Source organism: Plectropomus leopardus, chromosome 6, assembly GCF_026936395.1.
Source record: "Plectropomus leopardus strain MGB_pleo_1.0 chromosome 6, ASM2693639v1, whole genome shotgun sequence".
NCBI lineage: Eukaryota > Metazoa > Chordata > Actinopteri > Perciformes > Serranidae > Plectropomus > Plectropomus leopardus.
Window position 1 is genome coordinate 10,463,237 of NC_142181.1, and position 249,993 is coordinate 10,713,229.

General features: G+C 40.0%; 1 protein-coding gene across 13 annotated transcripts; it reads left to right on the forward strand.

Annotated features, from left to right (window-relative positions):
- Window positions 1–33,327: 33,327 nt before the first annotated feature.
- Window positions 33,328–243,572, forward strand: kirrel3b (kirre like nephrin family adhesion molecule 3b). Of its 13 annotated transcripts, none has more exons than XM_088078676.1 (19): window positions 33,328–33,464; window positions 36,657–36,745; window positions 50,236–50,728; window positions 50,869–50,936; window positions 160,074–160,220; window positions 167,873–168,022; window positions 181,790–181,959; window positions 190,118–190,268; window positions 201,662–201,767; window positions 210,804–210,952; window positions 211,132–211,259; window positions 211,755–211,881; window positions 221,861–221,961; window positions 226,817–227,027; window positions 229,345–229,452; window positions 229,974–230,057; window positions 230,368–230,483; window positions 231,170–231,256; window positions 238,160–243,572. In XM_088078676.1, exons 3-19 carry the CDS (start codon window positions 50,535–50,537, stop codon window positions 238,619–238,621), a joined length of 2,559 nt encoding a protein of 852 aa, XP_087934802.1. In that variant the 5' UTR covers window positions 33,328–33,464; window positions 36,657–36,745; window positions 50,236–50,534; the 3' UTR covers window positions 238,622–243,572. The 13 variants fall into 13 exon arrangements, with proteins under 13 accessions (XP_087934802.1, XP_087934804.1, XP_087934806.1 ...); XM_088078678.1 differs by having other exon boundaries at window positions 230,368–230,477; XM_088078680.1 differs by having other exon boundaries at window positions 226,817–227,015.
- The last annotated feature ends 6,421 nt before the right edge of the window (window positions 243,573–249,993 follow it).

The window sequence follows — 249,993 nt, forward strand, 5'->3', positions numbered from 1 at the left end:
GTATTAAAAGTAAGGCTATGACCTCAATTTACTGTGTTCGAATCGCTGACAGAATACTAAATACTAACACCGGATTGCACAAACAAGGATAACATTTTAAATCTAATTAAACCATGGTTTAAGTTTAAATTATTTGGGCCCCTAACTTTAAAACAAACGTAAAATGAAGAAAGATTAAATTTAAACTTATCTTTAAGTCTCTGTTTAGTTTTTAATCTCAGCCTAGATTAAATTTAGTTCTGTTGCAACCCCACCACACACACACACACAGACACACACATCTCCTTTATTCCTACAAGGTGTAGACAGCATGCCTATCATGTATGTTTTTTTTTAAGTATTTGTTTATCATTTTCATTTTGATACAATGCTTGCTCTATTCTATTCTGTCTCTTTTCTGCTTAAATAAATAAACTTGGCTTTTCTAAACCAAGATACATTTTAGAGCTCTCCTTAATTTCATATCTAGATTTATTCATTTGGAACCTAGTTTGTACAAAACTCTGATTAGAGCTTATCTAAGATTACATCAATCCTTGTTGGTGCAATTCACCCTTAGTAGAACTATTCAGAGGCAGTGCAAACAAACAATTAAAAAACCCTGAGGATGTGGTAAAAACTTGTCTTTATCACCAAAAAAAAAAAAAACATTTGGACCCGATATATCTGTTATACCTGTTAAGCAAATTACCAATCAGAGGAACTTTTAGATCAAAAGACATTGACAATAAAATCTTAGACAAAGCATGTTTTCCCTGTCATATATAATATGATATACTTTTATTGCCTTAACATCAGGTTCTTTTTTTCTCATTCTCATAATTACAGGTATGTTTTAACCCAGGAGATTCATGGGATCACAGCACTTAGCTCATCGGGGAGGTAGCTCACCTCTCCCCTCCAACCCACTCTAAAATGGCCCTTAGGCCTTTACTGTGGCATAGTTAATGGAGTGCGCCTACATGAATTATTAACAGTGCTTACTTTCCCTTTATGCTTGCCATCCTATCGATATTCAACCCTCAGCATACCCATGGGTATGTGGGCGAATTTTACACATCAGGATGAATCGCCCTTTTCACATACATGCTGGTCCCTCTCAGATAGTATGAGATAAGCAGACTATGTTGAATAAAACATCTGACTTACAGAAAATAAAATAAAATTGAAAATATATATATATATATATATATATATATATATATATATATATATATATATATATATATATATCTTCCTTACCAAAAAAGTCAACAGATCTGAATTTGAGTGCTGGTGACAACAATGAATTGTGACAACGTACTGCTCTCAGTCCTGCAGTTCTTTGGGTTTACACTGCAGGGACACCTTGAGGTGTACATTATTAAAGCATACTTGGATTTATAACATCATCTTCCATGGGGAGTAATCCGAGAGGTAAAATCAATGGCCGAAAAAACAGCATCCACAAACTATAAAACAGCTCCTCTCTTGCAAAGTGCTTGTAAACCTTTTTTGGGTTATCATTGCAGGTCTTGGCAGGATAGCTCTGGGGAGATTCACATTAAGCAAAGAAAAAGGGGGGAAAGCAACCTCCTTGAATTCTTATAAGGGACGTAAGGGAGCTATTACATTGACCTTCTCTCCTGGCATGGAGGGGACTATGACTAGATTGTTCACAGTGCATTATATTGCACTGGGATCTGGAACCAAATTCTCAGAGTGTCTTCCCAAGGGTTAATCATCCTGGTAGCTCAACTATTGATTGCATGAGTATCTGTGTGGAGGGGGTTGTTTGTTCATTTGAAAGATATAGAGACTCCAAGACAGAATCTCACTCATTTACAATGGGCAAATGAGAGGGAAAGCCTTTAAGCCATCCCAAACAGTCAGCCTAAAAAGAGTCATGCATTGCACTCCAATACCAGGATGTTCTGCTGCATCCACATTTTGCAGTATGCAAGCCATCATGCTTTTCTGGCTATTCTGACCTACAATCTCTGCGCACCATAAGATTTGTCACATCGACTTAACAACAAACACAAAACATCTCACTGACAGCACAGTGACAGCTGACAGAGGCCACAATGACAGCACATTCAAGTGACTGGTGATCAGTTGGATAATAGGAATAGCAACTGTTTGAACAAAACAATGATAAGGATAATCCATAGCATCAAAAGGATACAATTGTGAAAATAATAAAGACAGAAAAATGCATATGTGATTTTACTGCTATAAATATAAAACTACATGTTATAAAATACAGTGTATGCACTTATAACTTAAAAATTACAACAACATGAATTGCCAAGAAACAACAGCAAAGTTGTCCCGATTCACCTCCATCTCAGGTGAGCTCAGTGAATGGCGTTTTGTTGTATCTTCAAGGTAACATCGCGTTATCAAATACTTATTACTTTTTACTTCAAATTTTGCACTACAGACAGCAAAGTATGAGAGGGTCAAAGTTGAAGGCGCAATGTTCTAACAAAGTTGTATGTTCCACTTGTATGCATAGTCTATACAATTGTATATATTTTGCAATGAGAGCTGCAGTGCGTACTGAAAGTAAAAAGAAAAACTATGTGTTTTGGAACACAGCCATGAATTTAGGCATTTCTGGAGGTGCCAAAGACACCAAAGCATTGATTGTGTAATTAATGAAGGAGCATTTCAGGGGTTCTCAATCATTTATATAAGGTCTTGTGCCCAGTCTGCATTTAGATTTCAACAGTTCAACACTACTTTGACAAAAACATGATGCAGGTAAAATTAAAATGAGTGAAACTCTACAAAGCTAAGAAAATGTATTCACTGCACACTTCAAGGAACAAAGACAATAATGAGCAGAAATGTATTCCCATATGTAATAATGAAAATCTGGTGATAATTGCAAAGGATTTTTTTTCCCCTCATGTAACATTGTGATTGTGTTTGTTTGTGTGCAGGGGTAGATAGCATGGTGATAAAGTATTCTAACTATCTTGGCTTTAATAGCAGTTCTGAAATGAAGCATGTTTGAAAATGTATGATATTAAAATTAGTTAAGGTATTTTTTTCTTCTCCCATAGCGCTCTTGTTCTCTGCTCTACCTTTTTTCTCTTTTTCTCTCTTTGTTTTATTTATCTCTTTATATCTTCCTCCTCTCCGCCCGACTCTTGCTCTTTCCTCCTGCCTTTCCAAACAGTCTTCTCTTTGTGCTGCCAGCCAATGTTTTCTCTCTTTCAGACTCAGTCGGCTCATCACCCCCTGAGGGCTCTGGGCATGCAGGTCCTTGGTCTCCTTAGCCTCTGTGGTTCCCTGTCTGTGTGTATGATAATGAATTTCTATTGGTTGTTAATAGACTGCCCACTCCTATACATCTCATCACTCTCTGCCCTTGTGAGGTTGATTGCCTATGGTGGAAGCACTGGTCTTTGTGGTAACCCCTTCAGCAAGAGATCCCCTTCTCTACCTCATCAATTCTAACACACCCTGACTCAAGGCACACAGGTTATTGGGGAGCTTATTGTTTCTCCAGGAACCTCTATACACATCAATCAGTGGTTCTCTCTACAAGCTTAAAGATAAAATCATCAGCACTGTCAGCCAATATCATTTTTTACTGTACAATATTAATCATACTGTAAACACAATGATTGCTGTTACTCACTCCCTCAATGTAAAGTCAAAAGTCAAATACAGTACTCACAAGAAAAGAAAAGTTGTTTTTTTTTTCTTTGTTTGTTTTTCTGTTCCGTCAATAGCATTAGAGTTATATCCTTGTAAAGCCTGAACCACAAAATAATAGCAAGAAAATTCTATTTTTGCTTATTATTAATTGTTGTATTTATGGACATTTTTTTCCATTGAAACTGGAACATTTAAACATTTTTTGTTATTTCTTTCCCAAACAGCAGTCACTGGGCAACTTGCTGTGAGTTTGACCTCCACTGCAGTTAGAGGACAGTGTTAATAAAGTGATGACAGGTCAGGAGGTTCTGGACATATGGCACTCAGTGCTTAATCACAGTGATCTAACATTACATCCTCAGGGGTTTTTATTTTGCACTACACACTTTATGCACCCATTTTTAATTACAGTCTTATACACAAGAGTTGTGTATGTAGCCCTTTACTGTTCAAATAACTGTACCATATAAACAGTAATGAGATGCATAGTAAAGGAAATGTGGTAATATGCACCGCTATTAGCATACTTCTTTTTGATGAGCCATTATAATATAAAAATCTATTTTGGTAACTGGGAAGCGGAGGAGGGGCTAGCTTTGCTCTGTAAAATTCATTGTAGCAGTGCAATGATTTTCTTCATTAGAAGTTAATGCATGGCTTCCCCTTTCTCAAGAGTATAAACTGAGTTTGTGGGCCCAAACTATTCTTAACTCTGCACCCAGCAGGGCACATTTGAGCTATTTCTGTTCTTATGCTAATTTGCCAGTAATTGTTGAAGCCACACACCGACATAGTAATTCAAGTGTCCATATTAATGTGCCCTTACAGTAACAGTTTCTATTTCCAGCATGTCAGCACCTCCTGGCAGAGATGCTATCTTAAAAAACACCCTCTAACACTCATTACAGCACATACAGACACAAGCAGAACAACACCCTTTTGTACAGCCAAAAGCAATGGGCATACTGAAAATGTATTTCACTATGATGAAATATTGACACTTTAGGAAGAAATCTGTACTCTGATATAAGTTCTTTTGTCCAATATACACTGAGTGGATCCTGACATTCAGCATATTTAATTGTACAGCAGAGATTACATTGACTAACTCTTACAAAAGACCTCAATGAAAACTTTTAGCATCTTGAGATGTAAGTCCAAGGTCGAACAAAACTTACTTAAGTACAATTAGAAACATGATGAGATTATAAACCTTTTAAGTCCCAAAGTGGTAATACCAGCTGTAACAAAACAAGCTCTCCCAGAACCTTGAAGGGGTGCAAACTTATATATATATATATATAATTAGAAAAAAATATAGGATTTGGATCAATATTCTTGTTTCCTATCTTTTTTAAAATCCACATTAAACTTCAGCAAGGTGACTTATATGTGCAGCTATCATTGTCCTGAGGCAAGGTAGTCAGTCAGCTGCTGGTGCCTTAGAAAGGCTCTCCCCAGCCATGTCCATGTGGTCAATTTCAAAGTGATATCATACACTCAGAATGATGTATGACTCATTACTTGGGTGAATGATGGGGGGCAAGTTGTGGGTCCATAGAGGAATCATACTACACTGAGATATTGTATATCAAGTCTTAGAGTGGTTCAAGAGCCTCTCAACACCCAACTGCACCGGCACAGCCTTTTTAAAGTCTTATATGGAGTAACTTAGGTCCCCTCTGGGAACAAGCAAAGTCTGCAAGATTGTTAATATATTATACTGCTGACAAGTTTATATGAAAAAAACAAAAAACAAATATGCAGTAAGGATTCCAGTTTTTGTAGCATCAAAGAGCTGACTGAGAATTAATGTCAGGGATCGTGCACATTTTCAAAATCCTGAAATGACTTTGAAATAACTGACTTCTTTATAATCTATTAAAGTGAAAACTGACAATTTTTCAACTCATCCCTTGCCTTGCATTTCTAAGTGGTATTATTTTTGCTGCCATGTCACAAAACATCCAGATAACTTTCTGTTTTCTTCAGAGCACTTGCTAGTTTTTTTTTGTTTGTTTGTTTGTTTGGGGGGGTGTGGGTTGGCAGGTTTAATTTCCAAATCCACACATTCTCATCCCAAGTTGTGCCATATCCTTGACTTCCATGACTACATATTACACTCAAGGAATTCACCTAAGTCTCCTGGTGATGTTCAAGGGTGCTGCAACCAATGCCAGGATATCAACAAAAGCCCATGGTTGGAATTTGTTTACAAATTCACAATAGGTTAGGTTTAGCCAACAGAAACACTTGGTTAGATTCAGGAAAAAACATCATGGTTTGGCTCTACATTCATGCAGATAGCAAACACCTGGCTGCTAGCTGAAAGCCCAACATTTGCTAGACCCATCCATCTTCACTCCTGCCTGCCCTCACGCTCTTTATATTGCGTCATTACTGGCAGCGTTTGCACCTGACACAGTCCAGCGGCATATCATACAACTGCGACACGTTCCATCCGTGTATAATCAGCTGTGCCAGGCGACATCCACCCAACCTGCAGCATATCATTACAGCGCAAAAGGTTTAATCTAGCTGCGTTAAAAACTAATTTTGCTCACCTGCATATCATACCGCTGCAAATTGTGGTGTCTGTATCTAACAGCAAAATCATGGACAAAGTGGTGGTTTATAACGACTTCAGAATGACAGCAGGCTGGGATAGTAACTGCACAGAACATACATTGACAGTCTTTGGGAACTGGGAATAACTACCAATAGCCATCGAGGAAAACAAAAGTGGTATAAATTGGTATAAATTAATAATTGTGGTATAAGTTCATTTTCATTTAATTTCTTTCATTTCTTCATTTTCCTGGCAGATGGTACCTGGTGTCAGACAGAATTGCTTAATGAAACCAAGGCTTATAGGGAACCAGTTTAAAGGCCAATGGTGTATATTCTATAGCCATTACATTATGCAATCAAAATTTACTTCATAATGAGTTAAAGCAGGAAAAAAAACTTTCTTTATCATTCTAAAGTGCCTGCAGTGTTACTTTTTGGTTTTGTTCATTATCTTTTAAAAAGTTAGAAACAAGTTTTCAAATTCCCTAACTCTTTTAAATACAATATTTATATCCACTAAAGGCATCACAGGAGGCTTCAAACTACATACCCTGACAGGTGTGCTTCAAAATTTGTTTGATTGTAGAGTTTCACTTGAGAATCACCAAAGCACAGGTGTTCTATGTTTTCCATTGTTAATTTTCAGTCATCTGTCCGCATTCTTCTCATAAAGTACTTTCTTTGAGGTCAGGTCACCATTTACATGCTGAAGTGCTAATAAAAAAAATTAAGCAGCAGCCTGCTGTGGAAGGTACATTCAGTGATTTTTTTTTTTTTTTGTCCTTCTTGTTACAGATTTACAACAGCAGTCACAAGCAACAATTTGCTAAGGCACAGTGGGATCATCATCTCTACCATTTGTATGTGATTTGTGCTGATTGAGGATGCTGTCCTTGAAGGTGTCCCTCTATGCCCTCTGTTTCAAATTCAAATATGCTAAGTCAGGCAGTTTGCACTTTACAGTAGTGTTGGTGATGCCAAGAAAGAGACTATGTTTTCATATTTTTTTTCAGTTTAATTTCCTGATCAAAGATCACAAAGTCTTTTTTGGAGTGTAAGAGGTTAGCGATGTATGTAGCATGTTTATGTGTGTCTAAAGATTTCATTGCTGCATGTAAATTTTTTTGTTGCTAATTACATGGAATGTTCTGTTTGTGCTGGCAGAGTCAACGGAGGAATGATTGCCAAGAGTTTTGTTTAATAGCTAGAAAAATGTTCAGGGCTTTTTTAGCAAGGCACCTTCACACACAGTATACCAAAGGTCTCCCACATCCCACTTTTATTTTCTTTTGTGAAAAGAAAAATAATTGGGTTGCAGGCTCGTTCTTCATAGCTTCCAGTTACTTGTCCAAGGCAGCAAATAACAAGATGTAGACACATGTAAAGCCTAATGAAGCAGGTACATTAGGAGGAGCTGCTCACCACAGAACCCCACAACAAGGCAAAAATCATGCTGTCACCAAAACCCTCATGGTAGAGAGAGATGACTGCTGAGTACGTCGATAGTTTCACGTGAAGGCCTTCTAGCAATAAGTCACTTTGACGTAGGGACCAGAATACTGCAAGCTAGTATTTATTTTATGGCTTGGTTATACTTGGTTTAACTGCTTAAAACTGGGTAATTTTAGACGGGTGTGTTATGGTTTTTACTGTTTCCCTGTGGTACAGTAAAGTATACCTTATCTTACCTATCAGTCAGACACTGCAACAAAGGAAAGAATAGAACATACTGCACACACAGCACATTCTCATCTTAACTCTTCACTTATTGACACTGTAGCTCTTTTAAAAAAGTACCAAATACCTTTTTAGTTTTTCACTCACTCTAAAAAATAAAGGAAGGCCAGTGTCTCCTGCTTGCCGCTGAACATTGTAAGCCCTTGAAAACTAATAAGACATTGGCTCCATGACTGAAAGACCTACACAGTGGAGATATTACCCTTCAGACTCTTTAAGGCCTCTTTTAGCGGATAGCTCCAGAGGTGAGCAGTGTCCGTAATGCCCCTTCAGAAAGTATCTCAATCTGAAAAGGGTACCCTAAAAAGGGCAGATCTCTGTCCCAAACCACCAAATTACAATAATAACTCATAAAGAAAACACTCATAAAAAGAATGAGTTATTCATCAGTATCACCCCACTGGAATAGTACCTGCAGAATTTTATTGAATTTATTTTGAGCACATTATTCTTATATCACCTCTTTGGAATACACCATTTTCAGAGGTGAAACTTAATTGACTCCATATTTTTACTTTGCCATTTAAAGACATTGATGAGGAAGGAGTTTAGTGGGTCTCTTATGAGAACTTATCTCTATGCAGTGTCATTTCTTGAGATTAACAGGTGTGTTTGATACATTTATAACCTTTCTGGCTCAGGGAAACAGCAAACCTGGTAGTGTTTTGCATGACAACCACACCAGACAAGTCCTCGGATACCACTGAAAACATTTAACCGTGAAGAAATTGATGCTGTAAGCAGAGCCACTGCTGCCAGATGGCAATAGGGGAATGAAAAGCAGGTAGTAAAAGCCTCAGGTCGTGATTAAGCGAACTGCTGGATAGAGCGCACTGCTGCAAATGCATGTTGCATCGTGATCAACAAATTCCAGGCAGCTCAGGAAGCATCCGTTCCTTCCCAACAGGTTTCAGGTTAGTGTGGATAAATACTGAGGATTTGTAAGACTTAGTACATGTGTATTTGATGACTGCTGTAACCTGACAGAAACAGACTTTAAAGACATCCTAGTAAATTATGTAAGTACACATGCCAGTAATCTTTACCTTTGACCATTGTGTTGGTAGCTGGTGGATGCACTGTAGCTTTATCTCGCTCGGTAAAACAACACAAACAGAGCTTGGCCTAGAGCAAACTGGAGCCATCCGCTGCAAAGATACATTTCTATCATCTTCTGAGATGGAGAGCCTATTTCAGGCCGATGAATGACTGAGCACGAATGAAAGGAGACAGATTTTGAAAGAAATACATGTGCAAATATATCATACAGGTCAGCGCTGCTTCGGCTCATATTTCAATGTTTGCCAAGAAGGAAGAGAATGCTTAGAAAGAAAAAGGAGACATGTATTCTAATACTGCTAGCAACACTACCCTTAGGGATATGGCGAGTTATGTTAATTGATACATAAATCATAAATTATCACCATCCCTTAGACTGGGGGACAACAGCTTCAAAATGAGTATGTGTATCAATATGTGTTCATGTGTGCATATGTGCACAGATTTTTTTGGATGACTCTGACTTTGGAATAGAAGGAGGAGGAAAAAAAAACCTGCTGGTCTCCTCCCATTCCTCGCCCTCCCTGCCCGCACCAGCCCCCTGGAGGAGGTGATCGGACGCGTCTGTTTCCCGGAGATAAAGGGCTGCTCACCACATCCCCAGAGCTGGGAGAAGTTGGCACCGAGCACGCTGGCAGTCTGCTCATGTAACAGGCCCTGTCACTGACACTGAGAGAGAGACAGAGAAAGAGAGCGTTGGGTGAAAGGGGGCTGAGTTAGAGTAGAAAGGGTAGGTGAGATGTTAAAAGGGTCAGCACCAAAGAAATGAAGAATCATTCAAGTATTAAACAAAAGACTGAATATTTGCACTGAAATTCCATTTGAAAAAAAAAATTACTTGCATCAGATATGATATTATTATATATACTCTGTCATGCATACATACAGCCTGTTTATGTGGACAACTGCCATCTGGTACAAATCAATGTGCCTTCAAGGCTAAAGTGTTTCCACTAGAGAAGGTTGAAGTTCTCCTCCTAAATCGATTGCAACTTTACACTGTCCATTGACTGTCATTTTAGATAATTCACCAAATTTGACAACACAGGGGGAGCTCAATAGCTTAACAAGTCCTCTTATCTTAACAACAAAATAGCTGTTTGTAGGTGCCTCCAAAAACAATCTATAGGACCATTCTAAGAATGAATCATAGGAGCATTTTTTGACCTACCAAATAAAGTTTCACTTTTTGAGACATCCTTCTTTTTGCCTTCCTGCTCAAGATTATTTGAGGACACCAGAATCACTCTGTAAGGTCTTTGTTGGCTGGATTGGTTAGGTTTGGTTAAGAGGAGTGGGACTGGTTAGAGTTAGTCAAAGAATGTCAGGATAAGCCAATCAGAGGCAGATGAGGGCAAATGAAGATTAAGGCAGGTCATGCCTTTGCTATTCCAGGGAATGCATATTTATGTACAGTAAATGTAAAGCTGTGTGCTATGCTATGTATTGTTTCCTCTTTGAATTTTTCTGTCAAATAACAGTTTTACATAACTGCATTAATCTACTTAACCTAATTAATATCATAAGGTGAGTGCAAAAAAAATAACAAGTCTTGAAGCAAAATATAACCAAGATCCAGCCAGAAGTCACATGCAGCAGTTCTGTTTTGGGAGCAAGTTGTACAAAAAAATGAAACAAGTGAAGTGGCAGATACTAAATTTTCTCCCAGGTGAGGCTAAACTGTAAATATATACATCAGCTGGAAAAAAACAAACAGGACTGCAAAAGGTCAGGCGGCCACAGGAGGCTCTGTACACACAACAAAGAGCTCTGTCCATGGTTCTGAAATTTAGCAGTCATATAATAAAACAGTTCTCCTGGCCCAACACAAACAAAATATTTATCAATCAATTTATCACTAATGATACACAACATGAGATGCACTGAAGGTAATAATAAATGCTACGGAAATTATTTAGTAAATCATAGGCCAAGAGCATAAATCTACACAGACACCCCCATGGCTGTGAGACACTGGTGCTATAATACACTCATAAAGAATGCAAGATAACAGTGTAGACTACAAGAGGCCTGACTGTTAATTGTTAAGTCAGACAAGTTATTAAATGCTACCTAAAGCCATTGCACACTTGTAGCAACCATATATGCACACAAAGTAAAATACAATCAATTAACCATCAACACAAATAACCAACAAAGAATAAAGCGGATATTTTTCTCGCTTACCATAGCTGAGGGGGTACTGCTGGAGGCACTGAGGGAAATGCAAGTCACACTGATACCGTAACATTACTCACTGTTTTGGTGTTTTTAATCACAAATGTGTCAAGTCACACTAGCGAGTTGTCACACATTTTTTTATGTCCCAAAGGTGCTTTGGATCCGTGCTGTGAATGAGTATTCAGTAGGGCAAGAAAAAGAAGAGAAAAGCCTACACATTGGCAGTTAATCTGACATTGCTTTCATTGGTCCTGAGTGTACGCTGGTTCACGTTGATGCTTGATGATTCTCCATGGGCGCTTAAGCCCAGGTGCGCCCACAGAATTGGCATCTATGGCTTGGTTCAATAATAACAGTCACATATCATTTAATCAGATCAAAGATTGAAATGTTAAAACAAGTTGTGATGTTACAGGTGAAGTGTCGGACTATTTTTTGATTCCAGCTTTTGTGCAAAATTCAGCAAACAGCCGGGCTCTAGCTTTATGTTTATCTCATAGACATGAAAGTGGTAAAAATTTTATCTTGGCTATCACACGGCTAGAGAGTGAATAGGCGTATTTCACAACTATTCCTTTCGGCAACTCAACTAAATCTATGAGGTTGAGGTCAAGGAAAGGCCTCCCTCGTGGCTGTTAAAATCAACATTAACTGTTCATAGAAAAAAAAAAGCTTACTAACTTCAGTCTCAGGTCTCAGTCACATAATTTAAAATGGAAAAAAAGGAAAACTGTTGTTTTTTTCTGATGAGAGAATTCTCAAATAGCTATAGGCAATGCAAGAAAGAAAGAAAAATCAATATTAATTATGAAAATAAAGTGTAAATGGCACACAATGCAGTCTCTTAGCTTGATTTTGAAACATTAAAGCATAATGGCATTAATCTTTTACTATGCTTCTCTTTTAAAGGCTTCTGAAAACCTTGCATATTTTCTCATTGCATCCATCCTTAATATCTGCTTTCTAATTATTTTTCTTGGGTGAGCAGTCTTTCCCATCTCAACACACGAGTGCATGCTGGAGGCACATGAATCAAAATACAGATGTACACAGATATGCCCTTGTGGCTCCTCACACACATACACACACGCACACGCACACGCACACACACAAACCCACAGAGACCAAGCTCAATATCAGTCTGTGTACAAGCTTTCCACTACAGCCTCTCTGCTTTCATTTTCCCAAACATAGGCTGTCCTATATGCTGCACCACAGGGAATATCAATAGACCAGCTATAGTATTCAAAGAGATCAATACAGTAGAATATTGTTTCTCTCTTTCTTCCTCTCTTTCTCTTTCTCTCTTTCTCCTCAGATCATGAAGCCGTTTTATATAGAGTGACTGTGACACAAATCCTGCATGCTGCTATTCCCCAAAACACTAAATTATAAGTTTGGTGAGCAATGGTCTGTGTGACCCAAATAAGAAAGATGCCCTTGTATTTGGGTTGAGGCAGTTTAAGTTTTTAGATGTATCAAAAATGAATCCTCAGTCATAGTCAGTGGTCATGACAAACCATATTAAAGTAAACAGTTTGATTGCAATTTTATTGAACTTTCTGAATCTGCATGATTGGGTCCCTAAATCAGGTATTTGGTGTAAGACAAAGGGCCACTTCCTGGATCTGTTAATCAAAGACGATGCATGTTTACAATTGTACCGAGGCACTGTGTCAATAGGGTTGTAAATCACAAGTCTAACCTTGTTATTTTTAATGAACTTTGAGAAGATTAGAATAGAATAGAAGATTAATACTGATATTGCTTCTTAGATCTTTTTTTATAAAACTGAGAGGAAAGTGTTTTACTTGCCTGCATTTGCCCATCACCTAACCTTCTTACATGTGTCCACTTTGTTTTGTAATCACATAATCTCATCTGTAGCGTCACATAATCCAGTTTGTGTTCCAATCCATATGTTCACATAATCCCTGTGCACCATATGGAATTTGTGTTTCAAATCTGGTTTATTAGATTACGAATCATCGCAGGAGAATACACTTTAAAAAAAAGAGAGAAAAAAAACAATGACTAAATGATAAATAAAACAATCAAACCGACAAATTAAATATCAAACAAATAAAACTGTTAATGAAACAAAAATGAAACCACTATTCATGTAAATGTGTTGTCTCTGGTGTTCTGTATTCATTCGACTCCATGTCTGTAATCTATGTACAATTAATTTTGAGCGTAATCATTCGATACACAGCAGATCAAAGGATCTCTGTGGGGCCTCTGATACAAGGGATACACATCTCCCAGCTAATTATTGATTGGCTACAACACTCTGTGTTGTTTGTGCTGAACAGTGATGATAGGCAAAGCATTGTTAACAGTATGTATTTGTGCCTGGTGAGTATTTAATGACTTTGTTATGGTGTTTTATGTGTTTGTTTGCTTCTTTTTTGTTTCCCTTGTTAAAGTGTTCTTTCTAATGATAGAGATAGTGTGTCAGTTGGCATTTAATCTTTCATGTCACAACTTCTAATTTAACTTGCTGCTCTGGTTTGAATCAATACCCCATTATTTGAAGTTCATTAGGAACCTATTATTATTTGACAGTATATTCATTTAATCTGTGACCTGGGTTGATAATTGAATCCCATGCCTTTTACAGGAGATGCGTGGAATATTACTTATTTATTTATCTATTTATTCATGTTCTGTAGCTGTGTCTGATAAAACCTTTTAGAACATTTGTGTGCACTTTCTGCTATATTTTAAAAGTATTTCTTTTATTTTGCAAAAGAGTTATCTAAGAGGCACATTCCTGGTTTCTTTCTTACAGTATAATGTGAAAAAGACAACATTTGCAAGGCCATTATTGTCTCTTATTTTTGGTTTAGTTTTTCGTCGTATAATTGTTCCACTACCTTGTCTCACATGTTTGTCTTTAGTTTGAAACACGTTTTTAAATATTTGTTTCAGAAAAGTTCTAATATTAGTTATTGGTTCCATGACACTATATGTAAATTGCAATACATTAATAAAGGCATTCAGTGTATGTGTGTATGTTCGGTATATGTGTAAATACGTTGCAGATCACATGGATTGTGAAAATCAGCAACAGCTTTCTTTAAGATGAGGACTGGCACAATTTAAATTAGATTAACTATTCATCCATCAATTTTCCAGCTTGCTATGCAGCACAGACAAGCTGATCAGTCATTCCTTACCCCAGCAGCTTTCTCCAGCTCTTCTTGATCTGCTGTTCTCCAGGGCATTTGGGAAAGTGTTGTCCCTTCAGTATGTCTTGGGTCTATCCCGAAGTCTCTTCACAGTCAGACATGTCTGGAACACCTTCAAGCGAAAGTGCCCAGGGGTGCATCCTTCTCTGTCAATATGAAGAAGTAACAGTTCCTTACTCTTGAATCTGTGCCAGTTGATTTTTTTTTTTCAGACAGACAGTATCCAAACCTCAGATTAGGGTCACAATGAAGATACACTCTGCTATGAGTCAGCTATTAACAATTGACCTAGGGTGATAATGCAGTTGTCTAATTATGTGCAATGTCATAATTCATCTGAGTTATTTATCTGTGTTTTTCTCTCAGTAACCTGCACCCTGATGGAAGCAAATGAAATGTATTTCTCTATAGAAATCAGAAAATTAACAACTGGGGTAGATTCTTCCAAGCTGTCCACCAATGTCTTTCAATCTTGATATTTGGTTAAATTTAGTTTGTGACATTGGTTAACCAAAATTCTATGTCAGAACAACATCTAATGCCAAAGTCAAGTAATATGGAAATATGCCGAAAGATGTTGTTGATATTTTATTATGAGTTGTAATGAGTGGTAATTAAAATATAGTGTCTTCCAAATGTCTCATTAGTGTCTCATTGTGTCTAATCTTGACAAAGATTAATTTGCATCAGAGTCTTGTGTGCTTATGGCTTCCAACAAGGTCCGCCCATCCAGTGCAACAGCTTGATCAGTCTCTGCAGTCTCTGATTACCTATTGCTGAATGAGCCTCAATTGTATCTCATCCACTTTATTCTCCTGTGACCAGACATTAGCCAGAAGAAGGCTTGGTCCAGGTCGGGTCAGCCTCACCCTAATGCCGGCTGTCCTCCCTCTCTTCGTGTGGCGCTTTTGGTTTCGTTTCTACCCTCTGGAGACAGTCTGACTGGCCGCTTGACAATGCCATCAACCAATGTTGGTGGGGATCCTCTTGTGATCTGCTGCATTTAGTCCAAACTCCACATAACTTTTCCCGATGTCGATAAGTGCTTTTCTATCATTGAAAAGTCGTGCTTCAGCAGAAGGTTAAATGGTGTAAAAAAAACTGCAAAATACAGAAAAAAGTAGCACAGATTTGAGGATAACACAGGTAAAAAAAAAAAAAAATGTTAATGATGGCTCACTTCCATTTCTGTAAGCGTCCCAGTAAGCCACACTGACACTGAGCCAGCATGCACAGTGCCATGACCTTGATGCTTGTTCACCTAAATATGATGCAGTAGTTTTAAATGTAGTCATTTATACCTGTGCTTTTCCTGCTACAACATGTCAAATGTCTGCTGGCTTTGCTTACTTTGCATGACAATCTCATCACTCTTAAGTAATAATTTAGTAAAAAAGATTATTATATTTTAGGTGGCATTGATTGTATTATCAATACAACTTATGATCATTTATTCAGAACCGTAATTAATTTTTTGACTATAATTGTTTTTTGATGTTCCAATCTGTCCAACTTGGACAGCATTTAGTAAAGTAAAAATAACATACAGTAAGTCCTACCCACATAGGCTCTGTCTGGCTGTGTTTCTGACAAGAGCACATCCATTCGCAAGAGAAAAAACAAAACTATTTTAATCAGTCTACAAAATATAAGATGTAGGGCTGATTCTGAGAAACACTGGCTGGTTTTACATAGGAAAATCTGGAAACATGTCAGATGCCAAACATGAAAAAAACATCTGTTTGATTTGGCTGGATAAATGTGTGTGCTGCCCATCTTATTGTACACACAAAGTACTTTTGAAGCCAACTGATGCTTTGTCAGAAATCTTCCTCGAACTAATCAGTTCAAATCACACTGATTGCTCTCAACAGAAAATGAATTTAATTTTCTGTCAAAGCGGCTGCCAGTTACTTAAGATCTGATCTCTTTCATTCTTTCACTCTCATTTCTCCCCTCCCTCACTTTCCCACTCTCTTTAAGCCTTGGTTAATTAAAATGGAAAGGAAAGGATTTGCAGTCAGTAATTCAACTTATAGTAGAAGTTAATTATAGAGCCCGATGAATCATATGAAGAACATTTTCAACTAACGGTGAAAAAAAAATCAAACCTGTTAAAATGAGCTAAAACAGCTAGACGTTTTCAAACAAGACTCAAAGCAGATTTTGAAAGTGTATAATATGTACATACATTGCTACTTGCCTGACCCATTTCTGTTACAGACCTAGTGTCATGAAATCAGCAGATTACTTTACATTTAATCATATGAAACTATTTTCAATCATAAAAATTATAATTAAAATATGATAGGCTGTTTCACTGATATGAACACAGATATAAGCCTTGAGGTTGATACTCCTTTGTCACCCCTCTTTTACACACACTTGTAAGAAGACACACACCATGACCTTACTTCTGTTGGGGACAAATATTTCATTATTTCAATCAATGGAAAATGTGACCATTAACAATTGATGTAAATCCCAGTTCAATGGTGTCGGAATAGTTTATGATGGATTTAAAGCCATTGTCATTAGAAATGTCACATTATTAACAAGAACTGATCTATATGATCAAGCGGGGATTTTACCTCTGTAGCCAGCTTGACTATACTGCGGAGCTGCTTTCATCGATGACTTTCCTGTCCTGTCCTTACTGTTCTGTTATGTCATCTTTGAAAATGTGTCTTTGTATATTTATTTTTAACTTACCTGTAAAATGCAGGATTATTTTTTTTATGCCAAAGATAGAGATAAAATATGTTTAAAAATGTTTTGCAGCCAGGTATGGGTTGGTATTTTCAACACTAATGTCCATGGGACCATCAAAGTGTTTTACATTTAAAAGGAAAAAGCCAGGAAATGCAGATAAAACACAAATTTCCATTTTTCAAGGGAATATTAGTAGATTCCAATTACATCAACACTTTAGACTATTTGGAAGCATTCAAGAGTTTAGAAACCATTTGTTGTTTTAATGATGCACGAGATAAAAGCGCAAACAGCAGTGAGAAAACACTAATGGTAGAGTAATAAAGTAGCCTTCTTTTGTCTGTGGTGTAATTTTCAATCTTTCTGGAGATAATGCATGCACTCAAAAAGTTTTATTTACACGAACTTTCCTATTATAATGCAGTTCTAACTGAAACTGTTCACATTTAATTTTCTTTGAATGCAGCTGAGATATTCTCATACAGTACCTTGGATGTAAATAACCCAATTTAGTTTCCTGGATGAGAACATTTTAGAAAGAGACTCCAACATTTGGGATGCAGTTTGTAAAATGCAAACCTGACAACATAAACTGACAACATTTTTGCTTTGGGGAAAGCCATCAAACATTTACTGAACTGTTATGGGATCACACAAACGCAGAAGGATCTGTCACTTGGAAGTGGTCAGAATCATGGAGCCATCGAGATTTCTTGCAAAGCTCTACATCTGACCAAACCAAGCTCTGCAACATGGATTTTGGTCAGCAACCAAGATCAAGTCAGACACAAAAGAGTTTTTTAAATGAATTGCAAAGTAAGCCAGTATTCTGAGTAAAGTGGTAAATATTGACTTTTGCAAACTAAAAACTCGCAAGTTATAATTCAGAAGTGCTGTGCGTCTGGAACCGCTCACCTGAAGTGGTGTCTGCCTCCAAGGGTCAGAGGCAGAGAATAATAATAGTGGCTGTATGAAAAGAGTCAAATACAGGTGAAATCATGAGAGGAGAACTTGCATTAGAGTGCCAAGGACATTTGTGGCTCCTTCATGTTTAGTCAAAAGCTCAGACTGGAGTCCTATTGAAATTCTGTAGAATGATTTTACAGACTCACAAGGCAACGTGGCCAAGCTTAAGGATGGAAAAATGTCAGGAAATCCCAAGCTTATATAGACAGCTACATAGAAGAGGATTTTACCTTGTGTAAAATTGCAGTTCGTCAATGTTTTATGGTACTATAGCACAAAATAATTGGTATGACATTATCAGTTCACATAAAATATTCTTTATTGCAGAGAAATGAGAAATGATGTTTTTCTGAAGTAGTTTTGGTCTAAAACCTAACTGCAACCATTTGATAACTTAAGCCACATATTTCAATGAGTGTCACCAGGGACATCTGTGTGATCCATCGTTGCATGTGATAATGACGTCAAAGCATTGTTGCCTTTCTGTATATCTTCATCATACAGACTCACTGAGAGTTAATGACTGGTGGGAGCTGATGATGAGGACACAAAAATAATTATCTAAACATCAATTTCTTTAAAAAATCCACAATTTTACATTTTTTTAAGCTTTGCAAACAAAGCGAAAATTTTTCACAGACTCTAACTTTTCACAAAAAGCTAAGACTTTCATGTTTTTTTTAGTCTTTCTTGCTCGCTCGTGTTTCTTTCTTCATTCATCACCATCTGATTTTACTGCCTTTAGATGGTTTATTTTTGTAGTAAATCAGACAAAGGGGATATGGAGACAGATGGTTATCGTGCCTAACAATGAGCACTGACTATTGTGAGCATATCTCTGCAAATTTATGCTATTTCATTCATGCTTCTTTTAGTGGACCTCGCCCTTAATCCTATTGTTCAGTGAACAAAATCCAATTTGCACCAATTTTATACACTGCTGCACTGAATTTACACCAATCTACAGTATCTACCTTTAGCATATGAATTAATTTTGCACTTATAGAACTTACACGAAACACTGCTGGCATTTCTTTTTTCCCTTTTCATTATGGACTGTACAGTATATACATACTGTACACTCATCACTCTTATCGCACATGTATTTCTTATTATGAGCCAACCCTGACACAGAGCGTTAATATTTCATTTGTCAGCTCAACATCTACATAAATTGGTAGCCGCACCAGATTGTCGTAAAATGACATTGCACTGCTTTTTCCAATTATCAGAGCAACATAAGCAATTCAGATTGAATATGAGAGCACAAAAAGAGAGAGGGAAAATATTAACACAGAATTATAATTAAATGTCAGTCACACAGACAAAAAAATAATATTACCACATAATTGTTACTGCAGAGAATACAGCGGAAGAGTTGATTTCAAATAGATTTATATGGCAGAAGCTTTGTCAAAAGATGATACGTATCACCCAAACCATTCAAAGTGGCCTAATGAGTTTCCTTATTATTGCTGCAATGCCACTGTTTCAACTTCTGTGCACTTGCATTATTGATGCCACTGAAGTTATTCAGAAGATTGTGTCTATGTGACATTTCATTATTTGATAACCAAAAAGCATTTGAATATTCTTTGCGCTATCATTCAGAGAATCAGTGCATCCAGCAGGCTTTATTGCTGTCTCTATGAACTGCTGATACCAACCCTAAATAGCAACATGGAAGTCAAGTATGAAAGATAAACAGATGTGTGCTTCTCAAATACAGGGAAAAATAAATGTAAAAACATCTTGAACATTCAGTCATTTGTGCAGGGAGATGCATGTTTCAATGCAATGATGCACTCTTTCAGCTTTCATTGATTCATTGAAGAAACTGCTTGTGGATGCAGTCCGGGTCCATTAACTGTGGTACTTCTCCAGGATGCTCCTTGTGTGGACCATTATTAAACCCAGTTAACAGCTGCCAAACAGAGCCAAACAGACATTCTTTGTCCATGACACACTCCCATATCTCAGCACAGCAAGAGCACTAAGAGACTCTCTGCCATTGTAAGACATCTGCTTTCAAACATTAACAATGCTTCATAGCCGCTAATGGAGTCTCCAGGGTGAATATGTCCATTTCTGAGAGGTCTTACATGCTTACTTCTCTACATTGTATTCATTCTTTATTTCACTTCATTTCATAGAATTCAATACTTAGCTAGATTTGTTATGCATGCATGCTGTTGATGCTGTCTTATAAACTTTGTCAGTGAGTCAATACATCAAGTAAGCCCTCACTTATGAGGACACACCACACACCAGGATGAGGACAAAACAACAGCAAGTTCTCCAAGTTCTCATTTTGAAGTCATCAAATGCAACTACTTTTACAGTGCTTTGGCATAAGATGCCAACACCAAAAGCCACCTTTCCTGTCTGCATGATACGTCACTGCGGCATCATGTGAGAACATGACAGACAGAGTAATTTGTTTATTATATGTCACCTGAGGTGTCTTCATCATACTCGGACAGGCAGTGCAACTTAAAAGCACAGCCAGATGGAACCTGACGCAGCAGCCTCATAAGCGCCAGGACGGCATCAGGTTGAAATGCTGCCAGTAACAAAAAAAAGGAGTGCGAGGGTGCATATAGGGCAGGCAGGAGGGGCAGTGGATATGTCCAACAACATGTGAGGGTATGGTGTTTGCTGTCAGAATGTAATGGTTTTTTTTTTCCTACACCTTACCATGTGCCTCCCTATTCCTAACCATCCATGCTGTTGTTGCCTAATCCTAGCCATCCGTGCCAGTATATGCATTTTTTAACATCCCGCTGTTTTCTCTGTGTTTTTCCAGTGTTTCTTTTGTTGCCTTAACATAACCATGCGTTAGCCCATCATGTGCTTGTGTTGACATCACAGTAGCAGCATCCTGGAACATAAAGAGCAGACACAGAGGGATATTTAGATCGGAATATGTAGACACAGAAGTCTACTGCAAGGCGGCAATATGTGACAACTTAAGAATGTGTTGGATAAAAGTCTTATGACAACACTGATCTATATCCTCTACAAAAATGTGAAGTAACAACTTTCTCTTGAGCATGATTGCTGCTTTTCTCTTGAGTCTAACCCTGCCCTGACAAAAATGCAATTCTAGCCAATACATGCAATCATCTATATATCCACTAGTCCTGCCAGCAGGAAGAAAAAGGAAGGGGAAATCAATATTATCATGGCATTGTGTTATCAGAGCGCATGTAAGGAATCACTCCCTACCTTATGGCTCCCTTTATTACAGGACCAGCACATGCTGAATTTCCCCGCAGTAACTAATATGGGTTTTTTTTTTTTTATTACAGGCTTTATGATCACCAGACAGAAACGGGAGCTCTAAGTAGAAAAGGAAGAAAAACAGACGCAATACAGCAGATAAGATGGTGTTGATCAATTGCTTCAAATTCTAATAAGACTGACCCCTATGGCAAACTGCATTGATCTGAAAAGAAGATGCCAGAAATAAATTAGTGGACGCAGGGCAATGGTTAAATATCTGCATTAATGTTCTTTTCCAAGCAAACATCAGCAATCATGTCTGATTGGTTTCCTCCTATTGATAACTGGTGCATGTGAGATAGGTTAGAACAAACGCTATCAGCCACGAGGCCTAGCATGACATCATAAATGGGGATCATACTGAGCATAATGCAATATTTGCATAGGTTTTTATGAGTCATTTTCCCGCAGCGCACCTGAGCCACACTCAGTAATATTATAATCTAGCACTAAATAATGAGCAGAAGTCTCCTTAGCAAATTAGACTCGACATGCTACACATAAGTCACCCTGATTCATATATGCCCATCACATTTATAGGCTACAGTATAAACGTAGCAGATGTGGAATCACAGTTCTGCGCTAATAAGAAGACGTAACACGGTTTTATGGCCTCTTTAATTTTTTTTCTCAATACAACACAAAAAAAAACTGGAAGCACTTTTGAGATGGGGGAGTTACACATCAATCAAATTCAGTGGATTTATTTTGAGACTAACCTTTAAAGTCACCCTGTTCTGCACAGTTAATTACAGAGCTGGCAAACTCCAGTAGGGCCAATAATTCTCAAGATCAGGCCACAGGCCATTGGCTTCAAACAGTTGAGCCAGTATACTTGATCATCACTTTATGGCTGGCCTCTTCAGCTGTAGATGAATATGTTACTTAGATGAGACAATTTACAGGCATGGCAGGAAGCTAAAGACTGCTTTCTCAACAATCAAAGGACCATAAACACTGACAGTCTTTGAATGCTTCTTATACAGCTGCAATTTATCTGTGTGGATGGATTGTCAAATGAAATGCCAGACTTGCTTGTTTACCAAGTGGAGACATGAGACAATGCTGTTTGGCTCTTTCACTTCAAGTCTGGCCATCAGTTATAAATATTATTCCTTACAGAATGTTGAAAGTCATCTCTAGCAGCACAGTGACCCAGAGAGACATATCGACGGATTGGAGTCAAAGAGTCAGACAGAAGATGAGCTTCAAAACCAACTCTGTCTGCTCTTCATTCGTTTACAAATGTTACTTATGGACCCACAGTATATTGTAAAGCCTTAATTTAACATGCAATGTTTTTTTTCCTTTCATTTGCTTTGTTTATCTGCCTTCTTGTGTTTTCTTGTATTCTTTTCAACATTCTATTTTGCGAACATCAATATATCAAGCCTAACATAATGCTTTGTTCAACATTAATGTACCATAGTCTGTTAGTCTACCTAATTACATCCCTATCTTTTGATTAAATGCTGCATATATTTTTTCCTGAATGGTTCGAATAAAATAAAAGTATTCAAAGGTGTAAAGTCCCCTAGTCCTTGACGAGACAAGATACAACATTTAGACAACACATAAAACTCAGTGGAACACTGGCTCACTTTATAGTCTTCTCCTGAAAGCACCTTTGAGTGCAGTGGTGCCATAAACAATGACCATTATTTGAGCGATAAGAAAGGATGGCACGGAAAAAGCAATGTCTCTCACTGGTTGTGCACACTTGGCTCATTTTATTAATTTATTTCAGTATAGAAGAAAGCCCCAGGGAGCAGAATGTTTTAAAAATCCATGATTAATGAAACATTAATCATGAATTTTGTAGAGGAACAGGAAGAGTTGTCACTCTCTATTTGGGCCCATTAGGAGTTAGATGGAAGGAGGAGACAGGCAAAGGGAATAAGGGTGGCAGATCGTGTGGTGGGGGGAGATGATTTTGGGTGTATGTCAAGGAATGAGAGAAAGGAGGAAGAACAGAAAATAAAAAATGATGGGGGAAAGCTCTTTAGAAAGATGTTGACATAGCAAGAAGCCTTTGACGATGGTACAGTATAGGCCTTTATTTTAAGCCCCAGGCGGGCCGTCACATTAAGGGCACAAACAAGATACAAAAGTGCCAACTTAACATTTGTACCACTAATGGTGATACTTTAAGAAATATTACACTGCTGTAAAGATGGTCATAAAACTAGGCTGTAGTGTATATGTGTATATATATATACATATATATATATATTCTATGCAGTAGAAAACGCAAACATAGAAAAATATTTCAACAAAGGGAAGGGCCTAAAAATGTATAAAACCTACAACTAGAATCAGTGTGAGATGTAACAAGTTACAAAGTATTAATGTAATCACATAACATTTGCAGAACAATGCAGTTCAACACAATCCTGTTCTAAATTCAGTAAGCACATTACATTTACTAATCAAACAATTATGTCCTTACTTGTGTGACGTGATTCTTCCATTATCTGCATGCATTATCTGCTAATGAGTGGATAACAGCGATGGCATCCAGCGTGCCCACGGAGAGGCTCTTCAGTCTGAAGAGTCTGTGCCAACAAACAATTAGAGATCTCCTCCTCAGAAAGTGTAACTACTGTTAAGTGATAAACACATCAAATAGGTTGGACTGGTCTGCCCTAGAACTAACACTAGTTGGCCGCTTAGGTCGCACATCTAAATATGAATGCTTCAACTTTTGTCATTATTCACATGCTACACATTGTTAGCTCGGTTAGATTAGCCATCTTTTAGTTGTTAAGTTCATTTAACTAAATTATGATGACCAAAGTATAGTTCATTTCCCACGATATACCAACAAAAGAAACGACAGAGACAAAAAAAAGTGCTAGGAAAACACTGTATTGTGGTATGCTGGGTGCTGAAAAACGACCGTTGTAACTCTCTCTCTTTCTCTTCCTATCTTTCATCTCTTTCTTCTCTGTGTTGTGACATGTGGGCATATGTGAGGTTTAAAGATGTTATATTCTGATGGTAAAACAATTTTTTTTGTGGAGGCTGTGACATCGAAAAAAAGGCATCGATTGAATTACAGATATCCCTTTCACAATGTAAGTCTAAGGAACAAAATGTTTGGGGGTTTATTGACATGTGACAGACTCAGAAGCTATAATTTCACTGTTTGTGCCCCTACAAAAGTTGACTTCTGAGGCTGGTGCACTTCCTGAGAGCCTTCCTTGTCAAGTCATCTGGCAAATTTAGGTTGAGAGATGAGTGAGAAGATCTGGGCACTGGTGCTATGCATTGTTATGAATCAAAGCTGGTTGAACATTGGCAAGTGTCACTTAAACAGTAGTCTATTTGACATTTGTACAGTTAGAAAAAGAAAAGAAAAACCCATGAATAAATCGAATTGCCACATCTCAATCTGGTACCTTTGCAGTTTCAAAACAATGAAATACAAGGTCATAGTCTTCACAATGAATATCAACTTGCTCTTAACCCATTTAAAAAGAACACTACACTTGTGTCACCCTCTCCCTGAAATGAATTCATTTTGGCATCCATGCCTTTGTGCTCTGTGTGTAATATATCCTCCCATGTGCATGCAAATCATGAGGCTTATAGAACTACAATAGCACTTGTCAATATTTGTGCCAGGTACAACAATCCCCTCTTGCCTAACCTTCTGCTGAATGCTAAGTGCCCAAATCGAAGTGAGAGACAGCAGAAACGGGAGACTTTTCAACAGTGATGCCTTTGAGGCAAACATTTCTGTGTAGAATAGATGGGTAAGGATGGGTGGAGTGAAGGGATACAATGAAATAAACATGGCAGCTGCTTCTGTTGTGAACTTCCAGTGATTTCACAGCTCTTGGAATTTGACAGTGGCGGCACCATTGAGTGACTGCTGATAACAGTGGTGGGGGCTTTGAGTGAACAACAGAGCTCAGCAGTGTTAACCCTGCATACTAATTCAGCCTGCAGACAGTGTGTTAGATCTAGACTAACCGAGGAATGGATACAGATGATGCACATTATTACACCTTTGGACTGAACTTCAGTATACTCGGAAAGATCAGCTAATTGTTAAAAGAGTGCAAAAAATAGAAAGTAAACACTTAAGTGGGTTATATTAGATTTATTCACAATAAAAGAGCAAAGGACAGCAAAGCACATAACCTCAAGTGTATTGCATTTCATTACACAACCAGTGGTGGGGGGTATGATATGGCCCAATAAAGACTCTTCCCCTACCATTGACCACCCCTGCACATACAATAGCACATATGATATCTAACTAATCAGTGCCAAAAAATGACATGACATACTTAGCATAAAAGTACATAGGTTAGGTTTAGGAAAGTAAAGTTACTTTGGTTGAGTTTAGGAAAAGAAACATGGTGATAAAGTACCTTGAAATAACTCAAAGTCGACTTGATTTCATACAGTTCCAAACACCGATCTACTGGGAGAAACCCCTATGTTTGTTTGACCCATCCACCACCACAACCTGGATCCTTAAGTGGAAAAACTTCACACTCATCAGTGTCATGTGCGGTCATGTGATAGCAGCTTTTCTGTTTACGTGGGTTATACACCAATTACTGGCTTGTGCCTATGTGGGTTGTGTACAAATTGTGAAAAAGACCGACTTGCGGGTTCCTGGTGTCAGCTACTTCAGCACCACAGAAAGAGTTATTTATAAGAAAGGGACAGTGTGTTGGTCTTGCTCTGGGATAAAGAGAAAACAAAACAAAACCCAGCTAATTACCCCAGCTTTGCAAAAGCACAATTGAATACACTGTAGATGTCGGAGGCATCGCCCAGATGTGCTGATCATAGGCAGCCTTCTATAATGTAACCTGTAATCACATGAAAAGATATAAAAACCTTCAGGGAATATTTTTTCTTGTGGCACACTGGCAGAAAAGCGGTAGCAATGAATGAATAAAAAAAATTAAATACTTAACTAAGGGGGGTAACAGGTTATGTGACATAGTGAATGTGATGATATTACTAAAACTCCTATTAGAAATGTGTTAGTTCATTACTACTTAATGTAATATATTACTGTAAAATGTTACTTTGCAATGCATTATTTTAACATTATCAACAGGCATGGCCTGACATAAAGAGTGCAATTAAGGCTAATATGGTAAAAATGATTGTACCAGTGTTTGCTTCACAGTAGTGATTTAGTTATTCCAAAATACAGTTCTTTTTTGAATTTGTACACAACTTGAAAAAAAAAATACATATTTGAACTTGTTCAAAAATCATATTAAAAAAACAAATAGCCTTGTCTAGTTCAAGTTCAACCTATAATTAAAGCAACTGTAACACAAGCACATGCACATGTGCAAATGCATGTTTGTGCGCGCACGCACACACACACGTAATCACTTCAAATTTTTAATATGTGCACAATATCACCCTTGAAATGTGTTGTTCAGTCTGAAATTCAAATCTGGGAAAGTAGTCTTGATCTTGCAAATGAAAAAGAAATGAGGTTCTGATTCATTACTTTCCTCCAACCAAGCCCAGCAGTGGTGTTAGGTGAGGGAGAGGACAGGTCGAGCAACAGCATGGATGGAACTAAAGGTGATCTAATGGTCTCGGGTAGCAATCAAGGGGTGCAGAGAGCCTTATGGGGGAATGGATGCAGGAGTGGTTGGTGGCATGTACTAGAGTAGAGTTTTTCTTTCAGTATTCCTGCCATCACTTGCCCTGGGGGCCGGGGTACAAAGACATACTGAGCCCGGGAGAGTCAAGTCATTTCCTCCCTCTGCACCAATCCAACCCTTTGGCATAACTTGCATCTGACACTGATCCCACATCTGTCAGAGGCTAAAACTTGCTTGGCTTTTGATAGTGAACGCCTCACACTCTTTGGCCTACTCCTGACTAGGGCTCTGGCCATCTCGTCCATGCATAGCTCAGCAACATTAAAGATATGACTAGATCAGTCCCTTCTACCAAACTCCCAAACAGGCCAATTACAAGCTGGCATGATGATGAGTAGGCTCTGTAAATACCTAATGTGATTTAACACTGATGTAGTTTTGAAGTTAATGTATCAGAAATTGTAAATCATGAATACAAACATTTCTGGCCAGGGAAACCGGTTTTGATCCATGAAGTATAGCAACTGAAGTTTTGTGTTGGAGTATCAAAGGCCTCCCTCATGTTTTATTAGGGGTGTTCACAGTCAGATGTATGCCCCCTGCTCCCACTTGTAGACCCCCCCACTCTCATGTTGCTCCATTTATCAAAAGCTGAAATAATGTGGCAGGGATTTATTATCTTATTCAGGAGCCAGGCTTCATTTGCACAACAGAGGCCACAATCCTCAATCTGGCATTGATTTCTTTTGATTTATGTGGAACAAGCAGTGTTAGGAGTGCATGTTCATTGAGCCTGGTGCCCCTCTAGTCTCCTTTGTTTACAGTGACAGTGATGTGGACTATGATGACGCATGGAAGCAAATCAACAAAACTAGCTTTCCCCTGGATGAGCAATGAGGAAATAGGCTCAATATTAATTTAGGGTAAAAACAACATAGATTTCATCAACAAATCAAAAACGCAAAAACTAAGAGAACAGCACAGCAAAAATACTGATCTAACATTGTTTGAAAAAAACATAAACTGGAATTTAACTGTATTACACTATAATCACACAAAAAGCAAAAAATCTGTGAAATTGGGTTAATAAAATAATAACTTGTTAGAGAATTTAGAGAAAAGTAATATAGTATAGTTTGATTTAACATATACACATTATACTTAACATTTTTTGAAACATGTCTTTTTATATATATTTTTTCTTTTTTACAAAATATAGCATTTTGACAATTCTTTAAAAAAACACAATGCAGGAATTCATTACTTCGTAAAATCAGAACTTTTTTGGGGGGGGGGCAGCAATATATGCAGGGGCTTATTGCTGTTCTGGCAAAACTCAAACTTCCACCATTTAATGAATGCAAGCAAAGCTTTTTCTCTTCTACCTTAACATATCCCATGTAGCCAGCCTATGGACTTACAGAGGACAGCCTGGCAGTCACATGAGCTTTACACATGACTGACTACCCCACGACTTTGTTTCTATAACACCATTGAACTGGCCAGAACGCCGCAGATCAGATCGGGCAATTCTGTAGCCTTTCAGGTTTGATTTGAGGGTGTTTACATCCAAGTCCAATGAACCAAGTAGAGAAATTGCTGCCCTTTTTAAAGACATACTCCCCAAGGGTAAAAAGGACTGTGACTCTTACAATGTTCACCCAGAATTGATGTGAACACCTGCTGAAAGTCAGCACTTTGCCCTCATAGGCATTGTTTCATTTAAAATCAAGTGAGGTGGAAGAGAGCCAAAACAATGAAACACATATTACTATCCTAAAGCTGTATTGTATCCTCCTGAAATCTTGTAAAGTCTTTGTGTATTGGCTCTCATTGGATTCAGAATATTCAATGGAATTTCCATATATGCTATGTAAAACATATTAACTGTGGTATAAATTATCCCTTACAAGCATGCTTTTGTCTTACCCAGTGTAATACAGTATTAGTGGAAAATACAACTAAGCTGACAGCCTTTATTGTTCGTGGGTGTGTAGCAGCTCAAAAGTGTATGCCTAATAGAGCCAGCAAAGTCAGTGGTTAGATTAATAAGAGAAGATTCTATGACTTGAACAAATGCAATTGCTCGTTGAAGTCTGTTTCTATTTGGATATGGCAATCTTTTTGGTGCATAAGTGGGCAAAGACATAACACATCACATGATATGCTTGGTAATCAAAGTTAGGACATTCTCGGGTTTCTCCTGGAAGAAGGTTCAACATACAGTATTGTCTTCCTCCTACTCCTCACTATAGCAACAGCTGAGTCTATACTTGAGAGATCACACCTTACTTTCAGTGAAAATTATCATCTGAATCACTGATCATACTTAACACAACTTGTCAATTAGTGTGTTGTTGTTGTTATTGGTTTGACAAACTTGTGCAGATCTGGAGACTATGTGCAGTCTTTGAATATGAAATCCAATTATGCTGTGAGATACATAATGGTATACAGTCAAAGGGGATGTTGGAAGCAACTGCCCACAGATCTTGGATCAAGACTATTGAACTTGGTATTGATTTGAGCAAATGCCAATGGAGGAAGCTGTTGAGGTCCATGTTGTTAAAGGCTGTGGGGTTTTTGATGCTGATTGAAATGCTAATATGTGTAGGTGGTGTTACTTTATATTGGTAAATTGTAGGATTAATGAGGTTGAAACATCTTGCTCTCTGTACATTTTGATTATTTTCTATATTTCATGATGCATGAAGATTGCAAACACAATATTGATTAAAGGCCACTTTAAGTAATGCAACACCTATCCTACCTTCAGCACTACTGAAAAATAGTTTGGAGATGGTATAGTGGTATTCATTTTGAGACAGAAAAAATAAATGAAACATTACAATAATCTCCAGTTTATTTCTTTTTTTTAACATGGTTGATTTTAGGCAAGGCAAGATAGCTTTATTTGTACAGCAAATTTCATTCATAAGGGCAATGCAAAGTGTTTTACAGAGCAATAAAATATAAAAACATATTAAAGGATACACATTTACAATAAAAAGTAAACATAAGGTAAAATTAAATACTAAATGATCTGCATTTTTTAAAATAATAATTACCATTAAAATAGCAAAAATGCAGACAATAGGTGCAAAGGTAATAAGATTATTGTAAAAAAAAAAAAATTTAAAATCAAGTTTAAGAATGAGTTTGCAGTCAGTACCTGGTGGAGTAGGCAGTGTGAAAAGGAATGTTTTTAGGTTTGTCATAAAAGTGGTCAGTCGGGGCTTGTCTAACATCATCTGGGAGGTTATTTCAGGTTTGTGCTGCACAATAATGCTGCTTCACCATGTTTAGTTCTGATTCTTGGGGTGCTCATACTGGCAGGTTCAGATGTCCTAAGGGTCCTAGAAGGTTCATATGTCACAAGCATGTCAGAGATATATTTGGGTGCTGAGCCACAGAGTGATGAACAGACAAACAGAAAGATTTAGAGATGTATTCTCTGAGTGACATTGTAAGGATTATAGAACTGGAGAAATGTTACCTAGTTTTTGTCAGGACCATAGCAGCGGCATTCTGAATAAGTTAAAGTTGCCAAACAGCTTGTTTTGAAAGGCTTACAAACAGACCGATGCAATAATTTAGTCTACTGGAAATAAAGGTGTGGGTGAGTTTTTCAAGGTCTTGCTTTGACATTCTTCTAGAAATGCTTTTTGGTAGTAGGCAGATGAAGTTATTGATTTGATGTGGCTATGAAAATCTAAATCTGAGTCCAGGACAACCCCAAGGTTTCTCGATTAACTCTTAGTCATAATAGAGAGAAATTCAAGGTGAGGCTGACACTTTGTCTGTCTTTCTGTATTACAAAGACAACTATGCTGGTCTTGTCTTAATGCCAGATTTTCTGATGAGCCTATGCATGGTTTCATTAAGCCTGTACCAGTAAGCCTGTTGCTTAATGTGCACTGTATAAGCACCAGAGCCATATATGTGGTTAATGCTTCTTTTTATTTGTGGCATTCAGTAGTTGTAGAAGGCTGGGTGGTGCAGGTCTTAGAATCAAAATGTTTCTTTTACTTAATAATAAAAACACTTAGAAAAAAAAAACATATTAATCTAATGGCACACAACCATCTATTAGGCTAACTGATCCATTTTGCATTCACATTTTTCGGGTTCACTTTTGCTGGAGGGGACTGGAGTCTATCCCAGCATGGTTTTGGCAAGAAACAAGAAAAAAAACCCTAATGCACAATTACTTTCTTGCTAATGACAAACTAAGTGATAACAGAAAGATGAGAGAACAAGGTGTTAATTTTCTAAGATTAAGTGGAGCATTCCTCCTACCTATGTAACATCAGCTCATCAGCAGTCATGCAGCCAAGTTTTAATTTCAGGATGATGGCACGTCAGTTTTCCTCACATTTTCCAAGAGTCTCTACTGACATCAGTAGGCAACCTGCCATGGAGAAAGAGGATCAGGACCAAAGGCACAACAACTGAGTGCTCCAGGAAGATGTGTTTAATTCTTCTATCAAAAATAGAAGAAAATATGATATGCTTAGCATGATACCATGCATATCACAACACGTGTCAGTATTTATGATGGAGCAGGATGTTGTGAATATGATTTTGTACACACCTGTTGTTTTAAGACAAATAGTCACATTTTTTCTAATGTCTTGTTTTGTTGTTGTTTACAGTTCAAAATACTTAAACTGATTAGCAGGAGTTAGGTCATATCTGTCCTCTTGAAATTAAATAACACAGGTGCCTAAAGACACCACAGTAAATACTACCTGAGCATAAAGACTTGACATTTGCAACTCCTCCTTTTCACTGCTGCACACACAACGGATAAAAGAAGGTATTAAATTCACTGTGTCTCGCATGTGAAAGCTAACCTAAAAGAGACTGTGCAAACTCCCTGCCACACCTCCCAATTCTTTTCCTCCTCCTCCTCCTCCTCCCCTATCTTCAAAGAGGGAAGGAAACCTCCAAGAACAGGGTTTAGGTCCCAGGAGACACTCAAAAGAATGGGATCCTCGGACTACTGCATGTAATATTTCACAATTTAACCTCCTTGGATGATAGTTGAAGGTGGATTAGAGCACACCATTATTAGAAAGATAGTGATTTTTCAATTTAAATGTAAATTAGTCTTTTTTTTCAATTATTATTGTGTTGCATAACTTTAGGTGTGGGGGCAAGAATTGATACCACAGTCTCAAACTTAAAAAAGACCCCTGGAAATAGATAAGTCTGTAAAGCATCATGTAACAGATTCTTTGACAACTTCTATTGATTCTAATAAGGATTTAATGTACTTCAATCTTCATCTGATTTGTAAATACATAAAACAAACAAACACTTAAAGGAATGGCACGGTACTGTTTCTTTTTTGTCTTTTTTTTCATTTTACAACAGAAGAAGTCAGCCTCAGAAAATCAGAGGGATATACTGATTAATGTTAATGACTAAGTATGGGTTTTCTAGAGCAAGATAAAATTGATTCAAGGCTTTTGAAGAAAATAATAAAGCTCAACATACAGCATTAAATCCTCTGATAAGTTTTAGAAATCTTGGCGAGTAACTTAAAAGGCATTTTCTTGGCAATCTTCCACCAATCAGTTCTGTTATCACAAAGATGATTCTTCAGAGGAATTTCAATTGCTGTGCCCATCCTACAAGGCACTACTATTGTGATGAACAATTCTGACAGCAGATGTTATCATTGAATTGCCCACAGCAAAACACAACCAGCTTGAAATGAGGTGACCATTACATATATGGAAGCATTTGTCAGGAGTCAAAAGTCATGGTGGAGGTCAAGAAATAGTTGTTCTTTTTTACAAAATTGTACATAAAAACAAACAAACAAGAAAACATAAAACAGGTTTCAATAACTACTGTAATGAAAACTTTTTGTTTGATGATATATTGTTCAAGAAATAATTGTGATAAATAATGGAGGCTAATTGTCTTTTTGAGACCATTTTATGCCACTGATATGTTGTTAACCTCTCAAAGAGCAATTAACCTTTAATTCTTTATACTTAATATTTTGGTGGAATTGGAAAACAATAAATAAACATATGCCTATATACAAGAAAGTATAGCCTTTATAACATTATAATCAGCCACTGTTACAGGACTTGCCCACAATTACTCAGTTTGAGACGTCATACAAAATTTTGCCAAACCAAGTGACACCTCTTGCACTAATAGACAATCTTCGCGAAGTGAGTCGAGTGTCTTGTCCCAGACTGTGGAGGGCAGCATTTCACTTTACAGTGTACAGGCTGCCGGAACGGCACTACAACAAGAAGAAGAAGTTTCACTCTCAGCAATTATCACGATAACACAGCCAGGTATGCGGCCGGAAGTGAACGGCATGGGAGCAGGGCGGTTTACAGGTGGATTTATGGAGCGAAGGATGAAATTTTTGGCGGCTGAAACTACAGATGAAGAGCTTATGGTCTCACGGCCGGGATCTGGCAAACTAACGACTGCCGGGGATTTACCTCTTCCACGATAAAAGTGCAGCTGCAACCCATCGGTAAGTTACGGTGTCTTAAAGAAAGAGTTGTTTTTAGCCTAGTTTACTTGATTTGTGTAAGCAGGCGTAGTTGGAGATTAAACGTGGACAGTTGCTGCGCACAAATCGTGGGAAAACCCTGCTTTTTATTCAGGCGTCATATTCAGTGGTGTAATGTTACGAAGTAAGCATACCATGCTGAAAACAAAAAAATAATTAAGAATAATATATATATATATATATATATATATATATATATATATATATATATATATATATATATGTATATTTGGGGAGTATCTGTACTTTGCTTATATACTATTTCTGTCAACTTTCACTTTTACTCCAATACCTGTCCTAAATAAAATGTTAACTTTTACTTACATATACATTTCCCTTAAGCATTTTAGTTGTTTGTCACTGCAAAATAGGTAAGGAGGGTGGATGGGCCCTACAGAGGAATGATGGGAAGGAAAGAAAGGAAAAAACTTTTAAAGTTAAGTTTAAAAAAACAAAACCAAAACAGTGTTTTTCTTCCAGTGTAATCTGGCTCAGTTTTTAAGGTGAGGTTTAAACCTCATAATTTTCAAAATTCTGATTGCTTTTATTACGAGTATTTGCTTGTGCTTTTACTTTCAATACTCAAGTACCTTTAGCATCATAAAATTACTCTTGCTACTGAAGTACTGTAATATCATATAGTTTAAGCATTTTAGTCAAGTCATATTATGTTATGTTAATATAATATTATATTATACAAGTATGGCTTTTTATCTTCTAACTTCATCCACTACTGCCCACATAAGTCGATAAGGCAGGCTAATTATTGTGACTGCAGCATACAGCTGCAAACACTGGGTGGCACTTCATTGACTTTCCAATGACGGTGTTTAAAACATAGGCTACATTATCTGCCCCAGTTAATTCGATTGAGTTTACACGAACAGATACACTCGCTGCTCTTTGATAGTCGACCCATATCACAGACAAAGATTGATAGGGAAAGACTTATTGTATGCGAGTGTTTACAACTGCACACACACACACACACACACACACACCTTGTGTAGATAATTTTAAGTGTTGTATTTTTAGTGTAGTGCAACTTATGTAAACTGTCCTCCATGAAAAGTGCTTCATAAATAATAATAATAATAGTAATAATAATAATAATCATTATTCTTAAGTAAGGTTGTTCTCTCCTTATTTTAGCAAAAAACATAGTATTAAAATGTAACAATAACAATAATGATAACAATGATAATAATAATAATAATAATAAGTATGTTGATAATGTTATGTTTAGACATTATTATTAATTTATGTTGTTTGCTTTGTAGCCAAGTTAGCTCAGCCCACATCCTAATCAGCATTTTTTCCTTAATAATTTTTACATATTGTCACATCATCACATTGCATGTGGGCATTACACAAGTCGAGCTTCTAAGGAGATGAGTATTGACTGATAAAAAATTACGAGTTTGTAACACATGACAAATTTTATTATAGCCTTCATTTAGAAGTATAATTATCTGAAGAGTACAGGTAGCTATCAGTTCTTGCTTATGAGAAATTTTGTTTTGTTTTTGCCAGTAATAGAAACACTGTTTTGGTCTGTTCTCTTGAGCTGATACACACACACACACACACACGCACACACACACACACACAGTGGTTGGCTAAGTGTATACGCAATTAGTTGGAGGCTGGTCAAATGTGGCCGGCGTTGGCAGTTCAGACTAAACGGTCATTCTGCTGTTCACACCAGTCACCAGGACAAAGGCGGGCGTCACAAAATGAGGGATCACACACAACCTGATTCTGTCACTCAAAATAGCTCTCCCATTGTTCTGTACAATATTCACTGAACATCTGCAGAACCATTCACTTTACCCTACACAGATATTTTCAAATATTATTATCTTTTCACTTAATATTTAACTAGAGACTAATATTGATTTGTAAAAGCTTTAATATTTATTGATCCAAGTGTATGTGTGTGCAGTAAGCAGCCCTTGAGAGTGAAGCAAGTGGAGCTTAAATTCCTGCTGATGCAAGCTGTCTGCATCAGTGGGCATTGTTGTTAAAGGTGACTTTTCCTTTTCTCTTACCCCTGGAATTAAATTCTCATCAACTGTCGCCAGTGTCACTCAAAGTTACAGCCTAAAACTGCATCAAACTCCAAGACGTGGCCTAAAAAAAAACACTTTTAAAAAGCTTTTCTCAGCCAAACAGCTTTGAGCTAACAGACTTTAGCAGATTCACACAGCAGCGTAATATGTTTCACCAAATACTGAGCCTGTACTCCAAAGCACCAATTACTGTAACTGGCTGTGAATGGCGCTCTGACTCTCAGGAGTGTGAATATATGGCAACATTTTATCTTGAATTAGATGTTTATCTTATCCAATTGATGTTAGTTTGTTGAAAGCAATGGTTCAATACATCTTTTAACAAAGTTTGCTCCTTGTGATGGCGTACACCGCAAGCTAATCGTGGAGTTTTTTCCTTTTGCCAGTGTCCCCATAAATTGTTGGATAATTCCGACAAATCTCTGGCTGTCTGATTACACTGTCATAACGCTGTGCCTACGTAATTCGGTTATCTGGGTCCACAGTGACATCACACTGAAGAGCACTGAATGGAATAAATGAGGGCCCCTGCGAGGGACCTGGCAATCGGAGAAAGAGCCGAACGAAATTAGAGGGCACATAAAGTGTTGCAGACACTGGCGAATCAGTTTTCCTCAGCAATTACAGCCAGATAGCTTTTATTTCATCTGGGGAGGGCAAGAGTGGGTGCAGCACTATACGGCTGTCAGCAAATACAAGCAAAATCTACAGCCTACAGTAAATCTTGTGGGGTTTTGAGGATATTTTAATGACCTGCCTTGTCCTTTACACGGCTTACGATCTGATTATTAGTAGTGGAGGACAAGAGGCTAATTGAAGTGTCACTCAGCGCTAAAGTGTCTTTCTTTTTCCCTTTTTGTGCTGAGAGAGAGTCATCTATTTGAATAAGTCATCAGCACTTGAAATATAGAGATGGCCATTGATTATTTGGCACAGTGGCACAGTCTTAAAAAAAAGAATAAGAATATGCTGTAAAGCAAAGCAGAGGGAAAAATTGTTATGCGTGATGAGTGAAGATGCTGGATGATATCTATATTTATTGTATGTGCATGTTTCTGTCTTGTAATTATTTCATCTTTAGATGCAGTTTAAAATGGGTCAAGCAAAATACAACCTGGAGCCCTATGTGGGACTGTTTTCTGAATCCCGCTTGAGCTGCACATACATAATGTAAGTATATATTTGTTTATTGCAGGTTTAACTTGAACAAAAAAATGCAAATGTTTGGTGTCGTGTTTTTAGGTAAAAAAAAAACACTCCAGAAATGGTAAATATGACTTTGTTATCTTTCATTAAATACACAGAGCATGTGCCCCAGAGACTTCTGCTGGCTGAACCGGCTGTTTCCGGTTTAGCACCGTACTGTCTTGAATGGGGATAAAATAACTTATTAGTGGACTTTTCTAGACTTTACAAATGTTATAGGACCATATAAATCAAAGTCTGATAGTAAAACCAAGTGGCAACCATTAAGGCTGACAAATGAATCTAATACAAAAATGCCAAAAACTGCAGTTCCTCTAACTTGAGGCTGGCTTCCAAAAAAGAATAAATCCCCATAAACCCTCATGTTAAAAATGCCCAACTTTACAGCAGAAATAAACATCTAAACAGCTGCATCAGTATCGCTGGAGCAGGATGTGGAGCCCATAGCATAAGCACAAGTTTAAGTAATTTGGTTGTTATTGTCTAGCAGCCACTAATGCTCTGAAATACACTCAGACTGACAGGTATACAGAGAGGGCCCGTAAAGAAACAGACATTGAATACAGTGGTCAGAAGTAGCGCTCCTAAGTTTGATGTATTCCAAGGAATCGTGAGACCCAGTTTATTTTTTGACCACTGTAGAAATAAAACGGCCCATTGCAGTCCTCTAATGTAAAAAAATAGCTGTTGCCTTTAAAAGGAAGGGTTAAAAGATGAGTGGTTCGTCTAACTCTCACGCCAGCAACAAAACGAAAGGAGCCTATCACTCTAACTGTACGCTACATTTGTACTGTGCACGCAAAAACGTATTAATGCCTGGTTTCCTTTCTTATTCGCACCGATGTCACTGAGCTTGCCCAGAGCTATCATCTGTATTCTGTCATTTACATTTACAGACTCATATTTGGGACTTGTTCAAAACATAATTGCATTTATTATACAAAAAAAGCCAGCACCTTTTGCAATTACTGCATATTATTATAATTATACTTAATGTTAGGGAATGGCCATAACAGTTGGAAAAAATGGATTGTGCTGTTTTTCTGTCTCTGACAACAATGAACACCTTCCATCTCAGGTCAGTGTGACACTTTTTGGGCCATTAATCAAGACTGCAGCAGAGCAGGACTCAGAGGTTGTCAAAGTAAAACACAGTCTGACCCACATAAAGCTCCCATTCAACAAAAATAGCCCCATTAACACCCTTAGGATTTGTGTGAAGAAAATGTAACTGATAAAAACTTAATACCAACGCTACTGTAGTAATACAGACAAGAATATGGCGTATAAATCCTAACGCTCATGTATATGCTTGTATTTAAGTGTTATATCTGAATATATACATCAGGTAGTTCTGTATTTTACAGCATTTACTACAAAATATAGATGAAATTGCTATTTTTACCTTATTGTCAGTTGTCCTTTCTATGATGAGTAATTGACAATTATGTAGGATGCGAATATGTTAATTGTTACCATGGTAGGGGGCAGCTGAATGCCAGGAAACTCTGTATTTGAATGAATGCCATGTTTCTTATGACTATTACACAGATAGCCTCACACACCAGTATCCAAACATCAAAGAAACCAATTACGTTTTACGCATGAGCAGAAACTAATATACTATTTACAATTTAGGCCACTGCCTCTGTCTCGTCTGTGCTGACTTCCTCCCTTCACTGCTGCTTATAGCACCTGGCTAAAGACCAACAATTTAACCGTAGCCTTTTCTCAACTCTTGCATATTTTATGTCAGCATTAAAGCATTATATTAGTGTTTTAGTGTGCTTTAGTACAACTGGTTGCAAAAGTCAGCTGTAGGCTGCTCTCTGTAATTGTGCTTTTGTGCACTGATGCATTGTGTTATACTAATTCTATTCTATGGATACTTTGCAATGTGCATACAGTTTACATACTGTTTGCTGCTGCAACTGGCAAGTTTCTTGCAAGAATTATTACTTTCATGCGCTGTTTATTTGCTTGCATGCTAGTGAAAGATGCCATTATGTGTTAAACGGCTGGGTACAGTTCTCTCCAACACAAACATACAGTGGATTATCATCGCAGTAAAAAAGAAAAGGAACATTAATAAACACAGCAACATAGACATAAATTGAACAAATGTTTTGCATGATTCATTTCATGAAATAAATAAATAGGTGTACGGAGTCAGAGATAGCAGCAGATTGCTCTTTCCTTGTGCTTATATATTTAAATCTCCTTGGCAGGAAAGCTTCATACTGGGAAGCCGTTCAAACAAAAGATAGATTTACTGGAAAAAGAGGTTAAGGTGTAACACAAACGCCATCTCTAACAGGATTGTCCACACCTGCCAAAGAAACCTTTGGCATCCTTCAAACACGATAGAATGCCTTTACTTTGAAAATATGATTAACACAGTCACAGCATCAACAAAGACGGAATCCACACAATAAGAGCACTTATGTTCAGTAGCAAATATGACTGCATTATGATGGGCAAATGCACAAATAAAGGACTGCAGACGCTGATAGCATCATGAATCAGGCATCACTTTAAGTGACTATCAATCCTGTCTCAAAGTCCAATTCAAAAAAGATAATTGTGCCAATGACAATACAATGTAAAAAAAGCCTGTAATGTTTTTACAGTGAAGTGCAGTTTGCCCATTGTTTTGGGTCTGATTAAAGTTATCCATGTGGCAAAATCCAGGTATGAAATTAATACCTGCTGAGCATCAATTAGGGAAAGATTTAGACCAAAATAGTAATGCAATAAAATACTCTGCTGGGTGTATCTACTGCATTTTGTTGTGTGAGGGGTTTGTATCGCTCTGTGTCCCCTGAAACCAGAGGTTTTTGTGGGTCTGTGAGCACAGCGCAACATGCGGAGCGCTCCATAATGTCTTTTTTCCTCCACTCTATCCATTCACAGCTGATCAAATTAGATCAGTGGATTAGAGAAGCAGCTTGTGAAAGCAAACTTTTAGACTCAGCAAAATGAACAGTTAATGGTTAAGTCACTCTTTAAGTGTGCCTTCTGACGTTCTGCTGCATGTCTGTGCAATAAATAACCCAACGTTATATGTATTTTTAAGTATCAGGTGAACAGTCCAGCAGCAAAAATCTGTTTCTGGCAGCAGATGTCTTAATTGTGGCAACCCGCCACAAATAAATGAATGTGTGGGAAACCCTTATATGTGACTCAGAAAGCCAAGTTATTGTTTATTAAAAAATGAGCTTGGCCGGTGAGTCAAAAAGATCATTTAGGAATGGGCAAAATATAGTTATTGGCAGACGGTGCACTGGCCGAGAGAAAAAGACAACTGTGAGCTGCAGTTCCTGACTGACGAGTTTCAAGGCATTGCTCAAAGCTTAATACAAGGAATTTTTATATTTAGTATTCCTTTCTGTTGGTTGTTGGTTGTTGTTTTCAAACGCACAGATTCAGATTGTAGAAGAAGATGGCAAGATTTGAAGCTGACAAAAGAAAAAAAAATTAATGGGTTTCAACCAATTCTCTAAAAGCATTAATAATTTCACTGTGTGTGGCTATTCACACTGATTTTGTGAACTGGACTATATTTGCTTTTTTTCATTGAGAAGGGCCAATTTTGCATCACATGTATGCATATTACCTCATTTAAGTACATGCAAATAACACAGAGATACTGTTTGCTTGGCAGTGCAGTCTGGAGTGCATATTAACCTTAGCAAAGTGTTTTAAGAATGACATGGTTCCTTTTGTGCTCTATAATATCTATCAAAAGGAACAGAAATATGTTTCTTTTCCAATGGCTCAGTCCTTTTTTTAGCCTTTAATAGCTGTTTTTGAATTTCAGTGCAATAGTGTTGAATTAGTGTGCATGCTTTGTACACACACTTGTACAGATTCTTTGAAGCTGATTGTCTGGGCTTGAATTATCTCCTGTCAGTAGTGCACACAACATCACTGATTAAGAAAAGTGACAACATGTGTTTTTATACATGGTAGTGTGGAGTGTAGACTGTATTGCTCAATATGTACTCCTATGAGTGATTATTGTGTGAATCTGGCGTTGGATCAGATGGGCATAACTGAGGTGTACACGTCCACAGTGTTCTTGTGGGAATAGTGTTAATTGACAACACCGAGAGCTGTTGACACCCCCAACAACAACTGTTGAGCGCAGAGACCCCCCAGAAAGCCAGCTGGTGTGTTGGTCAGGAACACAGTTTTGCTATTCAGCAGTGGGTTGCTGTATTGCACTGATATGGTGCACTCAACATATAGATTTAGCTTTAAAATATGCAAATATGCAGAAATCGCAATTATTTAGTGCATTTTGTAACAATAAAGCATATATCCATGAATGAAGTGTATTTAAGTGCACTCATTATCTTTAAAGAATAAATTAGTTCATGTGGGAGTCAATGTGTTAGCTATGATAAGAGCAATATATTTTAATTTGTCCTATTCAGCTCCATAAGAAGCAGCCAAGGTGATTTCAACTGTTGAAAAAATTCCAAAATGCTGCTGTGTTAGGAGTAAAAATAAAATGTGTATAACAGCCCATAAAAGACAACAACATAGTAGCAATTACTACCACAGACTGTCAGATGTCTCATATAATACGGCAATTTAAAGCTGTTCTCTGCATATAATTTGCTTATGAATTTCACATTTTCTTAAGAGTAATTTGTGTGTGATGGTAAAGGCTTGGCTTTGGGCTTATGGGGTGCTCAGATTCAGTGTCTCATTCTGCATTTTTAGTTAATACCACTGGCAAAACACTTACAGGTTAACAGAATATTATAACTGTAAGGTAGTAACTGGCTAAATCAGCATATTTGCTGATACACCATGTTTTTTCCCACATAACATCAGCATCTTTCTTATGCTATCCCAGTTCAGCGCAAAGTGTGCTCCATAGGGATGCATCCCTTAGAGATTTACCCCAAAGCACTTTCAGTGTCTGTCTGCAATTTAAAAAAAGAAGGAAAATCACTCCTTTGGAAGTTTACCTGTGAGAAATCTGGTATTGCCATGTTGAATCTTCCAAAAAACATATTTTTTAATATATTTTAAAGAACAATTCTGAATATAATGTAAAGGTTTATGTTGAATTGTTGATTTTAACCTTGCATTTTTCTTTTATGCAAATCCATTTTTCCTGAGTCTGATTAATTTTCCTCAGATATGTGCTTTCCAAATTGGACTTTTTAATCACTGAGTTGAGGCTGCGGTCCAGTGTGTTCATGTTGGGCACCTTAACAACCTCAAGGACACACTGGTCTGAAAAACTGTAAATTGTAATAACATTTTTTTTGGTCTTTGGCTGATATTTTCCTTTCAGCTGATGTATTCCCTTCTCCTCTATTGACATACGAAGAGTCAAGCCTGAGGGCAAATCCATAGTTCAACACACTGCCTTTATTTACGCCACGCCATGTCAGAGAAACAGGGATAATGCATGCAATGAAGATGTCGATGGTCGATGTGTCAGATGTAAAACAACATGTACACATTTCCCTCTCAAGAAGGGAATCCAGTTTGACTTATGCAAAGCCCTCTGACCCTGGACAAGCTTTCTTGAGGTGCATCCTGCTGACCATTGCTCTTTACCTATTTCAAGATGAGCATGGCAAACAAATTGTAGCCACTATTTTGCATAGCATGTAAAAACCTCAATTCCATGGTGCAATGAAAATGAAATTCAAATGGGAATGGAGTCAAATGACCCGGCCGCCCTTTAGCAGTGTGAACTTGACTGAGTCACAGAAGAGCTCCAGGCTGAAGTGGGCTGTAGATTTGCAGTGGAAACAGAATTTGCTCCATTGACTGTGGTGTGAACTTTAACTGTGACATAGAAGGATTTTAAACTAGCCAGTTTATAATCACATTGTAGTCTAAAATATTACACTTTGGATTCTGCCTGATAGGATGACATCTACATTTCATTAAGTGGACTTTATTTGGAGTTTAGTCATGCCCACAATGGTGTTACTTGCTTAAAGAAGAGAAAAAAAAAGTTTAAATGCATGGTGGTATTGAGAAATTAGGAAGCTGATTAATTGATTTCAAATGGCAATGTGTATACATATTTTTTAATTCAGCAGCCACATTATTTTGATGAATGGTTAGAAAGTCTGTAGCCACTGCTTCTTTTGTTGTGTTATCGCTCTTTCTTGAACCCTGCAGTTTTCCTCTTTTAGGTCTTGCTGTGCAGCTTAAATTTCATTCCATTTCAAAGCATAATTATGTCTTAAGTTTATATCAGCAGAGTCAGCAGAGTGCCGTCCCAAGGAGAGCAAGTACTGTAGGTGAGACATCAGTTAAGCCAAAGAATTCAGATAAAGGAGCACTGTGCAACAAAAAAGTGATCCCTGAGGTTATACTTTCGACTTTGCAATTGCATAAATCAAAACTGTACAAATGCCGTGGCCATTTATTTATCTTATCTTATCTTTTTTTTTTTTTTTATGCCTCTGCACTGGCATAGGTCGTGGGCCGCGGCTTTTAGGTTATCTGTCCGTTGGTTTCATTCTTGTGACAGAATATCTCAGGGACCCCTTGAGGGAATTTCATCAAAACTGGCACAAACATCCACATGGTAGTCTAAGGTCAAGGTCACAATGACCTTTTGTTTGTCTCATTCTTATGAATGTGATATCTCAAGAAGGCCTTTAGGGAATCTTACAGAATTTGGCACAAACGTCCACTTGGCCTCAACAATGAACTGATAAGAATTTGGTGGTCAAAGGTCATTGTAACCACGCAAAATATGTTTTTGGCCAGAACTCAATAACTGACATGCCAATTATGGCAAAATTTCACACAAATATCTAAAAGGATAAAATGATGAAATAATGGCGTATATTTCAAAATATACATAGATCCCCTGTGGTGCCAGGTTTAAGGTGTATGTAGAGCATTCATGTTTTAAGAATATATAGCTTCTTCCAGTAACATCCATATTTGAACCATGGTCCACTGTCATGCCGTCATATGAGTCTGGACAGACATCAGTGTTTCCTGCAACTTGTGTGGTTCACTGAGGCATACAACTTTCATGTGGTAATTTTAGTGAATTTGTTTTAAACCATCAATGGCACCCTTTAGAAAAGTCAGGGTCAAATCTGATGGAGGAGGAAGTGCTAAATGTTAAATCTGCATTATACAGTAATTATTTGATTAAGATGACAAAATAACAACAAACACATTGCACTGTTTTCCATTTAATTCTAAATGAAGTGTGAATGAATAGAACACACAATGTTTTCTCTCAAAGATGGTCCTTAAAAAAGTGCTCTGGATGAAAATGAGATGTCATCACTCTTCAAGCCTTCTTCCAGCACCTTGCTATACTGTTTAATTTCATTCATTTAGATCCTCTGCTCTGCCACTTCGCAGACTTGATTAGAATGAGAATCTGAGGCATCAGGGCTCGAGATGTAGCATCTCAGGGGAATCATCTGACTGACAAAGATTGAGTGGATGTCCTTCCGTGAAAGACAACTGGCTGATTTGCTAATTTCAATATACAAATTGATGGCAACACACACTTAACATACACATGCACACTGGGACACACACACGTCCACGGATAGCGGTGTCTCAGACCTTTCGGTGTCTCAACAGCGGATATGCAGGCCCAAGAGAAATAAACAGATATGTCACTTTCTATTTTGCTCAAAAACAGAGTGCCTGTCCATCATCTTAATGTGTCACTTTTTGAGTGCGAGGATGAGACTTTGCATTTCATGTGCTGAAGGAATGATGGGGAGGAGGCAAAATATTTCATGGGTGGCATGGAACAAAAAAGGGCCAGCAGTACAGCTTTGACACTTCAAAACTCTATTTTTCTTCAACCCGTTTTGTTATAAAAGTTACAAGGTAATTTATTTAATAATTTTAGTGTGTTTACTTTTCTTTGAGCCAAGCAAGCAGTATATTTTCCATAAACAATTTAACACTCAGTTGCTCATGTCCTCTCATTTCTTCTCCGCTCTTAGTTTTGATTGATTCTCAATCTGTTCTTGGTCATTTTTAAGCCTTCAAGTTTCAAAGGTCACTTTGTAACCCAAGCTAATTAATTAAATTAGTCAGGGACTGCTGTTATGCTGTGCGGTGCAAGATGTGCTCCTTAAGTTTTGACATGCAGGCTTGAGAAAGTACTGAATAAGATTTTTCGCCATTTCTCTCTTGAAGAGAAAGTGCTGGCTGCCCTGCATAATCCTGTGTTCAGAAAGGCGGACTAACACAAAAATCAATCGCTTATCTCTATATTACAACATTCTGGCATACAGTAAATATTAGTATTTAAATAGATGTGTATTTATGTGTTGCCCAGTTACATTAAAAGATAAGGCCTGGCTGGAAGGCATCAGATGCATTTTAACAGAACTGTGGCTTTGTGCCATATGAAACCCTGTAAAAATCCAAGTTGTACAAGATGGGTTGTCTGTCTGCTGAAAACTTTCTTGTATCTGTGCAAAGCAGCAGTGAAGCGGTTCCATGCTTTTTTTTTTTTTTCCATTTCAATACATTCAATGTATTGCCTTTCAGTTGTTTGCTTGAATTTTGCTGCATTTCAAAAAAAGTCTTTAAAAGCTGCACAGAGTTTGATAAATGGCCTTGAGAGGTGTTACTTGAGTCAGTGAGGTTGAAGACCACAAGTTTAAAAATGAAAAAATACAAAGTCTGGGGGGGGGGGTCATGTAGGCACCAAGTTTTGACAAAGAAGTAGAATGCAAGGTGTAGAAGCAATAATGATATCATCTTTATATATTTGAATGATCTCTAGACTACTGCATGGGGCAGGTGCATTTAGGGCATGTCCAAACACTTTTTCTACTTAACTGACACATTATCTGGGTGCAAAGTAAGGTGCCAGGGACAAAAGGGTCGTGTATTGTCCCTTAATTAATCATAGGTGTATTTCTGGAATAATATGAATTGAACCAGTTGCAATATCATCTTCCATTCCCTTTAAAAGCTATGTGTGCCTGCCCCTGGCACATTGCTGTATTTACATTGCAGACTCTGCAAATTAGAGTGGTTTTCTTCTGAGAGAAATGCATTAAGAGCATTTGAAAGAAGAAACAGAACTAAACTTTTAGTTTGAAAATAATCTAGAAGTTAAGTTGTTTCTTGTGTGTAAATGTGCATAGCATTTCTCTGATGGGGAGTCTGCTGCCGAGCAGCAGTGAACAGCAGCTCTGCTTTACTCTCTACTCTGTGCACATTTAAGAAAATGTACTAAATATCTTTCACATTAATTATGTATTATTTAATTCGCCTGCCTCTGTAGGTGCCATTCTGACTTAAAACCATAGTTTTGTTTTATTTTCGTCAATGGCATGGTCACTCTGCTTTCTCAAAATAACAATGCGCCAATAGTGTGCGCCTTAGCAAACCTAATTTTAAAACCTACACACCTATGAGTGCAAGTAAATTTGCTACCGGGGCACTTTGGCACAACATGGGTGCTGGCTGAGAAAATGACAGCTGCATTGGTCTGAAATTAGCAGTGACAGTTGCACAGCATTAGGTGTAAGAGAGGACCTAATAACTCTGGCTCTGCTGCATCAGATTTGACATATTTTTTAAACTGTCCCTTGTGATTTAGGCAGTATTATAGGACAATGCTAATGTAGCCTACTCTTTAAGTGATAAACATTTCTACATTGGATCTTTTTTTTAATTATTATTCAAAGTAAAACATTTATTGCAACAAAGCGTTCCTTTGCAATTTAGGTTACTCTTCATCCGGTTTGCCAATAAATGACAGTTTTGGATTAATGCTTACCATTTACGCCAAGGAGAAAATGTATGTAGGAAAAAAGATGCAGTATTTTGTATCAAATCCAACACAGCCATCATTAACATGATGCTAACCATAGTGGAATTATGCAAACTTTGGATGTACTTCACTAGTTTTTAAAACAATTGGTGATTGAATTCCAGTTGATAGAAGTCATAGATAAGCAATCATCATTAATAAACTACTGACTGTACTACTATGGAATGCATCAATGATACAGTTATCGAAGTAAGGGTAGAGCATCCTTGCAATAGCAGTTTATCTCATGAATACATATAAAGCACACATAAACTCTGTTAAATAAATAATCAGTTCAGATAGGATGACCTTGAACTAACTTTAAAGCACTCATGTAGAGATAATCTGAGAGTATGGCTGGTATTACAGGCAGCAGTGACCGATTAATGTTATATCTTCATCTTGTTCTAGCTCAGCTCCACTTTCTTCAGAGCATGTCTTTTTGACTGTGGATTATGGTCATAGCTGGTATAAAGAGGCTCTTAAACTCTGAGAAGAAGAGTTCCCTGTCTCCTGAGTCATTTAAGATTATGCCCCCTGTGGGTACACTGTGGGTTTAACAGTGTATGAGCACTTTTCTAGACCTCACATCTCCTGATGTTTCCTTTTTGCCTGTGTAAGGACATTATAATACAAAACATGTTGTTGGTATTTGTTTTTGGTCTTTTTTTCTTGTTGTTTTTTCATGCTGGCTGAGGAATTTGGTGGTTACACTTCAGACTATAAACAGTAAAGTGCTGGTGTTGTTATCTGTTATGTGTAAATGGCATTTGGAAAAGAAGCAACTTTCAGTTTAACAACAAGATGTTGTGAGTAAACTCTCTTGAAATAACACTTCAAAATATTAGTCTGGATCAGATTTAACCTCTTTATTGTGGGGTTTTGATCTCATTTAGTATTGATGACAGGACAAACAAGATGACTCTAGCTCAGCTCATCATCTTCAAATATGTCAAAATATTTCAGATATTACAGGAAAAAATGTAATCCCAGCTAAGGGCTTATTGTACCAAGTAGAGGGCTGTGGCTTGCGGACATACAAATTTGTTTACCTCGTTTACCCTCGTTGCTCAACCTTCAAGCACATAAGCTCCATTGTTATTCTTTGCCCCTACTCATCATGTTCTTAGGCAGAATGCAAATCTGTTATCCTCTGGTTCGGCCGCACTGGGGTTGTTTTTGTGTGTAGCTGTTAGTTGCATTGATGAAAAGACCACCTGTCATCCTCTGGCCCTTTGATTAGATTAGGAAGTCAAAGGGATGGATTAAATTGATATGACGTAGACTAGGCCCACATGCGGTGCTTACTGTGTCATTATCAGAGCCCTGATCTAGAGGTTCTGGGCTTTACTGTAGATCTTATAATAAAAGAGGTTCTGTCCCTCCAGTCCAGATTTGAATGTCAATCATTAGTTTTAAGAAAGACAATTATGCAAAAAAATGAAATATTGACCTGATGATTGTGCTACATTAAAAAATAGCCTGAGTAGGACACAAATGTCTTTTCATTTCATGGAAATCCATAAAAGAGTGTAACCTTGATGTGGACCTCATTATGGTGTTAGAGCATAAATTAAGGGATCACCAAAGTCAGCAGAATTCATCCTCTGGGGGCCATGAATGTTGGCAGAAAAAGTTATATAATATATCATCTGTTCAAGCCAAAGGAAGCTCTTCCTCAGAAGGCACTGCTCCTACACTGCCTGAAACAGCTTGTTTGAGTTTCAATGTTTACTTCTGTGACTTGGCTGATCACAATAACACAGAATGTGCATGGAGAGAGCCAGCTGACCAATCAGAGCAGACTGGGCTTCTCGGGAGGCGGGACTAAAGCTTTTTTGAACATTAAGGCACGTAAACCTATTCTAGTAGACCCCCAAAATACAAATATGAACCTGAAATGAGTATAATAGAGCCTCTTTAATAATAATGATAATAATAATAATAATAACAATAATAATAATAGAAAAACTAACCAGGGAATGCAGCATTGTATACAGCAGTATACAGAGTATACATTGTATACTCTGTATACTGTATTAAACTCAAATATAGAATTCACACTTAAACCTTTTTTTGCTCTTGGTTTAAATATGCTTCGGGCAGTTGAAGATCTAATGTAGAGAGCAGTAAATAAAAGTGTTGACTAAAGAGATGACTACCAAGACTCATTACAATCTGGTCACTAAAACCACTTGCTGAGGTGGTCTGGAATGCATATGACCACGTCCTTTTAATTTCAAACACTTATGCTTCCTAAAGCGCCCTTGACAACGATGTAACAGGAAAATACATCATCTTTGCAGGATGTAGTGGTTGTTAAGTGACAGTGTGGCAATGCTCTGTAACCAGAGATGGTTCAGGAAGATATAGAACATCTTTGCTATAAATTGCCAAATTTATGTCCATCGTTTTTTTTCCATCTAAAAAAGAGATGTGTTGAGATGATATCTCCAGCTGCAGTGACCCAACCCCTAATGTGACTAATGAAAATGTTGACCTACTAATTGTGCGAGGGACCCTTCTAGCAGAATTGATGTAGGCAGTAACGAAATCTAAACACAAGTGTTCAGCTGGAGACACAAATGTGAACGGCGGTGTGTAGGGCTTGGAATCGGTATTCAATACCTTAAGAGTATCAACCAAAATAACACAGCATCAGGTCGTATTCTCCATTTAGATAAAAGTGCATTCACTCTTTTTTGTACCCAAAGCTATCAGATGGAGTACTCTTTCATCACTCTCGTATCAAAATCACTTTAAGGGTACTGATATTGTAATTTTTTAAACAATACCCAGCCCTAGTATGTATTGTTTGCCCTGTATTTTGGCTGTCTGTTTGTGTTTTGATCAGTGAAACGCATTTTAAAAGCAGGTGTACACAGGGCCACAGTAAGGCAAGGATACAAACAATTAGTGGGTTCAACCTGTAGCCATGACAACCTGTGACATAATTAAATAGTGCTACTATAATTTCATACTAATTGCCTTTGGGGGAATAAAAAAGATTTAGGCGAAAGTATTTCTTCATTATTTAGGGGACTAAATTCAACAACTTAATACACACTTTTAATTTGAGGTACAAATTATTAATTTGTGTGCATAGAGAATTAAATTAAATAGTAAATTTCTACATTCGAAACCAGCTCGGCCCTTAAGGTTCCTTAATGAACTGTAAAGCATGCTGTTTTTATAGCACAAGACGTGGGGCTCTCTTTTATCCGTGGACTTTCCCTGGCCTGGAACCTCACGATGCTTCTGTTTAAATATTTCACAGGCATAACCAGGAAAACTTGTTAGTAAGCATGCAGTGCACTCAGGCTTTTTATGACGTCTTGCATCATGGCTCCTTGAGTGAGTGACTATGAATGTAATTCACCTGATAAAAAAGTAGATACTAATGAATACCACAGCTTTGGTCTTGAATGCTAATGTAGTCCTCATGCATTCTCAAAAAAGGGGGCTCATGGTTTCCAAAAATCCAATACAGTCCATAGAATCCAAAAAAGCCAGGGGGTCTTAATTGGGAGGAGGGATGAAATGGCACTTTTTTGTTTTTGTGGATGTCTGATTTATTTGTAGCTACAGAGACTGAGTTGCTCCTATTCTCATTCTAATTGGAACTGCACCCTCTCTGTTTCTCCCATGGCAGCTCCCGTTCCCAGAGTGAGGACCCGAGTCTCCCAGCCTCACACTCAGCCACAGCCACCCAGACAGCCAGGCTGAGAGACTGAGAGAGAGAGAGAGGGATGGAGAGAAGGAGGAGTCTAGTTGTGGAGCTCTATCCCCTCACTGTGTCTGCTATGTGAGTGGTGGAGCAATAGAGAGAGAGAGAGACAGAGCATGAGAGAGAAAGAGAAGGAGGAGGGGGGGCAAGTGAGGGCTGAAGAGACTGAGAATGGATGGGCAACGAGAAAGCGTGTGAGCTAGAGAGAAAGAGTGAGCGTGTGTATGCTCAGAGTCAGCAGCAAAGACACAGAAAGTCTACAAGCTCCCATCAACAAGACAGCGTGCGAGGCAGAGCTGACCACGGCAACTCTGAAGAGTGACACAGACGGGGAGAAAGAGACGCGCAGAGAGACAGAGGAGAGGAAGAAGCAGCAGAAGAAGAGAGGGACTGAAGACAGACTATCAGCCTTCCACTGGTAAAAGGAGACACCACTGAGGGACTGTAGCATCTGCACCCCCCCCCTGCCTCCAGCAGCACAGAGGAGCACTGTCTCATCTCGTGCATGTGTTTGTGCCTGCCAACTTCAATTTCACACTCGCCCACTGTTTTCCGTAGGTTTTGCCCTCTCCACTCCACAGCCATGATCCCTTGGGTCCTCCTGCTCCTGTGGATCTCCGGACATGGTAAGTTTTCCACATTTAAGTTGCTTATTCATCACATCTCGCGTGCTTGTGATTGCTGTGTGACTTGCTGGCTGGGAACGATGCTGTCTCTGAATACATCTTGCTGTGATGTCTGAGCTTGTCCTCCCATCTGTGTTTTTAACTGCTTTAAATATAGCACTCCCATGTGCACCACTATGTCCGATGCAAAAAGAGAAAGGATGAAATTAGAGTGAAAAAGTCTTTGCGGGTGTCCTGGGGTTAAGGAGCTGCGAATAGCAGCACCCGGCACTTTTCTCCATCATTACTTTGTCGTAGCCTTCAGACCAGACAAGTTAAATACTTCCAGTGCAGGCTTTATATTCCTGTCACACACATAGACACACACAAACAAAGCCCCTCTAACCCCAGTCTGGTTCAGTCAAGCGTTCACTCCTGAGTCACATTGTTTTGAACTGACAGCCCTTCCCCATTGACTCCAACTACGAGGGGGTCTGGTCAGAGAAAACAGTGAGAAAAAGTTAAAGTGCTTTAGAAGGCAGACTCATGAGTATAGCTTGGCAGTCCTTTTGGACATTAGCTGTTGTTGTTATTTTTTTATTCCTAGACAGTCTGTTTGTGGACAGAATGAGGATGGATTAGTTGTTTCCCCCGCTTGCCACCAGGTGGTTGTCTTTGGAAAACAATAGAGGTGAATAAAGTACAGCAGAAGTCTAGTTCTGTGTAGTCTGTGTGATATACAGACGCACTCGGGGCTGAATCAGACAGCGGATGTTTGTCAGCTCCCAGCCCGGCCCGCAACGAGCGCCCCGGTTTACGCTCCACAGGGTCAGGGTTAATCACATAGCTCGCCACCTCTTTTCAGAGTTTGACCGTGTAATGGTGGACTTCATTCTAAGGAGGTCACTGTGTGAATGGATGTGTGTGTCTGTGCGTCTACATGTGCACAGTTGTTTCCCAGAGGGAGTTTTGCACATAAAAAGGCAAAATCAGAGTCTTCCTCAATGCAAGATCTCAGTTTGTTGTGTTGAAATTGACAGCTCAAAGCCAGCGATGGCCAAAGAATATTGGCAAAAAGAACACTGACTTCAGCTGTTCCGCAAGTTGATTTATAGCCTATAACACGCACACAAAAACTGTGCTCATCAAATACAACAACTTGCTGTGATTATACTTAACAACAGGCTTATTTTTCATATAGAAATAGGAGAAAACAATATCAAGACAGAGCAATTTGAAACTGACTGGCGTTATGAAGCTTCTAATTCCCTCTCCCTCACAGATCCCCACCACAGAGACTGTCAGCTGTACTGTCTGTTTTCTTTATGACTGCGTGTGACCTGGGATGGTGACACAAGCTGTGTAGGTCGATCCAAAGATTGCAGAGAGTCAAGGCAATAGAAGCTTTCTCTCTAGGTCGTGGCCTTCGTTACAGGGCAGTTATAGCACATCAGACACGGTGTCTTAGATGCTGTTTCCAGTGTTGCTGCTTTGCTGCATTCTCTCCCACTGTTTTCATTGTAGAGTCTCTCTGTACCATCTGTACTGCGAAGCAGAAATACATGATCAGTCATTAGTCTCCTCTCCTTCATTCTGTTGAGCATCTGGTAAGTTTTGTGCCCATATCTGACTTCTGCTGCATTCCTGTTGTCCTCATTTCTTGCAAGTTTAGAGCTAGATAATAAGTTATTCTAGACTTTAAAACTGCAAAGGGGGGGTGATTCATACACATGCAGCACACTTTGTTTTGGACTTTTATTAAGTCACATTTTCATTCACATACCATCACAGGCTAAGCCCCAGTTCTAGGAAACAACTAACACCATATCTCAGATAGTAACAGCTGGAATGAGGCGATTGCTGCACCGGGAATGAGATGGGATTGCTGTGCATTTCGGCGCAGTTGGTTATTACCATAATATAAAATACTTCTTTTGCTGCCAGGTAAACAGGAGGGATAACAACCTACCTTCTCTATGCATGCCTCTGGGGAGGAAAAAGTGCTTCCCAGTAGCTTACTGTTGTTGTACAAATTACGGCTCTGTTTATGTGCCGAGCCGCTGTCAGCAGAAAGCTGCAGAAAACAATCTTGTTTTTATGAACAGGGGGACAGAGGGGAGTTGCGGCCGTAGCAGTCATATACTTAGACGCAGCTATCCTGCGAGAGAGCGCGAAAGAAAGAGAGCATGAAAATGAGAGAATGAGCAAGAGGGAAGAGTCAGTCCATATACAGAGGCACTTTTTTTTCCTCTCTCTTTCTCTCTCAACTTTGAGAAATGAATGGTCTGGAGCAAAACAGAGAGGGGGACTAAGGAGAGGGAGAGCTGCTGCGAGATATTCCTGACTGTGCTGCTGCCGCATCTAGGGCACCTTTTCTTTCGATGTCACTTCTCCTGCCAGTGACAGATGACACAGCACCAGTCAGGAGAATCTGGGAGGCAGTCTCCAGGAACACATTCACCTCAGGCCAAACTTGTCCAGGACCTCGTCCATCTCTTCGTACCACCGCCTCCCCATTCCTCCTCCCATCCAATCCATACAGTGTTCATCGTCTCTCGTATTCCTCACTTGGCTCTTGATTTCACTCCTCACCTCGCAGCCGCACATTTCTCCCTCTCTGACTAACCGTCCCTCTCTCCTTTTTTTTTTTTTTTTTTTAACTCTTTAGCTGTGATATGCAGTGTCATTGAGGACCCCAGCCTCTGTCGGGGAAAGGGTAAAATATGTGAGAGCATGACGTCCTGGTGGAGGAGGGGATAGTTTAAGAATAGCCTAGTACTGGATGTGCCGGGCTCTGATGTGCTATAGAAAAATCAAACATTGTTAATATTAAGTATACGGACTCAGCCCTTTCTCTCCATCTGCCTCTCTTCCTCTGTATCTCTCTTTTCTCTGTTTTTCTTTCTCTTAATGAAACCCTGTGAAACTTATATGCAAACTGTCTGAACCACTGGATTTCCGGTCCACTTTTTCAGGGAGATTAAATCATGGGTTATTCTTGACTAAAGGTTTGCCCACTAGGGGCAGTGCTGCTGCACAGGAATGAAATCTCAATCTTGTTAAAAAATCTCCTGCACTCTTCCCTCCCTCCTCCCCACGATCGCCTTCATTATCTCCAACCCCCTCTTTTATCGTGTCAGAACCACCGATTTCAACAACCCCAGCCAGACTAAGCTGTTTCTTAGTCCTGGAAAGCATGTCTTAGCACCCCCATCAGCCCCTATTTCATTTACTGCTGTCTATTAACTGCTGACTGACGACTCTAAATCCGCTTTTCATGGGCGGCAGGCTTTGATACATATTTCTCAACCAAAATGTAATTAAATGTCTTTCCAATGTCATGTCTGGATTTTTTTATAGAGGGAGAAATCATTCTCTCCTCTCCAAAGGGAAAGAAAAAAAGAGAGAGAAATACAGCCCATTACGTCGCACAACACTACTCAAACATAAATACCAATTTTCAGCTTCATTATTATGAATAGTTATTTGTAAGCAAGACACACTGCTGTCTTATGCATGGATTATGATCATAATGACTCAGACGTAATTAATTGATTTATTCCCATTCTATCGAAATGCTAAAACTAATATACATTTTTCTTGTGTGTTGTCATAAGCCTTGCTGTTCCAGCAGTCACATTTTCAGCACAAGTAAACATGACTAACAACCACAGAAGACCCACTATAATTGTTTGATGGCACAGGATAATTACTGGTAAGAAAAACATCCCTTGACCTTTCATATGACTTCACCATACATGACAGTTGGCTTGAGTAATGCTAACTCTGTTTGGATTATGCCGCAGTGAGTGACAGATGACGCCATCACTTCATGATGGGGCCCAGTGGCATGCAGTTTGTTTTCTTGTTTGTGCTGCATGTCCCATCAAGGCTAGCCAGCTTAAGTCACCTCAGCCGCTGTGACCCCTGCTCATTTCTGTGCCACGATAGATTAAACCCCCTGTAATCCCTCTGAGCCGAGTGCCCTGTTGGATATTTATGGTAATAAGTAAACATATGAATAAATAATCTAAGAGGCTGCTGCTTCTGGACAACTGGAACTTGTAAGTCCCAGTGTTTGGCAGTGGTTGTGTCATTAACGAGAGACGCTTTTTCTAAGAAAAATCTGTTTTTTGGCTTAGACTTTTATTTGATTGATGAAACACGAGATAAATATATCAATGAATAAACATAGAGATTGGCATGCATTCGTGTGAGAGGACAACCATCCAAATGTTTCAGTTGTAAGCAGTACTGAGATGACAAAAAAATGTAAGCAAGGATAGTATATCCGGTGAATGCAGTTTGGATGAAAGCCTCATTTCGAGTCTGTCAGGATTCAGGTCAGCCAGTGAAGGGAATATGATTAGTTTGGAGTGTTCTTGGAAAACCAGTCAATGATCTGCTTCCTCTCATGCAGTCAGTCAGCCAGTCAACAAAATCAAGCTGTTTACTGTTGGGCTTCATTATCCATTGGGAGGACTCTTCCCAGCCCCAACAGTTTTCTTTAGTACCAACCAATCAACCCCCAAGCCCCTCATCTCCTCTCTCTCCGAGACTCTGCTGCTGGATCTCATTCCTCGGGGATGAATTTATCCAGATTGGAGCACTCAGCAAAAGGGCATTATCCCGGATTACATGTCTGTTGGGCGGCAGTGTTAAGTAATTCAACCAGATGCTGTTGTGATCACTGGGTCACCTGTGAAGGCAGGGTTAGCAGCTGCACTTCTTCATTCTTTAATGTCGCATCTCTGTTCATCTGAGACTTTTATCCTTGGACGAGATAGTCTGAGCTGGATGATTTTTTCAAAAGAGCTTCATGTAAGAATGTTGTAAATGCAAGGAACTGTGCAGAAGCCCTATCTAACCCTAGTCAGGATTTTATTTGGTGACAGATTATGGGATGGATTAATGGCTTCTAAATTGCAGTTTAATGCATGTGGAAAAAAAACAAGCAAAGTCGTCTCCGCAGAGCTGTGGGGGAGCTGCGAGTAGAAGAGTGGTGGATCATACCATGTTTTTTTTCTGTGAGAGGACAAAGCGTCGACACAGTGGGACTAAAGGGAAAAATGTTGGTGTTTTTAGCTCTTTTCTCTGCTAATCCTGTCTCTACGCAGCAGAGACTTTGATGAATAGACATTTTAAACTTGCTATAGGATCTAGGATTGCTTGTAGAGCACAGAAGCTCTACAAGGTGTGTTCAAATTGTGTAACAAAGGAAAGTTTGTTCCTTTCTTGTCAAAACTGTCTTTGCAAATCTGAGGGATTAGTAAACCTTTGTTCAAGACATTCAAACTAAGAAAAGGTTAATCTTAAATGTTCATTTTGTCTCACATTCAGCCTTTACATTTCACCCCCCCACTTTTTTTTTGACTGAATGAAAGCGCTCACCGCAGGGATGAGTTTTTTTTTCACCTGTTCCAGGAGTTATACTGTATAGAAGCACTGAGCTGAGAAATAGGTACTCACACCACACATTTGAAGCCAGAAAAAGATCCAGAATCACTGAGTTGTTAGATGTGTTTTTAGAAAAAAAAAGTGCACCTTGTTTACTGTGCACAGGTGGCACCACTGTGCTTGAGTCAACATCTGTTGTGGAAACAGGTGAGCAAAACAAGAACAGAGGGTTATGCGGGTGAAAATGTAAAATGTGTGAACAAAAAGGGAAAAAAAGGCAGAAACAAACAAAATATATTAAAAAAAAAGTATTGGAAAAAAAATATCTGTTACAGTTTTGCATGTTATTTTGCTTTTTTTCTATCATTTTCAACAATATATGTTCATACAGTTGCTTGAGTGAAACTATATTTGCCTTAAAAGGTAAGTTCAGTATTTTTTTTGACGAAGTGACTAGAGGAAACAACAATGTTTGAAATTGGTCCGGTATTAAACAAAACCACTGCAGCAGACAGATATGGAACAAGCATTTTCCACCCACTAAAAGTGCCTATTTGACAGAGTGTTATTATTAGTGTTTGACAAAATTATGGAGTAAGATGATGATTTTTGTTTAGTGAATAGAGCCAACATAAGTTGGTGTTTGTTGGAACAGCAGAAAGATGAACCAAAATAGCTTTTGTGAGTTTTGTTACATTTTTTTGTTGACTTCGAATGAACACTATGTTTTACAATGTTTAAATTGTTCGTTTTGTTGTTTTATTTCATGGAGTTCAGTGACTTTGGCAATTACAACTTTGGGTCTGTTGCTGCATAAATAAAAAGGATCTTACTTTAACAAAAATGTCCACTTCTGTATGGATACTTTCCATAATATTGTTGACACTCATTGTAATAATCTGAGCCTGTCAGTGGCAAAAACAAGTACAAATAGTGGACGCTCATTGACAGTGCACAGTTGCCCCAAATGGTTAAACTGCAGCCTGTTTCTTCTCGCTCAATACTGGACCAATTTAAATAACTAATGTTCCCAATAGTCATTTGGACACAAAAGCATAGGAAAACAGGAGCCATGTTGAAAAATGCTAGTTACCCTTTAAGCTAAAATCTAACATACAGCCAAGAAATGTAATATTCCTAATAAATACATTCATTAGATTAGATTATATTTTACCATTCACAAATCTGACTGGACAGTGGCATTTTCACTGCAACAACAACAAGGTGAAATTACATGCTTTGCCACATCCGCTGTAGTTTATATGTGCTGAAAGTTACATATTGCACCTTGAATATGAAGACGAAGTGGATGCAAAACACAGTTTCGCTAATAATACAATTTTTTATTGAATTATTCGGGGTATAAGTTCCAGAATTTATTGAAAATATACTTCATACTTAAACTTGACATCTGGGTCAGTGCAGCTTTAAGTGTAAAGCTAAGGTTTATTACCTGCGCATGGCTAGTGTTGTAACTTAAGCTGAGCATCATGCCAAGTCCTTGTACACACTACCTCATTCTTAAATGCAACCACTTACTGTACATACACTTTTTACCTTTACTTTACCTAAGAGGCTGAAGTATGTTCGGTAATGTACATGTAACCTGTGCAGAAAGCTTTTGTACCTCCACAAACCTGCATGTCATGCTTGGCAGATTAATTGTATGTGAAAAACACTGATATATAAATTGTCTGTCCTGGCCTGAAACATCTAGTCCCATGTTTTTCGTCATGGTTGTACTATTTGTGAAGTAAGGCATCCTCACAGCACTGCTCTGCAACCTGTGTCATGTTATGTGTCCCACTATTGCTCCAAATGTTTGTGAGTAAACCAGCCAGCCAGTGCTTCGACGTGATTGTGAAAGGCTGTGTTTGGAAAGAGTCTAGAAGATGCATGTGGTGCTTCAGCACAGGAGGCACTTGAGGAATTGGGCTGCTGATCTGATAACGACTTCCTAGTGTTTGGTGGGAAGTTTCTGGGACAGCTCAATATTACACCTGGATGAACTCACTTCTCTTCCTCTCCTTTGGTTTTCACCTCATCTCTTCCTCTACTTCTCCCTGTCCTAACGCTCTCATGCCAAAAAATTCATAAAAATGCACTCATGGCAAAGGTTTTCATACTGCGCACATCACATTCTGTGTGTGTGTATGCATGTGAGTACTTGTGGTGGCTATGCATTTGCTACTGTGCCACGACAATTACAGCTGCAAGCCTTGAATGGCAATATAAATGCAAATCAGCCTTTTAACTTGTACAAGCAGAATCTGGGGAGGCACAAGCGTCTCACCTGTGGATGAATGTGGATGTGTCTCTGCCTGCCATTAAAACTGCCGTGTATGTTTTGAAAACGACAATGGCAATAAATAGCATGTGCAGTACTTCCGTTTGCGAGCAAACCTTCAGGCTGGTGTGTGTCTGGACTCCCATATAATGGGAGGCCACTCTTGGGAACAGTTGTAAAACACCATGGTGTTGGGACACTCAAATGTACTGATGCGCTTCTGGCATTACCTCCCTGCTTGTGTGCTTCCATTTTAGTAGATTCGTCTAAATTGTGCTCAGCGGTGCTAAATGGAAGGGCTCGATAGCTTCTATTTAATAAAGGATAGGAAAACCGTTCTCTCTATGGTACCAGACACCAATGGTGAGAGGCATGGTTTTTTGAAAGGCTATTTGATCTGGCACTGATACCAAAAGATGTTTTATTCAGTGAAGCACATCAGACACAATAGCAGCACAAACTTGCTCTTGATCCAAGCCAAAACTTTTGAAATCTGCCAAGGGGGAATGTGTAGCATCGAGAATAAAAAATGTCTAATGCTGCCACCCTCCCCCAACACTCCCATACACTATGTAGATGTGCATGTTTTCTTTTTTTTTTTCCCACCAGATGCCAAATGAGGCTTTAAGCCACCTGCCTGTCCCACTAAGACAATTAAGCAAATTGGGAAGAAAGGGCCATTCAGTGGTGAGGATCCCAATATAAGCATAGGAGCCAGAAACTGCCCTGCATACCACCCCTCCCCCCACAAAACACTCTTTCAGCACCACTAATGTTGGCACTGTGCCAGCTCTGCTCCTATTTGTGTATTTGCTGAGGGAATGCAGGGGCATTTGACACCAGTCTTAGGGAAATCTGCAACACGGGGTGCTTGGTTTGCATGTTGATAGAAAATCCCTCCATTGGTCTCGAGACGATTTCAGTGTGAGGCCTGTGGCTCTGTGTCATTATAGTTGTTTACGAGGCAAAGCTTCATCTGGCACAGCCATCACACAAAAAGGCATACACTAAAAGACACACACATAAACATGCACATATCCCATACCCTCACTTGCGTTACCAAAGAGCAATCTGCCAGAGCACAATAACGGATGAGAAGCCCTGGAGTATGTGAGCACTGAGAGCTAAACAGTAAAGGTTCTATAAAATGCTATAAATTAAGCCCCCTATTGATCCTCAAACATTAATATATCCTAATATAAGAAAATAGCAGTATTGATTGCAAGCTGGTGAGTCTGATGTTTCTTTAATATGGTACTGCTGGGATTCACTTTAATACACAGCCTATTTTTATACGCAATAATAATGTGGTGTCACAAGCAGGAGCAGCGAAAGGCAATCCCTAGGTATATTTCACTGCTCTGGGTCTCTGCACAGCACCTTTCAGTGCCTTCTATCTCGAGTTCTTTCTTTATCAGCTGGGCTCCTCGAATGGATGTCAGAAACCTGATAGAATAAACAAAGTAAATTAAAGTACAATTATTTTTTAGGCTACCTAAATATTCACTTTGCTAATTTGGAGGTTGAAGAGCTCTTGTCGTACTCTCTGATTTTTATTTTATTTTATCAAGTGCAATTTAATATTGTGGAGGCTGGCCCAGGCACTGAAAAAAAATGCTAATGCACGTTGGGGAGTTTAAATGATTTGCTATCCTTTCAAATCTGTTGGCAGGGGTTTCAATCTGGCTGGCGTCCTGGGGGAATTCACAGTGGTCATTGCTCAATCCCTGGGGGACATTAGTGCAAATCACAAAGGACCACAGAAGTCATTTCAGTTTTCCACTTTCCTTTGGCCACTGCCCAATGCTAAGTGGCGCAGGACTTGCTTGCAAAACTGGGCAGAGCAAACTCCCTTTGCCTCCTTCCGTCTCTAACCTTTTAAACCTGACTTAATCAAATCAAAATACCACAGCGCAGACCCATTTGAGACAACCTGAAGACAAACAGTTGAGGAACCAGAAGGCCTTGGGGGTGAACCAGGGGCAAGGCCATCCATTTCTTCCTGTGCAACCAAGAGTGCAGGGACAAGGAAAATGCCTGTGGTGCACGATGATGAACAGACTCCACATCAGAGATTGGATTAGAGTGGCAAGCGAGAGAGCTCTAAAAGCCATGCGCAGTTTATTGAAGCCTTATCTAAAGCGATAATGTTACCAGAGAAAGGTCTCTGTAATGATGGATAAGTGGACAGCGCCCTATAAAGAAGCAACATCGGGCGAGATGGATTTGGTGGATAGGCAGGTCCACCATGGTCAACTCATCTTCTTTTAAGAGCAGGAAGTAGGACCAGTGCGATAAAATGGACTGTCAATTGCTGACACCCTGGTTACCCTGCAGTGTCATCATCACAGGTGTATCTAGTTTGGAGAGGCTCAGCGTTCAGGGTCACTGCAATTTAGGTCCCATTTCATCACCGATACCCATGAGGCATTTGGGGGAAAATGGTAGCAGCATTATTGCCAAGATTTGTAGTCACCCTGAAAGCAGTGATCTCTGCAGTGGTTTAGAGTGTGATATATGAAATCCATGTTGCACATGTCTTGATACACAACATTTTATTTTGAAGGGGATGTGATGGTCACAAGGGATGCATAGAAAATATAGTAAGAAGAAAGATGAAAATGGAAACTACACCTGAAGATTTCACAGAGTCGAGAGGGGAGGGGGGGCAAAGTAGCATTTAGGTAAAAGTCTTGTTCTCATTTTTTTCCAGGATGACTAGAGGATTTTCTCCTCGCTGAAAGGCAATGTTATCTTATGGTAGACGGATGATGGTAATGACAACACAATGCCTTCCATGGTAAACAAATATGTCTAGTGCTTTGGGAAAGAAAGTGAGAGGAGAAGAAAGAACAACAAAGGCAGGAAAAAGAAATCTCAAAAGGAAGAGCACTCTTGTCACAAATTAAAACATATCTACGACTCACAGCCCTAATCCTTAATGCCACTGTATTTGTTGTCTGAGTGGAGTATTTGTGCGTATGTGCAAACAAGCACAAATGTGATTATTCCTCGCTTTCGTTGTATGCTAATTTTATTACTTCACATTGTTTGCCTATCTTACTCTAAACAGCTTTGGTTCAAACCACTTCTCAGTGGTTTTTTCAAACGATGTCGTGCTGTTTGTTTTCGGCGGAGTAGCGGAGTAACAAGAGATTTATATTATTTTTAAAAGTACCCTTGTGTGACTTTTAGCTTATGTTTTTTTGCAATCTGGTTGGGAAAAGTCAATGCCTTTGTCCCAATGCTGGGTGATACTGGCACAGCAGGGCATTAAAAATGCAGAAGGGCATCTAAGGATGATCATGGAGGCACACAGTGGGATTTTTGGGGGGTGTGCCCCCCCCCAAATCGCCTCCAGTGCATTGCCCCTAAACTTTCCCCAGGTTGTGGCCGTGAATTATTAACAAGGCTTTCATTAAAAAATGCAATTTGCTCATACACAGCAGATACTCCAACACAGCCTCACTGACACATGCAGAAACTATCTCATAAATTTCTGTTGGATCTCCTGCAGCCCAAAGAATCTCCTCCAGATGGGTGCACTCGGCATTGAGTGGAGAGTTAATAGCTTGGAGTCTATACTGTCAGTCCTCATCTGCGGGCTCTTGGTAACTGCTAAATGCTTTGATATTCCTCGTCTGTTTTTATGCCTTGAGATTTGTAGAATCAGTTTAATGGATTAATTAGACAGAGTATATGATACACTGTACCTAATTTATGTAGTCAAAAACTACTCAAACTGCTCACACTCATTTCTAACTGAAAGAAAAGACAGCTATAAGGAATACTTGTTGAAACCTTTCAGATTAATCAATACCAAAGACATTTTTTTGTATACAAAAATGGTGATGTGCCTGCTCTCTGGCATTAACTGAAGGACAATCCTTAAAAGAGAGACTCGTGGGTCTAGGGATTGGTATTGTTGTTGTTTACTCCAAAGCGGACATCTTTTAGCTTCTCCCTCGGCTCTGATCCTTTTGATCATCACCTCCGTATTGGATATAAAGTGGAGAATGAACAGCTCTGCAATACAAGTGACTTTCAGAGTTCTGTGACTCTTTGAAGGCTGCCAAACAAGTGTCTTTCATCTCCAAAATCCAGCAGTCGCCTTGTACAAAAAGAGAACAGGACAAAATGAGAGAGAAATGCAGTATCCAGAGCCTGGAAATGAAATAGTGAAAATTGTGGGGTCTCTTTGTGATCACGATTTGTGGAAGGCCTCCTGTGAGGGAAATGACATGTACTTCATACGGCACTGACAGGCAAGCATCTATCAAACATCCTAAACCTGAGGACCGGTGAGAACAAAACAAAAAGGCAATTTAGCAAGGCAAGCAGACTATTTGCATTCTGAGGAGTCATGCTAATTCCTTTAACCGTTAATGAGGTGACAAACCAAAAAAATGTGTTGCATGCAGGAATGGGCCTCAACAGGTGATGCAGAATGAATCTCAGAGTCATACTGCTGCTATTGAAATCTGCCTCTTATATCATTAATCTCCCTTACTGCCAATATAGCCTTCATCTGAGTCAATATACAAGTAGTTGTAATGCTGTTCTGGTATTATTGGGTTGCTAATGACATGCATCGGGTTGAATTGAGCAAAAGAAGATCCTGACCGTTATATATATAGAGAGAGAAGACGATGAACAAAGGACTGAATGTGTAAGTTTTGTTGCGGAGCATGCAACAGTGGAAAAAAAAGAGGCTCATGCTCCCCGGAATCTGTTATCCTTGAATTAATGATGGAACAGGAGCAGTAGTGTTCCCCCACTGAGACATGAACCAGATTTCAACCCAGAACTCCCTGGAGGTGAGGGCCAGCATCTCTCTGACAGGACATCTGGTCCCAGAGCATGGCCACCAGGGGGTCGATGTCGCCACCTTAATTGTAATGTCTCCCTCTTCCTCTGTGGAAAAAAAAGTAGGGCAGCTTTCCATAAAAGGATAAGGGGAAGGGAGGGGGTGGGGGGGTGGGGGCACTATTTGCTGGGCCGTGTCGGCATGCCACATCATTTAAGCTGACAGTTCTAATAAATTACAGCAACAGATCGCTGTGAACAAACAAAGCTTAATGGAAATAAAGTGAGAATTATCAGCCAGGAAATAAAAGAAAAAAAAAAAAGAATTAGATTAGTGCGAAGAGGGTGGATGAAAGGATGTCAGGCCCGCATAACACAAGCATTAAATGGGCAAATTGCCACTTTGAGAGATAGGAAATGTTTCGTTCTCATCATTGCTTCTGTTGAAAATGGAGAATAATGAGAATCCTTGAGCAGACCTAACACACGTCCCTTATCTGAGTTCTCAAAATCTTCCCCCTCCATTGCTTTTCTCCTTGTTTTGCCTCCCAGAAAAAAAGAGAGCCTGCAGATTGTTCTGCTCCGTAGGACCCTTGCTCCATCAGTTCAGCCACGCCAGAGAAGCCCTGAAAGCCTATGTCATTAAAATGCTTGGGCATGTGGAAGAGGACAACAGGAGATGGGAGTAGGGTGAAATGGTATGTCAGTGGAAGCGTTTGTCAGGTGCCATCAGTATGAAAGCTGTCCATATGGAGACCTCTGAAAGAATGTAGATCAGAGAGGGGCCAAAAGGACCACTCCAACTTTGTGGCTTTTTCTTGGGGAAAAGAAAAAAAAAGCCAAGGAAGGAAGTGCTACCAGCCAAAATGTAAAATGCAAATGAGTCCCAAAATATGCAACAACCCTCATCAGAACATGAACTGCCAGGTGCACAGTAAGTGTTGTTAAACTTAATTTGAAAGAATGAAAGCTCCCAGCTTGGCAAAGTGAACACACTGCCTCTGAGGAAAGACAGGGATCAGAGTATGAGTCACATCCCTTTGATAGAATACAGGTAAAGCTAATTGAAGCGCTCAATGGTGAGTTTTATAACTTGGCGCCGTGGGGAGGAAAGGCCAAAAAAGAGAGGTTTTACTTTATCCAGTTCAACTTTTTCCGTCTGCCACTTATGTAATTCATGCTCTAAAGTTAGAATCCCTTGTGAAATAAGATGCATGCTTCCTAAATCTTTTTTTTTTTCACAATTAATTTATGAATTTAATATGATGATGACTCGTACCCCATCCTATTGCCTAATCAGGGCCAGATAATATATGGCACCTGTTGGCTTAGACTGACACTTTTGGCTCATGATCTATGTTGTAGCTGGTAGTATTTGGTGTCACAATTATATCATCACGGCGATCCGCCTTTTTGCACTGCATACCTAGTTGAGTGCCTTCTGCTCCAGCTTTGATCTGACGTGTTGGCTAACATTGTGTGTTGAAGCCTCATTGTTTCCCTGCCTACCTTTTTTAGTGATCTTGTGTGAGGTAGCCATGTTAGTTCCTGTTTTCTCTATGTAGGTTCAGCTGGTACTGTTTTGCTCCTTCTTGTGTTGTTTGGCCTTATGGTTTGCTGCTTGAGTTGTCATTCTCATGCCTGTATTGTCAAACCCACTGAGCTGTAAAACTTCTTTTTGTGTGTCAGGTCCCTCTCTTTTGGATGAAGATGAGTAGTATATTGTTATGAAGCTGGTATCTGTGTTAAGGTCCCTAAACTTGTCACCAGATACTCTGAAGTTAACTTGCTCTGGAGCTGGTCAGCTGTTCAGCTTAAGTTACCACAGTGATTTATCCTAGGAAAACCAGTGCTAGCCTTGTAGTACTGAAAAGGGTTAACCCTCAACTTGCCTTGCTAAGTCCACATCCTGCTTTGTAGTTCAAGTCTCTGGGCACTCTTCAGTGCGTTCCAGTGGCACCCATAGAAATTGTTCATAGGGGTGGCCATGGTGCCACCGAAAATCTTGGGGGGCACACCAAAACCAAAAGCGACAACTGACTTTCAGAAATTCTGTTATGCTGTTGTATTATATAACGTAGCTGAAAACTACGGCAATATGTAGTGCTAAGGCATCACATAGGTTACTGATATACTTTGATTTGTAATTTCAAGGTTAGTATTATTAATTATCTGGTATACATAGATAAATACTAGTACTAGTAATATTTTTACTTCCACAACAATCCTGGTGTAGTGTGTTATGTATCTATACATGTAAAGTGATTCATAGTTTTTAAATTAGGCTAGTTGCTCTGTCCCTTTATTTATATATTAATATATCAATTTACATTAAACTGAAAGTACATTAAATTATAAATTGTATTTGTGTATATATATATATATATATATATATATATATATATATATAGCTCTATAGCTCTGTCCTTTCATTTAGAAGTACACTGATTCTAAGGACAAACAAAACATTCCCCTAAGTTCAGGTTGGACTCATGGGTAGAACCCATTTTAATTCAGATTTCTTGAGGTGAGAGTTCAAGGGACACTTAAAAATATCCATTGTATCATAGGAGCCATGCCCCCCCCCTCGGGTAGTCCTTTTGGGTTTTTCAATGGTGCTGTCTGCCTCTCTTAAGTGGCCTCAGCTCAGTTTCCCTAGTTTCACTCAATTATTAGATTTTGTTCAAGGCGTTTTTTTTTATTTATAAGTGTAATAAAGAACTATTTTTACTTCCCTTATTGGTTTCTGTAACTTTATTTGGCTATATTTATTTTCCTCCCCAACAGCTCCATTCCCTGCCTATTTGGTTATTTTGATTATTTCAGTACAACACTTGGCTTATTGTGAATGCACCTCTGTGTCAGTAACGAGTCTTTGTGTCACGTGCTCAATTTTCAACACAATTTTCAAGGTTTTTGAGATAGTTATTTCTTGGGATGCAGTTTCCCATGTAGCATTGTCAGTCCCTTCCCCATTTTACTCTTATTGCCCTTGTTACACAATCATATCTAGCCCTTTAGAAAAAAAGGCTGTCTGTCCAAGTTTAATCAGGTCCCAAAAGATGAGAGACTGAGGTATGGAACTGCCATTTGGCTTTTCCAGAAAATAAAAATCTTGTTTTTTAGTTCTCAGATTAAGTGGAGTGGTTGAAGAAGCCACGGGGGTGCTGTTGTGTTGCTGAATTAAATAGTAAAGCATCCGAGTCCTGCAGGGAGGTCCTTAACCACAGGCTGAAGTTTTCTCTAGCCCACTTTGTTAGCCAGAATGCATTGGACCCACGCCAAGGTTAGCCGGCACCATGGACGTAGAATCCCATTGCTTTTATAATGAGCTTTGAAAAAGAACTCAAGAGGTCAGACACCACGAGACTCCGATGAAAACTAATTGAGAATGTCACTCAGTAGCAATAAACCCATACGCAGAACTGCTTCCTCTTTATGCACGGGGGCTTTGAGTAAGCACTTATATTGGAACGAGGAGGGTATCTAAGGGAGAGGGGTGTGAGGCATAATATGTCTGCCTGGGGGATACTGTACATCCTGCTTTTTAGCTACATCGTGTGCATATTGTTGTGTTTGTGTGTGCGCTGTCTATGCATGCCTTGTGTATGTCATGTACTCTACAGATCTACGGAGTTTGTGCACTTAGTCGTTGTGTGCATGCATGTGTGTTAGTGTGAAGAGACCACAGAGGGCCGACCAACAGAGAGCACTGCATTCCGAAAGGTGCCAGAATGAGTTTGTCACAGAGAGCGTAAACTTAAGGAGAAAGGGACTGCGGAGAGAGAAAGACTTTCCCCAGGCACCCAGAGTCTGTCAGACTGATTAAGTCACACGGCTGGAGTGAGAGTTGGGGAAACTGAACCAGAGCATGCTAGGGGAGCATGGTATGACAGCAAAGAAATAAAGAAATAAATAGCAACATGTAAGTATTAACATGACTGCATGTCACATGTGCACTTTCTTATACCTGACCCTAGAGACTCATGCTGGGGCACAGCACACCAGCATGCATCCCATCATCCCACCCCCCAGCTTTCTTGCCCTCCGGCGACATAAAGCAGGTCAGGGGCATCTTAAAGTTCACGGAATTCAACATGACAGGACAACTCTAACATATGCCTGTGTGACAGTGAAGCAAATAGATGACTGAAGGCAGAGCGCTGTGTTTTAAAGGGATGGGAGAAAATGCAGTATATCTAAGATTGACTGTATCTTTCTCCACCTTACTTTTCATCTGTTTTTCTTCTTAGACTAACAACAACGGGTCAAAAGCTGCAAGTTTAAACTTGAGCGCATGTATAGATCTATACTTATTTCTGAAATATGTACCCAGACAAAGCACCAGCCCACTCGCAGACCTGTCGCTGCTGCTGTATGTGTCAGAAATGCCAAGGACCTCGTTGCCCTCTGGAAAAAATGGTAGAAAATCATGCCACGTGGCCCTATCATCCACCAGACTAAAAGATGAACTCTTGTTCTTTGTTCAGGGGACTCTGGCTGCTATGCGCTGCCCTACTTGGTCTCGATCTCTCTCAATCTGTCTCCCGCTGCCATGCTAAGGAGCACCGCAGACTTGTTGGTATATGGCAAAAGGGCAGCGTCATTAACAATACTGAAGGCTACCCACATAGAAAACTTTTGGCATGAAGTGCAAATAAGACAAGAGATTGAGAATCGCTTCCAGAAATGCCCTCAGTAAAGCCAGGTACATGGTTGATATTGCTTACTAGCTGGAAATGTAAAAAAGGCTGCCATCTCTACTTTGTCCTCCCACGACTGGCCACCCCCATACTGAAATTAACATCACTCGTCCTCTCCTCCACAGTCTCTACAGTCCCACTGCTATGCCAAAGCACAATCTATAGCACCTCTAGCATCAAATGCTAATTGCTCTGTATTCGAATAAGAGAAAAGGGCTCCCTGAATGAAGAGTCATTTAGCGAGAGACTGAGTTCAGCACAGCACTGCGATGCCTACAAGCTAATTTCTCTGCTGTCGTGCATGGAGCTCTAAAAGTGTAGTGCTGAGTGGAAACGTGCTTCCTCCACATTATAATGCAAATTCAAACCTGCGCTTTGCTGCGCGAGTAGTTGCTATGGCAGAACAAAACAGCATAGTTAATGGATTCAAAGTATTTCGTCAAACAAGAAATAAGAAAACTACCTTTGTGAGAAAATATGGCTTTTGTCTGTGTTGAGGGCCCAAAATCAATGTGTACTAAACAGCGCTTTGGTCTTTGCACAGATTTTAATTTGTCAGACAAGAACTTGATTCAGCTGTGTTACTTTCAAAGGGATTTGGAACAAATAGATTTCTCAGTATTGAGGAGCACCGCAGGAAGTATTTTTCCCCCCTCACACTGGAGCAAACAATGGGGGCAGTGTGCGCCTTTGATCAAGGGCATGTCTATGTTGATGACAATGAGGAATCTGCAGGCTGTCCCAAGAGTGTTGTAACCCTACCTTCAAAGTACACTTGTTTTTCCTTCCCAACATCCTCTTTCTCTGCTGCTTCCTTCACTGTGTTGACTGAATCTTTTATTTGTCGAGATCAGTCGGCAACACCAACAAAGCATTGCAGAAGTGAAACTGCTGATTATAAATTTTGACAACATGTTGGTTCAGCATGCAATTCAAATAGACAAAAAGTAAACAAGTGAATGAATTATGTATTAACTAGAAGGGCACTTGAAGGGTGCAGACTTCCGCCAAGGGGTAAGCCCCTTTCCTTCATGTTCATGTCCCCATTGGCTCGCTAATCGCCATTGCCCTGCACTGCGCACTACAGGGGCCAGGTGTGTGTGTTACTGAGCGTTGCTCATACAACAGTTTCCAGTGATAACACTGTCTTGACCCATGTTGGTAGGATAGTGAAGTTGCCCCCTCCCACACCCCTAGATTGCTCCTGTGGCAACTTTGCATTTCTTAGGATATCCAAAACAATGGCCTGCCTTACTTTGCCTTCTCTGATTGGCTTACCCTGGCATTCCTACCCTAACCCTAACTAATCCCATTCTTCTTGCCTAAAACCTAACCAGTCCTAACAATGAAGCCAATGAGTACTCGCCAGTCATGGGGACAGTATGGCGGGTCATTCCTTAACTATCCTAGTATTCACAAATTTGCACCCCAGTGAGTGTGAGCTAACCTTAATTGACATTATAACCTTTATCAGCGCTAGCACTAGCACCATTGTTACTGTAGCTCTATTAGTGCTGTTAGCTGTGTTGATAACCTTGTCCTGACCCATGGTGGCAGGATGGCGTTGTCATGGAAGCATAAAGCCCACCCTCCTTGGCCTCCTTCTGAGTGTGAGCTAACCCCAATTAACACTGTTGGCTCTGTCAGCACTGTTGCCCTTGTCAGCACTGCACTGTGGCCCGCCGCCATTTCGGTTCACGTGGCTTCCGAGGTAAGAGCTCTGTGCCAGCAATCCTGGTTCAGACATGTATTGTAAGTTTTATGGAAGTGAAAAATAATGTGCGTACCTGCCCTATGATACAGATCTGCTCCAAAATTAAATGGGTTCTTCCGTGGCCAGTGCTTCACATGTCCAGTTTCATGAAATTTGGTTGAGTAGTTTTTCCATAATCCTGCTGACAAACAAAGAGACTAACTCACAAACCAAGCCGTAACTTTGCCATAACTTCATTGGCAAAGGAAATATTAATTAAAATTCTTTACAAAGTTACTTTCTCCTAAACTTAAAATTATAACTTCATGATTGTGACATGGTCCCGGAGTCAACATACTATATGTTCATTTTAAATATTCCACAGTGAGTGAATGTGTACATGTGAGTGTGTGTTTTTAGTGTGATCAGAGGCCAGTTCTTAGGGCCATCCACTGACACTTCATTATGCCCTCTGTCTGAGCTGTATCAGTAAGACAGACACAAAGAGCAATCCTTTATGACTGGGACCAACCCCAGTGCTGTGGCTGGGTCAAGGTCTGGGCCAATAACACCAGCTGGGTCCCTCTGCCACTCGCAATACATACTCGGATAGCATCATACAACAGCAGACAGCATGTTGGGTCATAGCAACATACATTTGAGGACCACTGTGAGGGTATAGTAGAGCTCTCTGAGCTACTCTCTGTCTTTCTGTGTATTTGTATTTAACTGGAAATCACTTCTAAGTGACAATAGCTTGATCACTCTCATTAGGCAGATAATGTGAATTGGTGTCTTCCAATAGAGCAGTGTGTTTTAAAATATAGAGGCTTAATTAGGAAACTTTCCAATGTGCCTGCCTCAAATAAGGCTTTAATTAAGACTTCCATTAGGCTCTAAAAGCTTGCAAATTGGTAGATCAGCAAATATAAATATATAGGTGTTTGGACACTCAGCCCTTATCATGGCAGATAAATATCAACTCACTTTAGTTGTTTAATGCACTGTGGAGTCTTACCAAGAAATTGGAAAAAAAAAACGAAAAAACAAACAAAAACACTTGACACTAGCAGTAGAGGGTCTGATCATTAAATGCTCTAATTGGTTGTCTCGAGCCTGTAAGTGTGAGCAAGCAGCCTGTAAAAGCTGCAGTATTCACAACAGCATACAATCCGGTGGCACTAGATAAATCGCTTGACAAACAGATGACTGATGACAAAATGTTCCCGTTTTTGAGCATGTATATGCTTTACATATGGTATTTGATGTGAATTTGCCAATTTGATTATGCATTCCATTAACTTACAGTGCTACGAATTTACACAAATGTTGAGGATAAGACACAAAAAAACACTAATGTTGCCAGCAGTAGTTGCCAGTAGAGCAGACAGAACAATTAAAAAAACAAGAAAAAGTTGAATTACTGCCTTGTGTTTGGCTGCCTTTGTGATCCATTTAAGTTGCAGTTGCTGTTTACATCCATGTCCTGCCAGACTCAAATGAAGCCGTGACAGCAGACAGTGGTTCAAGTATGGATATTGCTGCAAAAAATACAAATTCTAAAACACGGATAAACACATTTTCAAAAACTTAAAAAAAAAACCTCAAACATTCTTAAGATATGGTTTTCACAAGAGTAGGACAGAGGAAAGGGGAACCTGAAAACACAATGCCTGCAGCTAAGGCTGTCTCCAGTGTGGAGTAGTAATAATAATAATAATAATAATAATAATAATAATAATAATAATAACAATACAAAAGATAATAATGATAATTCTTTGGCTGGGACAAAACCAGATGTCAGCATTAACTGTGTCGTCACTCCATGTGCCTAGTTAGGACGACTAGGATATAAGGTCTTTCCAAAAAAAAAACAAAAAACACAAACACACACACAAATGTCCATCAGTTGTGATATTTAGGTATTTAAACTACAACAACAATTATGATACTTGGCAATTTAACATAGCATGCTAAAATGTGGTTTTGAAAACCTTAAACGGGCACTGCACTGCATATTTACATGTTAAGTGTCACTGTCAGCTGGTCAATAAAACAATAAAACACAGCAGTGTAATGAAAAGAGTATGCCCACTGAGCCAGACACAGAGCCACAGAGCCAGCTCGACTCTTTAATCCCGGCACCCCTTTTTCTCTCGCTCCTCCTCGCAGAGTGCTCTGAACCTGCTGCGAAATTGAATTTTCCACCCCTGTGTGTACGTGAACCAGCCAAGCACTGCATTGTCAGAGTACTCAATTAGCTCCCAAGGCGGAAGCCAAAATGTTTTCCAACAGCAAATGTATTCTTCACAGGGCAAGCTCTCATTAGCATAATGCTTCTATTCCTATAGCACAGAGTTAGAGTGCCTTCCCAAGGTTGAAAACAAAACTGGCAAAAACAGCCTGAAGTTTAATATCAGTGTCCCTCCATGCCATATCATATCATACTTAGGGTTATTGTAACCACCAGTAAGTAAAATGTTAACCTCTGCTTAAAATATCTCATTAGCATCAGTACATACCCTTCCTGGTGCGTGTAGAAGCTAGCAGAGATGTTCTGTAAGGGCCTACATTGTTTCCGTTTCTTCTCTTCTGAATCCACATGATACAGATATCTCCTCGGAGTCTCATATAACTCATGAAAACAGATGTTGAAATGCACTTGTCCTATTTTCTCATTGGAAAAGCTGAGCATCCAGAACACAGGTCCTGTAATAAATCTCGAGAACAAAAGAGATTCCAGCCTTTAAGACTCTATAATGCTCGCTGAAAGTTGTTGTAAGTTTGCAGAGAATAAATCATGTTGTTTACTGAATGTGCTGCTGACATTGAAACACTTGGCTGAAGCATTAGAAATAATCTGCACTGACAAGTAGCTAAACAGTTCTCTGACAAAGTGACATTGAAGTCAAACAACTATAAAAACTTTGCTTTTTTGTCCCCGGCTGAACAGCTGAAAGGAGGCAATGGAAAAGAAAAACGTAAAGACAAAAGCAAGTCACAACAACTGGAGACAGACTCTTACTTGAAACCCCCGCACTCACTTTTGTTTGACTAAAGTGGCACTGTGGCAGCAATACAGTGGTTGTAAGCACAGGCGACCACGCAGTCAGGAGGTTGTAATCTTCCCTGCCAGTGCCCTATAGTGCCCGCTCACTCTCATTACTAAGGTGCCACTGACTCCAAATTTAGAGCTCCTGAGTTTTGTCACCTGCCCTGGGCCTAGTATATCAACCCAACACACACACACACACACACACACACACACACACACACACACACACACACACACACACACACACACACACACACACACCCGTGATAGCTGCCATCACATAGACAAGGCATGGATTTAAAATGGGATGTGGGGGGTTCTGTTAATGGTTTGTGGTGGTGAGAGTCTCACTCACACCACCACACTGGTGTAAATTGTGCCGACAGCCTTTCCCGCAGAGGTTTTCCTGTCACAAAGATTGGGCAGAGATCAAAAGTTAGACAAAGTGTCACTCTGCCAAAGCAGCTTAACGTAAGTGGGACTGCAGGCAAGGCAAGGTGACATGAATGATGGCATTCCACGTGATTTTTTTTTCCTTTTAATTTTCCTTTATAATTGAACCTCATCTTTTACTGTCAATTTCACATATTTTCTTTAATTCCTTTTTTTTTCTTTTTTCTACGGCAATCTAATAATAAACCCACCAGTGGTAATAAACTGAAGCATCATTTTTTTTTTTTTTCATGTGATGGCTGATGGAATTATCTGGTGTGCTTACCACGAAAAGTGTGAAAAAACGACTAAGAAAAAAAAACCCTTAATGAGTTAAATTGATTTACTTCATAGTCCTGTAGCTATTTAAGCTATTTAATTTAAAGCTGAAGTAATTATAGGGAAGAAAGGATACAGATTGAATGAATCTGTCTGTTTTGTTTTTTTTTCTCTGTGGAAATATGAGTTCCAATAATGCACATTAACTCTGAGATGTTAAACATCAAGGATGAAATTGGAAAAAACATTTCCATTGTATTTTCTGTGTATCCCCGAGGGCTAAACTGTTGATTGGCCATGTGGACACAGGTGTGCGTGCATGCGTGTGCGTGTGTGTGCGTGCGTGCATGCACATAGGCATGCCTCTCAAAGTGGGCATTTGTGTCTGCTGTAAAGCTTCTGAGTTAACCTTCCGAGGCTTTTAATGGAGCTCTCAGATTAGTGCGCCCTCTATAAGGCAGAGACAGCACCAGGATTAACCTTGTTTTAAATGTGCCGTTTCAGAAAGATTGGTTGACCTTATTGTGACCTAGGCTTTGGACAAACCATCGCACTTGATAGAAACTGGCTGTTAATGGACTTCACAATGCCAAGAAACACCCTGACGACATATGCTCATGTTTGAGATTAATATCGTTTGCCTTCCAACGCTCACTACTTGCTATAGCTTCAAATTAATTTCCTTTTTTGGCAAGTCGTTTTGGCCCCTGTCCCTTGGCAGACCTTCTCTGAAGCAGAATTTTTTTTTTTCCCCTCAGAATGATCTAATTTTTGTGATTTGCTCTGATCACACCTGCCTCAGCCAGGAACAGTCTAATTCTCTGTAGACAGCAGTCAATGCTTTTGCACCCCTTGTGTCAAGGCTTTCCTGTTCTACTTTGAAAAGCAGTGTATAGAAGTACAAAAACACCCGATCAGAGACATAATTCCAGTCAGGAGGCTTGTACGTCAAATGTTTCATAATTTTTGCGTATTTGGACCAAAGATGTCCCTCATCAAGGCAGGAGAGAGAATGAGGCACTGCCGAAACAGGGGAAGAGGTACCTTTAATCCTCACCATTAACAAAGTCCATTGCCTGGGATTGGGGCAGTTGGATTCCCTGTCTGAGATGAGCTGCACTTCCCGAGAAAATGAAACAGGATGATGGAGATCAGTGACAATACCGGCTGGATAATCATGCCCAAATCACAGCAATCTGTTCTCAATCTCCATCCCGATATACACGCACTATCGTCAATCCCTCCCCACCAAATCCCTAAATCCTAACAATCTGTAGCACTCAGCTTAGGTCGTCTGTTAATCCACCTAGCAAGCGCACATTACTGGACAGGAAGGTGCAAGATCCCCTGGACCCTTCGTTCCTCTTGAAACCAGATTTGGCTTTTTTATGTCCTACTTTTATACTCCGCATAACCGATCCATTGCTGTTTCATGGCCTGCTCTTAAGCAAGCAGGTGTGAAGTCATTTTTTGGTAGTCACATCTACACTGATACATAACCCGTATGAAAAAAATATGCAGTTAGTCTTGAGCATTTATTTATTCAGCAACAATATTAATTTACCAGCAGTGCACGGTGGAAATGCAAAATGAGAGGACTTACCGATTATGACGAGATGCCTTGACAGGAAGGCTGATGTGGGTGGAATATGTTAGGTTTATGAAAAGATGTGTGCTTTTTTTATGGTGTGATTCAAATACATATTGCCACCAGAGGGAACGTAATGCACTGTATTGCTACAACATAATCTATTTATTTTTTCCAGTAACAGTACAACCAACAATATTGCATCAAAAAAACAAGTGTTCCTTGTATGCTGTTGGATACAAAGGGTCCCAGCGTTGTGGCTAAAGGGCAATTTCAGGGACCTGAAATACCAATCGCCTCACTGTTGACTTTGATAGGATGAGAAATCTTGATAAATGAAATGTACCTTGACTCTTCCTGATGAATCCACTCGGCTGCGAAACCCCAACCCAGGCACCAATTATTACCTAGAATCAGGCAGTTTGTGATTGGTGTGACCGCCAGAGAGGTCAGCAGGCAATATTTTTCTCTTGGGCATCAATGCAGAAATTGTTAAGAACCAGCAATCCACTCAAAACTCCTAAAAAATATAATGCAGAAGAATGAAGCAGTTTCTCCTTGACACTTAGTTCATATTCTCTTATATTCTCGTGTATACACAAGAATAACTTTCCTCAAAAAATTCTTTCTTTGCACAGTATCTTTAGGAGAAACATATTTTTCCAATTGTTTTGTTTTGCTTGACCTTTTTGAACATTTTTTAATTAATCTCTGCAATTAACACTTGCTGACACCTTTCTTATGATGTTTTTCATGAATGATTCTGCAGCAATTAGAGCGCATTTGAAAAGTTGTTTTGAAAAGTTAAGGGTTGAACAAGTAGCTATGAATTTGCCAATTACTTTGACTCCAAATGAGGGTCATTTACAGCTTTTAAAAATTGATCACAGTTGATTTGAATAGTATCTGATTTCATAACCCAACTATCAAGTGCCTCAGTTTTTCCTTCAAGAAAAAAGTTCATTTGAATCCATTGTGGAGTCAACAAAGCTCCATTATAGATGTTTCATTTTCATCATAATTTATTTGGTCATCCACAAGAAAATAATTGGTGACCTCTAAAAATCCCTCTCTGCTGAAATCTGTGAAGTTCTGAGTGAGCTTTTTGATCTGCACCCACAACTTCCTCCTCTCTCCTTGGGGTTCTATATTTCATTTATGCAGATAAACAGTTGTGTAGAGCTTCATTTGATTTATTGCCTTGTTTATTCAGCTTAACTTCAAATACACACAGCTAAGCTCATGCGCTGACTGTAAACCTATAGGAGATAGACGCGTTCTTGTCCTTGCTGAACAAAAGGACTGACCGCCTCATTGAGGGGAGCTTATATTCTTCACATCTTCTTTTGAGGCAGTGGAGTCTCAAAGAAGCTGGCACGCACCTCTGGTTTCCTTTCCAACAAAAGTACCCCAAGAGCATTGAACTTAAGTAGGATTAGACTGCAGAATACAGTTGCATTTGTTTATGCGAGTCCTGAAGAAAGTGTGTTTCTTCAGCAAAAGTCAAGGAAAAAGCTTCAAGGTCCTTTTTGTTGACGTGGTGTTAAAGAGATGTAATGTCCTTTGACATTCCTCATCGCTGATATTTTAAAATCTTACAAATAATCCAGATATAGATATATTTATTTTAAAAGCTTGGACAAACAAGTCCATTTTGTGGTTCAATATGAAATAATGATAGGTTGAAAGTTTGATAAGTCTTGTTTTTAAGTAACTGTAACTGACTAGAACATTCTTGCTGAAGAAAGATAACCGTTGTTTCAGGATATATGTTTTAGAGTAGAGTAGTAGAGTATCTCTGTTTGTTCAGTGTCAGTCCTGCAGGAGAGGAATGCAGTCATCCAGAGGGAATCTTTAAAATCTAGAGCTCACTAAACAATGAATCACATTTGTGAGTCTTATTATGATGCCATACATTTTTAGTAAGAACAAACACTGTATCAAATATTATTTAAAAAAAAAAACAAATGTAAGTTTTTAGCAGCAGTAGTGACAGGGATGCTGAAACAGATTTACCTTCTTTTCGGCAGCAGGGATGGTTCAGTGATAACTGAGGCAGAACGCCTGTTAATGTGTGCCTGCTCTAAGACAAGACTTATTCCCAACACTCGTAAACAGTCTTTATCTTGCAAGTTGTAGTCTGCAACTTAATTGAAAATCTGAAATACTGCCATTTAGCAGGAACGTCCCCATCATCCTTTTGCACAACTCTGTCTCATTTGCGTCACAGCTGTGAGTTCAGCGGCGCTAACCTGAGATGACAACCCGAGTTAGTTGGCATCTTTTGTCAGTTTGTCCCAGCATGTTAGCTCTGCTTTTGATCATTCAATGTGCTTTTTTTTTCAGTTTAAAGTCTGACATCAAGTTTACCCAAAAATACCATCTGCAACATCTGCTCCATACGTAAACAAACAGCAGCTGCCAACAACTGTGGTGGATTAGCCCTTGAAACACCTTAAATGCTGCAAAACATTGCACCAATTTTTAAGCTCTATAACTATTTGAGAAAATGGATGCAAAAGTTGTATTTTATCAAACTCTGAGAGGACATGATTTATGATGATGATGGTGATGATTTATGAGTTATTGCAAGCTTAATTCATACGTAGTTTATATCTCTATGTAGCATGAGGGTTGACAGACTTTGCATCTGCATCTGCAGTAGATTGTCATTGGCTTGTAGAGGGGATATGGAACCAAAAAGCCTGGACTTAGAGACTTAACTGTGTAGACACCAAATCTTCACTGTGAGTTGGGAGTACTTATTGTAAGTTGCTATGGCAATAAGCAAAGCAGGCATGTTGGGGGAATTCAATGTGGGGCGCGATATGGATGACTAATATGTGCGGTGCTCAGCCAGCTTTGTAGATGCAGAGATCATATCTTTATGCAAGATTGAGCTTCCCTCCATTTAACATGAGCTTTATTAGATGGGTGCATATATGCAGTCCTTCTATTTGATGGCACACGGGGGATGTTGGATTGTACACAGCAGAACTATTGAATTATGTTGTTTATAGCTGAAGCTCATTGTTTTTTTGTTTTGTTTTTTTGACAATTTAATGTCATATATTTAAAAATCTATTTTTAACTTGGACTTTTGTTTTGTGGACATTATCAGTTTTGATTAATTTTATTTGTTTGATCATTTAGAAATACTGGCATTTGTCTGTGGCATTGGTTAAAAACCAGGAACACAACAAAGCTGAATAGCTGATTTTCATTGGCCTTTATCAGCAAATTATCACCACCCACACCTTTAACAATAAAAAAAAATAGTGATTCATTCCACTATTAAAAAATACATTGATAATATAAGTGTCCTATTTATAATCAATGAACCCCCAGCACTACACCTTGCATATGACTGACTCTATGGCAAAAGCTGCATATTAACAAATTTTCATCTAAATGACATGCAGAAACATTTCATATTCTTGTCATGTTCATTAACTGACAAGCCAGAGTATTTCTAATCCAAGCTCAGACACGCACAGCACAAAAGCCACTTGTTTAATAAATTGACTTTCATATTTACCATTATGTGCAACATGCATTACAGCATCGTTACATAGTCAAGGTGAGCATTTGAAGTAGTGGAACACCAGCAACTGTTCTTCGGTGAAGATTATCTACAGCCGGCCCAAGAGCCATCCATTTAAGTGACTTTATCATTACCAGGCACAGAGTATGGATCCACAGAGCGAAATGGAATAGCTGGGAAACTAATGGCACTTGACAGATACTGGCGTGAGATAGCATGCTTATCTTTGTATTATGTGAAAGGAAGGCATTTTCCCTGATCACAGTGTGTGTGTGGTGGAATGTGGGGGGGTGGTGGCTGCGGGAAGTTGTGGTGTGGCTGTTGGGTGGGGGCGGTAAGGAGAAAGATATACCATAATGCAACAACCCTCTTTGTCACTTCCAAACCAGTATTTTGTAATGGCTGATTAAATGTTATTTGCTATCCGAGGGAACAAGAGTCCTATCAAAAATGTGAGTTTTTGCCCCAGAAACCTGCAATGAATCACCTGTGTTACATTTCTTTCTTTTTGCCACCTTTTTACTTGAAAGCAATCAAACCACCACTACAGCACTCCCCAGAGCAATAGCTTTGTCTTTGCAACACTGCAGTGTGAACATGCCAGACCAGCTCTAAAAAAATGTACAAAAACATTTAAGGTCCTGTTTCAGGGAACAGCAGACACTGCTTTGCCACATGAATGGGCTTCCACAATCACACATTGCAGTTGGATTTTATGTGAGTTGTGTCTTTGTTCTTACAGCAATAAGTTATTGTATGCCTTATTAATTCCACTTCATGCACAAGATGATTGATTCATATTCCGTCTGAGGCTTGGCTTCTCGATTGACAAGCAGTAAAAGTGACAGCAGGGTTGTGAGCCTCCCCGACGATAGACATACTGCTCTCTACAAGGTGGGTGGTTCCACCCTCTGATTGCTAATTACAATTAGTTACGATTCAATTACACAAGGTCAGTGACTAAATCCATCTTTGACAGGCGCAGTTCTGTGTCAGGCTATTGACTGAGGAGTACCACTCGACACAGAACAGAGCTGTAATTTGAATATTTCTTTGGCAACTGAATCACTGAGTGAAAAAAAACTTATACAACTGTCATAAATAGAAGTAAGAAGGAGGCTGTAATATATAGGCTTCCCTCTCAACGTCACCTCGTGGGGTAGCCACTTTGTCATGAGTGATGGACTGGGGGAACGGGGGTGTGTTGCTCTCTCTCTCTCTCTCACTCTTTTTTTTCACACCGATCTGAGACTTCAGTGAGCAGCACCGGAGATTGCATTACCTCCCCATTGGCTGTTTACAAAGCCTAAGTGATAAGAGAAATGACTTAGTAAATAACTAAGACGTCCCTCTAAGCTCTCTTCCTCTGTGTGGGTGTGTGTGTTTGTGTGTTTGATACACTCATCTACTAAACTGCTCTCAATTAACTGGGTGATTGTTTTCACCAGATTGGCCCCAGTGATTAGACAGTGTGTCCCGGGCCCAGGCGTGTTGGTGTGTATGTGTGCTTTTTTTAACAGTTTGAAGGCTGCTTTGATCAAGGTCACAGTGGAGGAGAACCTGATTAGACTTGTTTAAGACGATATGTAACATATCAGTATCTCTCCCACTGATGCTGTCAGTGTTGCCTACTGAACACTGTCATTAAAAGGAAATCTGCTTGTTTTGATTCAATAAACTGTTTACTGAGGCATACTGATCTGACTTGGATATTGCTGATTATACACCGAAAAAGCTCATAAATCTTACATTGGTCTATGAGATGAGGTCATTTAAATGCATGGCGGGACCTACTGCTAAACATCCCTAAAGAAAATGATTTTCTGGCTCTTAGTGTGTGCGATGCATAATGCAATTTCCACTACTACCGCAACCACGTTATTAGTTCTTTAATTTAAAACCACCAAGACTGGCCATTGGTTTCCAGAACAGATTTTATTTTCTACTTTAGCCTTATTGAATACTTCTATTTCCTCTACAGTAATCAGCACTACTAGTCTGTTTGCTATCATTGCAATGGTTTTCAATATCATAACTTCTTTAGCCATATGGTTGGCGTTTTGTTTATACCTCAATGGGACGGAGAAGTCCCACCCATCATTTTCCAGTTCCACCACTTCTGTGTCTTTTGCATTTAACAAGCAGCACGGTAACACAGCCCCAAAATCAAAGCTCACTGGCTTCTCCTTGCTGCGCAGATTAATCTGAGGCAGTCAGCATGAAATTAAGAATTGATTATTGTAAGACGATTCTGCTTGGTTAACTCGATTCAGTGGCATTCGCTCGTACAGACTGACGCGCCATCCTGTCCCCCGGGCCTTGGCATTAATTCTTTTAAATCTGTGCAGGTGACCTCGCTGTTTAAAGATTTACACTGGTGAGACTTTGCTCCCAGTGTCCTTGTCAATGAGAAGCTCGGAGATCACGTGCGACAGCCGCGGCTCTCTCTGTCTCCATAGCATATGAAGAACAGAGGAATCAGCCGTGCGTTCTCTCATACGTCTCTTCTGTGATTGCGGATGCTGAGATGCACCGCAGTGTTGTGGCAGGCAGCCAGTCAGTGACAGGTAGCACGGCAGTGTGCTCACAAGTTAAAAATTTTCAGGACAAAGCTTCTGTATCTTTGATGAGTTGTGGTTCCTCCCTCACTTTTGTGGCTTGAGCTCAGAATTTCTCAATAATGCAGATCCCTTGACTGTGATGAATGACTGCAATCAATGCAAGATTTTTCTCCCCAGAAGAGCAGCTAAACTTTGCCCAGCTAAAGTACATCCAGTACGTGTCTGCTTTGGAACATCTCTGACTCGGCAGACTGCAGAATTCCTAACAGAAAATATCTCTACATGGATAAGCCACTGTCTGCCTGCCCGTCTCCTTCACTTCATATGTCTATTGGAAAGAGATCATCCTCACACCTTGGTCATAATCCTACACAACATGTGGTCCAGACAGGGCTAAAATCTTGAGATAAGTCTTTGGGTTTTACGGGCACACACAGAGATCCATCCGGGGAGCCTAACTGGTATCCCTCTCCTGCCTCTGTCCCCATTTCCTTATCCAACATAGCCTTTCCTTAAATAGCCATCTTTGGACTAATCTCAAGAAAATCTGTCCTGTAGATGATGAAATTCACGTTCTACTCTTTAATAAGGCACAGCAGATAAATACTGTCATGTTGATAAGTATTTATAAGAGCCAAGAGGGGAGAGGGTACATGGGGAAAACAAGGTAGGCTGACAGCTAGCTGTGTTTGTTTTTTTACTAATTGTGCTTCATTTCAGTTTCATCCTCCCGAGTTTCTGTTGTTTTTAACATTCTGATCGAGCACAATGCTAGAAACAAACAAGTTCAAAGAGTCATATCTAGCGAGGGATAGAGTATTACTGACTCTGCGATTACACCTCAAAGTTGTTAAAGTTTGCCGCAGGTACACTAACTTTGCACACTTTCCACACCTACATGCTGTCAAACAATATCCAGCTGAAATAAAAGAAATCAAGAATTCTGCACTTCAGGCTTTCTTTTCTAACACAAGGCATTGCTTGCATGGTCTAAGAAAAGAACTCAATCCATGTGTTTTTTTCTTTTGTAACTTATGTTATTTTTTTGTAAGGTTAATAGTGGGTTGGAGGTTAGGGGATCTCCCAGAGGATTTGCAGATAATCAATAGCAGCTACAAGTGGCTAGCTCATTGATGCTTTGTCTGCACCACATGATGGAAATCTCTGCTGATACTCTTTTTTATCCCTATCCTGCCTGATTCTTTTCTCTGTCCATACATGTGTCTGTATCATCTACAGCCCCCCCCCCTTTTTCTCCTTGTCTGTCTCCTCCTCTCTGCCTCCTCAGCTCAGTGCTCCTGACACTCAGGTGCTGGTTCGCCTGTGGCCAAATGACCACCCGCTCACTATACTCCCTGATACAATAATTCCAGCCCATGTGCTGTCCTGATATTTGTCAGCTTAAGGGCTATGAGGGGGCTCTGTCTGTCATACAGCATGACAGCAGCGCATACTTATTTGTCATTCTATTTTGAGGCATGATAGACGGGCCGGCAGCCTTGACATTCTTGCAGGCGTTGCGGAGCCTGTTATTATGCATACATTAACATTCTGATAAACACATGGTCGGCCATTGAGGAAATAATTACATGCCATCACTCTACTGTCTGGAAAGAGTGTGCTTTGTTGTGTACAGATGCACGCACACACATTCATCTGCATGTTTCATCCCATAAATATGATCTCTGTTCCTCTCGTTCCTCCCCGTCCATTAATGAGTTCAACAGCAGCACCTCTCATTTGGAAAGCACTCTGCTGATCATCGTGTACCGCATCTGTCAGAAACCCATGCGGAAACGCTAAAACTTTTTGTTTTCTTTTTTTTTGATGGTAAACATTCTTCCCAGCAAGACTTGAGATTTTTACTTAGTGAATCTCTCCCTCCCTCATGTCTAATGCCCTTTGTATCTTAAGCGAAACTGTGGAAAAACAGCATGCAAGCTTGTTTGTAACATTTTATGTCTCCAGCAGTTTGGTTTAAAAGAAAAACATCTGCATTGAAGTTTATTAATAGATAGCTTCTTGAGTAACTGTGCCATAACAGTTTATGGATTCAGTCTTAATGATAAGTTAAGCCAACGATTGGTGATTCGTGGCTTTGAAAACATTCTTAAAATACAGTATATTTAGATGAAAGCTAATAACAATCATAATGACTTTGCTAACAACAGAAAATCTAATGATGTAATATTTTATAGTGTCATCAGGTAGAATATTTTCTTGTGTGTAACATATATAATGTGCTGTGACGCCTTTGTCAAACCATCACTTTTCAAAGCTGACATTCATATTAAAGTTGACAATTGACACACAATGTTACCTTGCCCCAGCACAGAGGACCCACTGGGCTAATTATAGTTTGGCAAGCAACATATTGACTAACTTCCCAGAGGCTCTCAGTCACCACCTAAATCGAATTCTGTTCACAGCACAATGACACATAGTATCAATCAAGCAGCCTGTATCTCCCGACACCTCAGATCTGATTGATGGGTCGTGGCAGTGAATGATCATAAGAGTGTCAGTGGGTTGTCCTGCCTAATCTGCAGAACTCATGACATTAATTTCTGAATATGACTATAAACAACTCATTTCATATAAACAAGAGAAGTGCTGCAGTGTTCTGTGGTGCATTAGTCTTAAGACTAATATTATGTGTCATGGTTATTACAGAACCCCCCCGTCCCCCCCTCCTTACACCTTGATCTGCAGCTTTGACACTTTGTGAAATATACATGTGTCAGCAAATGCAGTATATGCAGCTCCCGGAGCACTCCTAAAATACCTTTATAAAACTATGAAGCAAACAATAAAAAAAGGCTAAGAGTTGCAAGTCTGGCAGAAGGTGTCAGATTATGCTATAGTCAGCCAGGCTAATTTAGCAATAACTCCTGAATTTTTTTATGCACTTGCACCTGGTTCCATGCATGTGTGTATCTTTGGTTTGAGAGCTTTGAATTTGGCTACAGCTTGGGGTCAGATGACCCTTTGGTCCAGCATTTGTATTCCTTTGAAACCTGCAACACTCATGGATTCTTACACCATCTGTCTAAGAGGAGAGCCCTCTAGAGGCTCCATAGGGAGGAAAACCCCCTTGGTAAAAGTGCAAATGGCAACATGAAGTATGTCAAGCTGACAAGTAGGACCCGCAGGTCCTGAGGGAGCCTTGTCGGTTAACTGCTGTCTACTAAGCCCAGTATTTGGTGCAGTTTGACTCCCAAGCTCCTTTTATCTTATGGGGCCCCCATCGGTAAATCAAAGACTGCAAACACTATCTCCCCTTTGTACCTTGAATAGAGCTCAGGCACTCATGGGAGAAACAGAGCTTACGTGAAAGAATACCTAATGCCTGTGTGCCAACGGGGGCTGCCCGGCACTAGAGCGGAAACCGACTGGAAAAGTGAAAGCAATGTGATGTGATCGTCAGGCTCTTTTAACACGTAGTCCTAGCGAGAATGGGCCTTTCAATTATTCAACCTTTTTCTTTGCCCTTGAAGTGTACATTAGTCTTGTTTTATTCTCCGTGTGTTAACAAGCAATGTCTGGCCTGCTTCAGCAAGGATGTGGCTGTCACCACCATTTCACTTCATTGCTTTTTTTAGGGACGGGCGGATAAAAGGCCAAAGTAGAGTGTTGTCGTCAGACTTCCGCTAAAAGCAGCTTGGTGACAAATAAATGGAACTGCTGTTTTTTTTATAACACAGCCCTCCAAATCATAATAACAGACACCTGAGTATACAGACTCTTGAGGATAGAGACAATGTGTCGGGATAATGGATTTAGTAGTGTGTGTGTACAGATGTAAATCTCTCCCAATGCACACACACGCGTGGAGGTTTCGTTGAAGTTTGGATTTTGAATTGGAACGAGCAGTAAAGCATTTAATATTCTGTTACAAAAGTGATGCAATTACTAAGAAAAACATGCTGCTAAGTGTTTATTTCAGCCATATTGCACATTGTTAAATTACCTTCCAGAGTAAAGTAAGTACTGAGCAGTGTTATAATGTATCTTATTACACCTATTGCATCGGTCAGTCATTATTATTGTTATACAGAACATGAGACTCAAAGGACTAGAAAGGTACTGTGGAAATCCCATGGATTTAGTCTACACCATGTCATTTTACTCTGCAGAAACACATTTGCTCATTATAATCCCACACTCCAATGTAAATGAAATGCCCTTACAACAGAGAATACAGTGGCCATCAAGATGAGGAATTAAAGAGACTTAAGTACAGTAGAGCTGCCTGGCAAGAGGATACTCATGAAACAGAACTATAATGAGAGTAAAGGGGGATATTGAACTTTTTGCCTTAGTCATTTGCCTAGTACAAATGAAAATGGTGATTGTTAGTTTTTATGGTGACAACACACATTAGTGGGCTGAAAAAGTGCTTTCCTGTTTAAACAAAAAAGTGTACCAATCCATACACCAATCCAGGTTCCTCTCCTCCAGCAAATTAGGGCTAACATTAGCTTAGGTGCCTTGTTCATTAATTATTAAACACACTTAATTTAAATTTGACAGAAACAAACGAAAAAAACTCACCAAAACCTTCTTATATGTCTTGTTAGTCATCTGGTTCGTTAGTCCACTGTTCCAACAATCACCAGCTCTGGTGATCTGGTTTGGTTAAAATAAATCCTTAATTTACTGGGTTCTGTCATTTTCAGAGGCAGCAGTTTCAGTTTACATGTTCCAACAAACATAAAATTAGCGGCAGTTTAAGTGACAGGGAATTTACAATTACAGTAATATTTGAACAGATTGCCTATTTGAAAACGTACTCTGCTCATTTGATCATCACCGCCGAACCTCAGTGAGTTTGTTATGTGCTGCAATTCAGTTTGTTTATACAGAAATGAATATGGAAATTCACCCACTACTACAGTTCCAATGGCAATGGTACAAATAAAAATGGCCACTGCTTTAACGATCGTGCAACATTGTTTTGAAAGGGAATGCTTGTTCTACTCTTATTCTATATTTATATATCACAAGCTAGTAGAACACATTTTCATCTTATATTAGCTGAATTCTACATGAAGCCAAAAAACACGGCCAGCTTCTTTTTCATAATGTAATTATAGAACATGCCAGACTCCTTGAAAAGTAGTTATATTCGCCTTTCTAAGGAAAAATCTGCATCCGTGTTTATTTTGCATATTTTTGTATGTACATATCAAATACCTAACAGCAGCAGCATACAGTGTTAACTACTGCTCGGAACAGCTCATAGCTTACAGAAAAGCTTTCTCCCCCTGACCTGGATTTCAACATTGTCTCAAGACTGGGTCCTCAACATGTGCCAGCCAGCACAGCTTGAGTGCTTATATTTAGACAAGACTGCCGTCTGCCCCAAAATTACTCATGCTGTGGCTCCCCTGGGATTCCTGTTAGCTCATCCACTGCTCCTTTCTTCAAAAAGGCAAAAGGGCTGTGACCTTTCCTTGCTGCCTGTGGTGTTTGTCCTTTGCATGGTGCCATACCTTGACCTTTTCAGTCTTTTTAGATTCCAGCAAGTAATCAATTAGCTGCCACTTAGATTATCACAGTCAAAGGTGGATAAGGCTGTGGTGGTATGCATTGTGTGAAATATTATTTTTAATGATTTCTCAGCTTTCCACAATCCCTTGAGTATGTGAGGTGAATTAAAGTATGAAGTGTTGGTCTATAACTTTCTTGTTGTGCACGGGGAGGAGGAACGGTGTTGTGGTGGGATTTGTCCTTGAAGACAATGGAAGGACACGGAAAGTGCCTTGGGTGGTTTTGAGATTGTTAACGCACAAACTGTGGGTTGAGGGTTGAGGGAATACAGAAAACAGGCAAAAGGGTAGAAGAAAAATGATGAACATTTCTCAATGTGTGCGATGTTAATTAACTAACCACGCTATCAAAGTCTGATTATACTAATTTGGTGTGTTACACCTTATCTAATGGAGCCATTTTCCACCTTGTGTAGAAAGACTTTTGATTTGGACTTTTTAAAAACACTTTCGGTTGTTTTCCCTGTTTCTCCCCCCGATAGTCTCTCTCTTAATGAGTCTGTGGTGTTGCTCTAAAAATATTTTAGGGTAAAGAACTCAGGTTTTCTGCAAGATTAAAGCATGCCCTCTGATTGAAGTGGGCCTCCCTGGTGACCACAAAGCCTGTTTGGTGGGGCATCGACCTTCAACCTGTAAAGGAGCCTAGTACTCTGTTGGGACGGTGAAGCAGATGCTCATGGCTGCCTCCTCTTGAGTGGGTGGGCTGGGTTAAGGATTTGCCAGTGTTTATAGTCAAGTATGAAAGTTAGTTGGCATCAATAATAGTGTGTACGCTTGATACGAAGCTTGGAGGAGGAAGAGGCTCTGGGTGAGTCATAAAGATTCAGGTTTGGCAGGAGGTAAAACAAAAGCTCTGCTGGAGTCGATCGGAGATGACAGGTAGGTGGAGACTTCAAGAGGGAACCAGCCTGTTGCTGTCTGAAATCATACAGATAAAATGGGGAGTCTGCTCAGCTGGAGCCTGTTAAGAGGAGTAACAACAGCAAGCTTGATGGGTAAAGGCCTGGACCGTTGAATCTTGTTTTTCACAGACTGACCTTGTGGCCAATGACAAACATTGGTTGAAACCTTTAAATGTTACAGTTGCAATCTTTGAATTCGAAAAAATGTTCATATTTGTCCATTTGTTTTTCGCTTCACTTATAGCAGGGTGATAGTATCAATTTGTGGATATCCATTAATGTTTGCACAGAGAGCCAGGGTTCCTGATCTCCACTGACTTTGTTGACTTTTGCTCTTGTACCACCAGTAAGTTTCACTTATTCAGTGAAATATCTCAACAACTACTCCATGGACTGGAGCAGAATGTGAAGTCATGGTTATTAGATAATGCACAGTATCAGAATGAAATATTCAGATTTTTGTGATCCACTGTTTAGCCAGTACCTTTGTTTATGCCCAAACACCTGCAAAACGAAATACATTCACATCAAAGCTGTACCTTGTGTCAAGTGCTAATTACCAAGATGTTATCATGCTAGCATCCCACTCTAAAAAGGAATATGGCAAACATTAATGTGTAATTTGAGCCCATCGTCATTGTCATTGTGTTTGGCTCAATATACAAAACCACCATGGATCAAAACTTTATAATAAAAAGAGTCATAATTAACCTTGTTGGCAGTTCAAAGAGTCGTGTCAACACTTTTACAGATCTCTCTTTTACACTGGTTGTCTCTAGGGAAAATGCTTTCTCAGGCCACAGAGGAATTTGTAGCTGCAATACCTCAAGTAGCCTTTGGTTACAAAATTGGTAGCAAGTTTAAGTTTATCCTGGGAGCATGGGACAGCCTCATAGGGGCACTAACATGGCTGTAGACTAGGTGTACTTATGCACCTTTTATACTAGGTAAGTGATACTAAACTTACAGCCAGGTACCCAAATCTGGCCCATATTGATAAATAGCCTGCCAGCCATTTTCTATTTTTGTCAAATTTTTCTCAAATTTTATAATTCACAAAGAAAATAAATTGATTCACACTGGGGATTATTATCATTATTATTATTATTATTATTATTATTATTAGTAGTAGTAGTAGTAGTAGTAGTAGTAGTAGTAGTAGTAGTTGTAATACTAATTGTACTTTGAATGTAAATAAATTCAAATAAAGCATATTCATCAAAAGAAAAGGTCAGAGCTAATCACTATGTGACTTAAATAATGCTCTGAATTATTAAACCCTTTTATTTAAACCTTAAACACATTAAGTTGCATAAAACTGACGTATCATTATTTTACTTTTTTTGTCCAAATCTGATAATTTAAAAATAAAAAATTGTTTTGCTTTTTTTGCCTTTTCAATATTATATAATCAATATCCTGACAAGAAGCAAAGGCTGAGTTTACACTTTAGTTCCCCTAACGCCCGTTCGTTCACCACACACCGTTATTGATTGGATGCTTGCTATAAACACAAGCTTTGAGTTTCAAGGTTCAACACAAACAAGTTCACACGCTCCCTCACATACGCACATAAAAACACATACATTCACCACGTGTATGCTTGCTTTTCTCTCCCTCCTGTTTCATTTCTTTCCCATCATCCGTGTCCCTCTCTCTGTCTCTGCTTCTCTGACTGGCTTCTCTCACTCTCCCTTTGCTTCCCAAGGCTTCCTTTGAGGAGTACACACACCACTTTATCACACTGATGAATCTGGTGGGCTTCTCAAGGAGAGGCCGTCTGCTCATAATGCAAAGACAAATGCCCCCTGTCCCCCCGTTTGCCTCTTCTTATGTTTAAGGTGATGCAGAGAGACAGGTTGATTAAAAGAAGGTTAAGAGATGCGCTGGGGCCGTCACTCAGCCGTCATGACGGATTGGTGACAAGCGGGTCAAGGGTGTTGCAGCTCAGGAGGTAGTAGTGGAAGAATGAATACGCTCCCCCAAGAACACCCCCTCACCTACATACGCACAAACTGACCTCCCCTCCTTTCCCCTCACTCTCGCCGCACTGCTACAATTCCGCTGGATTTACGATTGTACAGGTGTTCACTGAGAGACGTCTCGGCCATGTTTTAATTAAGCCAGACATTTACTCGGGAACAGTAGCAAAGTCACATAGAGGGGAATGGGACCTGGAGGGATGAGGATGTTGACCTTTTCTCGGTTTGTCTTACTGAATGATTCAGATTCACTGTGCTCCATAATTCATGCTAAATCATGTAGCATTTGGAGCAGCCTTTTTCTCTGGGTCAAGGATTACTGTACTGTGTTGGAGACAAACTTGTTCCACAATAGATATTAGCCAAACAAAGATGTTTTTGATGATACAAGGTTGGGGCTTCAGTTCTGGGATAACAGTACTACAGTATGTAGCAAGATCAGAATTCAGGCTAACTGATGAATAGATGCTTTGTTATTTTGCTGGAATCCATGACTGCTTTCTCAGGTAGTGTGTCTGACCTTGTATGTAATATAGCTGTGAAAAATAGCCTTGGTGGGAGAGAACGTGAGAGGGAGTAATTCCCCCTGCAGCCATTCAACCATAGCTGGACCAGAGATCCTCCATGCTGCCGCTGCAGAATTACGTCTGTGGCGAGTCACGCACGTGCACACGAACTTGGGTATATACTGTATGAGCATTCACTCACACCTCTACACAAAACAGGTCAGCTGCAAAGAAAATTAAGAGCTGGATGACTGTCTGCTGAAGTGCCATATCTCTAATAGGGTAAGCTGGAGAAAATAAATTGGTTTGCGATTATTTTCAAGCGAGTGATTAAATGTTAAGTTCATTCATGCTCAACTTGAGTAAAACCAGACAAAGTATAGAAACATCTCAAATTAATCACTTTTTTTCCAAACAACTTGATAAAGCCCTTTGAATATTAAACAGCTTAACTTTATTGAAAAGCATATGATAACTGTAGTGTTGGTACTCCAAGACATCCTCAGGCGTTTGACAGTGGACTTCTGCGTCTACGTATTACAAGTCAGGTATCCTTCTTACATGTACACCAAAGGTGCCTTTTGGCCACCTACTCTTACATGAAAAGCACTGACAGAGCGGCACCATTTGACAAGAGTATGTCCCGGTCATCCAGATGTACCCTATGGAATCAGACAGTGTGCATGAGATAGTGCTGTCTCTCAAATAACAGACAGAGAATGCAGAAGGCTGATGCTGTGGGCTGCAAGCTTAAAGAAAATACAAGAAAAGCTCCAGAATGCAAAGTTAAACACTAAACCAAGGCTACTGTCACCGTGTTGTTTTTCTTGCCGAAGCCAATGTTATTAGTGTTGCTGATGTTCTGCAGCTGTTTCCTTCCTGTCTTCATAATGCATGAGCTAGACTGTGGGCCTGTTATTATTTTGGAAGTGTTGGCCTTGCAACATCAAACAGAGCGACTTCAGGGAGGAAGCAGGCAGCACATCCAACTAGTATAATCTCAGCAGCCATCTGTCTGTCACACAGCCTCGGGAGGGAAGAATCAAACCAGACAAAGACGGATTGTTACTTTTCTGGATTCCAATTCAGATCTGTGAGAGCACGCACACTTGCCATCCTTGTTAAGCACCTGAGAATTACACAGCAAAGCCAGTTTGTTGACTGAGGAGCGTTTATCTAAGATTTCTATCACTTTTTTTCACCACTCTAATTTTATTTGCTAGTGAGATTTGCACAGGGATAAAGCCTGGAGTTAAATTCCGTGGGAAGATGTGAGTCTCCTGAAGAGGAAAATTGTGTGTGGGATTAAGGAGGCACTGGTTCTCGCTCTCTCTCTGCCCTGTCTCAAATGACCACAACATCATGCGTTCTGGCTCCAGCACCAGCAACACGGTACTGACTTGTCCGTGGATTTCCATGTATTACTCCTGGAGAAATTTTCTCTTCATTTCATTCTGAAATGGGGAAAGATGAGGAGAAGATCCATCTTTCTATTTTTTTTTCTTTCTCTCCCACCTTTCCCAGTGGCATCTGAAGTATGCTTATCTGAAGCAGCAGATGCACAGAGCTCATGGGACCTCATCAGAAAGGCTCTGTGAAGGCATACCTGCTGCTGCTGAACCGTTACCTCCATTCCTTCTCCATCTTTTGAGCCCCCTAACCCCTAGCCTTCTGGGCTAAGGGATGGGAACACCAATTACATAAACCAGGGTAGAAGCTAATGTCATATGTACTGGAGTGACAACTTACCTCGCATGGGAAAAGTCCCATCTAGTTGCAATAAGTATTTTTCCTCAAGAGCAAATGCATAGCAAGTGGTGCCCCGAGAGAACAGCAGCAGAATACTGGATAGGGATGAGCAGTGGAGATACTGAATGGTGCTGTGGAGGACTGCTTCCGGAAGCGATTGCTCATACACCACCCACTTGTATACAACCCAAAGCTACAAATTAGGAAGAGTCTATTTTAGGAGGTTTCAAGGCTGGTAATTACTTTGTCCTTTGAGGGGAGTAATCTTATGGGGGGTTTTTTCGCCTCACAATAAAAATCACTAGGATCAGGGTCTGTGTCAAGGGAAGACACCTGTATTTGCATTTGGTCCTGAGCCAAAGTGCTTATTTAGCTTGTGCAGCATATCAAAAGTGCAATATGAAGTCTAGATGCAGAATTTGTAATGCATTAAGAGCTGCAATTATTTTTGAATGCATACTTTTCCATCATGTAGTATTAGGCTTCAACTAAACCCCCCAAATGGGTTAAAATGCTCTGGTAGGGATGTAGCTGCATGCTGCCGAATTCTATTGCCAGGGAGGTCATGGCTAAATTAGAGCACAAATCTGCTCAGAAACACAGCTATAAGGGCATAATCAGTTATTTCTGTCTCTGTGGAGAAACTTTGGAGATTTCACCACCCACAAGATGCAAACTGTAAGTGTAACCGGTAGTGTCTAGCGTTGTGTTCTGATGAAGAGGCCTAGACCAGGAAAACTTTGGAGGCGATCTCCATTTAATCTGACAAAAGAGGTAAATAACAAAATCCTCCATCAGTCATCATGTGACTTGAGCAGCTCTCCCATGGAGAAAAACAGCAACAGGGCTAAAAAAGGCATACATTACACACAGACAACACTGACATAGAAGGGAAATAACATAAATTCTCTGTCAGTCGTCAGCGAGTGAGTTTGAGCCCCTACACAAATGAAATGACACAGGGATGTGTTAAAGTGCTACACAATGAGTTTAACCATTGGAAACCTGAGCAAACTGGTCTGATTTCTTTCCATAACCTGTGAAGAAGGCAATAAGAGACTTAACAAGAAATTATCCAAAAAAATGAAAAAGAGAAGTTACAAGAAAATTAGTGAAAATTGGTCAAGAAGAAAAGAAAAAGTAAACAAAACAAAAAAGACTCAAGAAAATGACCTTAAGCAGCTGCAAAAAAAAAAAGAATAATTTTAAATATAATATAATATGTTTCTATGTAGAATTATTAATTATTAATTTACTATTTGATGGACATTTCTTGTGAAGTTGCTCATTGCCCTTTACCCGTGTTTCCAAAAGAGATCAAACGCATTCTCTTAGCATGCATAGGCTTAAATGCTTGGGTAAGGCATCTGAACGCAGTACAACAAAACTAATGTCGATTCAGGTTTTAAAGGGTTGTTAAGCTTGAAGTTAAACTTTAAAAATTTAGTTAATGTAGTTAGTGTAGAAACAACTGTTCCACATATTGAATCTGGAGGGCTAACATGTCAGGTCAAAACTATATTAACAGATTTTTTTGTAAATATAATATTACACATTACCTATAGATGTTCTACTCTATCTCACATATTGCTGCTGTATAATGGACTTTGTTACATAGGGACAGGCTTAATAATTTGCACAGGGTTATTTTGACGGCCTCAGGGTTAGGGATAGGCTGTGGTGGGCATGTTGCTGCAAGCTGCTGAATTCAATTGCTTGGTAGTCATGGGTAAATTAGATCATCTGTCTACTCAGAAACAAAGTTATGAGGGCAAAGTCAGTTATTTTCTTTCACTGAGGAGACATTTTAAGCATTCACCTCCTACAAGATAAAAACTATTGGGATAAGCTTTGCTATTTGCACAGGATGATTTTGGTGTCTTTGGAATGCCATTCACAGTGTGCCATGCTTATAATATCAAATAACAGTAAGATTAATGAATGAATTAGTTGGTATATGTGTGTGCATTAATTGTTTATGTTTGGGCACTGCTTATAGGTCTTGTGTCTATGTGGAGTGTTTTATGACCATCGACCGTGAAGAGAGCCAGGGGACTCACAAGGTTAATTTTGACCTGCGTGTGTACAAGCATGACAAACATCAAGGCCTTGCCGGGTTGTGTAAAATGCACTTTGCATGTGCATGTTAGGGAGCTTATTTTGTATGCGACAGTCCTTGAGCATGTATGCGTGTGTTCGTTTGTAATTCCTTAATTAGTGTACAAACAAATACGTGCCCTCGACTAAAATAACTCTTTGAATAAACTCACCAAAAGCTCTTCACAGAAGGTCATGAATTACCAGATTTCTCTTCGCCTACCACTGCCTTTCAGCAGCCTCCCTCTTTTTGCGGGTTTGCATTTATAATTATCAAATCAAACACGATCTCCAGATTATGACGCTGCTCATATCATCCCACCAGCCTTTTGTTGTGAAAGGGAAACAGTGGCTTTTCCTCTTTACCACATTATCACTCTGGGGCTGTTGTGTTAGGTACATTTCTGAAATCTCTCTTCCCTTTATCAGGGAACTGCAGGTATACAGTTCATACTGTATGTCAGCAGAGGGTCTCTGAATGCTCAGGGGCGAAAAAAAAAAGTGTTACTGCAATAATCCAGTGTTTCTGCAGGACTTTCTTTCAGCCCGCAGCTAGTGTAGGTGCAGTGTGATAGCGATTGTTTAAAGGCAACTAACCTTTCCATTGCCTTGAACAAAGGTTTTGTAATAAAATTTGCCACATCTGAACAGAGATAATGGACCGGAAAAAGCAGGCTTTAAAGAGTAAGCTGCAGGAAAATAACATTTTTATGATCACGTCGAAGAATTACCTTTTATCATTGGACGTAACCATTTTCCAGGACTTAGATTACTTGGGGCAAACACAAGATTAAAGAACAGCAGTTTTTTTAGTTTGTTTGTTTGGGGGGGTTCTTTGTTGCAAAGAGAGTTACTGCTGAGTGAGCATTTACTTTTCAGCATCACCTCACATATGTACCTGTGAAACGCAATCTGATTTGCCAGCTCTACTTTAGGTCAGTGAGTAGCTCCACTAGAGCAGTTCAGGGTTAAGTGCCTTTGTCCTGCTTTTCACCGTAAGTCAGAATCAGTTTTATGTAATAACCGTTGTATTTCTTAGAATCACAGGTTCACTTTTCCTGCCTAACCCCCCCGCCCCTACATAATTTGAACCAGTGACCTTCACAATAACAACCCGCTCCTTTAATAACTCCTTTAGGCTACCGCTGAACCAGAATTTTCATGCCCTTTCATTGTGCGTGTATGTGTGTGCGTGTGTGTGTGCAGTCTTACTGGGACCCGAAGATGAATTGAAAACAAGGGAATGCCAAGGCTGATTCCCAATCTTCAGACACTTGATTAGAATTGATCCCAGCAAGGTCTACAGTTAAAAACATCTGCACTAGTAATTGTTTTCTTCCTTTGTGTATGTGTTTGTGTGTGTGTGTGTGTAATAGTCCCCCAAAGAGCCCTCTCCACTTAGTAAAAGCAAGAGTCTTAATTGCTAAAATTGTGTGCTGCACCGCACAGAACTTGTTAAGGCATTCTGCTTCTCTGGTAGGTGCTAATTGATCCTTTGGAAGATTTTTGACCTAATAAAAAAAAAAAAAAAAGAAAGAAAGGAAAACTTGTTACTGTTGGAAGCCCAAACTTCTTTTTAATTAAAATGTTACTTTTTGGGAGCCTGTTAAAAGCAAACGGTGCTAAATTACTAGTGCTAAATAATGGCATCCAATCCATTTGTTGAGCTGATGTGGCAATGGATTGTTTTTCTCATTGTGAAAAAGGCAATTTGACTTGACAGAAGTGATGGTTGGGGATGAAACGCAGCTACATGTCCAGGGCTTTAGTCTCCTGAACGCATTTCTACGCAATTATCACATCAAGACTTCCGTGGCAGGTGCTGTTAACTGTCAAGGGTGAAAGAGCAGAATAATTTACCATATACTTCATGTTGTCATTGTTTGATGAAAGTCATTATTCTATAATGAATCATCTTAAAGAGTGATGCCTCATGTACAGAGGCTTTGTCCTCGCTGCAGCGGCTGCAGGTTTGACTCCAACCTGCAGCCCTTTGCTGCATGTCATCCCCTCCCTCTCTCTCTCCCTTTAATGCTTACGCTGTCCCATAAAAAATAAAAAAGTCAAAATCCAAACAGTTATCTTAAAAAGATATATACAATTTGCTTAATAGCTGCTCAATAAAAAAAATGGGAGAAGTTGTCTTTTTTGCCTAACCTTCCAGATCACAATTGTTCAACACTATTTTTGCCCAAACTTGTAACCCCCTGACTGTTTCTGCCACTGTTAAATCCAGCATGGAGTGCATATTTTTGGAAACAACCAAGGGAATAACAAATCCAGTGCTTAGAAGGTGGGCAGCGGCGGAGCTGGTATCCGCAGAAGGTGAAGCTTAATGGAAGCTGGGGAAGGGGAAGTGGGAAAGCTGTACTTGAGATAGGGCCAAGGAGGAGTTGTCAGCTTTGATTTATTAAGTGCAGCTCCTGCTCTGACTGCTGGTAACTTGTCAGTCCCCACATAATGGATGGGGCTCACAGCCCACTGCTCCGTGATTGGCTTTTTTTTCCCTGGACCCTGTCCGTCGGGCCTCTCATCCATCGCTATCTTGCTCCCATTTCTAATTAATTTGTTATTCACAACCTCCACTACTTTTTCCTGTTTGCCCGAGTACAGAGGACCCAGCAGGCTGCTCTTTTCCCTCACTTTCTCTCTCCCCTCCACATCGCTCATTCAATATCCTCACTCTTGTTTGACAATGCTTCCCTGTGGTGTCAACGTTGGCAAATGACTACTTCCCTCCCAATCCCATTCTTCTAACACGGTGTCTGTCCACAGCAATACAACCTCGCTCATCATTCACTCACAGGAGATGCTTGGAAGCTTTTGTCTCTATCCTTCACCAGGGAGTCAGTGATTTCATAGGCTTAGAGCCACGCAGAGCCCTCTTACCAACCTTATCCTGTGTAGGTATGTTAGTCCAAAAAAATGTGACAAGCTTCTTTAGCTCTTTTCTGTGCTAAATGTGCCCAGAGTGAATCGAATCCTCAGCCATTATCCCGAGAGTTCTCTGTAATTTCAAACATGGACCTGAGGAATGAAATACATATTGATGCCGAAGTACAAGAGAAGCACAGTGTTGGAAAAGGCATAAGAAAAAGACATGATTGCATTAAAATAGCTTGGTTCTTTTCCAATTTCAGAGCCCTGCAATTCAGACGAGGCTCATTGGAAGCTTGAGTTTAGCCTTCCATAGAAAATACTGCATGCGATGAGCTAGTCATCGGCATGCTCATGCTCACAAGTCTTATCAACTCACACAGCGGATGTTCGTAAACAAATTTAAGTCCTGTAAAAAGATGCGACAATGTTGGCCACTTTATTGGGAATAACATTAAACGAGAGTGATAGCGGCAACTGTCGAGGATGACTAATGTTGTTTGTCTTACAAACAGTCAGCCACAGAAAATGGGCAAAAGTATCTCTTATGCTTGGCAAAGCAATCGCAGCTTGGGGTGGTCTTAGCTTTTAAGGCAAAGCTTGCAAACACCAATGAACCCTTCCACGTACACAACAAGATAAACAAGGCACACACACACAAGATGCAGAGTTTGAGGTAAGCCTCTGTGATGTTTGTGCTATGACCCCCGCACTGAGCTCATGATCGAAGACACACGCACACACATTGTACACGTACAAACATCACACCCAGCATGAGCCAAGCTGCCCTGCGGTGGGCCCATCCACCACAATCCCTCACGTCGCCGTCCTCCGCGATTAGCTTTGTCTTTGGCCAGATGCAGTGCAACGGGCCTGGAGGATCTAACACAGTGTGTGGAGCCATTACTCAAAAACAATCAGTCACATCCCACTCTGATTTCATGTTTTTTTTTTTCCTCTAGTCTTTGTACTTCAACCGCTTCACAAGATCTGAGCACAGCAGGAAGGCTTCCTTTGGAGTTACATGTGTTTTTTTCTAACATAAGGACAAATTTGTTATTTTAAATGTCATGCTTTGGCCCATTTATCAACTTGTCCTGACAGTTTAACAATTTATTTAAGATAATGAGGATTTTGCAGCGGTAAGCATCTTGGCCTCTGGTGCATTAGGCTGTTTCTGGGATATTTCACATTGAGATGACCAAATCAATTCTGTCACGTCTGGTCACATGTGACAAATTAAGCTCACAATTCAAGCATCTAATGGATTTGTTTTATCAGCTTTACCTGACGCTTATTTAACCTAAACTTTTATTTGTATAACTGAATTTAGTGTTATCTCCTCATATAAATTAGGGTTTGAAGTAATAATTATCAACCAATAACCAATTTTACAACATTATTGGTTAATGTGTCTATAAAATGATGGACAATAGTGAAAAATGGCACACCAACAATCAAAACCAAAATATATTCACTTAATAATGACATTAAAAAGAATTTGAGAGAACTAAAGAGAACTAAAATGATTTGATCTTTTTAAAGTTGTTTAATTTCTGTCAGTCAGCTAGGATAATGGCTTTAGCGCAAAATTTACAAAATTGCAATGATAATGGTGCGTAAAGATGCAAGTAATGAAAGTGCTCCTACTCCGGCAGGGGGGTAACGCCACATTGTGGACGCAATGCATATAAAGTCACTGAAGGGCAGTTTGCTTTCGTTTCCTTTCCTTTCTCTTTTCTTCTTTTTTGGAAACCTGATTTCCCGCTAGTATGTTGATGATCCAACAGCGCCTTTAAGAGGGGAGAGAGTCCTCAGAGAGCTTCCACATTTATTTTTTTTAAATACAAAGGTCAAGCGTTCAGCCAGTTTATTCAGCTTATTTTAATTTAGCTATGGCACTAATAGCTTAGAAATAAAAAGTATGTAAAAAAAAAAATCACCCAACTTTTCATCCAAGGCTTTTCAAGGGTCCTGTCAAACTTTGGGGCTCTGGATAATTAGTCCCACTTTCTCCTCTCTAAAACATCCCTGTGCTCCAGCTTTTGGTGCTAGGTTTAAAGACCAAACAGCAGCCTGAAAGGGTCACGCACTTGCAGTCACTTTCTGTGTAGCACATAATGCACCTCGCAGGCCAAGGTCCACAGTAGATACTGTATATGGAAGTGGGGGAAAACATGTGATTGGAAATTGACAAGGTAAACAAAATAGAGGTGTCATCAGCTGACAGGTCCGAACCTCAAGGGAAGGAGGTGGATTATTTTAACAAGACAAGAGTTATTGATTTGAATAACTACCCTACACCTAATGGGGTGCATCATTCGGCGCTACCCCTCCGGCATCCATAATCCATCTCTTATCTGTCAAGTGAGGCATAGGGGTGCACACCATTATTTGTGTGATTTATGAAGAATTTTATTGAAGGGGCAGTTTGTCATTCACAAGCGTCTGGGATTTGGTACGTCGATAGTGGTAGCTTAAGTGGAAGAGGATGGGAGAATAGGAATGAGGGGTGTTTGTAAAGAAGAACTTCTGTGTTGCCACTAAAGAAGTGAAAATCAATACGTTATAATGCTGTCAGAGATGAAGGACAAGTTAAATTGTAATTATTTCTAGTTAAGCCCGGTGATGATCCAATCCACATTACTATTTTATCACTTGTAGCTCACAGGAATACACTTTTCTTCAGTTAAATGGCAAAGGCAATTTTATTTTGTGTGCTCACTCCCAGTTGAGACTCTGTTTTTGTCAGTATATGTTTAATAATCAATGAGAGCTGCAACCTAACAGACCTAACAGAAATAAACAATAGGGCTATGTGTACACATAGTGTATTTTTCAATTGTTCCCAATGCAGAGAGCCTATGTACCCAGCTTTTTTTTCTGAGTGCTTTAACATTTTTATGATTGTAGTTTTAAATCTCAAAATTTTGTTGATAGGTGCTGGTGTCGCCAGTGTCCTGCCAGGGCCTTTTTTGCTGAAGGAAAAAAAACAAACAAACAAAAAAGAAACACTATATGGACACTCAGCTGAGCACACCATAGATTTTCTTCTGCTCTCACAGACACACACACAGACACACACAACGTACCAGCAGAGGAATGCTATTCCCTCTGATGTGGGCCTATTTGACATGTGAAGGTCAACACGCGAATTGCAAATCACACACTGGTTAGCAGCTTTTGAGGGCTGCCAGTAACTTGTTTGTTTGCTTTCTTTTATCCCCCGTGAAAACTTCTAGTGAGCACACACACTCACACAGAAACACACAGTCCAATTCAATGTGATGAGAGATTGCTGTGTGTGTAGCAGTGGCTTGCAGTAGTTATGACAGGCTGTATGAAAGTAAAGTCTAGTCTAAGTCAAATGAGCTACACAGGCTATTGCATTGGGAAAGTAGAGAGGTCAAAGAGAAAGCTATCAGAATATTTATTTGTATAACCACTGCTCTAATGTTTGAACAGATTTTGCACTTCACTATTACACCAACATTTGACATTCGGCAACATCAACATATATCTTACCCTAACCCAGCAGTCATGCTGGGTTCATGACAGCAATCATGACATATGTGTTAAAATCTGACAAAAGCACCAAAGCAAATAAGATTATTTTTTATCAAACTTAAAAGATTTTCAGTGGTTTATAGTTGTCTAGTTTATGTAGAATAAGTCTATACTGTAATTTTGGCCAAAAAATGAAAAACTTTTTTTGGGGACATATTTAGCAAAATACATTGTTTTTTACATGACATAAGGTCTTTGAATATAGGCATATTTCCGATTTGTCAATCTTAATCACTCACATGGGCCCCAACATATTGTTGGAGGGCCTGCTCTCTCAATGGGCCCCCTTCACCCCCAGTACAACCACGCTGCCTGCACTGTCTGTCTTTACGCCCCTGGGGTGTAGGTGTCACAATGTGCCTTTTGAACTAAAATCTTATCTCCTCTAAATGCATTTATATCATTCATCTCAGCTGAGTCATAGTCACTGGGGGTATGTTTCCTTTTGACACCAAAAAGCCTGCTGACGTACCTTCAATTAGCACAAAGACACCTGTCGACGATCAGGCAGAAGACTTTCTTGAATTTTATATTCCTGCTTCCTGCCTCATTAAATGCATAGCTGTAACGGATGGTTCATCCCCTTCCAGTGATTTCCACAAAAGCAGGCATACAGTCAGTTTGCATTTGGCATTTCACTGCAGTCTAATACTAAACCCTCCTGCAGAGATAATGTACAGTATGCATATGCTAGATACGGCAACCGTTATACCCCTAACAATTAAGCATGTCAGTTTGCATTCTGTATTACTGTCATTGATACTTGCAGTTTTTCTCACCTGACATTATATTAGACAGAAAGGAAGCAGCCTTTGCAGCCCATGTAGTCTGAACATCTGTGTTGGTTTATCAAGTGATAAATAGGAAATGTTGCAGGGACGTCTGTAGCAAATGCAGTCAAAGTGATAGTTGTATCACTGCTGGATTACTTTCGCACTCTGAGGTACAATGACTCCCGAATTCAATGTTAGAGTGTTGCTGTGAGATATGTTGGATGGGAGGACACGTGTTTCTAAAAGCCTGGAGAATGATCAATCCTGTTGGGATTTTTCTTCCAAAGCGAAAAAACTCAATACAGCATAAATGTGCACTTCGGTGTTCCCCTAAGTAAACACTGAAATCCCTCGACCACCATCACATAAAGACATGATATACAAAATAGATGAAATGTAGTCCAGGCTTAAGGGGAATGGGAATATAATATAGTTTTGGTTCTCTTCTATGCTTTCATCAGGCTGTGGAGAGCCATAACAAAAATGTGATTTATGTCACAGTAATTTATCATCAACTAGATGGCCAGGTGAAATTGATGGGGTAGAGATTTGCATTACATGACTCATTGTAAGTTTTATTGGAATACTGCCAATGAGGCATAGACGGCAAGCTAACTGATGATGCACCGTGCCTTAATGCATTTTTGAGAGACAGTTCCAAAAACCTAAGTAACAATTTCTTCAAGAAAGATTCAGTGCTTGGCCATCGATCTCATTGAGTTATTTTTCAAGTGATGACTATCCTGTACAAGATGGAAATCTAATAAAAAAGTTGAGCCCATGTACAAGCTTTAGTAAAGTGTGATAAAAAATAGAGTAGCATCTGATCAGAGGCAGTACCTGCTGGTAAAACCTGAACAATTACAGACATATGAGTAATTGCTTTTGGATTCTGTAGTCACACAGGTGCAGAATTTTGCAATGCAACATGATGCCATTTAAATCTAAATGAATCTTTTTTCATTCTTGGTGTTATTCATTTTCTCTGACTTCAACTGCCTCTTCATTTACTCAAGGGCCCTGCAATTGATTGACACGTGACACCCTAATTATTTCATAGAACGTATGTATTCTTTACTGTTTGCGAAGTGAGTCTTCTGAAGCACCATTATCTCAGAAAAGCAAATTTTATTTCTGTGCCTTAAGTGAACGGTCCACTGACCATGGATTTGAGAACGCTTTGTTTGGTGAAGTACATTCTAAGTTCTGTTTCACTCCTTTTTACATATGAGAAGGACAAAGATACCCAAATCCAAATCTGTAACCTTTTTTTTAACTTTTGTAACTTTTTTTTATTGCCACCTCCTGCTACTGCTTTTTCCCCTCAGTAGCATACAGTTAGTACGGTCATTCAGACAACCGATCCACCCAGACAAAATAAGTCACACACACAAACAGAGGCGTACATAATTTAGTTAATCTAAAACCAACCATCTAGTGTCTCACTTTGTTAGTCTAGTTACCCTGTTTGTCTTGTGCTGTGCTGTTTGTTTTCATGCTGAAAATGTTTGCTTTGATTTGTATTGAATTATACATCGGTCGCTTGTTCTCTTGTTCTATTTAAAAAAATAACCCCAAAAAAACAATATTGGTTAATCCAAAAAAAAAAATCTGTGACTGTCAATGCACAATTCATGGATTCATGTAGGTATTTCCACAAAGATGGGTCCTTTTATATTGATTTTTCCATTATGAGGATGCTTATTATTTTTTGCTTCATGTCAGCCACGCTTGTCATTACTCCTCCTCTCGGGGTTCAAGCTGCCATAGATGCAATACCTGCAGCAGAATGAGGGACGAAAAACAGCAAACAAATGCATTTGATGGCCAAGAGGTTAATCTCTGTACACTCCAACAGCTCTCTACGGGCCAGATTCCTGCAACCCTGGTGAAAGTCCCATTAACATAGAGGTTGCTGATGACACTATATCCAGTGTACAGCACAGAGGACCTGGAATTAATCAGAGGGGGATAAAAGATTGTCCCATGTGTTATCGCTCACCGCTTGTCCTTGACTAGACTTTCTGTTCTCTGGGATTGCCTTGTGTTTTCATCAGGCCATTTCTTTTTTTTATTTTATCACAGTAATTCAGTCGCATTTTCCCTGTACGGTCAGCAACTATCAGCACCTTAGTGGTGCACAGCAAATTATGCCCAAGTCCTCTAGAGTTTGGGTTTCGCAATGTTTTGCTGTTATCTCCAATATTGTTAACTCGGTCTGGGGAATTTATGTGGAAATGAAAGGAAAGGGGCTTTCAATTGTGTGCTTCTAAAACAATCTCAAATATTACAGAATGTGTAGGAAAACATGTTTGGGGCCTTTCTTTGCCTTGAATTTAATAGAGGACTTGGCTTCATACCAACATAGAGACATTGGTTTGGTAAACGTCACATGCTATTTAGGTGAATTGAATTAATTTGATCATGATGAACACATAACTGGCTCAAGTAAGTTATATATACTAATATAGATACTCATAAAGTTCTTATATCATGTCCAAGGACCTATCTCTAAGTAAAGTTTGGGAATCTGAGACAAGACAATTACTGCTATTCCTGCAGCGTTTTCTTTCTTTTTTTTCCCCTCCTCTACATGCTTCCTCCTTGAACCCCTTCTCATCTCTCTCCTTCTCTTGCTCACTTATTTGCCAGCCCTCGTTTATCTCGACAATCCAATAATTTATACTTAGAAGCGACTGGGCCAAGGGAAGCAGCGGCGGGTGAGCCAAAAGAGCTAGCGATAGTGGCTAATTAGCTACAGCTGCTGATGGGACTGCTCCTCGCTGGCTGCCAGAGGAGCCTTGACAAAATTGTTATCAAATGCAATCAGAAAAGACGAGCCATTTTTCACCGCATTAAGATCGCAGGCAAATTGGAAGATAGTGGGTGGGAGAGGGATAGAATGACAAAAGGGCTGTTCTGTGAGAACAAATTTGTGTATAGGTATGTGTAAGTGAGCGCGTGCTAAGGAAACCGGCTGGTGAGATGGAGCGTGGAGACAGAGGGAGACACATGGGACCTAGCTGTGTGTGTGAGCACATGTTATATATGTTGCTAGTTGCAATGAACAGGTGAGCCATTTCTCACTAAATGAGGCTACGGAGTAGGGCAGTGACAAGCACCCAGGAGAACACTTTTCATCTTAGCATCCTCGCAGTATGGTTGCTTTTACATCGCCAGTGATGCTCGCCATGCTTGCTTCATGTCTCAGTGTTACTATAGCAGATGGAGAATAAGTCGTTATAGAACATATGTTTGAGGTGCTGTAAGCGCTGTGTACAATATGTCTGTAATTTGTTATTTTTTCACTAAATATATCTATGTCCACGATGCTGCAGTTTAGAAATCCAATAATTTCTGTTGCACCAAAGGTAAGAAACCTGTTGCTCAGCTAAAAATACAGCCATCACCTGTATCGAGCAGTACAAAATTATATATATAAAAGTCAGTATGACAGAGACATCAGGGGCTCAGTCCATTTTGTCCTGCGTGTTGGCTGTAATGAGACCTTGTGGAGGACGAGGACCACTAACCTGTCTGCTACAATGACAGCAAGGCTTCTTTCTCTTCAGACCTGGCTATAAATAAATCCTTTGCATAGAGAGACACAGACAGTGAAGTGAAGTGAAAAACACAGCGCGGTATCATAGATAGTGGCACAAACAGCATATTGATACAGGATGTTGTGCTTTAAGGTGTAACAAGGTAACACTGCATGTGACATAATGTTTAGAGCAATTTATGCAACCGCAGACAGTGGGTGTATCACTGCTCATTTGTGGCTTTTGGTTTCATTCTATGTTAACTGTGGTCAAATGGATTCAGTTCACTCCCACCTCCGCATCAACTGCGACCTCAGTTATTCTAAAAAATTAAACTCAAGCTTTTTAGTAAGGCAGAGATCATGCTCATGGGGCAGTTTCCAGGAATCTGTGCATGTGTGGGTTTTGTGGTGCATTTGTATATGCATGAAAGGGTGTGTGTCTGTGTGTGTCCGTGGTGTCTTTCCCAGGTGTTTACCCTGGCGTTAGGTCTTGGTCTAGGGAGGCCTGCAAAGGCCAGCCTGCTGGCAGCAGCTGGAGAGTGTCAGCAGATGTGAATTGTCAAGCGTTCTGTTTGGTTCATTAGCTGCTCTTCCACTTGCACCAAACACAGCTGTTGCCTGGCCCACAGAGCAAAGGGGAGTGTGTGCATGTGTGTGTGTGTGTGTGAGAGAGAGAGAGAGAGAGCGAGAGGGAGAGGGTGCATGAGTGTTCTGTTCATATTCATGCGTGTTGGTCTACATGTACTTTTCAAGTCTCTAACAATGTAGATACATTGATAGACCAGGGCAGTGTCATGTTGTTCCTTTCTTTCTTTTTTCACTGCTTTCAATCACCTCAGTGTGGTGTTGGATCCAGTCTCTCCTTCTTTATATTGCTTCAACATTTCCCTGCCAACTGTTTGGTGGTTCTGCCAGTGAACCTGCCAAAGTATAGATTCTATTTTTTTTTCTCCATCTGTCAAAGAAAATTTCTGCAACTCAGTGTGTTTGCAGTTCAATTCCTTACCTTCGCTGTGTGAAGCACATGGGCGAAGAACATAGAGGACATAGGCGAGACTTTTTAAATGTAAGTTTTTTACAGTATTTTATTTCCTAATTATAATTATCTATTTGCAAATAATTATCTGTAGTTGTTATAGCACTGTTAAAAGAATTTTGTGTGTGCCGATACCCTCATTGTTCTTGTTTTTATAGTTCACTTATATAATAATTAATTCATGTAATTATTGTCATGATAATGTCATTTTGCGATCTCTGAGTATTTTGAAGTGCTTGTTTTGGAGTTGCATATTTTGATTTTGGATTTTTGTTCTATGTTGTCTGTCTGTAACTGACGTTGCATGGCCAGGACATTTTTAATCTCAAGAGGTTTATCTGGTTAAATAGAGGTTCAATTTTAAAAACACCCATAAATTAGCCATTGACATGGAATATATAAGTGGTAGTGGAAATTTGATATGTAACTGCAGTCCAGAAGTATTCATAGGTTGTGTGATGCATAAGTACATGTGTATCACATTTTCTTTCCCCTGTCATATTAAAATTCATACTCAATTTGGAAGGTAACACATATACTTTCTTTCATTTAAAGCTTTTGTTATAGTTCACACAAAACTACAAATGATTTAGTTTTGGTTCAGCCACCCAAACCACACGTTGGTGAACAAGATCCCTTTACCGCTTAACTAATAACTAATGAAAATATGTATTCTGAAACAAACTTATTTTTCCATTTCTGTTCCAACATACAAGCATGTCACATTTTTGCTTCGAAAGGTTGAGAAAATAACAACTATCCATATAAAATAGTGCCATAGTTATTGTGACATCTGGCTTTTAGCATTTGTGGCTTGGTGGTAATTAAAAGCACTGCGATGCATTACCCACACATCTCCATACACAAAACTAAAATTACTTTTGTTTTGGGTTTGTTTTTTTGTTTCTTTTCTGGTGTTCTTTACTTACTGCATGTCCAGCCATTGTTCTGGCCAGCCAGGGCTTGCTTGTCTACAATATGCATACAGATTGTTGTACCCTCTGAATAAATATTTATTCAGAGCCAAGGTCTGTTGTAATTAACAGGAAGGCGGCTAGAGAAATTCTATTATCCTTCTCCCTGGAGTCACCAGCAGCTCTGCAAGTCTCAGGTCAGCTGGTCCGGTTATGGAGATGTCTCGTTCACACATGTCTACACAGCGTGTGCGAAGCGTGCTCATGAATATGTCTGTGTTTGGAATTGTTGGCAGAAACCAGATACAGAACAACTCAGTCAACAAATGTTAAAGCTGCATCAGGCTATTTTCTCTGCCAGGACTCTAATTGGATTGTAAATTGTCATTGCTTTTAGTAGATAATGCTTGAGATATAAAGTCAATTCCAAACACTGATGTCTGGCAACACTTATATGTATAATGTAAGATGACTACAGTTTGCACAGTAAACATGGTAAATCTCAGTAAATGGCACTGCAGTATGTGATATTCATTGCAATGATGAAAGCAAATAACAATACGTAATTCGCAAAAGATTGCAAAGATTGTTTTGAAGGATACAACATTTTGGCACATTGGCCCCAGTGGCCCTCTAACCACAAACAGTTACTGCAACTTTGAAATCTTACAATCCGTGCAAGCATGTCTGACATAGAAATAAATAAACAAAAGCAAGGGTGTGACATTGTTAAGTTTGAGAACTGAGACAGAGCGGAGAGGGGAAGAGAGAGCAGTGGGTTAGGGTCTGGGTGACAGTTTACAGTAGGTTCCTCAGTACCTTTGATGCGAGTAGAAAGCCCCCCTTTGCCTATGCTTTAGTGAAATCCCTTTAGTCTAATTAGGTGAAAAAGCACAAGATGTTTATGAAGCATTCTAGGCAGCCAATGACAGCCACTAAAGAGCCATCGACTGCAAAAGTGGCGACAGGGTGGATCGACGTGCCCACTGAAGAATATGCCATGAGGGTATTTACCCTGAACCTGCAGAGCTTGCACAGATGACATCTTAATAAGCTCAGCACTATGATACATTTTTAACAGAGCTGGTCGGTCTCTCCGGAGGACTGTGCACCAGTGCCCACATCTAATTGGGTTTTCCCTTCCTCCAGCATCATTGTAGCGTTACATTATTGTTGTATAAAGTTATATCCCTATCCCCAAGTACTTCACTGAGGATTGTCCAGCCATGACACCTTTCTTATTTTTTTTTCTCTCACTTTCTACATCATATTTTTTCTTTGGAATTACTTTTCTGTCAAGTTTTGATGACATCACCTACCAGGAGAGAAGTATAAGACCTGCATACCATTTTCAGTTGGTTACACACCACTAATGCATAGCATTGTCTTAGCTGTCATTGGTGCCATCATAATGCAGTTTCCTCTATGGTGAAAGCTTTGGGACTGTGTGGACTATATCATTCTGTATCAAGTTGGTCTCATTCCCAACTTGTCAAATCAGTCCTAACATGTCATATGTTGATGTGACAGGCCACTGACCAAGCCGAATTTTGTCTGCATATATGCATATTTACATTTGAGATACAGTAGTTTTGTCCCTAAAAGAAGAATTAAATGATTTGAACCTCTGTTTAGTCAGTGCCCTTACATTGTTGCATGACAGGAGAGGATACTGTTGGAAATTGTAAATTTGTTTTCCATTTGAGAAGAGCATAAGAGACCCTCAATCATTACTGAACCACAAGGGTGCAGTTGGACACTAGATATTTTGGGAAACCTGTTTTTTCTTTGGGCCCTTTGGGGTCTATTCGTGGTTTGGTTGAATAAATTTGAACTGTGATTTGTCAGTCCACAGTTTTCATCTGATATTCCCTGATCCTATTCCATTCATGCCATCCCTAGACTAACCTTTTATTTAGTGATGTTTGAAGAATAGCTTTGCCAAAGCAACACATTGCCTGTTAATTCCAGCTTGTTGAAGGCATTATTGTTCTCTTGACAGTGAATCAGGAACCTACTCCAATTTAAATCTGCACACATATTGATGCTAAGCCTCCAGATTCTTTTACCAAAGACTGTTGATTCAATTGCTCAGAGGCACCTTTGTCCCCTCCTGTCCTCTCAGATGTCAGTCTGGTTGAAGTAATGTACAGTGTGTTGTTCTCCATGTACAAAACATGTCTCTGCAAACCTTTCAAAATAAATAACATTTTCTGTTTATAAGGAGAGCATTCTAAAAACTGAAAGCATAAAAACAGCTGGATGTACCCAGTCAGCCTGAACGAGAGGTGTTTGAAAACTCGAGTAATGACTCTTTGTAAATAGTGCACTGAGTGCTGCTGCAGACTTCAGGAAGGAGTGGGGTTCGCTGCAATTTCCCAGCAAACAAAAATGTTGCAACAAATGGTCAAGGGCTGCTATTTGAAAAATCTTGTTCTGCACTGAGTAACGAGGCTCCCTCTCCCTTCACATACGACTTGCGTAGGAGTTGGTGTGACTTCAACAAAAAAGTGTTTAGCAGCAAATGAGCAGCTGGTCAGTGTGTGGGAACGGAACAATAACGGTTCCTTACTGTAGACATAAAATGCATATGTACCCATTTGAAATACAGTCCATTCCAAAGAAATGTTTTCTCACCGCCTTCACTTCCTTAAAGCATGAGGTGGGATTTAGCTTTTTTAGAGAGTGGGCATTTATTGGTACCACTAGGAAGAATTCAAGTGTTTCGGACATGTGCCAGAGCTGGAGCTGCTGCCAATGTCTCTCACCCAGTGAGCCACAATGAGGAGGAACACAGCTTTGATGTTTTTATTCGCACAGCTTTTGTTTACATGTTTAGTGTTTCTGGCTGCGCACATCACGGCAAAAGACACTGCTGCGGCCGTCTGCATCAAACACAGCCGAGGTCAAATGGGACGGCTTGCCAAGCAGAGAAAAAAAAAATAAGTTCTTTTATTATCTGTGCCCTATGAGGCTGAGCAGCACAATGGTACTTTCTTACTTTCCCCACAAATTGCCCACCTTTTCGAGACAGCGGTGTGGGAGTTGGATCTCTGTAGGCCTGGTGGTTTTGGCAGAGAGGGGGGACCATGTTCTGCCTGTGTGAGCTGCCAGTGAATCTGTTAATTAAGCATGCTAATGGTTGTAATTGTAGCTGGTGGTGAACCCAGCTGCTGAGGTAAACGCTAGGTTAAGCCCACTGGTTGTCAGGGTTGAACTTTATGTGTGTGTGTGTGTGCATGTGTGTGGCATAAGTGCAAGCACACATATTTTTTATGCATGAGTGGAGAAGAAAGCAGCAGGCAGAGAAAGAGAGAGAGAGATAAAGTCTAGCCTGGCTGCAGAGTGGGAAGAAGGTGAGAGGTGAGCAATGGGCAGGAAGGGTTGTGGGAGATAGAAGGTTAAAGGGGAAAGATAGATTTTATAACCTCATGGCTTTCCTTCTTCCCTCCCTGCATCAGGCTTCATTTCTGCAGCTGCTCCCAGCAAAATATCCAATAAGTGTTTGCCCTCTGCCCAGGGATTAGGGTGCTGTGGCTGGGCTAATGTCAGGCTAATGTTGATCTCACCCAAGTTGGCAGCAGGTGTGCACAGGCAGCCTCACAGACAGGTGCAGAGGTAATCTTAACTGTCAGTCAATTTGTCAGATGTTTATTCCAATTACCCAGCTGTCTTGGTGTTTTTTATTGTCAACAGTTTTATTTAAATTCATTTATTTCACTTGGTTTGTTCCAGGGCAACAGCAGCTTGTAACTAGCAGCACAAAGTATTTATTAATTTCCCAAAGAGTGTGATTTTAAAAGCACTTTCGTGGTCACCATGTGTGTTCAATGTTCTCTTTATCGTTGACATTTTGCAGAATGTCAGGAGACTTTTTTGTGTCGTTGGGGTCTACATTCACAAAAAAGAGAGATAATAGTACCACAAAGTGCAGACGCTTGTCTCTTGACAGATGAGTCCTCTTTTATAAAATATTCACAACGGGCACAAAAGGGCCATTTGACGGGGCCGAGAGTGCATTGCACAGTGTGAATCGGACTGGGAAAACAGTTGCATTTCATCATTCTGTCTAAGGTTAAGAGTGAATTTGATGCAAGCTCTGGTACTTCTGCATTCTGTTTGAGTGTGTCAACAACAGTTGTTTTCATTTTCTAAAGGGGTTTAATGCCAAAATTTTTAACTAAACTTAGTTTAAAAATATATAAATATATTATTTTACGTCATCTCGTCATTTTTTGTGTGACGCTATTACTGGCACATTTAGCACATTTATCATTGTGGTATTTGCTGCCTGTCCAGTCTTGTTGCTCTTGCTACCTTTCTGGCAGCTGTTCATAAAAAGTTTGTTCAAATCTGAATTGCTGCACTTCAAGTGATGCAATTTCTGCTCTTCTTTGCAGTTTAACACATTGAAATCATTACCAAAACACCAGCTATTCAGTGAGAGTCCATATAGAACATTGTACATTTAAGGGTAAAGTTATCATAAAAGTTTTTCTTAACTTTTATGAAAATAACTTTTTGTCATGTCTGCTGAAACTACCACTATATTGACACAGTACAACATGACACAGATAAGTATATGAATAAAATCTCGTTCCACTTCCAAAAAAGCCGTGGAGTCTCTGACGCAATCACTGCTCATGAACTACAGTCAAGCTGTCAAACTAGGCAGCACTGATAAAATATCATTAAAGATTATTTTACTGCATTGCCTATATTTTGCCTCAGTTGCTATCCAAACCATGTTTTAGTGTACTGTTTGGATGAAAAATGAGGAAGTTGGCTACAGCTGGTGGGCGGTGTGCAACTGCTTTAAACATGCCAGCCAGGTCATAAGTTCTTCTTTTACAGCTAACCAGTACAAGCTCGTTCTCATCCCCAGGGCATCATATACTAATGCTCTGTCACATGTGCTAAGCTGGTTTTGACATACTAATGAGATGCAGCAGACTTTCAACTAACTCAAATGTAAACATAAATTGTGGTAATTTGTAATAAAGTCAATGTTGTTTTAATGCTACACTATGCAAGGTACTTATGGACATCATGCACTGACGTAATTCATGTGATGCATGTACATCAGGTCGCATTACATTAAGTAACAAATTTATCTGTTTTAAAACTTTTTTTCTACTTTTTCGTTGACAAAAACCTAACAGTGAACATTTCACATTAACTACAATGTGTTTAAGCCGACCTTCAAATATGTAGATGCTAATGGATGCCCTGTGCATCACCACGAGATGCAGAGCAGCATGACAACACATTGTTATTTGACAACCTGGGAATGAGACTGTACACTGAAATGTTTCTGAAAACATTTGAGGTGAGAAATAGGCAATACAATTACAGAATCATGATCCATATTTGACCAGCGTTGCCTAGTTTGACAGTTTGACTGCTGTTTACAAGTACTGATTGACATAATTGACAGCTGAGTTAGAGAATCCTTTACTTATATTGGTTGTTTTTGTTCAAGTGATGTGGATTCTTGCAGTTTCATCCACAGTAATAAAAGGAAAAAGATTAATTATTAACATATTATGTTTCATTCACTGCTGTGTGGATAAAGTGACAGTTTCACAAACAAAAAGTTGTTTTTCATAAATGTTGCCAATTGCAGATACAACTGTGCTAATGTGGCCACATCAATAACCTGTTAGCCAAACTATAGCAGAGGCAACACCATGAGCACAACTTCAGCTTTAAATCCTGAAGGGATAAACCAACCTAAACTTGAATACCCCCAAAGTAATTCTGTTACTTCTGTCAGACTAATCAATACTATCACAAGTTGTTAGACACTCTCTTGTTCTTTTTGAACATGGGTCCCAAAGTGATCTTGCCCCAGAGAGCATAAAAAAACACGCTCTGGTTTACACCCAGAGATGAGAGAGGGAATCAGTGTGAGTCCTGCTGTGTTGTCTTTGCTGTTCACACTTTGATAGTAGATGTATGATAATTTACCATGGCTTGTATCAAGCACACGCTAAGCAGGGTGGAGGTCATCAGGAAACGAGGCTTTGCAACATTTAGTAAATCTCCTGTAATCGCAGTAAACAGCCAGTTCTAATAGCCTCTGTCAGACATCTTTCTTGTCTGTAAGATGAACTGCGGAGCATTTAAGTTCCACAACCAATGTTCAATAACGATTATGAACAGCTGTTTTATGAAATGATGACAGATGACACACTGTAGCGTTATTGCTTTGAGAAAACCTCAAAACACAAACATCAGGGCATCACAACTGCCGGGGAGTCGCTGTGTTTACCCTCACATCTGTAGAATACTCTCTGCTTGTACTTTTGGCAGTGTGGGCACTGTATAATCGAGGCTTATTCAAATTCTTAGCTTATTGTAGTTGAATACATGTATTGCCTAAATGCTTAAAATTGAAATGTAAATGTACCCTGTTGCATTTACTGTCATAAAAATGCATGATTTTTACCGCCGAACCATTGTGTGCAGCACACTGTGCATATGCTAAATAGGAAATAATGAAATCAGGCACAGGGTGGTAAATGCTTTCTTTTGTTGCCAAAACCTGTGCACTGGCTAAAGCATAAACCTGCCACAAAGATGTTGCATGTGGAGGCCTGAGGGGAATTAGACATTGATGTTATAAATAACCTTTGTTCAAGTCAATAAGCAATTTTACGTTACTCGTCTGTTAATCACATAGGAGTGATTGAGGCCAGGGAGAAGGAAAGTGCTGTGTGTTTAGCAGGGGGAGATGGGACTGCGTGTCGTGCAGGTGTGTGTACGTAAGGTAAGAGAGACAGACATAATCTAGCACGCACAGATAAATAGATAGAGAGAGCGAGGGAGCTGTGGTTCGCTAACACATACACACACACGGCATGTCCTTCCTCTGTCCTGTTGTCTGCTGGCCTGTTAGACCCTAATCCTTTTTATCTGTCTGCGCCGTGTTTGTGAGTCTTTGTGTTTGTTCGGGCATGTGTGTGCATGTCTGTACGTGTGCGAGTGAGCAGCCATGTGTGTTTGCGTGTGGCTGCTTGTGATGAAGATGTCAGAGGGAGCTGATTAGCCGCCTGTTACCTTCTCTCCCAGGAGATGGGGTCTTGCCATGGGCAGAGAGTGACAGATGCACACCCATATCATTACTGCAGGAGAAAACACTGGGTGGAATTTCTTCTTCCAAACATTTTTTTAGGGATACTTTCTTTAATTATATTTAATGTTTTGCTTGTGTGTATTTGTCTATCTTGATATGTATGACTATGTATATATTTATGATTGGATGTGATGTGTAAATGCATCCAGGGACCGTGGCAAGACTCACAAATACTCAAAGAAACATGGTCAAGTGTGTAGTACGAGATGTGCAAAATATCAGTGTGAACTTGTGACCTTGACAGTGCTATAAACCGAAGGTGGTTTATGCACTGGAGAGTCTCAAAGGTACTTAGACTGCTGCATAGAGCCGGAGGAAACAGCAGCAGTATGAGATCAGAATCTGTTTTCTTGGCTTTGGGATAGCTTCTGATATTGAGCTTGGAATTACTTTCATGTAATCCATTCATTCTCATAACTGATTCCTGGAGGAACTGCATTCTGATGATTACTCTGGTAATCTCTTCCAAAGGCTTTGGTCTATAGATCAGTCAGCAGCGTACAGGAGTTTGGACATCTCTCAGTGCTGGTGGAGGAAATAGATGATGACAAACACCTGCAAAAGCTTCATTTCAGATAATTTAACCAGCTCTTATGTGTGCTGTCATTTAACCAGAAGTGATTTTGTATTGGGATTAGAGATAGAGATTGGGTAGGGTTAGGGTATTCCTGGGAAACCCAGATTGAGATCAGTTCAAATGTGCTGCGTTCAGACGCCTTTTAAGTGTTTGAAACCTGAGCAATTTGGTTTAATGGGGTAAAAGTTAATAAGCAACTTGACAAGTAATGTCCCACACATTGAGAAAATATAGTAAAAGGTGAACATATTATATAGTATAGTATAACATATTATTATATATATATATTGATTATGAACTTGTTTGCTTTTTACTTTTGTGTGTGTGTGTGTGTGTGTGTGTGTCTGTCTGTGTCAGTGTATAGATCATTTTCAGGTAATTCTGTGGTAACTTTTTAATAATTACGTGCTATTTTTGGGCCATTTTGTTAAGTTGCTACCTGCCTTCTCCATTTGATTTTGCAAGAAATCAAACCAATTTGCTCAGATTTCAAAGGGTTAAAAAAGCCATGATATTGATGTTATACTAAATCAACAAACTGAAAGAATTTCAACACAAAGGTTTTATGGTAAAAAAACAGAATGTATAACAAAATCTTTCAAATGCAGCAGAGCGCTAATTGAGACACATTCTGTGCTTAAAGAAGGCCATTGCTGCAAAATGTCCGAAACTTAACCACAGCCAAAACTGCATGTTCTTGATATATGCCCTGCCTGGAGGGCATGAGAGGGGTACAGTGAGACAAAGGGGGAAAAAATGTTTGCACGTCACCCCCCCGACCCCTCAACACACCTACCACTGCCAGTGAAGCCAACAAAGCCAACGATTTCCCAGTGGTACGTTTCGATTCACTGGCAAAGAGAAAAATGTGGGAGAAAGGAAGCTTCCCCCTGTTGCTAGTGCATCCTTTGACATCGACCTGTGCTATTACTCCTTCTGACACCTGGTTCCATGTGACTAGATGGCCCACAGGCTGGACAACTAAGACAAGGAACAGGGGCAGCAGATACAAATGACCCCCCTTAGGCCATTCCTTTCATCCTGTAGAAGAGGAGGGGGAAAAGACGAGAAGAGGAGGGACAGAAAGAGAGATGTTCAGCAGGGTTACATTTTTGTATCCACACACCATTCGGAGCACTCAAGCAGAGGTGGATATGTGCTGAGCTCTCTATCCGATAATGATGAACCTCAGGTAGAGAGAGAATGGTGGTTAAACTAAGGGCTCTGCCCACACAGGAATACAATGATTATAGTGATACATCCGGCACTAGACTCTTTGTTGGGCGTTCTGAGCAGCTTGTTCATTTCTCTTAGTTCGGCAACTCACTAATAGCATTAGCACACAGCCCACTTGCAGCACGTTTCCCCTCCATGTGAAAAGACCAAATAGCTTCTCAAAAAGTCACCTCCATCCTTTTGACTGGAAGAAAACAGTGAGGCAACAGGTTTTGTAAGGGCCCATTACTGGAATAAGCCTTGTGCCAAAAATGGAGGGTTTTTATGTTTGTTGGTTTTGTCCTTTAAGGTTGTTTACAGTAGCAAGCTATAGTGGGTAAGAGGCATTATTGATGAGCTCGAGGTACCTGGGTTTTTTTATTGGGAGCTGGGTTTTTTCTCCCTGCAAGCCGAGCGTGCGTCATTAGCGAGCTGCAGAGGGAGACTAACCAGCGCTGAAAGCCTGAGTGCAGACGAACCAGTGCAGATGTGGCAGCATTAAGAGTGGTGGGCTTTCAAGTGCCAGCAGTGGCTGGGCTATCATCATGTCACCTCTGTCCCTACAAAAAAAAGAACTGAATGGCCAATCTGCTTTTTCTCTCCACCCACGAAAGGTCATTTGCGGAGAGACAGCGCTTTCAAACAAAATGTGGCAGGCTCTCCACTTAGGTGGCCTTGGTGGAAGTACAGATGCTTCTGCATAGGTAAAATATTTATCCTGCAATTTAGCTTCTCTGTATTTTCATAAAAAATGCCCGCCTGCTTGTATAACTCTTTTAAAATAACATCATTTGGAATGTGTGTGTATCTCAGGTGTGCTGAAAACACTCGGCTCTACAGTCCAGCGAGGATGTGTGAGTGGGAGTGAGGAGAATTTGTGTTTTGTTGTCTGCGATCCTGAATTGGATGATTGGGCAAGGGTACCCTGCAAATGAATAAACAAAAATGTTGACCTCATGCAGAGCAACAGGAGCTATAATTCCACTCACAAAATTAGAGCCACTGTAACACACAGTATATCTCCTTTCTCCTTATTTTTGGTTATAAAATACATTCTAAGGAACACTAGCATCCTTATTCATATCTGACCTCCAAATCTTGATATTTAAAACAAAATCCATTACCCCAGAGTTCACTGACAGTGCATTATTGCAGATCAAAGCTGATTATGTTGAGACAAAAGCTTTCATTGTGCCAAGTCGTGGGCTCACTCTGGAGGCTTTATGATGACCGGTAGTTTATATGTCAATTAAGCATTCATTAGAGCACTCTGATCCTTTGAAGGCTGCCCTCTGTCTATATGTGAGAAACCTGACTGTAATTTTTCTCTCACTGTGAGCCTATTAGATGAAGTATGTGACAGGTGTTCTAAATCAGATCACTTTCGCGCCAACCATTAAAGAGGTGCAAACGGATACACTGTGGTGGGATGACGAGAATAATCAGTAGCCTTTGTGCTGACCTTTATTTGAGCAACACGCACTGTGCTTTTCTCATATGGTGTTATTCTGCAGTGAAGTAAGTGTATGAAAGAGAATAAATGTTCTCTAAACACATCTTAGGTGGTGAAGTACAGTACAGACCCCTTTGCATGGGTCCAAAATGTCTTAAAATACATGAGGAGAGAAGAGGATTTTGGTGGATAGCAAGGATGAGTGATTCAGAGAAAGACGGGGGCGTATTTAATCCGGTGTGTCGCCACTTAAATCCCAGTCACTTAATTTAACCTTCTTTTGTTTAATTAACCTCAGATTTCAGAGCTAATTAGGTTCAGGTATTAACGACAGATTATTTTTTTTCGCACTTTAGCTGCTGGCAGGAGTGTGGATGTGGTCTCGCCTTGCGTCAGATGCGATCTGATCTGGCGTCAGATTGAGCCTTTAGGGAAGATGGAATCTGGTAAACGAGGAGCAAGCGTGTGTGTGTGTGTGTGTGTGTGTGTGTGTGTGTGTGTGTGTGTGTGTGTGTGTGTGTGTGTGTGTGTGTGTGCATTTGCATGTGTGAGGAAGTGAGTTAGGGTGTGAGGGTTCAAGTGTTGTGACAATTCCATCATGTTGAAATGCCATTGTGTGTGTGTGTGTGTGTGTGTGCGCGCATTCAATGACATTTATTATACCTGGAGATCCGCTACACAATGAACACTATCGCATCACAGAACAATGGAGACACAAACAGAAGAAAAGCTTATTTTTTATGTGCAGAAAAACTAATTAAGAACAGTCGAAAAAGATCAAGGCTTCCTATTCCTTTCTTTCAGTTCTTTTCTTCCTGACTTTGTGCCTGTATAGATGCTTGAAAAGGCATTTTTCAATTGAATTTGACAAAGTGTATTTCTTTTTATGTGACCACACACACACCCGCACGCAGACACAAAGTCAATTCTTTTGCTTTTTTTCCTTTACAAATACAGAGTATTTGTGTTTAGTCTTGACGGTCTGATCTCATAATTGATGTCCACAAACAACATGCTTGTTGTCAGTGAAGGACCTCTGTGCTCTTTACTGGAACATAAACAATGAAATGCTCATCAGAGCTGTTTTTTGACCCCTGTTTTTAATAAGGCCCTATAGCCGGACAACAGCACAGCATTAAGGGGGCATTGGCACCAGTCTGTGCCGCTCAGTGACAGAACAGCGACAAGCAGCGTCCTCTTTTCATCCAATCACCAAAGCTGTCACGCCGCGCCTCATTAGCCTGATGGGAGATCTATGGCAAGCGGCCCCCGCACTAACCTCCCGTGGCCCACAAATCAATGTGCTCCCAGCAGGGTGCGGGAGGGAGGGGCGACAAGAGCATCACATCCTTTTTTCATGGTCCACAATACTTGGGGTTAATTATTGAGGCGGTGATTGCAAATGGGCTGGGCCACTTGTGCGAATGGAGCGTAAACAAAAGCAAATTGGAACCAGGTATTACACCGCTTCCATATTAGACTTCCTGGAGGGCTTCGTCTGATTACAACAATCACCACATGTGTCTCTGGGCAGGATAAGTGAGGCACATGAAGTGGTTTTAAAGCACAGGCATGCACATCTATCCTCCCATCCATGTATCCATCCGTTGCTCCTGCTTGATCCTCTACTGCCACTTATCCATATTTGAAATTACAAAAGCCTCTCTTATGGGTGGCTTATCAGCCATGTAATGACAAAGTTCAAATGTGAATCCATCCGCACAGCTCAGAAAGCCATTGAAATCCTCTCTAAAAAGGCGCTGGTGGCCACAGCAACTATACTGTCAATTTACAAAGTACCTGGGGTCTAAAAAACGGATTGAAATTTTGCGGCTGAAGATTGAAAATGAGTTCAACACTCTGGCGGACACAAGAGCTTAATCTATTGTATAACATGCATTTTTTGAGAGGACTGACTGATATTGTTATTTTTCCAGTTCCAGCACATTGAGTTCAGGTATATTCACTCAGCACAACAGTCTGTAAAGGTGTCCTTGTTAGCACCTTTGTCTGTGTAGCTACACCATTTATCTAATGTGGATGGTATTGATTCCCAATTTTGGGCACAAATGAGTTATAGGGGGAGACATGAAGCTTCGCAAACAAGTCCAATAACAGTGGGGGAATCTTTATTATTTATGAGAGAGGAGGGGGTGGTTAAATTGGGGAGGCACTTCAGATAATTGTTTTCAGCACTGGAGAGGGAGTTATGTTTTTTGGTTTGGCTTCGAGGACGGACATTCAGCTTTAAATGACTGTATTTTGTATTTGTATAAAACAGGTGAAACAATAAAGTCGGCACACTATGCTCCCTTAAGTATTTAATTCAATTACTACCAAGGTGGCGTTACATGCTGTTGAAGAGCATGTAGTTAGAAAACGTCACCTCCGTGCAAATGGAATTAAATATGTTGGGGAGCATGTAGTGTGCTAATTTTTTTTGTTCTTCACTTGTATTATCCCTTGTCAAGCACCAAGTTTTTAGTCATCTGAATGTACGTGCTTTTGAAAACTATTTAATGATATAAGAACAGCCTTAATCCAAAAGCCTGCAAGTTGGTTTTAAAGGCAAGTTTTCTTTAAAACTTTGAAACCTGGAACGACATTGGCTTTCGTGCTGCATTTAACGCCTTTCACTTGCCTTTAAACCAGTGAAAATTGAACAAATTGGTTTTATTTCTTTTGAAAACATGGCTAAAAAGGTAATGAGCAACTCGGCAAGAGATGCTTCACAAATTGCAAGAAAAAAGGTAAAGAAAAGTATCTGGGGGGAAAAAAATAGCTTTAAAAGTGAGAGAGAGAAGAGATAAATTATTAGAAGAGAACACTATAAAAAATTAGAAATGTCCAGAAAACCGCGTTTATAATTATAATTATTGCTATTCTTATGAATTATTTTATCTATATATGTATTTCTTTTATTTTTTTTTACCTTTTTTTGTTTTGAAATTTGTCTTCTCTTTTTTTGCTAAATTCCTGTGAATTTTCTTGTAACTCATAACTTGTAACTTCTCCCCATGTTCTTGAAAGAAATCAAACAAATATGTTTAAGTTTCAAAAGGTTAGAAATCTCACCATTTATTATAGCGAGAAAATCTAAAATATGGTTATTTTTGGTGAAGGTCGGGTCATGCTTTTGCCCCCAGTCACTGAGGGAGGCTCAAGAAAAAATCTTTGTAGCTCCGGGTTGGGAGTCACACTCCAGCTACCCCCCTGCTCTGATAAATGAAGTACAGTCCCTAAATAGTTGCAAAAGAGTTATGTGGAGTTAACTAAAAAGTCAATGTGAGAAATATTTTGCAACTGACTATATAAAGGTGCTGGATTACAGAAACATACAATGTCAGTGTCACACATTAAAACTAAATTATCTCATAAACATTCAAAAGAAAGTAAAGTCACTTTCACAGAATTGCCAAATCTCATTTTACGCTCCTTTGGTTCCTGCTCGAAAAGGGCCAGCATCATAAGTTTGTGTATATCAATATCCAGAGCCGAGAGAAAATGCCAAAGCCTGTAAATCATTTAGTTTGTAGCTCTGCACAGGTGACTTTTTCTTGAAAGGGACTCTTTTGATTTCTCTGACTTTGCTCCCTCTCATCACAGTGGTACCTACCATTTCCCACATGCACAAAAGGGCCCCAAAAAACTCCCTTAAACCCGCCGAAGAAAAGAGATCGGTGCATATTTTTGATCGACTGTGTTTATATTTTCATGTAGTTTACTTTCATGCCCCGCGCCACAAATAGAAAAGTGCATCCACACACACTCACACATACACCCCCTTCATCTCCCTTACAGCCTGAACCCTTGAATAAATAAATCATCGGGATTGTCAAAGCTTTGCAGTTATCTTACCAACTGAAGAATATTTAGCATTAGGTGATTCTCACTGTAGGATACAACTGTGATATTGATGTTTCTTAGTCTGCTTTTTCTGAGTCGAAACCACCGAGGCAAACAGGCACACAAATACACAAACTTAACGCAGCACAACAACAACAACAACAACAGAAACACAATGAAGGGCCTCTCATCCAGGGCCTCAGTATAATTAACTGGAGAGGCTGAGTTTAGGGATTACTCCAGGAGGGGCGGTGAATTAAAGCTCAGCTAATGAGTTGAAGTTTCTTAATTTGTTCTCCCCCGTAATTCCAGAATGGATTAGCAGCAGCTTTAGTCGCCTCTTCCCACCGATTAGCATGGCTCGCCCGGTTTAGCATTTAACGGCAGGGAGGAGAGAGGAGAGGGGAGCAGTAGGGATGGTTACACAGCTTATGAGTCAACTTGTTCAGTGGTAAATGCGCAGCGGTGTTTAGCAGATAAAGGCATTCACCTACTCTGGAGTCAGAGACAATGAAATAGGATCTGTTGTCCTAATTAAATCAGCGTGATAAGGAGAACACTTTGAATATTTAACCCATTGAAACCTGAGCAAATTACTTTGATTTCTTTAAGAAACATGCATTTTCCCCAAAATTGCTTATTTACTGAGAACGGTTTAGGGTTGGGTTAGGGTAAGAATGGGATTTGAATTTCATGGGGTTACATAGAACTTTGTCCCCTTTATTACTGCATTTCTACACAGTATCTCTATTTTTCTCTCCCTCCCTCCCTCCCCTGTCTGTCTCCTTAGCAGCACCCAGGATAGTGGACTTAAGACTGTCAATTAGGGTTAAAAGGCTCCGAGGGTGGTGGGGAGCAGCCGAGTATGACTGCTGGACCTGGCACAGCACCTGATGCCTCATAATGAAAATTGACAGGGCTTGTTTTTAATTCTCCCGTTACTGCGGGCCATATTGCTGGGGAGCACAATAGAGCCCGAGGGTGGAAAGCCACACCTTCAGGCGGGTTTCTCCATTAGCCCTATGCTCCCTCACATGCACACTGGAGTGTGTCAATAATATACAAACCTAGCGTGCCAGTTGAAACCAGCTAATAGAAACTACCTCCCTCTGTCTCGGATGTAAGCAGCACAAGCACAATGTTTTGTTGATCTTTCTTCTTTTCCCACTAAAATGAGATGCAGTCTTGTGAATTTCCAGTAAGAAATCAATTAAAAAAATATAGTCACCTTTTATATGCTGCACCTTTAAAGTATCAACAATGTTATCCTTGACAGCCAGGGAATGCGGCCGGCACAGTGCAGTGCGCTTTTCATTGATGCTTGGATCTAAAAAACTGACAACAAACAGCTTGAGGGAGGAAAGATGCGTAGATTGCAGAGTGATAGTGTTTGGATTTTGCACACCTGCAAGACACATATAGTCTTCTTTACAGACATCAGCCTCCCATGACTCATCTTTTTAAATCTGTCTTTTGCCTCCCATAAACTCTGCTATGACTTTACCTATAATTCTCCGTCATTACAGCACCGTGCCATGCTTCTAAGGTGTTTTGAGATGCTGTCTGGCAGGTTAAGAAATGCGCTGGATGGGTTTATTTTTGAAATGCCCTTTGTTTTTCAAAATTGGATCATAATTTGTTTGCTCTCATCTCATAACGAACAAAAAACTGATAATAGTCCCACAATAAAAAAAGTTACTTTTATAGAAAAGTAATGGGATCAAAACATACAGATCTCGCCTGATTATGTGATTCAGTTTCTTAAGCTTTTTGTTGCACCGTTTGAGAACAAAACAGGACTCAGTGATAAAATGAAAAACCTTGCGAAGCCGTTGGCAGTATTTTGGCTCCCACACTGTCAAAACATCCAATAAAGTAGGTGAGAAGGTCCTGTAGCCAATTAGGGAGTAGTAAAAGACTGAGGCTCAGGAGAGGTTTTATTGTGCAACAGCTTCACCGCAACATCCTCAGATTATTTTTAGCCTCTGCCCCAAAGCAGAGGCCTGTGAAGGTGTGTGAATATGCCCTTGCCTGGGAAATGTCACACCCGTACCGAAACATCAAGTGTTGAATTCAGTCCTAGCTTAAGGTATAAAGTCAAAACGACTTTCAGTCTCGAGCTGAACATGTGCACTCTCATTAGGATCTCTTGTATGCGTAGCGGTGGTGGTGGGGGAGAGAAAGGAAATGTGCAGATTCTAAAGCCTACGGCTGACAAATTAGTGGGTGATGTGCCGCTGTAAGCATGAACAGGCTGTCTGACCGATTAGAGTGACGTAAGCATCTCATTGGTGGACGGCTTTCATCAGGAAACTCAATTGCCATGGCGACAGCCACATGACTCAGGATAGAAGCAGTGGGCGGGTTTGTGACTTACAGTGTCATATTTCCAGGCACTTACATTCCTTATGCAGGCACTTATGCTGATATTGGTTTTGTTTATCATGGCTTGGTGTTGTTTCACCATGGATGGACACTTCAGCAGAGTGGCAATGAAGCGCAGAGTGGTCATTTAGTAAAACTTGAGGAGCCTTTGGTTGTCAGTGCTTCACTAGTTAATCACTAATGTTTGTTAATTTAGTGGGTTCATGATATGCAGGGAGTAAGTTTGATTAACTACAGCATCAACTGCAGTGTGATCTGTAGGTTTGCATGACAGGGTTGCACATAAATTGGGTGGAAATGCCATGTGTGTGTAAGTAAGAGTGAAACAGAGACCTCTGTTCATGGTATTAAATGGAAGGGACCAGTTCTTTTGCCAGAGGGTCAGAGGATCGCTGACCTCTGCTGTGACCACAGTCGTGTTGACAGCAGCTGCACTTCACACTCCCCCCAGGCCTGATATGTCCACTATCCTTCAGAAATGAGACCAGACTATAGAAAGACGTATAGAGTGCAGCCAGGGTACTAAAACAACACCACAGAATGCTGTATACCTCACTAACAAAGACCCAAACTAGCAGAGCCTCCCTTTCATAGACACTTTTTTCATCTCAGCTGGTCAACCCCTGCAAACAGAGGGGAAAAAAGTAGAATATCCGTGTGTAGCATGTAAAACGATCCATTTTGAAAAGCTGGAATTTGCTCTGCCTTCATGTTTCGTCAGAGTTTTGTGTAGTGTTTGATGGGTAGGGAAACAGCATGTGCTCATTTAGATGCGGCACTGATCTGTTCATTTATTTATTATTTTCTGCCAAAGTGACATAATTAAATGGCCAATGTGTTGCTATAATACTTGAGCTCTGACTTGTGAAAATTGTCCTCCTAGCCAGCCAGCCAACCAGTGAGCCTGGCTCAAGCAGTGCTTGTATCATTTTTAATATATTTAGTGTTATTTCAGATGAACACATTAGCACATACCAAGATTATTTGAGCATCTTTAAGGCTAATTGGTAAGGAGGCACCAAATGTGCAAACATATACTGTAAACAAACACATCCAGGGTGTCATTTCTCTCACATGTGTTGGCGGGACTTATAGGATTAATTCATATATGGTAATTAAGCCTTGGGTAATCGTATTGTGTAAGTATTCCTCATGGTCCAGAGCAAAGGCTCCCTTCTACTCATTTTATGTATGTCTTATTATGTAATGAATCTGGCAGTTAATTTTATGGTAATCAAAGCCCCATTTTCCCAAGGTTACTCACAAAGTCGTGTCTTTATACTTTTTTTTGGCATTAAACTGAGTTGAAGTTGCTATCAAGGGATCCGGGGTAATTGCCATTATTCGGTACAGTAAAACTGACCACAGGTGAGCAGATAATAGGAACAAAAGGCTATGTTCATTATCTTTCTAAGTCCGCTCTTTGATGGAGTCAGTGGAGTCATTTGACCATGAGCCTCGATGAGAAGAAAGGTCCTCCAGAACTTCCATAAAGCTATTTCATAATTCATCAAAAACGCTGAATTTTTCAAGAGGGATCTGTCATCAGCTTCGATTTTTTTATGGACAATAGGCTGCCTTGTAGTTCACCGATTGCTTTCCAGACAAGTTGAGCAGCAGATGAGATGTGAACATGAAAAGCTGCGTTAGGATACCTGTCAAATCTGTCAGTTCCCCCCCAACTGACTGTGTGCATGGCCCTCCTTATGATGAATTAATGATTAATCAGGATTTTGAGAAAAAGTCTCGGTGAATGATGGAAGAATAATGAGATTGTCTTTGATCATTTTGTGTTAGTTCATGTCAGTAATTTGCAGTAAGTCATCTGAATTCAGCTATTTAAATTCACTGTAAGCTGCAAGCCCATTAAGTGTTCCTCGAAATCTACCACATCAACAAACCCACCAGTGGATCCCCGATATCCAGGATGATTTGAGTTACAGCTCTCCTGCTCGGCAGCAGTCTCTCAGGCCGGCTCAGACATCCGATCCTCAGTGTGGACAAACCATTATTATGTCTATGATTGGACTCCCTGTGTGGGAATACCCAGCAGTCTCCTCTCTGACTGTGTGAGTCTAATGCTGTGTGGCAGGTCCGGCACTCCACTGCCTAAACACATCTGTCATGTTTTGTCATAGTGACACAGCAACCAGCCGACTCCCACCTCTGTGACAGGGTATACTATATCACGCAGCAGATCTGTCTGCATGGAAACATGTGTAACAGACAGAGACAGACAGAGGTGGAGTTGTAGCAGTAACCTTAATATTGAGCACTATCAAGGCAATGCATGCATAAACAGCACAGGATGCAGAAGTGACAAAGAGCAGGTCGAGAGAGAGGCTGAGAGAAGCAGAACTGACTGAGCATTTATACCAGCCAAAAAAAAAAAAAAACTTAAACAAGCACAATCTGTCAGGCAGACACTGCAATAAATACACCCTGGTATGTCATTATTTACATTTCAAAGGCTGTACATGTAGCCTTAAATGTTCAAATTTTGGCCACCATGCTGGCCCAGTGGTCCGATTCATTCGATCTGAATCGAGCAGGGAGTTTTGTTCCTTTTTCCATGTTTTCTGTCCCAACCTGCAGTGGTGGATGAAGTACCTGAAAGCCATACTTGTGTAAAAGCACAGATATCTTACCAGAAAATGATTTTAGTAGAAGTTAAAGTAAACTTTAAGAGCATTTCTTGAGTGAAAGAGCAGAGTGATTCTCTCTTGATGATGAGGAAGGTGTGCTGTCATGAAAATATGAGCACGTTCTAAGTTCTTGTGGACTGATCAGATTGCTTGGTCGGAACTACTTGTTGTATAATATGCAATAGCACCAGAAAGAAAACAAACAAAATAAACAAACCTTGAGGGCACTTCAGGAGCCTTCGTACCCATCTGAAATTGCTCTTACTTGAACTCCCTGTGCAAGACTTCTCTCTTTGATTCACTCTTCTCTTAAGCTTCTCAGCCAGTATTGATGACAACAGGAATTGATTAGATCTTACCCAGAAAAGTGAAACAAATCGGTAAGATTTCTGCTGGCTAGCACAGCATAGTGTGTTCATCTGGGCCTCTGTTTACCCTTTAGCATCCAAGGTCCAGTATTGACTTAAGAAGCATTAAGCAATAAACAAGTGTCCAAGGAAAAAAGTTTAAAGTTTTATGTGTGTTTTATTTTTCTGAGATAATAAATTCTCTTTTTTGTGTTAACTGTTGCCTTGGTAGAACATATAATACACACATAAGACCCATATGTACATATTTGAACAATATCTGAAATGGAAAGGTTAATATGAAGAGTAAATAATGTGGAAACTGGCTCCTTTTCCGACCTTAAATAAATCTCAATATGGCTATATATTTATTTTTTATTATTATTAACTATTTTTTTATTATTTATTTGCCACAGGTTTCATGTTTGTAAAAAGAAAGCTGAACTAATAAATTAATTAAATCTAGGATAAACATTCAGCCTGACCTCAGGCACCCCTCTCAAATAAACCTGATATTAATTATGTTGCTAGTTACTGCTGGACACCAATATAATACACATTAGATGACAAAGTGTGGCAATTAACTGCATGCATATGAAAAAACATGCGCACACACACAAAACCAGAGTGTGAGCTGGAAAGCTGTAAGATTGTACTGAATAAAAAAAGTGGGGGAATGAGTAAGATAAAGCATTTCTTATGAGGAGCCAGCCCATCCATCCTGATATGCAAGACTACATCTTTGTGGTTCAAATTCCCTGTGGTGAACTTGATTTTGATGGGCAGTAACCCCATGGATTATTTTAGCTTGGCTAGAGTGTTGTGTTTCTCTGAAAGGCGAAAAAAATGTTATTAGTGGCTCTTGACATGAGCAACACACGCGCACATCTCTTAGGAATGTGTGTGCCCACATGCTCCTTGAGCTATGCTAATTAAGCCATCACAGTGTGGAGAACAGAAATGTTAATAGATGAAGATGTGCAGGGGTCACACTGGCAATCTCCAGTCTGCAGTCTGAGTAAGGTCTCAAATTAACATTTTTCTGTGGCACCAGAGAGCCTGACATTGTCATTTATGGTGTGTTGTTTTTTTTGAGCATTTTTAGTTGTGGTGATTTTGTCATGGTCACTCTTGTCAGTGTTATTTGATGGATTTCTTATTATTCTCATTTTACGTACCTTATTTGGAGTTTTGTAACCTTTTGCACTTTTGTGCATAATGCTGATATAAATTGTACAACCAAACAAAGATTGATAAATAGATATAACATCGTTATTTGGAAATAAATACAAAGAACAGGAATATGTAGCAGACTGCAGCACTCTCATTGCCGCAAGCAATAAAACTGTATTTTGGAGAGACTGAGCTATTGTTTGTGCAGTATGCCAGTGGGCAAACACATTTTGGTCTCACGGGTACTGGGGCCCCCATGTTTTGATCGTGGACTTAAAATAACCCATTATAAGAGAGGAAAAGTAGTGATTTCAGTGCCACTGTTCAAACTGCAGGAAACAATGTGCCTGAAGCCAAATAAAACCTGCTGGCAAAGGCTCTTTTGATCATCGCAACATGCGTGAGGTCATTTACTTATTGCACAGTAGCTTTTGGGCTGTCCCTTTTAATGCCCGCATCAACCGCAGGGTTTCTGAGAAATGCGCGAGGGTATAATTCTTCACTGTCAATGCCAAGCACTTACGGCGCAGAGACAACAAGCTAAGTTGAAACACTTGTTCCCAGTGGCCAGGCAGCATGAGTGACAGGGATGAAGGAATGAAAGCCACTGTCACTCAAGATTTTCTTGCCTGTCATCAGAAACGTGGTGCCTGTCATCGCATCAAGCAGACGACGGGGCACAGGTGGAGCTAAAAGTGGGAACAGCTAAGGAGAGCGTTAACTGTGACTGACAGGGAGAACAGAGCAATTACAGTACCTGCCAAGGGTTTTGAGTTCACTAGAGGTGAAGATAATTGAGGAGGCAAAAATGTATCTATTCTTTTAAATCTTTCATTTAAATCTCTGCATGCTTTTGTCAGATATTCAATAGTCAATAGCCACTGATTTTCTCCCTGGCACTACATCTTGAGAATAAAAGGGCTCATTTATGCTCAACTTTTAGAAAAACAGTGACTCTCAGTCTTTGCTCAAGTGCTGAGGAGCAAATTGCCCAAAAATGCCTAAACTATCATCATAGAAATCGTACTCAGTTTTTCTCTATAAAGTTCTCCCTTAAAAACATGTAAAATGAGTAGTTGAAATACAAAGTGTTATGCCTGTGTTTTGTCACCTTTTGTTCTGTATATGTAAAATACTAAATGATGAATTTCAGGCACTTTAAGCTAAAAGAATCAAGGGGTCACGTACGGAGCAACGGCATCTCCAAGTGTACAGACTCTCTAACCAGCAGGAGACAAACATGGCCCCTCTCCAGGAACACAAGATGGCAGAGGCAGATGGCCAATTACATCCCATAATGCCTAATTGTAAATGATGAGGCAGGTGTCAAATTAGACCTACCTACAAATGAAGGGAATTCATAACACAGAGGCCAAGCAGAATGTATTCAGCAATAGAAACTGTACATAGAAGGACTTACAATGGACTTGCATAAGAAAAAAAGACACGTATAGACAGTCGGATAAAAAAACCTCTTAGTGAGAAAAATGTTATATTTTAAATGGCCAGTGAATAGCATTGGCTCCTGTTGAATCCTATTACAGACCATGTGAAAGATGACAGGTAGCGCACATGCATTATACTGAGTTCACCAAGGTTCATCTCAGACAGACAGAAGGGGTTACAGCGAGGTGGCACAAGTGTAAATATCACACCAAGACTTTTTCAGAGAGATCTTCAGATAGAATTGACCTCTGCACAGATGCTAAGTGGGAAACACTTTCAATAGGTGGTGAATTTGTTGTGTTTTATGATAAATCTCACATCTAATTAGCAATCATCTGTGTCAAAGGGCTTTGCAGGAAACCACAATACCGCCAAAAAGTTGTTTACTTACAGACTTGAATATTTGTTTTTTCAGCATTTGATGATTTATTCATCACCTTTGTTTGGATATTGCATTTGCCATGTGTCAATCATGTGTCTTTGTATTTCCAGTTTGTCTGTTTGTTTAAACATTCCTGCAGTCCACATCTGTCAGCTGTATCAATAGTGGATGTACACAATAATGCATAATTTATTCATTTGCAAGTTTCTGAAAGGATCAGTCCAACAGCTGTACACGTAAAAATCAGTTAAATTGACCGATCCTTAGTATAACCTGTATATAAAGATGGACGAGGCGTCCCCACTTACCCCCAATGTACAAAACTGAAGCCAAAATATCCCAAATACAGCCCCCGCCATCTTGCACTGATGATATACTTTGAAGCGAGCACAGTAGCGATCTCCACTGGTAACAAGTTTTCACCCACACTGCAGTCTGACCAAAATAACCTAAAATGACAGAAGCCATCTTCAGAAAAAAATAATTTGATGTGTACGTTAAGTTTATAGTTGGGCCCACTAACATGGAGGGGGCGGGCTGTATGATGTATGTTGCAGCCAGCCACCAGGGGGCGATCAAAATGTATTAGCTTCACTATTAGGAAGCTGTCATGTTGTCCATCTATGTTATGGTATGCTATGCTATGTTATGTTAAGTCCCACCCCCTTAGCTTACTGTCAGTAGGTTTGGCAAGCTTGACAAAAAGAAACATGGCGAAGCAGACTCTGCTTAGCTGGATGCTGGGGTATTTATGAGAAAGCAAGGACTACAGTATGTGCTGAAGGGATCACAATGGTAGAGACGAGGATGGTGAAACTATCAGTTAAATGTGGTGCCAACCTAACCTTAGCCTCTATTTACTGTTAGTTGACTTAGTTACTTTGGGGTGGCACATAGCCTCACAGAGATAATATAAAGAAAGGAACATTAGCCATGATCTGGCTTACGTCTATCTGGCCTTTCCCAAATCTCTTTGATGTTAACACAGAAATACGAAGGAAGCAAACCTGGTTGACTATGATGATCTGACATTCAGCTAACTCCTCTCGCTGTATTTATACCTTAGCTAGTTAGCCATTGTTTTGCTTCCAGTAACTAACTGAAGATGTGACTCCATACAATGTAAAAGCCACATCTTTTGACCATCTTCAAAATTCGGTCTTCTTTTCAACATAGATGAGCTTAGCACATAGCATATCAAAGTCTAAGAAAGTATATAAAAAGTTACTGGTTCTGTCAAGTTCAAAACTTTCTCAACTGTTATTGGAGCATAGAGTGAAAATCTTTGAAGCATGCTACTAGAAGTTAGGATATCTTGGCCATGATTGCTTTGAATTTGACCATTCTTTTGTTTAATTTCCCTTGTGCAAGGCCCCAAACTTTATGGGTTAACCATATTAAAGTGCTGGAGGAGCATATTTTCAATGCTGTTTGTTTCAGGGAAGGTACAAAAAGATGTGTGGAAAATTGAACACTACTTATTGTGTGGAAAACATTTGGTACATCTGAGCAGATAAAAGGTATCTGAGAGAACAATATGGCTCTGTGAGGAAGGGTTTATTTGGACATCTGTGAGTCACCCAAGGTTGTTGCCAAGGCCTTCAGAGGGCACATTGATTGTCTCAGTTAGTTAACCAAGTCTGCATTGCTTTCTCCTCATCTCTCTATTTGCTCGTCGCTCTTCCCTCACAGGGTCACTGTGTCCCCATTCTCCTTCCTGTCCTCCTAAACCTGATTATTGCCTCTCCATCCAGACACGATCACTTCTGTTAATTAGAACAAACCTTTTAGTCATTGAACATACATCTTCTCTTCTCCGACCGGCCAGGGCCGGAGCAGACTTGCCACAGACCATCATTAATTTGAAGTGTCTACCCTTTCTGTCTTTCCCCAACCCCTGCCACCGCTATGTGGTGGCAGCACAGCTCCCGTCCACAAGCATTGAGCTGCTAAATGGCCACAACCAACCGTCCGGAACGACCCGGCAGTGAATATTAAAAATCCATCAGGCAGCAAATCAACAAGCCAGAACATGGCAAACACTATTATTTTCATATGGTGCTACTGTCACCCTTGGCCCTCCATTAACGCTGCGGTGTTATAAAGAAAGTGAATCAACGCCATTATTGCATCTGAGAACCAGCAACCTATTAAGGACTTTTGACCTGCTGGTTCAACATTCTGTCATGGCCATGTGACAACAGCTATGTTGAGAGAAGAGAGTGTGTGTGTGGGGAATACAGAGTAAAAAACAGAGAGAACAACTCACCAAACTTCAGAAGGACACCCACAGCTAAGGGAAAAAAACAGGAATTCTGAGAGCCTTGGACAAAGAAAAGATGTTGATTGCTTGCACTCATAGCCAAAGGTTGTCCCTATAAAAGCTTGCCCTTTCCTGAGCAGCCTGGCCCCCCGCTCTTATGAGCACGCTTATATGCTTTTAACGATGCTCTCTACCATCTCTACGCTCAGCCTTCGCCCCAGGAAGACACTATTCCATTACCCCCACCCCTGCCGCCCTGTCCCTCACAGATACACACAAACACACAAAGCGTGTATACATCTGCTGGTGTTTCCTTGTTCAGTCAGACCTTAGGTGGTGGGTGGGGTCATACAGGTGGAGCTCTGAGAATTTAGGTTGTGCAGTGCAAATACATAGAAGGCGAGAAAAGATTGGAAACTGAAATAGAACCAAAACTCCGGCTGTTTGATGACCTCGGTGTCAGAATGCACTGCTGGAGACTGTAGAAAGAGACAAATAAAGGTCTGGAGAAAGGATGATAGAGATAGAGTGAAGACACGCTATTTACACACACATTATGCTGCTGTTATAGAGTTCCTCTTTGTGATACTGTATATCTGCTGACCAAGAGGAAGAGGAGGGGAGTGATGGAGGTGTTAGAGGGGGAAGTGGGTAATTCAGTGTGAAAGAGGAAAGTAGCTTCTCCCCTAAAGGCTGTTATGCAGCAGAGGGAAAGATGTTGGAACAGTCTTGTTTATTTTAATAAGATAATTTGATCAGTGCAGTGTAAAAGCACTTCTATTAGTCTGCAAAAAGGGGGTCGTTCATCATCATTTCCAAAGTAGCACATCTTTGAACATCTTTTGCATGGCAAGGGCATTTGCTATGGGAACCACTTGAATCACCATGACAGCTTTAAAAAATATTCAAATGAAAGCTAAATGAACAGGCTTGTTCTTGAATAAAAAGGAAAAAGGTCTCCTTTTCACCTTCACTGGATGTATTCATATAAAGGTCTTGGGAAACAATTTTTACCACCGCTGCTACTGCATCGGTGTCCCTCGTTAACCTCTGTTGGTGAGATTCTGCGCCTCTCCAGTTTTTCTCTCCACTGTTTGGTTGATATGGGCTGCTGTGAGTTTCCAGCATACTCTCAATGCCTTGCACAACAAAGAAACAGCAAATCCCTAGACAGCTAGCCTTGGGCTACAGACCCTGTCCCCCTGACCCACTCCACCAGGCCAGCTGAGCATCCCACATTGCCTGCCCACTTCACAGCATATGGAAGCAAAGTGCTGCCAACGGTGCAAATGGTGGTTTAGACCCATCTGCGCCCAACTGTCACAGGGTGGCACCTGGGGCATGAGTCTCCCCAAACTAAATTCTGCCACAATCAGGCCACGGGTGCGTCGAAGAGAAACTGCTGCAATATAAGCTTTCTCCTCCCTGCAGCCAACTTGATAAGTATTTCATCTCTCCCAATCTCTAAAACCATTTGCGCAGACATCTATAAAAAAGTAAAATCATAACCCTGAATTGTGTGTAAATTCTGGTGTTATTGTTGATATATACTTCCAAGTCTCATAAGGGGGCTAAATTGGATTCTGAAATTATTACTATACATGTTTTTTGACAGAGCGTCCTTTTTTTTCTTACGCAAATAAATGAACAGCGGCCGCTGTCTCTGATGCTCCGTCTCTCCCTGCCACAGGGCAGACATTAGTGTCACACTCTCTTCTATAGAGGCATGTCATAAAAGACACATCAATAACCAGAGACGTCTCGATGTTCTCCATTATTATTATTCTTTAATGCTAGCAGAGGCATGATTTAATGCTTTGCACATTTTTCTCCTGCCTGCCATTGCTTATCTGTGGAGTTTCATTAGCATACAAAGCCCTGTTTTAGTGGTGGGGGGGTTGTGGTAGATAGCAGCCAGCCAGTTAGCTCATCTTACTAACCCCCTTTGTGTGCGTTTCCTGCTGCCAGGGCTAAAGATGATGGTTTTGTGGCACGTTTGGGAGGCTCTGTCACATTAATCCTTCCCACACACCGCTCTAAACCCAGCAGTGCACAATTCTACTGCAGACTTGCTCAGATGGCCCTGGATGCTATAAGCAAGCGGGTCGAAGACAAACAGCATCTGGCAAAAAAAAAAGAAGTTGGGCAAAGGTAAAAAGTCATTCAGGCATCTGTGCTTACTCAGCTGAGTTTGTGTGAATGTGAGCGGGAGCAAAAAAGAGATGCAGCAAGAATATAAACTCTGCTTAGATGGGCGGTTTTATTTTTGGGAAATCATTCCACGCCTTTCATAACAGGACTCATAAGGCATCTCCTCCTATCCCATCTGGGAGATGCTGCTGGCTTTTTTTTTTTTTTTTTTTATGCCACGCCTGTCATGCGTATGGGTCTGCAGTGTAAACTTGCCAGACTTAGCCTGAAAAACGCATCTCTATGCAGGGAGCTGCTTCCTTCAGCAGCATGGGTGTTGTTTTCCCTCATCCCTCCAAGTATCTCCAGCACCCTTCCAGCTTTCCGTTACCTAAATGGGAAGCATCTGCAATGTCAGGGGGAGACAGGAGCTGCAGACACCCAGTCAACACGCTATTCATTTTCCCTCAGCCTTGCCTCCCTAACCGTGACGAGTTCTTTCACACTAACAGAAACAAGACAGCACGCACACACAAACACACACATGCACACAAAACTATGGAGGGCCAAAAAAGATGTGGCAGAATATCTCAAATTCAGACTGGAGGTCCTCCAAAGTGCAGAGCAACTTTAATGTCTGACTTAATTTATTTTTCAACCCCCTCTTGTTTACTGGATCAGCCCTCATGCCAATTGGTCAAATCAAGCCAATTTAGCAACTGCGTCTCAAGGGTACTGTAAGTAATACTTTCCCATACCAGACAGTTGCACCCTTGACCTGCTATCACCCCAGGATTAGGTGGTGTCACTTAAATTTGCTTGTAAAGCACTTAGTGGTATCTTAACATAAACTTAAAGGGGAAATTCATCACCTTTTTTTGTGAATGTCCAATTACTGTTGATGGTACATTTAGTAGATTGCAATGAATTCCTCAGTGTGCTCTATTTTTACATAGAAAGTCATGCTTGCAGTTGCAAAATCGTTAGCTTTTACTGCATCTAGCTTTGATTTTTGACATGGCAGTGACATAGTTTGAGACAGGAAGAACTACAGGCTATTTTAGCTTAGATTTCTAGCCTCCTGCAGCCAGGGGCCATACTCTAGACTCTGCTGAATGACACAACTTCCTTCTTTTCTTTTCTTTTTTCATTTTTTTTCATTATAAACTAGCTAGTTTTCAATTACAAAAATGGCAAATATGAGTGCAGAGGCCAGGAGGGCAGCTGACCACTGAATTACTATTTTTGTCACCTTGCATTATGTTTTGGCCCACAAAGTAAAAGCAATAGCTATAGGCAAGTTGGCTAGTTATATATAGGTGTGCAGAAGCTTGCACATAATGCAGTGGTGCAGTGGGAATAAAGAGGCATTCATTATAATGTGTTACCTAGCTCAGAGGAAGAGGCTATATGAGGTGTATAATGATATTTAGCACTAGCATCAGTGGGAATATACCTTATTACCAGGCAAACCATCAAGGAGGCTGTGGGCTGCTTTAAACATCATTGGCAAATGCTGCAAAAGACAGCGGTCACAGGAAAGCGAGAATTTTCAGTTGCGTGCAATATCTGCCTACATCAACACTCAGTGTTTGTGTCACTACTGTACATTTCTACACTTCTCACACCCAAACATGTGGAGCGCACACTCGCACAAAAGGTTCCCCACGGCTAATGCAGCTGTTGGCTTTAATAACTTGCATTAGAGTAAGCGCATCCCTGGAGGGTAGTGCTCCGAGATGAAGTCTAACGCTTCCATCTCCCTAGGTCACAGCACCCTATCCTTCACACTGGCAAGACAACACTTGGACAAGAGTAAATGTAGGGCACTGTGCGCTCATGTTCGATCTTATCACACTCGTGTAAATTTCCTTCAACGCTGTAAAGTTATGCCTTAGCTGGCTTAGGGCACGAGGTGAGTGTGCAGAAGAAGTTGCCGCATGGAGTGTGTGCGCGCGCGCGTGTGTGTGTTCTTGATCTTCGCAGGAAATCTGACAGGCCAGTGTGCCTGCGGATTAGAGGGGCCTCTGTTTGGGTGGCTGCATAATTAGGACAACTCTGTTGACAGTGCTGCAAAGTGGCCTGCTTTTTCAACACTGCACATTTTCTCCTTCTCTGTTCTGTCCCTCCACTTTATAGTTTTCCCCACATTAAGCCCAGCCATGAAACAAAGCCTTCCTAAATGAACTCAGGGAGGTGATGGTTGCTGAGACGTGGTTAAAAAAAAAACAAAAATTTGCAAACGAGCCTTACTCTTATATGAGATGGCACAGAGGCATGGATGGATTACTGAGCGGGCCTACCAGGCACAGACAAAGGTGCCCAAAATGTCAGGGGCACCATCGGTCTTCCACTGCAAAATTTCACTCACACAACACATAATGACCAGGAATTACCAAAAAGACCAAAAACGGATGTAACAGAACTGCAGACATAATGCAACTACAAAAATACGCAAATTGATCACAAAGAGACACAAAACAACTAGAAAGAGACACAAAACTTATACACAGAGACATATAACAACCTCAGAGAGACACAGACACACAAAACAACTCCAAAGAGACACAAAGTGACAACAAGAACACAACAAAACAACTAAAAAGAGATAAAGTGACAACTAAAATACAAAAAATGACTACCAAGAGAAACAAAACATTGACAAAGAGATGCAAAAAGTATACAGTGAGACCCAAAACAACCTCAAAGAGACACAAATTGACTACTTTACAGACACAAAAGGACTACAAAAAGACACAAAGTGACAACAAAAAAAACAGATAGACAAAAGACTACAGAGAGACACAAAACTTCTACAAAGAGACATTGAAAAACCTCAGACTACTTTACAGAGACACCAAAATACTGCAAAAAGAGAAAAAATAGCTACAAAAAGACAAAAAACAACTACAAAGACACACAAAACCACTACAAAGAGACCACATTTCTACAAAGAGACAACAAACTACTTCAAAGAGTCACAAATAGTACACAAAAAACAACTACAAAGAGACATAAATTAGCTGTAGTAAAACAACTTCGAGACACAGAGACTGCAGACTGCAGACAAAATTATCACAAAAGCACACAAAACCACAAAAAGATGCTTAAAAACTACGAAGACAAAAAAAAACCTGTCTTTGTCTTGCTGAGGTGGAGGGGCCTTTTGCATAATATCTTTGCCCAGGGGCCTACTGTCTGATAATAGGCCCCTGCATAGAGGTTGTGGGGTTAAGGGCCTTGTGTTTATAGTAAGTTCTGGTGTTGTCCTTTATGTGTGTGCAAGTTTTCTTCCATCAGTCCACACATGAGGTCAGTTCAACTGGAAACCTTGATTTAGCTGACAAGCTATCCAAAGTGCTTTGAGGCCTCGTACCTCATACATGCTGGGATGGACTCCAGCTCCCTGTGACCTTCAGTTGGAGTAAGCAGGTAGAAAACAGATGTTTGTATAGATCCATGGCCTCATGGCCAGGGCTAAAAACATTACCTCTGAAGACTGACGAAGAGAAAAATGTAGTTTTTTTAGTATGTTTTCCTTTTTTCCTGACGCATTCAGGACCCTGCCTTTGCCTCTATCAAAGACAGTCTGGGCACAAAGCAAAAAGTACCCTTTCGATCTCATGCTCTGTACCGTTAACCCCCCCAATTTTTGTTTTGTCCTGCATTTTTCTTCATCAGTTTGGGCTTTTTCAGGCCCTTAGCAGAGAGATTATGACAGTTCCACAGGGAACAGTTGTCATACTTACTGTAAACTACAACAACATGTCTAATTGAGACACGCAGCTCAGTGCCATCCTCTTGCCAAAACCAGTCAGGAACTGCTCAATTTAACTGTGAGTGGAGACCCGTGTGAGTGTGTGTGTGTTTGTTAGTGTGTGCATGTGTGGGTGTTTGGCTGGCTGTAAGACGAGGGTTCCTGGCTGTGCTGGAATGCTCCGTGGCAAGGTCTGTCAGCCTGTTGTGCTCCAGGTAATAGCTGACATTTCTTCATTTGTGCACCTAATTGCTGATTTACACTGCCTCTAATGGCATGTGAAGTCAGATCCAGACTCTGTAATGGGCAAGGGAATCTAGCCAGAAGTGTCCAAACGGCTCACTCTCCTTCTCCGTCTCTCCTCCCCTCTCTCTACCTCTGTCTCTTCCACTCTTCCATAGCTGGCTGACATCTTCTCTGCATCCTTTATTTATGCACTCTTTCATCAGTATGGCGTTCTCCTGGCAAAATGCCAAGTCAAATTGTCACTTAAGATCAGAGATGAGTTTATCTCTCTTTCTCTCTCTCTCTCTCTCTCTCTCTCTCTCTCTCTCTCTCTCTCTCTCTCTCTCACTCACTTTTACCCCCCCTCCTCTTTTTCACATCTTTCCAATCCCTTCACGGGATGACTTGTGCAGTCCCTGCATGCAGAGGCTAACAAACGGTTTAGAGATCAGTTGACTGGAAAGAATGGAAAGCAGGCTGGCGGAAAGCGAGTCAATGGCTCGGCTTAAACTGACACTAAGCAGAACCACATTGTACACCATTTTTCCCTTGCATTTAGCGAGGATTATGACTTTCGGAAATAGGACACGATATGTTTTGTTTATGATTAGGGAAGCAAAGCAATACAAAATGAATATTTTCTTTATGAAATGCTTCCCAATCAGTGACATAATGTAGTTACAACATTACCGCCTGGTACCATCCTCCTATATAATATGTGGTTATGAGGTGGAGACAAAGAGACGGAGAGAGGGATCAACCATTTATTACAGCATAAGGCCCAAGTCATTTCCTGGAAATGAACACACACTGGGGTGTGATATATGGGATCCCCTCTTCCATGTAACGGCAATCTAAGTGTCCTTTATGATTTCATTCAAAATCCCTCGTCCTTGTGTGGTGCAACTAAACACATTAAGGCAAAATGACGGATGGTCCCTGTGTGTGTAAGGAAAGCGGGTGGAGGATACAATAAGTATTCTCCACCCGCAGGGGTGGGGGATGGGAGACTTCCTATTAATTACAGTGAAAGGAATTCGCCCTGCTGCATATTGTTCAGGTCCACTGGATGAGCACTGCCATGGCCTTGTGCGCGCGTGCGTGCGTGCGTGCGTGTGTGTGTGTGTGTGGTGGCTCAAGTGTCCCACTGTGGCATGCCAGTGTTGTACTAAACGAAGCTGACTTTAATGGCTGCCTTAATGAAATGCCCAGGCCCTAATTAAGCCCTCTCCACATTGGTGGATACAAGCTCAATTCAGTCTCTCTCTCTCTCACTCTGAGTTCCCTAAAGGCCTGTTCCATCTCTTCCTCTAGGATGTGTTGCCTTGACATCTAAAAGCTTCCTCTAATGGCTAAATTGTGTCTGGCATGTATGTTTGTCTGTGCCAACATATGCTCGAGCAGCGGAGCTTTGATAACACAAAATCTACTGTCGGCTTCTTTCTTCTGGCAGCGCAGAAGCACTGAACCAGTGCACATGTCAGATTTCCCAGCTCATCAGGGACCTCTCTTAATGAAGACTATCATTGATTGGAGTAATATTAGGCTTGGTATTTTCTAATTGTCTCCGCTCAGAAAAGCCTCCTTCATAAAAACGGCAGGCTGCATTCTGCTTGCTGGTTTATGATTCCTAACATGTCTGTCTGTGACTCATCTTTTCAACCTTTTGACAAGGGAATGACTTTCCTAAACACAACATCATGAATATGAGAAGCCTGTCGAGCGAGCTGACCTTCTGAATGTTCTTTAGCAATGTGACACTGCGGTGACATCCAGACAAAGTGACTCTTTCAGATATTAAAGGTTTTGAACATGCACACACCTAGTAGTGATTGATGGCACCGCAGACATAGCTAAGCCATCTTTTCATCTCCCTCACAGGAAAGTGATCATTCTCCAGCCTCAAAATGCACATATTACACCTACAGAATGGTGGCTTTATTCATTCCAAGAATACTTCAATGAATGTTTTTACTTTTGTAAGAGCAAATTTTCTGTTATATAAAATAGTGTGATTTTCTGATTAATTGGCAGTTATGACCTTCAACTGTGTTTAAGTGCAAAGCAAACATTTGATTAAAAAAATAGTTCTGCATATCTCAACAGCATCGTTTCTTCTCTTTCCCCTTCTATTCCAGTTGGCTCGCTTTAATCATGTTTCTGTGCTCGCTGTCACAAGTAAATAATGAGAAGACTCAAGATGTCTTTGATTTGCAAGGCCTTAGCCGGGTCACAGCTCAATTGGCACAGACAAGAAAAAAATCAGCCCATTTGCTGAGGGCTCATTAGGAGCCTTGCCGTGTGAAGCCAGGGTCACTGGATGATATGGAGTCTTTTTTATTGAAAACCCCTTGATCCTGGAGATCACGAAAAATATGCTCCACCATGATGGCAAGAGAGAGACGAACGATTTCTCCAGATGACAAATTATATGCTTTTGGCTCGGAAAAAAGAGAGAGGCAGAGGGCGAATACAGACAGACAGAAGAGAGAAAGAGGGAGAGGACATAATCTATACCTTTGTGACTCCAAAGCCTGCAGATGAAAAGTCACATCATGTCAGACCCAGTTTTGATGCATGCTGCCCACAGATGAGGCAGCTGGCAGATATACTGTGGGTAAGAAGGCTATTCGATCAACATATCCGGAGGGATATCAACATCAGTGTTTGATAGTGCCCCATATAGATGAAAAATGCATATAAATCCTTTCTATCACTCAGAGCCAACTGTGTGTGTGAATACAAACAGCCATTAGCAAAGCAGAAACACAGTGTCTGTCCTTGTTGTGCAGGATAACATTTGTAAACCTCACATCTGCCCTTACTGCTCAAATTCATGCTCTCAGCTCTATTTTATATTGGAGATAGATCGTATCCCTGATTAAGTTAGCATGTACCCTCAAAAACACTGGCTTCAAGCAACAGTGGCTGTGCTATGGTTTCCTGTCTGGACTCCACATGCTAATCTGATTCACAGGAGCACTCAACTCATATCACTCCTCAAAGTTTGTTTATGTCTGCCCTAGTAGAAAGCAAAGAAACACTAAAGTAGAGAAATACTGTTTTCTCTGTGTAGATGCACATGTAAAACTTGGTTAACAGGGTTTAAGGTCCAGTGTGTAGTATTAGGGGTCATTCATTGGCAAAATAGTATAAATATCATAGCTATGTTTTTAGTAGTTTATAACAGCCTGAAAAAGCATTTACACTTATTACTATCTAAGTACAGAGCGGGTCCTCTTTTTTGGGGTCCACCATGTTCTTCTACAGTAGCTGTGGCTCTGTGGCTCCATATGGGGCCATTTGTGCTCTTGCATAACAGTAGTTCTTCTGACCTATAACCATATACCCATATATAGAATATGGGGCCCATATTCTTTCTATACAATTTTTTCTACAGTTTCTACTAGTTTTTAATTAATTTTGTACTAAATACTGATGGTATCCTTATGAAATGTTGTTTACTGTATATTTACATAACTATATTATTCCTTATGAAATGTTGTTACTCTATCTTTACCTTAATTTCATCTTTTTATCCTATATATTTATCCTGAAATTAACTCTGCATTGTAACATTACAACTGATATGACTTAATATTGAAGCACACCTGTCACATACTCTGCTAATAAGCACATGATTTAAATGGAACAGCTGACGGTGATTAAACAGTGAGCAAATCTGGTGAAGTGATATGCGCTGAGTTTGGTCCTTCTTTTGTTTTCAATGTGACCTGTTAAAAAATAAGTGTCAAACTGAGCATCCTGGTGTGTGCTGGAACATTTCTTTGGGCCCCATTTGTGTTATGTCAGGGCTACCTGGGTATCAAGTGGGTAAGGACCCAACATGGGCATCTAATGTGGGTTCCACTTGAGTAGACCAACCCATGTTGGTAACTGGCATGATGCCAATCTGGAACCCATGGACAATCCCATATAGGACCCATTTTTCAGCACATTTACTACCCACATGGGCTCTACATACAAATGTCAGCTGGGTATACGCTTGGCACACGGGAGAGGTTTTAGTTCTGTGACCTCATTGCTATATGCCACAATTTCTACATACTAGTGCTTTATACTGATCAGTGATTGCATCTGCAACAGGCATAATACTGGACACATTTGGTGCATCATTACACATTGTTCCCACAGCTGTAGGAGACATCATGCTGTGTTGGCCCAAAGGAAACATTGTCACACGACAGGTAGTTTTTCCTGTTTTTCTGAGCTGCTAATATGCTGCACTAGCATTTGCTGGGATAGTCAAGAGGACAGAATCTCCTGAGCACAAATGTTTTCTAGACTCAGAGTTATTTTAATTTGAAGTAGAACTCAGTCAAGGTTGACTTCTATTTTAATGACACTCTTTTCAAGAATCACAGAAAGTGTCTGTTCTTCGGTCTGTCGCCCACTCCACAGAGCTATTTTCCAGTGGCCTCAGCCCCCATTATTCTGGCACGTTTACATCCCCCTCATCCCTCTTCCATACACCCGCTCTCTGCATGATGATTTCATTACCTCAGAGATACAGGGATACCAGCAATAATTATTCATAAAAAGATGCGCCTGCAAATTAATGGAGGAGTATTATGCATACTGCTCTATCCTGGTAATGTATTTGAAGGTATTTTTAACACAAGGTATCGCTGGCACGCAGGTTAGGACCTGCAACCTATTATTCATATTCAGCACTATTTCAGCCAAGGTTAAATGCAGGGATGAAGGAACAAAGTGGTAATAATGGTGTCACTACAGGGGATATATGTTAATGCACACTGCTCATTTCTGTCAGAATCCCCACTTATATACAGCACTCAAGAATTTTCCTATCAGGCAAACACTCAGCCTTTGGTTTATGAATTCTTTTTGTTATTTACCGGGGCTCTGGCAGAAGCAATTTGCAGTTCAGTAGCAAATTGTCCAGCACTTAAAACTCAACATAAATGGTTTCAGACGACTTTATCAAATGCATGTGAACAATTGTTAATCTGTAACAAGGGATATGGTTTTTTGTATGCTACCAGGTATAGGATATCATACTACATATGTGGTGTTTAACACCTGCCCTCAACCACAACAGAAATGAGTATTGCAAGTCAGTTATCTGTGTTGTGCATATGACAGCAGAGGGAACAAAGCTGTGAAAAGGCTGGGTTACAGATAGAGACGGGGAGAAAGAAATTGAGACACAGGACTCAGACAGAGTCGGAGAGAGCGCAGGACAGAAGGTTCAGGTTGTGACATGTTAATTGCTCCTCTGCAGCCAGGTTGATGGAAAGAGTTGTCATCCTGTAGAGTCTAAAACTGCCTGGGAGTCACAGCCCCACTCTTCTTCATTCACACCTGAAGGGTAGCACTGACACTAGCAAACAACACACACATGAGCACCGCCTGTGGTAGCATAACAGAATCTGATGTTTATCATCCCAAAGGGCATCCGGTCACATAGCCAGTCCAACTCGCTCCAGCTGATTATAACAAACTTGATAACTGTTATGTACTTGCAGCCTCACCTTGCCATACCACTGTCCATTTTTAGCCCTATTTCGAACAGCAGGTGAGGTACCTGTGTACTTTTTGTGATGCTTGTGTAGGTAGATTTTTATGGTGTGTAATTCCTGGACTCCAAAACGACGAGTGCTTCATTTCAGATTGTTTGCATAGCAAGAATGCGGTCAAAAAAGAGAGAGAGAGCGTGTGGTTGATGTGATGATGAAACATGATAATTAGCTATTTTTTTTTCTAAACACAATATAAAATAAAATGTATCACAAAATAAATCGAAAAATATACAATATACATATATACAACCCCCCACCCTCATCACCCAGATTGTGATCAGTACATGCACAACTGGCCTGGTTGTTGACGTAATCACGTTCCACTATATGCAGTGGACATAGATTTAAAAAGGCAAAATCCCATAAAATCTTGCAAAATAAGGAAATACAAAACAAATTCACATTTGTCAATGCATAGATTAAAAAGCAAAAATTGAAATTCAAGCCTCCACAACATGTGGCACTTCTCAGGAGCCACCCAAAAAGTTTAAGTGTTTGCCCAATTTTTTTAACATATATATCCAAACTTTTCATAGGACATCTTTTCAAATGCTGCCAATCCTGCCATCTCTGTAGCCCATTCTTGGACTAAGGGAGCCATTCTTAAAGTAAGTATTTGTTTAGGCAGCGAATAGGCTCTGGTAGCTATTTAAAAGTGTTGTTGGGCACTGGTTTTGGAAAAAAATAAGTTAACCAAATCTGTCCTCCAATAGAGGCACTTTCTGATTCTCCAAGAAATACTAGAGTGAAGATTAAAGTGCTGAATGCTTCAGACATTTTAAAACCTTGAGGCTGGCCATGATGTGCTATTCAAAATGATAATGGTTGGACAGAGTAGAGGCCTTTTGGCTGTGTAAGTAAGGCATTGCCACAGATATCATGCAAGGCAACAGGAGAGAAGTCACACTGTGAGGACTAGCTTACTAAAGGTCAGACTGTCAGTGCAGGGCAGCCACTCTAATCTCCCCTGACCTGACCTTCAATAGCGCAACATTATCTCCATTAGTGTCTACAAAAGCAGCACTCCATTTCTGTATGCGGGCACATCCATATTTATATGCGTGTATGTTTGTGTGTACACCTAGATAGTGTTCATATGCCTGTACTTGTCTGTGTGAGAGGCTGGCAGACTTTTCCAGCTTGCAACTGGCATCCTGCCCAGCAATGGGACAAAGGCTGTGACAACCAAGGCAATGGCAGCCAAAGGTAATAGCCAAGGGTAACTCCACGAGTGCTGGAGTCACAGAGGTAGCTCAGTGACCAGGCAAAAAGCAAGCAAAGAAGAGCTTGTAAGTGCCCAGTGAAAAACAGCAGAGGACCATGACTGCTTCTTGTTGAGAGGCTCTTTAATTGGATTAGAACCCGTGTCATCAGCACTTAGAGTGGTTTAAGATGGGCCTACACAACCCAGTAGCTATGCACGCTAAGTGGAGAGGTGGTGAGGACCCACCCTGGATCATTAACGGGTTTAAATGGAAGATCGTTTGATATAATGAGGTATGCCTGGTCTCTGGAGAGAGCTCAACAGTGGATGGCACAGTTTTAATGACTGCTTTTTGATGCCTTGGTAACGGTCTGTATTCCCAATGAGCTCTCAGTAAGGCAAACGCAGTCCATGGTGTTTCCCACTCTAAAGCCCATAGTGGTCTTTCAGCCTTCTTTCTCTTTCTGTATCTGCTCTCCTTTGTATGCTGCGCCTTAGCGGAGTTAAATTGTGAGCAAGAGGCATTGGCAGTAACCTGACTTTTTCTCTAATGTTAATGAGACACAAAGTGTGGAGGGGAACTATTCAGTCGCACAATTCATCATCGCTTGTTGAGGCAGTGGGAGTCAGTCAGTGAACTCTACCAGTTTTAAAATAAAGTGACCTAATAATGTCTGACCTCCACTCTTAAGCCCTTCAGCTTCCTCGCTAAACACTTTATGGTGGGAGCTCCCCATTGTAAAGCCTTGTCAGAGTCATTAGTCAAATCGACGCCCAACTGAGTTAAAAGTGTGGAGGAGGTAAAGATGAGAGGAGCGAGGGTGCCTTGTTGATATTGTCTCCTTTTTTTATTTTAAACAAAATGTTCAGCAACTCTCAAAGTGATATGCAGAAAATGGAAATTGGCAAGAGCAAAGCTGATATCAAATTAGAAAAATGGGAACAAGTAAAAGGTATGGAGACAATGTTGGTTGGGGGTTTCGGAGATAGCGATGGGAGGAGTGTGGGGGTTCAAAGCTCTCCCACTATTGGGAGCTGAATTATGGCCCCAGGCAATGCTGTCGGCAAAAGAAAGTTCAAGAGGTGTGGAAAAAAGAAGAGAAGTAGTCTTGCAAAAAAAAAAAGTCTTTCTTGAGGCTTCACAGTCTAGTAACCAGGATGCTAAGTTGGATGTGGCAAAGTGCCCCGGGGGAGGCCAGGAGCACTAAGAGACAGTAACCTAAGATGAGAAGTACCTGAGCTTCAGCATCAAACCACTCCTGTGATCCACTGAAGACTATGGCTTCTGTGTTCGCTCAATGATTCCCCCTAACAATGGCCAACAGGAGCGCTCCTCACAGTCCGGTCAGGCTGGTCACAACACTCAGGCAGAGTGAATTAAGGTTTACAAATGGTGTCTCTTGGTGCTGGATAGTGCTTTTGGAATAGAAAAAGTTCCCAAGTTCCCTTTGAAAATGTATTATATTTTGGTTTATGGATTAAATGTGTCCCTTTTTATTTGCAAAGAAGAAGATTCATAGCATCTGTTGAGGGCGGAACATTTCACAAAATATGTTTGACGAAGGTGAAAGGTCCCCCCACTCTGGGAAAAAAGGGTTTCTCTTGAGTAAGGCGTATTTATTTCAGTTCAGGCAAAGTAGTTTGATAAACAGTTTTTTTACACAAATAAATCTGTTCAGAATATTGCGTGATCCTAAAGAGAAAAAGCTAAAAGTAAAAGGGAGCATTTTCAATTAGTTTTTAGGCTTGATGCCCACAGAGTTTCTGGCAAACCTTTTTCTATCATTACCCCCCCATTTATATTACTGCCTAAAGTCTCCTAAATCCTACAACTACTGCATCTCGCACAGCTGTGCACTTTTATGGCATTTGCTAATGTACTGTAAATGACATAAAATATGACAAGCTTAGTTTCCCGCCAGCTCTTGCTTTATATCATTTTTTTTACACCATTTTGAATTCCCATTTATTTATTTGAAGGCAGGTGTGATTTTATGTCCTCTCCATGGCTGTAAAGTGCTACTTTGAAATGCAAATGAAGCTTTGATTGAGAGATTTTCATGAAAAGGGTGTTGTGTACGAGGCGGCAGTGTGAAAGCAAGTCCAACGGGAGATGTTTTGTGGGCCCCATTTGGGGCTTGGTGATGTATTGCTGAAGAACCACACAGACTGGTAAAGGACGCTCTAGGACACTCTGTTTAGCTCCTAACTCAAGTGCCATCCATGACATACAGACTTTGGAGACAATCATGTCATCTGGTGTTCTCACCGTAAACACATCTCTTGTAAAAACTGAGTTCACATTCCAAACACACTATAGCTTTTTGCCATTTTTCAGCACTTTAAAGACATTGCCTACAGCTTTCTGAAAATAATATTTTTGTCCATTTAGGGCAGATTTCAAAGAAAAGGCTTTGAGAATCCAAATGAAATTACAGGATAGAGTGTCTGCTTATTGCCTTATATGCACTTAAAGGTAGAGTGTATACTTGAAAGGTAATGGCTTTCTGCAGTCAAGTATTATGGTGGCTCCCACACTGAAATGGATCTTTACTCCTGTCTTGACAGAGTCCTCTTAGTGAAGGTGTGGCATAATGTAGTTCCGACTCAGGCCTCTTATCTTGTGTCAGAGGTATCCTGCACACCTTGATAAAGCCTCCTTTTCCCCCCTTGTCTTGTAACAACATTCCACTCCGTCTGACAGGTACTGTAGCTAGCAGGAGCCTGCCTCTCATCTCTCTTTCTCTACACACACACACACACACACACACACACACACACACACACACACACACACACACACACTTACGCATGGCTTTCTCCACTTTTCCAAAAAGCTTTTTTCACTAATGTAGCGGAAAGCGCTTGCAGCGATGGACATGCATTTGGTTAAATCCAAAGTGTATTACACTCATCCTCATCACCTGCGTTTATGTGTAGCACTGCTGACACCTTACTAACCAGACGGGTTAAGTTAAATACTCTCTAATGGAACAATGGAGGCTGTGAAAAACACCCTTTTATTGTGAGAAGGTGGCAACAGTGATCCGTCTGAAAAATCAAACCTGAGATGAGTCACTTTGGAGTTGTTGAGGAATCTGAGCATGGCAGAAGCAGAAGGAGAAAATATGGGGGTCCAGCATCTGAGCCTTTCCTTTGAAACACCTCCCTTTATAAAAGACACAAGAAATCAGCAGCCTTTTCCTGAGCACTACCATCTCAGTAAGCTGTGGTGTGTTGGCACATGTGACACATGCCCCCTATTTTTGCTTTCTTTTAGCTAGTTAGGTTAATTAGACGACACATGACAAATGCGTGAGAGCTTTGATCTAAAAGATGTGTTAAAAGTCTGTAAAGTAGCATAACTATGGCTTAGCACCACCTTTTTCACCATCTGCAGATAAAGGCTGACATCCCCAAACTCCACATTTATCCTACTTGAATGCCTCATTTACAAGATAAAATAAATTAAGAGGTCAGACTATACACTATAAATGACACTTTCATGACACACATAAACACAAATGGGGATACAAGAAAAAAATACATATAATTTTCATTCCTAATGCATCATAGCATTGTAATTACTGCTCCCTTGACAAATGAGAAAGCATGGATCCTCATTGCAACATTTATGAGTATTTATGGTAACGGCAGAATGTCTGACTTGCCTGTAATGGCTATGGCTGAGCCACTGACGTTGTGATTTAACCTGGCACTTTGGCAGTGGCGAGCCGCTCCTCCAAATCAAGGCTAAGTGGCGGATTCATCAGTGCCCTGTCGAGATAAAACACTCGCCCGGCGGTGACACGGAGATGAGGCCCTGATTGGGACAAATACATCTCCTTCTGGTGTCAGCTCTCATTCACCGGTCTGAGCACAGGCTGAAAGAAAGACAAATGTTTTGATTAGGGGTCTCTTTCAATGTCAAAGCAGCCGGCGAAGAAGAATGAGATGAGGCTGTCTCCAAGGGAAGCGAATAGTTGAAGACGATGAGAGGAAAATGGATGTCTCCACTGTCTGGAGGATGGCGAATGGGGATTTTATGAGTCAGAGAAAGCTTGGCGAGAACATCTCTCTTTTAATGAGACCACATCCTTTTTTCTTTTTTTTTCCCCTGGAACACGGTTTCCATTTCTGTTTGGTGATTGTTAAAATTCAGAATGTGTTAAATAACAATGATGCTGGTTATGTTAGTTATTCCTAAAGCCTCAGTGGGTCATGGCTACATTGCAGTTACAAGAGTGTTGCCAAGCCAAGGCACCGTTTGTGAAAATATCCTGTCAAGTTAGTTTAGTAAGCACTGCGACTCACTATCATTAACTCGTAGCTTATCTCCTCATCCACAGTGTTTTTCTTATTATCACGGAATGTGATTGTGAGTGAAGCCGCACGAGTCTGTGTTGATATATTTCATGGCAGATAATTATAAAACCATTAATCACTGGAAGTGGATAATTATAAATCCATCTCAACTGAAGAAATGTGAGCATTAACTGCTGTGTCCCTTGAGAGATGGTAGGAGCAAGGCTCTCATCCCTCTTTCTGTATCACTCCTTCTACTCAAATCAATTGAAGCCAACAGGAAAGAAAAATGTGTTGAATTAAGCCAGCTCAGGGAGGAATTTAGGCTCTTGAAAAAAATGTTTTCCTCTGTCTGTCTGGTCTGTCCGTCTATCTTTCTATCTATAGCCTCAAGTTTTTGTGCAGAAATCCCAAGTCAACTCCAAAACCACAACCAAGTCCTGAAACACTGAATTTTCTAATCCCAAACAAGTCATCCTGCACTCTTCACCAAATTCAATGCTATTTTAACAACAGAGCAGCCTGATATTTAATTTACAAAATAATGAATGCTTTAAAAATACATTTGTAAAAGCAAGCTTCTTAAAAGGTTACTTAGCTGTTAAGCTAATATCAGCTAAGCATCAGCTCTCTGATGACATTAATGTTAGCCCCTGCTTACCATTCTTTGTGCAACTCCAAACATCAAACTAAGTTGGAAGTTGTAGCGCCTCTGTACTTTTCAACTAGCATGTCTTGCAAACTGCAATTGGTTTTTATAGACCACCACATATATTTTTGTACACAAACTTAATTATCTTCCAAATCATTTTCTGGCATCATATACATATGCTAGTTCTTCATGATTATCTCCTGTAAATTGACCTGATGGTGTCAGGGAAATTAAAGGCAATTTGCTGGGAATGAATGCCATTAATGTTGATTGATGCAGGAAACAAAGGATATAATTAATTGATCTGTGGCACCCTTAAAAACATAGAATTTAATCTTTGGACTTGGGTTATGTATCAAAGGTTACAAAATTGTAACCCTAGTTCTATTAACATGCACAGACCACTACTAGACTCTTTAAATAATACTCCTCTAATCATGAGCACATATTTGCACACTGAAAAGAAGCATAGAAATAGCTTGCCAGTTATGATGTGCCTTCTCAGATACATTTGGTCCCCACAGTATAAAGGAAGGCTGATTCCCACCATTAGATAGAACAAGTATTTCCAAGGCAAAGGGTTCAAGTCCAAGGGAAGCCACAAGCCAATGGTTATAGACCAAATAGACTTGCACATCTTTTTTCATGTCATGTGACTTAAGTCTATACCTCTGCTATCCATCCATCCATCCATCCATCCATCCATTCATCCAGTCTTTTGCTATTAAAAAATGCAGTTCAGTTTATGGAAACTTGCTTATTCTTATCTCTCCCCACATCTCACACAGTCATGCTGTATACCTTTGTTCATCCTGCCAGCAACGACGCAGGCCTAACGCACCAGCTTTTGTAGCTGAATTTTTCCTCATAAAGAACAAACTGTTGATGCGTGTGTTCCACAGCTTAGGGTGAATAGAGTGAGAGAAAAAATACAACACAGCTTTGCAAGAGAAACCTTGACAGATGTGTCATGCATTTCAGTGGAATGCTGCAAACGGTAAACAACTCAAAGTGCTGTCGCTGTTGTGCTGCAGGAACCTCTTCTTGGACAAAACATTTCTGAGATGGTGGCTTATTTATGGAACCTGTTATTCCCCTGGTTCACCTTTTTGTGGGTTTGTCTCCTATAATGTCTTTTATAAATACACGTAGCCTAGATATTTGTTGGGGTGGATATTTTCACAGCATGATGTACAAGTTGTGGAAATAAGGTGCAACTAAAAGAGTATATATTAATTTACTACATATCTAACCTGAATAAACACACCTTTTTTGTAGACTTGTTAGCAACTTCTTTGACTTGTTAAATCCCTTATATGAATTGGACACTTTTCTTAAACCCTCCCAACACACAGATACATCCCTTTTGGCTTTATTTTCCAAGAGCTTTGATCTATCTCTTGATTTAATCTCACTCAAAGAGACCGCTCCAAGTCTTGAAAGTCAAGGTACACTTTTATCTTGTCGCCCTACAAAATATGAGTTATGGCTGGACAAAAGGCAGCTTAATGTGGCTTTCTGTGCCTGTGACATATCATGTAATAGAAAAATGGGACTTTCCCTCAAAATATATGATATGCCCTATTGGACTAAGGCCCTCTCTACACCACATCCATCAAATCAGCCACCTGAGTCTGTTTCAAATGCTCATCTTTCCTTAATGAACATGATCAATCCCAATGCTGGCTCACTTTGAACACTCCTCAAGGTCCCTCCCCTGCACAAACATATTCCCTTCACAAACCATCATTGTCTTGACATAATACACTCAGTAAACACTCAAGTGTTCATGTGTCAACAAAGAAACAATAGCAAGGCTAGCCTTGAGCTCTGAAAATAAACATTCAAACAAATACTCCAGTGACAGGGAGCACTGAAGAGGCAGGAGGCGGTGAAGTGGTGAAAGTTGACAAAGAAAGGATGTAATGATGGAGTTTAGAAACAGAAGGGACCCTTCCTATTTAATCAGGCCCCATCTGAAGTCCCAAACTTCTCCTCTTCTCCATCTCCCTCACTCATTTGCATCTCTTTTATGTCCCTGATTCCCATTATGCAAAAGTGTACCCTAAAAAAAAAAAAGTAGTCCCGTTTGCAAAGCGAGTCGCTCCATTTCCCCACACTTTTTTAATCAATACCAGCCAGGGGAGGAGGGTTATGTGGCGTTCAGTCCCATTTATGCTAACTAGAATATTTGAACCATTTTCTTTGAACTGTAGTTACCTTGGAAACCAGCCCACAGGAGTTGCTGCTATACACCAGTAAATATGATCAGTGGTCAGACCAGGTCCTGTGTTTCCAGAACAAAGCTCGCATACAGTACATCCAGTAAGTGGATCACTTTGTGTTTGATTTCACGTTGCTTGGACTGCTTAAAGGCTTGCGACCTTAAAGACCTTCATATTTCATTAAAGCACTCTCCCTATTTATCCACCATAGAAGGAGTTAAAACAGATTTGTTTGTTGACTGCTCTGGATTTTTGGAAGTGCGCAGGAATCCATTCCACGACTCGTGATGTCTTGATGACCTTTGGGTCCCCGGTATTTGAACTGCCAGAAAAGATGCAGCCTAGAGAGATTTAATAAACTGTTTGTGGCCCCTGATACTCCAGTTGCGGATGTCCATGGAATCACACTTCTTTTGGCTGTGTTGCCGATGATAAAGCGAGTGCCCACGAGGCCTTCCCACTGTTGCCATTTGTAATTTTTAGAAGTCATCATCGGAGGCGATCCGTCTTGATTATGCCTTGGCAACTGTCATGCTCCACTAATGCACAGTGTGAGAGAGGGCATAAATACAACTTCTTCCAGCAGCACTGATGTTTATCTTCCCTGCTTCATGAATTTGCATTCCCACAGACAAATCTTACTAATAATGGCAGCCATCACAGCACAGATAGGGCTGGCGTATTATCAGTCTGCATACAACAGTGTTTGTTTTACAAGTGGACAGGCAGGAAAAAGGATTTGAACATTCTGATGAGGAAGACAGATTGATAGTATTACATGTCTTCTCTAATGGGCTTGATAGAGCTTTATGAAATATTCATTATTGGTAACTATTGTTGTGACTTTGCCAGCTGCATCTGAGGGATTACATTTTTATATTAATGAAGTAGCCGCATGTAACAAAAGCCTAGCTGCTCTGAGAAATAGGCCACAAAACCTTGGTGAAAGCAAGTTGGAGAATTTCAAAAAAACAGAATCTCACAAAAAAGTTTTTTCAAAATGCCATTATTACAGTGAATATCTGTGTACCACCCAGAGTGGAGCATAGATTCTACAGCAAATATTTGAGGCCTTGTCATTCCTGCTGTTCTCGCTCTCTCTAAAGGTAGACCTTTTTTCCACAGTCTCATAAAATTTCTTCTTTTCACAACACACTGAAGGTAAATTTCTGTTACAGCGACTCGAGTTTATAAAAAGGTGTCGTACTTAAACAATTTCCTGTGCATCAGCTGTGGGTGTAGACATCTTTTATTTGTAACTACATGCTGTACTGTTCATGGAGTTTCACAGATTTATTTCATCAAGGTGAGCTAAGCTATTCCTTTTTAGTCTCTTTCATCTGCAGAGTCACTGCCTGCATGCCCTCAGACTTAACACCGAGATTAGCATGCTGTCTAACACAATGTGTGCCTGTGCGTGTGGATGTGTCTGAGTGTGTGTGCTGTGTGTGGTGTATTGTCTCTATGTGTCATGTATCTCTATTTATTGTGTACTAAACATTAGAAATATGGCTTTAATAAGTTCAAACTGCCAAATATCAGGAAAATTACCCTCTAAATGCCTTGTTAAACTATGAGCAGCAAATCAATCAGAGCTAATCAGAGTGATTGGGTGACTTATGTGGTGACCAGTTGCTTCTGAATTTATATTGTGGATAAATTGGATTATAAAACATAGTTGATCAAAGCATGACTTTTAGTGGCCGTAACTGGTAATTAGTTGGCTGTTTGCCTGCCAAGTTTCTGTCACACATTTGCAGTAATGTTGCTTTAACATCTCTGAAATCAGGCTTGCCTTCTTTTTTTTTCAAATTCGTCAAAATGCTTTTCCAGAATGTACTTAATACCATTCTGAAACGGAATTTTACAAACATGGATGGGAGTCATAAAGCCACAGGCAAGATAGAAATCATTCTTGTGCGGTTTTTATGGATTGATGATTCTCACAGCAGCACGCTTCACTGACGATGTCAAATTAATGATCATGCTTGCAGATAATTAAAGAGCAAAAAAATCATGGACATTAGGCCTATGGTGAGAATGAGAGAATACATACTGGCGTTGTGGACTTGTGACTGATCAGTGTCTGGTGAAAACGGAAAAGAATGTGTGGCGCTGTTTCAGAAGTTGGATGTGCATTACAGGATCCATATTGCAGGAGATCTATGTTTATATTGAACTTCAGGCCAAAAAATGCACCGCTGGAGTCCTTTTACAAGTGTTAAGTAATTATTTACCAGCTTTGGAAAGGCTAGAAAAAAAGAGTCTAGTTATGCACTTGAAAAATTTACTTGTCTGCTTCCTGTGAGATGCATCTCCTCTTTGTTGTTGGACCTGTAGGGCCCCTGCAGGGTGAGCGGATAATATTTTTACAAGGTCCAGGTGGTCATTACAATGAGATCTATAAGAATAACTTGATAGTCTCTAAGTCACATCTTTATAAAAAGCGGCTAGCATGTGTCACCTATGGCAACGCTACCAGTGGATTACAGGGAAGATAAAAATAAACCTCTCCTCCTCAGTTTCCCCCACCTGTTTCTCTCTCCACTCCTACCACTTACGTGCCACTGAAAACTACCAGCAGCAATGTCATAAAAAGAGAAACCATGGTCATTGGCTACCGAACTGCGATACATGACCAGCTCACCCACTCTTCCATATTCTGAAGCCCTCCTGTGCTTCTAAATTGCTGGAATAAAATGCCCAGGCCAGAGGGGTAATAGTTTTTGATAATGATCCTGGGCTAAGCTTTGGTGCTGTGTGGCCACATGCCGCACAGACAGCATGCTGATTATTTCTCTGAAGTGAGCTGGATGTGTGTCCGTAACGGTAATTTCCAGGCCTGATTGGCAAAGAGCGATGAAATTGGGGGCAGTTAGCACTGAGGGGAAAATAGTGCTGGAGTGTGTGGAATTGCAGCAGCCGTCCAATGGTAAACAAATTATCTCAAGTGAAATGACAACATTAGGCAATGCAAAGTGCCAGTCCACATTATGAATATAGCTCTGCACAGTTTTTTAACTATCTGCTTTTTTCCACCATTTGAAACAACCAGGCAGTCTTTATCAAAGATCTTTGGCCTAACCTTTCTAAATACAGGGCATTCAATCAAAATCAGCATGAATCATAGCCATTTATATGACGCCAAGAAATATATGCGGTATATAATGCATAAACATTTGCACAGGGCTCATGACTAATTTACTTACCTGAATTTATAAAAGATATGTTGATATAGAGATATAGGAAACATTTGTGGATAAACGCAGACTAGCTTTGAGTTCTTGTCTTAAAAATAACCTAACCTTTGCTTATAGATAATGTATGGTGCCTCTTATATAATGTCTGTGCGGCCGGAAGAGTGTGTGCACAATAATCTCATGCAGACAAATGTAGTATTTTTAAAATGTTGTGTGAGGAATCCCTTCCTATCCTTGAAGATGTAGCCTGCAGGTCCATGCTTTGACCATTACTGAAATTATGTTGCTCTCCATATCGTGATTGAACATTATGCCAAGATAGAAAATAATAAGTTACACCTCTTTTCTTTTTCTTTTTTTTATTATCTTTCACACTGACCTTTATCGCAAAGTGTGTGATAACATCGTCAAAATCTGCAGTGTGTCTTTAAGAAAAGGTGGCTGTTAGATAACGGGTAGATAAGCTCCTGTGAAAGATTTAAGCAACAGCACAACCCTCAATTTAGCAAATCCAAAGTGCTGAAGGAAAACATTCTTGTCTTAACGTCACTAAATACATGGGAATAAACCAAGTAGTTTACTTTTTCTTATTTTATGTTATCAGAAGTTCTATTCATAGTACAGGTTTGGCTGTTGCTGTGAGAAAACCCACGGGGCTGTTGTCTCTAGCGACAGACAAAAGATGTCTGGTTCTGCTCTGTGTGCCCACACATTTACAGATCCTAACCCCTGAAGTCAAGGCCCATTTGCCTCACAGCAAATTGGCATGTCTAGACTGTTCTTCATTTTAGTATTCATGGTTGTTTTTTTTGTTTTTTTTTAACCAAGCTCTCTAGTAAACCCTATCAGGGTGCTTAATAAGCATTATTACTGTAGCACAATCACCCTACCCCTCTATTACCATCACTGATGAAGTGATGAAGTGTGGCGCTTAATTCTTAATTGGGCATTTTTGCTATGAAAATTTTTTTTATGACTAAGTGAGGGGACAGAGGTTGTCTTCACACTGGTGCACATCATGCCTGACAGACAATAAAGAAGAGGTAGAACAGGGATATGCTTTTAAAATACTTTTTTTCTTTTTTTTTTTTTTTTGCCAGCGCTGTGATGCCCAGTGAAGGATAAATGTGGCAGATGTGACAGAGATATATTCGCTGCAGAGGGAATGGATAACCAAATGTAGCCACCTTGATGTAAGACCCAGCCTTCTCAAACACATCACCTCATTCCTTTACTGCTGTGTCCCTATGAAGACTCAGCCAGGCTTTAAATTGAATGAAGGAGGTCACTTTTTAACTGCTCAAGTGACAAGTACAAGCGGGTGGCGGTTGAGTCTTTGATTCTTTCTATCAGCAGCGTATTTTAATAGCCCTCTTAGGACATCAGTCTTGGAACGTCAACAGTACAGACTTTTAAGAAAATGTGCTTAATGAGTATTTGATTTAGTGCGGAGGTCCAAGTCTCAAGTCCCATTGAAGAGGGGCGTGCTGAAGTAGACCCTTAGGGTCCTTAAAAAATGTGTTTGAACCTGTCAGCCCCCCTTGTTTGAGAACAGTCTTGGTCTGCTCTGTTTACTGTAAACTAAACAAGATTTCGTTATAAGAAGCATTCTAATTTCTGTCTCAAGTCCATCTGTAGTCCATGTAGGTCAGTCATGTTTTAACAGCAGGTACCGTCCACGTGGACAATCGCAACACATTTGCTGAAAATTCATTTTGGAAACCCACTGGCTATTGTCTGATGACAAGTTAGCTTCACATTGACTTTTTTATTTATCTGCATTTATATCAGATATCTGCCTGTACGGATTAGCCAAAATTGATCTGCGGACTGAAGAGAGTCTTGGCCCACATGTCTGCCAAACACCACATCAGCCCAAAATATTGGCCCTCACCCAGTGAGGCTTTAGCGTCATCAAACTGAAAGCTAATGGATTCCAAGATTGGGTCTGCTCAATCTTAATTCTGATTGGCTGGTGGTTGTTGAATAATCACTATGCTTATTGTCATGCATTTTCTGTTTATATGTTCTGCAGTTGCCTTGCCATTTGTAGCAGCCATGGCTTTGCTCCTGTTTTCTGAGGGCTTTTTTAAAGATCTATTACAGCTGTTTAGTAATGTACTTACATAAATAAAACCAAAGGCTAACTTTCAGTCCCCAGTATGGGGATCAAGATCACAAAATACTGGATCCTACAATTCCGATGATATGTCCTAATTGTGTCATGTGTTAAAGTGAATTCTCATGTCTGTTTCTGAAAAGTTAAAAATAAGAATATGCTGGAGAAATCAGCAGTGTGCTCCTAGTCGTGCAGACAAAGTTAAAGCAAAGTAATAGCTCACATATTCATATTTGTGTAAGAGATGTGCAATTCACTTGAGAGCAGTTAATCGATATTGTTGAGGGGGCTGTTTGAGAAGTCAGATATCTGTGTTCAACAGTTTCAGGACAAAATGTAACAGAATAAACAGAATTAGCATGAACTCCTACTGCAAATGAAGTGCTAAAATCCTGCCTCTGTGCAAACACAACGTCAAATATCAAACACCTAAGAATGTTCAATCTGACACTGAACTGATCTGTTTAGAGAGAAGTATGACAGGGAGCTCTGTCTGAAAAATAATCTCAAATCTATTTTTTATTTGATAAATCATAAGGCAAGGAGTCCAACGGAGGGGGACAGGAGCAAGAATATAGGCAGAGTGTAGGAAGTCTGCAGGCATGTGTGCTGCCAACAGAGGCGTCCCTCCAATGTTAAATCAATTACAGCACAGGCTGAACTGTTTGATAATATCAGTCATGACTGAGCAGATACAAGACTCCCTGGCGGTTACATTGTTTTTCCGGAATTTGCCAAGAGATCTGTCGAGTAGCTGTCTATATGTTGGCGTGCTTCATCTGCGTACTGACTGTGTAGCAGAGTACAGCCGAGATAAGCCCCTCACGTGGGAACACAGTAAGGCTTGAACAAAGATGTCTAGGTTTGAAGGGCAATACATATGGCAAGATAAAGTCTCACCTAGCCAGCAGCACCCACAGTATACATGCATGCTTTCAAAAGGCCGTGATATAAACAGTCAAGTCTCAAGGTGATGAAAAGTACATTATGTATGGCAAACACTTTATTTCCTGCATTCTGTTGAATTTTTATGCACTAATTTATGCCTTTTCTACATCAATTTATGGTGTATGCCTTAAGGCATGTAAAGGAAAACACAAAATTCAAGTGCAAAGTGATAATTCAAAGTATATAAATACAAGAGAATATAATGCAGTAAGGCTCTCAGAAATTCTGTATTACTTTCAAATAATTATTCTCCTATAGATCCAATTTTCTTATTTAATATAGCTTCAGAACACATTCAGGCATTATATTATTTTGTACTGTTTTGTGTCTTGGAAGCAAGTGAATGCAGAACCTTTCCCAAACAATGAGGACTTACTTCCTTTATAAACTCATAGCTCATTTTTGGAATGTCTGATATGTGCAGCAAGCTCTCTTTTTTTCTTTGTGTTTTGGCAGATTGCAACCATTGCTTTTACCAGAGTTTCCTCTTCAAGTAACATCTTAGCAAGTTAAAAATGAAAAACGTCCTCTGTTTCATCAACGTTTTTATACTGGGGAGGGGGCAACTGCACACTGGGGGTGACATGTCCCTTGCATCCCTCCCCCAAAACCTATGCCTATATATTGATTAAAATGAGACAGGTTTGTGTGTTTCTGTTTGTGTATGTGATGTGTAGGTGTGAGGAATGAGAGTGTATGAATCAATATGAAAACTTCTGCTTACATCTCTAACAAGCTATCCATCACATGGAATTCACTTCAAGGCTGAAAAACGACTTGTGGGGATTCTAATGGCATTTTCCAACTAAATTAAAATCAGTTTCTTGTATGACAACAATATTTTTCTCTGATGTGGTTTGAAATTGTAGAACAAAGCCAATCAATTTCCCTGTCTGCAATAGGATAAGTAATTTCCTTTGAATATCAAACCAATCATACAAAGAACTGCAGAAGATGACTGCAATGTGATACCAAGATGTTGTAAGATGAAAACACGCTTTCTCGTTCTCCCCGTCGTCTCTGTACTGCTTATTATTGTAATTCACTACATGTTATTCTTCTATCAGCTTTTTATTTGCATATGATTAAGTTAAGAAAAATGTGCGTGAGCCCATTTCAGCATAATAGGAGTACATGCTCTGGTTTGTACTTGTGTCTGTGTTTGTGCTGCTGTAAATATCGAGGAGAAGGAATAAGTTGTTCGGGGGGAAAAAAGGCAGACATTCTGATCCAAGCAAAAAAACTTAGAAGTTTAAAAATAAGAAATAACTGCTAACAAAACTGTCTGGGTAAAGTGCGAGAGAGAAAGTGACACTTTTAAACCTTTGCTGTAGTTCCTGCTCTCAGATCGTCTGTATGAATGCATGTCGGTGTGTATGTGTGTGTGTAGGCTTTAGTTGATAGGCAGCCTGCCAGTGTTTCTAACTACACATCAGTACCACTCTGTACCATCCACTCTGATCCACAACATAACCCCCCTCCCTCTCCACCGCCACCGTACCCCTCCCCATTAACACACCCTCTGCCTCTAATGGAGTTCACTGCACACCACTTTCTGCCTGAACACACAGTAGAGGAGTGCAGCTAATAGCAGTTGCACAGTTGGAATACATGGGTGTGAGCTCGAGTTAATGTATGCCACTAGAGCAGTGTTGGCAGACAAGATCGTGTTATCTGCTGTGGTGTGCAAGAGCCCAGCACATCTGTACGATGACATCCTTCATAAATGAACCAAGCTGTGCTGTGACGGCTGTCTCTTAGCCTGTGCTGCAGTCATGGTACCGTACTGACACCTCTGATGCATGTACAGTATCTTGTCTCCGTATCATGAATAGTAAAAGAATGTGCCACGTTTGTATATCACACTTTAGGGTTCCTTTAATATGAGTTTGACAAGAGGTTTGACTGAAATTGGTGGAAATGGGCATATGGTGCACTTCCCTTCATTTTCCCTTCATTCAGCGCTTGAAATGCTGAAAGCAGGTGTTTGTAAGGCACGCTTGTTCCCGTCTTTGATCATGAATTTTGTATGCCCTCTTCTCCTGATTAGATTAACATGATGTAATGATTTAAATGGGTCAGATCTAACCTTGCCCTTCGTCTTTTCTTCCACAGGAGCGGCCATGTTTTCCCAGCAACCACAGGACCTGGTGGTAGTGGCAGGCCAGCCGGTGACATTACCATGCACCATCCCTGGTTACCATGGCGTTGTCCTGTGGATCAAAGATGGCTTGGCACTGGGAGTTGGCAGAGACCTCTCTGGTGAGTAATGAAGGGTAGAACATTGTAATCTGAGTTCCATTAGCACAGGCGAAGCCCTCTACTGGACTCTTTGTGTTATATTCTTCTTATCACGAGCACACATTTACACACGAAGAAAAGCATAAGACCCAGGACACACTGCATGTGAGAGCACCACGTGATTGCAGCCTTGCGGAGCTGCTATGTCATGAACTCTTGTGTTGTTCACACTGGCAGCATTGTTGTTGCAATGCTGCTTTAGAGCTGCCTGCTACCGTAACTACTGTAATTCCACAACTAAAGCACGTTCTCCACTTGTTTATGAAGCTCCCTTAGCTCCTGCATTGTCAACAACGCAGTCCTGCTAATATTTCACAATAAATCTTGTGTCAACAAGTGCGGGGATTCTACTGACAGAAACATTGTCAGAGAGCTTTTATTTTGAAACAGAATCAGGAAAAGTTGAGTAAAACAGATACATTTATATGTCTTTTTGGGCCCTATTTAGATGAGTTATAGCGCATGGCGCAAATGCATTTAGCGTGTGCCAAAGTCCATTTTGCTAGTTAAACGGCAGATAATCTGGGTACCAGTGCAGCGCACAGTGCGTCAGGTCCCATTCCCTTTAAAAGCCAGGTGCACCAGGAATTGGTGGATTGCAATCTAAATGACGGATGTGGCGAATTACAGATATGAGAGTTGTCCTGCTGAAGTAACCGATCTGCTTGTGTGTGAGGTGAAGGCGCGCAAGGAGATAATTTGCGGAAGCAGCAGATATCCACCAAAAACAGCAGATGTAAAGCAGGCGTGAGAGGACATGGCAGTGCAGGTTCCATCATTCTTTTTGAACCTCCAGAACGGCCGTACAATGCAGAAAAGTGTACAGTGATGTGAGGAGGAGGGGTAAACAAAGCTCGCTGCTCAGCGTAAAAATCAAGCAGAAACAGGAGGAGCTGATCTCTCAGTGCACGGGTTGCTGCTGGAATATTTGGGCTAACTGGCATCGGCACACACAGTTCAGCCTCACGCCTTCCTATGTCCTGTAATGTGCCCTCATTTGTGTCCAAGAGACATCCATGAAGCATATCAATGTTGTGCAACACACAACATGACCCATCAATGCTCCAATTTTGAGGGCTGTATTAATGTTCCACCTGAATTATCCAAACATCTGACCTGCATGCAGGTGCATCTTGCTATCTGAATAATCCACCCATAAAAAATCTGACGTCAGGACAGTATAAGGTCTATGAGCCGAGCAGGAACCACCGGGCAGGATGACTGGGAGAAACACTCACTGCGGAAGTAGATCCAGAAACTAGAAAACTTTTTTAGTGTAAGCACCAGGAGAACAACTCCACAGGAATGAATAGTCGCCAACTTTAGTCTGCTGTCTAGGTATTATTGAAGTCGAATGCGTGCTTGTGATTAGAGGAGTATTACTGAAAGAGTCCGGTAGAGGGAGGAGACTGTGTGAGATAGAACAGCATTTATCCCTCTTGAGAGCATCACCTTGCATTTCCTCTTCATCCTCAGTTTCCTCTATTTATTACACTTTCTAATATAACTGTCGTATTGAAATTACCACTTCTTTCAAACTAAAGCCCCCACATGTCGACATCCTACCCTCTGCCAAATATATCACTCCACAGATGCATAAAGAGGTCTCATAATAATGTGTTACAACAGAAGTATTACATTACAAGTGTTATGTAAAACACCAATAATTGTATCACTCAACATGACCAAACAGAATCAAAAATTAATTTCTATGTCTGTGCTAGATGCAGACCTACATCTCTTATACTTTGTGTTTGGCAGAGGAGCACAAAAATCCAAATGAAATGTGAAAATCAATAGTGGCACTGGTCTTTCTCTGGTGCTTCAGACTGCTAAATGGCTTTTTGAAGAGTAGCTAGCGTCCTCTAATTACACTGCACCTCGTGTATAATTGCCTTAATTGTTTAATTTGGAGTAAAAGTGAGTACTGCACTGTCATTTAGTAGCCTGTTGTTCCACCAATTGAGGCTTTATGTTTATTCATGACCTTGATGAATTTCAAGGAAGCACATCACTCCTCTAAATAAACATTTACAACCTTTGAAGCACTGAGCTATTGAATGAGAAAATCCATAAAAGTATAGTGCGCACGCATCATTTCCTGAAATGATCATTAAATTCTTCCAAAACAGAGATCCATTTGAATCTGTACACAGCACTCCATACAAGGTAGGTTGCATTACTCTGTAGGGGCAGAGTCTTAAGCTTAAAGTTTTCTAATTTGCATCACATGCCACCCCTAGATGGCAGCTAAAAACTCATTGCCAGTCATTGCAATTCAAGGGAGCAAAATATCCATCTGCAGCCATTTTTTAAAATACAAAAGTCTCTTTTGATCAGAAACAATTACATCAGTACTTCACGAAAGATTGGGGGTCTCCTACCCTCTGACCTTTAGCAAACGCCGCCGATGTGGTCTGTAATTAAACCTCAGTGGCTGACAGAGCCCCAGTAAAGCCATCCTATTCCCTCGTCAGGTTCTTATCAGGCCCAGGGGAGACTGAGAGGTTGCAGTAAACAATGGTCCTGCAGCCTTCAAGTCTCCTTTGAAGGAAAAGGAGGAAGACAGGGAGAGTGCTTATGATGGATCAAGATAGAATGAGAGAGAGAAAGTGGAAGGAAAAGAGAGCACAATTTTATTTAGGGTCAGTGGAACAGAGATGTAGAGTTTGTTTTGTCCTCTTCTATTTCTATTGATTTAACAAGACAGGACAGTCAAGTTGAAATCTAATTTCAATGGTGGACAACGACAGAGAGAAGGAGAAGAACAAAGAAGATGCAAAGAATACTCACTCCTTTAACAACACATCTGTGAAGAGTTTGACAGTCATGAACAAGATGCAGTAAACCTGACCTTCTCTGCAACCATTCTCTTCATATTTACAGTACAGTTGGAATGATCCTTTTCTCTTTAACCGTTTAAAAAATGCAATGGGTTTATTTATGAGGAGGAATAGCTGCCTGCCTGATAGGTTGCTAAAATCAACAGTATGATACGGACAGGGGGCTGAGTGCCTTCTATTGAGACGGATGACACTTTTTCAAAAATAAAGAGCTCCACAGCTGTCCTTTTTATCACTACTGCCTACATAAACAAGCAATGCACGCGGCAGTAAAAGAGTGATGGTGCATCCACCGCAAGATGTACACAATGAACGGAAAGTGGCAGCTGTATACATAGAAAGTGCGACGAATCAAATGTCGCATGGAGCATTTCAATAATATAGGTCTGCTCGGCAATTCATAGAAAGAAGCTGCGTCGGCAACGGTGTTCTCCGCCTGGGACCTGTTTCCATTCACAGGAGCAGTGATTAAACCAAGAAAACCCTTTCACCATTCAGCGCGAGAAATCACAGCACAAAAGCCAATGATTCCTATCTGTCCCTGAATTTCCTATTCATTTCCCTTTGTGTCACGCATTTCCAATCTAATTAAAGAAAAGCAAAGTAGCCCCACAACTGCTAAGAACATACCAATCAGTGGTATGAATATGCATTATAGGGATCTGCTACACGCTATCATGGTGACAACAGACAAAGCAGCTACAAGTGAATTCTCCTGTGCATGCAGTAAAGACGGAGGAGGTGTTTGTATACATTAAGCCATGCACTTGGGATATAGGAAAATGAGCTCTTGAGAAGAGAAACTGACATAAAGCAGTCCCTCAGCGCCATGCATGTGTCACTCTTGCCTCTCGAGAGCAAATTTTTCACTGGTCACCTGTTCACAGCTGCAGCCAAACTGTTTCTATCCCCTGGTGGTTACACTGTGTGAAACATGTTCTAGGTGAGTGTTATAAATCACTAGGCCACGCCTCAAGTGTCTGTATACTCACACACGCACACATGCACGTACACCATTGATCCAGCCTCAAGACAAATCCATTTCCCTCTGATGGATTCATTACTCCTTAATGGGCCTATTTTACATTGTTTGCTTTGGGTAACACATTGTGTCTTTGAAATTTGCTGAGATCTAAGATCAATGGCCCTTTACAGGTACACATCACATGTGCAGAGGTGATCAGTCTTCATGTATGCCAGGGTAATTTAAGTCATATTGACACAATGCATGATCGAGGTGATTACTAGGTGACAAAAACACATTAACGTATGTTTCCTTTGTTTGGAAATGAGTTTATAAAATTCTTATGATAACTATCCTCCACGAATGCAAATGACTTTTCCTTTTGGATCCAGCTAATGCACAGAGATGAAACTGGAACAGAGCCATATTCTCACACAGCAAAATTATTCTTAGTTTGCCAGAGGCACAGATGAGGTAATTGGTCAGATCATCTGTTTGTGTAACAGAAATTTACAGGGCTTATACCTTGCAGCAATTAAAACAAGCAAAACAAAAGTGCATTTACGGTATGTTCTGTTTTAGGGGAAGGTACTCTAAGCGCTTGCTAGGTGGACTGGAGTCAACTGAAGGTCACACCATTCAAAATCTGCAATAATCATTACCCTTGTGATCTGCAATGGCATTATTGCTGTGAATCTCATCAATGGACATAAAATTAAAGCAAAATGGTTCTCTAGGTGACCTTGAGTGCATAATGGTGCGTCCTCTATTTTAGGCTTTATCCTGAGCATGAAAAAGCAGAAAGCTCTTTTACAGTCAGTGGTTATTAATGTTATTAATGGAAGCTTTTAGTTATGATCAAGTCTCTATTAACCTCTATAAACAGATATATTTCTGCATATGTATGCAGAATCTGCAGGCAATGGGGTAGGATGTTGACTTGGGTGGAGGGGGTAATGATGGATCCATCAATATTAAGTGCAAAATCCTTGGTGGGGCAGGTAAGGGAGTTTGGGCTAATGATTTAGATTTCTGACTTATTGCAATTGAGTGTCCATGTTTTAATATCTGTTAGGCAGGTGATGAGGGTGGATTGAACGGCAGCAGTGATGGTCTTGAAGGTGAGGTTGAATTGAGTATTATCACTGTAACAGTGGAACTAGAGGCCATTGTGATGAAGGATCTGTCCACGTGGTAACATGCAAAGGATGACAAGAAGGGGGCCAAGCACTGAACCTTGGGGGACACCATGGGATGATTTGCAGTTGTTGATAGAGAGGTCTGTCTAAGAGTTAGGACTGGAACCAGGAGAGGCCAATTGTAGTCCAAGTACAATTGGCCCATCAAGTTAGAGAGGGCTTTCGTTGCACACAGGTAAACAGTCCATGTGCAGAACAAAAGAGGCAGAACACATTGGCCTGAATCCAATCTCAGAAACCACGGACTATCATGTGATGATGATTTATGTTTTTAGCATTTTTTTTCCTACTTTGTCTGCAGTCATATGCAGATATCTGTGTATAAAGAGTGGCCAAATGTTGTCTTGACCTGTCTTGCTTTCCTTATTGAACTATAAATAATGACTGGTGCATGTAAGAGGAAGTCTTGGCCCCCAAAGGTTTATCATCATCAGACCATAGCTGATAGACTTCCAAGGTTAGGACACTATTAACCCTGTGATATTTGCAACCTATGTTGCTGAAGCCCTGGTATCACTCATACTCCCTTTCCACCATCAGGAACCGATTCTGTTCTGCTTCCTGCGCCTAATTTTTAACCTTTCAGAGCATTTTGAATAAAAATGTATATTGGTTCAGAACCTGAAAAGTTGGTTCTCAGCTGGAACTAAAAAAATAGCAAGGTTCTCGTAACCTGAAGTGGGAATCATGAGGACTTAATTAGGATTGTCATATTCTACAAATTGAATCAATAATGGAGACTCCTAATTAGAATCATCTGGAAAAAAAATAGTGCAGTGGTCTCATTAATAGTTGGTCCATGCTTGGTATAGGATGGAAATCTATAACAAAAGCACAAAAGTAATCAACGTGATCCACAGTTTTGCTACTACTGTTTACTATTCACTTGTGCTATGCCCTCCATTGATGACATGTCCTTGACAATGACTCTGCGCAAAACTGGTGAAAACAGGGGCTTATTTGCTAGATGGCACCAAGGTTACAAGAATCATAAATATAACTACCTCAAGAACCAGAGGTAGTTTTTTTTGGAAAAGGGGTCTCAGTATAGGACATATCTGAGCAAATATGGTAGAAAGAGGCACTTCATCCCCTGTGTTACTAGTTTTTCCACAAAACATTTAAAGGTGCAGCTTCCAACTTTGCTCATTTTTTAGTTAGCTTGCCACATATTTTTGCCTTCCTCTGTTTATCTCCTCCCAGCTTCAATGTTTATGTTTGGACGTAGTTTTGTCCTTCGTCCTCCCACTGAATAGACCCTTAAGATTAAACGCTACACGTAGGAGGATGGAATGCAGAGAGTGGCTTAATCAGCTGTAACTCACCCCACCAGCATAAAATGAGGCCCACTTCATGCTCTATTAAAGGCAACTGGATTCAATGAAGCAACAGTCAGTAATTGGACTTTGAGCATGCGATGGGTTTTTTCAGTAGACAAATTCCAGGGTTTAAAAGCTCTTCTAAGGCTGCCCAGTCTGTTATGTTCCTTTTGGGTGCTAAAACGTATAACCAGCCTGTAAAAACCTTTACAGTGAAAGGCTGGAGTGTTTTGGGATCTCTGAAGTGAACATGAGTCATTGGCTAGCTGTTACTGAGAAATCAATATTTTTCTCCCCAACATTTGTTGGCAATGACCCAACAGTTGAATGGGTACTGACAGTTTTTCTTTTGGAAAGGAAATGACAAGTGTGTGAGTCTAAAGTGTGAAGTTTACTTTTTACAAAGCACACAGCTAAAGTGAGGCTTTGTTAAAAGTCTGGCCTTTTCTGCTGTAAAACTCTCAAATCCTATCCACTTGTTTCTTCATCAATCAATTACTTTTTAAGGACCACTAGAGGAAAAATTCTTTGCTGGAAATTTGTAACATTTTTTTGGACATATTTATTTTAATCCACATACTGTATCAGCAATAATTGGAAAGATAGAGTGAGAGAAAAAGAAAAGAGATCTTTAGAGGCGAGCCGCTCTAAAAGCATGAGAAATACCCCATAAAGCTCCTCAGTCAAACACATTCTTCTTTTTGCTTATTTGCCCCAGTGGAGGGATGCACTCCACAAGATACTCTCAATGCATATTTCGATAACAGTTAGGGGATATCTTTAAAACCATCTTGCTTGACTTGTGTAAAATGCCTAGGTCTCTTGGATATTACTCTGTTTTCTTGCATTATTAAACTATAAATCATTTCTCAGTGCAATGCTGAAACAACTCAAATTTTAGCTGTTCCTGTTTACAGCTGTAGTAAATCCAGTAACCTCCACAGCAGCTCGTTAACAATACCAGGAGTGCCATAAAAATGCTCTTTTGACTATTTATGTATAATCTTACATTGTGAGGAAATTAGCTTATAAGTAATCAAAAGCTATTCTCACATATGAAGTAATCTCTAAAATTCACCTAGTGACTGTTTAAATTGTGGTGCTCAATTACAGTGCCCAAGCCAATATTGTGTAATTTTAATGCATTTGCCAATTAAGATTGACCTCATAATAATATACATTGTGTCTTTTTGTTGTGCTTTGTTGATTCTATAAACTGTAAAAAACTAATTACACATTAGCAGTATTTGGATTTTGAAGGTGATTAAAACGTGTGTTTGCTCTGCAGGCTATCCTCGTTACACAGTGATTGGCGACCATGGTTCAGGGGAACATCATTTGCGGATCCAGCGTGTCGAGTTGATGGATGACGCTGTGTTTGAGTGCCAGGCTGTCCAGGCTGCCATGAGGTCCCGTCCTGCTCGTCTGACTGTGCTGGGTGAGTCCGAATTAAACACACAGAGCCCAAACAACACCACTGTAGTGCCAACCACCCCCAATGGTGGAAGTGCTAAGCAACTAGTGGAAAAGGCTTCGCTGGCGTCAGTGGTTTCGCACTCTGTCATTGTTTTTTTTTTAGTGTTTCATTCTAGTTCAAAAGTGCTGTTGAGGATTTGAGGACAAATTCACAGGATTTGTCTTTATTGCTCTCCGAGCTATGCGTGTGGCATCTGAAATTTATTTTGGACAAATGCAGCATAAAATACGGAAATAAACGTCCAGGTGTTGGGAAGGAAAACAGGACAAATAGCTTATAAGCATCATCCCAAATATCCAACCCAAATCTACACTCTTGAGCCTTAACAACACTGGGCAGAAGTACTGCCACTGCTCTAGGGGCCTCAAACAAAAGTGGTCCTTCACAACAATAAAAGTATACAGTATGGGTTCTTGTTCACTTTCCAATTACACAGAAAATATGAATATAGGTACATGCTCCAACACAGGTGTTCACATGGAGTCTCACTCTTAACATGATGAAACATCTACAGTAAATCCTGAGAACAAAAGATGCGCTGTTTTGTGGATTAAAACCATCAGAAAGGAATTAAATCAATGCTAATGTATCCCATTTGGCACATAGTGTCAATATGACTGAACTTTTACAGACCCCTACATTTCCACTTTAATTTCTTTCCTCTCCATGCTGCCTCCATTTTCATTATTACTGCAAGCTTGAGAGGTTACTGGTTCTTAATTAAACTTTATTGGGTTATCACTCAGCGATGCCATTTCTGGCTTTTTGGTTAGCACCAGTGCAATCGCAGGCTAACGTCTCTTTCTTAGGCCCTTCAAGCCTCCTGCTGCTTCCGGTCTCCTGTGGCCTCTCATAACCTCCCTGGCTGGAGGATTGCTGGATAGATAGCTTGAGTCATTGACGGCGCAAAAGAGACCAAGGGAGAAGGGATGAGGAAAGAAAGGATGAGAGGGTAGAGAGAGAGAAAGTGGGAGGGTCTGCCATGCAGTATCCTCACCACGAGTGGCTGATCCGCCTTATTGATCCAGCCTAATGAAAAGTGAAACTAACGATTTGTAGGGGAGAAGGCAGCAGGAGTAAAAAGAGAGAAGGGAAGACAAATTGCGGCGTAACGTTTCTCTGGCTGCCAAGCCCCCTGCAAATGGATATGAGTGAATAATTATGGATACTTCTACTGAGAGCTGAAAATGCAACTGCACTTTCCTACCTACTGTCCTTCTTTTTCGACTTGCTCTAGTCTTTCACAGTTTAGCTGCTCTGATGGTAGGCTTTTTACAGAAACTGCCATTTGATCTGTGTCAAGGACAGAAGAGAGAGAAGAATTCAGCATGTGTAGCTGTACCACTTAGTAAGGTAATTGCTAATGTGTTTGATCAATCAGCACTTAAAGGAAGACTTTACCCACAAAATGACCATTTGTAAAGGAGTTACCCATGCCATGTTATCTTGAATTTGTGAGGACAAGTTTATTTTGCATGTCTCTGTGGAAAACCACTCTGCTCTCACCAATGGTGCAAGCAGCTTATTACAACCTATACTTTGGTTTATGTAAGGCGATGCCCTCTAGTAGCCATAGTGATATTACAGGTGAAGAGGAGGAAATGACCTGACATAGCAAAAAAAGCAACAAAGTCCATGTAATGTACGAATACAGAGTAAGCCTAATATAGGGATGGTGCATGGGTCAAACCAGCTCGGGATTTTCAGCAAAGACACCAAAGTTCATGTTTAAAAGTCAAGGTTGACAAACATCACATTACGTACGTCATACGTCACAAAAATACTTATTTAATGCCAAACAATGTTTTTGTTCTTAACCTTAACACATAGTTTTGGATCAGAACTAAAAACCTGAAAAGACATTCAGGAAGTGTTTAAAACTTTGTTAGGATGGTTATATTTGCTGTTTTAGATAAATCAATTTGAAAGTCAGTGGATAAAGACATATTCTGTTGTTTAGCACTGTTGAAAATGGTGAACATCTTGATTTATTGATTAATTGAGGACCAAGTTTAACAACAGCAAAACTTTATCAAAACAAACATTTACTTAGTCTTGTAGAACTTACGTTGTTCAGTCCAAGTCTCATTTATCTAGTTATTTGCTCATTACTTCCAGAAGACATGTGTTTTCACTTAAACCCTACTATTTAAATCTGACTGAAAATGAGTTTTTTCCACGCTTTCTTCAGTTTCAGACTCTAATACTATTTCTCCAATACTACTTTTTTTGTTGTGAAAATGCATGTGTTTGTGAATAAGAGAGCATAAGACTGAATAAACGAGACTTGGATAATACTACAGGAGTTGTGGGAGTTTGTAAAGGGATCTTTTGATATAGTTTTGCTGTTTTTAAACATTGCTGCCAATCAATCAATAAACCAATATGTCTACCATTCACTGTACAGGCATGCAAGGAATATGTTCTCTTTACAAATTCAATATAACTCAGTATGACTGATGATTTACAAATGGTCATTCTGCTGGTGAACTATAACTTTAAACTTAATGCATTTTAGGTGTTGACAATAATATCGCTAAACAGTATATTTAATGCCAATTTCTATAGCCTTCTTAGTATGCTTGGGAGTTTCTTTATGTGTGAATATGGCATTTCAGTAAATTCATGATCTAGTGAACAGCTGCCATATACAGCAGATGCAAATAATTCTTGGTTTTCATTTTAATCCCCTTGACACTGTGCTTTCCTGGTTTGGCAAACCTTACACTGACTACTCAACGTAATTAAAACAAAGAAACAAATTATTTGCAAATGCTCGACTTTGGACTGCAAGCGACGTGCAGCAGTAGGAAGTGCACTAGTTGGCCCTACTGTATTTAAATAACCAATCAGCAATGAGAAAAGGGGGAAGCCTTTATTACCTATTTGGCTGATTGAGGCTGAGAGAGTTTATCATTCCTCCCCATAAGCCCAAATAGAAGGTGTTTGTTTAATCCCCTGCCGAGCTAGCTGACTCCTGAATGCACTGCCAGGGAGAGCTGCCGGCTGACACACACACACACACACACACACACACACACACACACACACACACACACACACACACACACACACACATACAAGGTAATGGAGGAAATATATGCAAGGCCTGTGTCACTGCAAACTCCAAGCTGTCAATTACTTGCCAGTGGTGACAGAGTGTGTCTATCGACTTGGAAGACAGCTACGGCCCCACACACCTATGCGCGCACACACACACACACAAAAATACATATGGCATATACACAATATGCTTACACACGCATCCAAATCCACCAGTGCACACACACGCGGCTTCCTCTCTTGGAGCTGACAGCAGAATAAATCTAAAACTCTCCCCTCCATCTTTCATAACTCAATATCATCTCAAACTCCTCCATGTGCCACATCAGAGGAAGTTCTCTCCTCTTGACTTTGATAGGCTCGGAAATAACATAACATAAATATTTACTTACACATAGAGAGAGACCTTTATCACTGCCAGAGAGGGGCTACTCTGCTTTTCTTTTTAATGATTTGCTCGAGTTCATCCTTGAAAGCCAAGCAGTTCAGTTGAGCCAAAGATGAAGCAGCAGTGACCTTACCTGACCTGCCCATTTAGAGGAAAATGTTTAATAAGTAGAAAAGGCTTTTGTTTTACTTTCATTCATTTCAGCCAACACTTCAAGTGCAAGAGGGATGCAATTAAAGAGGAAAACACTGAACACATCACCATTCACAAACAATAATGAAGTTCCTTCATTAAAGGGCTCCGATGGCAAAATGGACGGTGAACTTAACCCTTCCCAGCATTTGCATAGCTTGCAGGCTTACCCTCATACGCCAAAGGAGAATCAAGGTCTTGTGAATTAGTCATGAGGGAAGAGAATGGAGGGTTTCAGGTCCAAAAAAGACCCCTGAGGCTAATTATATCCCTTGCAGCGAGTTGGCGCCGCTCCAGACCTTTGCTCTAATCTTTCTTCCTTAGGTTGGGGACCACTAGAACAAAGGGAAAGGAGATCACCTTGTTTGATTAGGGTCTCCAGCTGAAAAACTAGTTTGAGGTACTCTTTTTTCTCAGAAGTGTGTTAATCTTTTCCACAAATGTAAAATGCGTCATAATGTCACAACGAAATCTGGTGCCATTTGTTGACTCATTGCTGACATTTTCATACGTCAGTTTCTGTCTTAAATGTTTCTCTGTCTGTAACATCCTTTGTCTTTTACTTCATTCCTAGTTAATGCACAGCCATGGATTTATTTGACTGCTGAATTCTCTTCTTTTTAGTGTCATGTTAAAGGCATATGCAATTAATGCAGAGACACTTCGTACATCCACATCCATCTCTGTTAATTGAAGTTTTTAAATTGCTCATTAGGTATTTACTTCACCAGAGATCAACCTCGAAGATAACTAAGTGGCCTAGATGACTCCTCTACTTGAACTAATTCTTAAGTCATTAATTAGAGTTGAGCTGCTGTCGCTGTTTTCATGTGTTTTCTCGCGTTAACTTACTGACATTTTTAACTTTTGTCACTTTATATTGATATGTAAAGCATAGAAATTATGTTTACTAATTACAAAACTGCAAAGCACTGTGACAAAGTGTTGCTTTGCAAACTTTTGCAAGGGCGTGCATGCATGATCGGCTTTATTTATTTATTTATTTTTTTATTTATTTATATAGCTGTCAGGACTGACAGGATCCCTGCAGTCGTATATGAACATCATATACAGTTAATAAGGTAAATGTGTTATTGTACATTTCATAACTGGAGAAGCAAAGGATATTATTAGTGTTTTAAATAGTGCCTGAAGACATTGCAATCATGTCAGTGTTTAATTATACTGTAAAGGGTTAATTATTGCATTACTAATAATATTAAAAGTGCAGAGGTACACTTGTAGGAGGTATTCTAAAAATAATATTTGTTCTTGAAACAGTTAATAATGCATTTGTCATGTGAGCGAAGTCATCTCTCTTTTTTTCTTATTGCTGCTGTAATATGCTGATTAGCTTTGCATTTGAAGCGATATCTGGTTCTTTCCATTATAACAATGAGATGTATGAAAAGTCTTTGAAGGGGGTGAAACTTAAAAGACCTTTGACTCGATCTTTCAAGATGACAGACATTCATAAACACAGTGCGATCCTGTTTTTCTGACAAACATAACTGATAGCGTGTCATTTGAATGAGCCATTGTGCGCAAGATATTTGTTTTCCCTTTGCTGCATTGTTAATGTTTTGGACCCGTGCTTCAGCAGCAATGTTCATGAACACAAAAGCCCAAGGGTATGTTTTCTTGTTGTTGCTTCCAATCGTCGAAGCTGAATCAGCCGTTTCTGTGGATAAGTCTGAATTCATTATTTCTCAAGGATCACACTAGCATCCCTTTTAGTAATGGGACCGAGCTTTGAGGGTAGGGTTGAAAGATGGAAATAGTAAAATGCTGCTGAGGAATTTGAAGTTTTCATGCTAAAACAGTCACGTTCAACATGATTCATGAATGTGTATTTTGTCATAAGCGCTGTCCATGGGGCTGACATTGTCTCCACTGAGAGTGTGTGAGCTCATTCACAGCCAGTGATACTCCTCACAGCAGCTGCGGACCTAAGTCTGAACCTGACCTGAGCAATGATGGGTTTGTTATAGCAGACATTGCTGACTTGACTATGTAACAATGAGGGCAAATTTTGCTATTGTTATTGTTGTTTCTTGGGGAAAAAAAGCTTTTGTGAGGATGTTATATTCCTCTGTTCTCTTTCTGTTCACCTGTGCTGCTATTACAAGTATTATTATTATTATTATTATTATTATTATTGTTGTTGTTGTTGTTGTTGTTGTTGTTGTTGTTGTTGTTGTTGTTATTATTATTATTATTATTATTATTATTATTATTATTATTATTATTATTATTATTATTATCAGTATTATTAACAGGGTATGCAGCGTATTATTTAAGTTGACTCACAAGGTAGCATCTGTGGAGCGGTGTAACAGCTCAGCAGGGCTCGAAGTTAGTTTGGTTAGTCTGCTGTTTAAGGAGTGGTACTGTTCTGTTACCTCTTTCCGTATTTCATCCCTCTACCTTTTTTTTAAAGGACCCCTTTTCTGTCATTGTGTAAAATGAAGTTAGTTTTCCTGATATTTTAGGATCTTTTTATTACTATATATATGCTGTATATATAAACCAAGCTCTTTGATTTTTACCTGCAGACTTTTCTAATGCAGGACGAAGCTTTATGGTAGAGACGAAAAGGCTCTCGAATGTAGCTTGTGTTCATTTCTTCCCCATACCCTTGTCCTGCAAGGTTTGTTTTTTAACTTTATATCTTGAAAAATAATCTAACTTTCTGAAATACATGTAGTTTTCTTTGCAGAAAAGATTGAAATGCTGAGCTAAATGTCTTAGGTATTTTTTTGTTTGGTTGGTTGGTTGGTTGTCTGTTTTTTTTTTTTTTAAGTTTTCTTACAACCCTTAAACTCAACAAGGTCCTCCAGCTTTGGTGACCCCTTATGGGGGTCTGACCCCCCCAGGTGGGAAGCCAGTGGTTTAAGGTAACAGAAATCAGTTATATTCATATCTCTCTTACTGAGTGGTGCTGCTGAAATTCTGTGTGTATAAGTGCGGGAAAAAAAATATCCTTGGAGCCTCCCGTGTAAGTAACCAATTTGTCTCTTACAAAGTTAATTTAGGTCTAGCCAAGCATCTCCGTGAAAGTATAGGGAGAGATAAGGTGTCCTAAACGGCAGTCATTCTGAGAGAAAATATGACTAACGTTTATACAGAGCTGCCTTTTCTGCCATTTTGTCTGAAACGAGATGGAATGATAACTACATCTATGATATCAGAGAGGCTGGGAACAGGTGCGTGATTATGGCAGACAGACTGTATGTAGGATGTTTTTTTTTCTCTCAGTCTTTCAACAGAAGGAGGAGAAATGACACGAATACATCTGTGCTCTGCAAAACAACAGTACCAACTGCGTACAGGTGCTGAGCTGATTTGAATTCGCACTACATAGTAAATAGGCTTGCTTTAAATAACTATAATTGTTGTTAGCAAACTAATGATTGGCGTTAACAAAAATCTAGACCTATGGGGGCTTATAACTGGCAGAGGCTTTAAACAAGTGCTTTTTTTATTTTTAACTGTCGTTATGGAAGCTGAATCCGTAACTCGCTGCCACCCACCCTCTCTCACACACACACACACACACACACAGACACACACACGCACACACACACACACACAGCTATATAAGCGCCGGGTGGTGAGCAGCGATGTCAGAACCCTCCCAATCTGCGGAGAGCAGCTTCTGGGGCTGCACATGGCTGCGCTGTGAAGGAGCAGGCTCCACACGTTTCTGACAGCTCTGGCATCTCCCCACTCGTCATCTCATCTTCATCCTTCCATCTCTCCATTTTATTTGGCACTGCTTATTCGCTAGATCATGACACCAGCACTACTATAAGATTACTAAGCATTTCTATACTACACTTATTAAAATGCTACACCCCGGCCAGCCTTTGAATCTTCCATTTTCCCTTATTCCCTTCATTTCCATCCTCTTTTTCCAACTACTTCCATCTTCTAGTCCATATTTGCCCTTCCAGTTTATTATTGTTTGCCATGTGGTAGCACACACTTCCCTGCAAATCAATCCTCTGCTGCTCTTTCATTTTGTGTATGTATTTTGTACAGTCTGCCATATTGTTTGAGATTGCCATCTGTGATCTTATTTGTGAGAGTAAAATGGTTTTGTGCATTTCTCTCACTTTCTTTTCATTCATTCACTCGTCTTGTGTGCATATGCTCACACATGGCTCAGAATCTCCTGGCTTTCAAACAGATGTACAATGACAGCACTTGAAGAGGGCCGGTGATTTGGGCCAGTGAGCCACGCATGTCTCTTGTACCCACCTGTGCTGGGTATTCGTCTTCTCTCCTTTTTATCTTCTTTTTTTCCTGATCTATCTATCACAAACTCTGCAAGCTGTCGCGATGGGGTGACAGGTGGCCCGTGCGAGCATTCTTTCTGAAATAGACAGGCAAGTCAGGAGGCTCATTGTTGTTCAGGGCACGTCTGCTGAAGAACAGCACTACAGCAGCTACACGTCGCCAGCCTCCCCTCCCCGCCCGTACACCATCCTTGTGAGGAGCCCTCTCTCATTCATTCGCCTCCAAATTGCTTTTTCTCCCTTGCTCACGCTCCTGGAAAGCCAGGATGCTCACAGGATTTCATCGGCTGCTGTCGAGAAGTTCCCATCCCAATATCGGTTTGGCCAGAGAAACCCAGCAGGTTCACCAGCAGCAACATCAGTCGTTACTGAAGAGGACTCTCAGCCAACTGGTGTTATCAGCTTCCCCTCACATAAATTCAAGTTTTATGTTCTGTGTTTGGGGAGTTTTATGTTCAGTGTTTGGGGAACTCATATGTATTAAAGGACAAAAGGCAGCTTTATGACCCCAGGGTTTATTCAGGCCCCTCTTGGAGGTGACGGACTTACCGCCTTCCACTGTTCAGTTAATTAAACATCAATATGCCTTGGTCTCATTTATGGATAACTTTGATTATGCAGTAAAAGTAAATGATCTCACTGACATCCAGGCTTTCTGACATCACTTTCTTTATTTTCTTTTTGACTGAGGTGACCAAGGTAGGACTTGTGGCCAGATATGTGCAGAATTGCTAGATTTGGAGAAATACATAAATTAAGTCTTATCTCAGAGTGGATGAAGTTAGGGATAGGACCTCCATAAAATGTGCTAGCCATAAAAAACATAGTGGAAATACACATCTAAGGGATGGGATTTGTTAAAGGTCCAGTGTCTGAGATTTAGGGGGATATATTGGCAGAAACGGATCGTAATATAATGAGTATGTTCCCTTTAGTGTGTAATCACCTGAAAATAAGAAGTCATGTTTCTGTTACCAAAGAATGAGCAGTTTATATCTATATAGGGAGCAGTATCTTACATGTTGCACCACCATGTTTCTACAATAGTTCAGAATGGACAAACATAACCTGGCTCTATGACCCGGCCATTCATGTTCTCACTTGGCTATGTGAATTAGCAGCTCCTCTGAGACAAAGCTGAACAGCATCAGAAAAACACTGATTTTGGAAGTGAAATGTCTTTTTATCAGTGTTTTTACCAGTTCAAATCACTATGCCCATTTGTTTTGGAAAGGAAGAGACTTCTGCAGATAATTTGGCTACCAGTAAAAACCTCCTGAACAATGTACACTGAAGGAATCCTAACCAGAAATTCATGTTTGGCACATAAGGAGAAGTTTCAGCTGGTTACAATGTGCAGTCCTCACCATGAGATGCCAATAAATCTTATACAATGCTCCTTTATTGTAGTTATGACATATTATTTGGATTTATCCTTCAAGCAAACCAAAAAAACTTACCATGACATCCATAATCTGACAGAGGCATGGGTCAAAGTAACCCCAGCAAATACTTTCAAATGATTAAAGTAATAACTGGCTGTGTGTATTACAGCTAAAATCTTTAGCTGAAACCATGTCTTACATCTTTGAGTAATACAAACATGTAAATAGACATAAACTCCTTTGTGACTGATCTTCTTTTAGTTATCTTTGATTTTTAAAAAACCTGTAATCACTGAAACACGCATAGACGGCGGTGTCTGTGCAAAACATGCCGACAGCATCCACGTCTCCACATACACAGGAGAATGCAAATTTGTCAAAGTGTTGAAAGAGATTACATTATTATCCCCAAGAAGAAAGTAGCGAGTGGAGCAGGGTTTGCTGTGAGTCAGCCCTGTAATTAAAGAGGAGCGATCAATCTGTACCACTGACCACACTACTTATGCCAAGTCCATCGAATGGCTGCAGTAAAGAGCTAATTTAGAACCATTAGGGACTGCCGAGTTTGCAAACAGCCCAGTAATGATGATGGCTGATTCAAGTTCAAGGCTTGGCCTCTGTATAACTGTCAGACCTGGCAGTCATAAGGCAGGATCAGTGGAATATCTCAGATGAAGGGAAAGAGCTGGGGAAAAAATTACATTTATTTTTTTTCTGCTCATTCATTTGTATTCAATGGATGTTGGGTTATTGGTCAAATCCTCCAGTTTCTTCAGCAGACATTAAAATTTCCACCTGCCAAGAACACAAAAGTCTCCCTTTATTGAAATGGCAAGTCTAATTGCCTTTTTTTCCTTGCTAAGATTTTTTTAACCCATGCTATTTTAGTTGAGGACATTCAAAAAGAAAGCCAAAGGAGCACAAGCTGAGAGCCCTGCATATGTCCTAGCTGCACAGATTTCAGTCCAGGCTGTCACAAACTGTCTCCACATACAGTGAGACCTCAAACACAATGGAGGACAGAGAGGTACAAAAGGTATAGATGCAGGATAGAGGCAGCCAGGCATGTCCATCTCCTTCTATGTCTGTTCACCAGTCACACCTAGTGTCTTGCTGGCAGGCAGCCCTCCAGGGGGACATGACGTGAAAGTATAGCAGCACTCTATTTGGTCCTCCTGTGACCCTCTATGTCACATCTACACACAGAATCATAAACTCCTCTTGCTCTGTCATCCTTTGATGGGAAACATATAGTTGAATAATAGTAGACACTATTAAAGGTCAAAGGGAGGCACACAGTGACTGCGAGGGTATAACCTTTCATCCACGCTCATTAGTGATGCCACCTTCTGACCCTGCGGCACCTATTTATAGACACTGATATGTGCTAATATGTGTGTTTTTCCTTTGAGAGAGAGCAAAGGAGCCTCTGATCTCATGTTCTCAGAGAGTTTCGAGGGCTTGAAAGCAATACGAGGAAAATTACTTCAAGTCTGAGTCCTATCAGTCACATACTGTCAGACGTCCCTTTCTAATCTCCCTCTCTCCATAAAACACGCTTCTTTATGACTGCCTTATATGCTTGGCATTTAATTAATGTTTCAGTCATGTGTGCAAGAGAGCACTGACAGCAAGCCAATACTGCAGGATCTTTGCAATCAGCTGTCACAGTGCTATCACTGAGCCTCACATTTTTGTTCATTTTCTTTAATGACAAATGGGAGAGCTGTTTGAGATTCCTGGCTCATAATGCTTTTTCACATGCTCCCTGTCTCATTTGCATACCACGCACTAGCTCTGCTCTTAGCATAAGAATAAACTAAATGTGATCTCCTTGACCTTGTTTCCAATTGCTGATAAAGGACCAGAAGGTGACCACATTCTCACAAAGATTTTTTTTTTCCTTACTTGCCTAGATCAGCACACTCTGTTGTCTGATCTGCTTGTGCTGACCTGAGATTCCTCTATACCTCTCCTAACCCCTCTGCATATCAATGAAGACCAGATCAAAGGGAGCCTGCCAGAATTAACACTGTGTTTCAAACCCAGACGCACAATAGGAAGTAGTGAGTGGGGATTGTCTTTGAAATTGTAGGTTCCCTCGTCCAGTTGGTCAGAGTTTTAAGTTTGGTCTAGTCAGAGTCCAGACTTCATTGTGCCCACACTGGTCTGATTCAGTCCTTACTCACTGTAAATGTGTGCTACTGATGAGTATGTTGTTGAAAAAAACTGGAAAATCAAATATTTCTGTTTTTAGTCAATATTTCTTTTTGTAATGCAAAGACATTAGTCAGAAGAGCAGAACACCAAATTGCCACCCCCGTGCACTAATTAACCACAGCGACTGAAGACTAAGATGAGCTTGTCTGTGACAGAGTTGGAGTGCGATGTTACTGTGGATGACCAGTGCTCCACTTGGTCTTTATGACATTACAAATTATGCATTACGAACGACAGTATCATCGGTTACAGTTTGTAAACATGCTCGAAAGCAAAATTAAAAGCCAAGCCCAGATTCACTGTGGTTTGGCATTTTGCCTTGCTCGCTCCTTTTTTTTTATTTGCTGCTGTGTGTCTTGACACCCATTTACACTGTCTGTTCAAGGCTTGGATATCATGCCGTTATGCCACCTCTCTATTCAGTATGAGAGGTATGATCCAGGAATGGGGGAACAGAGTTGTCTAGCCTTTAAGCTGGCAGTGGATGTAATAATTGGATGCATGTGATGTTTTGACGGCATGGTATGGGTCCTTTCAAAACAGCAGCTAGTAGCAGTGAGCAGCTACCTCTTCGAAAAGAGGAGCTGGATATGTCTATAAATTAGGACAACAATAAGGGAGCTACATAATATTTGCAGTTAGTGCTAGATTCTGTGAGAAACTTGATACAGCTCTAATAAGGCAGAGTAAGCAATAAGGCTCGTAAAATTTTAAACACTAAATTATGTGCTGCATCATTTCATATGAATCCCTTACATGTAACAGTAAAAAAAAATATTGCATAAAAAAGTAATAACAGAACATATATACATTGAATGGCTATTCCTGATAAATGCCAACTGTAAAAAAAATGTAGTAACCGAAAAATACATTTTATTTAGTGGAAGTATGAATGATTGTAACTCTATCTAAGTTTGTTATAAAGCTAGAGGTTTTGCTTGATAATTTAAAAAACATATTAAAAGGAACTTAGACCTGAGTTATGAAAAGTGACAACATTTTCTATCAGTAATTTAAGTGATGAATGAGCAACATAGAATACTATATGCAAACTTTTCTGGCACTACATTCTCATTTATGCCTATCATAAAACAGCCCTTTTATACTTATTGTCATTAAATGTACAAAACAGTATCCCAATTACATTTTATCTCTTTTGATTCATCACAGTGCTGTTTGACAGCATAAATCTAACCCATAATAACCTTCCTTCCAATCTCGATGCTTTTGTAGGGGAATATGGCAGCTGCCTGCAGCCTTTGATTTCGTCTTGCCCCAGATCTGCATTGTAATGAGCACTCAGGTCAATCAATAATTCACTGGAGTTTCAGTTATAAAAAAAGGAGAGAAAAAACAAACAGATCAGCGCATGGGTAAAACAGGAAAAGGACTTTGATCAGTGCCATATAGCTGTTGTGATGCTTTCTTCTCTCTATTGTATTTGTCAAAGCTTAGTGGGGGAGAAATGGGGATGCAGTTGTACATCTGTATGTCTGAGGGGGGTTATACGTAGACTGAATTAAATTTATTGCTGACATACTTGTGTGTACTGTACATATATCGGATGAATCTCATCTGCTTTGACTGACGGAAGAGTTGATTGTTATTTAGAGAGTCACGCTGTGACTTGTGTAAAGCGCTCCTTGCCTTTAACCGCACCACCTAATGCTAGTTTTCAATTAACAGGATGAATCTGTTTCTCACTGTGAAGTCATTACCTTCCCTGAATGAGTAACCATGGATGTTGCTTTTATTTTCTAAAGAAAAAAATATTATTATACAATAAACTTGTTGGCATTGTAAGCCCTCTCTGACTGTGTGATGAAGTTAGATGTCAGGCATTCAAATCATTGCAGGTCCCATTTGAAATTTGTTTTGTCTTATGTGGTTCAGATTTCCAGTATTGCAATTTATATGTTAAAGGTATGAATCACGCAGGAAAATGCATGTAGAAAAAAATAATTGAATAATTTGAGTGAATTCATTTCATGCCAGTATACCATCATTTGCACTAACGTAACGCAGTAACTCAATTACATATTTACATATTTTACTAATAGTCCAGATTAGTTGGGAATTAAATAACTCATGTTGGTTTCCTACAATAATAAGCATCTCATCTATTGTGATATGGTCTTTATGTGGCTAAGGCCCTCTTTTTCTGTGTCTATATCAACAGTTCCCCCAGAGGACCCAGTCATCAGTGGAGGGCCAGTGGTGAGCCTAAGGGCTGGCGACCCACTCAATCTGACCTGCCACGCTGATAATGCCAAGCCAGCAGCCTCAATCATCTGGATCCGCAATGGAGAGGTCCTTAATGGGGCCATGTACTCCAAGGTAAGCATAGAGGTGTGTGTCATACCAGGTTTGAAGACCGGCTGGGGACAGGGTGGGGGTTGCATGGTGGCTGTGCTTTCATTCTCTAGGCCAATTTTTTTCTTTCTTTTTTTTTTAATAAAAGTATGATAAGATAGGGAATGAAAACACCACATAGGTTTTTTTCTTCCTACCCTCTTATACAGGGGTTGTCAGCCTTTACTATCAAAAGAGCAATTTTGACTAAAAATAAAAGAAAGAAATCTGTCTGGAGCTGCAAAACACATTTGAGCCTTATAATGAAGGTAACACAGCGTATTAAATCTAAATTAGTCAATCAACATCACTAATTGGCCTAAATAAGCATTCATGAATATGTTTACAGAAAGGTGACTACTCTGCAGTGGGCTGTTTATAATTATTTGGTGCTTTAACTTTGCAGCGTTGGCAGTGAAAGCAAACAAATCTGTCCATGCACTATCAAAATCTTTATTTTTCGCCAAGACATTTCCATTTTTGGGAAGCCTAGCTAGTGGCATTCAATACTAGCCACTGCTATTGAGATTCAGTTAAATTTAGAGGAAAAGGTGCTTAAGCAGCTTAATTTGGTGAAGGCTACACAAATTTTACAATTGGAGAATATAAGAAGCAATTTTGACAAGCAATTCATTTCCATATAGGCCCAATGTTTTGTCTAAGCCACAAGGAGTCACTGTAGTGGGGCTGTAGTGGTAGGCAGTTTGCCTACCTATCCCTGCTCTAGTTAAAGCTACACAAATGTTTCCCAAGTTAGGCCCCTACTGATGTGGTTAGGTTTAGGAAAAGAATCAAGGTTTTTGTTAAAATAAGTACATTTGTTATGTAACTTAACTTAGATATGCATGTAAAATGACAACTTGACCTGTTGATGCAAAGTTAAGTTCATCATGTGACGTAGTTACATAACGAAACATAAAATAAGTCAACTTGGACACAAACAGTGGTCTTCACAGTCAAAGTTCTGTGTTTGTTTGACCCACGCATCCAATCAGACCCACCCCCTATACAGACTTTTTACATTCTTTTTACTATGTTTCCCATCATAATTACTATGGCCATTAGAAATCACTGCCTAACAATAAACTAAAATATGGGTTGTAAGACACTGCTTGCACAAACAAGCTATGCCGTCATATTTGGGGGGAGGACAGTCTTCATCTTTGCATGTCTCGCTTTGCTGTAAATAAATACTGCAAAAGTGCTAAACACCCATGAGATGTTTCAGAGTGACTGTATGAGTCATTGGTGGGCGTTTGCCTCAGCACCCAGACTGCTTTTTGAAATGAAATCCCTTGAAAATCCAGGTTGTGTTTTGATTCCAAAAGCGATGGCTGGCCTTTTTTTTTTTTGTTTCCCGGTATGAAAATTAACTCAGACAAGCAGATGGTGAGAACGGGGAACTATCAGTGACTTTACGCTTGTCTCAGGTGTTTTGATCTCCTCTTTTAGTGGCATTTGTCCTTCTTCATCTTCCCAACCTGTTTGAAAATCTACCATGTCACTGTCTGTGCTGGAATCTGCCTGAACCTTTTCACAGCGAAGTATGATTCTCACTGACAGATCGTGTTCCCACTTTTGATGCCGCAGCACACAATAGCCGGCGTTCACACACTAGCCTGGTGGCGCAATCACCTGACCCCATAGACTCTTGACTGACATTCACCCGTAAGGCTAATAATGCAATCAACACTGTCATGTTCTATTTCCATTTAAACAAAGGACATAAAGAGACCAGGCACTTTAGAGCACTAACACCTCCCCCGCCTTCCCTCGTTCCCCGCGCTGCCTCATCCCATTATCGGCTTTTTTCAAAGAGCAGATAAATGCCATTGATTGGACTGGGGTACGGCACCAGGCCGATTTAAATAAAGTGATTGCTTGAGGTGCCGCTCGCTAATGGTGGGCGGAGAGTACGTTTCCTGCCTTCACTTCCTCTCACAGCGAAGGCAGATATGAGGACATTCTGTGCTGGTAACTGATGGATGCTCACGTCAGCTCCGAGCTCAAGTATGTCCCTCTTCCCTCTTATCTCTATTGCCTACCATTAAAAAGCAATGGGTTCGATTAAAAGTAGATGATCTTTTTTGGGGGGTCCAAAGAGCAGTAGGGGGAACATTTTGTAAGCATAATCATCTGCTCTGATGGTCTCCTCATATCCCGCCGATCAAGAGAACTAATGTGAGCAGATGTGGTGGAGGATTCACAGAAATGGCTTTCCTGATGGTGTCATATCTAATGATAGTTCTGACCCAATGATAATTTTCCACTAAGGCCTCCAAAAGCTCATCTCTATGACCTCTTAGAAAACTATTTACTGGACCAGTGGTTAAAGAGAAAGTGTATGATTAAAGTTCAGCAAAAATGTGTGTTGGTTTTATAAGCGAGTAAGTGAATTGATGCAATGTGTATCATTAGCGAGGGTTGCTTTCCAAATAACTGAACCTCAGTATATTATGAGGGGAGCTCACCCAAATAGTGAAGTGGCAGAAGCTTGTCACAGCAAGGTGAAAGGTTCAAATATCAAGACTAGCTGTGAAAATGTGGGCAGAGGAAATTAATGAATAATGTTCTCTCTTCCCTCAAACACTCATCTCCCATCTGCTCCAGTGGAGCTGCTCGGTGGCAAACAGGAAAGTACTGTTTGGGATATGTAGCCTGCAGGTCTGTGGTTTGGAGGTGTGCACACTTGCTCTATGATACTTTCGCACTGGAATGGTACAACAAATCATTTGAAAAACATGATGCATTCCCTTCCCTGGTGTGCTACATTTTTTTTTCTTCTGAATGCTCTGGTGGCACACTGAGAGGTGAGCAGGAGACTGGGGAGTTATCTCAGTGTTAGGGGGCTTAAAAAAAATAAAAAAAATAATGACATTTTTATGAGCTCTTCTTGCTGGCAAGAGCAGAATAGTGCTTTTTTATTGTATACCCTCTCAGCTTTGCAGTAAAATCGTGTTGCTGTTTAATATCAGGTAAAATTGCTAAAGTACATGGAGCTGCTAGTGTTGATGAATATCATTTTCAGCAGAAAAAATAATTATCCCTTTTCTATCCCTGGTTCCTCTCTTTTATTCCACCCTCTTACCTACAAGTGTTCAAAGCAGCTGCTTTTTCTGCTTTCCTGTTTTATTATTATACCCCCATCCTTCATGGTAGTTTTTTGTGTGTAATTGGAGCATTTTATTGCATTTTAATTGCCATACCCATTGAGTAATAGGGTGGGAAAATACTTACAAATAAAATAACCTATTAAAATCTGAGTGGGCATTAAATACTTTCATTCATTATGAGACAGGTATAGTTTTCCCAGCAGTGGAGGAGAATATCAAGTCAAAGGGCTCTTTCCTTACAACAATAATTTAAGTCATTGTGCCAGTCTTAAAAGATCTCAAATGATTTTGGCAAGCTAATTAACCTAATTCATTCAGGATTCAAATTAAAATTGCGATCTGAAATATAGATCTCTTAAATTAATTGCTTTAAACAACTTTTGAAATGATCTTTTTTGAGGTGAGTAGTCAGTCAAGTTAAACAAAAGGAACTTATTTCATCTCAGTGACCATGGTAAAAAAGGAGTATTTTCACTTTTGCAGAAACATATAGTACAGTGTTAAAGAAATCAGCCGTTTTAGTAAAAGAATCCTTGTGTGGTCCACAATTTAAAATGGCAGAGAGGTTAATTTGATGTCAAATCAAAGGCGCGATGGGTGGGCTAGCAGAATATAAATGATGTTAGAATTATGAGCTTATTGCTTACCTCGTAAATTCAGGACCATCCCTGGGGCTTTCTTCGTCTACATCCCCTAAAATGTTGTTCAGAAACACCCAGTTCAAATGTGATTACTTGAATGGGCTTTAGTGGTGGTTATCAGCATTATAGATACAGGTTAGCAGGGTCCTGCAAGAGTGGCGAGTATGGTTTCAGTGCCTGCTGTGTTTATTGTTCTGCAACAACGCAGGAAGTCGGCTGATGTAATAAAGAGTGAGAGTCTACGTATAGGGAGGTTGGTTGGGATAAATACGACCTGGGTCAATCACTTTGCACACTGCATCCTAAACTTTCACCCCTCCTCATCATTTTTCAAAAAACACAGAAAATCAAACATGTTGCAACATTTTTTGAAGTTGAACAAAAATTTCAGAGCCAGTGTGCAAATATAATTGACACAATGTGAGGTGGACAACAATTTCAGATGAAAACTAAGGGTTTGGTGTGCAGTAGCCTTTAACTCAGGAGATTGAGATTTTTGTCCCATGTGAAACCAAAAGTCAGTGGTGAATTATTTTTAAGTATGCAATGTACGTCACTTGAAGTATCCTTTTGCACGTACTTGACTTATAACTTATGATATACGTCATGTAGCATGCTTATTTTAACCCCAACCATAATCTATTTTTTCTAAACTTAACCACACAGTCTGTGTGGCTAAACCTAACAAAAGTGAAAGTAAAATCTAACAAACTGCTCTCACTGCCAAGGGGAATGTAATCGTTGAAATCCATATTCCCGACAGACTAGTCAGTGTAGAAGGAGCCTTCTGACTCGTATGATGTTGATAACCACCACTGACACCCATTTAATCCATTAATCACATTGAAAGTGGGTGTCAGAATCCATCTGTATATGAAAATAAGCTCTATCACGATCAAATATCTCAAACACATTAATTAAGACATTACTTTCATCACAGTGATTTATTGGGCTGAAGACATTACAGCCACAACCAGTAAACATTAATGCTGAGAAGTGGAATAGTATTTTCTTTTATAACTGTTAAAACTATTCTGATGGTATACTATAAAAACTTCTAATTATCTAGACTGGTATTAGCTATTTTTTATATACTATATGCTTGTAGTATGTCAGCTATATGATAGTCTGGCAAACTGTCCAGGATGTACCCTGTCTCTTACCCTGTGTCAGCTTCTAATCTATCAAGTGCATTTTATATTGCTAGCCTGTTATTTGCTAGTGGTAACTCATAACTAATTCCATTATCAGGGGAGTGTGTCTGTGGATTTATTTATACATGCGCTTTTCGTATACTTGCGCCCTTTTTTTTTTTTTACAGTATTAGACGATAGAGTTCAATGGTTGCTCATTGATTGATTAGTCAGCTACACCCACAATACTAGCTGGCAATAAACCAATCCTACCACTGCTGACACAAAAGATAACGTGGTAATCAATCACAAAGATGATTTGTTTCTCTCTACACAAGTCACAGATTTTGAGCTCCAACATCCACTTTGTGGATGTGTGGTAGTCCATTTAGACAATTTTGTTTTTACTTTGCCTTTAAAAGCACATCTCAGAAAGTAGAATTTTAATTTAGCACATCTATAACTATCAAAATGTTTTAAAGAATGAAATAAAATAAAAATGTTTATAGATCCTTTTTCCTTAGAAATTCTAATTTAGCTCATTTATAACTATCAAAAAAATGAAATGTTTTAAATGAAATAAAATCGAATTGTTCATAAATCAATTTTCCTTCAGGATGACTAAATCCTGAAACAAGTCTGCCTTTCATTTTTACAAATTAGACATCTTAAAACATAAAAATAGAGGCCTTTTTGTATGAAACAGTTTAGTGTTGTGGTAAATTTGGTTTATATCCTCTGGGCAAAATAAACTTCAATTTGTGGATAATCAGCACTGTTCAAACAGGTCTATGAGTAGAAGTAAACACAGTTCCAGGGTTTAGGGTGAACAGTGAATTAGCTTAGCTGGCAGCACATCAAGTTTTATTTAGCAGTTAATCCATTTGGTTCAGCTGTTTTTTTTTAATGAGTAGATAATCCGGATGGATAGGCTTTCTGAAGGCACTGTCTGGTCCTTCACTGACAGGTCACCTTCTTGTTAAATTAACACTTGGCATGGCTGTTGCAGCTTTAAGTCTGGCTCGGTTAACTATTGTTGTTGTGGTAGCTGTTGTAAGAAAGAAAACAGAAAGAAACAAAAAGTCAATTTAAAAAAATTAAAGACACTGACAACAAGATGTCAAACAAACACACAGTCCAAATCAAGACTAAAAGCTTAAATTGAGAGCTAGTGAGGTATTCTTGTTGCACAGGACTTGCTATTTTTTTCATTAATCAACTTGATAAACAATGGTTTGCCTTGTTGTTGTGTGTTTCTTTGTCTCCTTTCGCCTCTGGTGATCAGAAATCACCTGATGTAGCTTTAATTACACTCTTTCTGTCTCAATCTTTTTACTTTTGCATTCCCTCTCCCAGCATAGTTAAAAGTATTCTTCACACAGGCTCCAGGCAGTGATATGAAAATTTATCAATTTGTAATGTGGCATGGTGTTGAATTCAATGCAGCAGCCAGCTAACCCCCTTCTTAAGATTAATGACTTTAGACAGGTCCAGAGCGACGAAGGAAACAATCCTGATTGTGTCAGAAGGGATATTACATTGACATATCCCACGTCTGACAGCTAATGTGCTCTGCTTTAGAAGTGACTCACACACTGCTATGAATTTCATCTCATGGTTCTTCACATACAAATGGACTTCACAAGAACATGGATGGCATCAACAATATCCTTCTACTTATAAAATGCTTATTAATACACAGGAGAAAAAATCTCCTCAAGCCAATAGGATAGACATTCAGCAGTAACTGAGAGAGGAGTCTTCAGGTACTTGAACTATAAAGTGGTTCGATAAAAAGATTTCTTTTGAAAAGTCTTGGCATCTGATTTTTCCAAGTTCAGTGACATTGTAATTATATTATTCAGACTGTTGCATGCTTAAGAGAGGGGTACAGAGTTCGATTACAGTTTTATTAAAAAGAATGCCTTGCATTTAAGTAGAGAAATGAGAAGATAATTACCACTGGTTTGACAATGAGCCACAGTTTGACTCAGCTAATGATTAATGGGTAGTGATTATGGAGGTTGAGTTATACCATGTGCTACTTGGCTTTCTTGAACTTTGTGAGGACATGGTAATATACAGTAATGCACCTGTCTGCGGTTACCTTTTGTGCCTTTCTAGAACTTCTCAAACCTATTGTATGGAAGTAAAAGGCCATAAGATTTGGAGAAGTATAGGTTTGCAGACTTCAGTATAAATGTTGAGGTGTGAAGTGAATATTTTTCTCGCTGTATGGTGTGCTATTAGAATCCAAGTACAGGCAATACCCATGAACAATCCATACATGTGTGAGGCTAATCCAACGGTAGCAGAGCAGTAAAGCAAGTCCACTGTGAGCTCCCTCTGGTCAACACAGCAGTTCTGTTTCTATGTTCGGAAAATGTTTGATGTACTTCACTATAGCAGGGCCTTCTTTTCTTCAAAGACACAAAGCTACACTGAGCCTCCTCTAAAGAGATGGCAGGGAAATGCATCTTGACTTTGTGGCTGACCACACTGTGCCCCGATGCCCACGCAATTTGTTCTAGTCAGTGACTTTGTTCTGCCCCGCACTGGTTAACATAGACTCCCACAGCCCTCCCCAGAGCGTTTTGGGGAGAGTGAGAGCTAGTGAGCGCTACCAACCGATTCCAGATGGCTTCCACAATGTAGGGCTCAGAGGATGAGCGCTGAAAAGAAGATTGATTTCCTTTGTGGAGTATGACAAGCCATGCACTAGAGCGCAGCTCTCCAGACACACAAAAGAGGCTCAAAAAACATATTTCTACTTTTTTTATTTTTTCATTTCAATCAGCTTTGCAGTAAAAACTACAGGCTTGAGTGTTCTGAGGGTTTTCCTGTGGTCTCCCAAGGGACAAGTTGTGTGTACTCATGAATTTGCTGCTGTTTTTGTTTTGGGGTTTTTTCTTCCACATTTACACCTTCTCCATCAAAACTTATCCACTGAACTGTTTGTTCTTTCTCTGTTCTCTGTTTGTATATAGTTTAAACTCTTTGGAAACCCAACTTTAGTTTGAGCCATTGACGATGCATTCCAATATGTTTTTGACTAAATTTTTCGTACAGTGTTTAGAAGGTAACTACACCCGTTTTCAAAATGCATGCATTTTCCAATGGTCCAAGACATCCCAGAAATATTAGTTAAAACAACATGGTATAAACCAACCAACCACATGGTATAAATTTAGAGGCCTAAAACATGCCGTCACACAGCTGCCTGCGGCGTCACTTTTAACTTTACTTAACTTCGCTTTGCTCTTTGCAGACCTTGCTCCGGGATGGCAGGAGAGAAAGCACCGTGAGCACGCTCTACCTATCGCCTTCCAACATCGAAACGGGTCAGCAGATCATCTGTAAGGCTTCCAACAAGGCCGTCCCCAACGGCAAGGAGACCAGTGTCACAATTGACATCCAACGTAAGCACACCACTTTTTTCCTCTCTGTCTCATTTCTTATTGCTTACAGTCTCTCCCTCCACGCCTACTTTGTCTTGTTTGAGTTTTTTAAAGTCTCTTTATAAGCAATCAGTGCAGATTTGGGGAAAACAGTCTGTGTTTGACATGCATTACTCAGTATTTGAGGTATTTCTCACATGTAGAGGCGTGAAAGTGTCTGACAGGCATACGTGACTAACACTCTGTAAACATCTAGGATTCATTTTAGGCTCTGATGGATATTTATAATTGGTTTCCATTTTGTTTTCACACCATGTAGGTGGGTGGATGGATTGATGATGCATCACTTTTTTTTCTTGCTATGATAAAATATCAAAGGAGCTGTCCATCCAAAATGAATGGAACAGTCTTTTTTTTTTGGTCCAGCTACCTGCTTGCTGTGGCGCTATGCACACTGTCTCCACCTCTTTTATTTCCCTGCTCATGCCATCAATCTTTTTGATGAGAGCATGCACAATTCCCCTCTAAAATAGGCAAAGTAAGCCCAGCGTGTAAAACACATTCAGCCTCAATTGTCAGGGAATCTTTTTTCGATCAAGAACCGTTCACAGTAAGAGAGGGGCTTTGAACAAAGGGATTTTTTGCATCACTCACGGCCCCTTCAACACCATTAAGTATGACTAATAAAGCAGAAAATGCTATTTAGAGAGGCAATATGACTGACGGCTCCATTCTTTTCATTATGTGCACCACAAGAGGCAAGCATGGCAAGAGCGGGCACCACACGATCAGGCCAACTCAGGCGCGGGAGTAAAAATGATTAACAGTTGTTAGTGTTTGCAACCCTTGCAGTTTGTCCTCGTCATATTTTTTGTCATGCAGTCAAAAAGGGAAGTCTGCCCACATGTAAACTGATTTGTCACCATGTATAATGATGTGTCGGTGATAAATACTGGCCATCATAGCATCATCCTTGCTCCTGAATGTATGATTTAACCCTGAAAAATGAGTGCAGCAGATTTCTAATTAGCATTCCAAAATGTGCTCTTCACACAATTAAAGCTCCCGACAACATTTTTCACAGTGTGAGATCAAACTGAGCGACAGCAGAGACTAATTGTCGAGATTCAAATAGTCTCCCACAAGGCTTAGCCTCTTGTTTCCCTCCCTCCTTCTCAGTCCCCCACCCACTTCCTCAGACTTGACAGGTAAAGTGTTCAGCACAGTTCAACAGAGCCTCCGGAGTTTATGTGAAGAAGCACTTTCAAATTAAGCTTCTCCTGAAATGAAACGAGTTGTAATTGAACTTTGATTCATTCGTGTTGGGCATCAATTTGCTTAATTTCAGTGCTGCCTAATTCGATTACAAGGTTCTCCGCTCAAAAAAAGAATCTGAAACACTGCATGTTTTTTTTTTTTTAATTAAAGATATAAATATATGAGCTTTGGTGCAGATTTACACTACATCTCAACATGAGCAAAAAACTGAACTGTAAAATGTTCTGTAGACACAGGCAGCCAGTGGTAGAAGAAATACTCACATCGTTGACGTAAAATTAAAATTCTTATACCCCAGGCTAAAAGTACTCAGTTACAAGTAAACTGAGTACTTCAAACTCGTACGTAAAGGTCAAATGTGTTGGATTTTACTGACATCTATTGGCATAAGTGTATAATCAGCCTAAGAAACTAAGAACTGTTGCATTTTGGTTACCTTAGAATGAGCTGTTTATATCGACGGAGCGGATCCTCTCCTATTGAATCTGCAATGTTTTTTGTACAGTAGCCTAGAAAGGACAAAGCAAACACTGGCTTTACACAGGACCATTCATGTTTTTGCCTTTTCCTACATGCCTTGCACAAAACAGAAGTGTATTTGGTTGCATACTGCAACTTTACCACTAAAGTTGTCAAATAAATGTAGCAAAGTAAAAAGTGCAGTATTTCCCTCTCAGATGTAGTGGAGTAGAACTAAAAGTCGCATAAAATAGAAACAGTCATTGAAAGCACATGTACATAAAAACTGTATTGAAGTGCTGTACTTGAGTGAATATATTTAGTTACATCTTCACAGCATTTTATTAATTGTGTCTTGTAAAGGATCACAGAACTGAGTTTTCTGTGGTCATTCCCATGCATGTCTATTTTTGCTTGGGATCAAGTCAGTTTATGATGGCAATATAGTGAGAATGGAGTATTATGAGATTGGAAATCTGGAGACTATTTAAATATGAATGCACTGCACGTTGCAAAGAGACTAGACAGTATCACCCAGTCTTTCTTTAACAATATAAACAGGTGCCAGATGAATAAATGATGCAGCACTGACAGGGGGAAGGGACAGTGGCAGATGAATCTTGACCTCCTTCTCTTGACACCACATGGGTCTGCATAGGCCTGGCCTATGTGATTGCTCCTCCACAGAGGGCAGTGTGGTAGGACAACCGAGTAGTAAATATTAATGGGGAGCTGCTGTTGTCATACAGAGGAAGTAGAGCCCAAAAGCTGTGTCCTAATTCAATGGCTGGGTCCCCCAAAGTATGTAGCTAACACAGGTGAGACCTTAAAAGATCTGAAAGACAAGCTGAACTGAATCAGACGAGCTAGATAATTCAGTCATTTTCAAGTGTATCACCAGGAAATTGTCCTAAAATGTCCTCGAAATTTAGACATGTGGCTTTCTTGGACAGAATTTAAAAAAGGGATGAAGCTTTGTCAACCTATTATGGCATGTTTGGCTCAGAAATGCAGACTTTGGAGGAACCTCAATTGGGACACAGTCAGCTGTGAGCGAGGATTAGTCTAGACACAGCACAGACGCACACACTCCCAAATGAGTGTACACCTGCACAGGACACCACACGACACAGGGGAGATAGATGAGAGAAATCACTGGGCGCCTTCACAAATCAAATACACACAGCAAAATATGCTTTCCTCAAATCTTCCCCCAACCAAATATTCCCTTGCCCTGATAACTCCGCAGCCAAAAACACTAATATAAAGATCCTTTTGTACTTGCAAATGCTCACGGTTTTCTTGGAAGACTTAATTTTCATATTTTCATAATCCAGTTTAGAAAAACAACTCAATTGCATTATCCAAACACAATAAAACCTTGCCCTTGTATTGTCATAGCTGTCAACAAAATATATTTCTCCAAAAAATAATTGTCAGAATCTGCAGTAACATTACTGGTGCTCACCCCTTAAAAAAAGGATGTGAATTTTGTTCGTTCCTCGTGCATTTATAATGATATTACAGAAAAGGAACAAAGATAAGTCTAAACATTGTACAGAGTCAGAGACCTCTGTCAGGACATAGAAAAAGCTCAGACAGGAGAGCATGTATTACGTCTTTGGAGCAACGGAAAACTAACCTCTCAGTGAGGCTTTCTCAGAGAGGGTGAAACCCATCACCTATCACTTATCGAGGCAATGGTTCCTTCAGGCTCTCCGTGTCAGCTTGTGAAATGAACGTAACATTTGACCATCTCCTCTTTAGAATTGTGCCTGGTGTTCCCTCTGTTCTACAGCAGGACGCAGTCACATATCAGGATTTAACAATGCTGGTTCATAATTGTTGGCAGCATAAAATGCTTTCAGAAAAATTGTGGAACCAGTAGCCAGGCCAGTGTTGAAATAAAATATGTTCAGCATTGATTGGTCTTTGTAGATTTGGATATCATCAAATGTTAGCAAATTTCCATGCGGCTTCTATCACACTGAATTTTGTTTGGGTGCTGCTTCTTTTTGGTAAACTTGGGCCTAATGTCATTCATGTTCACACATCCATCACTCAAAATGCAGACGTTCTCATTCACTGTAATGGCCAACAGTGAATGATTTTGACTTTGGTCATATTTCATGAGGTTTGTGATTGTGCACCTATATTGTATGTTAAATGATTATCAAAGGCTGTGCACAAAAAAATGCCTTCTTCTGTGCATCTTCATTCTTTACCAGGAAAATTGACAAACAAATTGCCCAATTACCAAATATGGACCTTCCTCTGTTCAATGCAAACATGAATATTTGTCATCCACATATTAACAGCTATCAAACTTATTTGCTATTTACAAGAGCTAGAGACTAAATTAGATTGTGAAGTTTAATGTAAATTCATTAAGCGATTTATACCTTGTAAAGTCTGACAAGCTGATCTTACCTAAAATAATCTTGGAAACCGGTTGCCTTGAAAAAGAAAAGTAATTCAAGTATTAATCTTAATATATGTTTTCTGTATATCTACTTGTTAAATTTACTTAAAATCTAGCTGTTTTTACTTAAAATTGTCAAGTTGTTGCAACTTAAAAATGACAAGTGAAATCACCGTGTTCTGTCTAGTTGTTAGTAACTTAAGTAAACCAAGTTAATCCAATTTACCCTGATTATTAGAAAGCAGATTTTGCCAGTGATGAGTTAGGAGATCTGCATGTTCTGTTTTGTCAGCATGTTTAAGAAAATACAAATACACCTGACTAGTTTGCAACCAGCAGAACAAAGCACAGTATACTTGGTTTACTGAAGTTGCTAAAACTTAGAAAGATTGATTTAAGTTATTTTTAGTTGCAGAAACTTCACAAATTAATTAAATGTAACTAACTTTTAAGTAAACTTAACAATTAAACATAAAGTTAACATAATTTAACAATAACAGTTATAGAGATATAGATATAAGATAATGTTTCCTATATTTCTTTAAGATCAACTTGTCACATTTTACAGTTTACCAACGTATCCTGATGAAATGGTTTCTATAATATACAAATTAGCATCCCACAAATAATGTTACATCCTTAACGTGAAGTTACAGTGGCGGGGTTTAAGAAAAGAAACATGGTTATGGTATTACTGGCTCGTCATTAAGTAGGATATATACAAATTTTGGCACATTACTTTTTGTAGAAAACATACAAGCAGTGCATGGGACCAGCCTGTTCATACACTTGTTTTTCTTTTTGTAGCAAATTAAAAAAGAGCACTTTCACTATCTGAGAAAAGAAAAAAAGACGTTTTGGTTTGGGGTTTTTTTGCTAAATACTATTTTTCTTGCTATCCAAATTTTTCCCAGAACTCTATGATTAATTTTTCCACACATATCAAAATAGTCTTAATTGGTTGCCATGTTTAGTGAATGAATAACTTCTTTTTCGTGTTCCATTGCATGTTGTACATTGGTGTTTTACAAGTGCTGCGATGTGCACCAGTCCTCAATGACAGTCTCTGGTGAACCATTGCCATTAGTCTAAGTGGGACCCTGGTGAAGGCTGGATACAGTCAGTAACTGAGGCTAGAGTGCACACTGCCACTACTTCAGCCCTTCCAAGATCTCATTGAGTTTCATTATAATTTGCTGGCCTGAAAGTGCCTTTGATCTCTGGGTAGAGCTTTTACCCCATTTCTGGTCACAGGGTGTGAAGTCAAAAGTGGAAAGTGGACCTAAGTACACTTGGGTCCACTTGTCTAAGTTCAATTTGCCTTTCTGAAAATTACTCTCAGAAATAATATCAAAGCATACGGTCTTGTGACTGTGTTGACAGTCATCTTCACCTTCAAGCATCATTTTATTTCCCTTTTCCTAATTACAAGTAGGAAATTACGAATTGGCAGTTATCAAATTGAGAGATAGTGCCTTGCAAACATTTCTCTGACATTCTGTGTGCTTGCTTTGCATTAAAGGTTGAGATTAAATTGATATTGATGCTCTGATTTGACTCTCGGTAAGACAGCAGGAGTAAATGTCCCCAAATGCCTGTGTATTCCCTGTATCTGTGGATACTGAGCATTCACACTCTCTGTATTCTTGCTGCATGTCTCTTTGTGTGCAAGTCCACATATTTAGAATTAATAGTCTCATTTATTTTCCTGCCCAGAGTTTTCTAATTGACCGTATTAGTGAGATAATATTAATGGCAACAAAAGTAATTAAAATGTTCTCAGTCTGACCTTCACAACATTTTGTATTCCACTCACCTCTAAGCATAGGTGCCATTCCTTGCTCTCTGCTCTATCCTTATAGAAATCCAAATGAGAGTAATCTAAACACAACCCGGCACATTGCTCTACAGCTTAAACCAGCCTAAAATCCAATGCATTTCACAACGGTATTTTCTTTTTATCATCACTTTAATGCTCATGATTTACATCCACCTCAGCACTTTCATTCCCACAGAAGTTCATACAGAGTTATCTGACCAAGGGTTGGACAAATTAGCATCTAAATACAGTATGTACTGGTGATGTTGCCAAAATGAGAGGGATTTAGAGCCAACAGAGGTGATTCAGAACCCTGGATAGACTGCTGACTTTGGTTGTCCATACCAGTCCATTAGCAGACTGTAATTATTTGATAGCAGAGGGATGGCTACCCCCTGATGCTGTTTTCCAGCAGCATGACTTAACTTGCATTATGCCCTTTGGACTTTAATCACTAAACTCAGCTATACCCCCCGGCATAAAACTACTGCAGTGAAATATGATTCTGATGCCAGAGTTTCATGTCCCGCTGAATCCACACAACTTTAAAATATTCCTCAAATATTTTCTAGTCCAGCTGCATATCTGCAGAGCATTGCCCTACATAGAGGCCCGCTTTCCAACACGTAGTGGGAAATGAATGCGCTAGGGACAAGCAAAGCCAAGGTTCTCTGTGTGTTTGCATTGCAAACAAGCTGAGCCATGTGGGGGGAAAATGAATGCCATTTGTTGAGACTAATTAATAAAGAACATGCAGATGTGCAATTGGGGAGGATTTGTTTTTGGTAGCAGCTACATGCTCTCCCTGCTTAATCAAGCAGATAATGGCAAATTCATCTGAAGGCAGATGACAGAATCGGAAAGTGAGAGGAAAAGAGGGAAAGGATAAGGGGGCATAAAATGCTCAGAATTTCCTGTACATTAGATTAAGCTCTAATTATGTTGCAATACTGATATCACACTTCCAGTGTCCTGAAGATCTATGTGAGGCTCTAAACAGAGCTGTGATTACTCTTCTTTGATTGGATTATTTAAGATGCTGAAAAGCACAACATCTGCCTTCATTAAAGTGAGTAAATTCTTTGCTGTTCCACGGTTGAATGTCTCATGATCAATATGCCGGACCTCAGGTTCACAATCACTCTGTTCTCCCCTCAAGTATTCCACTCAGCCAGCCATATGACAGCCTGCCCATATTGCTAAGGCTACAAGCCACAAGCGGATGGCCCACAAACAGCCTCCTCATCCATCCTTCAGAGAGAGCCGACATTCCTGGAGTTTGAGGCTGGTCCTACTGGAGAACAGCTGTCTACAGTGACCCGGAGAGATTGGAAAATTGAGCTTTAAGAAAGGGAAAAAAACAATTTGTGTTGGCACCATCTCCAGGAAACAGAGAGAAGTTGGGAGATTGTTCCAAAAACACCATCTGGTCTCCACTTTGAACTAACCGATCAAAAGCTGTCGGCCAACCACAACACCCCCTCCCCATTCATCCTGTTGTTTTCACTGGAGCGCTGATCAGTCCTACTATCCTCGTTTCCCTCTATTCATCCATCCCTCCTCCTCTCAGTCCCTCACTACCACTCTCTTGACGAATTGGAGGAATGAACAATCTTGCATATTGATGTGCTGTTGCGTGATGCCTCAGATGCACTCAATCGGCAGCTCATGCATTTATACATCAAAGTTGCAAATGGACTTCTTTATTAAGTGGATGTCATATCTGGAGGGTCAAAGGTTACAGTCTCAGATTTACACCCAAGGACTTTGCGGGCGGACTTTTGACAGCTGCCCTCATGGTTGTTTTTGCTTGTGGTTCTTAGGGGAGAGCCAACAAATTGCTCATCTGACTTAGAAATAGATGACATTACCCCTCGCTGAGCAGGACTGAGGTCTTTTTTAAGGGATGGTCGTTTTTTATGCCTCAGTCATTCAAAAAGAGCAGTAATTAGTTGCTGAATTGACGGTAACGAGAATTTCCGTCCTTAGAAGTGTCTTGGCGGGAAGACTAGAGAAAAAGGTTGGCATGATCGAAAAGTACAGTGTAGAAACACCTTTAGTGGAGAAGGCCTGTGAATTAGCTCCTACAATTAGCTTCCACACATACACTGTGTCTATTAGCTCAGACACCACCTCCAGATTTCCCTCCCTCTCTTCTTATGTCTACTTCTCTCTGTACTCTCCATTTTCTTTTTTTTTTTCTTTTTTTTTTTGCTGGATTTTATTACCAGCTCCACTACTATCACATCTGTCATTTTGCCCCTGAGGTTCCCTCTTCCCGTATTTTTGTCCATGCAATTAACCGCTTGCAATGCTGCAAACACCTACTGGGCAGCTAACATAGCTGCTCCAGGCATGGATAGGTTTCATGTTTTATTATAACAAACACCCACATGCCCTTTCATATCCCTTTCATGCCCCCCCCCCCACTCCACCCCCCCATACATGTGCCTGCACATGCAAATACACCGGCACACACAGATGGCTGCTCAGTACCTGGAGAGACGTGCTGGTTCACTGTGGCCTTCAGTCTTCCAGGTTCCACAGTGTTGTTGTTTTCTTTACTGGCCTGGGGAGAACTGGCACAGGTGGAGCTCATGGATTTGAAAATGGCAGGCTGGTGGTGGTGGTGGGGGGCAATTGTCTGGGAGGGAAATAAGTCTCCTGATGGGGAATTTGGTGTGTGCGAGTGGGAAGGAATACGGCACCTGGACCACCCCCTCTCAAGGGCTTTGTGGCAGCTGAGCCCAGAGCATCTGCACAGCCACAGGGTAAAAAGCAGTTTTCCTACACTTCATGCCCACACACACTCAGATTCGCTCTCCATAACTATACACAGCATTGTTTGGCTTCATTACAGCAGTGTTTGTGGGCTTCTTTAATTCTGTGTGGATCTCTATGCCCACCACTGCTATTCATCCAAATCCAAACACAGCCCCTTGTTAGTACATTAGTATTATTGAACACAGAGCAGAAACAGATGGCTGCACCGGCATCAAACCCAGCACCAGCTCTCTCCCTATGTGACTAATCTGCTGTCCATGATGCTGCACCAGTATGCCACTGGAGTTGCAAATGGCACATGGATATGGTGCTGTGGAGGTTGAGTCTGAGTAAGTGGCATTTTCAAAAACAGTTCGTTTTTTAGTATCATTCCATGCTGTTAAGGTAGTGTCAGATATTATTGGAGATACCCAAATCACACTCAGCCTGTGCAGATATAGAGACCATTTTCCAAGCATGTGTTAAAAGTAACATTCCATACTATATGTAAATTAGTCTTGCCTGATATCATACCCCTTTGCCACCAAAATAAGCCCATGAAATCTGTTCTGAAAGGCCAGAAAAGGCCAGAAAATAAGTTAGTAAAGAGTAGAAAGCAGCATGGAAATTGTAAAACATAATGGTGGTTACTTATTTCTATGTAGCTCATGGTTAGTCAGTCTCTATTTCGAACAGACTTATTTACAATGATGTTTAAGTACCCATTGCATCCCGCCAATAAGGGCACTGAAATTCACCAGGGTGTTGTGTTTCCATCAATGCCAATCAATGCCAGAGCCAATAAATACCCAACTGCAGAAGCATTTGACCCAGGTGTGAATTCAAGTTGTTGACTTTACCATTATATTAAAATGTCAGATGTTAGCGGTTGTTAGCAGGTTTTTTTGTGCAGTGGAAAAGGGACTGCAGACAGAATTTTCAACTCATGACATTGATTTTCCATCTTCACTCGGATATTGCATCCACTAAACTATTTATTTGGGGGAGGGGCTTTGGATTTTCCCTAACCAATCACTCGAGAATAACATGCACCTAAATGTAAGGTCCTTTTAACTCTGAGCTGATGTTTAGCCATGCCAACATGCCTGATTTGTTAGAGAAGCGGAGCAAAGCAAATACAAGCTACAATGTCTGGTGACAATGAGAAAACATGTTAATTAAAAACAGCCTTGACTACAGCATCTATTTCGTCTTTAGTACTTTACAATTTGTTATGACACTTCATTGGTCCCAGCGTGGCGGTCTGCATGATAACACTTAATAACAGCATGACAGTTAGTTAGTCCCACCCACGGTGCTGATTCGCTAATTGAGTCCCACTGTGGCACTCATTGGTTGTTTTTATTTTAACAAAGAAACCACTGTTATTGTCACAATGCTAGACAATTAAGTGAACTTGAATTCATTGGAGAAGGTCAATTCAAAGGTCTGGACCCAAGCAAATATTAGCCAGTATTGCACAAACAAATTGGGCATTAAAATTACAAAAAAAAATGTGCTGCCATGAAGCACCATATGTTGTTGTTTCCCAGTTCACAATGGCAGGATATGAAAGAAAACACTCCATCCACCTGATTCTTCGTTAATACTAGAAATACACTTTAACAACTACTGATCAGCTGTTGTTCATTTTAATCAATTTTCCCTTTCTGCATTTGAAGCTCTCAAGAAAATCATCCCAGTCTCTTTTGAAAACCCGGACACATAGCTTCACCTACTTGAAATTCATTCTCCGAGTCTGTTGGGTAAATAGCTGTTTGTTTCACATGGGACGGGATTGATATGGAAATTAACACGTATCTTCAAAAAGAATCCCACCTTTGTCAATTAGGATGAATTAAGTTGTTTATTAAATTTGCATAATCTCTATGCTTGTTATTCTAAGAACTCTTTTAATTGTACTGTAACAGTGAGGTTGTTCGCTGTTTTAATTGCAGTGGGTTGCACCATTGACTATTCACTGTTTTCAAATTGCTATTTACCGAAAGTCATTATCAAGTCAAGTTTGCCTTTGATTTGCTCCTTATAGCATTACTAATGAATATATGAGAATAAAAATAGCATGTTCTCTCCCACACCTGTGAAATACACTACAGTTTTATTCAGCAGCTGGGCCAAAACCTCTAAGGTGGGTGGCAGGATGAGAACTAATAGGGCATCAAATTATTCAAAAGTAATTGCCTATTATCCAGGCGAAAGTGCTGCCACAAACTGTGAAAAGTTGTCATAACGGTTCTAAATGCTGCCACGGTGTGTTGTAAGATAATACAAATGAAAAGACTTCTACCTTGTGGTTTTAAGTGGAGCATATTTACCAGCAGTACTTTATGTGTGGCACAGCTACTTAAAAGGCTGCCAAGTCAGTTTTGGGTCACAAGAGAAAAACATTTGGAAAATGTAGGTCCCCTGAATAAAAGTGAGAATTTATTTTGCAAGTCAGTGTTTCTATTAAGGTTGCATGTTTTCTTAACTATTCATAAGGTATCTAGTTTGTCTTCTCTGCAAAATGTCTACTAATTTTCTTTTGGAGACTTATTTAGCCACAGAAAATGTAAACAATATGGTGTTTGTCTCTTGCAACTTCACTACAGGATGTTTGAGGCTGCTGCCAGTTTGTGATTGGTTGTCTTTGTGTCTTTTTTTTTTTTTTAGATCTCCCTCTTGTTAATCTCTCAGTGGAGCCTCAGCCTGTTCTGGAGGGAAACCTCGTGAAATTCCACTGCTCTGCAAAGGCCAACCCGCCTGTCACACTCTACAGGTGAGATATGAATGTTTTGAGAGCATGTGCGTGAGTTTTGAATTGAATGCACAAAACTCTGAAATGTAAAATGGGAAGAAAAGTTGGAAAATTAACTTTAAATGAGCTTGTTTCTTATCGATATTGCTGGTGGATAATGTATGTATACATTAAGTCAGATTTAACATTACTGAAAGCATTAGTCATTGTCAGACACCTTCTCATGATGTCAGGACACCATTACATCTGTCCACACTTTGAAATGAAGAATAGAAAAACAATGTAACACTGTCATGCTGAATAATGAAAATACATTTGGGGGAGCGTGTCATGTTCCACTGGGTTGCAGCAAAGCAATACAGGACTTTGTTGCATAGCTGTTTGCTTTGTGGTTATATCATCTCCCTTGAACATTAAATGTCCATCAGTGTGTTGGAGGAAAGCTGGAACCATAATGTGCATGACGTCCGATGAAGCTGTCAAGATTACAGCTTTTCTGAGATTGGGTTGTGCTCCACAGTGTACAGAAGGAAGGCAGGTTTACCCTTGGGGGTTGGCTAGTGTTTGTGTGTGTGTGTCTGTGTGTCTGTGTCTGTGTGTGTGTGTGTGTGTGTGTGTGTGTGTGTGTGTGTGTGTGTGTGTGCGTGTGTGTGTGTATGTGCGTGCATGCATGCGGGGGGCTGTGTGTGGGGGTGTGTGTGCATGTGTGTTGTACAGAAGTGGTTGAGTATAGGCAACAGTGTTGAATTTAAGCTCATTATTTTTGTGTTTTTGTATTTTATATAGTAAGAAAATGACTTGATGTTCCAAAAATTAGATTTCACAAGAGAAGATAGATTGTGAGAATGGGTAGAAACACTGATCTTCACTCTCATAAGACAACTTTAAACTAAACTGACCAAGATACCGAAACTCACTGTGAGCAAGATTAAAATATAACTTAAAGGTTCAGTGTGTGGGATTTACAGGGAAATAGCAGAAATGAGATATAAAATAATTCATATATTTTCTTTTGTGTACCTGAAAATAAGAATGGTTATGTTTGTTCATGGCTATGTTTCGTAGTAGTCGGTTTTCATGTTTTTGTGTTTCTTGCGTTGGCCACCATAGTTTGAAGCTCATTTGCAATGAGCAGTATCAATAATACACTGATTTGTAAAGAGAAAGTGAGTACGCATCAGCATGTGGTGGGCAAGCTACATGCCGAACAGCCTCAAGATAAACTGATTTGTGATGATGAAGCTACTTTATTCAGTGTTTTAACTGATGTCAATCATCTGGTCCATTTTTTGGAGAGGAGGAGACCTCTGTGGGTAATTCAGCTCATGGTAAAAAAAAAACCTCCTGAACAAAGGAACTCTAGCCAGGAGAAGTTTTAACTGCTTGTAATCTGCAATCCTCACCGCTAGGTGCCACTAAACCCCCAAAATCTTAAACAATTCACATTTATAAATGGAAATTACTGTAACGTTAACAAGGGTTAACAAAAGTGTTATCAGATACTTTAGTCTTATCCCTCCAACAAAATTTTAAAAAATACTCCACCCAAAATGCAAAAAAACAAAAACAAAATAAGTAACCTGGCTTATTTATCACAAATCATTTCTACTGAGAATCAGTTTGAGAGATGTTAGTGATTGGAGACAGAGAGTCCAAAGTGTGGTTACAATCATCATTGCTTTTTCTAAACTTCACAATCTGCATTCTGAGGACAACAGATTAGAGAAATGACATGTTTGGGGAAATTGCCATCATCATACAACAGTTTTAGAACTAGAATTTGAGGGCTTTCCAGTAGCTTAGCAAGAGATTACTCATCATATCCTTGCTGAGCTCAATCAGCCATTATTTTATTTTCAATACGTTTGCAAACAGTTTTGAAAACATGTTTTCAGTTCAGCTGGTACTGAATGTGAAGGTTGAAAGCAACAGTTCATTTTATTCTTACTTTAAATTTCAACAGCGAAATATATAGAAAAGTTTGAGAGATTTCATTGCTCTCTGAAGCCATTGTGCAAATGAAACACCTTTGCACTTTTCATAATAATATATCAACAGACGACCGTCCATTTCATGCTTGAGCTAAGCCCAAAGGCCTTTTACTGTATATAAAGTTATTTTACAATACCTGGATTACATTAGATAACAGGTCTTTTTATCATCAAAGGATAACATTTTTAAAAGCTTTTTTTCCTACAATATCAGTGCTTAACACCTACATAAACAGTACTTGCACTGGCTCAACATTGGCTTTGTACATAAATTGTGCAATGCATAAGCATTCAACATGTACTCAAGTACTTTTTGGGGGCTTGTATTACAGATGATCTAATAATCATTAAATCAGATACATAAAGTAGTCCCATTTCCATTACAATCCAAACTATACGTTGATGTTTAAACAGTTTTACAACCCTGCTTGAAATACTTTAGCAGATGTAACATGTCAAATCAAGTTCAATGAAAAAAGAGAAAAAGAAATAGGCAATAAAATAACCAAATAAATTGGTATAAAAACAGTCTAAGTATGTCTGAGCTGCATTCCTCTCATCCATTTCCTCTTTTTATGAAAGCTTATTGATAGCCACATTCTGGGTTGCACTTGTTGGAATCAATTTAGTTTTTTACATCTGGAATTGTGATGAAACATCAAAATGGACGGTAATTATGCTCACAAAGGCTTGCATGGCCCTCTCGAAGTGTAACACTCAAGTGATTTGTCAAGAGATGGTTTTCTGTGTGGGAGGTTTTAAAAACCTGGTGAAAAATAAATGGAATGAAATCGATAGCAAAGGGGAATTGGCTGGCTCTGAATCTTGTAATGGTACTGGGAAATGAAATGGATGTACAACACACTCACAGGTGGCAAAACAGAGATGTAGACTTTTTGATGGATTCTGCCCTTTTGAGAAAGAAAAGGAGGAGGGAGGGCAGTGATATTGTTGAAAACAAGGTTTGTATTTGATTGTGCAGGTGCGCAGCATAGACAGGACGTCTATTGCACCTGCAAAGGGATTTCACTTCCATTGTTACGAGCCTGGATCAATGTTAGAATCACTTCTCCCCATGGTATCAAAAGCTGAGGTGCAATGGCAGTTGAGATGACTTTTTCTTTTAGCTTGACAAAATACAGAGTGAAAAAGGGTAGGGGTTGAAGCTACAAGAGAGTAAAACTGCCAATTTCCCACTCTAATTTATGTTTTCCCTTCTTTCTTTCTCTCACTTTGTGCTTTCTGGCTCTCTGTCATCAACTCATTCCACTGTAGGATTAAATAATAGCCACACAGACTAATAACTTTTGATACATCAAGGTTATACTCCCCACCAGTTTCATAGTCTCCCATTTAGATTTATCTGCAATTTATACAAGCACTTCAGGACTCCTGTGCACCATTGGACTTCAGGACATGGTAGACTGGGGATTTTCAGGCCTCATAATGCTTGCCTGAGAGGCTTCGACTCGAGGAGAGCCCCCCACAAATTCCTCATCTATAGAGCAATATCACAGAGGAGAGCAGGAAGCTGGTCAAGCAGTGTGGGGACATTTTTCAGTGCTAATACACTCTGTCTACCCCAGATCAGATACAGCACAAGGACAGAGTAGTTCTTAGACGGATGGCCTCTTTTCTATCCCCAAGAGAGCCATCCGTTCCCAATGTGCACTGCGCCACTTTGCCGTCCTCCAATTCAATGGACACTTGAGACACAGACCCAAGACTGTGGGGGCACTAGTCAAAGGCTTGACGCTTTCTGCTGCCTACAACCCCTCATAATTGCCATGCTGGTTCAATAAATCTGACAATGGAAATCTGAAAATGGAAATAAGATATATTTCTACAGATACCTGAACTTTTGCCAGAACACAGCTCAAGGGGGAAAGAAGGAGGAAGGAGGACTTGGTGTGGAGGCAGGGGTTGGAAGAGAAGATGAAAGTGGTGCTGAGTGTGAATGAAGTAATAGTAATGGGCATGCATTTCAGCCGGCACTTAGGGAATCAACACTCTCTGAGAGGGAAAGACGAGTGGATCGGAACATCTTCATTACTGTTTATAATGGGGGGAGGGCTAACTGGCGTATATCACAATCACTCAACCAGCCTCTGATGAAGACACAGAGGGTTTTCTCAGATCCAAACAAGAACCCACCAGAGAGAGGAGAAAGAATAACAAACAAAGCAAATCAGGTCCCTCGTCTGCACATATAACCATGTGCAGAGCGACGAAAAAAACATCCATTGCATGGCACTGCGGCAAACAACATCCCAATTCTCCCCACACTTACAGTATGTTTGTTGTTGCAAGTGCTGGAATGTTTGCTTGCTTCTGACTGACACAAAAATCACCATACCTTCCCTCTTTGCAAACCTTGGAGTTAGCTAATTGATACATGCCACTGTCTGCTTTTGGACAAGACTACTATTCCCTAGCACCATTGTGATGTTTACTTTAGCAGCAGCCAGACATACCTAGAATTTGTAATAAGAAAGCTGTGCAACCTTAAAATGGTGTTCATTTAAAAGAACGCAAGTGCCTAAATGCAACACCTGAAATGTAAACAGTTCGGTATTTCACAGCACAAACCGTTCTTGCAAACATGCAAATCAATACGACCATGGCAAGTTGGAAATTACCTTGAAAAGTTTGGACTAAACATGTTCGAACAAGTCTGCAATTTAATTCACCATACCTTCCCTCTGTGCAAAAACCTAAGAGGTATCTAAATGCCATGGTCTGCTTCTGGAAAAGACTACCATTTCCCAGCAAGCATTCTTGTGCCCTACGTTAGCAGCAGCCAGACATGCCTTAAATGTCAAGTGCCTAGGTCTAACACCTAATATGTAATCAGTTCAATCATTGACAGCACAGTAGTAAAATTGTTTATTCAAATTTACCACTCCTGAAAACATACAAATAAATGCGACCATCACAAGATGGAATTTCTCTAAAAAGTTTACACTAAACATTTAAAGTTTGAAATTAAAATTCCTTCTATCTTTGCAAACCTGAGAGGTAGCTAATTGACACATGCCACTGTCTGCTTTTGGACTATTCAAAGTATTCATGTGCCCTACGTTAGCAGCACCCAGGCATACTTAAAATGTGTGCAAGAAAGTCTTGCCGCCTCATAGTGTTACTTTATTTAAAATTGTCCAAGTGCCTAGGTGCAACACCTGAAATGCAATCAGTTCAATAATCACAGCACAATTTCAAAAGTGTTGATTAAAGTGCCTCACATATAAATAAATCAATGTGACTATGGCAAGTTAGAAATTACCTTGAAAAGTTTGGACAAAGCATTTAAAGTCAAAGTCAAAAAAATGCTAAGGATATTCAAGAAGTCTGGAGGAAAGTCCCCAAACACCCCAAACAGTTAGTTATTCCCAACTTTCTTGAGTAATCCCCAATTTCTGTCAGGTTTAATGGCATACTCCACTTTATTTTTAACACTTTCTTTTCAAATAGTTTACATGAAAGTACATACCTATACTTATTCTCTGGCAGAACATAAGGTAGCTCAGTAATTTATGTCCATGTCAACATGACAGCATGCTATAACCAAACCTGCATATTAATCTTATATTCCTCTGAGAATTCAACAGTCATCACTTTCAATATGCATGTAAGGGGGAATGGAGCGGCGCTGTGCTGCGCTGTGCTGTGCTTAACCATGCTGATAATAACTGTGGGGCCTGATTTACTGTGGGTCTTGATGCTGATGGCACAGATACCTGCCTAATTTAATTGTTACTGTTTTATTGCCTTAATCACATTCAGCGAATACAAAACTCTCCCCCTCTTCCACGTCTCCTTCATCCTCTCCTTCCATTAAAGGCAGACCTGTTTATCTGTATAACAGTGTTAGCTCATAGACCTTTGTGCTCACAAAAACATACACCTTGTATGCACATGTGCTTGCACACATAGACACACACACATGGATGCTCAAGCGTACAGGATTCACACCCTTTGTCTGAATCAAATCCCCAAATAGGAAACAGCATTGTAAGGTGAGTCAGCTATTGAGTAAGCTTGCACCGGCCCTTCTAACCTCCCAAAGGGAATGCAGGTGTTTGTGTTACCCTGGCCAGCTATGTTTAGACATGAGTCTTGGACAAGGCCCAGCACACCAGCAGAGCTCCCTGCGGACGAAGCCATTCTGTCTCTGGTCCCTCAAACACCGTCAAGGGCTCCCAAACCTGGCAGCCGCAACCTCCACTCAGGAGTAACCGGCTGCCCAAACATCTGGCCCTGTTAAAACTCCTACAGTATGAGCTGGTGAAGTGTTGTTGGAAACAATGACATTCTGATGTATATGCATCATGCATCATTATTTGTCATCATCATAATGGTCATCGACGATGTATGACAGAGGGTGCGCTTCTAAGGGCCCATACACATGCCACATGTTTGGAGCTCTCATATCCATTGCTGTCAATGTAGATGCATGGGAGGTGTGCTCAAAAGTGAGAGGAACAATGTCGCAGCATGCAACAGCTCCCTAGAGTCAGTTTTTTACGGCATGTGCCTTGAGATAAACAACTTTTAGAATGCATAAGTACACACAACATGTTATGTGATCACAACTGTCAGATATATTTCCTTTTTTCTTAAATATCATACTACATTAACTATGGAGCTAAAGAGAAAAAAGCTTGTCATTTTATTTCAGAACTACCCAGAGCTTTAAATCTGTACCATGGACAATATTTTAGGCCTACAGACTCAAAAAAAACAAAGCTTGGTAGAAGATCAGCTCAGGATTTCTAGAAAATAATCTTTTACTCCTTTTCCACCCAAATTAGCATCTGTATGTAGGTTTTTTTAAACGCATGAAAACCTGCTAAAAATAGGCTATAGACTATTTTCCCATTGCCTGTAGGCTAGAGCTATTTACACACCTTTGAAGCAAATGGGCATGCACTTCTGGTTTTGTTTTTACTGGTGTGTCATGTTCAACATCATGTTCGACGTCAGACAATGGGAAATCAGGTTAGTAAATATTAGAGGCAGCATGGAGGCCAGTGAAAATGTTACCATGGTGACTTTTGCATATCACTCCTTCAAACTTGGTGCGCATTTATTTGGAACAGTATTTGAGTGCTACTTGAGCGGAGACAGATGGTATTCTGTGGTACAAATACCTGTGACTAGTGCAGACTCTCTTGACCTGCTTGGGAATACCGTTTGGAAACTTTCCCAGGACATTCAAAAGCCAGATTTTAACCACTGTTGGAGGGGGTTATGCAATGGGAAAGGACCTTAAAATTCAGTGCTTGTTATGGTTGCTTAGCAATGTCAGGCACAACCTGACTCCATGATCTTGAATATTGGCACTGAATAGGTGCAACAGTAACACCCAGCCCTCAACCTTGCACTTTCGAGGCAGTAAAAAATGTGGCGTGTATCTCAGCTATCAAGGTCCCTTTAGTAGCTGCTCCTCATAAATGGACCTTGATAAAGATTATTTAGTCAGCTACTGATCCCAAGAGCAAGTCTGAACTTTGAAACTCACCACCAGTATAATGGGTATTATGATCTTTATCTTTGTTGTTGTCGTCATTGCCGTCATCAGCATCATCACTCTCATCGTTGTCCACATCATCATTATCACTGTTGTCATTATACTAATTTTCATCATTATTGTCTTCACCATGATTACCACAGCCGTCACCAGTGTAATTAACGCCATCGTGATCAGCGTCGTCTTTATCATCATTGTCATATAAACAGCAGCGGAAACACTAATAATGATATTCATATTCAGACACACTGCTTCTTACATCAGCAGTCATCGTCATTAGCATAATTCTTTCCATATTCTTTTAATCTTTTAGTATGTAGCAGACACAGGATTTCCTGTACTAATATATTGGGGATATGGTATTGAGACATTGCAGATACAGAGTGTGTGTATACTACGTTGTCCTGAGGCTATTTGGGTTATGCATCTGTTCATGCTTGCTGACACACAGAGACACTATACGAGTACTACTAGCAGTTATGTAAAGGGCAGACAGGCTAAAACACCACTCTGTCCTATTTTAAACATTTTTGGAAACAGGTGCTGCAGAGCTCTCAGCTGTATCCTTGTCACACAAGAACACAACTTTGAAAAGATCTACCGCCGGAAAAGAAAAGCGCAAAACAATCCCATGAAGCCCAATTAGAATTCTGCTTCACTTCACTTACTGATTGAATGAGGTAATCTGTTCTCATTTAAATGATAGTGTTTCAGTCGAGCATGGGGCCAGCTTAGTCATGGAAAACAAATAAGTTCCCTATCCCGTGAAAACTGCTCTCAGTACTGGCAGGAATATAAAATAGAAACAGGCACCGGTTCCGTTGTCATTGTTTTCATTTGCCACATCAGCATGCAGTCACATCTCTATTGTGGAGGATGGCAGCGTTTAGATGCGTGATGCATTGTGTGTCCTACCGCACCGTCTAAATTTTCCAAAGACACCCAAGACATCCACAGATGCCTTTGCTTCACTCTAATAAATGGGCCTTGTCTGTTGTAGCAGCAGCAAGCCATCCAGACCACGCAGTGCGAGACACCACTGCCCGTGACTTCATAAAAGTCTCACCTAAAAACGCAGGGAGTGTCTGTGTCCCCGTCACACAAGCTATCACTCACAGACAAAAACAGATGTTCTTCATGTGATCCTGTGTCAATTTATTAACTTCAGCTGTTGTTTGTAATACAGTACGCGTCAACCAACATCTTCATAGGTGGGGGCAATACCCATTTGTCATTCTGTGATTTGTTTTTCTTAGCTGGCACTCTGTGCAGCTCTCTCTCTCTCTGCCTGGCGTAATGAGGAACGTGCTGTCTGCTCCGAGTCACCGGGGAGCTTGTCACAGCATGGAGGGCTGCCACAAAAATATGCTGAAGCCAGCACAGAAAAACCTGCCCCAGAATGATGATTTATTCACACAAAAGAATTCTATTGACATAAGGAGGTGTGAAAACCTGTCTTAATGCCTTTTCCCCTTTTCCTTCATTTTTCCATTTCTAACTGTCTCCTCTTTCTCTGCCTTCTAATCCTCTCACTAGGTGGGCTAAAGGAGGAAGCATCATCAAGGAGGTCTCTGGAGACACATATGAGGTTATCGTGGACCACTCCTTCTTCACTGAACCTGTTTCCTGCGAGGTCACCAACCCTCTTGGCAGCACCAACATCAGTCGCAATGTTGACGTTTACTGTGCGTGGCTCCTCAAGCAATACTGCATGCCTTTCAATAATGCCAGCAAGTGATAATGCATGGTTATGGACTTTTACTGCCTTGTATATTTTGACACTGAGCTTCAAGAGCCAGTGCTCCCACAGCTGATGCTTAATCATGAATGTATCGCAGACAGCTAATGATGTTTATTTCAACAGTTGGGCCTCGCATGGCTGCTGAGCCTCAGTCCTTGCAGGTGGACCTTGGATCTGATGCCGTCTTCAACTGCGCCTGGACAGGAAATCCCTCGCTTACCATTGTGTGGATGAAGAGGGGATCTGGAGTGGTGAGTATATTGATTTTAAGTGCTACAAAGTATGTTTTACATTCAGCCTCGTACTGCAGCTTAGAATAGATTCACCGTTTCTTTTCTCTGATGAAGCCTTTGAGACGTTCCATGATCCCAGCACCACCGTGGCCTATACGAAGTGTCCATCATGTGTTTTAAAATGTCCATTAAACCAAAGATTTTCAGGCCATTACAGTCCCAGCCTTATGGTGAACTGCTCTCACATGAGATCTGTTGATTTAATCCACAAATTCAGACTCATTCCACCTTTACTTTTGTCAACATCAAAGGCCAAAGCTATCCCCTTTACTCTACTGAGCCCAGACCCTAAATTGGATTTTAATAATAGAGGAGAGGTGCCCTTTAAAGTATTAAATGGTGCCTTTTTTTCTTTCTTTCTCATAACACTGCTGTGTTGTTATCTCAAATGCAAAGGCGCAATTGCTGTCACTGCATTTGATCATCTTTGACATTTATTTTTTTTTTTTGCAGGTTCTTAGCAATGAGAACCTCCTGACACTGAAATCCGTTAGACAGGAGGATGCTGGGAAATATGTTTGCCGCGCTGTGGTCCCGCGCGTCGGAGCAGGGGAGAAGGAGGTTTCTCTCACCGTCAATGGTAAGCTGTATTATTGATATGTTTTTCTCACAGACAGGTTCAGACGCACACCCACAAAGTTGTCAAATGCATTCACATGCAAGTGTGAATCTTTGAGGTCTGGGGTCAACGGCGGCAAAAAGAAAGCAATTTGTCACAGGAGTCAGTCTGCTGCATCCTCTGTGCTTTACAAAAGCCTTCCATCTATAAAACTTCCAACAGAATATGCAGCTTTATTTCTTGTCTTTCTATTTTTTTCCCAGTAGAGCTGTTTCTTTGGAGACACGGTTCATTTTCTAAGGCAGACATAGTCACAAAACACAAGTCGTCACACACAGCACAAGGATGTGGCACATAGCGTGTCCATGCAAATTAATTTCCCTGACAAAGGTAATGTGATGAAACACAGCCGCTTCATCAACTGTCATCACTGTGAAGCCTTTAAGTGGAAAAAGCAATAAATATAGACTAGTCTTTTCAAGATATGGTCACACATTTCATGAACAGGTGAAATGTACTTAAATGCTAATTATATTCTGCATGAGTCACAGGGAAGCTGCCTTTTCTGAGGCACTGACTGACTAATGAATACCAGCCTTGGTGGGAGACCTGGCAACTCTCAAACAAATGACTTCATTATCAGTGCTTGATATTCAGGGAGCATGGTTCAGTGTGGCCAAGGTTCTCAGTCGTGGGATTTACATGTCTTTTATTTTCCCCGTGTCCATCTGAAAAAGAGCATCGGCCAAAACGGGAAAAAAAGGAGGGAAAAAAACAAAAAACAAGTGTGGGTTTTGAGAAGCTGGCGAGATGATGTCGAGTTAATGCTGACAGTGTAACACTGTACATTTGGAAAGCTAACAAAAGAGTTTGCCTGTAAGCAACACTGGTGCTGATTTGGGGATGAAGATACATCAAGTACCAAACAGTGTGTATAAGGATTTTCTTTTCAAAACCAGACGTTAGCTTTGCATATCAGAGAGAATGGGATACCAGTATTCCCTCCAGCACAAGATCAGAACAGTGACTTTCTATGAACTGCGATGAGCCCCCCCTCCATCTCAGCCAGGAATTTAGTCGAAATCAAGGAAGAAGAGGAGAAAGGAAAAATCATGACTAATTCTATTGTCTCTCATTCTTTTGCAACCTACTATACTGGCATCCGTTATGCGGCCTTAATGTGTAAACAGAATACATGATATCCAGTGTACCAGTCTATTTTGATGCCTCCGTGTTCTGCAAATAAACCTATATGGAGAATGTGTTGATTTCAAAAACGACGCTGTGAGAGAACGAAGACGGATTGTTTTAATAAAGATTACAGCACGACTCCGAGCACACCAGGAAACATACAACAAAAGCTGAAATGGCATGTTTATTTAGTCTCTGCAGACCTCATACAAGCACATTCAGGATGTCTTCTCCTCTTTTTTTTCATTTGCTTATATTTTCCCACTCTTCTTTTGCATCTTGCACTTCCCTGCCTGAATTGGTATTTGACATTCAAGAGTCTCCTTCCTGTATTAACCTTCTGAATAATTGAAATTCATCTCTTTTTTTCCAAGCCACATGAGGAATCTTGAGTCATTTCCTACCCCGGTCCTTGAGGCGAATCAGATTGTCAAACTTGTGAAAGTGCAAACACTGCTGTTGAAGTGGTGGCATGTTCAGGAAGGTTTATTGATTGTCCTATGCCACCGTCTGAACTGCAGGTGTATGTGATCGCTCTTCACTTCTCAATCTGAACAATTAAAGAGATAGTTCAGATTTTAAAGCGGGGTTGGATGTGGTACTTATCCACTGACAGCATATTGCAAACAGTAGATGTCCTTCGACATGTACTGTTGTGGTTGGGGGTCAGCAACAAAAAAAGGAGTTGCATCTAAAATAATCAACATCATTTGAAATGCATGATGTATTGAGAGCATTTTCAGTGCTTTGAATATTTTCAGTTTTGGGGTTTTTTTTTGGACAATTTAAGATACACAAAATGACCAAAAAACAAGACAGTTTGAAGCACAGGGAGAGGCAAGAAAACCAAAAGGTTCAATTTTCACAATATTATGAAAAATATGAATGTGTAATGCGTAAAAAAAAAAATTAAAAATACTGTAAAAAAAATGCACAAAAAATGTCAATAGTAATTTCAAACAAGAAAATAAGGCTGTCAAATTGCTTTCTTTAAAGCTAAACTTCAACTGCCAGAAAAATGATTAAACTTTGCTGAATACAGAAGCTGCTGGTTTACTGCTGCCTCGAACAGTTGGCTTGTTTTTGTTATTGTGTGACTTTGGCATTTGAAAGAGTTAGTTCAGATTCACCAAAGTCACATTTACACAAACTAACTGATCAGGGCAGCGGTACACCAGCAGCTTCCATTTTAAGCGAGCTGAAATTGCTGTTTTTTTCCAATGGATTTTTGTAGCTGTGACGAGATGATACACGTGGAGCTGAACTGTAAATGGCTTCCCCTTCAAAACCGGTTATTTGACAGAAAGGTAAAGTGGTGACAATACTCTCAATAAAGCGTACATATACATGACATTGATTGGGATTTTTTTTAGGTGGCTAAATATGTTTTGTTGCTTGTCCCATCCCCAGCAGTACATGGCTTAGCTTCTGTGTCGGACCCCAGCCTGCTTCTCCAAACTAGGGGCATGACAACTGACGAACTGTCCCTTTAATCTCCAAATCACAGACAGTCAGCAAGACTTAGTTGTTTCTCTAAATGAATTACTAACATATTAAAAAGAGCAAGCTTTTAGGGAGGACCGCCATGACACAGTAAAATATCGGGTAATGCTGTGCACGTTTAGAGACATTCATGATGCAGCGGTGTCTGTTGCAGATTTAAATGTTTCTTCGCTGTTTGTTTTTCCCTGCAGTTATCCCTCGATTCCTTAATGCCATCATTTAAATTACATGTATTTATAATTTGTCATTCCCTCTGTTTTGCTCTTCTCTGCCGTTGTGTGTCACTGGCTCCCACTGTGGCACACCACATAGACATGAGGATTCCTGCTTTCCCTGGGGAAGAATGTAATTTAATTATAATCAAACAGCTAGCAGGGGAGGCAGTTTGTGTTTAAGTCACTAATGGATACATATTGCTTACTCCAGTCAAACATTTTCAGAAAGGGAAAAATCTCCTCAGCATTTCATACACGGCCATCAAGTGGCTACATGTATGAAAAGAGGGCTGTACACGTCCATGCGTGTGATTATTTATATAGCGTACAATATATATGCATGGCTTTTACCACAGTCCTGCAGAATTTGGAATTGAGGGAAGTTATCTGACATGCTTGAAAGGATTTAGCCTGTGTACACTTAAGGACCATATATTCATGCAATACATATTAATTAATATATCCACAAGCCTGAGTAGCTTTGTACAATCATTTGTGTTGGCGAAAGCGGTATGGTTAATGACACACATCCAGTACTTCCGCAGCCTAGGGAGAAAAAGCCCATTACCACAGTAAAGGAGAGGGAGGGCCGGAGAATCCCTCAATATCCCACAGAGTACTAGGTTGTTATAGATCTTTTTTCTGCTGTTTATCTTTCTAGACAGCCTTTATGTGCCTGCTTAATTAGCATTCCAGCCTTCTTTAAACTGGCAATGACACCGTATAAGAAAGAAATGTGCAAATTAATGAAGGAGAAAACTGCATTTAAAATGCAGCACATTTTATCTGACCAGCTAAATTTCAGCATAGCAAGATATGATCTGCAAGACTTCCTGGAATACTTTGAACTTACTTTTTCCCATTTGCATGTACCTGTCATAAGCACTGTCTCTACTCAGCTCACACACTTATTTTTTATGTTTAAAAAAAATATCTTTAATTTATTCCCTCTCCATGTGGGAAAAAGCTAGATGTGGGGTTTTTTAACAGGATGGCTCATACTGAAGTTTAGGCTTGTTCACACAGGCTTCGAAGGTTTTTGGAGCACAACAGCTCTGAGGTCAGCAGCTCCAAGGTGTCCTCTGTCTGTCCAAGGAGGGTGTAATGGTTGAGAAATCCTCCTCGGTACATCCAGTGAAGTAGAAAGAAGGTCTAGAAATAAACAGCCAGCACTTTAGAGGTCAGTTTCCAGCACTGGTGATCAATGGGTTTCAACTTGGATCATTATTTTGGCAAATAATTGGAAACTCACATCACATATATTATTTTAACAGAGTCTAAACCAAAAAGAAAATATACATCTTGACTTAATATGTAAAACCACAGACAACACCAAACAACATTGTTGGCGACAGCTGTGACCAGAGGCAATATTTTTTTTTGGCCTGACCATTCAGCTCGCTGCCCATCTTGTGAATCTGACATTTCATGAACACTTATTGGGAATTTCTTCAAATTTGGTAAAAATTGTAGACTTGGACTGAAGAATGATCTGATCAGATTTTGTTGGTCCCGGGGCACTGTGACTGTGTATCCATCTTATTCTTGTTAACAAGATTTTTCAAGAAGGCCTTGGGGGAATTTCTGCAAATTTGGCAGACACATCAATTTGGACTTAACAATGGACTGATGTCAAAGGTTGAAGGTCAAGGTCAGGTATACAAATGAAGCTGCCTTGCCTCTTTAAAAAAAAAAGTTAACACACTTTTCAAAGAGTGACATGAAACCTAATTCAATAACAAAATCAACACATTGCAAACACTCAGCGGTGGCCTATTGAAACTGCTCTTTTGTCAATCTGCTTTCTTCTGTGTTCGTTTTCCATTATGACATAATTGTGTCTATGCATCCTGTTGTGTTTAGCATTATAAATTAGCTATTGAGAACAAGTGGGATCCTTTATAATGCTTTACCAAGCAATCTCATCTTCATTCTCGGCACTTTGTTTACCAACTAGGACTATTCCTCAAGAATGTTTTCAGAACAAGTTTTGACATTGCATTGACCAATCATATTGTTACAATTTATAATGGATAGCTGTAAGCACAATGCAAGCAAAAACCTTCCATTGGTGGAATCCTAATTATGTATATTGGTCTTGAGGCAGATCCAGATATTATGTACCTTCAGAAATTACGTGTCTGGAAAAAGCACTAATTGTGGCTAGAAAATAAAAAGCTTAGTTTTTCTGGCATGTGCCATCTATACTGAGTTATTACTGTAATTGTTTTTCACAGTGTGAAGCGATGACAGTGTGGCTCACACTGCATGCAGGAAAGAAGATGGGGAAAAAATACAGTGTGGTTCCAGTTGTTAAGATGTATTGAGCCAATGCAAGACAGATGCAGCGAGGTTTTCAGGGCATTCAGGGTAGGAAAGTGTGTATTATTGCAGAAGTAAAACATGATGGCTTCCTCTGCTGACCAATTAGGGACAAAGATGAAATTATTTGTGACTGTGGCTCCACATCCACTCTGACTCACTACTCTTAATGTATATAGCAGTTATCAACAGTAATAACAGTACGCTCACTCTCACTAACCAATGTTTGAACACATTATAGTGTGAATGGAGAGTGTGGAACAGGGTGCAGCATAGGGCTTATGATTCAAAATTACAATGGTGCAATACTATTATGGAAATCAGGTATCCACTTTTTCTGGATACATGATTTTAACTGGATTTACATCTCTAGTATTAACATATATCAAAAACTGAAGTTGTTATATTTAAAGAGGACCTATTCTGCTCATTTTCAGGTTTATACATGTATATTGGGTTTCTAAGAATACACATTTACATGTTCTAATCATCAAATAAACATCTTATTCTCCTCATACTGTCTGGGCTAAAACCCCACTATTAACCCTCGATCTGTGATGCTCCATTTTAGGGCCTGTCCCTTTAAGCCCACCTCTCCAAAAAGCAGTCTGCTCCGATTGGTCTGCATTTCCGCGTTTTCTATATCACAGCATAGCTGAACCTTTGTTGCAGCCAAATAACAGCAACGTACAGCAGTATGATTTGGGGAGAAATGAACAACATCCAAAATAAAATGTTTTTCTGACATTATCATGCAGCTGCATGTAGCAGTGTACTTGTAACTGATGATTGTGTATAGCATAACTTTCCCCCCTTAAAAAACATTTATAATTGCTCCTAAACACAATCAGACATGTTCCAGCAGGAACATAATTAGGAATCAGAGAGAAAATGAACAACATTGGCAACCATGTTTATTTGTTTCCATGACATTAGCATGTAGCTACATGCAGCAGTGTAATTACAGCCAGGATATGACTGTGTATAGCTGCACTGTCTTCCATTAAAAACTATTATTAAAATAAATGAATTATAATTAATTTATTAAAATAAAACAACCGGACTTGTTTCAACAGGAATATTATCTGAAATCACAGAGAATTTTTTCATCTGAGTTTACATGTTTCTCTGAAGTTAGCATGAAGTTTTATGTGGCAGAGTAGGCTGTGTATTGTAAACTGTTGCAGTAGCGTGCCTGGAGCAAATGACCATATAGAGAAATCTGTCACAAGCTGATGTCAGCTTGTAGCCGAGGTAGAGAAAAGGTTTGAAACAGAATATTTAGAAAGGCCTGAAGCCAGAGGTTTCTGCTCATGGGGATTACATCTAGATACAGTTACCTCATTTGTATCTTTGGTCAGCTTTGATATGAACATCTGATTCTGTAACATGAACATACAGTATATGGCAGAAAAAAGGAAAAGCGTAATGGGTCCCCTTTAATATAACATTTTAAAAAATATGTTTCTAAAAAAATAAGAACTTTCTCTGTTGTTGGCTGCTTCAACATATAGACAGGATTTCCTCACCATGGATTTCTCCCTGAGGAAAATATGGCCACCAGTGACTATACCAAACATTTTTCCTTTGTTTCAGTTGCACTTTAGCTGTAGCTCTCTTTTATCACAAAAGAAAACAGAGAAATCAAAAGAGCAGCGTTGTGGTAGCGAGGAAATGTCAAGCTTCTGTTCAAAGCGGATGCCTCGGTTTTGGAAGGGAAATGTAAGCCCCGGCCTTTTGACACCCACACTGATATTATGTAATCACATTGCAATGTCCACTCCAGAGTTAACACCTCCTCAAATGAATGAGTGAGACATTGCACCCAACATTTTGATTACCTCCCCTGCTGCTAACATTAATGTTGTTGTGCCACCCACATTCTCGCTACCAACGTGTTTTTGCTCTGATCACATTGAGAGTAGCAAACACATACTCTCTCACACACACACAAACACACGCACACACAGGCGAACACACACGTACTTAAAACCCAGGCTGAGCCAGTGAGATAAAGCTATCTAATTATATTCCTCATTTGCAGCTCTGATCCATAGAATAGATCCTCCCCAGCCACTAAAACCGGCCTTTAGCAGCCTTCAGCAATTGATCTTGTTGTGTGTTAGCAGTCCCAGCTCATACAAACTACATACTTACATTTCATCTCACAGGTGCACATCAGAATGGCCTTATATGAACTATAGAACATTCATGCTGTATTTCTACTGTCACTCCATGTTGACAGATCAGTGAAAGAAGGGGAACAGCTTTCGACATTTTTTTCTTAAATTGTCTGCAGCATTGATTCTGCAGCAGTAGCAGCCTTCCAGCATCCTCCAGTAGCATACCAAGACGCCATCTGGCAAAGTCTCATTAAAATGCTAATTCATTTTAATAAGAGACAGGTAATAAACTGCAATTATGTATCGTCAGAGAGATGGCAGAGAGCAGGAATTTGAGGGAAGTTGGCGGAAAAGCGAGTTGTCTCACTAATCAAGATGCTGCCTCGCTTGCCACCCCCTCAAACCCACATTCTTAGCCTTAACCATTACAAGAGACATGTTTAATGTTTGATTTGAACAGCTTTGTTAAAAAAAAAAGAAAACATTTTTACATTTTTATTTTTGTGTGAAAACTTTAGAAGTCCAGCTTTTAAATCTAAAGAAATAATGGTGGATGAGAGTGATAATGTCATTTTGTTCGTGTATTCTTTTTTAGTTGAATAATTTTCACAGTAAGTCTGAAGGTCTTGGAGAAATGTCACAAAAAGAAAACCTAAATTATCTGAAATGTAGTGATCTTGTAATGAATCTCAAGGCTACTGATCAAAGCCCAGAATAGTTAACTGTTCAATGACTTCCAAAATGAATAATATGAGCGGCCCCCAAAACTACATTTATTAACTTTAAAACGATCCCAGTTTTAAACAAGTCCTAAACATCATAAAATGGTTTAAGTTCCACTCCAAAACTATGCGATTAGGTTAAGGAAATAAATCATTATTTGGCATTAAATAAATAATTTTCCCTCTAACGTCAAATAACATACAGCATGTCACATAGGTCATTGGCATAGCATGCTACACATACTGGCATACTAGGCTACATTGTAATAAAAATAAGTCAGTGTTGACTTCTTGACATAAACATTGGTCTCCCGGGTAAAAGTCCTATGCTTCTTTGACCAAAGTGTACGTGTGGGGAATTTTTTCGGCATTTGTACATTATGAGGACTTTGGCGCGTTGTAATGCTACGTCACTTTCTTCTCTGCTCCTGTGTTGTTGTTTTGTTTTTTTTTTTTTTAGAGAGAGAGAGCAGGATGTGTGAAGAGGTTCAAGTCCACTAACAAAGCAGCGATATGTAACAACTTAGAGTAAGAACCTGTTGGCCAATCAGGAGCAGAGAAAAATTAAAAACACTGATAATGTACATTAAATATGTGCAGTTACATACAAACAGCAAAAGGCTGTTAAACACAAAATAACAAGATCTGAAAAATACATTGAAGAGAAAATAAGCTTTACAAAAATACTACTTATTCTCATGTATTTAAATCATCAAGATTACCAGCTGTCTTCACTCTTGGCAAAACATTATACAGTCTTTCTTAGAATTACTATGTATGAAATAAAAACATGCTTGGATCACATACACAACTTCTCCACTGTGTGTTTTGTAGTGTGTGTCTTGTAATGTAGATGCATCTATTTAAATGTAAAACTAACATAATGTAAAGTGTTGCCTCTGTGATTTCCTTTCCCTGATATTTCACTTACAGTGAGCTCTTTGGAACCAAAGGGAAAATACACTTGAAAGACAGAATTGGGTCATGTGTGACATCTTGTCTTCATATTAGTGCTGTCACCTGGTGTGAACAGCCTCCAGACCAGATGGCAAGCAGGCCAGTCGTTTAGGCCGAGCTGACCTTGTCAGGCAAGATCTTGTAGCCTGACCAAGGTTTAACACATGCTGGCTCGGAGTCCTATACCTGTAACTCATGTTGATTGAACTAATTCCAATCAAGCCATGCCATTTCAGAAATCTTTATGTCGGAGAAACATGAATTTTACAGAACATTGTTAGAGGCTGTATTTGCACCTTTAATATGAACAATAACTAAAGCAAAACTACGTAAAAATACAATAAGAAATAAAACATACAGTGTCAAGCAGTGTCTTAATGGATGTTCTCTTTTAATTTTTTTGGATTATGTAATTGTAGAGAGCTGGGGTTCGGTGTTTACATTTTGTTCGCCAATCTTTTGGTTCGGAGGTCAAATCTGCTGCAAGCAAATTGATTGAGGTCATACACTGCGACAAGTGTGTTATCTCACCACAACAGTTTTTTTTTTCTCTTTACATCTGTGTTGTGCTGATTACGCTCCAAAGAACCGCTGTAGCACTCTCCACTGACGTTTATCTCCATGGGAGAAATCAAGCCAGCCATAAATCAACAATTTCCTCGATTCAGAATGAGGTGTGGGCCCCCACTCATGCCCTTCGTACAGTCCTGCCGCGTCCTTGGGTAGATTGCACCGAGGGATGAGGCATGTTCATATCACGCTGCAACACAATCTTCCCCATGAGTCCCAAATTACTGAACACTTCAGGTGTTACCACAAGGAACAGGAGAGCAATTAGGACATGATGTACCACAAAAACTCCATTGAGCATACTTGTCATATGACCTGAGACTGAAAATGAATATAATTACTCATTTTTCAATTGATACAACTCATCTTAAAACGTATTTTATCTTTTTTTTTTCAGGGCCACCTACTATCTCCAGTACACAGACTCAGCAAGCTTTACATGGAGAAAAAGGACAAATAAAATGTTTTATTCGAAGTACACCTCCTCCAGACCGCATTGTAAGTACATTGGCAGATTTCTTTTTTCTCGTACAACTATAAACATGAATAGATATTTTATGGATCTGTGGTACCTGAACAAGGCAGATTAGACTGAATAATGACTTTGCTTTCATATCTGTGTCTGAAATACTATAATTCTTGACTGAACTAATGATATAATGCCCAGCTGCACTATTGATCAGTGAACTACACATAGGCAACACACATTAGTGAAGATAAGAATTTCATTGCAATGACATCATTGCATCATTTGTGTTCATATGAAAAGGTGGACATGAACACACAGTTTGAACCCCCTATTTCTCATTTGATGCCTACATGTGCTCTGTTAGCACTGATCCCGTTAAGATTTATGGACCTTATATAAACAGCCTACTGTTTGAGGTAATGTTGTGCTTATTATTAATTTTTGTGTGCGCGCGCGCGCGTGTGTGTGTGTGTGTGTGTGTGTGTGTGTGTGTGTGTGTGTGTGTGTGTGTGTTTTCATATTTATGTGGTTAATTGCCATACTTTGTCATCTAATGTGTGTTTTTATTATGTTGGTGTCCAGCAGTAACTAGCAACATAATTAATATCAGGTTTATCTGAGAGGGGTGCCTGAGGTCAGGCTGCAGGGTCTGAATGCTTATCCTGGATTCCAAACTATTTATTTACATAATAGTTCAGCTTTCTTTTGCTTTATTTCAGTAGAAATTATAAATGTGAAACCTGCCTTGTGGTTATGGCAAATTAAAAGTCTGGTAGGTAGGATTTAGGGGGATATGTTGGTAGAATGGTAATCAAATGTAATTACTATGTTTTCCCTAGTGCATAATCATCCAAAAATAAGAGTTGTCATGTTTTTGCTACCTTACAACAAACCGTATGTATCTACATAGGGAGCTGGTCCTCATCCACAGTGTCAGTTGTACCATCATGTTTCAGCTGTTGCTCAGAAGACACAGCCCAAACACTAGGTCTAGATAGGGATATTTGTGTTGGACGGCCGAGTTAGCAGCCCCTTTGTGACAAGCCAAACAGTGCTGGAAAAATACAGATTTTTAACATGAAAGCACTTTTTCAGTGTTTTAACCTGTTTAAATCACTGGGTCAGTTTATTGTTGGGAGGAGCAGACCTCTGTGGATAATTCAGCTTCCCGTAAAAACCTCCTGAATATCCGGACCTTATGTTATCAGAGAAAAAGGTGAGTGGACATTTGCAAGTGTTAGTGTAGCAGCCCGTCTGTGAATAAGCCAAACAACATTGGAAAAAACATGACTTCTGTTGTGAAAGTGCTTAATGTAGGGTTTTTACAAATATCAATAACCTGATCCATTTGTTTTGGAGAGGAGGCGATCTCTGCGGATAACTTCAGCCCCCGTAAAAACCTCCAAAACACTTTGATCTTAAGTTATCAGAGAGAAAAAGTAAGTGCACATTGGGTGCTGAGCTAGTGGACTGTCTACAACAAGCCGAAGAAATATTGATTAGTAACATGAAACTGCCTTATTCTGTGTTTTTACTGGTTTTGATCACCTGATTGTTTGTTTTGGAGAGGAAAATACTTCCACTGGTAATTAAGCTCCCAGTAGAAACCTCCAGAACAATGAACACTGTAGGAAACCTAATTGGCAGTTCACACTTCAAAAATGGGAAAAGTTCCAGCTGGTTGCAGTCTGTAATCCTCACAGCTAGATGCCACTAAATCCTACACACTCCTCCTTTAAGTCAAATAAACTTAATTTATATGGCTAAAAATCACATTTGTCACAGAGGGCCAACAATCTTTTTAGCATACAACATCACTTTTTCTTAGACCTTGATAAATAAGAACTCCATAAGTAAATAAAAGAATTAGGACAAGGAAAGCTCCTCATGTTCATAATTTTTTATCTGATAAGTCAATTAACAGCAATCTTGAAACCAGCCAAAATTTGTAACACTTTAACGCTGCATTTCACAACTCTATTTAGCCACCTGTCCATTATTGCCAGCCTGAAGTTGAATGTGTTGTTTATCTTCTGAGTACTAATTTGTCTTTCTCACTCTTTAGCCGAGAAAATACATTTCCTTGTTTGTTAGTTAAAAATCAGCAAAAACTAATCATGTAATTCTCACCAGTCACCCGTGCACTAAGACGCCTTGAACAAAAGGATCCACTAAATGACACGTGTTAAATGATCATAGCACTGCATAAATAAATCCAGTATATGCAAATAGCTATTATTTTTCTGCATTCCCCCTCATCCACATCACTCCAAGTGTCAGCACCACTTCACATTAGTCCATCATGTGTCAGACCTGTCACTTCCTTATACCTATTATGCCCTGCAAAAATTTCAAGCCCCCTCAGTTTTCTGACATTTTGTTTTGCCATAATTTCAAAAAACATTAATTTCAAAATACTCTGTTTGAGTTGCTCTCTATCACAGGGACACCAAATTTAATTGATTTGAAATAAATGTGAACGCATGAGTTTGAAATCTCAAAACATGCTCACAATTACTCACAGTTAGACTTTGTTTGACCTTGTGTTTCTATAATGAATAAGACAAGGTTATGTGATAGAATAAATTAAGAAAAAAAACCAGACAAATCTCAATGCACGTCCAGTTCAATGCATGTGCCAATTTGCCATCACAGTTTACGAGAAATGTTCTTCAATAATTCTGCTTCATAAAGGATACTGAATTGATTAAAATAAATGAAAGGGGTTTGTTATTGTTATTAAGGTGTAGTTATTTTAGTCTTATCATAGTTACCATATTCAAAATAATGCACAGTATCTTATGCCCTACCTTCTTCTATTTCTCTAATTCAAAGCAGTCGCTACTCTACAAATGGTTGCTTGCAGTTTTCAAACAGCCCAATACAAAAAGCACCATAATTCCAACACTGCATTGAGAAGACATCTGCCTTCAGTACAAATGATTTGCAATTGTCCTTTAGACTTTACCTCAAAGGATGCTGAAGATGCCACAGATATCAATGGGGTGGCAGCTTGTCAAACGAAGATGAAGGAGCAAAAGACCTGTTAACAGAAAACATTTTATTTACAACATTTTTAACCATAACACTGTTTTTACCATTTAGAGTACAATATAGCATTCAGTTCATATCACTCTGATACCTCTCTAAATCGTTAAACTATTCACCAGATAAAATTACCTTATGTCCCCATTGACCAGTATCTTGATCTCCCCTTATACCTATTCCTTTATTATTGTTGAGTTTGAAGTTTATCTATTCATGGTCATAGTGTGTATCCATGGAGATGTGTGGGCTACTATTAGCAACATAAAGCTGCCTGACAAAGTGAAAAAATCATCCAAGAACATATAGGTAAAAGACTGAATGATAACAAGTTAGCACCGTCCCATTAAACACCTTCCAATGAACTCAAGCCCCGACTGAAAGGAGGATCCATTTATAAACACTGGGTTGTTGTGTGTTGACTTTGTAAGCTTGAATGCGACAACAGGTCTCTTGTTCCATCCCTGCTTTAACATATGGTTGTTGTTACCAGGGTCAAGGATGAACAGGTTGCTATTCTTTTGGTCACCGACCTTACTAGATAGCTTGTTGGTCGTTAGCATATGAACAAGCTTGCTGGCTGTGGCTTTTCACCTGCACAAAAGGAGGTTTTAATGTAAACATGCAAGGTTGTATTTACAATCAATAAAACTCACCTAAAGTTGTTGTGTGTTTCCTTCATGACTTTGAAGGCTACATCCAATATTTCATACTTCATGTCTTCAAGGGTCTACAGTTGTGCTATCAGCTCTGTGAGGCTGTCTGTGGGAAGAGCAATGCTTTAAGCTGAAAGCTAATGCCATCATGCCAACATGTTTACAATAAAAATGCTAACATCATTTTATTTAGAAAAAGTTACCATGTTTGCCATCTTAGTTTAACATGTCAGCACATTAATTTATTAGCAAATCATTTGTTTTGGTCAGAAACAAAATTGGACACATTAAAAATTCCACCAGCTGGAAGGGCAACATGACAAGTTGAGGAATTGGCAAACTCTTTTTAAGGGGAGAATGAATATCTGTACCAAATCTCATGCATTCTGTCGTGTAGTTGTTAATATATTTTCCTCAATAGAGTGCCCCAGGGCTGACTTTCTTCTGTGGGTACTTACACATTTTGTTCAGCAAGATAATCTACACAAATGAACACCACTTCAATTAGTTTTAAAGCCTTAATGCAATGTGCTATATATATGCTATAAAATAACTACTCTATGGTCGCTTTACACGCCACCAGAACAAGGCTGTAAAGCAGTGTTCGGTCTGATGATGTTCTGTAGTCTCATTTAGCCACCTGTTAGTAACCACTTTTTTGAGACACATTAAAGCTTCAGAATCCACAAATCAAATCAATTTGCTCAGAGTTCAGAGGTTTAAGTACTTGTGAAAGACGTTTGAAAGCAGCACAAGCAAAGAAAAGTGATGTCGATACAGGTTTACTGGAGTATTTCATGTTATAGAACAAAACATGAAAGTCTCTTAAGCTTGTGTTAACCACAGACCTTATCTACACAAAATACTACTCGGAAAACCAATTAACTTCAAGATGAGGTAACCGGGATTGCGGAAATGCTAACTCATTTCATGGTTTTAGGACTTGTTCCTGGGGCACTTTGTACCAGAAATATCAACCTTATGTTGGCGCTAAAGGAAAGGTCAGGGGGATCACCAATTAGAAGGCCTATGCATTTGCGTGTGTTTCGTTGTTTGTTTACTTGTAAAACACAAGACACTAAAAAAATACAGGGACACATGTATTAAAACATCACTCCACGTCGCCGTTGATGCTCAATAACTAAGAATACGTGTCACCTGTTTACCCTCTGTCTTTTCTCAGGCCTGGTCGTGGAAGGAAACCGTGTTGGAGTCTGGAACATCCGGCCGTTACACCGTGGAGACTGTCACCACAGAAGAGGGCGTAATCTCCACACTGACCATGAGTAACATTGTCCCGGCCGACTTCCAGACCATCTACAACTGCACAGCGTGGAACAGCTTTGGCTCGGACACCGAGATAATTCGCCTTAAGGAACAAGGTGGGAGCCAAGGTTCGACAGGTTCCACCTTCCTCTTATTCAAATCACTTGACTGTGGTTTTCTATATAGTGGTAGATGGCAGATGGTGACAAAACTGTGGTGTTTTGTGTGCATCACTGTGGTTGTGCCTGCCCTATGTCTGTTTGCTTGAGAATGCATTTTAGCATCTGTGATCGGGTAAGTACATGTGCATATGCTTTTTTTTTTACGTTGGTAGTAAGTATGAAGCGGGATTTTATAGTAACCTCCTGTATATTCTTGTGTATTTTTTGGTCAGTTTTCCTTTGATACACCAGCTAAATGCAGTTGCATCCCTAAAGGGGGGGAGGTCCAATAGGCATCCATTGGTACCAACCATGTCAGCATAGCTTAGTCAGTAAAAAGGTTAAATAATGCTCGAAAGTTAGGTTAAATTTTTGCAAGGGAACGACTGATATGACCACTTTTAAATGGCTCCCTGCTCACTTTAAGATATCTGAATGAACAGCCCATTCTCATTCCAAAGTCATTATAAACCATCACTTTTGCAGTGATTGTGACACCAAAAGCCACATTTTGCGTCCACATGACACACCGCAGGATGTCATCAGCTGAGAACGTGGCCTGAAAGAACTGTTTGCGGTTCCATTAATGCCACTAGACGGCCAGGCAGCACTTGCCCCAGCACTATGAGACATGGAAGGTTGGTGTCACTTGCGAACCCGGACAGACAGAACCTTTCACATCTGCAAGATACGCTGCCAGTCACAGCATAATATAATTAGCAAAAAGGTCTCTATAGGGCAGGCAGGATGGACAGTGAATGGATACAGCAAACCCCAGACTTTCATGCGGGAGTCTGGTGTTCGCTTCCCATCTAAATGTGGAGTGGTTTTTCTACACCTTTCCACGTACCTCTTTTGCCTAATCCTAACCATCTGTGCCAGCATGTGCATTAGTTAATGTCCCGGCATTGGTTACCATGTGCTTTTGTTACCTAAACATAAACACGTCCAGCATAATCCCACCATCTGCTTGTGTTGACATCATGGTAGCAGCATCCCGGAACATCAGTAGCAGATGTGGAAGGATACCTAGAGCATAATATGTAGACGCCAAAGTTCACTGCAAAGCGACCATATGTGATGACTAGGGATGAGAACCTGTTGGAATTAATTTGGGTTCTATGGGTGCCCATAGACTACTATCAGAATAATGTTATCCAAAATGACCATTTCACCAACTTGGAACTGCAAGATGGTAATACAAAGTTACACTGCATGGCCTAAATTCTGAAGCGTTTGATGTACAGTAAATGTGATGATGACACCAATGAATTCCTAACAAATTAGTCTTCTGGGTTAACATAAAGTCCACTCCCTTGTAGATGAACTAGTGACCTTAAGCATATATTGCATGCTGAATATAAACTAGTGCTTCTAGATTTCTTAATGTAAAAGAGACTTAATACATTCTCTGTATCTGCTGCTTAAAAAAATAAATGCTTTCTATCTGTTGACCTTTTCCCCTCTATGGTAAGGGAAGCTGTGTTTTCTACCCATTTATCGCAAATGATAAATTATAAGCCGCTTATGTGAAAGTGACATTGATCAATGAAGACATTAAATAGGCTTTAATGGTGTAGGAAGAGCACTTGGTTGTTTTGCATTTGTTTAAAATGCGAGAAGGTCATAAACGTGGGATGGTAACTCAGGTCATTAAAGTGTGTTTTAATGAGAACCTTTAATGGTGGAACAGCATATAGATGCAGGTTTAATCTTTTCCCAGTTGCAAATGTACTGTAACATCCTCACAAAAACACACAAGCATGATTATGCTTAAACTAATGCACACAGCCTTGCACTCTACACAGTGAAAATGAAAGCCCTCGGTGAAAGGCTTCTATTAGGCTCAATGAGTGTAAATTAAAAGTTATTAGACAGAAGGATAATGAGACAATATTAGTAGGGAAAATCTTTACCCACCCTGGTAACAAAAGGTTTGGTAATAAGTTTTTGTTTGGATCTCATTGCTGAACTTATTTTTTTGCTGTGGCACTGTGCCTGTGTATTTTTATTTCCCAGCCTTGTGCCTCAGGGATAATGTCAAAGTCACTTAGAGGGATGAAATATAGCATATCTTTTAGTTCCTGTTTGCTGCAGACACAGAAAAGAAGCAGAGACTAGGAGAACTGCATGTGTGTGCCCGACAGAGAGAAATGGCCTCCACATTATATCTGCTTGCTGTTCTGTACTCTCTGTCATGCACCCAATATTGAATTTAATGTACATTTGAGATGTTTGTTGTGTGTTATTGTAGAAGGACATTTCTCTTTGTTGCTCTCTGCAGAATCTCTCCCAGTGGCGGTGATCATCGGCATTGCTGTGGGAGCTTTTGTGGCCCTCATTGTCCTCATGGGCACCATCGGAGCATTCTGTTGCACCCGCTCCCAGAGAAGTACGACTCCTCTTCCCCCTGTTACATTCACTGAAGCATGCATGCCAAAGTACTGCATCGCCCCTAAGCACCCCAGAAAAAAAATGTCCATCCATTTAAACACAGATATTGTTTTCATTCATCAGCTTGCAGGATTTCTGCAAATTTTGTCTTGAGGTTTCTTAAATATGGGACATCTATTAAAAAAAAAAAAAGATTATATCGCAAGCTGCTGGAAGAAATTTTCTGACACAAGATAAATTGCCGAAACATAGAGTCACACTGAATACAAGATTAAATCACTTGTCGAGATGGACATCTTTTTGTGGTGCAGAGATAGCCAGATTGTAATAAGGGCTCATTTCATGCAATCTCAGTCTGGCTGCATTCGCTTTTGAGGCTATTTACATCCTGCGCTATGTTCACTGCCACCCACCCATGTACCAAGTGACTCAGGTTAGAGACAGTCAGCCACTGTCTCTATCCAAGAACCAATTTGTGCTACTGGTCCCTTCAGCATGTCTATTGTCTGTATACTACAGAGGAAGCGCACCTGGTTATGCCCTCACTGCCCGTCTCCATCTGTGCTCACCAGAGAGAACTTGCAAGCAAAATTAAGACAGAAAGTAAGACCTTGTTATATGACAGTATCATCAGCATTGTCCCGAAACAGAATGAGCCACCGTGGAAAGGCTGTGTGAGATTGCATATGTATGCAGAAAAAAAGATAATCTTTTGTTGGCAGGAAACAAATGATTAATAATGATTTGTATTGTTTTTTTGGGAAATTGGGGGAGCTCTCACAAACCAAACCCAGGGATCTTTGCTAAATTCTGTAATGCTGCAAACTGCACTATGGGGAAATTATAATGTCAACACATACAGGATGGTGTTTATTCAGCTTATTGAGATATATGTGTCGTCTGTTTCTGCCAGATCTGAAAGGAGTTGTGTCGGCGAAAAACGACATCCGGGTGGAGATTGTGCACAAAGACCACAATGCAGCACGAGAAAACGAAGAGCACACCTCCATGAAACAACTGATGGTGAGTGTGAGTGTCTCTACATACTACTTTCAACTTATTGTTCCTGTTTTCAGAAATGAAATTAAAAAATGTTTGGGTTTTTTTATGTTTATGTGTTTGTCCTTTTTAACATAATGCATGCAACAAGAGGCATTTAGATTGTGTATGTGCTGTATGTAAGGCATCAGGTCTATATTTATCTCTGATGCCACAAGTCGTATGAGCAGAACAGACTCCAATACATTGTAACTATGCAGATGCTGATGCATACTGGATAATCCTACAGTGGGTGTACTTCTGTATATACATGCCTTCTAGACACACAAAGAACTGTTTCCTCTTTGGAGCTGTACCAGTGTTTTGGTTATCATGCAGCTTGCTCCAGGGCTGGGCTATTTGCAGTGTGAGGTTTTACATTTTCTTTTTTAAAAAAATCCTTAATATAGTTGGTACTTGATGTTAGTGCACGGAAATGAGCTTAGCTACCTTACAAATCTGCATTCTGTTGAGATAAATAAAAGATTCACGTATACATTATTAATGGTCCCTGCCAGCCCGTGAGTGAAGGTGAAACATGTCTGACTGATATTTTTTTAAAAAAAAGAACAAGTGATGAAAGTGAAATCTTTCCGTCTCAAAATGTCTTTTTACTCTGAGTGGAAGAGTTTCGGAAACTACACAGACGCTTTTGTATATTCTTCATTTCCATGCAGGTTGAGCGAGGAGAGTTCCAGCAGGAGTCTGTTCTGAAGCAGCTGGAGGTATTACAAGAGGAAGAGAAGGAGTATCAGCACATTAAGGTACGACTCATGTACAACGACCGCATGGTGGAGGGTAAAAGGTGGTGAGAGAGCGCCTTTGGGGTAGTGGGTGGTCTTTAACTCTGGGACCAAAATAGCAGAAAAGCATTAATCCCTCTCTCACTACGCATGATATTCCAAGGATAAATCCAGAGGCAAAATTACTCCTGTTAGTGGTCTGATTTTTATTAATTAGTCTCTCATCAAAGGTGGTTCAGATAATCAGAAACTGGTTGGCCCTGAAGCTGTTTTTTAAGTTACTTAAAGTGTTATTTATACCGGATAGATGGGATTGGAATGTTTTTACAGATATACAGGACTGGAAGAAGTGTTGGCTATTTATAAGGTGCACCGATTTTGCTCTCAGCAGCATTTTCTAGCCCTTTTAAGTGATGTGGTTATTCAATACTGAATTTGGAATGTACTTTCCTTTTTTAAAAAATCTTTTTCAACTCGGACTTTAAAGCAACATTCTGTTCCCATTAATGTGTCTGTCAAATCAAAACCACTGGGACCTGCAGATAAACTTCTGAACCTCTCCACTCTATTAAGCAGTTTGGTATCTCAGCCAGGAATATTAAGTTTGTTTCACCTTTAATAATAATGCATGTGACTATTTTGGTCCCAGTGTTGTAATTTCAGAGCAGAACTACTGTTTATGATGAGTATGTTTGTGAGGTCTTACACCATTATGTCATTCATTATTCATTCATTCATCGTCATATGTATTCAAATATTCCCTATTGCTTCCTAAATATATTAATATAATAGTGCGCACAGTCAGTGCCAGACCTAGCACATTCGGTGCCCACGCAAACTTCCCCTGGTACCTCCACCCCCCTCCCAAATAATGAGAATAGAAAAAAGATTATTTATTATTATTAATATAATTTTTAATCATCCAGTAAGAAATCAATACAAACATTTCTTTTTTTGTACTGTGGCCCAGATGGTTTTTGCCTTTTCAGTCTCTTTTCTTTTTTATTTTCTCTGGAAACTTTTTAATTTCAGCAAGAAGCAATCTACTCTCTTAAAACAAGTCACAAAACAATTTAAAACAAAAATTCACCTTTTTACAGCATTGTAGTTTGTCTGATTGTGAAAGTTAAGCCAAAAGTGGGTAAACTCTCTGACTGGCAACATGTTGCATACTATCCTGAGAAAATACAATTAGAGGCTCATCCTGTTATTTAAATCACACTATATAGAATATTGACCCACTGTGTTACACCCAATGATCTCATCTTTACAACCAGTACTCATTATGATCACATCACTGCTAAGTAGCCACTGTCACCATCAGTATGTGAGAAAGAAGTAAACACGGTATGAGTTACAGCCCAGTTTCGACCCCTCTGGTGGCAGGTAACAAAAAACAATAATGCTATTTTTAGAAACTCAATATGAGTCTGACCCCATGCACTCAATTCACTGTTTGATCAATGATATCAACTCTATATGTAAATCCCTTGATATCAAAAGTGCTGCAGCATAAACCTCTTGGAGCCGATATGCAGGCAGTTTCTGTACATATGGAAAAAAAAATACTAAAATGTCACTGTGGTCAGATCCAGCCAAATGTGCCTTATTCAGTGGAGGATTCAATGAATGTAATAAAAACTGACTTTAGTGCTATTTATAGCCATCCGCCCATTTACATGGCAATGAATGGATCAGACTGTGCAGACGACAAGGCGCTTTGCTTTCAGTTCTCCCATTGCACATGAAAGTACTTTACCACTTGTAACTCTTGCAATAAATGATCCGCATACGGTTTGGCAGATTGTTACAGATTCATGTTTTAAAGCCTCCTTTCACTTCCTGAGAGGCTAACTTCAATGAAAGGACACCTTCTCTTCTCTTCTATGTGTGCATTATTCTGCTGTTGTAAAGTCACCTGTAAAACTGCAATTACTGCAAGATTTCAAATTAATTAAATATTCGCTGCTAACAGCTGTTACACTACTATATGGAGAGTTAAATACATTTTTCGCTGAAAGACGAAGCAGTCGTGCTTATCCCATTTGTTTGTGATAGTGTTTCTTTAATAATCCCTTTGGTGCAAGAAGCAGCTAGCCCCCAGGTATTTTCACATGATCTAGTCTGGACTCCATTCAAAAAGGTTGGACACCACAGTAGTAAAGAGTCAAAGCTGCATATTTGCATTAACCAAAAGTTAAATAACATTCAATCAGAAATCCATTGTGGTACCTCTTTGAAGGTCCAGTGTGTAAGATTTTAGATGAATAAAGCAGTTTCACATTAAAAACAACAAGCTGTGGTGGCCAATGCAAAAAATGCAAATGGCCCTATATTGACGCAGTGGACCCACTCCCCATGTAGACTTAAACTGCTAATTGTGAGGTAACAAAAACACGATAGTTCTTATTTTTAGCTGATAATACAAGAAAACATAATTGAGTGTAAATGCAAAGCATTCCATTCAAACTTCAAATTATTCAGCTCAATTCAACTTCACCATTCAACCATTCAACTTCTTCATTTCATTCATACTTTCCAAAATATTCAACATTTTCGGGCATTTTTCCACATTTATTTAAATGGATGGAATGTTCAAACATGCCAAAGGTTCAACTTTCTTCAAGCAATTTCAAAACCTAACACCTCCTTCATACATTCACCCACAAACGTCATTCCTCCTTTGTAATATTCCGCATCTTGTCTTTATTCATACTTTCAAATATCATTCATACTTTTTTTAAATATTCAAACTTGTTTGAAACTTTCTCAAAATGCCAATTTCATGATTTAACATATGTGTCTATGGGATGGAATGTTCAATCTTGAAACACATCACCTTTTTTCAAGCATATTCAAAACACTTCTCCTTCCTCATACTTTCATGTTAAAATTCCATTCCACTTATAAAATATTCCACATCATGTCTTTATTAGAGATTGCATACAACTTTTCAATATCGCTTATAGTTTTTGAAATATTCAGACTTGTTTGAAACTTTGTCAAAATGCCAAAATCAAGATTTAACATTGGTCCCTATGGCAGAGAATGCTCGCACCTAGAGTAAGGGACACAAACTGTGACAGTGCAGACAGCCTCCCAAACATTTCTCTCTCTCTTGCCAGGGCATCTACAGCTGTTGCTAGCCACACACCGTCTTTGGTGAGAATATAGTAAAACATGTGCTCTTTCTAACGTGACTTCCTCTGATGTGACTTCGGAATCAATCAGATTTACACAGCTCCTACTGTGAGCCTGAAAGGGGAAAAATCCACCAACTGTCGCATATAACTCAATGAAAGATGATTCCAGAAATCTCTGCAGAGCAGCAGTTCATGCATCACTTTAGCCTGTGCTAAATCTCACGTTAAACTTTTCAGACACAGAATTTACACAGAAATGTTCCTCTGGCTGCCGTCTCTCTAACAGTATATGTCTGAAGTGTCCTGGAAGTATTGTCATTGACTGAGGGCCATTTGTTTGAGTGGATGTTCACCTCAAATTTCTGACATTAACAGGCAGACCCAGCACCTCACCCAGCAGTGACTGTTACCACAGCAACTTGTCAGGACTGCTGGACACACCAACATTCTGACACACAAACAGACACGCACACACAGGATTTGGCGTATTCTACAGCAAAAATCAGCAGTTTTGAAAATAAACCAACACATGTAAGACACCGTTCTGTGTATTTTCTGGATATTATTAAATATTTCAACCATATTCAAACTAATTAGACCTCTTTACACACTTCAACAACTCTTATTACTTCACCATCTTCTAACAAGTACAAGCCAGCTTTTCAGTGTTGCATCAGCTTTCAGCAGGATTTCAGATATTCTACATGATGAGTATTATTTAACATTATACAACCGTTAGTTCCAACCAAGCAATTTGATTGGTCGAGAGGCATTTCATGAGTGCTGATATTGGAGTACAATATCATTGGGACTGTTAACTTTTAACTCTGCATGTATCACTCCGCTTCACGGACGTTAGTACGGTGAAAGCACAGGTTCAAGCAGCTAGTTGGCGCTGTTCAAGTAGCTGTCAGTTGGTCAGGTTGAGGGAGGAGAGAGGAGAGAGAGGAGTGGGGGGCGAGCAAGAAAGGTCGGGAATTTTAAAGTATGACTTAAGCTGACTGTATCTACGCTGGAGTTACTAAAAGTTATGAGGAAGCCCAGGAGGGAGCAGCTGTGACGGACGGGTTTTGGTGAACCGCCGTTCAGTGGGAGTAAACCAGCTGTTATAGATGTTACACAGATGTGCAGTGAGACAGGGACACACTTACATCTTACACTATCCACAGCCTGAGCGACACACCGACAAACACACACCCTGTCTAATACAGAACTTGAGGTGACGGAGATCACGGCAGTGAGCGGACACACACTGGAGCGACGAACTGTCTTATCAGACTAACTCATCTGAATCACACAAATTGTCTGTTAACAGACTCTGATTTCACTGAAATTACAGAGATAACTATTCATGATACTAAGCATCTGCTCTGTACAATACATGAAGACAGAGCTAACACAGATTAGCAAGCAGCGTGCAGGAAAACATTTATGTGTTGCAAGGCAACGGCTAGCACGTCCAGCGGTTGCGGAACTATTTGTGTCGGCGGAGCCAAAAAAATCATTAAAAAAACAAACAAATCATAATCTGTTGTCACTTGTTACTATTAACAAATAAAAGACGCTTCAAGAACTGTTGTATAAAAGCAATATCACGTCTGTTGTGCTGTATATCATCACAGCTATAATTATCTTTGGCAATTATCGTGGCTACAACCAAATCACAGCCGTGATGATATACCAGCACAACATCACTCCCTCTCGTGTGATATTGCTTAATTTTAATGACATTCATACTAATTAAACTCATTCCAACTTTTTCAGATATTCCTATTACTTCACCGTCTGCTAAAAAATTCAAGCAAGCATTGCAGTGTAGCGTCAGCTTTTCAGCAAGCTTAAACATATTCTACATGATTAGTATCACTCAAAATTTTAAAGACATTCAACCAAATTTAACGTGTTCAAACTTTTTTAGGTGTTTATACTACTTCACGTTCAAGTCATTCAAGCAGGCATTTCAGCGTAGCGTAAGCTATTTAGTATGAGCACTGCAGCATTGCGTAAGCTGAGCATTCACGCTTGCAATTTCTTCAGAAATTGCCTTTTCTAGTTATTTTATCATATTTTATTTCTGCCTATTATTTCTCCCTAAATACTACACACAATCTTTAAATCTTATCAAAATACACAGAAGCAGCAATTTGTTTCTACATCCTGTCCTTGTGCAAGAGAGATTCTCAATATTTATGTACAAGTTTCTGTAAAATATATTCAAACGTGTGGGGAAAGTGTTTACTATACCTTGAGACAAACTCCCTTGTTGCTTTTCATGTAAATGCATCGGTAAATCAAGCACAGCGGATTATCTCAGCAGGTGTTTCTTCCACCTATGACCCGTATTCTTGTTGGTGGTTGACTGTAGATGGAATGTGGATGAATTCTCACACTGCAGTTTATATTTAACAAACATGATATCACCATTCTGACTCTGTATGAGTGATACAGGTGATGTTTGTTCAGACTCTGCAGCATACTGGAGCTGCCACAAATTCTGACCCGTTCATTAGTCCTTCAGTCCAAACGGACGTTGGCGTTGGCTCTCTGGAGTGTGCTTCTGTTGTGTCTGCCTGCTTACCTGCTCCCACTGGGGCCGGATTTTTTTGATCCCAGTTAATGACAGCATGCACAAGGCGAGAGCACAGGGGGGGACTGAACAAGGGATGAAGGCCAGGTGCAAACAGTCTTCCTGTCTGCTGTCTGATAATGACTAGCATAACGAGAATCCTCTCAGGTTGTCTCTCTCATTTCCCCATTATAAGCATTCTTCCTTTGGGATTTGCCACCATGCTCACTCTGCTTGACATTCACATACATTCACAAGAGGACATGAAAAACACACATACACACACACAATCATGCCCTTATTGGACCCTTAGCAACAGCACGGAGTTATTTCAGTGCGAACATGAAATTGCAGACACTACAATCCATTTAGGTCCAATTAAAGCTGGTATGTGAGTGAACTTTGCAGTGACACGTTGGATGCCAAGCTATGAATCATCAAGGCCCACTTAATTAGCAAGAAACACGATTTTAAGGTTAGCGTAGGGGCTGACTAAATCCTAGAATTAAGCTTCGCTACTGTTTTGCGTTTCTTTCTTATGATATACACGGCAGCCTGTTTTCCTATTTATTCAGAAATTTGAAAGGTAATTACTGCCAGTTTGACCTTGGCTCCTGTTGAGCTTTGAGAAAATGACTCGTAAATGCATATAAAAGGGTTTGGTTTTGTTTTTCCCCTCTTTTTCCTGTATTAATTTTCTATTACGTAATGCTGAGGGAAAAAGAGAAAATATATAACAATAATAATAATCAGGGGTGTAAATGTAGACAATGTAGGCAGTGCGATTGCACTGGGGCCCATAAGGTAGGAGGGCCCATGAGGTAGGAGGGCCCATCCAACAATACAGAAAATTAGACCTATATGAAAGAAAACCACTTTCTATATACACCTGTGTTCTAAAAACTATTATTTTCTTGAAAGAAGCCACTTACTATATATATTCCCTCAAAAAAGCAGACACATCTCTGTCATGGTTTGTTTTTTGTTTGTTTTTTTGTTTTTTGTAAAATAGTCAGAAATCTATCATCTATAATAAAATATGATGCTTACTGTACACTCACAATAAAAACAAACAATGAAGTAATAATGTCTTATTTTCTATGGTATTTTTGTCATACAGATATGCACTGATGATTGCTGGGTAATAAGCAACGTTGATGTTGTCCTTATGCCACTGATGATAATAATGATCTTTCTTTCTTTCTTGTGTTTTAGGACCCTACTAATGGCTACTACAGTGTCAATACCTTTAAAGAGCACCACACACCTACCATGGCTGGGAATCAATCCACAGAAGTGAGGAACCCCACCAACACTGGTACATTGGGTAAGCAGCGGGTACCAACAGGCATGTCCTTCACCAACATCTACTCCACTCTGGGAGCAGGTCCAAACCGGCTGTATGACTACAGCCAGCGCTTCGTGCTTGGTATGGGCAGCAGCTCCATTGAGCTGTGCGAGCGGGAGTTCCAGCGCGGCTCGCTTAGCGACTCAAGCTCTTTTATCGACACACAGTGTGACAGCAGCGTCAGCAGCTACAGTAAGCCGGACGGCTACGTGCAGTTCGACAAAGACAGCAAGGCATCAGCCTCCTCCTCCTCCCACTATTCCCAGTCCTCCTCACAGAACTCAGACCTCACCCGGCCGCTCCAGAAGCGCATGCAGACCCACGTCTGACCACAAGGGGATGGAGAGCATTTGGACAGGGTTTAACGAGCAGCCAGGATTGTAAAACTGTGATAGAATCAGCTCCCAGAAGCCCCTAAAGTAACAAGGTTACAGTTTCCTTTGGACGCCTGGAAAGCAGGGGCTGGTTGGCTTTAATACACAGTGTGACTTGTTTAGACTTCTCAATGTCCCAAAAAGTGGATCAAGAAGCCTTATATTTCCCTCAAGCTTAACTCATCAACCACCTCCTTTTTTAACCCATAATCAGAACTGTGCCACAGAGAGGTTATTTGCCAACACAGAGACAACACAAGTTTGGAATTTGAATATTCAACACTTGGTTTCCGCAGTGAAATTGGGCAGGAATACTACAAAGGCTTTGTGTGACAATCAGCTACCCTGGCAAAGACCATTTTTTGCCTTCTGAAGATTGTCATTCAGAAAAACTGAGACTGTTGTTTGGAGTGTTGAAACACTCAGCACGAACATCGCGATAATGAGTGCAAGCCCATGTCCTGCTGCTTCCTTGTAGTTCGAAGCACAAAAATGAATGTGCATGTGGTTTTCAGTTGTTAAAGCAATAACTGTCCTTTCCCCACCTTTCCGTTTCAAACACTGTATGTTAAGCTGGGCTTGATGAAACTCGTCCCCTGCGTGGGCGGAAGAAAACTTTCTCCGTGTGCCCACAGACGTCTCGAACGTTTAAAAGAGCGACTGTTTTTCTCTCCGCAGCAGTATCTGGGCCACAGAGCTGGGCAGATAAAGAGGGGCTGAGATCTCATTTTAAATCCCTGAGTCATTATTTTACTGTGACACAAAAAGAATATCAGTGTACATACGTGACTGTAATTTCTTTCTCTAGATCTAATTTCCCTCACGGAGGACTCTAAATGAGACATGAGCGCCTCTTCTTGTCCATATCTATTTTGCCTTGAGGGTCTGTTTGATCTGTGTCAATACAAACTTTGACTAAGAGAGATAGACATACACTATCAGTTCTTCTGTTGATGGGGAGCTGCATCCTCCACGGTGTTACCGCACCAAATCCAGCTCCAAGGCACGCGGGAGGAAAGCCCACAAACTGCAACTTGTGTTGTATTTGTGAGTTTCTCCTGTGAACGCCGCAGATCATCAGCCATATACTTGAGGGTACCTGTTGAATGAAATGTAAACATTATATTTTAGCTGAGCTTCTTATTGTGTGGTTATCCCATTGCTATTGTCAATATCATTGTTGACAGTGGAGCTTAGTGCACCCTGACTGTATACCTACCTGTGATCGTGCCGGTCATGAAGGGACATGAAGAGCAAATTTAGAAAACGTGTTTTATTTTGCTCTCTGCTGTTAGTTTTTTTTTTTGGCTGCTGTGGAGCTGATGGTGTCACACTGACTCTTTTAAAGTGCATCCTTTTTTTTCTTTGTTTTTTTTTTGTTCTGTACTGTATGTGACATATATGAAATTGGATTTATTGTTTAATCAATGACACTGTATTGTTTTAGTTGGGAGACAGTAGTGATTTAACTTGCAGCTACCCAAAAGCTCCTGAAAAGTTCAGAGTGAGCCTGCTGTCAAGAGTATCGTTGTCAAAGTGTGCAAAGTAATGACTGGGAGGGTGTTGCTTTTTTTGCAGTACTAAACACTGGGAATGCTAATGCAGATTTGTGCGTAGGGCAGATACTGTCAAGCAAATGGGCAAAAATCCTTTATCTTTTATTATAAACTGGATGCAACCACACACCACACTTCAGTGTGTCAAGTAAAATTTGGACCTCGTAATAAGATGTTAGGGTTAGGAGGTTAACCAAATCATAATCAAACAAGGGTCGTTATCAGAGCTTATTGTCGTCTCCTTAAGGCTCATTTATTCTCGACTTGAGATACGCATACTAACACAGAAGGAGCCCTCTGTCCGTACTCGTTAATGTCGCCAGTATTGTTTTCTGAAAGCTTATGGATGCGGATAAAAACAGATGAGTACCAGCGGAAATTGTGGCGGCAGTGTAGCCTAGTCAAGCCAGACACGCACTGCATACAAAGACATTTTGAAAAATCGTAAAAGAACTAATATAGTGAAACAAAAACTCTATCCGCGTTATGATATATTTAATGACCTCAAAGACTATCGCAGTCTATAACACTACCTCTGTAAAAAGGTACCACATTACGACCCTCCCCTCTCTGCCCTCGAGTGCCATCCAGTGGATTCATTTTTGCCAACATAAAGGACGCACGGATGTATGCAGACAGAGACAGTTTGAAATGAACTGATCTATTTGCGTATGTAAAGGGAGCATGAATGAGCCTTTAAGCTGTCAAAGCAGGCCCTTTGACGAGGGCAAGAATTTACAGTAAACATAGATCATTTTTGTAACAGCCGCAGTTACATCATACATTACATCACATTTGATTTTAGCCATCAAAGCTTCATTTGTCTTTCAAGGTTCTGTTCCAGACATACCTTTATAGAATCAGCTTGTGCATTATTTGATCAGTTGTTTGAAGGGTAAAGAGAAGTTCCTGGAAAATAACAGTAGATTGCTGTAGAAGGAGTGAAAACAGTGGCTCACAATGTCAGTGTCACTTTAGTTCTGTCAAATCGGAACAGAAAGTATACTAGGTTACAATATATGTTATCTAACTAGGTAGCTTTCTTTAGTATCCTCTGTAGTGGAGCAGTCAATTGGGATGAATTGAGCCTGAAACAACCCATGAAAAACCATGCACAGCATTTCAAACAAAAGCAAGTTGTTGTAAGCACTTTACATTTGATTATATTCAGGGCATTTGAATGGGGTTTTCCACTTGAGTGGCAGCGGTTTGGACTCTAATTTTACAAATGGATTGGTGCCCATTGTACAGCTTAAGACAAAAAGCTCTGTTTCAACGCTGATAATCCAGCTTGGCACTTAGCAGACTGTATATAAATCTCTAATGCTGTCTTTCTCTGTATACAATTTTTCTCCTTGGCTTTTCTTTCTTTTCTCAGTCATATTCCACTATATTAGAGCTCCACAAATCCACATGGCATCAAAATTGTATGATAGACAATCATTTTCACTTTGTTTCCCATCCAAAAATTTCATCAACCTTACTTGTTTCTCACAAATTACATGAAAGCCTTATGCGAGCGGTTTCTCTTCCCCCAGATCTCACGAGGGGAAAACTTACACTCTGTACACGGAGCACATGGGAGGCTATAGGATGAGAAGCTGAGCTTAGCTGGGACAGCTTTGAAGTGAGATGCAGTAAGAGGTTATTATACCTTCAGCCCTTCTGAGAGATGCCCAGATGCCCAGCAATATATTGCATTTGGCACCATGATGACTGTCAAGTATGCCAGTGTCATTTTTTTTACATATTTCTCTCAGCATTTGAGTGCAGGATCAAATTCCTTCCTTGATATCAGCAAAAGTCAATTACAGTGTGATGTAGTTTGCATGGGACAGGATACAGTTTTCATTAATATTATTTGCATATGTTATGCATCATTTTACATCCACAGGTCCAGGATTCAAACATCATTCAAAACCTATTAGGATGCAGACATTCAGCATGTCTCTTTAAAAAAACAAAACAAATTTCCCTCTCCAAAGGGTCCAGTTTTACTTATCTGATGCAGCTCCCGCACTGATCCAAACATAATGCATTTTACCAGTCCAGAGAGTCTGCACACTGCACAGCAAACAAATAAATATTTGATAGGCCAGCCTTCTGTCCCATCCCTCCCATGGCAGCAGCTACAGTGGGCATATGAGTACCACAGGATGCAAGTGCCATGTCAGTCTTTGGGAATCAAAGCCCATGTGGGACAAAGTCTGCCCTGCTCACCTGTGGACGCCTCTCCGGCTGGTGCTGGCGGCGCCTGTTTGCCTGGCTACAAGCACCGCACAGATGCCAGGGCATAACAGATGAATAAACACAAAGACCCGGAACAATTACAAGGGGTTGCTGCCCTTTCCTGATAAAACAAAGCAACTCTTTTAGAGTGGAGGATGTAGGGGAGTCTATTATTCAGAGATGCTAAAGACTAGCCTGTAGTACATAGGATACAGACATTTCAAAGGGTGAGAGTCAGAGGTTATGATCAGTATGGAGTGGACACTCGGTGGTCAGTGTTTGTGATGGATTCTGTGCCCACTGGCTGCATTATATTTGTTTACTGCATAAAACTTTTGGCTTGGCCAAAATAAACTGGGGAAAAACTGGATAAAGAAATGTTGAACATTAGTACTGCCAGTATCTCGCTTATGCTTGCAAAGGGCAGTTTACATGAGGCTATTTAAAGTCTCCCTCATTGTATGATAAGTGTTGCAGTCTGTGATGGAACACATTAGGGAAGATGCCATTTGAAACATTACAGTGATCATCATTCTTTACTGTGTAAATGCTTTCTACCACTCTGTTTCACTCTATCTCTCTCACTTTTCTTTTCTACCAATCAATACCTTGTTAGTACTTTAATAACATGCGACTGTAAGGAAAAGGGCCTGGACTAAATAGAATTTGCAAATAATCCTCAAAGTTTGCTTTTGCCTGCAGGACACACCAGGAATCAGTGTGGTCTGGTTTGCGGCATACAGTGAGCTCTAAGTCACAGAAAATTGAAAGAATCACAGACAAGCATTTGAAAGTCAAATGAGTGCGCTTCTCCGTGATTGGTTGAATTGCTCTGTATTCCAAATAACGCAAACTACTTTTGCAAATACTACATGACCCAGGTCTGAAAAAAGTACTTAACTTAGATGGTCATTTCAAAGAGTTTGTATAAATAGTGAACCATAAGCATAATTGTAATGAAAAGACAACATGTAAATTCTACTGGGTAAACCACTATTTTCAAGCAGTGGCCCTCTGTATCTAAGAAAAAAAAAAGAAAAATGGTTGTATTTTAACTGTACTGGTCTGTGAATCTATGATGCTTTTGCTCTGTATATTTGGAGAATAAAAATGATGTTTGAGTTTGTGTTTATTTTGCACTATTGTCTGTCAGTGGGAATTAACGAGCAGATTGGAGAGTGATTCACAGGGGATGTTCTTACTACTACAAGAATATATCATTTGCTCAGAAGGTCAGTAGGATATTTGCAGAGTCTAAAAGGTTGCATTCACAAATAGTTCTGATCAGGGGTCTCACTGAGAGGATGATACTAACTTGGGTAGATTGGAAATGATGAGTTTCCGCTTCTGCTCTGGCATGCTGTGTATACCATGTAAAGACGGCCATTCTCTGCATTGACCAGTCTTCATTAAAAAACCCATTGCTAAACAATTAAAAATTAAATGAAATTCTCATTAATATTTCAACAAAATATACAATTCAGGAGAAATACATAAATCATTAATACCCCAGGTGAAACATTCCAGAACACAGCAGAACACTGCGACATGTGCATGACAATCATAATTAAGCAAAAACAAACCAGTTTTACAAATATAACCATAATGAATCCCCTGTGGTCTGCTTGCTGCATTTAGCACTTGTTGTCTCTGATTTTTCTGCCTTTTTTTAACACCTCAGTTATGCATATGTTGAAACTAATTAATTTCTACATACCTTTGGTTTCTGCTGCTTCATTATTTTGTACTAAAAGTTAGTGCTCTCCTTCAAATTAGAATAACTTTACCTTGTAACCTTGTAACATACATAAAACCCAGTAACTGTATGTAGGCAACAGGGTTTACACCAAAGTTGTTTTGTTTTGTTTTTGACAGCCAATATAGCCTGTGTTCATCTGGGTAAATAGATCCATCTGTAATTAAAATCTCGTCTGCTCTGCATAATATAAGTCATATTTAAGCTGTTTGATACATCTTATAGGTCACAAAATATCAGGCCATTTGCTGCTAATGGATTCATTTATTAGAGCAAATTTCCACAGGACAATTTGGCCATTGATGCTTTCTTCTGCCGGACAACTGCAGGTGATAACTGTCAAAAAGCTGACATTTGCTGGCCAATGTAATCCCTGGTTGTCAAGTAAAAGTTTAGTATAGGTGTAGTTTTATAGCACGTTAGTGTGGTCTAAATTTTAATTGAAACTCTGCTCTGCTTTCGTGATTTGTACCAATCACATCACATTAGATAGAAAATAAAGACGAAACTAAGACCCTGTTTATACGTGGTATTAACATGTTGACAGCCCAGACATAGCATTTACACCTGTGTTTATCATGCGTCCCAAGCTCAACACTTGTTTGCAGATTTTGATACTGCCTGCATCACTTGTGCTACAAAGGGCGTTGTGTATTGTTATAATGTCCATACTCGCTAGCATACTTGCAAGCATACTCTCTAGATACATAACCGGTTGTATCAATATCAAGAAGCAACCTCTGAGGCTGAAAAATGAAACCAATGCAGAAGTGCCAAAAACTGCTGTTCCTCTAAAGGCCACTTGAGGCTGGCACCAAAGCAGAGTAACTCCCCATGGACCTCAACGTTAAAATGCCTAACTTTACAGCAGAAATAAACATAGTTACAGCTTGGTACAAAAACCATTTTGGTCTCTATAGCTAATTTCACCATCCATTATAAGTGTAAGGGTGGAGGGTAATTTTTTTCATAACTCACTGGTTTACATTTCACATAGACCCAAAGTTATGCATCTATAAGGGCTTACTCATTTGAAGCACAGGCTGTCTGCCAGGCGTTGCTACAGTCTGTGATGTAGATCCAACCTTCACTCCTCCACACTTCTACCCTCTCATCCAATATGGTCACTTCTGGCTCCAAAAAATCTATGGAGACCTGGGGCTTCTAACTGAGAGTCCACAAACCAATGGGTGATGTCATGGAGGCTTAGTCTGTACAGTCTTGGATTTCTTGGATTTGCTTCCACTTTCCTCCTCCTTCACCCTGCCTGTGCTCTTGGTAGCCAGCACAGATTTGGAGGCCACAGACTTTGACCTCTGCACCCCCAGGGTAAGAGTGCGTGCAGGGAGACCAGTTCTAGTACCCGATGACTTGATGTCTGTGAGGAAGTCCTCAGAGACCACACGCACCCCGTCTGTACAGTCTGTGGTCAGAGCAGCTGGAGATATTGCTGTCAACAGAAATCAACATGTCTCCTTCTAACATCTTGTCATTAAATGGGCAAGTTACACAGCATTAGAGTGCTGTCACCAAAACAACCACCATATCCTGCATTGATGAAATAGTACTTGTTAGGGGATGCAGTAGTATTTCTGTTACAAAAGATAAGTTGTCTAATAGTCCAGGTCAACCCTCAGCAAACCGTTTGACTGTATCAATCATAATGCATCTTGGTAATTTATACACGTATTTAACGCTGTCCAGTCATGATCAGATGGCCTAAGACATTTATTAACACCAGGAATAAACAAGCTCTAAGAGGATGTATATGTTTTGTGCTGTTGCACCTTTTCCCTCCTCTGCAGATCTGCCCAGGTGTATTGCATTGCCTAACGAGATGCATCGCACCTGGATGGGGAAGGAGGTGTTAAAAGGCTCCTCTGACAGCAGCAGAACGGTGAAGCCTTTGGTGTGGGGACTGCTGGTCCTGCTGCGTCTCAGTCTAGAGTTTTATTGTCTTGTTTTCATGATGTTTGTTTAAAAAATCCCATGGATCTGATTATTATGTTATCTTATGTGGTTATTTTGGGTCAGTGGCAATGTGTTGTTTGCCCAGGCCTCCCGAGGTTGGGGCATAACAACAACACATTTTACAACAATTGTCTGCAGGTGTGGTGGCTCAAGAATAGAGATAATCACACAGTCACATGTATGACTCACCCATGGCTGCCTCACCGTTGTGCAGCAGGCCACTGATCAGTCTTATTTTCAGCATTCTGTGCCAGACAAGCGTACTTTACAGTGTTTGTTAAGAGCAGGCTGTTTATTCACTTCCCCCTCTGATCTTTTCCTAGGCAGTCAGCAGATTCACACAATTACATTTACACGCAGTCCTTTAATCCATTAATAGGACCATTGCAGTCTTACTCCAAATTAAATGAACTCACATAAACACCTTAGCTTGTCTCAAGCACTGGCTCCAATCCTACAGAACTGAAACTTTAAAGTGATTTGAATTCCCTCATGCATAGAGTCAATACAATGCAAGGGCAATTACTCTTTAGCTGGATTAATCCACTTGCAGCCTGCATGGAAACGTAGCATTCTTGAAGTCTCGCATCAGAAGAAGAAAAAAAAAGAAGCATTTCACTGCTACACATCAAACTAGCATGCAAACAGACAAAGGACTCGCCGCGCCTCCATTAGGTTACTTCAAAGCAAGTGCTATAACCAGCCTGGTCTTGATATTGAGACTCCATCTGCCAGCAACATGACTTCCCTGGAAAGGCTTCCTGTGCTGAATAAAAAAATGCTTGTGTTTTGCAAACATTATACAAATACCGCCATTTGTGATGGATTTGACTAATCATAGAGATCCAGCTCATTACTAAACAGATCTAGGCCAGACATTTGCTTACAGTATTGCTTTAAACACTCTCCTTGGAACTAGTTATTGGAAGGCACTAATCATTGATTCCTGCCTCTTCTGACAAAGTAGAGAGCTTGCCGAGCTCCCCGTGGGCCTCACCTCTTCCAAGAGATACAGTATTGTTCCAAAATGACACATAAATGACTCTGCATCCTTTCAAATGAGCAGTTACAGCAGGCTACTCTGTCATGAATTACCTTGGCAGATAATTGCATTTGGAATCCAATTTAACAAAGGCACAAATTTAGAGCGAATGGCAGAGTAAGCGTTTGGTGCGCCGACGCACTCTATTACAAAATTATCTACAGGCAGGTATTTACATGGTGAGAGAGAGAAAGCCGTGCCAGGGATGTAGTGAACAGGCTGAACAGCACATGAAGTCATTAAAATCCCTCCAACAAAACCAACATGATATTGTTGAGGTCATTATATTGTTGTGTGTTAGCCAACATTTACACTAGGACTAAAATTGCCTCACTCTTTCTGTCTGCAATGACAGTCTGATTGGAGTGTCAGTCAAACTTGTTTATGGACTCCAAACTGTAAACCATATGGTCTAATAGCAAGCGGGAAAGTGAGTTGAGTGACATGTTGAAGCACAACTCCACACTGCTGCTTCCTTGACGCAATTGCCTATGAAATGCCTCCTTTATAGTCATTTGTTTATTAAGCACAGCTGTTTCGGTGGTAAAACTTACTCAAGTAGCATCTGTCTTTCACAAAAAACACGGAATCTCGTGACAGTCCCTTAAGTAGTAATACAACATGTGATGGCTGCACATCAGCTAGGAGGAGTAGAACGTGCAAAGAAAACACTCAAAATTTGCATCCTTATTTCAAGGTATTGAATTCAGAGAGATCCAGTTTCACACCTGGACACGGCTTTGATTGGCGACTTGGTAAATCTTTCCGACCAGGCAGGTTTTGTAGCATTTAAGCCGACATAGCCTCCGGATGCCTCCACTCAGCAGGGCTGCATATTTAAATCAGAGGACGTGGTTCAGTCTGTGAATCAGACATAAAGTCAGTGTGAGCTCTGCACATCTGAAATGCCATGCTAACTAAATGATGGATACATCAAAGCATTGGAAAGCATGCTCTTTTTCAGAAATATTTCATTATATTGAATGCATAAATCATGACTAGGGTGTTATTTAATAAAATAGCTCCTTCGACCGACCCCTTCATCATATGTGGTTGGAAAAGATCCAAAGATTTATCCCACATGTTTTTATCTTGCTGTGAGGATTTCAATCAACGAAATACATTAGAGTAATACATGTTTTCGATAAGAAGACTTGCACTGTAAATACAACTCTAACCTTGGACTTGTCCTTTCTTTTTTTTCCATCAAAGTTTCCTTAATAGATGCTTAGTCCACTGTAGTGGAAGTATTATTTAAGATTCGCTCCTTGCCAGCTCCTGGGGGGTAAATAAAACAGAAAATCCCGTGGCCTTGCGAGGGCACTGAAAATCGACTGAGGTGGCGCAATGTTTTTTCTAGCGTAGGAATGTGGATTTAAAGTTGGTTAAGATAAATAAATCTCTCCCCCTGATTACAAGGCGACTGCAGAGTCAATCCCAGGGAGCATCTTAAATGAATTATTGATCCCATGACCTTTCCCAGTGTTAAGGTTTGCTCTTGTTTGTTCCAGCACTGTTGACTGGACTCATACTATGGGCAATTTGGGTTGATCAAATATTAGCTCCCCTTATTAGACTGTTAATTATTCTGGCTGTATTTGCACATAATATAACAGGTGAGGCATGGGGCTGCGGGCATGTATCATTAAATGTGCATCAGTGCACTCAGACGTGTGTGCGTGTGTGTGTGTGCGTCTTGATTTATGGTCAAATTGACTGAAAGGACGTTTTCAGCAACATAATTGCATGGTGTCCTTGACATTTGAGCACAAACAAAAGTCAACATACAATCTTTTAGAGTTCTTTGGGGAAGAAGCAAAAATCAGACGTGTGACAGATATTTGACTTAATTACATTCTCCATCATGCACTGTGTGTTTTACAGGGCTTGTTGACAAAGAATCTTTTGAATCAGGTCCTATTGTGCCGATTTAGTGGAGAGAAATGTCAACCAGTTAATCTTCTGCCAGTACTGATGTGATAGATGTGTCTTCTTTACAGAGACCTGTTTTAATTTAATCTCTGGCATGTTGACATTTTGAAAATGTAGACAGGCTGAAGTATATAAATTGTCGGGGGGTGGTATAAGGAAAAGAGGCTTGGCCGATTGTAAAGCAAATTGGCCATGTGCACAGAACAATCATCATTTTCCTAATTAAGGTTTGGTTTGCACTTCAGTGGTGAGGGCTCTTTCTAATGGTTAGAAGTCTTAAATTGCTTTTCATTTGGAGTGCATTCAAAACAGCCTGCAGACGTGACATTTGGAGTGCAAGCCTCTCTTCTATTGCAAGTCCATTTGTTAGATTTGTCTTTTCAAGTTGGAAGCGTTCAAGAAAATGTTAGCGTGTATGAATATTAATAACACATGGACGGTGGACACAGAGATAGTTTCTAAGAGAATAACATGAGCAGTTGTTTCGGCAGCTTGAGACATGGCTGTTTGAAACCCGAGCTTATCTAGTTAATTCCTGTTAATCGTGATGAAACATTATTTATTGCTGTTTGATGCAAGTAAGTAATGACCTTTATTTCAGTTAATCCACTGAATATAAAAAAAGGAAAAGCTTTCCCAAAGCTAGAATACAGAAAACAAGACCTTGGTCTCTGATGTTATCAGGAGAGTGGTGCTGGAGTTGATTCAGTGATAAAGAATAAAAGGAGCTTTTGTTTTGCTGTTGATCAACTTGGGAGGGAACAAAAATATTGACTCAATGCCCATGGTTTATTGCATAGATAAACTATGTTGGAGTACAAGTTTCAGAGTTGATTCATGC

What these genes read in the sequence shown, in the direction of transcription:
- kirrel3b (XM_088078676.1), top strand. Translation starts at nt 50,535, where the DNA reads ATGCTCAGAGTCAGCAGCAAAGACACAGAAAGTCTACAAGCTCCCATC. An exon ending in ACTCCAAGGTAAGCATAGAG is followed by an intron (nt 181,960 to 190,117) that starts GTGTGTGTCATA and finishes TGCTCTTTGCAG; the next exon opens with ACCTTGCTCCGGGATGGCAG. An exon ending in TGAAACAACTGATGGTGAGT is followed by an intron (nt 230,484 to 231,169) that starts GTGAGTGTCTCT and finishes ATTTCCATGCAG; the next exon opens with GTTGAGCGAGGAGAGTTCCA.